Source organism: Leptidea sinapis, chromosome 12 (assembly GCF_905404315.1).
Source record: "Leptidea sinapis chromosome 12, ilLepSina1.1, whole genome shotgun sequence".
Classification (NCBI taxonomy): Eukaryota; Metazoa; Arthropoda; class Insecta; order Lepidoptera; family Pieridae; genus Leptidea; species Leptidea sinapis.
In genome coordinates this window covers 3,090,418-3,375,211 of record NC_066276.1, presented here as the reverse complement: position 1 = coordinate 3,375,211, position 284,794 = coordinate 3,090,418, and the positions used below count along the sequence as shown (strand labels likewise).

Sequence of the window (284,794 nt, the reverse complement as noted above, 5' to 3'; positions counted from 1 at the left end):
TTCAGAGTATGTTGATATAATTAAATAAATATACCATTTATTTATTATATATTTTTAAATATTATTTATAATGACGAATACTATGAGGTTCTTAAAATTTGAATTCTTTTAAAGAGTTTTAATCTTTGTAAGGAAATAAATGTCCTTATGTTCAAGCACAATTAAAAATAATAGAGTCAGTCCTATAATGGTTTGTATAATTGTTCAAGTGTAACATCCGATTATTAAATCACCTTCACTTATCAGTTAAAAGGATGAATAGTATATTACGCACCTAGGGAGAAAAGGTCTTCTCACCCGCGGAATATTGAAACTCGAGCGGAAGACGAGGGTGACATTCGCGGTTGGCAGTGGCCTACTTATCTCACGTGGTGCGTATTCGACTTTTTTCCCCATCTGGATGAAAATCTCGTACCAGGGACAAAGACAGCTTTTCATTGAGGTGGGGAAAAAAAAGTTATTTTATGACAAATATTTATCAATACTATTAATAATTAAGAATAAAAACTTCAAATGACACTTTTCACAGAGACGAACTTATTTCATCGTGCTACTTTTGATTAAACGTATAAATTTTGAAAATTACAATTTCTTACTAAAATTACATATTTGAAGTGCAAATGTAATGAAAATCAGGATTCTTGACAAATAAAAAAAAACTGAGTGGTACTGCAATTGCGCTCGTCTCCTTGAGACAGAAAATGTTAAGTCTGATTTTCCCAGTACTTTCACTAGCTACGGCGCCCTTCAGACCGAAACACATTAATGATTACACATTACTGCTTTACGGTAGAAATAGGCGCCGTTGTGGTACTCATAATCTAGCCGGTATCCTTACCAAAGCAGCCTCCCTTCTTTACTGGTGGCGTAGAAGTAATCGTGATAACTGCAGAATTGATAGATATAGAAATAGATAGACTTGATAGGAATGTATAATAAAACATTTCTTAAGTTTCTGTACCGCTTTGATTCTATTTCCACATGTTAAATTGATGATGACTATTAGAAGCAGTATGTTAGGATATCATAATGCTCATCACGTATCCAGCTGCCGTGGCTGGTACGTGGAATATTCACACTAGTTTACTCCAGAAACTGCCTTTTAGCAGACACTGAAAAATAAATTCGTATTCGTTCGCGCGTGCTAAGAAACGAAACAGTTACCGAGCGTTTGCCGCGATTTTAATAAAAACATCTGAACATGAAAGAAACTTTCTTACGTTATTTGATTTACACCGTTTTATTTTTATTTTTTGTGTATTAAATTACATTTATTAATATGTACTTTTAAATGCAGTTTCGTATTATTTATGTAACTAAATAATAATTATAAAAATAAGATACTTAGAGTAGGACCTAAGTAGTAAACTTTGGTCAAACTGGAAGTTTTTTAATTTTTAAGCAATAAATAGTTATTTGTTAAACAAGTGAGCAAATTTATTTTTTGCTGATTCTAATGTAGACTTCTGAGGTAGTGAGTGATTAAAAGGCACGAGACAAAAAAAAATTGCTCCCGTGTGAAAAATACAATTTTCCTCGATTAGCGAGAAAGGTGTTATAGGTTATAGTAAGAGAAAAAATTAAGATAATATTTATCAATGTTTATTATAAATATGATTACTAGTATTTATTTTAAATATTAAGTTGTTAAAAAGTAAAATTAATAAATATATATTTCGATAAGTAACATATAAATTTTTGTGACAATGAGATTATACGCTAGGCTGAAATGAGTTTCGGAACGCACTGGATCGCATTGTTTATTTTTGTAACGCGGAGTAGCTCCCGGAGTATGGTCACATGGGGTTCGAAATTTAAATCACTTTGCCTCACGCTCGCAGCAACAAGCGTTTTTGCTGCAAGTTTTCACGTAGCAATATTACATCTTTGCTTACATTTACCATGATATTAGGACTTAATACTATGGCGACAACCGTTTTGATAATTAAATAAAATAAGCACATAATATGAAAAGGATTATAAAATTATATTAACAATTTATTATATTACCCTCACTTATAGGATTATGAACTTGACGTCACTCGAACAGTTGGCTTATTGGAAGAGCGCCCGAACGGAACGCGAGAGGTGGCGGGTTCGAGTCTAACATCGTTAATAAATTTTGTTTCCCAATTAATTTGTGAAAATTATATTAAAATTATGTTATGAACTGAAACCAATATTTTCGACTGTCTCTAACCTGATGAACCTAAGATATCTCAATTTTTAATAATAATAATAATAATCATCATTTATTTCGGATTCATTGATGAGATTACATCCATATTTGTTAGTACAATTTGCAACCTTACAAAATAGTGTCAGTAATTACTTATTAAATCACATATTTAGAAAATAAATAAAATAAAATAACAGGGTGGTCCGGGTGCACCTCCCGATGATGACGGTAAGTTACTATACGATTGCGTGCAACCGTATCCAACGATCCAGCATCGGGGAGTCCCACCGGTCCGACAGCGCATGCATGCGGCGTATGGTAGAAGCGCACCGCTTGCGCATGATGGCCGCCATCTGTGTGAGCTGCCGCGAACATAGCGGAGGCGCTGCAGTGGCGCGGCAGTCCCATCAGCACCCGGAACGCGTTATTATATTGAACATTATTGTCTACGATTAAAATATTTTAGAGTAAATAATTCATGTTGACTTTATCAAATTAATAAGTCATTTGCAAAAATATAACTTCATTTTTGTCTCGTGCCTAAAAATTGCATCATCATTAGGCATTTCATTGGTGAACAATGTAGTACTCTATATCTTGACATTCGTTCTGTTTAAACATAAATTTTGAAAGATAGTCTGAAATAAATGCAGTATCGAATTATCCAACATTACATGTTCAACAGTTTGCACAATGTCTTTCGTGTTCACTCGTTTGTTGTGACAGGAAAATTGAATTAGCTAACGTTTAACTAAATTAATTGACGTGATTGTTTGACACATTAACACAAAGGCGGATGTTTGTCTATTTAACACAAATGGTTTATATTTGAAGCAAATTATCGATAGCTTTAGTGTGCAAATGTTATATGATATGAAAAGTAATTGTAGACGCAGACTTCTAAAATCTTGAACAAACACTTTATTTTGTCCATATTGAATGACACTCAGCCGTCACGTCATGGTAAAGTTACCGCGAGTCGCCTGAGAGAGACTCGTATACACTAATAAATAAAGGTCTTTACATATAACATTGTCGTTTTGTCGTACTGGCCACTTTGATCTAAAATATCTCCTCTATGGTTAAGAATTGAAATTGAAATTCTAATATTTTTATACAAAAAAGGATATAAAACCACTTATTGGAAGTCAAAAACTACCACCCATTTCAAAAGGCTATGCCTCAGACCTGAGAAGAACGGGCGCAACAAACTCAGCGGGCTTCTTTTTTTAAATAAAAATATGGTAATAATGTAAAATCGTACAGTAAAATTTATTATTTAATAGCCTATGGGTAATCGCTCAGTTATCAAATAGTGTTATTATTAGGAAAGTCGTGGTACCTTTACCACACTAACGTTTTTTAACAATTCTTTTGAATTTCGTAATACATTTGTTTTGAACATTATCTGGGATCTTGTTGTAAAAGCATATACAACGCCCCTAAAAAAACTTACTAACACGACTTAGCCGATTAGTAGGCATTATTTTCGATTAATTCGAAATTCAAATTTAGAAATCCATTTAGCTGGTATATTTGAGTTTCGAATACAGTCATTCATTTGTTTATTTACTAATTGGGTTTTCTTTGGCGTGGCTTATAAAGGTTTCACTTCTCTCATGTGGCCTTAAGCACATACCGATTTTTTTAAAGAGTCCCGGCTATTACATACCCGAAGAGGTAGCAAAGTCTATTGTAACTACAATATGAAAGGACAATGCCGATCCTAGTATGAAAATTGGGCTATTCTTGCGTCTTGACCAAATCATCGGTAAAACATTAGAAATATTCTCAAGATTATATTAAACAAAAATCAGTGAGATATAAACAGGGAATTTGTAGTTATCTGATATTTTCAATTTCAATTTACAACAAGCTTGTGGTCAGTTAAAAGAATTTTCTAGTACAATTTAAATTTAAAGATGGAATGAGAGAATCATTTTGAAAATAGAACGGATCCGGGGGTATATAAGCCGTACTTAGCGTGGCCTACGGCAGTTCTAGTTCTGACTCGAAAGTGTAAAGAAGAAGAAGCAGAAGAAAAGAAGAAGCAGTGAAAATTGGAAGTGTTCCAAGAAGATAGAAGAGACTTAGTGTTCGGTGCGGTGTGACGCGTTGAAGGTACCGCCGCCCACAAGAGGAACAGCGGCAGACCGGCGAAGTGCACGTTCAGAAAAGTGAACGCAAATAAAGACTCGTTCCTATAAGCGGAGTATTATTTCCAATCTCTGACCCACTCCCGTGTCAGTATGTTTTATTTTTTCTGCAAAATTATCTACGCGTTAAAAAATCAAAAAACACAATACATGTATAAATAGTCTGTTGTGCGTGTAGTGGTAGTGTAAATACTCTGTGTCCTTGCTTCGTGCTGTTTGTCTCAGTTAAAATGTTCGGTGACGCATTCTTTGCTTTTCAATAAACAGCTCCGAAAATAAGTTAATGAAACACGAAGTGCAGATCTAATTGGCATACCAAATCTACCAGTTAAAAATATATCGATAACTATCCAAATTATTTGTTTCCTATGAATACTGATATTATTTTTAATCACTGTGCAGTTTTTTTAATATTCGGCAAACGGAACATATTAATATGATTTTATAAAATAATATTTAACCAGTGGTGTGGAAGAAGTTTGGTTTGTTTCGGATTTCATTCGATTGATTTCCTATAATATGTTGTTATCCTTGCTTATCCCTTTAAAAAGGGAGTTCATTATATACTGGTATCATTCGGTGAGTGTTTAAGTGACAGTGACGCTTTCGGCCTAATATGGCGGTTCCGCTTGTTTCAAAACGATTATTTACTTTCTATTCAAATAACTTTTAAACCCCTGTTTGCATCTGACTAAAATAAATATATGTGAAATTTTCTTTCTGGTTCAGACGCATGATAGTGAGCAAACTAGCCCATTTTCCGCCATTCTCCTTTTAAGGCTAAGATATAATAGTATATCCTAATCATAAAAATACCGACTTAACTTGTAATTATAATAATAATAATATAATAATAATAATAACAAACTTTATTGGCAACATAATTACACTGCTAAAATAGGTCATAGTTTATAATATAATAACTTTAACAAACAAGTAATTTTAACGTAAAATATTAGGTTAAAAATATAAGTTAACAAAATTATGAACTTAAACTATAAAAACCACTATAAATAATTAAAACAGACCTAGTAAAATTAAAATAAATAAAACAATTAGATTGAGGAGCAGTGCAATCACTTTAGTATTGCCAATCGGAGGCCCACTCAGTATACGTCGAGCCTTCAGAGACTCGACACTGATTTTCAGTAGGCACCGTGTTACGCAGCACGGACAGCGACTGCGGTATACAAATACTTCCTACATCTTAAATTACAATTTAAATACATATTTCTACACTAAAAGCAAAATTTTATAACTATATTAGCAAAATAAATAATAAATTTTTATAACACAACTACAGTCATAGTTTATTGTTGAAAAATGTAAACTTCGCGGACACAGGGTATAAAGAGAATAAGAAGAAAGAAAAAATAAAAAATAAATTGGCAATAGACACGTTATTTGGCCATAACAAAAAGGTAATATTAATTTATTTTCCAATATTTTCAGAATAATTTTAAATAATAATAGTCGGTTTGTACAATATGTTTGCATGGGAAAAAATATTATAATTTCAATTTGTAAAGATCCAGGGTGTTTCAAGTAATGCTACATTATGTATTATAAATTGAAGTTACTGATTTTCTAATACTTATGGGTTATTGATTGCTTATTTGTTCCTGAAATAAAAGAGTCTTATATTTTAATTTGAAACTCGAAGTTGTTTTCAGGTCACAGAGAGGAGGTGGCAAGTCATTCCAACATTTAGTGGCTGTAAACTTGAAACTACCCCGGAAAGCTGCACTCCTGTGTAACGGCATTTGTAATCTATACTTAGATGCTCTTGTGACGTATTCACTAGTATTATCTTTCAACCAATGTAATTTACTATAAAGATATAGCGGTACTTTATACTTTATTATATTGAAAAGAAGCGAAACAAAGTGTAAATGCATACGATAATCCATTTTTAAAATTTTATTTTTATTTAAATAAGGTGTTACGTGAGCACGCCGTGGAATGTCGAAGCAGTAGCGTGCACATGCGTTTTGCACACGTTGTATTAAATTCTTAGTATGTGCAAGTAAGCGTGGCCCTACTACTGTATCAGCATAATTAAACTTGGATAAGACCAGGGCTTCGCATAGCTTGATGCGCACTACCGGTAAAATAAAATCTCTTATAAAGATAGTAGATAAAGAATCTTTAAACGGTAAAAGCAATTCTGAGATTAGATAGATTAGATTAGATATTAGCCTTAATGTCTTTCATATGAACAAATTGAAAAACCTGTTATGCATCATGTGAGTTTTAGACATTTTTCTATCTTTTACGAATTTATTAGAAACAAATACCCGAGCATCAATAAAAAGGTTTTAAAACCAAAGTTTTGGCAGAATCGTGTGAGATATGTTCAGTAGATGAGTTAATCAGTTAGCCGTAATAGATATAACAGTTCTTGTGTTCCCTTTCGCCTTGTTAAATAGAGTTGAAATATCTTAAGACTCTTCTTAGCCACTTTAAAAGTTTCAGAGTGCAACACAGAACATCGAGTATTGTCACATTGCGGTTGTCGTTTGTAATATCCGGTTTAAACCAGACTAGAAGTTAGTCTGTGGCGTGTTAATTGGAGAGACTGAAGCGTGTGACAGTGATGTATCACTCCATCTATTCCCAACACGAATAACGCTCAACACTAGTGTTCTGTTTTTTTCTTTTTAGATTGGGGGTCTACAATCTCCTTGCTTGCTCGTTAAGACTGGGAAGGGCCCGGCCGTTCCCAGATATAATTACACTTCAGTGTCTCTCTTGTGTATCAAATTTTTTTCAATCAAAATGAATGTTTTTGATGTGAACTTCTTTTGAATCGTGATTTGAGGATCGATGAAACGAAAAAACAATTTTAACAAAAAAACAACCGACTTCAAAAACTCAATTCCAAAACAATAGATATAATATGCATTAAAAAGTATAAAAATAATTGCGTATTTTTATACAATTTAATTCTAGTTACGATTATTGTAATTTTTGGAATCGGTGTCCTTCCGCCGCGACCCGCTCTCGCCTCTCACCTCCTCACGACTCAAGCACATCTTTCCTATAACTATGTATGTAGTTACAAGCCTATCTTGGATGACACCGACTTTAAAAATTACAATAATCGTAACTAGAATTAGATTGCATAAAAATACGCAGTTATTTATATACTTTTTAGTGCATATTATATCTATTGTTTTGGAATAGTGTTTTTAAAGTCGGTTGTTTTTTTGTTAATTTTCTTTATTTTTTGATTTTTTGATTTTTAGTGAATTTGAAGTACACTAACTATCAACTTGTCTAAATATGTCCTTATATATAAAATTTATAAAATCAGTCATAAAATATTTATTTATTTATAATATTCAACACTTTAAGTAATTATGTATTCTTTGGTTCATTACCTACTTATAATTATGGAGATCAATCATCTGAGTACAAAAACAATAATATTAAAAAATATTTTTAAAAACTTAGAAAAAATCCGTTTTGTCCGCCCTCGGCGGCGAATGACACACGTGCTGTGGACAAATGACATACTAAATTAGGAACAAAAATCAGTCGATTGCATGCATTGACTCGACATGCAGAGTTCACACGTGTAACGCTTTGTCTTTTTCTTAACATCTGCACTAGATGCATGAGCCCATCTTTTACAGCTCAAGCACCGGAGCCAGACCTCTTTTGGCTTGGATCTTGAGAAGAGGTCATTACAATAAATACACGGACAATCTTCGTCATCGTCTATGATTACTGTGTAAGCATTTAAAGAAGAAAAATCATTTTCGCTATCAGAACTAAAGTCTAAAACTTTTGTAACCTTTCTTGTCTTTTTCTTTGGAGGAGGTAGAGGAGCGGATTTTGCTTTTGTTTCTTCTATATTTGGCGTTGAAGTTAGTAACAATACTGATGGTTTCTTGCGTGGTTTTCTTTTGCCTTGTCCAGTCACATATATTCCTTTAGGTACTGGAGATAGCACGCTAACAGGAATATTGATATTCACGTCTTGGAGTATTCTAGATGACGTAGGTATCATAGGTCCTGCAATAACTGAGCCTGTAGACTCGGCAACTGAGACTGGACTTGGGTTGTCTGCAGCTGATGTACTTGCAATTACCAGGGACGTAGAACTGCCTGCTACTACCTGAGATGGACCTGCTGATTATATGCATAGATTATCAGCTGCCGTTAAATCTTCTTCGGGCTTCATTATTATTTATAGCCTGAATAGCTTTTTCCATGGAGATTGTATCCCAACGCTAGAAATATAAAAAGGTGGGTTAAATGACATAGTATGCTATTTTACCCGAACAAGGTGTATGCCGTTTTGTCCACTTCATAACCTGCAATTTAAGAAATCAACGAATAAAAATGTAACAAGAATTTTGAGATTTCAAAACATTCTGGAACTTATTTAGTAATATTACAATATTTTAACGCTAAGAACAGACAAATAAACGTCAAAAAATACTCACTTTTACGACTTGCAAAATCCAACAAAACAAAACTCGTGACTGCAGAAATCATAAAAACACGAGTGCGCACCACACGGTCGAACGGACGCTACTGGAGCTGCCACAGGTTACGACCTGTCACCAAGCGACCCTCTACAGGCCATTGCGCGAACAAATATTTGTTTTACATTTAAGAAATAAGTAGGTGTGCCATATTACCCGCCTATGCCATTTTGTACGCCTCTCCCCTACTAAATTTTTCAATGCAACAATGAATGTTAACGCTTAATTGAAGAGTTCCGTTACTTTGCCATGGAATCCGATATCAGAACCTAACCAAACTCTCACCAAACTATTTTGGAAGTATATCCTTTCCAATAAAAAAAGAATCATCGAAATCGGTTGGCGCGATATTGAGTTATTCGTAAATTTATCATCCATTTTGCAAATTTAAGACTTTTATGGTTTTTATCATGGATGCCATTGTCAGATCTGAACCAAATTACAATGGGACCACACGGAAAGCACCAGCTTTCAAATAAAAAAAGAATTATCAAAATCGGTTCACCCAGTCAAAAGTTTTGAGGTAACAAACATAAAAAAATACCCACGAATTGAGATCCTCCTCCTTTTTTGAAGTCGATTAAAAAGCGAGACGATAGAGACACAAATAGGTAAATGTATAGGATTCAGCCGACGCGGACGAGAGAATGAGATAGGAAGCATTATACATTGTTTTGGTTCCGGGTATCATAATTGAAGAAGATATTGTCTTATGTATGATGCGAGTATACCTTAATATATTCTGACGTCATGCGGTCGACATATTACTGCATAGAATCCAGGAAATATAGTAGCGGTGATGATATAACGTCTTTCCTAGCGGTTGAAATCATGTGTCATCCTAGCAACATGTACCAGGACTTCATATGCGGTTTAGAGGTTTAATTTAAATTTTGCATCGGATACCGCGTTTCCGTTGATTGAGTTTTTGGACGACAAATTAAATTTTAAAATGTGCAGCAGTCGCACTGTATCAACAACAATATTGTAACAGCAGTAATTGATGCAGTATTCAAAAGATATATGGACCATATTAAGACCAAAGTGTTTATTTCATACTTCAGTTACCTTAAGCCTCTTGTATCCTTTATCAAAAATGTAAGCTTTGAGTCTGAATAAAAATGTACTAATGAATTAAATGTAAAATAATTATCAAACTTTGTATCACTATGATCATTACTAAAACCTACAATTATCCTCTTCCCGAAATTTTACATTCGTCTCATTATCTCGAAGCCAAAACTTTTGAAGGTATTACTTAGTGGGAATTACACACATGTTAATATTTATTTATGTTACATACGATAAGTCTTAGCTGTAATTCATTAGCTCCATGTAAGATTGAGGGTGGTTATTTAAATGAGACACAATTCTTGTAATCACTTGAGCAGAGTTTAAACTTAGAACACACAATAAGTAATGAATACTCGAAGTTAATATTCTAGCTTATATAAGACAAAAGTAGTGCCAACTAACTTACACGAATCAAATTAAATTAAAGTTGACTAAAGATCTGAATATTGTGTGCTATTATTGTTATTTATATTCATCTTCGAAAAATCATTTTATATTATTGCATTGTCAATACAATCAGATCATAAACAGAATAGAAAAACTTTGTAAAATAATACTACAAGAAATAAAAAAGACACACATCATCACATATCATCAGTAAGTATTTTGTATTTCAATGTAAAATATTACAAAATTTGAAAGATGCCATTGGATATCATGATGCCACGTACACAAACATCAAATAGTTGGCGTAGTAAAAAAGCTATTATTCTTAGGTGGTGCGGTATCTAGTTGGAGCGATGCGGAGACCAATCCTTAATCTAAGATTGCTGGCAATCATGTCTTTGACTTCATATTATTTCTATGATTTTGTATTCAGTGTGCATTTTGTTTTAAACATTTAAGTAATGGTTGACTGAATCAAGCAGGTTGGTTTTCGTTAACAATTTTTCTCTACAGTGTAATGTTTTTTATCATTTAATAAAAATATCATAGAAGGTATTAAGCAGATTATTTATGGTTAGTAATGATAAACGGCCGTTTTCAATAGCCTATCTATCTTTAGTTTAACTTACGGATACATTTCTGTCACCGTTTAATGACAAGAACTTATCTCTCCATAGTTATGTCCAATATAGTTATAACCGAATGCTATCTGTCAATAGGATATTGAAATGTAACTAATCACCAAAGGATAGATTTGTCTACGATAAAAAACTTACCGCAAAGTCGTACTTTCATTTCCTGTGCGACCCGGGGGAGTAAAAAGATTAAAGATGTCCCAAGCCAAGTGTTTGTAAGGACTATTAAATTTAGGAGAGAGATGCTGCCGTCTTTACCACTACTTTTTATATAATGCCATCTTACATATATTACAAAAATATTGAGTGTAGTATTAAACAGATATTTATATAAAGTATACCAGGGCCCTATTGCACAACATAGTACAAGCCAATACTATTAGTGATTTTTGGTGTAACTACTACTTGTTGTACTATTTTGTTGCATAATAAAGTAGCAGTAATAAACTATAAGTGGCAAAATACCAGTACTAATAACTAATAAATTACTTCTGGGATAACAACTACCGGGTTTTGAACCCGGGACGTCTAAGCTCAATAGGTAGAGTCACTAACCACTATAGAGAGAGTGCTATATGGGTCGTTAATATGAAAATATGTTATACAAATATGCCATCGATCTAAGCCAAGCGTAAGCTGTAGCATATGGAGCCACTGCTAACCGAATGTAAAAACAGCAAAGGTTACAGGCAAACAAAGAATGCGGTTCCGGTGCCCCCAAAGTGGTCAGCCCGCAACCTGATCAGATTACACAGGGAAAATATACGTACAATTGTAGGTGTAGTCACCGGTCACTGTCCCTTGAACAAGCATCTGTCTATCATAACTGTATCGGACAGACCTTTGTGCAGAGAACGGATGGAGGCAGAGGAAACGCCAGAACACGTGCTTATGGAGTACAGGAGTGTGGCCGAACAACGGGCACAAATACTCCAATCACCAGGATCACTTCCGGATGCCTGAAGAAACTTAAAAAGACTGCTAAACTTCTGGAATGATCTGGGCTGGTTGGAGTAAGAAGACAAACTATGCACACAACGAAGACAAAATATGCCTAATCAAGAGGCTAACGGCCGTTCCCAATATATTATCTACATATAAAGATAAATAACTACCTTCTACTGTCAGTAATTAGCTGTCAATAATCTGAAGCTGTCCCAATATACCCGATAAGCCATTCTTATCGCCTTGTATTGGGACGCGTGAATTACAATTTCCATACAAACTTCTATCGCTGGTAAGCTATACGTAGTCCCATTGTCAGACAGCGTGTACGGATAAGGTGAGTTACCGTCGATAAGTTTATTGGGACAAAAAAGTCAACGATAGTTATGATTTTTATCTCGAGTAAGTGATAGACTGAATATTGGGAACGGCCGTAAGTGTGTAAACAGCCCTGCTAAACTAACTAACTAACTAATAAAAGCCAAGCGTATTCTTCAAGCAACTTCACATGACATACGTACTAGTAAATTGAGATCATATAACTTGTAGTTTAGTAATAATATTAGCAGTGTAAGTAACAGTATTGTTCTTGTATTATTAGCAAAAACTAAAATTGTAATGCAACACAAATTAGTAGGACTTGTAACTTGTATTATTTTCAAGTATTTTATTTTGGCATGAAACAGTCACAAAATCACAATTTTAATGTTATGTTTATAGTGCCGGAAATTACAATGTTAAATTATATACCTAGTGCTAAACATAAACATAAAGAGTTAACATTCACAACAAACGTGTACAATACAATAACTTAACTATATTTTATTAATTAACTAACAATAACTATATTTTATTATCTATTCGTAACATGATAACATAAGTTTGAGAATAAATTTCTTTCTCAATTCTTTATAAGGTAACCCAAAAACATCCATATGAGAAAAATCTTTATGATAGGAATTAAATGCTCGTGGTATAAAGTTATACAAAGTATATTTTTTTGTGTAGCGTGGTGGAAAAAAATATTAAATTTAGTATAATTATGTTACTAAGTAAAATCAGTAAACTTATGCAATAGGCCCTAGGAGTATATACAGGAAAGCGTTTATTTACGACCAAAACTCGCAGAGATAATCAAAGTGAAAAATGCTTACATCATTTATACTCTAGATAGACTGTGAAAACGTCGAAAACATAGCGGTTGACAGTTAACCTCTATTTTGAGCAATGTGCGCACACTATCACAAAGTGACATACAAATCGAGAGTGTAAGATATAGCTTGTCACGCACACTAAACTATTACAGGCCTGTATTTATCGGTTCTTAATCAGCAAGAGGCTCTATATAGACGTGTAATTTATCTAAGTAAAAATGTCCATCTAAAAGCCGCCACCATCACCACCGCCTAAAAGAAAGATGATCATGCAAAAGATTTAATTTTCGAATCTTAATTATAGCCTCTAAAACCACGCCATGCTCAACAACTGTATTGAAAAATATTTTATTCAAAGACTACACTCGACTGGGCGTCATAAATAGAGCACGGCAATACTTCAAGCCGGCCCACATTCTAGCGCTCTACAAAACGCAGATCCGGCCACACATGGAGTATTGCTTTCATCTTGGATCTGTCGCACCCTAGTATCAGCTCGATCATTTGACCGGAGCAACGCAGAGCAGCTCGAATTGACGGTGACCCAATGCTCTGTGAACGGCTGGATCACTTGGCGTTGCGTAGAGACGTCGCTTCATTGTGTGTCTTCTACAGCATTTATCACGGGGATTGTCCAAAGAGCTGTTACACCTGATTTCTGCCGCCAAATTCCATCTCCGTACGACAAGCCACAAGTTACGATATCATCCCCACCATCTGGATGTCTGGCAGTCCTCCACTGTGCGGTTTTCAAGAATTTTTCTTCCACGTATCATAAAGCTGTGGATTGAGCTTCCTTGTGCGGTGTTTCCGGGACGATACGACATAGATACCTTCTACAGCGCAACGCTCCTGTGATTCTTCTGGTGTTGCAAGAGAATGTGGGCTGCGGTGATCATTTAACACCATGTGACCTTGCTCGTTTGTCCTCCTTTTCCATTAAACAAAAGACTTGACCGTTTCATAACATTATATAACAGTATCACCAGGACAGGAGCTCAATAATTCGCGAAAAAAATTCACAACGAAGTAGCGTTACAACTCAGCAAAAAAGGATATTACATCAGCACTTTAATAAAACGCTGTTAAAAGATAACATCTTTATGTGGCTGGTTATAAACGCTAGCTTCATATTTTCAGGGTTTATAAAAGTAATTGAGGCTACATGCTATGTTTTGTGATGGTTTAATAAAAAGTATACAAAATAATTTAATTTAATATTTTGGGTCACACAGCGGTACGGTTTTTCTGTGATTGAGCAGTAGTGTGCATTATTAGTTATGTTTTTAAAGTGATAAATCTCACTTCTAGGATTAATACACAAATAAAATTTGAAAAATAAAATTTTATGAACGATGCGGGACTCGAACCCACGACCTCCGGCGTTCCGTAGCGGTGCTCTAAACAACTGAGCTAACCGTTCGAGTGACGTATCGTTATAAAATCTTGTATGCTTTGATCAACGGCACGAAACGCCGGAGGTAATGGTTTCGAATCCCGCATAGTTCGTAAAATTTTGTTTTTCAAATTTCATTAGTGTGCATTAATTATTGTGCTTTTATTTGAAGAGCGTAGTAGCTAATGAAGTTATTGAGATATTGAGACTAACCAGTAGTTGCAGATAGTATACTTAAAGTTAATGTTTCATTTTATCATGCAGTCTTTGACTGTCAAAATGAAAAAGAAAGTGATGGTATTATATTTAACTAGAGCTGACCCGGCAAACGTTGTTTTGCCAAATAAATTATTTTAAGAGTTAGACCGTTTCTTGGACATTACATTATTACTTTTTTTTCTGAAATAAACGAAGCCTTAGTTGCTCCTTATTACATCAGCTACCCATCAATTAAAGTCCCATCAAAATCAGTAAAGCTATTTCAGAGATCAGCTGGAACAAACAGACAGACAAATATTGTAAAAAATGTTATTTTGGTGTATGTACGGTATATATATTCATATACAAGTAGTAAAAATCGGTTATTTACATATTACAAACAGACACTCCAATATTATTTATATTTAGCTCAGACTTGCGGTGGTAGATTTCCAGAACTAATACAACTTAGGGACCTTCTAGGTTATTTATTTATTCGTAATAACACATGAACGGTGTTATTAAGAATAAGTACCAAATGACACATATATATATATGTATATCAATATCAATATCAAACTGTCTGACGGCCGTTCCCAACATCAGTCTATCTCTTACTTCAGATAAAAATTGTAACAATGACTTTTCTATCCCAATAAACTTACCGACGGTAACTCACCTTATCCGTACACGCTGTCTGTCAAGCTATACGTCCTCCCGGTATAGCTTACCAGCGATAGAAGTTTGTATGGATATTGCAATTCACGCGTCCCAATATAAGACGAAAAGAATGACTTATCGGGTATATTGGGATACCTTCAGATTATTGACAGCTAATTACTGTCAGTAGAAGGTAATAATTTATCACTTTCTGTAGATAAAACATTGGAAACGGCTGTATGAAATAAAAAAAATTATGTGAGTACAGATAACGTATCTACTTAAAATAAATAATTGCTGCTGAAGCAATTAACTTCTAAATATTTTTTATTACTAACTATAAACTAATATTTTAATATTAACTAAAATTTAGTAATAAAAGGCATATAAGGCATTTATTTTCTCAAAATTGATTCCTTTAGAATACTTCTTGATGTCATTTCTAACACTAACACCGCTTCGGAAACAAATAGCGCTCTGAGAGAAAGAAAGAAGAAAAGAGAGAAACACTTCCAGCATTCCTTTTTGCGGTCTTTTTAACCGACTTCAAAAAAGGAGGAGGTTCTCAATTCGTCCGTATTTTGCTAATACCGATTTTGAAATCTGGTGCTTCCCGTGTAGTTACAAACCTATCTTGGATGACAACGACTCCAAAAATAACAATAATCGTAACTAGAACTAGATTAATTAATTAGATTGTATAAAAATACGCAATTATTTTTTATGCTTTTTAGAGACATATTATATCTATTGTTTTGAAGTCGGTTATTTTTGTTATTTTTTTTTTAAATATACAATATTGTACTGACATTGCTATTGATACAAAATAATCATAATAACAGGCTGTCCGATCACTTATTTATTCAGCTGTGGAGTTTACAGATTATGCCTGAACAGTGGCTGGGACTTTATTATAAAAGTGTGTACATTTACCCTTAAAGCTATTATGTAATAAAAAATAATTATTAGGACATAGTCCCAAATGAAAGGCCGTCAACGCATTTCTTCACCCCTGGTGTTGCGGTTGTCTATAGGCGGTTGCCACTTCCCATGTACTGTTCCTCTTACTGCCTATAGAAAAAAAAATACATAATGTATAGTGATACATAAGCACAGGCAACAGAGATTATTCTGGATTCGATTTTTTTATGATTATGAAGTTACGTCTTCATAATTTCTGCAATTTTTTTTTATGAAATTAAGGGACGAGATGAGCAGGACGGTCTGGTGGTAATTGATGCGCTCTGCACATCAAAATGCAGTGCCGCTCAGGATTCTTGAAAAACCCCAAAAACTCTTAGCAGCACTACAAATGCGCTCGTCACCTTGAGACATAAGATGTTAAGTCTCATTTGCCTAGTAATTTCACTAGCTACGGCGCCCTTCAGACCGAAACACAGTAATGCTTAGACATCACTGCTTCACGGCCAAAATAGGCGCCGTTGTTGTACCCATTATCTAGCCGGCATCCTGTGCAAAGGAGCCTCCCACTGGCATAATCGCTCAAACTGTGATGTTTACTATAATTTTCGGATCACCACATCCCAATAGAGAAAATCTTTGATGGAGAGTGGCTTATTAAGCTGTCAATTACGGTGTTGTGTTCATAAAATAAATTAAAGGGTGATCTTAAAATAAATCTTCGTGAGAAATAACGGGATGCTTACTCGGTTCAATTTATGTTTGTAGGGCACGCGAGTAGATTCTGTATTCTTGTGGAGTAAGCTATAAGCGTTTCGCTATAGAAAATATCATGTGTTTAAGAAAATATATCAAACGATACTACAGCAGTTTATTTATATATGGGGGGGCAAACGGGCAAGAGGCTCACGGGATGGGGAGAGGTGAGGCAAGCGCCCATGGACATCGGCAACAACACGTGTCAGAAGATGCGTTGCTGGCCTTTAAGGTATTATATATATATATATATACGGGAGTATGGTCCTTAAGTCGTATCGGTTCGGGAAAACCGCAGCCGGTAATTCTGCAAAGTAGCTGTATACTTACATATTATTAAATAATTCAAAATTCAAGCGGGTATTATGCATCGTGTAAGATATATTCATTTTTTATACATGGCTAAAAGCTTCTATTATGATTTACGGACCAAAACAGAGTATAAATGAGAAAGTGGGCCACACGAAGTCCACTGATGTTGTCTTGAAACATCAGATGAATCATTGCTGTTCTTGATGATACTAACGACGCTGTTCCAAAGAGATGTTCTACCTGATTTTACCCCCGAATTTACCATCACGTCTAACGTACTTAGAAAAAAACCACACATTCCTTCATAATGTAGTCTTACAATTTCTTCGGCGTACAATCCAACCGTGGAATTTACTTCCTTGAGCAGTATCTCACGGATGTGTACAAAATATTATCCAGATCTGATCAGCAGTCCTAGTGTAATTGTTTCACAAACATCCATTCATCCACTCTTTCGCAATTACAATAGAATGAAGATGATTTCACATAAAAATGTAAGTGGAATTTCCTTGTATATTTTTACTGCCACGCTACATTTGTTAACTTGTTCCAAACACAAGTAGTTAATTGAATTTAAAACACGGGCATTTTTTCGTGTTTTTGAAAAGTTAAATGATAGAAAACACATAGCGCGATGCATCTATAAAAGCTTTGCCTTAACTTAGTTATTTTAGTATAAATTTGACTTTGTTTCATGCTATTAAATGTCTAAATTTTGGTTTTTAAAAGAAATATCAATAAATTTGTTTTGATACACAGTAAATAAACATGAAATTGATAAAAGTAAATCGAATAATTAATATTTATGAACGGCTAGGTCACTTGCAGTTACGTAGAGACGTCGCTTGTTTTGTGTGTTCTACCGCATCTATCACGGGGCACTTCCCGTGATGGATGGATGGGGGATGAAGGGATGGATTTCAGAAAGACATTACTATCACCGCTACCCTTAGAAGATATTTATGTTCGCCTGGTCTCTATGTAGTAAGCCGTCGTGCGGATACACATACGGAGGGCGATAACTTTGACAGTTGGTACTTGCTACCAAAAATCATGTATTTAGTCTTAACTGGATTGAGTAAGAGACTATTTTTAACAGACCAAGAGTATATTCTCAAAAGATCTTCATTTAGTTTTAAAATAGCGCTGTCGATATCAGAAGGTTTGAATGAAATATACACCTGTAAATCGTCTGCATATATATGATATTTGCAGTGTTTTAATTCAGTCGTAATATCGGCTGAATATAATATAAAAAGAGTTGGTCCTAGAATTGATCCTTGCGGGACTCCATTTTTTACAGGCATCTTCTTAGATGTTAGTAATGAGCCATTATTACATTTTAAATTTACATACTGGTAACGATTACTAAGATAACTATTGAACCATTTTAAGGCATTTTGATCAAAACCGTAGTAATTTAGTTTTGATAATAACAGGTCTATATTCAGAGAATCAAATGCCCTAGAAAAATCTAACGACACTAAGATTGTACAAATGCCTTCATCTTGAGAGCGGAGAATATTGTCAGTTATGTCAAGTAATGCGGTTACTGTACTGCGACCTCTTCTGAACCCAGATTGTAACTCAGGCAAAAATATTGTTGATTTCGAGATAATCAGTCAGCTGAGAACACACAACTTTTTCAATGATCTTTGATAAACATGGTAAGATGCTGATTGGCCTTAAATCAGTCAAGCTAACAGGGTTTGATATTTTAGGCATAGGACGCACAATTGCAAGTTTCCAAAGTTCAGGATATGTTGATGTTGTTATTGAAGCATTTATGAGTTCTTTAATACAATCTATTATATAGGGAAAAGTCATTATTAACATGTCTAGATTAATGTTATCACAACCTTCAGCATTTGATTTTAAGCTCTTAATAATTTTAATCAAACTCTCTGAACTAACTTGTTTTGTGTGAAATGTGGCATTTATATTATATTTCTGATATTTAAAGTAAGTGAGGGAAGAGATTGTGACATTTGATGTGTGTGCTATATTTAGAAAGTGATTATTAATAAGTGTTGGATTATTTAAGAATGAAGGAAGTTCCACATTACTTTTGGGCAGCAAAGTATTTTTTATGGTCCGCCAAAGAAGTCTTGGATTATGAATTTTATTATTTATGTTATATTTATAATAAGCCATTTTTTCAGAAAAGAGAGCTTGATTTACAGTTGATTTTAAAGACTTGTAGTATGCTTTTTTCTTATCACATTTGTTCTTGTGGTATGCTGTTGAAGCTTCATCCCGCAATTTCTTCATGAGTCTAATGGTGTTTGTGATCCAGGGTGGTGATATATTCCTTATAACAACTGATTTCATTGGTGCAAATAGGTCAAAAAGGCTAATTATGTTTTGATTCAGTGTGGTGACCATATCATTAACATTACTTGGTTATTTGATTCCACTCTATACATTCTAAATGTCTGTTGACAGTTTTGAGACATATGCTTTTTAATGGCCTAAAGGTAAAAGTGTGTGGTAATGTTTTTTCTTTTTTAACTTTAAATTCGCATACCACAAGGCAATGCCCAAATTGTGATATATAATCAAGACTGGTGTTTTGAGAGTGCATATCAGAACATACAACATCAATGAGTGTCTCACTAGTTTCCGTAATGTGTGTCAGTTCTGTAACCAATTGTGATAAGTTCAGACAGGATAGGAACATGTTAATTTTTTTAGTCTTAAAGTCTTCACTGTTTAGCACATTAATATTAAAGTCCCCTAAGAGAATAATATTGTCATTGCCAATATCTAAACACTAACTTTACACAGTTTCAATAAAATTTTTGACTTTAAAACACTCAAATTGTTTTTATTATGTTAAGAACGATGTATCGTATGCGACGACCCGCGACCTTCTGGGATATAAATAAAATAAATACTTAAATTTAATTAGTACCAATATGTATGGACAATGTGGGTCTCTAACCCGCGCCTCTTGGTGTATTGTTTTATATTTAATTTTTAATATTTTTTTTATGAAAATACGGGACGAGACGAGCAGGACGTTCAGCTGGTGTTAATTGATACGCCCTGCCCATTACAATTGCGCTCGTCACCTTGAGACATAAGATGTTACGTCTCATTTGAGCTGTAATTTCACTAGCTACGGCGCCCTTCAGACCGAAACACAGTAATGTTTACACATTACTGCTTCGCGGTAGAAATAGGTGCCATTGTAGTACCCATTTTCTAGCCGGCAACCTGTGCAAAGGAGCCTCCCACTGGTATATTTTAATATTTGAACGTTTGAAGGCACCCGTGTCAATTTTAAGCTGGTGCGAAGAGCTATTCAACCTCATTTTTGAAGATGAAACCTTCAAAGGCCTTCCTAAAAGGTAGGCAAATCTCCTCGTATGGTTCTGGTGTTCCAAGAAAGTGTTGGCTTTGCGTTTATTGTTTGTTCTCTTCGTCCATTAGAAAACATCAGCACTACGAGTATAGTTCACTTTTATTCCAATTTCAGGATCTATTCTGAGCACTGCTATTATCTACTCGTATCCAAGTATAAACGACTATTCTCGTTTAAAATAACAATGCACTGCTGCATCCTTAAAGTTGAATAGTTTCGTTAAGCCAATTAGAAGGCTAACGAAGGCGCTAAAGCCTAGTTCAGTTAGCGGCACCAACTAGCAGTGGAACACTGTGTTTGCTCAAAATTTAAATAAGCTTTCGAACTTTAATTATCTCAATATCCTAGGAGATAAGATTCAGCTGTTTTGTAATTGCTCATTTTGATCTACGTTGGCACTTATATTAAAGAGAATGTTAACTCTAAAAATTGCAATATTTTAATACTTACTTAGTTTTATTCGATATTCCAATTGCAAAGACTTGTCTGACGATGCAATTTAGGAGCGAAAATTTATGGGCAGCGGTAGAGAGTAAATCAAATGAGAAAGAATTCACTCAATTGTGAATGTCAATCAAGAATCATCCGTTTTTTGTGTTCACCAAGGTTCCGTTATACATACATGATGTATGGCATATTGCTTACATTGTACTCTGTACATTGGCTAGACCTATGTCAGCAGGATATAGCATTCGTGGAATCTACATTCTGGAAGTTACAGTGGAGAAACAAGTCTACTTCCAACTTATATGCTGTTCAGTCGTGATCAGTTCAGACTCGATTATTCTAAGATTTTATTGAATTTTAATTCAATCAGTCTAATTTAAAAAAATAAAGTTTTTTTTAAAAGCTAAACTCAGTGTCCCGTATAACAGTGCGAACCAGAAATGTATCTTATAAGACAAGTTATTAGGTTAAATTCATGTTTTTATCTGATGCTCAAAGGTCGTGGAACATAGGTTGTTTAAGAGTTGAACAAAGCAAACAGAATTTTATAGCGAGACGGTACTCGAACGGTTAGCTCAGTTGGTCAGGACACCGGCACGGAACGCCGGAGGTCGTGGGTTCGAATCCCGCATCGTTCATAAAATTTTGTTTTTCAAATTTTATTTTGTATTAATCTTAGAAGTGAGGGTCATTACTTTAAAAATATAACATATTGTTTAGATTTACAAGAGCGACATCTCAAGTCAATTTCCTAATATGCAAATATTGGGGTTGAGCAGGTTATCAACTGTAAAGTAGGTCCTGTAGAGGAAGCCACAACCTGAGAGTTGAACAAAGCAAACAGAGTTTTATAACGAGGCGGTACTTTACGATTACTTTTTTGAACGATTAGCTCAGTTGGTTAGAGCACCGGCACGGAACGCCGCAGGTCGTGGGTTCGAATCCCGCATGGTTCATAAAATTTTGTTTTCCAAATTTTATTCCCTTCGTCTGTTCTTTTAGGATTGAGATATATGTTTTCAAACGGATGGTAGATTTTGAAGTTCAATATGTGATTTTAAAATCCTTAATTAAAAAATATTCGACTTTGAATCATGATCTAGTAAATAGTTTGTTTTTAACTTAATTTGTTAAATAACTTACTTTTGTTATAGGACAGCCTGGGACTAGACTATGATTATTTTATAGCAATCGCAATGACAGTACAAAATTATATATCTTGTGACACTTTTCTCTCTCAGAGCGCCATTTTTTGTTCCCGAAGCGGTAGCAGTATCTAGTATATTAGAAAAGACATCAAAAAGAATTAACTTACTAAGGAATCAATTTAGAGAAAATAAATGGGAGGTAACTACCTCCTCTCTGCTAACTAGCAGAAAGGATTGAAACCACACTTTGATCAAAATAGAGTTAAGTATGCCATCGTATTCCTGAAGGCCGAATCTGCCATGTAGTGAAAACCCCATTTTTTTAATGTTCACGGAAACAGTTTCTTTTGGATACTTATATAGAAGATTATTTAGAGCTGAATCTTTACGCCTATAACTCAAAAGTGGCTGTGTGTGGTTTGAGTTCTTTCTGTTTAACTACGTTCATTATTCGTTTTTAAAGTGATGCAAATGGATAAAAGTTGGCTAAGAAACTAAATCTCTAGTATTGTGCCCTTTTTCTTTACCGCATTTTTACCAAAAAATGTAAAATGTAAATTTAAACAAAGAAGAGCCGTTAAATACATACGTCATGAAAACCACTTGCAAATTTATTCAGACCACTCATTCGCTCTTCATCAAATAATATTCTGACAACATTTGCATTTTATACGCGGTGTTGCCAGACCGTAACGAGAGCGAATCAGGAGATAGCGAGCTAAATTTGAATCAAGTTTTTAGAGAGAAAGAAAATTTTTAAAAATATTGAAATTTATTAGGACCTTCTGTTATATATTATGGTACCAAGTACTCAGTTCATATTATCTGGTTTTAAACTTTCTCGTAAATGAAGTTTTTTGTTAAAGTATTTATTTACACCTTACTTTAAATCTTCTATTAAAGATTCTAAAACAGTAAGGTCATTGCCAACATTAAAACACCCAATGTCGTGATAACCATGACATGATGTCATGGTTATTAATCAATCAAACGAGTGTTGTAATGAAATTCAGTACAACATTATATCATCCGTTTTCATAATAACACTCATTTGGATGATATTATGGGTACTATGACTGGCTTTTTTAATGTTAGCAGTAAGCTAACTGTTTTAGAATCTTATAGAGGATTCATATGATGGGTCTACACCCATATAAATGTAAAATAATTATCAAACTTTGTATCACTATGATCATTATTAAGACCTACAATTATCCTATTCTCGAAATGTTACATCCGTCCCATTATCTTGAAACCAAAATTTTTGAAGGTTTAACTTCAAAGATCATGACATGTGAATTACACGTACACACATATTTTTTTTATAATAGTAAAGCATTATATTTACACTTAAATCATTTTTCTTGCCATTATTATATTTCTTATGTAAAAAACAATTTCACTTGGATTTTAGTTTCATAAGACCACATACTTGTTTTTTTTTAAATAAACAAGGTATGTGTAGGCAATGCCTCTGTCAGCCATTATTGAATGAATATTTACGATTAAACTAATAATAACTGGTAATATTTTATGTTAAGTAAAAATTTATAACGTTATTGTTTAGTGAACCATAGCTTAAAACAAAGCTCATCCTATACCCGATGCCATGAAATTTCGATGAAATAACTTTTGTCCCGCAACTTGCAATATCCGGTTCAAACCAGATCGTTCTAAACAAAACCACTATCGGATAAGCGCTTCTAGCGTTATATTGAAAATCTTCTCATATTATCCAACATGTCTCCACCTGAAATAACTTAAATTTTCAATTTCAGTTTTGCTTCAATCTTTGAACGAGATTTGATCGTGTCCTATTACGGCATATTTTACGCAAACCGTTCTTCATTTATTATATTGAAGTTTATAAGACGATAGAAACGAGGTCTTTGTGGTAAATATTCTTTGAAGGTATTGTTGTTATGTGTGTTAATATTAATACTTGGCTGTGCCTCATTGAAATGTTTAATCTTTGATGTATTCCTCCAAAATAGTAATTATTGAATAAGTATAGGAATTTAGCTCAGTTTTTGGTGACCCTACCTACTGAGCTAGAGGTCCCGGGTTCGAATCCCGGTAGGGGCAAACATTTATATCTCGAATATGAATGTTTGTTTCCGATTGATAAGTATTTATGTATTTAAGTAAGTATATTGTTTTAAATATATCGTTGTCTTGTACCAATAGTACAGGCCATGCCTAGTGTGGGACAAGATAATTTGTGTAAAAGTGTGTCAATATTAAATTATTACATAATTTAAAAAGTTCATTTATATTTCTTTTCCATCCCGGATTTCTTGTGTATTTAATTTTTATATCGTTTGATGCGATATGGATCATAATTTCAGTCGGAAGTCATCCAACGCTGGGTAAGGGCCTCTTCCAAAGATCTCCACGATACTCCATCGGTCCTGCGCCACCCAGATCATCGGTCCATCTTGTGGGGGCCTATCAACACTGCGTCTTCCAGTATGTGATCACCACTTGAGGACTTAACTGCCCCAACGTCCATCTGTTCTCCATCATTTTAACTCTCTCAATTCGTCTCTCACAATTATAACAATGTATCAATATAGATTTTTATAAACTGTGTATTGTAAGTTTTTATTGTGAGAGAAAATAAATATATTTTGAATTTGAATTGAATTGTCCTTCGAGCTATGTGCCCACAGCCACTTCAGTTTCGAAATCATCCGGGAGGTATTGGTGATCTGCTCATATCTGGTTCTATCATGTAGGGATAGTCCGAGCATAGCTCTCTCCATTGCCCTCTAAGCGACTATGAGCTGCCTCAATGTAAATTCAAATGTACATTGAGATTGAATTGTTTTTTAATAATAGTTGTTTTGCCATATAAATAAAGTACCCCGCGCCCGCTCATTGTACGACTGTTTTTTTAATTGCGAATATATTATGGGTATTTCTAAATCAAATAAATATATGTTCTGGATAAGTAATCACCAACAAACATATACTGAAACCTGCTCCGAAAGACGTTGTATCTTGTAGTATAAATATCATTCCAATCGGTTCAGTAGTTTTCGCAGTAAAACCTTTTGAAAAAAACGGTTCTCCATTTATTAGTATGGGAACTATCAATCCTCCCTCCCCTGCTTTGCATTTTGTAACTAAGAAAACAATGGTTTAAAAATGTGAAAATCTTTTGTTTATAGTTTACTTTTTAGTACACTATACGATAGTAAAATTTTTTTTTTGGAAGGACGAATGAAAGTTGCTGAAAAAATTGCTGTCCATGGAAAATTCTTTCAACGCTCATGTCTGAGACCGCAATGTTGAATATCTGGATTGTTTAGAACTTTGATAATTTCTTCCAAAGTATTCTATAGAATAATAAACTGTAATAGATATTATATAATTTGCTCCCTGAAAAGTTTCAGGAAGGAGATTTATAGGGATTATAATTTCAAGTAATTTAAGCAAACCACAGGTGTTATAAAAAAAAATATCGATTTATTTCAAGTACAACTATTTCAAAGATTATCAGGTAAGTAAGAAAATTCAAATGATTTATGGCGTGATTTATATCTGTAAATTGAAAGTAAAAAATTTGAGCCTTAGATTTTTTTACGACAATAAGAGACGAGACGAGCAGGACATTCAGCTGATGGTTATTGATATGCCCTGCCCATTACAATGAAGTAACAATCGGGTTTCTTGAAAAACCCAAAAATTTACTACAATTTGCGCTAGTCACCGTGAGACATAAGATGTTAAGTCTCATTTGCTCAGTAATTCCATTAGCTACGGCGCCCTTCAGACCGATACACGATAATGCTTACACATTACTGCTTCACGGCAGAAAAAGCAAAGAAATTAATAAGCCACTGTCTGCATCCATTAAAAATATAAATTTAAATTATGTTTCTAGCAACCGTACCAGTATTAAAGTTCATACAGAACTTCAAAACTAATAAAGAAATCTAATTTCAACTATAATCTTCGTCACATTTAAGTTTAATTTAAAAACGTGAAAAGCTAAAATAGAAAACGTGTCCACGAAGGTCGAAATTACTCCTTACAAACTCTCTAGAGTACATTTTCACGAGCAAGCTAATAACGAGCTACTAAAATCTTGACACAATTCTTAACAAGATTCTTTCACAGGATTGTAAGACGTTTAAAAATGAGTGAAATAATTTAAAGAATATTCTAGAACGCTCTAGTTGTGCTAGACAAAGTGGTGTTGGGAACAAAAACAGTACACAAGACAAATTGGCTTGCAAGGGTGGAGTTGTTTGAACATCATAAATGAAAGGAGCGAGAACTTTGCAAATGGAATATGAGATTATGCACGAATTGAATAAGTTTCTTGCGAATACTAGAGTTTGTATGGAAAGGACATAATAGACGTGCGGATCTCGTCTCGAATTCAAATCAAAGTAGAGAAAATATTTATGCAGTAAGACTTGTATGTTCTTAGAATTAAACTTACTATCTTATATTAATTGGTCTCCGCAGTGCTCAAACTAGATACTACCTAAGAACAATAACTTTTTTATTATGGCAACTATTAGATGCTTGTGTGTGTGGCATCTTGACACTCAATGGCATCTTTCAGATTTTGTAACATTCACATTGATTTTAATAAAATACAAAATACTTACTCATGATTTGTGATCCCAGTGTCTTTCATATTTCTTGTAGTATTATATTTATAAAGCCTAACAACGCAACCCGGCACTTTAGTATCAATTATTAGCTAAATTTTAACAGGACTGGTTGCCGCATTTTGTGACTACGACTGTGGTATTTAGTTGGAGCGCAGCGGAGATCAATCCGTAGTCTAAGTTAATTATATTTTTTTTAATCGGTAATAAAATGCTCGCAAATAACCTTCATCTATTTACGGTGTTTATGGAGTGGTGCATTTACTGTACTCAGTAACTCTTGTTTTTAAGTATTCATTTACATTTGCTTTTTTTGACTCACCGTCGCACAGTATCTATATACCTATAATCTATATAATTTGTATATTTATCTTTCTATCTGTACCTTAATAAATTATAGTTCTGTTAGGTTTATTCCTAAAAGAATAAACAAGTAAAAGTTACGGTATAATTTCATTGTTGTTTCAAACTGATCTTACTTCGAGACTTTTACAATATAATTCAACTTGCTCCAAAAAATGTCCCATAACTTACTGTCGAAGTTATTTTAAAAGAAAAACTTCTAGGAGAACAAGTGGGCCGAAAACAAAACTAAGAATGTACTTTTCTGAGTCATTAGTCACATAAGTACTTTTATAAACACACTGCCACTAAAAACCATACAAAAGAGAAGTATATTATTATTATATCATTATGTAGCCCTTTTATTTCCTTTACTTACATGAAATACTTTTGTAACATTTAATGTATAAATATAGTTTTAGATTTAAGGACCCTGGTTGGTATAGACCTTATCCAATAGTTTTCAGATTGATATTCTATTTTTCGTCCAGTCTTCTCCAGAAATTTTTATCATCTTTTCTTATCCAATGTTACTTAGGACGTCCGCTTTCTTGCCTTGTGTGTGACACAAAATGGCTACAACAAAAGGCCCCTTTGAAACTTTTAAATATCAGTTTCCCCAGGAGATAAAGACTAACCTCCAATAATGTATAATTTTAAATTCCGATTATTATTGCTAATGGGTATTTTACTATTATAGTTTAAACAAGTATCGATACGAGAGGTTTTACATTTTAGATCTCACTGAAAAACCGTATTTAATAAAGAGTAAGAAAAAAAGAACATGAAAATATCAAACTACTATATTATATAATAAACATAGAAAATTTTGTTTATTTTAAGTTATACGCAGTGAGTGTGAAGAAATAAAAAGAAGTAAGAAGAAAATAAAAAGAAATAAGAAGAATTTTTATGGTCAAATTGACAATAACTGCAAAATTTTGGAGAGTAAATTTACTTATTAATTTCCAGTCACCTACCTTGCTTTTAATTTACACTTAAGTTACGAATATACTTATGAAATAATATTAAACTATAAATTAGAGGAGTTACATAGATTCCATGATCAATAAAAAAAATATAAATTTGGGATACTTAAATTTGGGCACTGGATGCTCTATGGCATAACGGCGCCTATTTCTGCAATGAACTGTTTTGGGTTTTTCAATAATCCGAAACGGCACTGCATTTATCCCTTATTTTCATAAAAAAAAGTGAAGCCATCATTCTACGGGGCAGTGTGTCCACAAATTCTCGAGGTAAATGATGGTACGTCTGTAGTACACTCGAGGTGCTGCCTACATTTCTTCACTCGACGAACTTATGCAAGTTGACACACTCATCCGTAACTTGGTGCCACTCGACACTACGTGAATTACGCGCGACATTCATAATTCAACGCTGAAATATTACGTAATACCTCAGGCGAATTGTGGAAGGGTCTTAATATTGTGCCTGCTTTGCTATAGAGTACTTGATCTTAAATTGAATAGCTTTCTAGAACTAGTTTCGCGTTGCTTTCTTACGGCCGTTTTCAATAGCCTATCTATCCTTAGTTACATATTACAAACAGACACTCCAATTTTATTTATATGTATAGATGAAACATTAACTTTAAGGAAGCTTTCTGCAACTAGCGGTAAGGTTGACTTATAGAGCGTATTTAGATTTAGCTCAGACTTTACTTGCGATGGTAGATTTCCCGAATCAATACAACTTAGGGACCTTCGAAGTTATTTATTTATTCGTAATGACACATGAACGGTGCTATTAAGAATAAGTAACATATGACACATATATATCAATATCAAACTGTCCAACGGCCGTTCTCAATATTCAGTCTATCTCTTACTTGAGATAAAAATTGTAACTATCGTTGACTTTCCTGTTCCAATTAACTCATCGACGGTAACTCGCCTTATCCGTACACGCTGTCTGTCAATGGGACGACGTATAGAAGTTTGTATGGAAATTGCAATTCACGCGTCCCAATATAAGGCGATAAGAATGACTTATCGTGTGTGTTGAGATAGCTTCAGATTATTGACAGCTAAGTACTGACAGTAGAAGGTAGTAATTTATCTCTATCTGTAGATAGTATATTGGGAACGGCCGTAAAGGTAGACAAATCTATCCTTTTTGTCTTACTTACATTTCAATAACCTACCGACAGATAGCATTGTTATATTATAAGTATTACTAATAATATAACTATATTTGACATAACTTTTGAAAAATAAGATCACAAGATCTGACAACAGTAAGATTGCAATATATCTGCAACTAGAGATACGTTATTGAAAACGGCCGTTAGTTTAATTTGAGATTGATAGTTCAGATAGATTGATAGTTTGGGTAAGTGTAAGAATTTTTTTTTTCTTTTCAGGCTGGCATTAAGTTTAATTAAGTAAGTTAATAGATCGAGCAACAGATCACAAGAGTTTGAACTTGGACTACCTGAGGCGCCTACGAAATACTACTTATTTCAGTACTACACTGTCAATTTATCACGTTGTTATGTTGCAACTATTTTGAAATACCGTCTCATAATTTGGGGTATTGACGTAAACATCCAAAAAGCATTTATTGCATAAGAAAAAAAGTGTGTGTGAACTTATGTCTGCACGCAAGAAGTTACTACTTTAGGTACTTCTTTGGCCTAACAAAGCAAAAATCCTTAATATTATTTACTCCTCGTTCTATTCTACGTTTGTATAAAGAACATTATTGTAAAAATCTTGCAACCATGGCTTTGACAATTAATTATTAAATAAAGAGTACGGCTGTACGGTCTTGAACCCTTTGTCTATCCTAATAATGGACGAAGAAACCAAAAAAAAAAAATTACGAATGTCGCAAACGTCAGACAATGTTAGGAACCAACTTCACCCTGTTACTTATGTGTTACAGTGATGCGCGTGCATCTTAAAATTTGACCCTCATCGTTTTTTCATAACGCGCCTAAAGAAGTATAACTTTAAAAATGTATCCCTGCGATTTGTGGTGTAGTTCCGTACGAATCGTGCAAACCGCTGTTTACTAAACTCCAATTCTTAACCTTGCCGTGCCTATTTATTTACGAAATTAGTATTTTTGTAATGAGACAAATATCATTTCACCACTGCCAAGGAAATGTATGGCAGCGACCAACGACATCCAAATAGACTTGTTTACAAAAAAGCACCCAGGATAACTTGGTATACCAAAAACTGTCATGCCATGTGTATTCAAATATTTACTAAGCTTACCGATACTATTAAAATATTGAATATCGGTCCGTTTAAAACTCAACTAAATGAATGTCTAATTGATTAAAATTTCTGTGTGTCTGACTTTTAAATTTTTTTTTATAATCTTGTGTTTAATTTTGACTATCTATTGTACATTTTTGTAGATGTTAATATCATGTAACCATGAAATATGTACGTGTAGAAATATGTTAAAAAATTATTATTATTCTAGTGAACCAGACAGACGTTGTCCTGTACACACGTCTTAAATTTGAAAAATCGGTCCAGCCGTTAGGAGGAGTTCACTAACATACACATGAACTGGAGAATTATATTTTACGGACGGAATTGAGAATTTAAACCAATCTCAAACTGGAATACACAAAAAAAACCCCAATCAGTCCAGCCGTAAAGAGGTAGTTCAAATGTGAATCTAAACAATTCTCGAATCCACCTGAAGACACAGAGAAAGTTTCATTAAAATCGGTCCAGCCGTTTAGGAGGAGCTCAGTTACAACAGACGCACAAAAGAAATATATATATTTGCATCCCTTTGCATTCCTATTGCAATTTTTGTAAACTTTTATAGACACATTCTGCAAATAAAGAATAATTATTATTATAATAAATATTTCCTTTATTCTAATTATAACTAATAACTTTAATATTACAAAAGAATAAAAGGAATTGTTTTCTTAATATTGATTCCTTTCAAATTACTTTTGATATGTATTAAAACACTACAACCGCTTCGCAAACAATAATTGTTCTGAGAGAGAAGAAACGGAGCATGAAATTGTGTCCCATTAAACATAATACAATTTATAAAATTGATATTTGTTTGTAAATTTATTTTCATGTATATAGATAATATTAATTATTTTGATGTTAAACGTTAACTAAAAGTAAAATATAAATACGTTGATAAATTAATAATTTAAAATAGAAAACCTGTTAAGATATATATTAAAAACAAGTTTGTTAAATAATCAGATTTTACTTATGAAGTGGAGTTTTACAATTACTGACAGTTTTTTGAACATACACAGACCGAAACACAGTAATGTTTACACATTACTGCTTCACGAAAGAAATAGGCGCCGTGATACCCATAATCAGCTGGCTTCTTGTGCAAAGGAACCTCCCTTGGAAGCTTGGAAGCTGTATGGAAATTTCCTTCCGAAGGGTAAAGATTTCTCACAAAAAAAATATTTGCATGAAATTAAAAAAAATATTTTATTATCATAATACTCTCTCTATCACTTATTCCAAGGTATTAAACAATTCAAATTAAAGATACACTCTCCTTGCCTTTTTCGGGCAAAGCAGCAAAAGTTTTGAATAATTTTTTCTTGCGCACGTCGGGGGCTCCAGTCGCCCGGGGGCCCCGCATAATGGATTCGGCGGTAGCTACGCCCCTGAACTTGTAAAACAAGTAATGTAAATATGGGAAAACATTTATTAACATGGTTGATATCACGCAACATATAACATCATAAAATAGAGTAAACATTTAACGTTCAAAGCAATAAGCAATTAAAATATAAAACTATGTAACCGTAATGCAATTTTCCAGTAAACATTGATAGCTACATAAAACGTTGGAACAAATTGAGTCCGCATTGCAGACGTGACGACTACGATACGACACGTTTATGTCTACGTTAACGACACGTCTTCATTCCCACCTCGTAAAACGAACCGACTTGACTTCGTCTGATGTGAGAATCGAATTGGATTGGGTGGAATAATTTGAGTCAAAATAAATTTATTCATGCATTCATAGATAGGCGCCGTTGTGGTACCCTTAATCTAGCCGGCTTCCTATGCAAAGGAGCCTCCCACTGGTAATGTTCACAGGTTCACATGTTCGTTATTTTCATTAATTTTGCTAATAAGTTTTTGGTATAGTAGTAAGGATCTGGGGGACTGAGCCCTGCTCAGTGTGATAACCCAAAGAATACATTTTCCAACAATTGATACCAGGCAAGATCCGTTTCTTGAAAACCCTCATGAAGTTAATATGCCAGTGGGAGGCAACTTTGCACAGTATGCCAGCTATATAGGTACCATAGCATTGTCTACTGTTACTACTCAATATTGTTTGTTGGTTCAACCTTGATTGTTGTTTGAAAATCCTAATTGTATTTCACTTTTATATTTCATTATTGTTAAGCACCTGGTACTTAGGGTTGCACGAACTAACTGTAGCAATCACAAACATGTTAAAGTACCGGTTAAGCGAAAAAATTAGTTGCACCATTTGACAATTTTAAGATGACGTCATTACTTTAACATTTAACCGTAACCGTCAAATCTTCGCCGGATAAGGCTATTTTTAATATAAAATAATTAAATAGAAACATGCCAAAATTCAAATAAATATACGATATTGACTTAGTATTTCCCTTTTTAATTTTGCCCAGTAATACGATGGTGCAACACATTCCGCAGTATATGTTAAGGTCGGCGTTACTGTTAAAGTTCAATTTGATTTAAAACTTAACTATAACAGCTAATATAATGCAACACAGCCTAATAAATATAAAATAATTTAAAAAGTACTGGCAAGGAAAAATTTAAAATAAAAATCTATTGTATATTCTTATAGACAAGATGTTAATAAGTTTTTGGACTATTTACAATATTTATTAAATATTTTCATAATCTTGGAATAAATATTGCCAGAAAAATATAATGTTGGCATCTACTCACAAGCTTGCTGCATCAATACATTAATAAATTGCCTTTGCATTTCAGAGTAACATGGAACTTGCTCGGAAAATTTCAGGCCTTAAACTCAAAATTTATAGAGTAACTAGCTGACCCAACAGACGTTGTATTGCCGATATTAAAATAGCGATACAAAAGTAACTGTTGGTCGTAGATGGGTGAAAATTTGAAGTTGTATATATTTTTTAATGCTGACTCATAAGTAGGAATGAAATTTTGAGTGCATATTGATGCACTCAAAATTTTATATATTTGACAAGAGTATTTTTTCGAGGCAAGATTAAAGTCAAGAAATTATTTCCGGAACTGATGAACTTCTAACGAATGCTAACAATACAATTATTTCTGAATCATGGGTTTTGTATGTATTTCTGCTTATATTAAAGATTGGTCTCCGCAGCGCTTCAACTAAGATACCGTACCTACTAGTTAAGAACAATTGCTTTTTTATTACGGCAACTATTAGATGCTTGTGTACGTGGCATCTTGACACTCAATGGCATCTTTCAAATATTGTAACATACGCTTCATGTTATTTTTCATTGAAATTAATGAAATACAAAATACTTACTGATGATATAGCTATAGTTATTCACGGGCTACTTTCCGCAACTCGACGACTGCTATGCGCCTATTTTGCGTCATAGGGTTGGGTTGCTAAACTTGCCATCCCAACTCCTCAAGGAAGTTACTCAAACCTCTGATGTCACCCATGACCTCGGGGAGAGTCCCCGGTGACCCCAGATGTTTGGCCCGGTATGTGGCCACACCGCAGCACTCCAGGATGAGGTGTGTGGCCGTTTCTTCTGTCTCCATGCAATGTCCCTGCACAGGGGACTGTCAGTGACACCTATATTAAACAGATGCTTGTTAAAGGGGCCGTGACCCGTTATTACATGAGTTATCTTACGTAATCTTGATCGTGTGAGTTTCACCAGCTTACGAGAGAGCCTCTGATCTATGCATGGTAGAGCCTCTGATGATATTTAATCCCAGCAGTATTATAATTTCTTGTAGTATTATTTTTACAAATGTTAACTACGCAACCCGGCATTTTAGTTTTTAATCATTAGCTAAGTTTAATAGAACATGTGGCACATCAACGTCACACATTGTTCTAGACTAGCTCGAATACGCACACTTGGGCGTAGTGTTATATGCTGCACTTTGCGACTACGCCTGCGGTATCTATTTGGAGCGCAGCGGAGACCAATCCTTAATCCTATTACTGTTTCTTTAAATATGTATATTGTATTAAATTTATCAGTGGGAGTTACCACTGGAGTCTTTTTCTGCCGTCAGGTAGGTTGCAAAGTAGTTTAGTGCGAATAAATAAAAAAAATCTTGCTGAATTTCTTGCGTCCGTTCTTCTCAGGTCTGAGGCATACTTTTTGGAATGTGTTGTAGTTTTTGGTTTTCAATAAGTGATATCACATCCTATTTTGATTAAAAATATTTCAATTTGAATTTGAATTGACTATATTGTACATTTTATTAATTTATAAATACAGAACAATAACAATATTTTTATTTTTTACATATAATTTTGAATGGGTGGTAGATATGACGTTCAATACGTGATTTTATATCCTATTTTGAATAAAAATATTTGAATTTGATGAAAATACTTTTGTGTTTTTGTTTCAATGGTGTCATAGCTCATGAAATTACTCGCCTGTTTAGACTTATCATCTCAAGGTGCATAGAGCTATCCTAGCTAAATCCTGAGTGGCTGTGATGTTTATTATGACTTACTCTCAAATGAAACTCTTCCTCGTTTCGTCACTTCTTCTCACAAAAAAGATATTGCCAATAGTTAGTTGCCATACGTCCCGCATGTACGGGACTGTCACTGTATTTAAACATTCTGTCCCGTATTGTTAAATGTCCCATATTTGTCCCGTTTTCCGACAATTCTCACAAAATATGGAAAATTGAATGAATAGTTTCATTGATCACGGCTCAATGGACAGAAAACCGAAACAGGTTGACAGTAAAGAACATTGAATTCATATTAATAAGTCACTTTTATTATAAAATGACATGTAAGTACTCAGTTTTATGATTATATTAAAAACGGGAAAAGCGAGCATTACAAAAGTAAAATCAACCTCAAAATACAACTGGGCGATATTTTTTTTTTCTTTTTGTATTCTGCGTCTTGGCTATCTGTCTTTCAACAATGATCCAATATGCTGTCTGAAAATGATTGTATTTTGGTGTTGTGTTTAGGAGAGGCTTTTCCGGTGAGAAGAGTCTCAATTAGGGCTTCCAATCCCGCGGCCTGTATTCAATCTCGGTATTTGCGGGACTACGAATTTACAATCCCGCGGGATCTCGGTATTTGCGGGATTGTAAATTGAAAATATGCACATTTCAAAACAATGAATTTAACAACTCCACAGTTATTTACGTACATATTACTATTAAAATGAGATCAATCAAATTATACTGTTTTTTTTTTCACAAAAAAAAACAATAACAAATTCTAAATAAAAAAAAAAAACAAAACAAATCGTTTTCAAAAAATACACAACGCAAAATTACAAAATCAACCAAAAAGAAAACACATTTAAAACTGATAAATTATTAAGTTTTTCAGCTTTTAATATTAACAGCAAAAGTTTCCGAAGGAAATACAACATTTCCAAACTGTCGTCTGCCAAACTACTGCGTATTTTACTCTATTGCCTGGCCAGAAAATGCCCTTTCTGCTTCCACACTTGTGGGCGGTATTCCTTTTAAGGGCTTGTACGCACCCTTAATTTTTATTCTATTCTAAAAGGATGTATCAATAAACATCACGAAAATACGAAACAGTTAATAACTTGAGTTATTAAGAATAATAATTCACACAGATTATTCTATTTTGCATCGCTTGCACGCTTTTTTCAGTCCTGCAAATCCCACGGATCCCGCGCCCGTAATCCCGCATCTCGCGGGATTGGAAAATGGTGCGGGATCCCGCAATACCGAGATCTCAGTATTGGAAGCCCTAGTTTCAATCCTTGTCGACAAATCTTGCAGCTAGTCCCTGCGTACAGTGGCGCTTCAGCCTGGTGAATTTAAGGCTCCCAGGACCCTGAAGTTGAAAAGCAAGTTTGTTTCTATGACTGCTAAGTCTAAACTGGTAGCTCTTACTGTACCTTTCTATTTCTTGCTTAATAGTTTCCAGTTTTATGTCTGCGTACATCAGTTTGATGTTACCATGCCAAGGAAGAAATAAACAATTTAACTTTGTCACCTACCTTTGTACCTACGGCTGCTTCGAATAAAAAGTTTTATTTTGATTTTTTTTAATCTGATCTATTTCATACTTTTCATACCTACAGTTTAGATAATAAGTTAGCTGTCAACCAAATATCTACGCGTTTCCTTCACTACAATTAATAATTTCAGTACACATACATTCTTTGATGTAGTTGAAACGCTGCGTTTCGGCGTAAAATAACATTTTAATGCTTTTTGGGCATCGAAATTGTTAAACAATTACCTATCAATAATATTAAATAATTTTCGTTGGTATGCCACATCCATATATTTATTGTTCTGTAGAATTCCGTTTCCAATTGCGATACATTGAACACCTTTTTACGTTACCCTTTACGATACTTTGATGTTTCCTGATCACCGGAACTGTGCTTATGTGAAAACTTTCGATTAAATATTGTCAGAAACGTTATTTCCGTTCGTCTCTTGTTATTTCGCATATTTTTATTTACTTTTATCATATAAAAAGTTATCATTTTATATTTACAATCAAATAATTTATCGTACCGGAAGACGCAGTGCTTATTGGTTGGCCCCGCACAAAATGACCGACGAACTGGTCAATATCGCCGGAATATGTTGGATGATGGCAGCGCAGATCTTTGGGGGAGGCCTTTGTCTCCAGCAGTGGGCGTGTTTTGGCTGAGATGATGAAAATGATGAATTTTATAATATTCAAGTGCACTTACTTTTATATCTTGACTCAAAAATAATTAAACTTGAAAGCTTTGATTAAGGCTTGGTCTCCGCTGCGCTCCAATTAGATACCGCACCCTTAAGAACAATAGCTTTTTTGTTACGGCAACTACTTCTACAACTACTACAATAACAAAAAACGGAGATAGCCGAAATCAACTATATTTTAAGCAACTGTTCGTTTTCATTCATTGTAATCACTATTTCATACTAATGTCAAATTACAACACATTTTATACTAAATTTTACTCCATCCCCATATAAACTTTCAACCCCCTTTTCACCCCTTTAAGGGTGGAATTATCAAAGATCCCTTCATAGTGGATACTTGCGTTATGTAACCTACCTGTTGTGAAAAAATCAGCTTTCTAGGCTCAACGGTTTGGGCTGGGCGTTGATTTAAGTGAGTGAATCAGTCAGTCAGTCAGGACTTTTACGTTTATATGTATAGATATATTTCAATTTTTATTTAGGCAGTCCCATTACTTATTACGTAGTGCTATACAAAAGAACAAACTATTTTAACTTGTATTAGAACTCTTCAAAAAGGCCGGCAGTACGATTGGCTAACTCACAAGCTGGTAGGCCTCGTAAAGGCTTTACGAGCGGAACCCGCTACGGCCTTGCGTTAAACAGCAGTTAACCCTTGTTTGATGGCCCAGATGGTGGCCGTCGAATACTCTAACATTGAGATTAACTTCGTCACAAACTACATGCGCTACAAACAACTTACTGCGGATTAACTGAGAGTAGGAGTGACTTGGCGTGTTTTTTTATTGTCACTTTAAAATATATGTACTAAATCCTGTCATGCGTATGTTGGCGTGTGGCAAGAAACACGTTATACGAGTGAAATAGACTCATAATTCCCTTCTGTAGAACTGCATCTTTTAGTAGAAATTGCTACAGCATGGCTATAAAGATATATATTAAATTCCCTAATGAAATGTAGTAGTAGTGGTTAGTAAATAAGTGCTTCTATTGTTTAAGTGATTTTTTCTATACAAAATGAATTATTATTATGAATTAGTCTATTTGATATAGATAATGATAATAATAGACATTGAATTTGTTGATATTATACATAGGTACTAAATAAATTATTAAATTACTTACGTCTTATATAATATCTTAAATTTTTTTTTAATATTTATGATAGCATTGTGAAATCCGACATGTTTCAGTATAACAGTAGTGTCCAATACACTTACTTTACTTACTTAGACAATTTTATATAATACTAGCTGAACTAACAGACGTTGTTCTGTAGATAATAAAAAAATACTGTTTTATAGGAATTTGCCATTAATATTTCAAAACATCAAGAATTATTTCGTAAATAATGCTCCCTGTTGTTATAATGAAATTGTTTCACAGCCGAACTGTCACGCCGTGCGTCACTAAATTCTCTCATAGAAAATATGTCCACACAAAAATATTGAAAATAAAAAATAATTATGGGTCCCAAATCGAAATAAAAACTATCCTATCTTTCAAGTTGGACCAAACTGCACTCCATGAAGTAATTCCCATTAAAATCCGTTCATTAGTTTAGGAGTCCATTGTGGACAAACAACGTGTCACGTAATTTATATATATTAAGATTTTGCATGTAAATTACCGGAACATATTGGATTATCAATAATATACTGTTAACATCTTAAGTACAATGTTTCTTGCAAATAAAATTTCATTTCATTTTCATTTCGACAAATTATTTAGGTACTCTGCGCTGTGCATTTTATTTTGTGGGTGGTTAATGAGACTGAGCAGTCACGCTTGGATACATAATACTCGATCGAGTAAAGTCGGTTCTGATCGACTAAGGTAAGTTAAAAGTTTAAATTATATTATTATTTAAGCTTACCAGAGTGATAAAAACGCAATAATAATAATATAAATATAAAAAAAGGAGCCCGCTGAGTTTGTTACGCCCGTTCTTCTCAGGTCTGAGGCATACTATTTGGAATGGGCGATAGTTTTTGAATTTCAATTAGTGATATCACATCCTATTTTGATTAAAAATATTTGAATTTGAATTTGAATTGAATATATTGTACATTTTATTAATTTATAAATACAGAACAAAAAACAATTAATTTCTAAAGAGGCATAAAAGGCATTTATTTTCTCAAGATTCCTTTAGAATTCTTCTTGATATCAATTCTCACACTATCACCGCTTCGGAAACAAATGGCGCTCTGAGAGAAAGAAAGAAGATAAGTGAGAAACTCTCCCAGCATTCTTTTTTGCGATCTTTTTTATAAAATATACAATATTTTACTGTCATTGTTATTGCTATAAAATAATCATAATCTAGTCCCAGGCTGTCCGACCACTTAGATATTCAGCTGTAGAGTAGGAAAGTTTACGACAGAGCCATTTAGAATCAATCTATTTCTTCTTATATTAAATCTAAATCTTACTATGAAGACACCATTGTCTTCATTGGCAGCTTGGTTCCCTAGAAATTGAACCACCTCTGCGTTGGACGCCGTCAAATGTTTTGAGCTGGTACGAGGATGCACCAGACTTGAGATGAGCTCAATGTTTTGCTTTGTAGAGGACTTGAATATGGACTGGCTGGAAGTATTGCCGTGATCAGTAGAATAATTGATAACTACACAAATAAAATTTCGAAACAAATTCTTATGAGCGATGCGTGGCTCGAACCCACGACCTCTCGCGTTCCATACGAGTACTCTACCAACTGAGCTAACCGTTCGAGTGACGTATCGTCATAAAATCTTGTATGCATTGTTCAACTCTCAGGTTATGGCTTCATCTGCCTCTCAACAAATATATGATATCTAAATGTTTAAATAAAAAAAATATGTTATTTTTCTTTGCCTTCCAGTAAATAGACAAGATTTCAAGACCCAGTGTTCCAAGTTCAGTGGTCGAAAAAGATTAGTGCCCTCAATGCAAAACAACAACTATAATGTAATTTGAACAACCCTACACGGTCCTAATATCGTAGACATGTTTTATTTTTATCATGAGTGCATTATTTAATTTAAGTCAAGAGCACTGATAGAAGATGCGATACATACTTAGCATTTTAGATTATTCATGAAGTCTTGTCTCCATAAAGTACATACAATATTGTTCCCTAAGCTCTGATAATTTTGATTAAAATTGCTTGGCAACCTCTAGATTTATGATGACAAGACTAACCGATTTAGTGATAATTATTATGCACTGTAACTAAAGTATTACTTAAACATTTTTGAAGTGGAATCTTCTTTAGCGGCGTTGAACACTTTTCTTGGGATGGGTATAAAATGTTAATCTCGCATCAGGAGACGTGGCCTGGTCGAAAATTTGTAAGACAGTCGTTGAAATTGTGGATGAAGTATTTATGCTTCTAATTAATAAGTTACAACTATTTCAACTTATTGATCATACGGTCATTGGACCAGTGGTTCAATCATTGTGATAGCGAAACCGAAAAACCGCGACGTCGATGGATCGAATCTCAGTCGTGAAATATTTTTACAGATTAATTAATTGGTTTTTAAGATTTTCCACTATCGAAAATTCCTCCTAAGGCAATAGTTATACTTGTGTTTCTTTGTTCAAGTTTTCACTTCAGCTGGCACTCCCGGAGTGAAAGCTGTATTTTGTTATTTTCCCATTGCTATAATATATATGTACAGTCTGTCTGTATACCTATTAAAAAAAGTTCTCTTTCAGTCGTCTAGAATTTAATGGCCGCGGTGAAACGCTCATACCAAATCTGTGCCTTGGGTGGTCTCGTACATGAGTCTACTCGAAGTACCTCAAACATAGAGATTGCGAGACATTATCAGGCGCATTACATCTGATCATTAAAACTTGATAACCACGAACGGTCTATTGAGATTTTACTGACCAAAAAGGGAAATAACTACTAAGTGTTTCATGTTCAATCAATTGAATCCACCAAGGTTAATTATCTTCAAGCTTAAGCTTATCCTAAATATATATATCCAGAAAAGCGAGCTGGTGCATTGCTTCTTTGGCTCTGCTGTGTCTGCAGATCCAAAACTTAAACATTATCTCTATTTTTTTAAATTAAAATAAGGGTCGATACGAGCAGGACGTTCAGCTGATAGATATTGATAAGCTCTGCCTATTACAATGCAGTGCCGTTCAGGAATCTTGAAATACCCAAAAATTCTGAGTGGCACTACAACTGCGCTCGTCACCTTGAGACATAAGATGTCAAGTCTCATTTTCCCAGTAATTTCACTAGCCACGGCGCCTTTCGGACCGAAACACAGTAATGGCTACAGATTACTGCTTCACAGCAGAAATAGGCACCGTTGTGGAACTCATAATCTAGCCGGCATCCTGTGCAAAGGAGCCTCCCACTGGTAAGATTGAACAGTAGATATAATATGGATGAGAATGTTTCGAAAGGCGTAGGAACATTAAAATTATTCATATAAAATTATCTACCTATATAATTTTGATAAGGATATCATACAATTCTCCGTAGAATAATCCATATTGTACGCTCTAACACAAAGAGCCATCTCTGGGTGTAAATGCTACCGTCAAAGTTATAATTCAGTATTCTGTACAATATTAAGCAAGTGGACAGCTTCCATGCCATCAAACGCAAAAGAACCGCGTCATTTCTGAAGAAGTTGCGGGGTAGCCCTTACATCATCCTGCAAACCATTTTCAGTCATTACGATGCGCCAATTATAAAGGCATTTATGCGGTTTCATGTCCCTGTTTAGTTATAATGATACTAACACAATATATTAAGGACTGTTTCGAAGGATCAGACCGACAAGGATGGCTTCATTAAGGTGGAGCGGAAGAAGAGGAGGCCTAGTCATAATCAATATGGCATAGCACCGATAGGACAGAACCAGCTCCTCCGTCCCGTAGTCCCAGCGACATATACCTACGTGTCCCGCTTTCACCACACCACCAAGGCCGACATTGTTCAGTATTTGGTGGAGAAGACAAGGTTCCGGTTGGGGGTCGAAAAGTTGGTGACGCGTCACGCAGTAGACTTTAACTCTTTTGTTGTTCGCGTCCTGACAGAACATATATCGACCTTCCTAGACGTGAATCTGTGGCCGAAGGGGGTCGTGTTCCGCAAGTATCGCGGACGTCATCGACCGCCGGAAGTTACCGAACCCGCGCCTCACATCGGCGCGAAAATGTGACGTAGATTTAAGTTTTAAAAATATGTATGTTAGATTATAAGGTATTTATTTTATGGGCCTTAAATAAAATAATTTATTATTTATTATTATTATTATTATTTTACTAACAATTATTATGGAACTTTTTCTGAAATCAATTATTATAATTATAATAAGTGAAAGCACAAGTAGTGCTACTTAACTATAATCATAAAAAAAAATACGGGATGCACTCCGGGAGTGCCGGCAGAAGTGAAAACTTGAACATTAACGTTGTGCATTTTTGAATATTTTGGAATGGTTAGGGAATAATTCCGCACGAATTGCTTTATTTATAATAATAAAAGTACTAGTATTTATGTGGTTACAATATTCATTTACTGAGCTATCATACACAAAAATGACCATTTTTCTATTACATAATATGGTATAATCCGGTTTAAAAGTGAACAGTTGCTAAAAACCGGCGCCTCACATCGCCGCGAAAATGTGACGTAGATTTATGTTATATAAATATGAATGTTAGATTATAAGGTATTTATTTTATGGGCCTTGTAGCCTGAAATAAAATGATTTATTATTATTATTATTAAAACGTAGTGGATTTCGGCTATCTCCGTTTTTTACAATATTATAGCCGTCATCTGTCAAACTGTACAGTTCATACAATTGCATACAATCCGATTTTTCTTCGAGAGTTTCGCTAGGCTGGAACGCCCGGGCATTCTATAGAATACCTGAATTGTGCGGAGTGCCGGTAACATAAATACGCAACGCCTATATAATTTGTGAACTGGAGATATGTGGAATAGCTAAAGACTGTTTCAAAGGCGTAGGCATGTACCAGAAATACACATTTGATGAACCCTCAAAGGCTTAGTTATATTCCTTGCTGACTATTCGGATTCTGTTTCTCATTTTACTACCGATACCTGACGGTACCCGGAAACTGGTATGTGTTGTTTCAATCCACTTAGTACTACAATAATCACTCAATTTAACTCAAATTCAAACTAGTGGAATAATTTAATAATAGAATGTGTTTGTTTGAGGCCGCTATCCGGAGAAATCGCCAAAATAGCGCATAATTGAAACCATTCCTTCTTCTTGACGACCTGTATAGCCGAGTGGTTAGCGATCCTACCTACTAAGCTAGAGGTCCCGGGTTCGAATCCCGGTAGGTGCAAGCATTTATATGATGAATATGGATATTTGTTTCCGAGTCATGGATGTTTAAATGTATTTATGTATCTTTATATGTATGTTTATATGAAGTTATGTGTATTTAAGTAAGAATATTGTTTTAAACATATCATTGTCTTGTAACCCATAACACAGGCTATATTATTTGCTTAACTTCGGGCAAGATAATTTGTGTAAAAAGTGTGTCAATATGATATTATTATATTATATTTCTTAACGGTTTATAAATGAGAAGAAAAATATTTTTTTCGTTAAATTTCTATCTTTAATAGACATTGCGGAAATAAATCATCAAAGTACCCCTAACTCTTATAGTTGGAGCCAAGCTAAGCAATTAATCTAGATAAAAATTTAATTAAAAGCTTCAACTGTATGTTTGTTTGTTTGTAACCATCTCATTTGGGCGCGATTTTGACTTTAAACTTAAACTTTGTAGAATTATTGAAGGTCGATGACAATACATTAATTTGATAAAAATATTCAATTTTTTAATTTGCAAAATAAGATTTATATTAATTTATATAATTTTTTCATCTATCGTCTATAAGGCAGGATGTTCATTTTAGTAGTAGTCATAGTTGCTGTGCCCTTGCAGGGCGTCACATATTGTCTACCCATTAATGTACCAACCATCCTACTGTAAAATGTGACTTGCAATAAAATATTTTGATTTGATTTGATTTGATTTGATTTGATTTGATTTAAATTTCAACCATTATCTTTTCAACCAAAAGCGTGTTTTTTTAGTTTATTTGAACTATTTTTATTATGCTGAATTAAAAATATGGCAATCTTGTGTGAGAGTTAACCTAGCACCGCTGAATTCCTCAAGGCTGTTGGCTCGGTCCGCAGCCTTAATGTTATTTTTAAAGTTTGTTTGATTTTTTTATGTTAATAAGGGACGAGACGAGCAGGATGTTCAGCTGATGCTAATTGATACGCCCTGCCCATTACAATGCAGTGCCGCTCAGGATTCTTGAAAAACTCAAAAATTCTGAGCGGCACTACAATGGCGCTCGTCACCTTGAGACATAAGATGTTCAGTCTCATTTGCCCAGTAATTTCACTAGCTACGGCGCCCTTCAGCCCGACACACAGTAATGCTTACACATAACTGCTTCACGGCAGAAATAGGCGCTGTTGTGGTACCCATAATCTAGCCGGCATCCTGTGCAAAGAAACCTCCCACTGGTAAACTTACGATTATCCTTTATAAGTATAAATGTAAAGGTACGTATCATTTGGCATAAGGTGTACGCTTAAATAATGTTTTCTGTATGGAGAAAAATTAAAAAAGTGGCCAGCTTTTTCTGTAAATAACAGTTCAAAAATCTTCCTCAATGGCGCTGATGAAGGCACAGGGTATTTATTTATTTTTTTAATAGGTACACACAACAGAATTACAACAAATACATATTAACAAAAAAACTATCAGCTAAATACAAGATAGGCTGCAACTCCACGAGGATGTGTACTCAACATGCTTAGCATTAATTAATAACTATTAAAATAGTAATAGCAATTTTAAAACTAGTTTTAGTTAATGTAATATTATTATTATTAAAGAAAAAGACAGAGAGTTCAAATATTTGGTTAAAATTACGTGAATAATTATGGTAAGGATTTTTAAGATGATAAAGATTTTTTTTAAATAATTTAAACTAATTAAAGAATTTATATAAACTAGATTTCCATTTACAAACAGATGAACTGTGGACGTCAGGTACTTTACCATTTTCGAGTAGTAGGGCATTGTATTGACGACAAATTCTATAGATAGGGTTATGGAAGGACACATTATTATTACAGAACGGAATGGTAAAAGGCTGTTCATGTCTTGAAGACCGATTGGAAACTCTTAGATGAATATCCGACAAGAGGGTAGAAGAAATTGTGGCATCGAGTATTTTGAATAAAGTCGTTAGGCCACGGTATGGTATGAAGTATGGTGAATGTAGCAATCGTAAACGAATTAAAGTATGCCGAGTTAAGAAATTTAATATTACTGTCGACTAAAGTAGTTAATTATTGAAAATTTCGACAACTTAGGTTGAACAACTAACTGGTGGCCTAACGGGGTGTCATGCGCAATATATGAACCTCGGCAAATGTGGTTTGCTAGCCTCTGCACCCCAACTCCACTCTCACCTTCTCGCGGTAGGCCCTGTTACGTTTAGTAATCTTGCGGAAGATTGGGTGCAAATCCCAGTAGGAAGTAAGGTCAACAAACGGACGAGAGAAAGGGGGGACAACCTATGCGTTGCACGGTTAGGTAGTCTGAAAGCCATCTGGAGGGGATGGTTTTCTAGGGAAGGTGGCGGATGAATCTGACATTGAAGATCAACGGCAGCATCCATAGTCCTATTTAGATGGGCTACTCTCCACTCACCAGGACGCCTAGGGCATGCGGGTGGGTTTACACGCGTAAACCCTTCAGTAAATATGGATGCACAACAAAAAAGATGGCCCCGAATTCCGAGCGGTGTAGCGGTACGCAACAAAGGCAGCAGTGTGGAATATGGCAAGACCAGGGGTGCCATTAACGAGACTGGCGATAGCGTCGTATAACGCAAAAACCTTGAGAACGGAAGACAAAATGGAGGAATTGTTCTACGAGCTGGACAAAATCAATTGGGATATTGTCGGATTCTCCGAAGTGCGACGGCTCACGGCAGGGTGAGGAGAGTCTTAAGCTTCAAAACGGACATAGTTTTTAGTATAGGGGATCTGAACACGGTTTGGCTTTACGCATTAGTAACAACATAAGAACCATCAACTCACTCTCAGACAGAATCTTGTATGTGATACTGCAAGTGTCCAAGAAAATCACTCTGAAGGTTATCCAAGTATATGCCCCCACCAGCACAAGCGCAGATATAGATGTCGAACGAGTCTATGAAGACATTAGTACTTGTCTGAGAGACCAGGGAACCACGTACACAATAATCACTGGTGACTTCAATGCCGAAATCGGTGTAAAGCAGGATGACTCTGAATCCGTGATGGGAAATTTTGGTTACGGCAGTAGAAATTCTAGAGGAATCATTTTAATTAACTTTCTAGAATAGCAACAACACAACCTAACAGAAAGTGGACGTGGCTATCTCCGGGAGCAAGATTCAGGAACGAGATAGACTATAGGCATAAAGGCATAAAGGGCATTTATTTTCTCAAAATTGATTCCTATAGAATTCTTTTTGATGTCATTTCTTATACTACTAGATACTATTACCGCTTCGGAAACAAATGGCGCTCTGAGAGAGAAGAAGCGGCGCAAGAAACTCTCCCAGCATTCTTTTTTTTGCGCTCTTTTCAATAAAAATATACAATATTGTACAGTCGCTATAAAATAATCACAATCTAGTCCCAGGCTGTCCGATCATTTAGATATTCAGCAGTGGAGTAATAGGATTCACGACAGAGCCATTTTCTTATAAAACATTTAAATTTATTTATAGATAATGCCTGAACAGTGGCTGGGACTTTATTGTAGAAGTGTATACATTTACCCTTAAAGCTATTATGTATCTTATGAAGCCTACTAGAATTAGTTACAAGCAATCCCTTATTTCTAGTGTTATAATAATGAAAATCACTATTAAGAGCAAAAAGGTGACGATTTTTGTGAACATATATTAAATTTTCATAAATGTACTGACAATAAACAGTCCTAATATTTATTTCTTTAAATTTTTCTTTGAGAGACTGTCTATAACCAAGCTGATATATAGCACGAACAGCTCTCTTTTGCAGTGCAAACACTATATCAATGTCAGCAGCATGACCCCATAGTAATATACCGTACGTCATGATGCTGTGAAAATAACTAAAGTACACTAATCTAGCGGTCGCAACATTCGTGTACTCTCTAATCTTTCTAACTGCATATGCCGCAGAGCTGAGTCTATCTGCTAGATGGGTAATATGTGGACCCCACTGAAGCTTTTTATCTAACGTGATACCCAAGAAGACCGTAGTGTCCACAAGTTCCAATCTCTGGTCATTTATAAGTACGTTGGTTTGTACCTCCGCTGTGTTTGGTGTAATGAACCGTAAACACTTTGTTTTTTACTGTTTAAGTGCAGATTATTCGTCTCAAACCAACGCACTATCTTTGAGAGTGCATTGCTTACCTCGTCATCAATATCCGCACGTCGCTTCACTTTAAAAATAAGTGAAGTATCATCAGCAAACAATACAATCTCATGGCTATCATCTACCACAAACGGTAGATCGTTAATATATATAAGAAACAAGAAAGGACCGAGAATAGAACCCTGTGGAACACCTATTCCCACAGGTTTACCCGAAGACCGTTTGCCATTTACATCGACTATCTGAACTCTTTCGCTTAAATATGATTTTAACAGATTTAGCACTCCATAATGCTTTAGTTTTAGGAGTAAAGTTTCATGGTGGACGCAGTCAAATGCTTTTGACAAATCACAAAAAATGCCAATGCATCCTGTGACTCTTCCCAGGCGTCAAAGATGTGCTCAATGAGTCTAGTACCCGCATTAATTGTTGATAAGCCCCTAGTGAAACCAAACTGATTTTTTTTTCATTAATTTACAAAAATGCATTTGTAGCTGTTGAAGCAAAAGTTTTTCAAAAATTTTACTAAAAACAGGCAGCACTGAAATAGGTCTGAAATTAGCAGGGTCAAAAGAACTGCCCGATTTAAACAAAGGTATAACTTTGCTGTATTTCATGAGGTCAGGGAACACACCCTCATCTATGCATTCATTAAATATTATTGCTAATTCAGGTGCTATAATGTCAAGTATGTATTTAACAATATTAGTCGAATGGCCGCATAGGTCTTTTGTATTTTTTAGGTTAATTAATTTGAAGATTTTTATTATATCGCTACCTGTAACATACTTAAATTTCAAGTCAGTAGAGTGCTTTAGGCGAAGAGTTAAGGTATTTGGTCGTGACAATCGGGATTTCGGAGAAGTATTTATCAAATTCATTTGCAATTTCTATTTCCGAATTTATAACGCGATTATTAATATCAAAACAGATAGAAGTGTTACGGCAATTCGATCTACCAGTTTCATTGTTAATTACACTCCAAGTCGCTTTTACTTTATTATTACTGTTTTTAATTTTATCTGCAATGAATCGTGTTTTCGCTTCATGATAAACTATTTTAAAGAGCTTGGAGTATTTTTTACATATATTTTAAATTCTTCACTATTATTGTAATGTTTCTCATAATAAAGGTCATATAAGCGTTTACGACTTTTGTGGATACCCATTGTTGCCCATATAAAACTATGTTTGTTGTTTACTGTCACCGTTACTGGAGTAAAAATCCTGTCAAATTCCTCACAGAAGGAATTGAAGACTAAGTTGTAGTGAAAATTAGCAGTTTCGCCACAGTGTAAAAATGGTATATGTTTAGCAGTCACAAATTTATAGTAAAGGATGTCTCAATCCTAAATAACTTTTAAACAGGAAGCAACCATCGTCTTATCCGTGCAGTGGTACAAATCAATGCAAAATTGCAAAGGTACGCGTCAGTTAGAAGAAAAAAGATCAAAGTAAATTCTGAATACTTAGCGATAAACAGAGAGACATATCAGGACGAAGTGAAAAATCAGTTAAAATCTATTGACGCTGAGACTTCTGATATTAATGAACTTCTTGATTCTCTAAGCAGCTGACTCTGTAAGGCGCCTAAAAATGTTTCATCAAAGAACGCGACCGGTCGAATACACAAGCTACAAAGTGAAACAAAGGCACTACTAGAAAAAAGGAGAACCCTAATCAATCAAGGGAAAAGCCACACTGCCGAGCTTAAACTAGTATGTAGCGAAACACGACAGCATGTTGAGAGGCATATTGCATACCGTGAAAAAACCGTGCAAAACATAATTAGGAAGCATAGAGGTCCAAAAGTGTTCATGAAAACTCTGAAACCCGATACTTAACAAATAACAAAGCTATGTGACAAGGAGGGAAACCTAGTTACTGAGCAGAATAAAATACTGAAAGTGGTAGAAGAGTACGATCAGCTACTCTATAGTTCTAGGAATTCTAAACCACTAAATATAACAAACGTTGGTTCTGAAGACGTGCCGGAGATAACAAAAGCTGAAATACGGGCCGCAATACTCAAGATGTCAAATGGCAAGGCCCCTGGTGAAGATGATGTCATCGTAGAAATGGTCAAAGAAGGTGGGGACGTCGTCTTACAGTTCCTCATTAAACTATTTAATAAGTGCCTAGAAGAATGCCGGGTACCGGAAAAGTGGGAAAGCGCAACGATCATTTTGCTACTCAAAAAGGGGAACAAATTAGACCTTAATAATTACCGACCTATCAGCCTATTATCACGGTCGTATAAATTGTTTACGAAAATTATTACCATTCGTTTGACTAGGAAACTTGACTATTACCAACCAGTTGAGCAAGCAGGTAGCAGAGGTGGTTTTAGCACTATGGATCACATATTAACTATGAGAGTAAATATTGAAAAAGCCACCCAATATCAACTACCACTGTGGATCGCATTTATAGACTACAAGAAGGCATTTGATAGCATCGAAACTTGGGCAGTGGTTCAGTCCCTTCAGAACGCCCGTATTGCTCACCGTTACACTAACCTCATAAAAAATATCTACAACAATGCAACTTTAAAGGTTAACTTACCACCAACTCAACCTGTCAAGATTCAGAGAGGAGTTAGACAGGGGGATACATTCCCCCCAAAACTGTTCACCCTAGTACTGGAGGACATTTTCAACAAGTTGGATTGGGAAGAACGTGGCATTAATATAGAGGACAAGAGACTGAGTAACCTTACGATTTGCGGATGACATAGTACTGTTTGTGGACCGACCCCGACCGAACCCGGACGACCTTCAAGCTTTGATACAGGATCTCAATCAAGCATCTGAACAGTGTCGTTTCGAAATAAACCTCGACAAAACCAAGATCATGACCAACATCCTAAATAGTACCGCAAACATCAGCGTAAATGGCACTTTCATCGAAAAAGTGGAAAAGTATGTATAACTTGGTCAAGAGGTCGTAATGGGAAAGGACAATCAGGCTAAGAAATTGACAGGCGCATAAGACTGGCGTGGGCAGCTTACTCCAAACTCAAGTTCGCGTTTAACATGGAAATTAGTGCTGACCAAAAAGCTCGTATTCACGACCAGTGCATCTTGCCAGTGTTTACGTATTATTTTTGGTTTTTACTAAGGAGATCCACCTCAAACTTCAGGTGGCTCAAAGGGCAATTGAGAGAAAACTGGTAGGAGTTACACTGAGAGACCGTATCCGATATCAAAAGACTGGCGGGAACATAGTGGTTGGAAACTGCTCAAGACCGTAAAAGATGACTTCAACTGAAGGAGTCCTACACCTTAGAGGTGGGGAACGGCTAAAGAAGAAGAAGAAGAAAGGTTGAACAAGATAGTATTAGTAAATATAACCTTAAATAATTGTTAAAGGGAAACCTGCACCTAGAGTGATTAGTATTATTTTATATTTGGCGCTTCTTATAAGATTTACCCTGATGCGATACCCCTGTAGCGCCACCCTAAATTAATTCATTTTCATGGACACTTTTTCTTAAACAAAGATGATTCTCTACCCTCCATAGTCTTCTGTCTCACTACCAGGCTTGGTTTCAAATGTATTGTTGCAAATCACAATACAACTATCTAGAATAGGAATACGAATACAACAATTACAGTACTAAGTATATTATAATCGTCCTGATATTATACGCGTAGTATAATATGCATAGTTCACATTATTCCAGTCCAGTGCTGCAATGCTACAGTAATAGTGTGAATCCGGACTGGAATGGTCCCTTCCAGTAATCAATCTAGTCCAGTTGAATGGATTAACGGTCTATTTTTCATTTCATCTCACCCATTCCAGTGCTACTGGAATAGTGTAAACGGCTAATCCAGTGCTTGATTATTCGTTGAACAGTGTACAAGCATTTTGTTTTTTTGTGGAATTCTATTGGTAATTTCCTAATAATGAAGTTAACTGAAAACGAAACTCTTCATCTTATTTCTTTGTACAGAGAACATATTATTGTATCTTTTTAAGCCGAGTTCAAAAAAGGAGGAGACTCTCAATTCTACTGTATTTTTTTATGTATGTTACCTCAGAACTTTCGACTGGAGAACCGATTTTGATGATTTTTATTTTAATAAAAGTCTTTAATTTGCATTAAATATGTGCGCGATAAATTAACGAATAACTCAATATCACGCCGACCAATTTCGATTATTCTTTTTTTATTGGAAAGGATGTATTTCAAGGGTAGTTTGATGAGAGTTTGGTAATTTTGTGAGTATGAGATCCATGACAAAATAACGGAACTCAGCTGAACCTTTAATATGCTATCCGGATATATGGCTCACCTACTGTAACGTCGTTATGGTCAAGTAATTATCGTAGTCTAATATGATGATCAATGGAACTCCTTAACGACTTAAAGTTAGTACAATTTCAAGTACAAATTTCACCAAATATTGCATCTGAAACAGAATTTCAAACTATATTTAATCTAATTGCAATGTGCTTACGTTCATTACTGCATTGCAAAGTTTTCTAGTAGATCTACACATATTGAGACAAATTAGTTCAATAAAAATAAAAAAATATAAGAAAAATTTAACAAAGAAACAACTTAAAAAAAACGATTCCAAAACAATAGTTATAATGTGCACTAAAAAGTTTTAAAATTATTGCGTATTTTTATACCTACAATCAAATTAATTAATTACATATGTGCCACAAATTGACCCGAAATAAACTTGGTGTTAATTTAAGAGAAAACATCGCTTCCTATTCGATATTTCGAGATAAAACATGGATTATGTTCAGGCGATGGCTATTTGGGTAGCTTAGAGTACCCTTTCAAATTAACTTTCGTTATAAATTGGGGTTACTTCATCGCTTTTAAATGTAATTGATACGATTGCGTTACGGAAAGGTTTCAGATGTGCCTATCTATATATATATTAGTAGAGACCGGATTATATGCAAATGCATATTGCATATTCTTTTTCATATTTAGTACCTTTTCAGCGGTAGTTGCATATTTTAGAAAAAAAATAATTGTTATGCATATTTACGCTCGATCTCGTCCATCGTTCGATGCTTTTCTTAGTACGCCCTAATATTGCACTCAAAAAATTCTGCCCAGTAATCTCAGTAGATGTAGAACGCTCCTTTACCGCTTACAAAAATTTATTAAGCGATCGTAGACACAATTTGTCTAGAGAACATTTACAGTACACTAGGTACTGTAAATGTTTGTAAAAACAGTATTTACAGTACCAGTAACAGTACTTAATAGTACATATTTTTAAAGGTAAATCTTAAATTTCATAGTTACCAAAGTAGGTATATCTTGTAAAAGTTTCTTTCACAAATACGATTGTCAGTACAAGCCTTTATAAAATAAAATAAAAATATGACTTTTTATTTTTTCCTGTTTAATTGTATGCTAATTTCGACCCTTTTTATGGATTATCGTGCATATTTTAGTTATTTTACTTGCATATTTGCATGCATATTTTGGGCATTTTTTGTAGCATATAATCCGGTCTCTCTATATATAAGAGATTTCCACGTATATAGTCACTCATCACGATATCTCTGGAACCATTAGAGCTAAAGACTTGAAATTTGGTAGGAATATTCTTTTCACCGAGTAGAGGTGAGCTAAGAACGGATTTCCAAAAATTCCATCCGCAAGAGTTTTTTTTTTATTATGAACAGAACAACGTCTGTCGGGTCAGCTAGTATTACATAATTCTATATCATGGAGGGTTTCTTTGGCCTGAATAATGAATTCATTTTTAATTCTTTCTATTTAATGTAAAAATTAAAGCAAATACGTCGCACTTTATAAAATACGTAGGAATGTTGCATATTACACAATATATTCTTTTTTTTTATGATAAAAAGGATCGAGACTAGCAGGACGTTCAATAAAGTATAGCTCAGGATTCTTGAAAAGCCCAAAAATTCTGAACGGCTCCATAATTGCGCTCGTCACCTTGAGACATAGGATGTTAAGTATCATTTACCCAGTAATTTCTTAAGAAGCAGAAATAGGCGCCGTTGTTGTACCCATAATCTAGCCGGCATGCGGTGCAAAGGAGCTTCCCTGGTGAGTATAAATTCCCACTCCCATATTAATTCAACAAGAACCAATACAATGGAAACGTTTCAAATATGCATTGCAAAACAAATTGAACACAGAATATTTTAAACTCCACGTGTTGAGTTTCACCTACAACTAAGTATAACAACTATCGGAGAACTTGTGAAGAATTTACAATACGAATTATCAAGGCAGCAATACATTTCCGCGGCTTTTACTGTTGGATTCGTAGCTGGGAAAGCGATAAATATTAAAGCTTTACCTTAGATGGTTTATCTCGGGGAACAGCGCGAAAAACGGATGAATTCGTGATCCCTGAAATCCTTCTTGTGAACTTTTGGTTTCTTTTGTATTGTATCACACTATTTTGCACAGAAATCTTATCAACAAGTAATAACTATATGATATTTTTTTTTATAATTTTACTAGCTGTAATAAATAAAATAATGTTTTTATATGAATTTGTCAATAATATATAATAACATCAAAAATTACTTCGTAAAATATGCACCCTGCTGTGGTAATGAAATTGTTTCACAGCAGAACTGTCAAACCGTGCGTCAATAAATTCTCTCATAGAAATTATGTATGGACACATCAAAGGAAAAACAAATTTGTTGTTTTTATTTAATTTAGCAGCATTTTCCTATTTATTCACCTTTTAAACCTTCTCTGGACTTCCACAAATAATTCAAGACCTAAATTTGCCAAATCGGTCCACCCATTCTCGAGTTTTAGCGAGACTAACGAACAGCAATTCATTTTTATATATATAGACAGATAATCTACTAGCTGATACCCAGCAACTTCGTCTGCGTACACACAGGACAAAAGAAAAAATAAAAAAACACTCATAACATAATACGCTGTCGCAACACTTTTTGTAAATAATTATGTGTTCTGCAAAGCCGTGAATACTTTTCGCAGCACACGCGATGTAAAAAATATTTTAGGTAATTTTTTTTACACCTCGGGTTACATTATTGGAATTTTAGTAAGGATCCCTAATTTAAAAAAATATATCATATAGCTTATATCAACCGGGGTTAGTGTAGCTTTCCATCAGTGAAAGAATTGTTCAAATCTGTTCAGTAGTTTCGGAGACTATTCAATGCAAGCAAACAAACAAACAATCAAATCTTTGTCTTTATAATACATATTAGTATAGATTACGTTTAAATGTTATAATTTGCAATATTGTTTAGTTATTTCTGTTGTTTAATTGTCTTAACTAACATAAAGTGTTATTAAATTTGCTCTTCCTAGGAACGAAACAATGGTATATTTATCAATCGATATCCATCACGCGTTTGAAATTTCGTTTATTAATTTAAAACAAAGTAATATACACTTCCGAAAAATATTATTAAATCATTATTTTTTCTTGTAGGCATACAAGAAGATAACTCACATTATTCTATTAATTGCAGTTAAATGAAAAAATTTGCAAAAACAAACGGAGCAGAACAAAACCTGGTCGTGTTTGAAGTTATGCGTGGAAATGTGAAACTAAGGGACGAGACGAGCAGGACGTACAGCTGATGGTAATTGATACGTCCTGCCCATTACAATGCAGTGCCGCTTAGGATTCTTGAAAAACCCAATACTTCTGAGCGGCACTACAATTGCGCTCGTCACCTTAAGACATAAGATGTTAATTAAGCCTCATTTGCCCAGTAATTTCGCTAGCTACGGCGCCCTTCAGACCGTAACACATTACTGGTTCACGGCAGATATAGGCGCCGTTGTGGTACCCATAATCTAGCCGGCTTCCTGTGCAAAGGAGCCTCCAACTGGTGAAGGAGAAGCAGAGAAGGAATTTGGGATCCCTCGTCAGGCCATCGTCAATAAATTCAAAACCATTCATAACAAAGCAATTGGCCGACCCACACAGTTATCTTTTGAGGAAGAAGCGCTCATCGCAGACGTAGTGAATCATTCAGCTGTATTGATTGTTGATAATGTTAATAATCATGAGTACCAAAAGTCTGTCCTGTCCAAGAGCCTGGTGCCAAATAGCAGCACGTCTGTCCGGTACGTTTGCTTTGAGCATGCTTTTTTATGAGTATGCTTAAGCAAGCATGCTTATTGCTGGCAAATGTGAACAGTTGCATGAGCATGCTCACTTTAAGCATACTTAAAAGCACGGTTTTTTTGAGCACGTCTGTCCGTACCTTAAAGCACGCTCTAAATAAGTATGCTCATTACAGTACACACGTGCTACTAATGAGCACATGCTCAATAAAAGCATGCTTTCGTGCTAGTAATATGATCCAATTGCACTTTATCTTGCCGCTTTACCCCGACTACTTATCTAATAGTAATCGGTATTAATTCTATGGGTCAACCCTACCATGATATTTTTTGTAGGGAAAGTGCTTGTTACAAATTTGCCTAGTAGCTGTAATAAAAAAATAATTCACTATGCTGCATTAATTTTATTGGCGAGGACAAGCACAATGTCTCATGCACACGGAAAAAAAACTGGCATGATAAGTACCAGTGGGAGGCTCCTTTGCACAGGATGCCGGGTAGATTATGGGTACCACTACGGCGGCTATTTCTGTCGTGAAGCAGTAATGTGTTAACATTGTTTCGGTCTGAAGGGCGCCGTAGCTAGTGAAATTACTGGGCAAATGAGACTTAATATGTTATGTCCCAAGATAACGAGCGCAATTGTTGTGTCGCTCAGAATATTTGGGTTTTTCAAGAATCCTGAGCGGCACTGCATTGTAATCGGAAGGTACCATCAGCTGAACGTCTTGATCGTCTCGTCCCTTATTTTTTATTTAAAAAAATGTATAATATGTATCCAGTTATCCTTCAATGCAAAGTTGCGACTTTTCCATACAACTTTGCCAACGTCTTTGTGTACTGGTAATTCAGAAAAATAGCGTGGAAGAAAAAAAATTGAATTCTACCTGGCAAGCCATAAGATCTGTTTTCCATTTAAAACTCACTTAGAGCCATATTGATAAATAGGTTGAGAGATATGAACAAAAAACGTTAAAATCCAGGCAACATTCTGTGGTACCCATATAGGTAGATATGATGTCTGGGGTCTGAGGATTAATTTTCAAATTGTGGTTAGTTTTTGACGTTGAATAAGTGCTTTCAAATCCTATTTCAGATAAAATATTTGAATTTAATATACGATTGTATAAAAAGATAGTCTTAAGTATAAGGTCGGGTTGACATCGAAACAAGATTAGTAAAGTTTAGAATGGCATTGTCATGTTGGTAACTACGAAGCCTGGATTATTGGTCTACTTTAGATGCTTTCCATGTTCGGCTCAAACATGATTACTGGGGATAGAATGTGATAACTCTTGTTTACTACACATACTTATATTTTTTCACGCTCTCATCTAAACTTGTATGTATTTATAATAATAAAAAGCAATTGTGTGGTTTTATAAAACCACGATGCAAATGAAACTTTTTTTCACAAAATAACATAGGTAATAATAATAATATTAATATCAGCATACGAAAAAAAAAAACAAATTTATATATTATGCTTTACATTAATTTTATAAAATAAAAAATCCTTTATCAAGTGTGTGGGGTTCGAACCTACTCTTCCACCCGAACGCAATTGCATCCAATATGAGAACTAAGTCGCTGCCCGACCGTCACACGACATGCAACACACAGACGAAAAAGTTTGAGACGATGTAATAACAGTTTCACTTTAATATTATAATAATAAACTTTATTAGCAACAAAATTACACTACAGGACATTATACATATCATTAAAAATTGAACCTTAAAGAAAATAAGTAATTTCATTTTGACGACCTGTATAGCCGAGTGGTTAGCGAGCCTACGTGCTAAGCTAGAGGTCCCGGGTTCGAATCCCGGTAGGTGCAAGCATTTATATGATGAATATAGATGCTTGTTTCCGAGTCATGGATGTTTAAATGTATTTATGTATCGTTATATCTTATATCTTTAAATGAGCAATTCTTGTATATATATATATAATTCATAAAATGTAGTATATAGGGGGTTTCGGGGGCGATAAATCGATCTAGCTAGGTTTCAATTTAAAAAAATGTAGTTTTATCCGTTTTAATGAGAAACAGCTACAATAACTTTAGAATACAAAGGTAAATTTCGACACTATATACAAGACTATAGTAGCTCAGATGGGACATTGGGTGATCCGGAAAGCAGAAGACCCGGTTCGAATCCAGATGTCCTATTAGTTTTTTTTTTAAATTCAAGTTTGTACATTCTTAAAAATCCGAGCAAGGCTCGGTTGTCCGGATATTGTATGTTTATATGAGTATTGTGATTATTATGTTATTATTATTATATTATGAGTATTTATATTATAAGTAATGTATATTTAAGTAAGTATATTGTATTAAATATATCATTGTCTTGTAACCCATAACACAGGCTATATATGCTTAACTTGGGGCAAGATAATTTGTGTAAAAAGTGTGTCAATACAATTAATTAATAAATTCAACATAATGTGTAACAATAATAAAAAATCATTAATACAGACCTAGTGGAATTTAAAAAGAAATATGAGAACAATAACATTGAGGAGCAGTGCAATCACTTTAGTGTTGCCAATCGGAGGCCTACTCAGTATACGTCGAACCGTCTGAGGCTAGATACTGATTTTCAGTGGGCACCGTGTTTCGCAGCACGGACAGCGACGACGACATACAAATACATTTATAGCTTAAAATACTTACATAATCTTACTATACTAAAGGTAAACTAATAAGATATTATATGTAACACACTTATGATGTTTATAACATCATAGTTTCAGTCAGTGATTTACTGATCAAAAAAATCATAAAGAAAAGGTAATATTCTTATATTATAAAATATTTTCATAATTATTTGACTCGTAAGGGCGTACGGGTCACCTGGTGTTGAGTGATCACCGCCGCCCACATTCTCTTGCAACACCAGAGGAATTACAAGAGTGTTGCCGGCCTTTAAGGAAGGTGTACGCGCTTTTTTTGAAGGTACCCATGTCGTGTCGTCCCGGAAACACCGCACACGGAGGCTCATTCCACAGCTTTGTAGTACGAGGAAGAAAGCTCCTTGAAAACCGCACTGTGGAGGAACGCCACCCATCCAGATGGTGGGGATGATATCCTAACTTGTGGCGTGTCGTGCGAAGGTGGAATTCGGCGGCATGAATCAGGTTAAAGAGCTCTTCGGAACACTCCCCGTGATAAATGCGGTAGAAAATGTGATCCAGCCGTTCACAGAGCACTAGGTCCCCGATAATTCGAGCTGCCCTGCGTTACACGCGGTCAAATGGATCGAGCTGATACTGGGGTGCGACAGATCAAAGATGACAGCAATACTCCATGTGTAGCCGGACCTGCGCTTTGTAGAGCGCTAGAATGTGGGCCGGCTTGAAGTATTGCCGTTCTCTATTAATGACGCCCATCTTCAGGCTCGTTGTCTCAGACCAAGATACACTGCGGTTCTTAATATAATTAAATTAATTACGTGTAAGTTTATTTTTATTTCTTACATTATTTCAATTTTTATTTTTTCTGAATAGTTTTGGGTTTTGGTTACAACCTATAATTAGTTATTATTTTATATCATCTTCAAGGCGACTTCAAAAAATGGCCCAACGGAAGACCACACCGGGTTTTCAAACCAGCAAACATGCTGAGTCGGGGAAACTTTTTGACGTAAGTATAGAAAATAATACTCCTCAATATTATTTTCGTTTAATTTTGTAAGTTTTAATTTTTAAGTCCTTTGTATTTAGATGTACTGTAGTACTTTACTGTCACAAATAAAGAATTTTTCTTTTTCTTTTTTTTTCTATTCACATAACGAAATCATTCACGTTATTGCTACTACCTTTAGGACAACATAAGTACTTGCACTATATTTACAACAAAATACGACAAAACCACATTTTCATAACTTGGTCGTTATATTTTCGCCAAGTATAATAGATAAAAAAGAAATGTAACCCTAAAATAATAATAACCAGGAATTTCTTAAGAAGGAAATTCATTGAAAATCTTTCAACTGTAATTACTTTGGATGCTGCATTTAGACCAAAAGAAATTCCACTAGTAAATTATATCTGAAAAATATCTAAGAGGACTTTGAGTCGCTCCACTACGTATTCACTATTTTTAAAAATATTTACTTCGTTCGGCTTGATATCAAAGCGTTTTTTAAATTACTTAAACTATAATTTAATATACATTCATATACTTATTGGACATCGTATAATTATATATATTCATCTTGTTTCCACGAGTTTTCTTATTAATATGTATGTTTATAGACACATTAGCAATCTTTCTAGTATATACATAACCTGAATCTCGGAAACGGCTCCAAAGATTTCAATGAAATTGACTGTACAGCAGGTTTCGGGGGCGATAAATCGATCTAGCTAGGTTTCAATTTACAAAAAATGTATGCAGTTTTATCCGTGTTTAATGAGAAACTATTACAATAACATTAAGGTAAATTTCGCCATTTCATTCAAGATTATAACAGCTCAGGTGGGCTTCAGGCAACAAGACCCCGGTTCTCAGATGTCTCCAGTTCTTTTATTTTTTTTTTTCGAATTCTTTCTTTTGTGATAGAATATAGGGCGGTCCTGAAACCAGAAGACCACGGTTCGAGTCCAGATGTCTCCAGTTCGATTATTTTTTCCCTTATATTTTCAAGTTTCTTTTTTTGTGAGAACTACATATTATGGGGACCTAAACAGTATAATTATATTTTCTAAATTCCATTGGGAAAGAAACCGACACTGTGCAAATACCTTTATTCTATTAGAGATGTCTCGGTACAAAGATAAATGTCTCTATATCGATACATAAACTGAAAAATATGGCTCATTCTGACATTTATTGGCGTAGTTATAAAATTTTTTTAGCTACTTCTACTGAAAATGACGAACAACGAGAGTTTTCGGAAGTGTCCGGCGCTTTGTGTTACAGGCGCTATGTGTTACGGCGCTACTGAAAATGACCAACAACGAGATCGATATCTGCAAGATTTGTGGAAGTGTCCGACGCTATGTGTAGTTACTAAATATGGCCAACATCGAGAGCAATATCTGCAAGATTTGTGGAAGTGTCCAACGCTATGTGTAGCTACTAAATATGGTCAACATCGAGAGCAATATCTGCAAGATTTGTGGAAGTGTCCAACGCTAAGTGTAGCTACTAAATATGGTCAACATCGAGAGCAATATCTGCAAGATTTGTGGAAGTGTCCAACGCTATGTGTAGCTACTAAATATGGTCAACATCGAGAGCAATATCTGCAAGATTTGTGGAAGTGTCCAACGCTATGTGTAGCTACTAAATATGGTCAACATCGAGAGCAATATCTGCAAGATTTGTGGAAGTGTCCAACGCTATGTGTAGCTACTAAATATGGTCAACATCGAGAGCAATATCTGCAAGATTTGTGGAAGTGTCCAACGCTATGTGTAGCTACTAAATATGGTCAACATCGAGAGCAATATCTGCAAGATTTGTGGAAGTGTCCAACGCTATGTGTAGCTACTAAATATGGTCAACATCGAGAGCAACATCTACAAGATTTGCTGAAGTGTGCGACGTTATGTGTAGCTACTGAAAATGAACAACAACGAGAGCAATATCTGCAAGATTTGCTGAAGTGTGCGGCGTTATGTGTAGCTACTGAAAATGAACAACAACGAGAGCAATATCTGCAAGATTTGCTGAAGTGTGCGACGTTATGTGTAGCTACTGAAAATGAACAACAACGAGAGCAATATCTGCAAGATTTGCTGAAGTGTGCAGCGTTATGTGTAGCTACTGAAAATGACCAACAACGAGAGCGATATATGCAAGATTTGCTGAAGTGACCGGCGCTGTGTGTATATATGAAAGATTTGCGGAAGTGTCCGGCGCTACGTGTAGCTACTGAAAATGACCAACAACGACAGCGATAAATGCAAGATTTGCGGAAGTGTGCGGCGTTATGAGTAGCTACTGAAAATGACCAACAACGACAGCAATATCTGCAAGATTTGCGGAAGTATGCGGCGTTATGTGTAGCTACTGAAAATGACCAACAACGAGAGCGATATATGCAAGATTTGCTGAAGTGACCGGCGTTATGTGTAGCTACTAAACATGACCAACAAGGACAGCAATATCTGCAAGATTTGCGGAAGTGTGCGGCGTTATGCGTAGCTACTGAAAATGACCAACAACGAGAGCGATAAATGCAAGATTTGCGGAAGTTTCCGGCGCTGTGTGTATATATGAAAGATTTGCGGAAGTGTCCGGCGCTACGTGTAGCTACTGAAAATGACCAACAACGACAGCGATAAATGCAAGATTTGCGGAAGTGTGCGGCGTTATGAGTAGCTACTGAAAATGACCAACAACGACAGCAATATCTGCAAGATTTGCGGAAGTATGCGGCGTTATGTGTAGCTACTGAAAATGACCAACAACGAGAGCGATGTATGCAAGATTTGCTGAACTGACCGGCGTTATGTGTAGCTACTGAACATGACCAACAACGACAACAATATCTGCAAGATTTGCGGAAGTATGCGGCGTTATGTGTAGCTACTGAAAATGACCAACAACGAGAGCGATGTATGCAAGATTTGCTGAAGTGACCGGCGTTATGTGTAGCTACTGAACATGACCAACAACGACAGCAATATCTGCAAGATTTGCGGAAGTGTGCGGCGTTATGTGTAGCTACTGAAAATGACCAACAACGAGAGCGATAAATGCAAGATTTGCGGAAGTTTCCGGCGCTGTGTGTAGCTACTGAAAATGACCAACAACGACAGCGATAAATGCAAGATTTGCGGAAGTGTGCAGCGCTACGTGTAGTTACTGAATATGACCAATAACGACAGCAATATCTGCAAGATTTGCGGAAGTGTGCAGCGCTACGTGTAGTTACTGAATATGACCAACAACGACAGCGATATCTGCGAGATTTGCGGAAGTGTGCGGCTCTACATGTAGCAACTGAATATGACCAACAACGACAGCGATATCTGCGAGATTTGCGGAAGTGTGCAGCGCTACGTGTAGCTACTGAAAATTACGAAGGACAAAGGACAAGGAAAAGTTAAGTAAAAGTTCAAGGACAGGTTCAATCCAATGAAATATCAACCTGAAGAAGCAGTAGAATTTAGAACAGAATGTCTCAATTGCGTAAATATTTCAGACTTGCCACAACACGAACTAAAATTGAAAAAAAAATGCGTCAATAATGTTGTTGCGTAACTTAGATGTATCAGAAGGACTATGCAACGGTGTAAGACTCATGGAATATGAAGATTGTAACTGGTGAACAATCCTGGAGAAAGAAAGGGAAATGGCTCTCGACTCATGAAAAAGGCACCATGCGGCATCACCAATTAATTACCTGTTAGATCTGCATTTGTCATAAATGTACACAAATCCTAAGGGCAAACATTCGAATCTATTGTTGTAGACTTAAAAGTCCGGTTCGGTCTTCACGTTTAGCATGTTTTATGTAGCTTTTTCTAGACTTTTAAGAGTTAAGCGAAGAAAAAAGTTAAAGTCCATCTTACACATGAAAATCCTCGACATACCCGCAATATAGTATGGAAAGAAGTATTAGATTATGACCTAATCTCATTATACGCTTTATATTAGCTTCACCTGTATGTTTGTAACCGAATTCTTTGGGCGCGATTTTGACCCACTTTAAACGGCTAGATTTCGTTCAAGCTTTGTAGATTTATCGAGGACCGATGACATTATACTAATTTGACTAAAAAATGATAAATAAATAATAGAATAAAAAATAGAAAATAAATTTAAATATTTAATTTTAACACTATTTTCAATTTAAATTTATTTTCTATTTTTTAGTTGAGTTTTATATAAAGCGTGCTTTTTAGTTTTTTTTAACTATTTTTTTTTTAAACTGCGATGATATAATTACTTACGTGATTGTTTGATAAACTGTAAAAAAGTAAGTACTTATTTCTTAAAAAAATGTCAAACTGATTCCACCCATGATTTTTTATTTAAATAAACAGAAATATCAATCATATTTCATCAGTATGAATGTCGTATCTAAATACGATTTTACGATACGAAAGTTTACGATTCACTAAAAAATACCGAGCAAGGCGATACAGGCAAAGGAAAGGTCGTTCAAGTATTAATCATAATGATAACACTAGGAATAACTATCTCACCGCCCGCTGAGTGACAGAAGGAGAGTCGGGCATTCAGCTGGGTCCAGAGTTCTGGTTGCCCATGAGGCACGAAACAATTAAAATTAAGAAATATAACAACATGAAACATTTTATTACACAGATATAACACTATTGAGTGTCACAAAAGGAATGACGCGGCTCATTATCCTGCTATTTATTCATCAAATAATTAAAGCCCTTCTAATTATATTCCACCGATACAGATAAAAGGCTCGAAACTTAATACCCCTTTGTTCAATCCATCCCGCCTTACGCATTACGTATAATACGAGGGACTATTAAATCTTTTATGATATAATCAGCTTAATTAATATGATCCACACAGCTATTTTACATTTTGTCGTATATTTATTTACTTATTTAATTCATATAGGAAGACCAACAGCGTACAATAGTTTTAAATAAAATCTAATAGTGACAAGAAGCCAATTAAAGGTCCTCACAGATAGAAACATATTAAAAGGCATAAAAGGCATTTATTTTCTCAAAATTGATTCCTTTAGAACTCTTTTTGATGTCATTACTACTACATACTACTAACGCTTCGGAAACAAATGGCGCTCTGAGAGAGAAGAAGCGGCGCAAGAAACTCTCCCAGCATTCTTTTTTTGCGCTCTTTTCAATAAAAATATACAATATTGTACAATCATTTCTATCGCTATAAAATAATCACAATCAAGTCCCAGGCTGTCCGATCATTTAGATATTCAGCAGTGGAGTAATAGGATTTACGACAGAGCCATTTTTTTATACAACATTTAAATTTATTTGTAGGTAATGCCTGAACAGTGACTGGGACTTTTTTATAGAAGTGTATACGTTTAGTTAGTTAGTTAGTTTAAAATAGTTACGAACACTTAAAACTATCAACGATAGTAGTAGATATAACTTATATCATACTTACATACTTATGCTCTAACAATTTAGTCAAAGAATTAGTTACTCAAAACGTGCCCGATGCTACGCTTGTGCAGAATAGATCTAAGCCTACTTACTTATAAATTTTATTTAAGTTACTATTTTATTTCTCATATTTCGATTTTATTCGATCCAAAGACTTACATTCCAGAAGGTATTTCAATACGTAAACCGTATTTTTTTGTTATTAATATTCACCAGTGGTAATAAGAATATTACAGTAATAATTATTATGCTTAGTAACAAAGGTCTTATTGCTAATTCATTCATCTTTTATGATGAATACCGCATGCGAAAATGTCTGTGAAATAATCATATATAAAACTAAAACGACAGACGTTGTTATATTAATAATTAAAAAAAATTGCGGGTGGAATTTCGTAAAATCCGACTTAGCTGACTCGGCGAAAGGAATATTCCTACCAAATTTCAAGTCACTACGGCTTATGGTTCCAGAGATATCGTGATGAATGACTATATACGTGGAAATCTCTTATATTATATAGAATATGTATGATATTATATAGATAACGAAATTAAAGAAATGAACAAGATCTACCAAACTACTCGAGATATACTAAACAAATCAGGAATATTTACAATTTATTTATAACGAGTCTCTGAATAGATCTAAGATCTTATAGTCGTCTATTCATCATTATCATCATTTCAGCCGGAAGACGTCCACTGGACAAAGGCCTCCCCCAAGGATCGCCATGACTATCGGTCCTGCGCTGCCCTCATCCAACGTATTCCGGTGATCTTGACCAGATCATCGGTCCATCTTGTGGGAGGCCTACCAAATTATAATCGTTTATTTATTAAATATATTTCATTAAAAAGAGCGCAAAAAAAGAATGCTGGGAGAGTTTCTTGCGCCGCTTCTACTCTCTCAGAGCGCCATTTGTTTCCGAAGCGGTAGTAGTATCTAGTATATTAGAAATGACATCAAAAATAATTTTAAAGGAATCAATTTTCAGAAAATAAATTCCTTTTATGCCTTTTGTGGTTGTTCTTCTCAAGTAATCTGTTGGAGCAAGGTTCAGGGAGTACGGTGAATGACTTAGACATTCCAATTGAAGGGCATCTAATTTGGTAGTCGTCTGTAGTGAATTGTATGGTCTAGCGTTGTCCTGAAGTAGCAGTGGCCTAAAGCGATTGACACTCTTAAAGACATTGACTTCATACAGACTTCTTTAAAAAAAAGAGGATGTTGTGACAAGGACTGAGAAAGGAATGCTGAAATGGTTTGGACACGTGGAGCGAATGAGTGAAGAAAGAATGACGCATCAAATATATTAGGCAAGTGTGAGTGGGCAAGTCGGTCGCGGGAGACCTCGTAGAACATTCGTCGAATGAATTGGGGACGTTTTGAGAAAAGGAAAGGTCCGGGAGACCCGCAACCGGCGAGCATGTATGGAAAGACTGTGAATGTAGATGAAGCGCGTGAGGTTTGTAAGGACAGAAGCAAGAGGCATTCTGTTGTCTCTGCCTACCCCGACGGGAACAAGGCGTGAGTGTATGTAATGTAATGTATGTAACTTCTTAAAGTGTACTTTATAAATGTCCTAAAGCAAACTTACACTAACTGCTTTATAATAAATTCTATTTAGGCCACGGCAATAAATTTCTGCTATCCAAAGAAACACAGCACGGTTTTAATATTTAAACCGAAAAAAAAGATAGCGTCTAAAAATATAATTTAGGACTACGCAATTAATTCTTAAGAAGTAGACAGGCGGAGTGACAAGGAGATAAGGATAATGCAAGGATACAGCGAGATACTTATAAAATTAAAAAAATATTTTCGAAAGTATTTACGTTTTTTTATGACAGTACGGGACGAGACGATCAAGACGTTCAGCTGATGGTAATTAATACGCCCTGTCCATTACAATGCTGAGCCTTAGGATTCTTCAAAAACCCAAAATATCTCGTCGCTCGCTAGATACCAACTTTAACACACATTACTGTGCGCTCTGTAATCGAGATCTACCCTCAGTTGAATATTAATTATGGTTAAGTGTACAAAATGCAGTAAAATTATATCAAAGAAAACGCCAGGTCTACAATGTTGTAAATGCAATAAGTGGTTACACGCAAACTGTGCTGCAATTTCTGTGGAACAACTAACAACCTTGTCGTCCACGGATGCCATCGACTGGAAATGTAGAAACTGTGTGGGTATGAAGCCAAAACGATTGTCGGTCATCGTACCTGATAATGACGACGGCGATGAAAATACAGACACGGAATCCATGAAGATCAAGGATAATAACCAACACGAATCAATCAAGCAAATTCTAAGCGAAATACGGCACGAAGTAAAAAATATCATAAGGGAGGAGCTGCAGCGATCATTAAAATTTTACGCCGAAAAAATTGATGATTTTGAAGTTAAATTAAACAACTACGAAAAACATATGAAAACCTTAGAAAACCAGAATATAGACTTAAAAAATAATTTAAAAAACATAAACTTGAAATATGAGGTGTTGGAGAGTAAATGTAATCAAATAGAACAAAGCCTATTAAAAAATCAATTAGAAATATGTGGGTTAAAGAATGAAGATAGTGATGTGATGGGTGTCACGTCTGAAATTGCAACAGCTTTAAAACTTAATCCCAATGACATCTTAAGGGCACATTGGAAGAAAAACCCTAAACTTATAAATCAAAAATTAAAACCAGACCCCATAATCTCTGTGACCCTTCGCGATGGAATCCGGGATCAGTGGATTTTAGCTTCCAAATCTGGATCACTCACAGCAGCAAACATTGGAAGGCAGGGAAACAAACTGTACCTGCGTGAATCACTGGCCCCCGCAACTCGCTTCTTATTGTGGAAAACGAAAGAGGAATTAAAGGATCTTTTTAGATATATATGGTGTAAAAATGGTGCTATATTAGTGCGAAAAAATGAAAGTGCAAAAATTATATCGATTCGATCAGTGGATGACATTATGAAGTTAATACCTAAAAAACTGTAAGTCTATAAATCTAAGTACTTTTGTTTTTTATCATTCTAATAACTATCTAACACTTTAATATGGATAGTGACAACATTTTAGAAATAAGTTGCACTCACTGGAACGATTTCTGTAATCAACTACCGTTTGATAATAAATCTTTACTATTATTTCATGTAAACATTCGTTCGATTATCAAAAACTTTGCATTGCTAGAAAATATAGTATCAAATTCCTTGCACACAATACACATAATAATGATAACTGAAGCGAATATAAAACAGGATATGAGCATGTTATTTCAACTAACAAATTATACACTTCAAGTACAGCTTAGGTCATCATAAAACACAAAATGAACCCGCTATTATCGCCCACCACCACCGTTGTTTCCACAATCCAATACAGACGTGTGGTTGTATTAAAATAGAAAATGTACAAGAATACTCATACCTTGGGCTTGTGATTGATAATAGACTCAATTGGGGACCTCATAAAAACCATGTTTGTGCTAAATTGAGATCGGTGCTTTGTAAACTTGCATATTTAAAATATAAGTTACCTTATAGTGCCCTAAGATTATTATATATGGCTCTGGCGGATTCCGTTATAAACTACGGACTAAGCAGTTACGGAAGGACGTACAAGTCATATTTAGAGGATATATACAAATTACAAAAAAGAATTCTTAAAACTATCGTTCCAAATTATTTTTATAAACACAAAGAAAATACGGATCTTGCACTATTTAAACATTGCAAGGTTATAAATGTCTTTGATAAAGTGAAATTCCGTATATTGTCAGATATAAATGAATCTAAATTCCTTCGAGAAATTCAAAGACTGCCTCATCTAAGACAATTTACAGGAACAACTATGTCATTTAAATTACCTAAATCTACAAATATATATGGCACCAGAGCAAACAACTACGTCATTCCTCTATACTTAAACGAGACTCCCTTAGAGATTCAAAAATTATATATAAATAAAAATAAATATAAGTCATCGTTAAAAAAGTACTTTTTACAAAATCCTTCATTAATATAATTGTATCTGCGGTAAGCTAAGTAGACAACTAATTTGTAATTACTAACATTTAGTTGATAATTATTTTTTGTTTTGCATTTTAATGATTTCTATACTACTTTGTTTAAAATTGTAAGTTAACATCTTGTAATAACTGTATTAATTGAAAGTAATTGTTGTTTTCTTTTTAAATATTATGTAATTTAATTCTAAGCGGCTTCACACACAGATAAGCTTCCTAAAGTTTAAGTGTGTGTTATTATATTGTAAGCTATAACTATATTGTATTTTAAATAAATATTCTAAAAAAAAAAAAAAAATCTCAGCGGCACTACAATAATTGCTCTGGCCTTCAGACTGAAATGCATTAATGCTTACATATTACTGCTTCACGGCAAACATAGGCGCCGTTGTGGTACCCATCCCATTGCAAAAGATCCTCCCACTAGTTAAATTGATTATAGTACACTTACAAGCCGTCAAGCAGTAATGTGTAAGCATTACTGTGTTTCGGTCTGAAGGGTGCTGTAGCTAGTGAAATTACTGGACAAATGAGACTAAACATCTTATGTCTCAAGGTGACGAGTGCAGTTGTAGCGCCATTCAGAATTTTCTGGGATTTTTCAAGAATCCTGAGCGGCACTGCATTGTAATGCGCAGGGCGTATCAATTACAATCAGCTTAACGTCCTGCTCGTCTTGTCCCTTATTTTCATAAAAAAAAGTTATAAAACAAAGTCCTCCGCCGCGTCTGTCAAAAATGATTTTCATGATGTTTTCACTAATGGATAGCGTAGTTCTCGACGAAGGTTGATAATTTGTTGGGGTTTTGCATACTATTTGTAAACATTAACAATATTTGTTTGAGGAGTCGGAAAGAAATAAGCCGTTTGGGAGCTTTCAACGAAAAAGCCTTAGAGATACAACAAAATAACGAATAAATAGTGGAATTATGTTTCTTATATAGAGCTCGGTCTACGCAGTCTTGGTTGGAAACGAACGTTTCGGACTTCATCTGAGCAGACTGGCCGTCGTCTAGTCCCGATCTTAAGCTTGATTATGATTAATGTTCAGTTTTAGAGAGTACGGCTTGCTCTAAACGCCATTTGATAATTTGGCGTCCCTCAAACAATCCGTACCGTTGGCAGTGAAGAATTTTCCCATGGAAAGTGTGCGTGCTTCTATTGAAAACTGGACTCAATACAAATGATTTAAGTTTTCTTTAGTGTTCATTCCGCTAATATTTGTTTCCAAAACAATTAGTCACGTGTTTCGCCTCTACACGATGCATCCGGACGTGTTGTCTCGCTAAAATCTGGCACGAGACTGAATCAAATGAGCCGGAAGCCGCTCTTTTATACCCTCGTCCCATGAAAAAACGCGCTGTGATTGATCGGCTGTTGTGACGTATTACCCCCGGAAGAGACACGTAACAAAGGTGATGGGACTAAATTTGTTTGTTCATTCAACAATGTAAACATGTTAATTTTGTGTTTAATTATTTCTGATAAATGAATGGAACTGGACTCAATGTTCAAAGGACTGTATTGTAGTTTACATTTCTGCGTTTGATAGCTAGGCTGATCCGTTCATCGAAATGGCTGCCAGCGTTTGGGTTCCCAGTATTGAGGCGCATAGATAGTACTTTGAATTATAGTAATATATAGAACCATATCTCATACAGAAAATATACGTACGTGCGATCGTACCTTTGCCGAGAAAACATCCTTTTAATATACGAAAGCACAAAAAGATCTGTAAACAGGGCCGGATTTAAACTAAATGCCGCCCCTGGGCACGGAAAAAAAGTCCGCCCCAATACCGGAATTTTACTTAAACTTATAGTTTACACATTTTATTTTTCAAAACTAAAATAACTAATTTATTGCAGAATCTTTAAAAACATAAATTTTTAAATTAATTTTTACTAAACTTACAAAAATTATAATTTACAAATAACGGATAAATTGAATTTCTCGAATTATCAATGAATCTAAAAATTATTAATAAACAGAACTAATTAATTATATTGAGCAATCTTGATAAGACAAAAAAAAAATCCCTTTAAAAATTTTGCCGCCTTAAAAAATTTGCCGCCCTGGGCACTTGCCCTAACTGCCCCCAGTGTAAATCCACTACTATCTGTAAATACAAATTGCCAAAGCAATACCCAAAAGTAGTTGAGCAAATATTCAACGGTCATCACATACGTATTGATATTGGAGTCCGATGTATTGAATCGAGGTTTAAGATATCCTAAGAAAATATATTATGTATCTCTGTGAAGGATTCAGGGCTTTGCCCTATTATGAATGCGTACTTTTTCTCATTTTAAGCATTATTGGTTTCTTGAAAGAAACTAGTAATATTCTTTTAAGTCTTATTGTAAAGTCTAGAGATTGTGTGGATTTCGGATTGGTTTAATGTTTCCTTTTAATAAATGTATGTAGTTTATGTAGTAGGTAGTGTAGTATTTATGTAGTAGTTTAGTAGGATTGCATTTCATGTTATTTCGTCTGTATCAAGGATATTGAAGTATTTATATATGACAAAGAAAGGGCAAAAGGTTCAAAATCGTTAACTGATGTTTTATTCAAATATAAATTTAGTAACTAGTGTGGGATTTAACAGAGCTATGCTTTACACAAATTAAATTTGAAAACAAAATTTATAAACGATGTGGGAGTCGAACCCGCGAGCTCTCGTGTGCGTGTGTCTTATTCGACTCTCAGGTTATGGCTTCATCTACAGCATCTACTTTACAGTAATAGTGATAACCTGCTCATCCCCAATATTTAGCATATTAGGAAATCATTCTCGACTCGTGGTCACACCAGTTTGTCACACCAATGTGACTACGAGTAATTTTTTTTCCACGTCGTCACACCAAGGGTTTTATTACACCCAGTTGGTAATTGATATAAGTGATGTGTCAATTTCTATTCTCATGATCTCGACATTCCCGATAGTTTAGATAACGAATGACAATGGACGGAAAATGATTTTTTCCTCGTCTTAACACCACGGGTTTTATACTACACCTCTTATATCTTAACGTTAGTGGTGTGATAAGTACAATCTGCCAAAATAGGCAAGATGTATACCTTTTGTACATAGGTATATTAATTAACGTAGTATTTCCAAAAAATACCTAAATATATATAATTATTAATTAGTTTCGTTTGCGTATTAATAACCAATTTATCTTTCTTATTTTTTTCTTTTTCCTTGGGCTTTTTTCAATGTCAATTTCCATGTCCTCTTTTAAGACACACAATATCTGTTAATTGTTTTGTTTAGTGTGGAGTGCGTGCAATAAAACATTCATGTTTAAGCCAGTAATTCTTCATGAACGGTAAAAAATCTTTTACTTCGCCAATTGATGTAATATTAGTGTCAATGAGTCAAGAGTTTGTCGCCGCCTCCGCAGCTCTGCCGCGACCACGATTCATGCAATTGGATATAAATATCAGCATCAAATTCAAATAAAATATATGTCGTGAGTACCCGTCATAATAACTGCTAAATTCAATCATTTTTTTTCATCAATGCTCATATCATACAACTAAATTAGCTAATTTTTGGTATATTAATACAAAAACAAAATTCGTAGCAGGAATTTCGGGGGAAGAAAAAGAAAAACAGGAAGCAAGAAATCTATACCTCTGTCGCGCTTGACTTGAGGATAATCCATCAGAGGTAAGGCTTTAATATTTATATTTAACTGTGAAGGTTTTGGAACATATTGCAGTCTTGATGATTCGTTATTTGAATTCTTAATAAGCTTAGAGATAGATGTGTTACCTGTTCAGATGGTAATGTTCTTATGCGGCCTATCGCTCAGCACTTGAAGGAGCTTTCGCTCTTCGACATGTCAACGTTCCATCGAACATTTTGGTGAAGGATGCATGTGACTACGGATTACCAAGGGTTTCTTGAACACACCAGACTAAGTCTAGCGACGAAATAGTTTTCCGTTCTCCCCTATCATTATTTATTTATTTTAGACAACAATAGGTTCATATATAAAAATTACTGAAACAGTCTTAGTTAATAAATACACTAATAAATTACATATTACTATAAATGTTAGTAACAAACTTATTCTATATTAGTTGATATAATTAATAAACTCACAAACTAAAAACTCCTTTGCACAGGATGCCGGCTAGATTATGGGTACCACAACGGCGCCTATTTCAGTCGTAAAGCAGTAATGTGTAAACATTACTGTGTTTCGGTCTGAAGGGCGCCGTAGACAGTGATGATTACTGGGCAAAGGAGACTTAACATCTTATGCCTCAAGGTGACGAGCGCAATTGTTGTTTTTGGTTTTTTCAAGAATCTTGAGCGGCACTGCATTGTAATGGGCAGGGCGTATCAATTACCATCAGCTGAATCGTGCTTGTCTCGTCCCTTATTTTCAATAAAGAAAAAATCCAGTGCACTTTGAACGCACTGTCCTGTCTGTCGGCTATCACCTTCAAAATAATATTGGGACTCTTTACAATACCGAGGCAGTCCCAACATTATTCTGAAAATGTTATTATATTGGACTCGGAGAGCATTAATAGATTTTTGCGTAGAGTCAACCCACAGACTGCACGTGTAAAAGCTCTGACAGAATGATTTAAACAGCGTGATATTTACATCTTTAACTGTCTAATCTAGGCTGTATTTGTTTGTTTGTGTAAGTAATTTTAAATAAATTATATACATGTATTATTTATGTTTAGGTTACGCGTTGTAAAAAAAAATAATAATATATAAGTACTTATAACTATTAGCTAGGGACGGTTAATACCGTAGTATAAATGCATGTGATGGTTACCTATACTTAGTTATACAATTAGTAATAGTTATGTACACTTTTGTTGCTTTTTTATAAGTTTTATTGTGATAACTTCTGGCAGACCTTATTCAAAATTCAAATTCAAAAAAATCTTTATTCACTTTAAAACTTTATAAGTTATTTAGTGCAAGCCAGGATGAAGTACAAAAGTTACAACAGCATTCAAATAAGTATTACAATATTCATTTTCAACATTTAGAAACATTAATTCCAACTATCTTTATCAACAAATAATCTTTCACATTATAATAGGCCTTAGATGTTAATTTATTTGCTTTGTAACTAATCAATCGGAATGAAAAAAGCACCATATACCAGTGAAACCTGCGTCTAAATCGGTTTAACGTTTTTTGTGATTAGTGTGCATAACCTCATAGAGTTACCTAAAACAGTCAAACTGAAAGTCATTTTGAAACTGAGCCTCAGTAACATAAATACAACGTGTATAAATAGTTTTATTATTTAATCCATTCTGTTAAGTTTCAGTTCCCACATACACTAGACAGTGTATGTGGGAACTCTGGGAGACCCGAGGCTAGGTAGAGATAACGTATAGAGATAACTTTATCACTGTTCTGCCACAAGTTTCTTGGCTTCAGCAAATGTCAAACATCAGCTCATAACTCTAATATTTAGCCTGTATGTTGTCCCGACCTCTAATTTTAATATTTCAATTTTGCCCGCCGCCGGACCGTACCATATTATCGCGCACTCGGTTGGTCATCGTCGTAACCATAAAAATATTTGTCTAAATGATGTAGCATGAAAGACTACGCTACTCTAATTAAAAAAACAGTAGCGATAAAAGCGTGTTTATTTTGATATAAGAATCAATTTGAAACTACCCAATGTGCTTTAAAAAGTATTATCAATTTTTGTGGTATGTATGGCACACTTTTTGGCGATAATTCCTTACACATAAAAGATAGATATATGCAGTTACGGGTTTTTTTGTAGGACTATGTATGGTAAACATTTTCATTGCATATTCATAGCTCGCAGATCATAGATTTTTCCTTCTTACTTGACATATTTATATATGCTTATAAATTAAAGCCTAAGTGTTATTCTGATGTGTAAGCTATATTATTACTTCATCTCTATGCAACGCCAAAGAATCAAGCTGATCGGAGATAACTTGATCGTCGATGATTCGAGCCGCTTTGTTGCATGCGATCAAATGGAAGAAACTGGTACTGGGGAGAACTTGCACACAGATGAGAAATGTACGCGATGTGAGGCTGAATAGCACTTTCTACAATTGCAGGCGGTGGTTTGAAGTGAAGTACTGCCTTATCATGCTTTCATTAGTTTTCTTGCAGATTACAACTCATTATATTCGATTTTCTCACCATAAGTTCCTTTTCCTCTTTTGCCTCTGTAATATCTTCAAAATATCCTTCTATCTCTATGATAGTTTTGTCCTTCGTTTCAGGCAAGTAAATATACAGTAAATATATTAATATAACTGAGCAAATACCATAAAAAAGGAATGCACCGCGCAGCCCAAAAGATTGGAACATATATGGAGCAACCTTGATTACAAGTCCCATAAGAATATTGAAGAAAAAGCAAAGTATACCTAAAAAAGTGCTCCGATTTTGTAAGGGTGTAAGCTCTCCGGTGATACACATGCACATGATAAGTGGTCCGCAGCTAACAGACAATGAATAAACTGTCAGCAGAAAGATTGATAGATAATGTCTCTCTTCTATAACACTATATTCTATAAGATACAAGTATAAAGATATAATAAACATGAACGCTGCACCTATAGATGAGGCTGTAATCAATAAAGTACGGCGTTTAAAAAATTTTGTTAACAATGATCCTAAATACATTCCTAAAACTGTAAAGCCATCTAAAATAAGCATTCCATTGTAAGCCATTGAATCGCTTGATGTTATTCGTCTTATAATACTTATAGCGTATAAGCTGCATGCCATCTTTCCTGATAAGTGAAACAGAGCCGTTGCTAGGAGGCAATACCATATCGGCTTGTAAAATTTCTTAGATTTCAACATAGTGTTTAGTAATTTGAAATACTTTGATATATTATTTTGGTCCGGAGTTGGTTGTCGTTTAATATACACTTTCTGAGACTGGATTAAATTAAATAACTCTTTTTCCGCATCTTCGCCGGTTCCTTTTAACCAACGATGTGCTGCGGAACACTCCTCGAAACGTCCTTTTGTTGCAAGCCAATATGGCGATTCGGGCCAGAAAATAATGCTTAAATTGATAATGCAACAAACAAAGCTTATAATCGCTATATTTTTCCAATGAAAAAAGGTTCCAACTGCATTGGACGTCCAAATTCCCCAGTAGGAAGTCGCCGACTTTACCGTCATAAAAATGCCTCGGTATTTTGGAGAAAAGTATTCTGTTAGAATCATAATTGATGTTATGACATGTGCCGCTGGTAGGATACCAAATACGATCTGACTTAGAAGTATTTGTAACGGTGTCACACTGCAGTAAAGCATTATGGTGCTGATCGTGACCACCAAGCTTAAAATAATTGCTGTTTTTTTCCTTCCAAATTTATGTGCAATAACAGGTAGTATGAAGGACCACGGCAATGAATTGAAGAGTATAGCTGACGCTGAAACAATAATAATGGTTAAATTCTACGTACTTTGATTTTGAAATAAATATGAAATAAAGAAAATAACAAAATAAGAATAAAGTTAAATGCATGAAAATACCACAATAAGACTTAGTCTCAGGCTTACTTACAAGCCGCTAAGAAAACCCAATCGCCGGCTGTCGTGTTGAATGGATGGTGTCGTATACCAACAATTAAACAGCGCACAAATAAATATTAATTTCTAATATTATAAAACTCGAAAAAAAACTGTAGCCTTTTGGCCTCCAATATTCTTATACTTCAAAATACAATATCATTTTGGATTTTGTAATATGTAATACGTAAATAAATACTTCTATCCTATTGCTTCATGTGATTCATAATTGAATAATATTAAGGAGACCATTACTATTTTCATCAAATTATTTTCGAATGTAGTTCAAACTTATGTTATTTTGCTTAGTTGAAAAAAAAAACTCACATAGCCATGATTCCATGGAGATGCTTATTACATCTGTCGAATTGGCCTCTCTTCTCAATTGTGGTATAAAAACGGTTGGAGCTCCAAGAAAGAGACCGTGAATGTAGAAAAAAAGAACGACAGATATGCTGATGAATATCTGAAAATATCATATCCTTTATGCCAGCCGCTTTAACGTAAGACAAAATAACATATTAAAAACATATAATATGACGAACCATATAGCCAAATGGTTAGTGACCTTAACTACTAAGCTAGAGGTGTCGGGTTGAAATCCCGGTAGATGCAATCATTTATATGATGAATATGGATGTTTGTTTCCAAGTCATAGATGTTTATATGTATTTATGTATGTTAAAGTAAATATATTGTATTAAATATATCGTTGTCTTGTACCCATAGTACAGGCTATGCCTAGTTTGGGGCAAGATAATTTGTATAATAATGGAAATTTGTAATAAAAGTGTATCAATGTTATATTATTATTATTATTATTAACACGTGCACAGTATGTGATTCATGTTTGAAGGTGTATAATGATACAATATAAACAAACAAGAGACATTTTAATATCATATAAACCATTAGTCACTAATTGTGACAGTAATCACGACCATCATGTTCACGAAGCATCCTTACACAAACAATGAGTACAAGCTCTAAAGGTTGATGCATCCAAATTTATAATTTATACATTTAATTCTTTATAGCTTTTCCTGAAATAATTTATATTCTTTTAACAGGACTCATATATTGGATGAAGCACATTACAAACTAATTTGTTATGTATATTACAGCCATTGTAAAATACTCTACTTGATTGTAAAGAGTGGCCGTTGAGTTTCTTATATGTTCTTCTCACGAGCTCAACTTTTTACGAAAATATCTTAACCAGTAATTTAAAAGAAATATTTATAGGGACGATTCAGAAGCGCGTAGTTTTAGCCTATTTGAATAAAGTTTATTTGACTTTGGAATACATCGTATTTACATATGCTTTGTGAAAGAGAAGGAAAAACCTGCACCCAGCATGCAGGGTCACCTGATGAAAAGAGATCACCACTATAAGAATCACAAGTCCATTGCAGGCCTTTAGTGAAGGTTTTTTTTATGAAAATAAAGGACGACACGAGCAGGACGTTCAGCTGATGGTAATTGGTACATCCTGCCCATTACAATGCAGTGCCGCTCAGGATTCTTGAAAAACCCAAAAATTCTGAGCGGAACTACAATTGCGCTCGTCACCTAGAGACATAAGTTGTTAATTTCACTAGCTACGGCACCCTTCGGACCGAAACACAATAATGTTTACACATTACTGTGTCACGGCAGAAATAGGCACCGTTGTGGTATCCATAATCTAGCCGGCATACTTTGCAAAGGAGCTTAAGGAACTTTTAAAACGTTCTGCTTACCTGCCTTAGTAATGGAAGCCATGATTTTCTACGTCTGCTTGTTCTTTCTTCATACTCTGATTCATCATATACTTCCATTTTTGTTTTATTTTCACAATAAACACTATTCTTTATATTCTCGTGTTATCCGAACGTAATACTCCATAAACTGATAAAGCAGGGCTTAAGTATTTTTATCGTACCAAGGTTTACCATGATGTTGTATGATATGTTGATGACTATGTCAATAATGAGGCAGTATATTAATTAAGGTTAAAGAAGAGAATGACACAAAATCTTTAAAACAAAGCTATTAATATAATCAGATGATATTTACGAACGTTGGTCGGGTTATTATTACTATATATTAAAATAATACGGGTTGCACTCCGGGAGTGCCGTCAGAAGTGAACACTTGGACATAAACGTTGTGCTTTTTTGAATATTTTGGAATGGTTATTGAATAATTGCTTTATTTATTAGTATTTTTATACAAATAAATAAAGCAATTATTCTATCCTAATGCTAGTCCTTTTGGACTAGCATTTCTGTGGTTAAATACAATATTCATTTATTGCGCTATCTTACACAATAATGACAATTTATATTACATAAAAAATGTAACTGTAAGCTACCAGTACCCTTAGATATAATATTTAACTTTTTCATATGTAGTTTATGTAATGAATAAATAAATATGGTAGCAGCGTGAGAACACAAATTAATATTTAGTTACGTTAAGTCGCGGGTAACAGCCACTTATATACTATGCATCCATAGGTACAAAATAACATAATTGTTTAAAAAAAAATACACAATTTTTTTGGATTTTGATTTTATTAGTTGAAGGAGTTAGTATAAAGAAACAAATTTCTATTACATGGGTAAGTCTTGAAACGAAACGAAAGAGCTTGTTTATGATAAAATTATATAATATCCTACGAACACTGGCTAAAGTAAAATGTATACAATGAAAACAATTCGTTATAATGTATCTGGAGAATGAAACAGTATTTTTGTTAGTACAGCTCAGCGCATCTTTTCAGTTCGTATTTTATGTTTCTCTTAAAGTGATTCAAATATTAAGTAAACATTCAGCTTACAGCGCAACTTAACAAAAGATATTTGTTTGTCGAAACGTAAATTGTCATTTTGAAAATTAAATGCCCTGTTTGTCCGTTATGGTATCGTTTTTTGTTAACAAAGCTTTTAGAATTGGTCTCTTTGAATTGTTCTTTTATTGAGTTAAGAGTTAAATTGGATTTCAGTGGCCGATGAAAAAATAGTAAGGAATTCAGCTAAAACTTTTATTTTTATTATTTACTGACATGTGACTAAAACAACCCATTTGTCGTATCACAGCTCCTCGACAATACTTCCCTTACAGCCTCGCCTAGTATCGGATTACCGGGTCTCGAAATCTCGAGCGATTGCCACTTCCACGGGCATCTGGAGGCTGTACAAAGCACAGGTCCGGCCACACATGGAGTATTTCTGTCATCTCTAGTCTGGCACACCCCAGTATCAGCTCGATCCATATGACCGCGTATAACGCAGAGCAACTCGGATTGTCAGGGACCCAGCTGTGAACAGCTCAATCACTTGGCGTTGCGTAGAGACATCGCTTCATTGTGTGTTTTCTACCGCATTTGTCATGTGGAGTGCTCCGAAGATCTGTTTCACCTGATCCCTGCCGCCGAATTCTACCTTTGCACGACACGCCACAAGTTAGGATATCATCCCCACCATCTGGATGTGTGGCAGTCCTCCACAGTGCGGTTTTCAAGGAGCTTTCTTCCACGTACTACAAAGATGTTCAATGAACTTACTTGTGCGGTGTTTCCGGGACGATATCGTATGGGCGCGGAAAAAAGCGCACACCTTCCTTAAAGGCCGGCAACGCTCCTGTGTTTCCTCTGCTGTTCCAAGAGAATGTGGGCGGCGGCCATCACTTAACACCAGGTGACACGTACGCTCGTTTGTGCTCCTTTTCCACATAAAAAAAAGACATAACTAACTGAGAAATATAACATATCTATGTCGCAGGTATAATATCAAAGTCGTATTATTACAATTTCACTAGTGATATTATTATATTAAGGTAGAGAGTCAATCGACTTAATACTTCTTAAAATTAAACGGCCTGGATTTAGTGACATTGTAATGTCACGGCTTTGACAATATACTTACGACACTTAGATTAAGGTTTAGTTTCCGCTACGCTCCAACTAGATACACTACATAAGAAAAATAGGTTTTTACTATGGCAATTATTAGGTATTTGTGTGCGTGACATTTTGACACACAATTGCATCTTTCAAATTTTGTAACAAACGGTTCGTGTTATTAATAAAATACAAAATACTTACTGATGATAATATGTGATCCCAGTGTCTTTCTTATTTCTCTTAGTATTATTTTTACATAGTTTTACTACGCAACCCGGCATTTTAGTTTTAATTATCAGCAAAATTAACAGAATTGCCACATGTTCTGTTCGTGTACAGTGAACGTCACACATTGTTCGAGACTGGCTCGAGTACGCTCACTTGGGCATAGTATTAGTAGCCGCACTTTGCGACTACACCTGCGGTATGTAGTTGGAGCGAAGCGGACACCAATCCTTAATATCAGAATATAGATAGTATTATAATATCTTTCCATTTTTATCTTTAAATATTATAGTATCCTAACCTAATGAAAGACCACCGTTGAATACAAAATGACGAGAGACTTCTTTAATATTAAAAAGGGTCATATGGCTAGATCGCATGTATTTTTGAAGTACCACTGGGATCTTTCGTAAACACAGTCGCTCTAATGTGTACAAAACCAAAACAAAACATTGTAGGTACGTTTCTCCTGCCGTAATGAGATCTCTTATTTTCGAATCAGACCACGTGCGACAAAACAAAGCTACTCAGCATACATTACGAGCAACCTTTCTAATCCGTTTATTTAGATTTCCTGCCCACACCAAACCTGAATATAAACTAGATGGACGGCGGGAGATGTGAAGAAAGGTATTGTTGCTAATAACGTTTACTTCAATGCTGACCATTTGAGGGTATTACTAAAAATAATATTAGGTAATTTTAGGTGGTTTGGTGAGGAGGGCAAAGTTGAAAAGACTTCTCTTCTTTAATACCGAATACCATTTTTAACCGACTTCAAAAAGGAGGAGGTTCTCAATTGGATTATTATTTTTTTGTGTATACCCCGGATACGCGGAGATTTATGAATCGATTTACGTGGTTCTTCTTTAACTTGATACGAAATAGTCCCATAAAAAATTTACATAGTTCGACTCCGAAGTTCTCATTTTATGAATATTCATGTTTACGTGAATGAAGTTATTGTTACGTGGACGTTGTAATTTTATTTTTTTGTACAGTTTTCATTTAGGCTAATTATATATTATTATTGTGTGTGTGTTCTAGACGAAGCTATCCCGCTCAAAGTCACGCGTGGCCAGTGTAGGTACTTACTCTATTACATTTGGCTCGGCACCGACTTCAAACCTATCAATAGGTAGCACATACAAATTATTAATATTAAATTAGATCTTTATTAAGTTATTCTTTTCTTTAGTATACCATGTTATGTTTTTGAAATCGGTTTTTTAAACATATTTTTTTTATTTATTCACTATCCGTTCCCGTCAGCTTCATTGTGCGAATTTTAAAATGAAAGAAATAAAATTTTATTTATCTTATTACACATACAATAAAAAATAAATAGCCATAAACCAGCTAGGATTAATTTCGCATCTTAAAAATTAGAAGCCTCTGATCACACTATCCTAAATTAAGAATCGGTTACCACTTAAAGCGCAACGAAGACGAACGTGTCGTATGCAAGGGTGGCTCCAGAAACCGAAAAATTGACCTTTCCCTAGCCCTGGCCATTGGCTCAAAAAAAAAAAAAAGAAGAACATGGGTTAGGGAATACTTATTATTATTATTAATTCTTGTGATAGTGTTTATTCAAAAGCAAGATACTTTCCTACGAGACAGTATTATGCAAAAGAAAGATTGGTCGTAACAGTAAGATTAATTGCAACAAGAAATTCATATCAACATTTAAATTCAGTTGTTTTATATCCCAACGCCTGCTGACAATAATTATTCCTGATACTTGATCGGCTATTACTAATCGGGAACACAAAACTTAGGTACGTCAAAATAAAATAGCCTCGAGCGACATTAATCAGTAAATTAATGCGATTACACCATTCTAAATGTGTTTCTAATTAGGCTTCTAAATGATCCAGTCAGTCAGAAACCATCCTTATTTCTGAATTTAGGATGTTAGCTTGCTGAATGCGATTAAACTCGTCTAAATTCAGTAACAACTGAATTCAGACTAAATTCAGTGTAATAAGCGCATTAAAACTAAGCATAATTTAAATATTGCGCTAAGCTTCAACTCAGGTAAGTTAAACGTAAGTAAAGTCTAAGCAAAGTCTAAGTAAGCTCGATAGATCTCAGTCGTAACCTTGTAGAACAGGAGATGGACATTTTTACTTCTAAGCCGAGTGAATTCACAAGGAAGACATTATCCTTACTAATATTATAAATGAGATAGAAATAGAAAAATCATTAGTAGCAATAATTTAACGCCACACACTAATCTTATCTTTAAATAATATCTTGCAATACTAAATCACATTTGAGAAGAAAAAAATATGTATATACTTAATAAAAGAGAGATAAAAAATAGCAATATAATATTTAAAATAACAATACTCATATGAAACAGTGCGGCGCGTGATTCTTTGCTAAAAGGAGCTAACTCCGTACTAAGTTGTCTTGAGTGCTTGAGACACCAACAAACACAAGTAAGTTTGTTTATAACGCTTTTACGCCGGAACCGATTTTGATGAAATTTGATACAGCGATAGACTAGCTTGAGAAAGGACATAAGCATTTTATCACTATTAAATGGTTCCCGCGGGATTTGTGAAAAACTGAAATTCAGTTAGAATGTAATAAGTTTTAGAAAAAAAGTTGTTATGCTATAAAATAGTTGTGATATAAATAAATTTAAAAAGCATGTAGAATCCACAGCAGTGCCTTTTTCTAGCGCTAAGCAGTAATGTGCAAATATTGTCGTGTAGGGCACCGTAGCAATTGGAATAACTTTGTCGAACAGACTTAACAATTGCAATGCTGATCAGAAATTTTTGTTCAATCATGAGCTTTGAGCGGTATTGCATAGTAACAGACATAAGCTTATAATGCCTACTACTCGACTTAGTCGAGTTAGCAAGTCTTTTGTGGGGCGATGTATATGATTTTACAACAGGATCCCAGAAAATGTTCAAAGCAAAAGTATTACGTTATTCAAAAGAATTGTTAAAAAACTTTTGTGTGGTAAGGGTTATTATAACATAAATGATTATCTTAATGATACCACAGATTGGGAATGGAGCGACCGCCCTCAGGCTATTAAATAATAAGTTTAATGTTACTTTCTAAATGTTACTTTAATTGTAAGACATATTTTTGATTAAAAAAAGCCCACTGAGTTTGTTGCGCCCATTCTTCTCAGGCCCGATGCATTTATTTTGGAATGGGTGGTAGTTTTTTTGACTTTCAATAAGTGATTTCACATCCTGTTTGGAATAAAAATATTTGAATTTGAATGAGCAGAGTTTATCAGTCACCATGACTTCCATAGACATTTTGACGTATAATACTAATGGCTGCGAAGGAACATACAATACTCTAAAGTATTTTTTGTACCCTTTGAATTAATTTCGTTTGATTTCCGTGTTATTTATACCTCAAGAATTAACGTAGTAAAGTACACAATTTCTTTTTGTAAGTAGTTTCCCACCATGTTTGCTGAGGTTGTCTACACTAGTTTTAGTACCGCAGACTCTCGCGATATGGATATCAACGCCAAAATGGCGAATATCAAACAGGCACAAAAGCACTTTGACAGCCGCCAGTCCAGTGGTATATAGTAGAGGTCAGTGGTTACCATCATCATCGCATTGCTCGTCTCACCACTTTTTCTCAACAAAAAACGAATGCTAACTAAACTAATGTGGAGTTCAAATAGTACTTTCAATTCTTTTTAGGGTTTCGAACTACATCCCGAACACGCAAGGCATTTATTTTCTCAAAATTGATTCCTTTAGAATTCTAAAGGAATCAATTTTGAGAAACAAAGAAACGACGAATGACATCACAAAGAATTCTTTGTGATGTCATTTCTACTAGATCCTACTACCAATAAGGAAATAAATGGCACTCTGAGAGAGAAGAAGCTTCGCGAGAAACTCTCCCAGCATTATTTTTTTTACGTTCTTATTAATAAAATATACAATATTGTACAGTCATTTCTATCGCTATAAAATAATCATAATCTAGTCCCAGGCTGTCCGATCACTTAGATATCCAGCTGTGGAGTAGTAGGATGTACCAAGAGCCATTTTTAAATAAAACTTTTAAATTTATATACAGATAATGTCTGAACAGTGGCTGGGACTTTATATAAAAGTGTATACATTTACCTTCAAAGCTATTATGGGTAAATGTATATATACACTTTTATAATAAAGTCCCATTGTGACAAGAGATTTGTATTTAAATAAAATAGATTATAAACATGATTACTAACGCAATATGATAAAAGCACAAATAGAATTATTTATGAGTACAATTCGATGGTTTAAATGCATGTTTTGCGGTTAAAGGTGATCGTACTAAGCCCCACTGTGTCGGGCCTAAGTTCTGGGACGTCCAACATGGCACGTAGAGAGCAAAACTTGGAGGAATTAACCACTGGTGTTGAAAAAACACGGCAAGTTGAGGACTACAAATGTCAAATAATGACAGTAGTATGTTAAGTTATTGAGTACACAAATAAAAAATGTGAGTCGTCACGGGACGCCTGGCAGATGTGAAACATCGACATTATTTTGTAAAAGTAATATGCAGAAAAGAACATATTGTGATAGGAACTAAATGTGTCATAATGATAAAATAAAATATTACGATTTTTTCCAGATAACGATGACTATTTATTGAATAAACATTTATTTTCATTAAATTCAAAAATTTACGAATTTATTTCAAATCGTGACTACTTAATTCGTTTAATCAGTGACTTCGGTAATAGTTATATTCGATATTGCCTCTGAGGACGGTATTACTGTGACAAGGCGACGCGTCGCCACGGCATGCGTCGCCACGCCAGAAATCGGTTTTACGTGCGGCTATAGATGTTTCACATCAAAACTGAAAACAACATTTTATGAACGATGCGGGGCTCGAACCCGCAACTTCTCACGTTCAGTGCGAGCGCTCTTTCCAACTGTGTTAACCATTCGAGTGACGCATTGTTTATAAAATCTTGTAAGCTTTGTTCAACTCTCAGGTTGTGGCTCCATTAGCAGGATCTACTTTACAGATCATAACCTGCTCAACCCCAATATTTTGCATATTAGGATATTGACTTGAAATGTCGCTCTTGCAAACCTCACTTCTGGAATTACTCGTAATTACACAAATAAAACTGAAAACAACTTTGTGGAAAACTTTCGTGAACGAAAACTCTTGACGACAATGGAAATACACCGCCGACCATCCCGCGGTGTCAGAGCTCTATGCCTGAAGTACAGTTCAGACAGAAAACTGTTTGGCGAGCTCTGTTTTCGGTGGACTTAAGGAAGTCGAGCGGGCGGATGGCATTACTCTAATTGTGCTTAGTACGTGTTCCCCTTGAGTTAACGCCGGTGCTAACGCGCTTATCTAATCACTCAACTTAAAAGGCTTAGTCAGCCCTTGTCCATCAAACTACAACCCTATAGCTATTACCACTCTGCTCTCCAAAATCATGGAGCCAGCTCTTGGTCTACCTAGAAGGTCACCAGATGTTTAACGACCGAGTACGGCTTTCGTCATAGTCGGTCGGCAGGCGATTTACTGATATACACACATAGCGACCACGTTTGCGTTCAGTATGTTATCACTGGCAACACACACTGGTTAAAAACCTTCGTCTTGTCCGCTATTATCTTACAATAAAAACAGAGCACTGGAAACAAAATGGGAATTCTGTGATAATAATTCACTTCAGATCTCGTGTCGTACAAAACAGCAAATTAGTTACCCCCGGTTTCGAATTTACAAAGGCTATATAACACTAATGTTATTAGAGTGAAAGTGCAAACTGAACTGGCTTTTCTGTGCCAAAAACTTGATAAAACTCTTAACTCTACAGAAAGTGACTGAAATCCCAAAGACTTTGCTAGGAAAATTACAGATACAAATGCTATTCAATTTTCATACTGATATTTACTGATGGTTATTTTCTATGTAGACATTACGTGTGATCGTTACTTGTTGGTCCCCAAAAATATGTGAAATGATTATGAAACCTACAATACGTAAACAAGGGCCGATTTGGTTCTTTAATTACTACGTATGTAATGTTTAAAATTATCGCGACAAAATCTTATCTATTTGAGTGAACATGTTTTCTATCGCACTAAATTTTGTCCGTGCATTTTCATTGAAAATACAAAAACAAATCTATTTGAGTATTTTTTTTACTGAGGTAGATAAGGTATCATCGAGTAATATACATAAACAATAGCTCATCTAGCAGAGTCTGATTCGCGACTCAAATAGTATTATAGCCTTTGTAAATTCGCCCGCTGGTTCTGAGAATGTCAGAAAATGAATTTGGAAATATCACTATATATTTTAAAACAATGTCCTCCGCCGTGTCTGTGTGCCTGTTCGCAATAAATTCAAAAACTACTGTACCGATTTTCATCCTGCTTTCACTAATGGCTATCCTTTGGTCGTGGTTCTCGAGGACCTTCTTCTCGAGGAAGGTTTCATATAATTTGTTAAGTTTTTGTATTCATTTTTGTATAAATTTTATATAATTTGTTGGAGGTGTCGAAAAAGTAAAAGCCGCCTGGGAGTTTTCAACGAAAACGCTGTCTAAACTCAGACCCCCTTATTCATAACGGTCCGCTCACTTTGAACAGCCGCTAAGGAGTGTTTTTTCTCATTATGACTTAGGTCAATAGAAGAAGACAGAAGGAGAATTAGCAAAGCTTTAAGTTAGCAGACTATTATGAATAAGGGGGAAAGATATAACAAAACAATGCATGATGGAATTGTGTATCTATTGTGTATATATAGATATATAGATATAGATATATCTTATATAGATCTACAGAAATATCCGCGGTAGCGTATGTCTATCTCTTTAGGATAATATACTATATCCATTCTAATACGATATTAATCCTAATCATTTTTTATTACTACATATAATAAAATCATTCAGAAATATGTTTTTGTTTCTTTTTTAACTCATTAACTTATTTAGATTACATATTTCCGATAACTTTAGACTACATTATTCCCGAATACTTACATCATTTTATTTTCTATTGACAGAACAGCGTCTGTTGGGTCAGCTAGTTTGTGAGAAAAAAATTGCCGCTTCTCGGAATATAATGAGCATTATTAAATAGCAACAATACTATTAAAATATCGTTTCCAAGGTTCTTGGGAATTTTGAGAACGAATCTGGGGTCATGTTTAAATCCGCCTCGGACAATTACGATTTCAACAATATGAATACATTTTTTTTTATGTGAATAGGGGATACAAATACTAATTGATACGCCCTGCCCATTACAATGCAGTGCCGTGCCTCTCAGGATTCTTGAAAAGTCCAAAAATTCTGAGCGGCACTACAATTACGCTCGTCACCTTGAGACATAAGATGTTAAGTCTCATTTTCCCAGTAATTTCACAAGCTACGACGCCCTTCAGACCGAAATACAGTAATGTTTACACATTACTGTTTCATAACAGAAAAAGGCGCCGTTGTGGCACCCATTATCTAGCCGGTATCCTGTGCAAAGGAGCCTCCCACTGGTAATTCAAAGCGGGATCGTACAAAATGAATTTCCACGATGATGCTGAGAGCAAAAGCCAGATATGATAATTATGTCAATTTATAACCGCGACCATGTTTAATGTAAGAAATATGCGATTTCTGATAACTAAATGTTTTATTATTACCGAGATAGCCGCTTACAGCCACTTGCATTAATTACTAAAGGAGAACAGTCATGATTTATTCTTTAAATAGTGTCGGCTAAGGCATGACGTATATACTTACATGTATATATGAACCTTGTGTAGATAAAGTGCTGTTTTTATAATGAAAATTGTGATGGACGAAGAGAGTGGACCGAAAGATAATAGAAAAATGTCTTGGCTACCGTTCTTAAGACAAGTATGTTAATTTTACATTTAATTATTAAACAACTGTCAGTACAAAGGAAATATCCGTTCATTACCTAGATGCATGACCCAGTCATCGACCCACGTTGACGCCACAAACAATGCTATTTAATGCCAGAATCTACGCAGGCTGTTACGCGAACTGAACCCATTAAAATATATCACGAACTTTCTCTACTTTTCATAATAACTGACATCATCATCAGCCGGAAGACGTCCACTACTGGAGAAAGGCCTCCCCCAAAGATCTCTATTACGCTCGGTCCTGCGCTGCCCTCATCCAACGTATTCCGGCGATCTTGACCAGATTGATGGTGCATCTTGTGGGGGGCCTACCAACACTGCGTGTTCCGATACGTGGTCGCCATTCGACGACTTTACTGCCCCATCAGCCCTCTGTCCGTCGAACTATGTACCCTGCCCACTGCCACTTCAGTTTCCCAATCATTTGGGCTGTGTCGGTGACTTTGGTTCTCCTATCCTAACGAACCTAATTATTAAGGCAATGTTGCTTAATTATTTACTTTTAAAAATACCTCATTTACGTAACTTTAAATGTAGTTAACTAGTTAGTTGAGTCTGCATATTGAATATTTTATATTGGTATATCCGTGTTTAATCCTTATTAATTTCTTATTATCACCTAATGAAGATAATATTAATAAAATTCTATTCTAATCAAAGACGTCTGTGTATTAATTATGCTTATAATTTATAATATATTATAACAATTAATATATATTTTAATTTATAATATTTATAAAACTGAATGAACCACATCAATGTAGTTGTGGCGTTCAGGTAGATGCTCTTGAGCGTCACTCCTAACTAAAATCGGCAGACCGTATCAGTCGTCACGCCAGCATTAATGATATCATCCGCAGGGCATTTGCCGCTCTTAATATACCAGCTGTTTTAGAGACAAATGGTATTACCCGCCGCGATGGCAAGCGTCCTGGTGGAATGATCCTGGTGGCTTGGGCACGGGGAAGGGCGCTGGTGTGTGACGCGACCTGCGTCGACACTGGCTCCTTCTCTTGTCAAAGTTACGTCAGTTGGTGTTGGGGCTGCTGCTTCGACTGCCAAAGACAGCAAACGTCGCAAATATGTCGGTCTCAGTGAGTCTTACATCTCTGTGCCGTTTGGTGGCGAGACACAAGGCCCGTGGGGCCCAGAGGCGCGGCGAATGTACAAAATACTATCTTTGCACTTCAATAAGGCTACTGGGAACCCAAGCGCTATCTCGGTCAACGGATCAGCCTAGCTATCCAACGCGGAAATGCTGCCAGTATTATTGGAACCCTTCCACGTAATGATAGTTTTAGAATTAAATCCATCATGACGTGGAAGCGTATGTTATCATAGTATTAGTTATAACAATTGTTTTATGTGCATAAATCATATTATATCTATAATATTGATAGTGTATTATTTATAGGCATACATTTGTTCCGGGGAAACAATATTACATTTTTGTTTTGGACTTTATTTTGGAGCGCCGACTGTATTCATTCCACAAATACGAAAGGAGGCTAATAAAACTGAGGCTATTAGCTTGGAAATGGAATCATGGTTATGTATGTTATTCATTTGCATTTGTTCGTATACAATACCAGTGGGAGGCTCCTGTGCATTGGATGCCGGCTAGATCATGGGTACCACAACGTTGCCTATTTCTGCCGTGAAGCAGTAATGTGTGGCAAATGAGACTTAACATCTTATGTCTCAAGGTGACGAGCGCTATTGTAGTGCCGCTCAGAATTTTTGGGTTTCTCAAGAATCCTGAGCGGCACTGCCTTGTAATCCTGATAATAATGTCCTGCACGTCCCATCACTTACTGTAATAAAAAAAAATTGTGTCTTCTACCGCATACATCACATGGAGAGTTTTGATTGACTTCCTGATTCCCGATCGAATTCCACCATAGCAGCACACGCCAGAAACTAAAAATATCGAAGCTTCGAGGTTGTTATCGACTACCCGCTGGTGTCCCGCAAAAATTCGTTATATCCCTTATGCTTCATATTGATGATATGCTGTATATCAGGGCCATTCATTACTCTGTAGACTTGTGTCTGGAATCGATACTGTAACATGCAAAATCTCAGAATGGGGCCGGCTTCATTTTGTCCAGTTTAACCGTCTGAAGACATAGGTTTGTGCCTTCAAAACTATAAGTCTCCCTAAACTATAAGTTTGTCGTACCTCCTCCTACTACAACTCTATTATACAACGTCCTATATCAATCATCAATCGTATTTGTCGCCAATAAGTTTTAGTCCGGACAGGCCAACCTCCAGCCTTCCCCCGAAGAGTACGACAGGGACAAATGCAGCTCAGACCGATGTTACCTACAAAATTTTGACTAAATAGAAGTTTCGTATTCCCCTGTTTTCCTCTACAATATTGAAGCTACCAAAATAATTTGTGATGCAATATTTTCAGGAAAAACGAGTCTGTGTCGTTAGGTTTTCCTTTTTTCTTAAAAACCTTTTAAAATTGTTACGATTTCGTCATTAAAATGTCATTTTTTACGATGTTTGAAGAGTCATATTTTCTTTTATCGTTAGTTGATTGAAAAAAACAACAAACCGACATAGCTTTAGAATATCTTGATTTTATGACAAAAAATTTCCTCTTTAGAACCATTATCAGGGAGAAAAAAGGGAAATACGTTTGTATGGAATTACACCGCTGGCGTACCATCTTAATATACTTACTTACTTAAAATAATCAGCAACACAATTTATTTAATTCCACATCAAACTGCTTTCGTCGTGATGCCATTGACTCCCTGTGTAAGGGAGCTAATTTTTAGAAGATACTATAATTTTTGTTACACCACTTTAAATAATCTGTATGTCTCTAAATCTTTTGTACATGCCATTTATTGATATTTTTGCTATGTGTCTTCTAGTTTTAAGTCTCCTTGTTGATATATTTACATTTGTGCATTTGTTGGTTTGTCAGATAAAATTAAATAAGAAATAATGTAAGATAAAATTTCTTATCCTTGTTTTCGTATATAATGTGCTTCGATACAATTCTTCCGATTGCGATGAATATTTGCAATTATTTAGGCATATTATGAGTAGGTTACCAGTGACAGGATCTTTTGCACAGGATGCCAGCTAGATTATGGATACCACAACGGCGCCTACTTCTGCTGTGAAGCAGAAATGTGTAAGCATTACTGTGTTTCGGTCTGAAGGGCGCCGTATAGAGTGAAATTACTGGGAAAATGAGACTTAACATCTTATGTCTCAAGGTGATGAGCGCAGTTGTAGGGCCGCTCAGAATTTTTGGGGTTTTTCAAGAATCCTGAGCGGCACTGCATTGTAATGGGCAGGGCGTATCAATTACCATCAGCTGAGCGTCTGGCTCGTCTCGTCCCTTATTTTCATAAATAAAAACCGTAAACTGGCTTTTACCCGGAACTTCGTCCGCGTTGAATAGTTACTTTATGCATTTTTTTTAAGAATACTTTTCAAATAATACACATATAAACTGCTCTTTCTGCCGGCAGCGCTCTTCTATGATACAGCGGATATCCCTTGTCATTGTGGGCAGTCTCCTTAATAGTATATCCCTATGAACATTAATCTCCTGTTTCATCCCCGTGTAGGTCAAAGTTTCAAAAATGCTCAAATATTTATAAATTATTTCTTATCAAGTGCCTAAACACAAACTTTCATGGTTTTATATTCGATAATGACAAATTTCAATCCCTCCATTTATTTTTTGCAATAAAAGGTAGTTCCTCTATCAAGCTCTAGTCTATCTCTGTCCTTAATTTTAACAAAATCGGTTCGGTGGTTTAGGCGTGAAAGCGTTACAAACAAACTCACATTCACATGTATAATATTAGTAGGCATTACATAATTATAATAGTGAGCAATTTATCACAATATTCGTAACACAATGTAAAAAGACTCTGAGATAACGAAGCATTTGCACGAGTTATTTGAACAGATGACTATGAATTATTATTAATTTAATTTCTTAATGAAAGATAAGAGTTTATTAAACTCTCGCGATTACTCTTAGAGTTTACTGACCATTTTTTTTTATTTCAGCTTCTACAATAACATCTTACTCATGTATACCTTGGACAATTATATTACCAATAATGGCTTACTTCTATGGCAGACGAGCTCCATCGATTCTTTTATGGACTTTGGTATTGATTAGTACAATGGTGCTGTTATTTAGCACGACGATTATGGAAATCGTCATCAGTCAAATAATAATTGGTGTTCTTCCAGGATCAACTTTGACAGTGTCAATTATGATATTTACTGAATATACATCGCCTAAATACAGGGGAGTGTTCCTTACAGTGAAGGCTGCAACATTCTTTTGGGGCGTTTGGGTTGCAAATGTTATCGGAGCATACTATCATTGGAAGAATATTGTTACTGTGATGACAGTTTGCTGTGTGTTGAGCTCTTCAATTATCTTGTGGCCAGAATCCCCAATGTGGCTCGCTAGTAAAGGACGATTCGACGAATGTGCTAAAATCCACAGGTGGCTCAACGGACAAGATACTAATTCTGAAAAGGAATTATCATGTCTTATCAAATTACAGAAGACAAAACTATCAAAAAATAGTCAAAATAAAGGCATTAGGGAAGTACTTTTGAAATATATTGGAGTCATAAAGCTAAAGACAATCTATAAGCCTATTATTTTCACAGTTTTATCAAGTCTCCTATATATTTGTTCAGGCAAATTGGCCTGTTCTGTATACGCTATAACAATTATAAGGAAAATCACGATTACCGAAGAAGCGGCATATAACGATATGTTAATATTAGATGGATTTACTATTTTGGGGATGTACGTTGGATGTGTTCTTTCAAAGTATTGTAAAAGAAGAAAAATACTTATTTACACCAGCCTAACTGAGGTTCTCTTCCTATTTATTTTGTCACTGTACATGTATCTCATTAAGAGCTCAATTATTACTGAGAATCAATACTTTACTATAGTATTGCTAACTATATTTTCAACCGCAGTTAGTTGTGGTCCAATTATATTAGGTCCATGTATTTGTGGTGAATTAGCACCAATTAAATACCGAAGCATTTATTTCTCACTTAGCGCTATTGTCATGTCAACATTAATCGCAACTACTATAAAAATTACTCCCGTTGTATTTGAAAATTTTGAAATGCACATATTCTTTTTATTGAGTGGGTTGTCAACTTCTGTTGTTATTGTATTAGTGTATAAATATTTGCCAGAAACAAAAGATAAGACTGTTCAAGAAATACAAAGACTGCTTCTAGAAGGTGGAATAGAAATCAAAGAAGAAATAGCTGAAGACGAAATGTCAGTAAGGATCAATGGCGGCGACAGCCAAAAAAATAATATAGCAATGGATTTAGGATTTTTAGAGCAGAAAAATACTTTAAGTGAATAAAAGATCGTGTTTCGATCTGAGTGTGATAATTATTCTGACAAATTTACTAAAATGTCGAAACCCAAGGATGATTTAAATAGCTTTCATGGAAGATGCTATTTACGAATTTAATTCAGTTTTTCATTTATTATAATTTAATTATAAGTAGCATCTAGTAATTGGTATCTACGGAATAACTACCACCAACGACTATCGTTACTAAAAAAAAGAGTAAAATAAAAGACCTTTTTAAGGTTAGAAAACAATGAAAAATAAATAGTAATGCCTACTTTTAGAATTTAGAAGTAATTGCTGACATTGATATTGTTACCATTTGCATCATATTGTAAACAACGCACTAAGTGTCGTTATTTTTATGTTTATTAAAAAAAAATAGTCGGTATTTTATTTTGTAGGCTTTTTCAGTTTAATTTTTAATGAGCATTGTGTAATTGATTTGAAATAGATTGTGTAACTGTAGTTGATCATTGTTATTCAAATGGGTACGTAAAAAATATAAAGTTTTTTTTTTTATAATTTTATGCACCTACATTAGTTTCACTTTCTTTTTTGAAATGTAGGCTTTTTCAGTTTAATTTTTAATAAGCATTGTGTAATAGATTGTGTAACTGTAGTTGATCATTGTTATTCAAATAGGTAAGTAAAAAATATGAAGTTTTTATTTTTTATAACTTTTTGCACCTACATTAGATCCACATTAGATTCTTTTTTGAAATGTAGGCTTTTTCAGTTTAATTTTTAATAAGCATTGTGTAATAGATTGTGTAAGTGTAATTGATCATTGTTATTCAAATAGGTACGTAAAAAATATGAAGTTTTTATTTTTTATAATTTTATGCACCTACATTAGATTCACTTTCTGCAGTTATTTTCAGTTTAAATTTTAATAAACATTGTGCAATTGGTTTGAAATTGATTGTGTAAGTTCAATAAGGTATGTAAAAAAATATTAAATTAATTTTTTATACCTTCATTAGATTCACTTTCTTTTTTGTAATGAAACCAAATCAAATCAAAATCACTTTATTTGTGTAGGTGACGGAAATGACACTAATAATCAAAAAAAATACTATGAATTTTAATGTCATAAAAACCAACCATATATAAAAAGTATAATTGATTCAACTATTAACATCCACAGACATTTTGTTACAAGTTTATACATACTATTAGCGAAAAGACTTGAATAAATTCATTAATCATCAGTTCATTGACCCTGTAACTGACTAGAGACCAATGGTTGATAAACCCTGACCCTCGAACTGATGTATAGTTTATTATTATTTTAAAAAGATAATATATAATAATGAAAAAAAAATGTGAAATTATGTGGTAAAGATATTGGTCTGCATTTTCGTCGGTCATTGGTACCCGACCTGAGATAGTGAACTATTTCATTCGATAAGCAAAATTCACCAAAGTCTATAAAATTATAAAATATTTATGTGAAAATATTTAATTGTGTTAAGTCAGAATCTCTGATATTGCAAACAGCAACAACCTTACAAGATTATTAGACATGCCCTGCCGATTACCAGACTTTTGAATGAATGATTTATTTATTCAACAAAATGCACGTAATAAGTTCTTTTTTTTATGATAATAATTTCTCATTTGCCCAGTAATTTCACTAGCTACGGCGCCCTTCAGACCGAAACACAGTAATGCTTACACATTACTGCTTCACGGCAGAAATAGGCGCCGTTGTGGTACCCATAATCTAGCCGGCATCCTGTGCAAAGGAGCCTCCCACTGGTAAAAAAGGTCTGATGAGCTTAACACATTTTACCAGTGTAAAGGTCGGAACGCATTACAGCGGCACTGCGCTGCGCGTCGCTTCACGTCGCTAGACGGTACCTATCGCACTACAACTGCAGTAAGCGGCAACTCGCGTCATTTCTATAGCATTTCGCGTGCGAGCAACATTACAAGATGCGCGATAGTGACAAGAATTTCCTTATTGTGTGCAGAAGAAGAAATTTTTAATGGAAGACATAAAAAAAATTGAAAGTCAAATAAGTACACTTTATTCAATGAGGCTTTAACTAAGCACTTTTGATCTATAAATTGTTCTTTTAAATTACTGAATCTACCATAATGTTCGGAAAAAAAGAACAAACAAGAAATACAACAGCCAATTTTTTCAAACAATAGAGTATTTTACAATGACTGTAATATACAAAATAAATTAGTTTGTAAGGGTATGCATCGAATATATATGAATAAAATAATAATTTGTGTTTGATTATTACATTAAATTAAATTAAACAAAAAAAAAAGAAACCGGTAAGGATTAAAATGTCAACATAGTGATAATGAAAAACTTTAAAATATCCATAACCGTTAGGTATTATAGATAAGTTACATAAGATTATCACTATACTAAATAATTCAGAATGAAAAATTATTATAACGGCATTTATTTAGAAGCAACTCATGCGTTCTTCTTTTGAATTTATTAAAAGTACGCTTTTATAGTTGTCGGGAAGTTTATTGTACATAGTTATTGCCGTGTAGTGAGTACCAATTTTTTATAACATCACTGAAAAAATGAATGAATTTAGATTCAATTATTAAAACTTTCGTGAGTCATTATTAAATTATCTGTTAATACGGCTTTACTCACGCTTTATCAGACAGTGTTATCGATTGGCAAACCCGACCATCAAACAGCGGCCTCAACATGTGGAGCGGGTCGCGGCATATCTACCGTACATGAGAGGGGTAACGGATCAAATTGGACACCTATTACGCCGTAGATATAGCATTAGGACGATTTTCCACCCCCTGACGTAGATTGGTAGTCTTCTACGATCTCCAAAGGCGAAGAGTAAGCAGAAAACACGCAAACATGGTGTATTTAGACTAGTTTTGTGGTGAAAGTATAGCATTTCGAGTTATGAACACTTCTTAATCCTGTCACACATATCCTTAAGTCTTATTTGTGGGTTACTAATGCTTGCTGTTGGTTATAGTTAACACTGCTGAGCCTTTTTGAACTACCACTTTTCTTTGAAGTTAAACAAGTTTTTTGGTATGGCATGACGCTCTTTTTTGGTACTTCTCTCAGAAAAGTAATTCTTATATCTGGTACTTTTTGTGTAGGTTCATTTATTCAGATTAGTAGTGAATAACGAGGATTGTAAGCATATAAACTGTTTTCCACCCAAGAATTTTGAAAATATTGGCTCTGTTACATAGATGGCGGGCCGGCAGCCGTGAACTCATATCGCTCAAGGTCGCTGGCATTTAGTGTCGCCCTAAGGATCGGGACCCTCTGGAGAGCCCTGGCGTCTACGAAATTCCTTGCGAGTGCGGCAAAAGCTACATTGATGAAACGGGACGCAACATAAAAACCAGACTCACCGAGCACATCCGCAGAGTACGTAAGTTAGATAGCAATATCACGGCAGTGGTAGAGCACGCTCTAAACTCCGACACGTCACATTATATTAGGTTCGATAGGGTGAAAGTATTGGCTCGCAATAAAAACTTTGTGTCTCGCAAGCTGCTAGAAGACATAGAAATTGACCGTCGACCTAACTTTAATAGAGACAAGGGTTGGGCTCTGCCACCAACTTGGAAACCTGTGTTACAAAACGCGTCTCGCAATAAGACACATAGTGCCGATGATCACGTAGTGGACATTGTGAGCACATTCTGTGCACCCGTGGACACCAACAGTGATACAGTGTCAGTGATACCGTGCTCGTCATCACCAGCGAACCCCGCGCCCGCCGCACCTCCCGCCCTGTCCAGCCGCGCTCTTCGAGCTCAAGTCCGCAGTAACACGTGGGACCATAGATAATACACTATATACCAGAGATAGATGTGCCACTGATAATTTTATTATGTTAAAATCAGGGTACCCAGGCCAAGAAATGGCGCTGTGCTATTTTTATTCCGCCCGTATGGAACCCAGTACCGTCGCTAGATAACGCTCATTACGTTTATACTTTTTTTCCATTGTTGTAGATCGTATTGATTGCGTATTGCGATATCAATAAACATTGTAGTTTGTTCTTTATTTGGGATTGTGGGGTTTCAATGGTGAGTTTTACTTTGATTACCACACGAAAGACAAGTCTTGTTTTAATAAGTAACTTAAGTGTGTTTTTTGCTATCACAAGCTCCATCTATCCATGTATCCTGTATGTAAAATGATCGCCGTCGTGTTGTATTTGCAGCGTACCTAATGGAATAGGTGGCAGCACTTTCAATGCAAATTTTTATCATGTGCCAATGTAGGGAAGTTGCACCCCCCTGCGTGGGACGTTACCGCGAACCTACCACACTCCGAGTGGTCTGAAACTAGTCGGTACCGACACCGACAAAAACGTGAGTAAAGCCGTATTAACAGATAATTTAAATTTAGATTCATTAACATTGTATTCAAAATACGTTGCCTCCTTGCACGTATTTGTCTCCAGGGACATACTATTTCTCATTGTAGAACTGTAAATGGACTGGAAAAATTAAAAACTTCGACCCGCTAATATAATTGAATGAGTTCCTTAGAGGCGGTTTGTGTCCTTTGATACAGGAGAAAGCAAAGAGTTTTATTTTTATTAATACAGATAATTTGATTTCATATTTTGTAAATTCTATACATTTATATAAAACCAAGTAAGATTTTATTAGTATGGCCTCAAATTTATCAGTATTTAACAAAATCATTAATTGAAGAGAGTTTGTTAAATATTTGCAGGTAAAGACTTTTTTTTCGCAATAAGGGACGAAACGAGCAAGACGTTCAACTGATAGGGAAGAATGCAGTGCCGCTCAGGATTGTTGAAAAAAACCCAAAAATTCTGAGCAGCACTAAAATTAGTGCGCTTGTCACCTTGAGACGAAAGATTTGCCCTGTACTTTCTCCGGGGCGTAAAAAGAATAGGGGAGTCCCAGGCCCATGGGTGTCGTAAGAGGCGACTAAGGGCTTTTTAGAAGTGGGAGAGTCACGCTGCCGTCTTATGACGTCAGCACAATCGGGCCAGACTCGTCCGGGTTAATTACCACACTCGCACAGAATACCGGCGTGAAGTAGCGGCCTAGTGCCGCTATGTTTCGCATAGGTTAGTGTCGAGGAACGGAGGCCATCCCTTCCCCCCCCCCCCACACAAATTATGAGAGCGGTCCGTAAAAAGATATTACCCCAGGAGGGTACCAGCTCTACCAGAGCCGGAGAATCCCTCCCCGAGCACTCTCGCTCGGGCCGCCCTTCGTATTCTGGGGTGGGCACAGAACCGCGCATGACCGAGGTCAAACGAGGCAGTAACACCACGGCACCCCGCTCCACGCTCAACGTGGACTTTTGCAATATCAGGGGAATTCACTCCAATTTAATCGCCGTCCACCACCACCTTGAGACGGCGCAGCCGGCCTTGTGTTTCCTTACGGAGACGCAGATATCTCGACCTAGCGATACGTCATATTTAACGTACCCCGGGTACAAAATTGAGCACAGCTTTTTGCCTCATGCCGGGGTATGTGTGTACGTTAGGGAGGATATCTGCTGTCGCCGTCTCGGCAATTTTGAGGGTAGGGACCTGTCTACTCTCTGGCTCCGCGTAGATTTAGACGACCGCGTCCGTATCTATGCGTGTGTCTACAGGTCCCATAGTGGTAACGCAGAAACCGATCATCTCATGGGCTGCGTTCAAGCTGCAATTGACGTCGTGCTTGCACAGATCCCCTCCGCTGAAATCGTGGTCTTGGGTGATTTCAACGGGCACAATGCCGAATGGCTTGGATCACGTACCACAGACTACGCAGGGCGATCTGTGCATAATTTTGCATTGGCGTATGGTCTGTCCCAATTGGTTGAGTCGCCAACGCGGCTCCCGGATGTGGATAGCCACATGCCGTCCTTATTAGATCTTCTGCTGACTACACATCCCGATTGTTACCAGGTCTTTGTCGACGCCCCTCTTGGAACGTTCGACCATTGCCTGGTCAGGAGTGTAGTGCCTATCCGACGCCAACGTCGCAGACCACCAGCGACCCGCCGCGTTTGGCACTACAAGTCAGCAGATTGGGATGGGATGCGTTCCTTTTTTGCATCCTACCCTTGGGGCAAGGTTTGTTTCTCTTCGGATGATCCTAGTGCCTGCGCCATTGCAGTAGGCGATGTGATACTGCAGGGCATGGATATTTAACTTGGGTTGCGGCGCTGGGCACAAAGGATCCGAACTGCAAAGTTCTTAAGAGGAAATATAACCGTGCCTCCAGATTTTTTAAGCGGCAAATCGCCCGTGCGAAGTCTAAGCACGTCGTCAAAATCGGCGAGCAGCTTTCCAGTTACCCGACCGGAACACGCAAGTTCTGGTCGTTGTCGAAAGCTGCTCTTGGTAACTTCAACCAGCCGTCCATGCCGCCGTTGCACATGAGGAATGACACCCTGGCCCATACGGCAAAAGAGAAAGCCGAGCTCCTGTGCGCTCTTTTCGCCTCCAACTCGACTCTTGACGACAACGGAAAAACACCGCCGACCATCCCGCGGTGTCAGAGCTCTATGCCTGAAGTACAGTTCAGACAGAAAACTGTTAGGCGAGCTCTGTTTTCGTTGGACGTCAGGAAGTCGAGCGGGCCGGATGGCATTTCTCCAATCGTGCTTAGAACGTGTGCCCCTGAGTTGACGCCGGTGCTAACGCGTTTATTCCGGCACTCTTATTCCAAAGGCGTAGTCCCAGACTCATGGAAGTCAGCCCTTGTCCATCCGATCCAAAAAAAAGGAGACAGTTCGGATCCGGCGAACTACAGGCCTATTGCTATCACCTCCCTGCTCTCCAAAATCATGGAGAGCATAATTAGCCACCAGCTTTTAGTATACCTAGAGGGTCACCAGTTGATCAACGACCGACAGTACGGGTTTCGCCATGGACGGTCGGCAGGTGATCTTCTGGTATACCTAACACATAGATGGGCGGCGGCTATTGAAAGCAAGGGGGAAGGCCTGGCAGTTAGCCTGGATATAGCGAAGGCCTTTGATCGTGTATGGCACAAGGTGCTCCTCTCAAAACTTCCATCATTTGGGCTTCCCGAGAGCTTGTGCAAGTGGACCTCCAGCTTCCTCACTGGGCGTAGCATACAGGTCGTTGTCGACGGATATTGCTCGAACCCGAAGCCCGTGAATGCTGGAGTGCCCCAAGGCTGTGTGCTATCTCCTACGTTGTTTCTTCTGCATATGAATGATATGTTGGACACCTCCAACATGCATTGCTATGCAGATGACAGCACTGGTGATGCCGTATACACGGGCCATGCAGGTCTCTCTCGGGAAATCGTCGACCAGTGCCGGGAGAAACTTGTGTCTTCTATCGAGTCCTCTCTCGAGAAGGTCGCGGAATGGGGTAAATTGAACCTTGTCCAATTTAACCCCCAGAAGACTCAAGTTTGCGCGTTTACCACTAAAAAAACCCCATTTGTCGTATCACCGCTCTTCGAGAACACTTCTCTTAAAGCCGCGCCTAGTTTCGGAATACTGGGTCTCGAAATCTCGAGCGATTGCCAATTCCGTGGCCATCTGGAGGGCAAAGCCAAATTGGCTTCGAAGAAGCTGGGCGTCATCAATAGAGCACGGCAATACTTCAAGCCGGCCCACATTCTAGCTCTGTACAAAGCGCAGGTCCGGCCACACATGGAGTATTGCTGTCATCTCTGGTCTGGTGCACCCCAGTATCTTCTCGATCCATTTGACCGCGTGCAACGTAGAGCAGCTGGAATTGTCGGGGACTCAGTGCTCTGTGAACGGCTGGATCACTTGGCGTTGCGTAGAGACGTCGCTTCATTGTGTGTCTTCTACCGCATTTATCACGGGGAGTGTTCCGAAGAGCTGTTTAACCTGATTCCTGCCGCCGAATTTCACCATCGCACGACACGCCACAAGTTAGGATATCATCCCCACCATCTGGATGTGTGGCGGTCCTCCACAGTGCGGTTTTCAAGAAGCTTTCTCCCTCGTACTACAAAGCTGTGGAATGAGCTTCCTTGTGCGGTGTTTCGGGGACGATACGACATGGGTACCTTCAAAAAAAGCGCGTACACCTTCCTTAAAGGCCGGCAACGCTCTTGTGATTCCTCTGGTGTTGCAAGAGAATGTGGGCGGCGGTGATCACTTAACACCAGGTGACCCGTACGCTCGTTTGTCCTCCTATTCCATAAAAAAAAAAAAAAAAAAAAAAAAAAAAAATGTTAGGTATCCTTTGCTCAATAATTTCACTAGATACGGCCCTAATACTTACACATTACTGCTTCATGGCTGAAAAAGGCGCCGTTGTGGTACCCATAATCTATAATATATACGATCTCATATTAAGTTAATAAATAACCTAAAAATCTTAGAAATATGTATATATAGGATCTTAAGTTTTAATTCCGCTTATTACATTAAATCACGTGTGTCGTGTACACGAGGCTTCTTCAGGAGTTTGGCTTGAACGAGCGTGGTGAGTCTTTTGTGTCTGCTTAGATCTGGCTGAATAGATTGGAGCACCAGCTCTAGGAGGATCAGAAGTAAGACTTTCTCTATGGTTACTAAGCTGGCGATGCTCTGGTATTCCTAACGTATACTTAGATCACGGCTATCAAAAGCAAGTGAGAAGGCCAGGCAGCGAAGTTTTACGATCGTATATGGCGCAAGGCGCTTCTCACGAAATTACCGTCATTTGGGATTCACGAGAGTGCAATTGGACAACCAGCTCACGCAGCAGACTTGTCGCGATCGACATATATTGCTCCAAACCAGTAACCGCTTAAGTTTCCCAAGGTCCTGCTATCCCCCACACTGATGGTTCTGCATTTAAACGATATATTGAATAAAAGATGCCGTAGGTAGGTATATTCCGGTCATTTATCTCATTCTAAAAACATGTTTTTTTTTGTTGAGACCTCCCTTGGAAAGTTTGCAGAAAGGGGCTATAATTAACCTTGTTCAATTTAACCACCTGATTAGTTTCTTGAAAAAACCGCATCCATTATATTATCGTTCTTCGTTAATATACTGCCAATTCCGGAATCATCTGAAATTAAAAGCCAAACAGGCTTTGAAGGAACTGGAACCTATAGAGAGCAAGACACTACTTCAAGTCAGCTCATATTCTTGCCGTGTCGACGGAATCGGCGTGCGCTTCGGTCAGCACGACCCCTGGGATTTGTGAAGTGCTTGCCGAAGCCGGACTATGTTTCGGGCGGGTACTGAAAGTTGGTCCCCACCCAAAGAGGAATGCGAGTAGTGAAAAGCCGCCCGCCGAGCCATCCTAGTCCGATGGTCATCCCGGCTGGACGCTCCACGTGATGTCCATCAGCACGGAGCTCTTTCCTTCCGACTGACGCAGGTAATTTCAGGGCACGGCTGCTTCGGGAACCACCTGCACTCGGTCGCGGAGGGAACTGAGTCCTGCCTCTCACCACTGCGACTGCAGTGAGGACTCGACTAAGTATTTTAGTTTAGGTTAAAAAAGAATACATCTATTTACCATTTACGATTTTCGCATATAAGATACGCTGGAAGTATACCCAACCTGGGCCATGCAGCGCCAGGCCCTCACTGTAGTCATTGGAGAGAATATCCCGCTGCTTGCCGTCATACGCTCCATGGTTGGCATCGAAAGGCATTTTACCGCAGTCTCGACATTCTGCGAAGACGTCATCTTGCAGAAGGAGTGCAGCGGGCCTGGGCGATATCCACTCGGACCGTATTCGTCGCCGGCGAACCGGGCGGCGGAGGGGCGCAACATTCGCCTCATGCCGCCCTTTTGGTACAGATTCAATTTGAACAAAATATTTTTCTACCACTCTTGGAAATATACGAGTACGTGTTTTTATTTGTGTATACAGCGTTTAACATAGACCATTAGTGTTTAGCTAGAACCCTTATGTCGGAATGATCCAGGTACAACTAAGTAATTCTGTTTGTGTTAATGTCATAACAGTGATTATGTATGCATTAACAACATCCAATATTAATTATAACAATATCTTCATTTGCATAATTCAAACTGAATTTGATGATCATTTGATTTGATTGTAGGCTACTGCGAGTATGATTGGCCAGGTAATAACTCTGGTTTGTGATGGAAGCTTATTATATCGTGGTTTCTGTAAGGACAGAATCAGACAGGTAAGATCTACATCTTTAATGGTTATTTATGCAAGTGTTGTGTTATAAATGGTAATAAAACACGAATGTGGGTTTATCACACGAGGCTGATGATGATAATAGTATCACATGAATTTTTTAATACCTAATTATCAACAGTTGCATACAAGACTTTATCTACACCCATAATATGTATCCTCTATAAAAGATTCTGAAACAGTTTGCTTGCTGCTAACATTGAAAAAGCCAGTCCTATAACCATACCAACCATAATATCATCCAAAGGAGTGTTATTATAGAAACGGATGATATAATGTTGAACTGAATTTCATTATAACACTCGTTTGGATGATGTAATTAATAATGTTATTAGAACATTGGGTGTTTTAATGTTGGCAATAAGCCTTTTTTAGAATCTTTATTTTAAAGGATTTTAAGCATGGGTGTAGATTAAAAGGAAATTCTTAATCCTTTTGTTTTCAGTCTGTTATAACCCATTATCTCAGAAATGAGAGTATGAGTTTAAAATAAATAATAAAAGAGTAACAAAGTTACAGCTGTACTTTTATGTGGTTGTAAAACAAGCATCAAGCATTCTTTAAAAAATAAATTAAACAATTCACTACCTAATCCGAAAAAGTACTTAATGATATGTATAACTTTTATGTGTTTGTCCGTCTGTCTGTTTGTTTTTTTTTTATGAAAATAAGGTACAAAACGAGGGGGACGTTCAGCTGATGGTAATTAATACGCGCTGCCCATTACAATGCAGTGCCGCTCAGGATTATAGAAAAACCCGAAAATTCTTAGCGGTACTACAACTGCTCTTTGAGAAATAAGGTGTCAAGTCTCATTTGTCCAGTAATTTCACTAGCTACAGCGCCCTTCAGGAACACAGTTATGATCACATATTACTGCTTCACGCCGCTGCAGTACCCGGCATCCGGTGCAAAAGAGCCTCCGACTGGTAAAACTGTAGAGGTGGTCTTTATGTACAACTGCAGAATAGATTTAACACAAATAGTCTACATTTTATCACGCTAGATACAGGCATAGGTCTATGCTATTTATAGCGTCCACACTGACGATGTCACGGGCAGAAGCTAGTTTGAAATAAGTAATAAAATTTCTTTAATAATAATAAAAAATTATATAATAGTTAAAAACAAACTAAAAAAACACGCTTTTTACAGAATTATGAGTTTCGTTTATTTAGTTTTTTAAACTTGCTATTAATTTGCATTGTTGAATTAAAGACTCTCTTTGGTATTCGAAAATTTCCTAATACTTAGATAAATCGGTTAAAGATAATGTTTGAAATTTAAAATTAACGTAAATTCCTCCCTTATAGACGATAAATTAAAATTATATAAATCATCATAAAAGTTAATTCGCAAATTTAAAAATGAAACGATTTTATCAAATTAATATATTGTCTCCGGTCCTCTATAAATCTACAAAGGAAGAATATACATATCTTTGCCAAATAACAAAGAAATAGATAAGAGAATAGCCAACACTTGGAGAAGATATTGGTCACTTAAACAAATTATGAAAAGCAATATCACTAACCAATCCCTCAAAAGCAAAGTCTTCAAGATCTGTATTCAAACTTGCATGACATATGGCTGCCAAACATGGAGCCTGTCTAAGAATAATCTACATAAATTCAAAGCATGCTAACAAGGTATAGAACGTATACCACGTTCTTAATGCTTAATAATAAATTACGAGATAAGATAAATCTAACTAAAATAAGGAAGAAAACTAAACTAGAAAGTATTGAAATTAGTGTTTAGATAATAAAATGGCGCTGGGCAGAACATGCAAGAAGGGACAGTAAAGGAAAATGGACAAAAGATGTTACTGAATGATATCCTAGACACGGGAAAAGACATAGAAGAAGAAAAAAGGTGCCAGGAACTGCCTGGAGAAGAACTGCTATGGAGAGACAGACATGGAAGGATCTGGAGGAGGCCTATGTCGGAAGACAAGCGAATACCGAAGAAACAAGAGAGTAAATCAATTGCCGTGTTAATGTACTATATTGTTTGCAAATAAAGGCGTTCATTCATTCATCCATTTATTAATTCAACAGTAATAATATCGAAGTTATAAAAACGTTCGTAAAGTTTTGTTCTTATAAACAAACATAAACTCTTTCAATGCATAATATAAATTTTTATTTCGATGTAATACGTAAAAATAAAAGCTTAAAGTCTTACTTTATACGTAAAACACACCGTTTAAGTTTCCTTTATAGTTGCCTATCCGGCGGTGAATTCAAAGATTTCACATAAAGGTTTCGAGAACCTTCGAATTCGTGTTCAGTTGGTGTGCACTGACGCGGATGAAATCTTTTCAAATGTGCGAGGAAGGAGTGATGTTTGCTGCCTCTTTGTGGCGTCTACTTTATATTTATATCAATATTGAACATGTTATGGGATACCTACTTTACGTTATACTAAACCCCGAATTCACCATGGAGGTAAAACGCGATTAGAACACTATAAATTACACCTTACGCGTGTAAGTGACTACAGATTGAAATCGGATTTCACCAACACAAACTGAACGCAGTTATAGACTAAACGCGTTTAAATACTGACCGCCTAATTTTGGACGTCCAACATATTATATTCTATTCTTCCTACTGTGGCTTCTGTGGAAGGTATAGCTCAATACCCAATGCCACGTTAAGGTAAACCACCAAGCTTAGAGTATTTGTTTTCTATTTTTAATGGCAGTGGTCGGTGCTACAGATTGAAGCAAGTTTTATTTTCTTATTTTATACCTGAAACAAATATACATGCTGTTAGACTATAAAGGACATACACAAATATAATTGCTTAAATTTATTAATATATTTAGTGATATTTACAACTTAATCTTATTCTCTTTAATATATTTATATAAAAGGAGTGAAAACTAGGGAGAGGAGACATTAAAGTAAATTGGGCGGAGAACTTCAGGAGGTAAAGTATTGTATAAAAGTTGCATTTAAGGGCAATTGAAGAACATAGTATGATCCACATTTCCCCCATCTACACTACATTCACAAAAGGGAATTGTCTCTGATGCTTAGTTTTGCTAGAAAAACTGTACAGTACAAGCATGGTTAAAACGTTAACGACAAATAGTTTATATCACTGTTTTATTGGGAATTTTAAATTTGGAGAAGCAAGTTTTTGAGGAATTACAGGTTGTAGACAGTTTTGACAGGTATTTGATGCATTCTTTTGTTTCTGACATATAAACTCAGTGTATGTCAACACGGTCAAAAGGTATTGGTGAAAACGATTTGTGTTTAATCGAGATCAAGACTGGCATTTCAACTCGTTTACTTTAAACTGAGTTTTATTGAACTCGGTTTGAAGTGTCATTGGTGGAATCGGGGCTAAGTGACCCATGCGAATAGTTTGCTTGATAAACAGATCGAACGATAGTAGAATGTAACAAAAAGATAATACTACCAACTAGTTAAATCAAACGTAGAAGTAGTCACTTATTATGGGCCTTTTGAGGTTCATGGTCGTTCAGAAAGCAATGGAGAGGGCTATGCTCGACGGACAGATGGCCGTTGGGTCAGTATTGGTAGGCCCCCCACAAGATGGACCGGTCGTGCAGCGCAAAACTGGTCGTCGTGGCGATCTTTTGGGAGGCCTTTTTCCAGCAGTGGACGTCTTCGGGCTGAAATGTTCTTGAATGACGATGATGAAAATCAAATACAATGTCAACAGTGACAATTTTCATTATTTTTTAATCTAGTATTATAGAAGATTAAACGAAAAGAGTGGGGCGAGATCTGTTAAAGACAATGTCACACTGGCTTTCTTAAATCATTGCTAATTCTCACTCTGTCTTCTTCTATTGACCTAAGTCAGAATGAGAAAAAACACTCCTTAGCGGCTGTTTTAAGTTAGCGGACCATTATGAATAAGGGGGTCAGTCTTGCTCAACAATTTCTCTAGATACGGCAGCTTCAAGCCGAAACACAAACCAAATGCCACCGCATGATAAGGAAAACTGACCCCAAGCGACAGGATAAGGTGAGGATAAAGACAAAGAAAATGCCTTATCAAGACAAAAGCATTAAAATCATCGTATAAACAAACTACATAAAGTAAGTATATGAAAAGAAATATAGGTGCAAGACGTATCAAATAGCCTTTATAGATTACTTACTGGCTTTGGATTTAAATAAAACTTCTTTGGTGTGAGATTTCAGAGTGAAACTATTTTCACATGACAGCTAGAACATTCTAAATTTAAAAAATGTACATCATGGGATTCTTTGGCTTTTAATTGTTTTTCCATTCGGCTTTAAAAGTAAAGAAAAAGAAACTAAATTAGAGAAATTTTTTAATTAGAATTCCAGCCTAGCGAAAGTCACGAAGAAAAAAGCGATTCACTCAATTGTATGAAACTTTAATAGAATAATTGGTTAATAGATTGTCCGGTGATCGCTATAACCTTGTAAGAAACGGAGATAACCGAAATCCACTACGCTTTAAGCAACTGTTTACTTTCAAACTTAGCTGGATTATACTTCGTCGCCAATCGCCATACTGTTATTACTACTATTTCAAACTTATTTCAAATCACTGCACGTTTCATAATAAACTAAATTACACTTTTTACTAAGGCAGACTTCACCTCTCATTACGTAGTATTTACATCCTCTTTGATGAATTCTGCCCTAGAGAACATTGAAGGAGGCCTTTGCCAAACTCGGGCAAACAGATGAAGTAATGTGAATCCAAGAGGATACAGTGAAAACGATGAATTTTTATGTCAAATATCTTCAACTTTAGGCAAATACTTCTCTGAAATAAAAGGTTTCATTATTATTGTTATCCGGCGTGGAAATAACGCAGTAGAGTGAGCTCTAAATATTTATCTTTTTTCTTTTTAATGATGACGTCTTCGAAGGTGATTCGTCTATGTACGTTTTTGTTTTGAACTTAGATCATTTATACATATAGAATATGATAGCTGTACAAACGTCGAAAAAAATTAAGTTTAGGGTTAACCTTAATGACGAGTGTAGGACGTAGCTTGTCACGCACACTAAATTATTAAACCTGGCCTTTTTTATCGGTTGTCTAACAACAAGGGACTCTATCGAGACCTATAAATTATCTAAGTTTTTGAATAGCTTCCAGAGGAAATTTTGAGTTAAAGAATGAACCCCCAGGAAGACCATTCACTAATTCACAATGATGAATTGATTTCGATAATAGTAGCCGATCCGCACCAAATTGCATTGGCATGATTTTATGTTAGCACACCGACAATATTGACCCATTGTTTTGAAATCGGTCAAATAAAAAAGCCTGAAAATTGGGTGCCCTATAGAGAGAAGCACGCATAGATGCTTGCCTTATCGCGTTGAAATAGCTCAAATATTAAGGCTGGGAACCGACCCAACGGCCTTGAAGAATCGAGCGAGGTTACCACTCTCACCAACACATATGGTTCGCCATATAGTTTTAATTCAGAATAAGAAGCAATTTTAATTTATTACAAACACAATTTTCTTTATAAAAATAACAAAACTATATCATGTTAAATTGTATTGGTAAACATTAAATGATTTTTCACACAATTTTTATCTAGATTGAATGATTAACATGGTTTCAACTATAAAAGTTACTTTGGAGATTTTTTTTCGCAAACTGTTATAGACAGAAATGTCAAGAAAAAAAAAATTTCTTCTCATATTCTGTAAGTATATAGGTAATTATTTTTTTTAGAAATAAAAGCTTTACAAATACAAACCGATAAGAAATGGTTTCAGTTATTCGATATTATGGCGATTACACTAGCTACGGCGCACTTCTGATGGAAACGCAGTAATGTTAACACATTACTGCTTCACAGCAGAAATAGGCGCCGTTGTGGAACCCATAATCTAGCCGGCATCCTGTGCAAAGGAGCCTTCCACTGGTAAATCCACTACATTCATGGTGTAATCCACTACTTGTTCAAATCCGCTCAAACAATAACAGCAGATGTAAATTGTTCTGAACTTCGAAAAATGCTGGCGAAAAGACTTTTAGTGAGAAATGTTTACTTATTAGAAATAACTATTACTTCTGAAATATTATTGAGAAGTGTGCTTGGGTCTTTAACTTAACTCGGATTTTACCGTTGAACATAAACGCAATAAGTCAATTTTAAACTTAGTTGGCACGTATAAACGAGTTTGAATTCGCATTTTACGAGCACAAACTGAACAGAGAAAACGCGTTAAAATATTGAACACTGTCGAAATCTGTACGTTAACTGATTCAACCCTAAAAATTAGATTTATAAAAAAATTGAGGACAATTTAAAGCGAAAGTTATATTAAAAATATGTGTAAAAGTGGTTGATATTATACAGATTTCATAAGCGCCTGAATAATATTGATAGCAAAGTGTATCTTATGTGTACAATACAATTATACGTCTTTTTCCACGATTTATTAAGTACACCTTTTTGTTTAAATTTCTTATTTCTATTATATTTGTCAATTAATTATAAATGGATAATATTGCAACACTTTTACACAATCTTGCCCAAAACTAGGCACAGCCTGTACTATGGGTAGAAGACAACGATACATTTAAACACTTACTTAAACATACATAAATATATATGACTCATATATATTCATATTCATCATATTTAAATGTTTAGCTCCTACCGGCATTCGAACCCGGGACCTGTAGCACAGTAAGCAGGATCACTAACCACTGTGCAATATGAGTCATCACAATTATTTTTTGTGGACACTTAATAATATAATAAGGAGTTGGAACTTCAAAAGTGTCTGGCTAATGAGGGAACATCATCTACTTATTACCCAAGTATTATATATAAAAATCAGCTTTTATACTATAACGTAAGTAAAATTATAATTTCATGAACATTAAGGGTGTCTGGCAATGAATGACATGATTTTTAATAATATTCTGAAGGTAATACCGAAAAATCGCACTTTATTATTTATATCGGTATTTTACACACCTTTAGTACCGTTTACCTACCAAAGCTACTGCAACCCAAACTCCATAAGGTCTGGGGTCCATGGGCTCTTAGACCATAATTTTGTCCAAATAACTGGAAAACTAACTCTCTTAGTTATAATATTGACACACTCTTACACAAATTATCTTGCCCCAAGTTAAGCATAAGTATATAGCCTGTGTTATGGGTTACAAGACAATGATATATTTAATACAATATACTTACTTAAACACATAAATTCATATAAACACACATAAATACATTTAAACATCCATGACTCGGAAACAAACATCCATATTCATCATATAAATGCTTGCACCTATCAGGATTCGAACCCGGGACCTCTAGCTTAGTAGCTAGTATCGCTAACCACTCGGCTATACAGATCGTCAATATATAATTATAGTTATAATAACATTATCTGTGGCTTACTCCATTGGTGTGCAAAAGTTTATTTCATGCTTTATCTTTAATATCTATTAGTTTACTTATTTTAATATTTGTTTTACACTGCTAGGCTGTGCAAGTCGGATTTATTACTTTATTTATTTACTTTACCCGGTTGCCGGACAGACAGTCAGTCCTGTACAAATAATCTTTTATAGCGCTTTCGCACTACGTCCTATCCGAATTGGATCCGTACCCGTGAATATATGGTCCAGTGTAGTCGTAGGACTATTTCTAACGGTTGACGGAAAGAAATCGGATGCCGGAAGCCGGATCTAGTGTGTAAAGTACAATAGAAATTGTTCTACGACTATTTCGGACCGTGTTTTCACACTGTATGTAGTAAAAAAATATTGCAACTTTTACAAAGTACTGCGTATAAGAAAGGTGAAATATGTCCCATTTTTTGCCATGAGTGCATCGGGCTTCTAACATTAAATAAAAGCAATATTGTTTATAAGTGAGCCAACAATACTAGATTTTTCTCTCAAGTTTGCGGGTTGATCACCTTAATTACTCCATTTGCTATCACCGACAACACTCCCCTTATTACTACTGCGTTTCAAATCCCACGACAAACTAATTTTGCAGTTATTTAGACAAAACTCCCCCACAGAGCGGTTTTCAAGGAACTTTCTTCTACATACAACCAAGCTGTGGAATGAACTTCCTTGTGCGGTGTTTCCAGGACGATACCACATGGGTTCCGTCAATAAAAGCGCGTACACCTTTCTAAAAGGCCGACAACGCTCCTGTGATTCCTCTGGTGTTACAAGAGAATGTGGAGGTGGTGATCACGTAACATCGGGTGACCCGTACGCCCGTCTGTCCTCCTCTTCTATTAAAAAGAAAAAATTGTCTTAGAATTATCTGGTGGTCGAAAATAGAAGTACTCCATGCCGGTCCATTACTGCTGTCATATCATGGTCAATACAGAGTTAATAGAATTGTCAGCGATCCAGTATTCTGGGAACGGTCAGATCACTCGGCGTTGCGTACCGCATCTGTCATGAGAAGTATTCCGAAGAACTGTTTGATCCGATCCCTGCCGCCGAATTGGACAAACACACAACACTCTACAAGTAATGCCACCTTTTCTCTTCATCTTTTGTTTTTTTTTATGAAAATAAGGGACGAGACGAGCAGTACGTTCAACTGATGGTAATTGATACGCCCTGCCCATTACAATGACTGGGCGTTCAGGATTCTTGAAAACCCAACATTTCTGAGCGGCACTACAATTGCGCTCGTCACCTTGAGACATAAGATGTTATGACTCTTTTATCCAGTAATTTGACTGGCTACGGAATCCTTCATACCGAAGCACAATGAGGCTTACATATAACTGCTTCACAGCAGAAATAGGCGCCGTTGTGGTACATATAATCTAGCTGGCATCCTGTGGAAAGGAGCCTCCCACTGGTTATGTGCTGTTTTTTCACAGTCTACTGTACGTGCTGCACTACACGAGTGTTTAATATCAACATTTTGGATACTTTTAGTATGATTTTTAGAAAGTTATTGATACCATTTTACTGATTAGGTAACGCACTTTCGATATCGGTTCCACAGACGAGTAAAAAAAGAACGACTCCGCGCCGTGATATTAATTAGCAAGTGAAGCACCGTTATGCTAGTGTGTGTGCGGTTACGGGGGATACTAGTTACACAATTTTTTATATTTAATAAATATATAATAATAATAAAATTATTTAAATAATCATATATGGCCACAAATACATATATAGTATCGTTTTTACATTTTTTCACAACGCACGACGGCATTTTTAAAATATTTTATTGAGACGCAAACTGATCTGTCACAGACGATATCAATTCTCATAATGGCCGCCTATCGGCTTGTAGTAGTGTAAGTGTGTGCGTGGGGCTATGTATGTACACGTTGATCGGCTTGTTTTGGTGCTACACTGTTTATGTAAGGTGACACGGAGTCCTTATTGTTTTACTAGTCCGTGATCGGTTCAAAGTATTTTGATATCTGTAATAGTTACGGAATAATCGACTGGTCACACTTAACGATTACACCCCGTATCATCATCATCATCATCAGCCCGAAGACGTCCACTGCTGTACAAAGGAATCCCCCAAAGATTTCCTCGACTATCGGTCCTGCGCTGCCCTCATCCAACGTTTTCCGGCGATCTTGACCAGATCGTCGGTCCATCTACACTGCGTCTTCCGGTAGGTGGTCGCCAATTCGAGTACTTTACTGCCCCAACGGCCATCTGTCCGTCGAACTATGTGCCGTGCCCACTGCTACTTCAGTTTCGCAATCATTATATTTCAATCATCCTGTACATCAATAACGAATAATTTTTAACTCTTAAAATGTATTTATTGTACCTTATTAATTTAAGTGTATTTCATTGAATTTTACATTATGATTTCACGGCAACCCAAAAATTTATACAGATTTCATCTACAGAATTGTTTTGTCGTTAAAGTTAATGTGATTGGTAATATAACTTTTATTTATACTTAATGTGAAGCCATGTCGTGTGGCTGCATCATGATTTCAAAAGAGGTTTTTAATAATTGTTAGAATGTGTATCGGTTCACTAATTGGTAACGATTCATTGCAATTAGAAAAATTATTACAATTATTGATAGTAATTATAATAATAATGTTAAATTAGGTAAGTATTATATTATGTTAATCAATTTAAATAGTCTGATTGGTATTATTTTCGAAATTTTTTTTAGAATATCAGGGGCGAGACGAGCAGGACTTTCAGCTGATGGTAATTGATACGCCATGCCCATTACAATGGAGTGCCGCTCAGGATTCTTGATAAACCCAAACATTCTGCCCGTCACCTTGAGACATAAGATGTTAAGTCTCGTTTGCCCAGTATATTCACTAGCTACGGCACCGTTCAAACCGAAACACACAATAGTGTATTAATAGCGAGTATCAGCTGCGCGGTGCGGCGGCTCAAACGAATAAGGCGGGCGATGTTTAATATTAATATAAAATTTTTGTTTATGACGCCGCTACCATGCCCTTCGCAGTAGGGCTTCCAACACCGAGATCTCGGTATTGCGGGATCCCGCACCATTTTCCAATCCACGAGATGCGGAATTACGGGTGCGGGATCCGCGGGATTTGCGGGACTGAAAAAAAGCGTACATGCGATGCAATATAAGATAATCTGCGTGAATTATTATTATTAATAGCTCAAGTTATTAACTGTTTCGTATTTTCGTGATGTTTATTGATACATCCTTTTAGAATAGAATAAAAATTTAAGGGTGTGTACGTGAATGAACGATTCATTCACGTACAAGCCCTTAAAAGGAATACCTCCCACAAGTGTGGAAGCAGAAAGGGCATTTTCTGGCCAGGCAATAGAGTAAAATACGCACACGACAGTTTGGAAATGTTGTATTTCCTTCGCAAACATTTTCAGTTAATATTAAAAGCTGAAAAACTTAATAATTAAGTAATAATTTATCTGTTTAAAATGTGTTTTATTGGTTGTTTATGTAATTTTGCTTTGGGTATTTTTTTGAAAACTATTTGTTTTGTTTTGCTTTTTATTCAGAACTTGTTATTGTTTTTTTTTGTGAAAATAACAGTATAATTTGATTGATATCATTTTAATATGTACGTAAATAAATGTGGAGTTGATAAATTCACTGTTTTAAAATGTGCATATATCAATATGCGGGATCCCGCAAATACCGAGATCCCGCAGGATTGAAAATTCGTAGTTCCGCAAATGCCGAGAGTGAATACAGGCCGCGGGATTGGAAGCCCTACTTCGCAGAGTACATGAATAAAATGGGTGTGTGGGCGAGGAAAATTAAAATGGTCTCAGGCAGAGGTGTCCAAACTTTTATAATTGGATACGTTAATAATCTTTTTTTTTAATGTGCTTATTTCCTGAAAATTGATAATTGAAATTGATTTGTTCTCCTACTTGATTTCAATATACGCCTCAAGATATAGTACCCGATTATTTTCTGTCAATACCAAAAATGTACAGCCACATCCTAAATCTATAACAGCTTCATCTTTGAATTTTGATTTGATATACCTTTGCCTTCGTTACAATATTCGACCTAGCATAACTAAATAAAAGAGAATACTTTTCTTTTTTAACCTGATATTAAATTGCGAAGTGCTTCATTGATATTTGATAGCTTAAAACCACTCTTTTTCGTCGGCAACTCTGTACATATTTGCCTCAATTTCGCTCAATTTCGCGTCAAGAAAGCCCATTATATATTCTGAACGGAGTATTTTTATAAATAAATAAAGCAATATGTATTTAATCGGCAAATAGTGCTGTTTATTAATTTGATGATTGAATACACGTGTTCACACTTTTGTCTTGTCATTGACACCTGGAAATACAGCGTGGTTTTTGAGAATGGTGGTAATGGCCAAGTCTGACGACTACTAACTACGACTATTAGAGAAAAGTCTTGAAAGGAGTAATGCCCTCGATTTATAGGAAAGCAATAACCATATATTTAGTTTTTTGAATTTTCTTGAACTTTTGCTGGAAATCGACCCGAATGATTGTCCAAAAAAAATTACACCTGTATTATTTTTATTTTTTTTTTTTTTATGGAATAGGAGGACAAACGAGCGTACGGGTCACCTGGTGTTAAGTGATCACCGCCGCCCACACTCTCCTGCAACACCAGAGGAATCACAAGAGCGTTGCCGGTTGGACGGTTGGACCAAGGTGAGTTTTCTTCCGTGTAAAAATAATAAAACAAAAAATTTCATATTTTCTTTCATTTTTAGTAATACATATCTTTGCAAAGTTTGATCCTTATCAGCAACAGAGTCTATTGGCTCAATAATACAGGCTGTATTATTTTTTTATAAATCGAGGGCATTACTTCTCACGACTTTTCTCTAAGTCTCGTAGTTTCCGACTTGGCCATCACCGCCCATTTCAATAAACCATCCTGTATAGTAGGTATATGTTCCAAAGTGCTATTTTATCAGATTGGATTGGTTCCCTTCGCACGACACGCCGAAAATTCTAATATAATTCCCACCATCTGGATGTCTTGCATCTATCTACAGTGCGTTGTTTAAGAAACTTTCTTTCACGTACAGTCAAAGTATGGAAGATTCCTTGTGCGGTGTTTCTAGGACGATACAACGTGGATACCTTTAAAAAAAGCGAGTACATCTTTCTAAAGGCCTCGTGTGGTTCTTCTGAATCGTGATCACTAATTTACATCAGGTTATGTAAATAGTGATCACCCGCATGTCTGTGACTAACTTTGTCAGTGCTAATTGTGGCGAATATACTAAAATATGAACTAATAGAGACCGTTTTTAATTACAACTCGTTCTGAACTATATGAAATTCTCGCACATTTTTCTTTTCATTATTCTTGCTTGAAGCATAAAACCTTATATAATTTAATCATTTATACATCTAAATAAAGTGTGACAGCGGTGAACACGTTGAAAAACATTTTATCTATATTTTGAGCAAGCACGCTCGCCAACGCAAATTGACATGCAAATCGCGAGTGTAAGACGTAGCTTGTCACGCACACTAAACTAATAAATATAGCAGGCAGAGGCTTTATTTATCGAGGCATAAAAGCTTTAAAATCAGGGAATATTCTATTTGTTAAACTATATTTTATATACATATATAATTTCTATTTAACATATAACGATGAGCGGGTCGAATCATTAACGTTCATCTCCGATCGGCTTGATTATTTGGCATTTCGTAGAGATGTGGGTTCTCTCTGCATCTTCTACCGCATTTATCACGTGATTTTATCAAAGGAGTTGTTTGGGTTAATACCAGCAGCCAAATTACAACACCGGATTCAAAATTCCACCCGCATCTAGTTTTGCATGCAATTTATTGCCTGGCTGGCGAAAAGCTAAGCCAGTTCAGTTTGCACTTTCACTCTAATGTTATATAGTCTTTGTAAATTCGAAACCGGGGGTAGGGTAACTAATTTGCTGTTTTGTACGACACGAGATCTGAAGTGAATCATTATCACAAAAATGCCCATTTTGTTGCCAGTGCCCTGTTTTTATTGTAAAATAATAGCGGACAAGACGAAGGTTTTTAATCAGTGTGTGTTGCCAGTGATGACATACTGAACGCAGACGTGGTCGCTAACTATGTGCCTTATGAAATAAATTCACGGCTCAGAGGGCAATAGAGAGGGCTATGCATGGAGTGTCCATGCGAGATCGAGTCAGGAATGAGGAGATCCGTAAGAAGACCAAAGTCTCCGACATAGCCCAGATGATTGCGAAACCGAAGTAACATTGGGCAGGCCACATAGATTGACGACGTAGTTTTGGTAGCCCCCACAAGATGGACTGACGATCTTGTCAAGACCACTGGAATAGTTTGGATGAGGGCAGCGCAGGATCGATCGTCATGGCGATCTTTGGGTCAGGCCTTTGTCCAGCAGTGGACTTCTTCCGGCTGAAATGGAATGGTATCAAGCCTGTAAAGTCAAAAAGTGTTTAACTAAGTTGTTTAAAGTAATAAAAAGGAAAACAACATACAAATGAAATACTAAATCCCATTGCTCAGGAAACTTGGTTAATAAATTGTTATATAGACTTTCCTGATTGTTTAAATCAATTTACAGCATCTCCCCAGACTATCGGCAATTGAAAGTAAATTGGAAACATATTATTTCCCGGGAGATTGTACGGTACTGATTGCTGCTTTATAATGTACGGGTATTGACGAAGTAACAACATACAAATCTTTGGAACACGTATAATGAAAATAATACGTTATTACTCTAAGGAAAATAAATATATTACAGACACATTGAATCAAACATTTTTACAAATTTATATAACATTAGTCGTACTTAGGTATACATAATTGTTATATTGTTATATAAAAAAGAAATTAGTCACAGACTTTTCTCTATCAAATTAAGTAAATAACTTAGATTAATGATTGGTCTCCGCTGCGCTCCAACTAGATAGCGCAGGCATACTTGTAAAGTGCGGCAATTAATATTAAGCCCGTAGGTGTACTCGGGCCAGTCTCGTGTGGTCTCGTGGCGAACAATGTGTGACGTTGATGCGTCACAATGTCATGTTCTGTCAAACTTTTAATTAATTTCAATGTCAAATACTTAACATTAACCGTACGTTAGATGCCACTCACACAAGCATCTAATAGTAGCCGCAATAAAAAAGCTATTGTTCTTAGATAGTGCGGTATCTCGTTGTAACGCGGCGGAGACCAATCATTAATCTAAGGTAAATAATTATTATTATTCAATTACTTAACAGGTCGTATTTAGTGTATATTTGCACTTAAAGTCATTCTAAGTTACAGATACATGATAACAGTTCGTCATTCAATCAGAGTGAGAATTAGAGATGAAACGGATATCCGGTAACTATCCGGCCTATCCAGCGGCCTTAATACTATCCGGCCGAATACCGGATAAGTATCTACTATTCGGCCGGATAGGCATCAGGCCGAATTAAAAAAAATCTGTATAAAAAAATATATTTTTAAGTAATTATTTGCTTTATTTAGTTAGTTTTAGTATCACTTAAGAAATATAATTAGTTTTAGTTGTAAATTTTTAATCACACCATTGTAAATGAATGTAATAGAAAAAAATTTATTAATTACTACTCATACTGCACTAAAGGCAAATTATGGTGGATAAATACTAATTTCTCTGCATTGAGAGGTAGCAAGCGGTTTCGCTTTTGGTTGCTTCGCGCGCCGCCTACGCAAGTCTGTGTTTGTGTGTGCGATACACCAAACGGCTAAGTTTCGCCGGTTATCCGGCGGCCGGATATTCGGCAATTCGGCCACATGGTTGGCCGAATATCCGGTATCCGGCCAAACTGCTATCCGTTTCATCTCTAGTGAGAATGCAGTAGTCAGTAATGTGGTCAAGGTCGTATCGCATCACGCTACGCCTAAAAGCGAATGAGTTAAAATCAATGTGTCACTGTTAAAGGCATCTGCATCGTCACATAGTTCCATATCATAACATAGTACGCAAATTAAATATTTTTCTCAGCAATCGTATCATTTACATAAATAATGGTTGAATAAATAAATATTTAAACAATTATAAATTATTTTGAATCTATTGTTAGCAAATAATGTATTGATGTGGCACATTGAGTATCAAGTTAACTTTCAAACGAGTTACAATGTACTTAATTTTAGATAGGATTGTCTAATCACGGACTAGTAAAAAAAGAAGGACTCCGCGCCGTGATATTGTATGAGCAAGTGAAGCACCTTTATGCTAGTGTGTGTGCGGTTACGGGGTATACCAGTTACACAATTTTTTCTCAATAATATATCCACAAATACTTTTATATTATTGTTTTTACACTTTTTCACAACGCACGACGGCATTTTTTAAATATTTTATTGCGACGCAAACTGATGTGTCACAGACGATGACAAATCTCATAATGGCGGCCGATCGGCTTGTATTAGTGTAAGGGTATGCGTGGGGCTATGTATTTACACGTTTACCGGCTTGGTTTGGTGCCTCACTGTTATGTACGGTGACACGGAGTCCTTATTTTTTTACTCGTCCTTGGGTCTAATAAGTAATATTTCAGTTATTTTTCGGACCAAAATACTGACTGCATTTTGCATAGTCCAATCTTTTTGGTACATAGTCTAATGGTGTTAATATTAATTGATGACAATTAACAGGCTCAGCAAATGCAACCTCTTTAATTAGGTTATTAGACTTAACAAAAGCGGTCTCTGCTCCATCTGAATGAAATAGTTCCATAGAATAATCTCACAAGGTTCGTTAGATCCTAACTAATATTTAAATGACTGTATCCAATATAACATACCATAAATATTAATATTCGTTTATATTGCTTCAATTCATATTAAGTAATTGGACCGAAACGAATATTGTGATTTAAACGCTTAAACATTAATAAATATACAAGACAACTTAAATATACATAACCACTATAGATAAGAAAATTTATTGAAGTAGGCGTTACTTTGCGGAAATCCACAATTATCCAAATGATTTGAGTTTTTATTTAGTGTTAATTCCGCCAATATTTGTCTTCAAACAATTCGACACGTGTTTCGCCTCTACACGAGGCATCCTCAGGACGTGTTGACTCGCCAAAATCTGGCACGGCACTGTCAGTCTCTTAAAAGATTATTGGCGGAATTAACACTAAAGAAAAACTCAAATCATTTGGATCAGTATATATAATACAATTTCTCTTACAACAATTTAAACAGTAAATGTAGGAACATTTAACAGGAAAATGTCTCAGTATATAACAATGTTAGAGTTACAGTTTTGATTTTCAAGTTATTTTTATTGTTTACTAAAAGTGCAAAATAATTATGTATTGGGCAAACAAAAATAATTAAAAGCTTCCGAAATATGTCACTCCAACGATAACTCGACCATAATAGTCAGCATAGCATCAATAAAATGATTTCGTATTACTTAGACATCCTGCTTCTCAATACAGTCACCTTCAATAGCTAAATAGCTGTTTCGTGCGTCCCCGTCATTTATTGCCTTAAAAACATACATCTTCTCCTCAGCACTTTCTTCCGGAAGTTCAATTGCATTTTCCACTATCAGTCTATGTATTTCTGGTACAGTTTTATCCTTTGTCTCCGGCAAGTATTTATAAACCAAAATAATAACAACAGAAGTAGATAATCCACTTAACAAAAAAACAATGTGCATTCCTAAATTATCGAATAAAAACGGAGTAATTTTTATTGAAGTTGCAATTAAAATGGACATAACAATCGCTCCCAGTGAAAAATAAAGGCTTCTGTATTTAACTGGTGCTAATTCACCACAAATACAAGGGCCTAATATAATTGGACCACAACTAACTGCGGTTGAAAATATCGTTAGCAATACTATAGTAAAGTATTGATTTTCAGTTATAACTGACAATTTTATTAGGTACAAATACAGTGATAATATCAATAAAAATAAAATCTCGAATAGACTTGTGTATAGAAGTAATGCTCTTCGCTTAAAATATTTTGAAAGAACACATCCGACGTACATCCCCAAAATAGTAAATCCATCTAAAATTAACATTCCGTTATATGCAGCTTCTTCGGATGTTGTTATTTTCTTAATTATTGTAATTGCATATGCAGAACATGCTAATTTACCCGAACAAATATAAAGAAGCCCTGTCAGAACGGATAATAGAATAGGTTTGTAAAAAGTCTTCATTTTTATCGCTTCCATATATTTCTTAAATTCATTCTTTATGCTTTTCTTTTCATTGACGTTCGAAAGTTTGGCTTTATGTAGTTTTATTAGAGAAGACAACTCCTTTTCAGAACCAGGGTCGTGTCCATTGAGCCAGCGATGGACAAGAGCACATTCATCGAATCTTCCTTTACTAGCAAGCCACATTGGAGATTCAGGCCAAAAGAAAATAGTTGAACTTAAGGCACAACATACGAACATAACGATGGCAATATTCTTCCAATAAAAAAATGCACCAATTACATTTGCAAACCAAATGCCCCAGAAGAAAGTGGCAGCTTTAACTGTTAGAAACACTCCCCTGTATTTAGGCGATGTGTATTCCGTATATATCATAATTGATACTGTCACAATTGCTCCTGGAAGAACACCAATAATCAATTGGCAAATGATGATTTCGGTAATAGTTGTGCTGTAGAAAAGTATCATTGTACTAATCAATACTAAAATCCATAAAAATATCGCAGGTGCGCGTCTGCCATAATAAAAAGCCATTATTGGTAATATTATTGTCCATGGTACACCAGCATAGGATGTCAGAGATGAAGCTGAAATAGATAAAAATCATCTCAATATAATAGTATATTACGCACCTAGGGAGAAAAGTAGGTCATTCTCACCCGCAGAATTTTGACAATGTCCTACTTATCTCGCGTGGTGCGTATATGCGAATTTTTTTCCCGCCTGGAAGAAAAGGTCGCTTTTAGTCACTGTTACGTGGGACAAATTCGTCTTGCCGGGAGGGAATCGCTCACTTTTGTCCCTCGTACCGGGGACTAAAAGACAGCCTTTCATCGAGGTGGGAAAAAATTGTATATTACGCAACTAGGGAGAAATGTAGGTCATTCGAGCCCGCGGAATTTCGGCAATCGCGGGTGGCATTGTCCTACTTATCTCACGTGGTGCGTATACGATTTTTTTCCCACCTGAATGAAAAAGTCGCTTTTGTTCCCTAGGACGAGGGACTAGTGTCATCTTGCCGTAAGAGAATCGGCCGCTTTTGTCCCTCGTAAGTGAGAAAAGAAATAAAACAGCTTAAATTAATATAAGCTTTGCTAAGAAGTTAGTAAACATGGAACTCTTATTTAGGAAGATATGTATATAGGTACTATCAAAAAGCAATAATTCGAAAATCATCATGACTTCAATTTAATCACTATATAAATATGATATTATTTTAAGCAAACCTGTTAAAAAAAACAGACACTACGAAGACAATTTGTTTTTAATTTATTAAATCATAATATCTTAAAGCTTCCCCAAGTAGAACTTTGGGATTTACCTATAAAAAAAATTTAATAACTTGCTCAAGAACCAAATAAAAAAATTATATTACAAGCTGAGACCCGCGGCTTCGTCCGCGTATATAAAGGGTTATTTTTTTTAATATACATAATAACATACTCGTATTATATGAATCTTATTTCGAGGAAGTTTGCATGCTTGCTCTTTAGGAGGTTATCACATCTACAAAATCAATGTAGTAGCGTCACTCGAATTAAATTATATTAAGTTTTGCATACGTTAATTTTGTAAACTTGTTTAGCTGAATAACGCGAGGATTTTTTCAAATGCAAGCCGAAAATGGCTTTAGGATCAGACTAATGAAAAAACCTAAACTCGGAGATCGCATTTCCACCTCATCAGAAATTATGAATTTGCTACTTGAGGTTGAGGCGAGTGAAAGAGACTTGTGAACTTTGGCCATAGACTTAAGGCGAAGAGTAAGCAGAAAACACGCAAACTTTTTAGACAAGTTTTGTGGTGAAAGTATAGCATTTCGAGCTATGAACACTACTTAATCCTGTGACACATATCCTTAAGTCTTATTTGTAGGTTGCTAATGCTTGCTGTTGGTTATAGTTAACACTGCCGAGCCTTTTTGAACTATCACATTACTTTGAAGTTAAACAAGTTTTTTGGCATGGCGTGACGCATATTTTTGGTACTTCTCTCAGAAAAGTTATTCTTATATCTTGTACTTTTTTGTATAGGTTCATTTCTTCAGATTAGTAGTGAATAACGAGGATTGTAAGCATATAAACTGGCATATAATTTGGCATAGTTGTAGCTTTAAATTTTTCACAAATCCCGCGAGAACCATGAATTTTTCTATGTCCTTTCCCAAGCTCTATTCTATCGCTGTACCAAATTTCGTCAAAATCGGTTCAGTTGCTCCTGCGTACAAGCGTAACAAACAAACTTACAATCGCATTTATAATATTGGTAGGGATTTCACATAAAGTTTTGAGCAATCATGTATTAAATAAGTAATTTATAAAATATGACTGTATAAATTTTCCTGTGTCATTTTTGACCTCGAATTTCATTTAGTATATCTATATGAAATTCGGGGCGTAGTTACTATCGAAGACTAGAATATAACATAGGAGTACAAACCTAACAACTTGGTAATGTATTACCAATTCGTGTGTCCAAGCGTGGCTGACTGTTAACGACATGTCAATCAAAATAAGTTTCAGTAAAAATAGATTCGCTTTCCTTTTCTATTTTACTGTATGACAGCTAAAGACATAACTTTAGTATACTAGCGTAATAGACAAACACTCTCCTCTTTACGGCGTGACTAAATTTAAAATGTTCATGTGTGCTAGTTTTACTATCAGTTTGCGTCGCAATCAAATACATTTCAATCAAATGTATTTTAAAAATGCCGTCGTGTGTTATGAAAAAGGATAAAAACATAATATAAAAGTATTTGTGGATACATGAATATTTAAGGGAGAAAAAATTGTGTATCTGGTATACCCCGTACCCGCACACACACTAACATAAAGGTGCTTCACTTGCTTATATCACGGCGTGGAGTCCTTCTTTTTTTACTAGTCCGTGCACGACACCATTATATTTTGTTAATTTAAATCCGTTAAAACACAGAACAATAACGACAAAAATACTAAAATTAAAACTTGATCCAATTTGACAGGAGACTAATGGACACTAAATTGTTTCAAAACGGTTTAATGGTGTTCATCTATTCCGTCTCTTTCTTACACCTAGGTTTTTATGTAAGGATAGCTATCTCACTTGCACACAGGGTTCGTCTATTACGGTAGTACTGAGTTTATGGTTAGAGCTTCTTAGTTATTCTCTCTTTCTCGCTTTGTTCGTCCTATACGCTTGTATATTTTAAATCATCTATGGTATATATCTAAATATTATAAATTTTGACATTATTGTACAGTACAAATAATATATAATACGCAAGCAAAAAATAACTTACATAACCAAGATTCCATTTCTAAGCTAATAATGTCGGTTGTATTGGCCTCCTTTCGTATTTGTGGAATGAAAACAGTCGGGGATCCAAAATAAAGGCCATAGCAAAAATGTAAAATTGTTTCTCCGGAACAAATGTAAAACTGAAAAAAAAATAAAGTTTATCTATTAGTTATCAATAATTACCCGACCTCAAAAGAATTAGGATGGTCCATTGGCTGTATTTTATGTTTGGTAGCACAGAAGTTGTTTATTTATTTCATTTTAATTTTTTTTTATTGAACTGAAAACTTCTTTAGTTTTTTTGGGATGAGTATAAAATGTAAAACTCGCGTCAGGACACGTGGCCTGAGCGAATATTCGTTAGACAGTCTTTGAAATCATGGATGAAAGATTTATTCTTGTAAATAATTTTAGTTCGGCTATTTCAATTTAATGGTCATTGGTCCAGTGGTTGAATCATTGTGATTGTGAAGCCGACGTGAAAACACCGCGAACTCGAGGGATCGAATCACAGCCGTGAAATATTTTGACAGTATATTATGGATGAAAGTTGAATTTTCTGAGAGATAAACTGTTTAATGTAAAATAATTGTAATAGTTCTGAAGTTTTATATAAATAAACATACACTTATATAAATAAATACACATAAATTTAAATAACACTTTTCTACTGATAAATAAGGCAATTCGTGCGAAAATATTCCCAACCATTTCAAACTATTCAAACATTAATAATGTTCAAGTTTTCACTTCCCCGGCAGTACCCGTTACCCAGTATACACATTATATCAATTTTTGCACTATCAAAAACAAAGTAGCATATGCATACAGAATGATGCATGATAGGCGGTTAATGGTGGCCTAGATTTTTGTGGGGGTTATTTCGATATAGAGGTAGTTAAAGCCTTTCTCAGATTTACCAATGGGAGGCTCCTTTACACAGGATGCCGGCTAGATTATGGGTACCACAACGGCGCCTATTTGTGCCGTAAAGCAGTAATGTGTTAGCTTTAATTATTGTGTTTAGGTCTGAAGGGCGCTGTAGCTATTTAAATTCATGGGCAAATGTGACTAACCCTTATGTCTCAAGGTGACGAGCGCATTTGTAGTCCCACTCAGAATTTTGAGTTTTTCAAGAATGTGTGGCACTGCATTGTAATGGGCAGGGCGTATCAATTACCATCAGCTGACGTCCTGCTCGTCTCGTCTCTTACTGTCATTAAAAAAAAAGCTCTGATCAGGATATACCTAATGCGTGCATGCGTATCTTATGTCATTAATTACATCTTTCTATTTAAAATTACATATTTACAAGCCCTCTCATTTTATGAATTGTCATATCTAATGAAATGTAACTGACTAAATTATTTGTATTGTGAATAAATAGGTATGTCTAAGTCAAATACCTAATAAGTTATCACCATAATTTTATTATTTTATTAATAATATACCAAACTTTCTCCTGCATAAACACGCTGCATCTTATGGCATAAGTATTAAGATCTCAATTTATTAGCATAGATTACTTATCGCTGCTAAGAAAATTACGCGACAATAACCAAACAAAAAACACTACACTCTTTTTCTTGATAAAAAAAAGATTTAAAAGATTGAAAAAACGATTTAAATGCATCGTAAACAGTGCCCAGTTAGGTCGAATTTAATTCGTATAAAATTATTGGAGTCTTTATTGACATGAATAATTAGGAAGACAAAAAGAGCACACTAAATACTTATTACATTCAGAAAAGTTGTTTGAATAAAAGGTATTTTAATCGACGTAAAATTGTTAGCCATTAAATAAACAATATTTCATATATATACAAATACATCTGACATCGGCTAATATCTGAAGATGATTTAACAAGCGATTGGTCTCCGCTTCGCTCTAACTAGATACCGCAGGCGAAGTCACACTTTTACTACGCCCACATAGGCGTACTCGAGCCAGACTCGAACAATGTGTGACGCTGACATGCCACATGTTCTGTTAAACTTTGCTTATAATTGAAACTAAAACGTTGCGTAGTAAAACTTTGTAAAAATAATACTACAAGAAATAAGAAAGACACTGGGATCACATATCATCAGTAAGTATTTTGTATTTTATTAATTTCGATGTAAATAAGCGTGTTAGATGAAAATGTCCGAAATACGATAGAGCTTGCAAACTACAGCTTGGTGACTGAAAAAAAAGAACCACTTATTAGATTAAGGATTGGTCTCCTGCGCTCCAACTAGATACCGCGCTACCTAAGTACAATAGCTTTTTATTACAACAACTATTAGATGCTTGTGTACGTGGCATCTTGACACACAATGGCATCTTTCAAAATTTGTAACATACGCTTTATGTTATTTTACATTGAAATTAATAAAATACAAATTACTTACTGATGATATGTGATCCCAGTATATTTCTTATTTCTTGTAGTATTATTTTTACAAAGTCTAACGCAACCCGGCCTTTTAGTTTCAATTATTATCAAAATTACACAGGACATGTGGCACGTCAACGTCACACATTGTTCGAGACTGGCTCGAGTACGCCCACTTGGGCGTAAAATTAGTTGCCGCACTTTGGGACTACGCCTGCGGAGCTTAGCGGAGACCAATCCTTAATCTCCGAGCTTTGGGTTCAATCAAGAGCAGTGGTGAAAAGAATACAGTGGCATTGTAATGAGCGCATCACTTACTGTCAGTGAACATCTTGCCCGTTTCATCACCTTTCCTTATGAAAATGTGAATATAATATAAAAACTATAATTATTATAATATAAGTTCACACTGGCTGTTTAGAAAGTCACATGGCCGCAGCATTTTTTTAATTAGTTGTTTTTTTACATAAAACTCTTCACAGCTGAAAGCAGTTCTATTTTTGAAGTTCATTCCGGCCCTTAGAAAGTAATTTGTATAAGTTTTTCTCTTTTTCCCTCTCTATGGAGGGAAGCAGCATTTTCCACCCAATAATCAGATCAAGACAACATTACTTTCCGAGTATGAGAAATGAAAACTTCTTTGGCGGCGTTGAGAACTTTTCATGGGATGGGTATGAAATGTTAAACTCGCGTCAGTATACGTGACCTGATCGAAATTTCGTAAGACAGTCGTTAAAATTATGGATTAGAGGGATGAGACGAACAGGACGTTCAACGGATGGTCATTGACACGCCCTACCCTGCAGTGCCGCTCAGAATTCTTGGAAAACCCAAAAATTCTGAGCGGCGCTAAAATTACGCTCGTCATCTTGAGACATAAGATGTTAAGTCTCATTTGCCCAGTAATTTCACTAGCTACGGCGGCCTTCAGACTGAAACACAATAATGCTTACACATTACTGCTTCACGGCAGAAATAGGCGCCGTTGTGGTACCCATAATCTGGCCGGCATCCTGTGCAAAGGAGCCCCCCGCTGGTCAATAGTTCTCAAGTGCAAAATTTTTATGTAATACTAGCTGACCCAGCAAACGTTATATTGCCAATATTAAAATCGCGATACAAAAGTAACTGTTGATCGTAGATGGGTGAAAATTGAAGTTGTATGTATTTTTTAATGCTGACTCATAATCAAACAAATTTTTAAAAAATGTCAATAAAAAAATTGGCGTGGACCAACCTTAACATTTAGGGGGATGAAAAATAGATGTTGTCCGATTCTCAGACCTACCCAATATGCACTCAAAATTTTATGAGAATCGGTCGAGCCGTTTCGAAGGACTTTAACTACAAACACCGCGACATGAGAATTTTATATATTAGATAAATTGTCACTTTTGTGTACGATAGCGCATTAAATCAATGTTGTATTTAACCACTTAAATGATAGTTCTTTTATACTGATAAATAAAAAAAATCGTGAGAAATTATTCCATAACTATTCTAAAATATTAAAAAATGCACAACGTCAATGTTGAAGTTTTCACTGCCGGAGTGCAATCCGTTTTTTTATCGGCCTTACAAATGAAATTGGCATAAAGTTGTAACTAAATATAAACCAAGAATATGTAAAATGTTTACAAATAGACATTTTGCTTACGAATGGTTTGTTCGGACGTATAACGTTTCCCGCGTTTATTTGCAAGGCAGTTTGTCATTCGGAAAACTTCAGAATTATCATTGTATTGACAGTGTTGTCAACGATAATGTAAACATTTTGCATTTTCTTTGTTTATCATCAGTTATAACTTTATACTAAGTTTATTTGTAAGGCCGTAAATGTATATATCTGTATCGAGGCACAGAACCATATGAAAAAAAAAGATACTTATGAACAGACTAGTACCTAAGATTGAAAAGTTATTTACATATATTATTTCAGCTTGCTTTTTAACATATTTAATATGTTTGCCTAGCTGGTTTGAGTCATGCACAGATGACACTTATGTAAAGGTTATTAATTATTTATATTAGGTAAATAATTAATAGGTACTTATGTATGACTTCGTTTGCGTAATAAGCACGTAGTACTGTTAAAAATCTTTTTTTCTTAAAACTTTATATTAAATGAATATATCGCCATATTTCATCAATTAATATAAAAATAATCTGTTAGATAAAGCTAACAACTTTAAGTAATCTACCAACTATAGTTAGCAAAAATTAAGTTTTTTTTTACCTCCTGAGAAAGTTGGAAAGATATAAACATTCTAATTATTTATTCATTTTAAACTATTCTTTCAGTTTTATTTCTAAAGGACAGGTGATACATCAATATTATATATATATTACCAATAATCATTTAATTAATTCCGTGCATTTTCATATTGATTCACATTTTAAACCTTCTCTGGACTGCGACAAATAATTCAAAACCTAAATTATCCAAATCGGTCCAGCCGTTCTCGAGTTTTAGCGAGACTAACGAACAACAATTCATTTTTATATACATAGATCGAGTTGCGTTGTGTTTGTAATGTTTTTGTTAAGTTGCATAATTCAAAAATTGGCAATAAATTCTTATAATAATCATTTCAATAATACGTGCAAAATTGCTTTTACTTTTCATTTGTTGGATTCTTCGATATTTTAATTATTGTAATAAGAAAAACCTACTGCTACAACCTACCTACTCTTTTTACCATTTCTACTTCTTGCCACTTCTTCTCATTAGCTCAACCCTAGACGAAGTGGCGGTAAATTTAACAATGACATATAATTTTTGACATTCATAAGTGTCAGTTCCGTGACCTACATGATTAAAGTGATTTTGATTTTATTTGATTGCTAAAAATTATCTACAGTTAACTGTAGCCGGTGCATGTAATGACAGGCAGGGAGGACATGCCATGTTAAGTCTCAGATTAGTGGGCGCAGAGCAGTGTGATTGGGGTTGTGCCCTCAGGTAATTAATACATCTAGAATCTAGATAAAGCATCTTGTTTATATGATTAATAGACATCAGATAAATTTAAAATCACCTGGCGGCCTACTCCTTAAATCGATATATCGTGGCATTAGTCGTATCGAATCCTACTCTTAGTTACATCGTATTCAATGTCGAAACGATGATTCAACCAACCAACCATAGTTGAAAATGTCAGAGACGAATATTCGAATTTGACAACTAATAAGCGTCACTTTTACGATAATCTCAACGACACCTTCTAGGCTGTCGTTGCTATTATCGTTTCAAGTTGTATAGATATATTTGCCGTACAATATACATACTTACTTAATAAATTTTATTTTAAATATATGTGATTTGCTATTCAACAGGATTTTTTTACTACCAAGTAATTAAAGTCATTTTGTTGATCGTTTATGCGTAGAAAGTAATGCAAATGGCCGCTTGAGAAATAGGAAGTCGACGAGAAGGGTTGAGTTACTTTTTTACATTTTAGTATCCGCAAGTTTTGTATTATTTATTCAATTTTATATGGTCATATTATATTCATTACATAATTTGTGAATATTTACATTTTGTGTAAATGATGCAAATTGGTGGTGCAGAGTCTGGCATGGACCTTTGCGCCTAAACTATGATTTGACTTTTGACACTTAACAGCGACATAGCACAGATAATATTTAGTTTTTCATTCGCTCTACCATCGTAAAAAAATAAAATATCAGTCTATGGTTACGATGTTGTTACGATAAACGATTCGGAATACGAACATTTGTAAGGGTAGGATAGGTGCGATATATTATAGGTGTATTGTCGTATCGTTCCGAATATATCGTTGTCGATTTTGCGAGTAGACCTCCTGTACTTAATATACTGCGAGTACAATATGTAATATATTATATTTATTTATTAACATACTTTAATAAAAACGGTTAACACCAATTACATTAATTACAGTTAATTTATTATTAATTTAGACATTCATCTCGCTCACAGTACTTCAAGCATTCTGACGTTATTCCCGTCCATTCATCTGTGGATGGAATAGAATAACAATAAAATCGAGATTTGTAAAAAAAAATATTTAGGGGTGGGTTCCCCTTATCATTTAGGGATATGAAAAATAGGTGTTAGCCGATTCTCAGACCTACCCGATATGCACACAAAATTTCGTACAAATGGGTTTAACCATTTCGGAATAGTTTGGTAACAAACACCAGGCCACGAGAATTTTATATATAAAATATTTACTTTTATATTTACATGATTTGAACAGAAGTGACGAAAAAGACGTACCTACACCTGATGATTAGTGATGCTCTTTGCCCATTATAAATTAGTGATGTGAAAAATCTTAAAATGATCATCACAATTGCTGATAATTTCAAAAGTGCAGTAATTTTAATAGCACACTTTAGCTTGGCGGTAGAAAATGGCGCTTTTGTGATGGACCTTTCTAGCTATACTACGAAACTTAGAAACCGAAGATTAATTAGTCTCTTCGACCATGAACCCTCAACATGAGGGTTAACAATACAACAATATTCAATCTTAAAAGGTTAATTAATTATGATCAAATTCAATCACCAAGGCGGTATTTTTATTAAAAAGAAGTGTTGTGAATGAGATCTGTTTATGTCAGTACCCTCAATAATAATGTCCACATTAATTCTCATCTAAATTTCATTAAATTAAATTAATAGTTACACTATAATTAATCCAATAACGGACACACTGCAGTTTATAAATTTTAAACAAATCTTTCAATTTGAACTATTCTGTGTTATTACCACAAACTATTCTGAATACATAATGTATTTTTAATCAGCCATGATAGCACACTATATTATATTTAGTTGAAAAACAACAATTTATTATTTCAGGCCAATTTTAAACAATTGGGATTCGCAAATAAAATCTAAGTAATAATAATGATTCTTAATAATGCAATCACAGTATATCTCAATTTATATTTATTCAAAACTTAATATATATTACACCTTAATAAGTAATAAAATAACATACTTGTCTTAAAAATGGAAGCCACGTCATTTTCCTGATGAATTCCGGATTCCTTTCATCCATCACAATTCCATAATTATAATTATTGCATATAAAATTATTTAATGCACTTCGGATGAGCGTTCGCTTCAGACACAGGCGTATGGCCCTTACAACTCTTACGAATCAAATAACACAAAAACTACGAAACGAATTTAAGAAATTAGTTCTGTGAGTGTTGTTGGTAATGATTTGTAGTATATCATTTTATTGTCATCTTAAGGCCTTCTTTAATACTTATCAAACAAAATGTGGTTTATACACTTAACTTTATATTAGTAACAATAATTAACTTACAAATATTTGTAAATTAGTAGCAGTAATTGTAATTATTAACGGCGTGTATTTTATCAGGATACTTGCAATTAGTTAATAGAATACATTAGATAAATGTAGGAAAGCGCGTTAACGCCCATTTAAAATTGTATTTTTAATAATATTATCATAACTATGGGTCTCAAATAGAAATAAAATCTCTTAAGTTGGACTTAACTACACTCCGTGTAGTAATCCCCATTAAAATCAGTTCATTGGTTTAGGAGTTCACTGGAAACAAACATCAGGACACTGGATTTATATATCTTATCTTAATATATATAAATTACGTGACACGTTGTTTGTCCGCGATGGACTCCTAAACTAATGAACGGATTTTAATGGGGATTACTTCATGGAGTGCAGTTTAGTCCAACTTGAGAGATAGGATAGTTCTTATTTCGATTTGAGACCCATAATTATTTTTATTTCCAACTAGCTGACCTGGCAAACGTTGTTTTGCCATATAAATTATATATGTGAACCTTCCTTGAGCTTCAACGATTCTACTAAAAAATATTTCATTGAGATCGGTCAAATCGTTTAAGAGTAATTAGGGAACATACAAACATACATTCTCTTTTATATATATAAATAGATTGTTTTGTACGCATATTTTCTATGAGAGAATTTACTGACGCACGGTTTGACAGTTCCACTGTGAAACAATTTTCTTATAACAACAGGGAGTATTTATAAGGTAATAATTCTTGATGTTTTGAAATATTATTGGCAAATTCCTATAAAACAGTACTTTTTTTATTATCTACAGAAAAACGTCTGTCGAGTCAGCTAGTATGTAATATAACCTATTCCGATATGACGATTCTACTATTATAAATAATTGCTTACACATTTAATTATCTATTAGCTAATTGTTTACGTGAATTAATTGTTAATTTGCTGATGATTCAAATTATATCGTGGAGAACGTAATTTGAGCTGTGACCCACATTGTTTTCATATCAAAACCAATTAAATTTACAAAGATCATAAGAGTTCGATTGTTAGTCTAGTGGGAGGCTCCTTAGCACAGGATGCCGGCTAGATTATGGGTACAACGGCGCCTATTTCTGCCGTGAAGCAGTAATGTGGAAGCATTACTGTGTTTCAGTATGAAGGGCGCCGTAGCTAGTGAAATTACGGGGCAAATGAGACTTAACATCTTATGTCTCAAGGTGACGAGCGCAGTTGTAGTGCCGCTCAGAAGTTTTGGGGTTTTCCAAGAATCCTGAGCGGCACTGCATTGTAATGGGCAGGGCGTATCAATTACCATCAGCTGAATCTCTCTCTCATTTTCTCATCTCTTATTTTAATTAAAAAAAAATTGTTGATTTTTTCACGTCAATGCCACTCACTTGCTATTAAAATAATTTTGATAAAAAATGAGTTGCACTGCGAGAATGCCGGCAGAAGTGAAAACTTGAACATTAACGTTGTGCATTTTTTTATATTTTGGAATGGTTAGGGAATAATTTCGCACGAATTGCTTTATTTATCAGTATAAAAGTACTATCATTTATGTGGTTAAATACAATATTCATTTATTACGCTATCGTACACAAAAATGACAATTTATATTACATAAAAAATTTAACACTTCAGAATTATTCAAAAATTTTCACATTAAAACGTATCTCTCAGAATATTTACTTTCATCCATAATTTCAACGACTGTCTTACGAATTACGGTCACGTCTCCTGACACGAGTTTAACATTTTATACATGGGTATGGGATGGCCCAAGAAAAGTTCTCAACGCCGCAAAAGAAGTTTTCACTTCAAAAATCTATAATTTATTACCTGCATCAAATAAGTGCATTAACTGAATAATTATTGAAGTCTTTAATACGGATATTCAAAGCAACATTTCTGATTGGTATTAATATTTTTATTTGATGTAGTTATTGTAATAAACATATAAATTTATTGCTAAAAACTTTATTTATAACGTCGTTATCGTTAAAATTTTTGTTTTTATCATACCTATCTAATTGGGATAGATTAGTAGCCAAGGGCTGTAAGGCATCAATTGCAGCCCGAGATATTTAGCCTATAGTTCGAGAGTTCAATTGATGCTTACACCCGACCTAACTACTCTGCTTTACATCTCGATTGTGAGGTAAGTAGAAAAAAACTGGCATTACAATGATAAATATTGTTAATTGCTTCTTCAGCTTCCATTTTAATCGAATCAGGAGTGCAGTATATATCTTCATCACTTGCAGAACTCATGTTTTTTTCTTAATTATCACGTAATTATAAAATTTTCTATTCCCGACTTTTTTCATCTTTTTTTTTAAATTTTTTTTCAAGTTGTTTATTTTTTTAAATTGATGACTATTATACTCATACAAAGACAAGCTGCTGCGGCTGAATGCATCATGTCTATTGCCAGTATGATGGTTAGATGTACGCGAACTTTTTGAAAGATTGAAGAGTTTCTTTTAATTACTTACCGCTCTAGGACTTTTCAAGCTACATTATTACCCTAGAGCGCTAATTGATCACCTACAAACCCCATTTGGGGGTAATAAGGACCTACTTACTGAATATGAGTGATGTAAATGAGTATTACTTTACGATGAAAGCAAATGCCTTGACAGCTAATTAGCTTTTTATATTTTGAGACAGCATATTGACATAATATGTAAAACATGACATGGTATTTTATAGCATATATAAAAATAATCTCGGATCTCGTTAAGTCAAAAATTTTTTTAAGCTTCCCGCTTGAAAATTATCAAAAAACGGGAAGTTACTGGTCTTATCTAGTTTTTCAAAAATAGATTTTCGTCATATCTAAACGATTTAAGGTCCTAGGAAACTTTCCTGAATATTCCCGCGATGGTGTCCATACCTCTGTATATATTTGTGTGTGTGTGTGTGTGTGTGTGTGTGTGTATGGATCTATGTAAACCTCTTATAACTGTTGAATGGCTCGACCGAGTTCATCGCGGTTGACGCCATTCGAAAGGGCTTGGCCAAACTTATTTTGAATACAATTAGGACCGATTCGGACCGGTAGCTTTAGAGAAATCTCAAAACAACTAAAAAAAATCTATATGTGTTTATTTTGGAATAGTATTTAAACGGCTTTATCGATCGACTGAAAACTGTTTGAAAATCGGTTTATTCATTCAAAAGTAATTACGGTTTAAAAATTTATAAAATAGGGTTTTATTTAACCTTCATCAGACTCTTCGAGCTCAAAATCGTCTTCATATATAATTAATTAATTGTTCATATATCATAAATAATTAATTAATTGTTCTCGTCTGGAAGTTCAAATAAAGGTAATATTCCTTTTTTATATTAATTAGACTTCTGCAATTTTACGAACGAATCTGTAACTTTATCGAACGAATCGAATGACACCTGGTTCATATCTGCTGAGATTATGTAATCAAAAGAACTCTTGTTGACGTTGTAGGCAATTTTACCTGGCATTCCATAAAATACAACCAAATCATGACCACACTAACCACAATATTCAATTCTTATATCTCGCCACGTAATAAATATTGACGGTAGTGTAAAATAATAAAACATCTTTAGTATAGAATAAGAGTATGTGGGTCATGGTGGAGCTCAATAGAGTAATGTGTGATAAGTAAGTGTTAAGGTAAGGATACGATCCAATTAATTTAAGATAGCCTAACAAGAAGTCAACAAATTACAAATCCCATACCAACGTTTTATCTTTACAGCGCAGCGTGTATATTATTTTCAATGGTGTTTTATGCTCTTAATAGTGATTTTTATTATTATAATACTAGAAATAAGGGATTGCTTGTAACTAATTCTAGTAGGCTACATAAGATACATAATAGCTTTAAGGGTAAATGTATACACTTCTATAATAAACTCCCAGCCACTATTCAGGCATTATCTATAAATAAATTTACATGTTTTATAAAAAAATGGCTCTGTCGTAAATCCTATTACTCCACTGCTGAATATCTAAATGATCGGACAGCCTGGGACTGGATTGTGATTATTTTGTAGCGATAGAAATGACTGAACAATATTGTATATTTTTATTGAAAAGAGCGCAAAAAAAGAAATGCTGGGAGATTTTCTTGCGCCACTTCTTCTCTCTCAGAGCGCCAGTATCTAGTAGTTATTAGAAATGACATCAAAAATAATGCTTAAGGAATCAATTTTGAGAAAATAAATGCCTTTTATACCTTTTTATGCCTTTTCATGTCGTTGATTTTGTATTATCTTATTTACTAACGTTTTTTGGCAATTATATTGTTTTATCTTTGAACCCTTAATATTATCTCACTGATTTATAAAGCTTTATCATTCATATCTCAAGATTATATTAGTTATACTTTTGGCACTAAAAACTCGTCTGGAAGACACATTTTTAAATCTGGAGTCCCAAAACGGTCATTTCTCTCATACATTTAAAAAAACCGACTTCAAAAACTGAAAAGAATCATCAAATAACTAAAAATTTAAATTAATAGACTTTACCTTTAATATTAATAAAATTCTATTATTTATATGTGCTACCTATTAATAGCTTTCAAGTCGGTGCCAAGCCCTAAACAAAATAAAACTTAATATTATAAACAGCATACTTACTGTAATTATTAAGGTTGTCTGGCCACGCGTGTCTGTCCGCTTGGGTTGTTTTGTTCTAGACGAAGCTATGCCTCTCAAAGTCACGCGTGGCGAGTGTAGGTACTTACTATTATATTTGGCTTGACACCGAATTCAAAGCTATCAATATGTAGCACATACAAATAATAGTATTTTATTAATATTAAAGGTAAAGGTGTATTAAATTAATTTTTTAGTTATTTTAAGTCGGTATTTTAGACGTAGTTTTTTTTAACTTTTTAGTGTCAGTTAATAATTGTGATATATAATCAAACTAAAGTCGGTAATCAAACTGCGCAATCTCAAGGTGTTGGTGGACGGCGTCTAAATTGGAGTGGATTCAGATTCTCTGGCTTCTGGTGGAGGGGGGGGATAGCCTCATGGTAATTAACCCGGACGAGTCGTTCGTGCTGACGTCATAAGACGGCAGCGTGACTCTCCCACTTCTAAAAAGCCCTTAGTTTCCTCTCACGACACCCTTGTGACTTGGATCCTAGGAAAGCACAGGGATATTTGTTCAATACATTCACAAGCACATCCAACTATTTGTTGAATACATTCACAAGTTATTGCATATTTGTTAAAATTACCCTAAGACGCATTACGAATTTATTAAAAGGTTTGAGGATCTCTTAAAATTTCAAATTACTGAATGGATAATAAATCCAAATAATATCACAGCCATACAAGAAGAGTTTTCCATCAGCACAGTCGTGGAAAGGATCGAAACTCTGAAATTTCGAGTATAGGACCGCTGTGATGCGGAACCGAAACACAATAGTGCTTGCAAAATATAGCTTGGTGACTGAAGAAAAGAATCGCTTCTAGATTAAGGATTGGTCTCCGCTGCGCTCTAACCAGATACCGCAATTCATAAGAGCAATAGGTTTTTTATTGCGGCAACTATTAGATGCTTATGAACGTGGAATCTTGATACTCAATCACTCAATTTTCGAATTCACAGCCATGTAAGTAGAGTTTTCCATTAGCCGAGACGTGGGACTTAACCAGAAAATAAACCAAGGCTATCAGAAATTATACTATTGAAACACAGTATCTTACACTGTAAAAATACGTTACCGCTTTTCCATCATCATGCTTAGTCGAAAAAGGTTTCAGTATACTTTTTTTTTTAATGAAAATAAGGGACGAGACCTGCGGAAGTTCAGCTGATGGTAATTGATACGTGCCCATTACAATGCAGTGCCGCTCAGGATTCTTGAAAAACGGCACTACAATTGCACTCGTCACCTTGAGACGTAAGATGTTAAGTCTCATTTGCCCAGTAATTTCACTATCTACGGTGCCCTTCAGACCGAAGCACAGGAATGTACGGTAAAAATAGGCGCCGTTGTGGTACCCATAATCTAGCTGGCATCCTGTGCAAAGAAGCATCCCACTAAACATTTTGACAATACAAAGAAACCATTTCGGAGAAAGCATTTTAAGGCGTTTTAATTAATTCAACATGTAATGTTACAGTTACATAATTATGGAAACAGTTTTAGTTAGATTGATCATCAGTCACCAGATTCATCACACACATCGATTTTTTAAATTTTAAGCTTTACTTTGCGATTCTAGTGTTTTTATTATTAATGTCAATTAATTATTAATTAGCCTTCAGACTCACTGAATTTTATGTCTTTTTCTTTTGTTTATTTTGATGAACAAAATGATGTCTAGTTTGGTGACAATCACATTTCGTTTAATTGATATGTATTATTTGATTTGGCTATGGAGTCAGTTCATTTATGGGAAAAGAGGTCTGACGCCCAAAATAATTTGGGAATTCCTCTTCAAAAAGAATTACTCAGTCAGCTTATAATTTTATTAAAGTATTATTACCACATGATAAACCCTTTATTGTTATATGCGCTAGCAGGATTCATTTAATTACAGAATATTTACTTATTCAAGAATTTTGTGATATCAATCTCAGCTTCATACATTGGGCAGCAGTAAAGTCGAACTTAGACGTAACTCTTACCCAATCCACTAACACTAACTGCAATTTAGGTTATCTTCTTACAGATTTTATGTCCCTTCATAGCTTTAAACAATATAATAACATCGCTATAAAGGCAACAAAATTTTAGATTTAGTTTTTTGCAGTGGGTCACTGCAAGCTAAAGTACTTCCTTCGGATATCTCGTTAAGTAAAATTGATCCGTATCACCCACCATTACTTTCCGTATTTAATTTCCACAAACAGGAATTACTAAGTCCAAACAAATTATAAAATACAATTTTCATTAATTCAATTCAATTCAATTCAGTTAAGGAAAATTAATTGGGATAACATTTTTGAAACAACGGACACTATTAACCAAATGATAGAGAAATTTTATAGCATTATTAAAGGACTTATGGAAAAAACGTTCCCAAAATGACAGCTAGTAGAGATAGATTTGGTTTACACATAACCTTATCAGGTTAATTAAGGAAAAGGAGGCCTTCCGTCTGAAATACAAAAAATACAAAATGTCCTCTCACAAAATACGATTTTCAAGAAGCTAGAAAAAGATGTCATACTCAAATAAATAGTTGATACGTTAATTATAAAAAAAGTATAGAAGATTTAATTTGTAAAAATAACATGAAAGTACTGTGCTCATTTTTAAAATCTAAAAGAAAAAGTCAGGCAACGGTTTCAAACGTAATGTAACATTTAAAGCCACACAAGTATCGACTTGTAGACATAGATGGTTTGGGAGACGATCTCCCGCATCAATCAGTAACGCTTTTGCTGAACACTTTTCCACAGTTTATACACAACCAGATCATACGGACATTAGAATCAAGCCTAATATAGTTTCAACCACAGATAATAACGCAGTTGCCGATTCAGCAAACAAATCTCTTTTCAAAATTTCTTTAGACCAAAATTCAATAGGAAATGCCTTGAAAAAATTAGACGATAGAAAAGGAGCTGGTCCTGATAAGATACCGGCTAATTACATTAAAAAAAATAAAAACTGCGCTTCATCTCTGTCCTATCCGCTATATCTTATATATAATCGATCTCTGGCCACTGGGATATTTCCTGAACAATGGAAGTCTGCCAATTCCGAAAAGCGGACAAGCGGATGCTATAATGAACTACGGGCCAATTTCTATAGTGTCCATTTTTGGTAAGGTTTCCGAATCTTTGATATGTCCTTATTTTTCTTTTCATTTGAAATCTATTTCAGTTCCTCAACAGCATGGTTTCCGCAATAAAATGTCTACCATAACCAATTTAACCGAATTTACAACTCAAGTAATAGATAATATAGACAAGGGACACCAAGTGGACGCTATATATATATGGATGTGAGTAAAGCTTTCGATCGGGTCAACCACTCAATTTTTATAAGTAAACAACATAACGCTGGCATTCAAGGACTGGACAAGGCTGAACTTTACTGTCTTGGCTCTCGTCGTTTTTGTCGTACAGACAACTACAAGTTATAGTTTGCGGGTATCAATTAGATCCATTCATGGCTCCATCTTGAGTCCCTCAGGGATCCCATCTAGGTCCTGTATTATTTTTAGTATTTATAAACGACTTGTGTAACCATTTAAAATGTTCAAAATTTTCCGTTATTTGCTGGCGACATTTGTCTATTAAAAATTAATTGCCCCTTAATGTTAAAAAATGTCAGCATATAAAATTTACAAAGAAATGAATACCGCTTAATACTTCATATTCTTTAAATAATCTTTTGTTAGATGAAGTGGATGACATCAGAGACCTTGGAATTATTTTAGACAAGAAATTATCCTTCAATACACACATTGATGTAACAATCAATAAATGTTACAAATTATTAGGCTTTGTTTGGCGTAATTGCAAAACGTTTTATTCATGTTTAGCTATTAAAATGGTTTATTTTGCTCTATTTCGTAGCTTATTAGAATACGGCTCCACCGTTTGGAATCAATTCTATAAGGATCCTATCAAAAGAATCGAAAGAATCCAGAAACGCTTTCTTTTTTTGTTGTCAGTACATGAAAAAAAAAACAGTTCGAGTTAACCTCTTATAACGATAGATTACATTTCTTTAATATAACGTCACTAGACAATCGTCGCTGGGTAAATCACAAATTAGACTGTCCCAATATCCTAGCCAAAATTAAATTTTCAGTGCCACGCGAAAGTGCACGTTTCACAAATTTCAAACCATTTATTGGAAATTTATATAGAACTGAACTCGGTGCTAATAGTATTTTAGAAAGGATCTGCCGGGAGCACAATAATCTTTTCAAAACTATTCCTGTTGACATCCACTCCTCCTCCCTCAGCATTACAAAAAAATATTGCAGCAATTTATCAGTGCAGAAACCACATAACTTATGCTTTGTTTTGATTTATATCCAAAATTTAATTTTTAGTTTTTTTTTTTTTCACTTGTTCACTTCTACATTATAATAGTACAATACAATATTTTTTCATTGTAAACTTGCAACCCTGCACTTGTGGAACTCAAAAATGCATGCTGGTTTGCCTTTAACTGGATTTACACCATAATATATACTTATTTTGTTATTTTTATAAGCTAGTAATAGTGTATAATCTGTTGGTGAACCTAAATAAATAAATAAATTTTTGTACCAAATGAATGTCATATTATGTAGATCGTTATTATTGTTAGATATAGTCGTGTTATAAGACAAGCCTTGGAAGATGAAATAAGTGCGCATATTATCACCAACTTCAATACCTCATGCATTTCTCAAATGTATCAACGCATTAAAGTCATTATCCTATTGCATTATGGACCAAAGTCCTACCTCATGGTTTGGAGATAAGTTTCGTTATAAATATGAATATTCAAGAGCTGATTTTGTATCGCATAATCTCCCAGTTCTTGACTTATAAGCAGGAAATAATGCCTTTGTGACAAAAATTAAGTACACTTGATTATCTCAGAAATAAAGCAGTTTCATGAAAAAAATGACTTTTTAAATATTAAACTAACTATTTATTTATTTATTGGTGTACCAGCCGTTTTACATAAAAAAAAAAATTATCTATTTAAATTACATACACAGGATATGAAAAATCATTTAAAAGTAAACACTGCATGCTAATTTCGCTTTTCATTACTTTATAAATCTAAAAGTGAGTGAAAAACTAAAACCAGAGATAAAAAAATATACAAAAATAATTTTCAAGTTTGCAATAACCAATTGAGAATACATATTTTATTCAAACAAAACATATCTTTTAGCTATATTTACAATATTATGACTACATAAAATTAAACCTATTATTGAGAATTGTTTGAAAGATAGTTAGGGAAACAAATAATAAGTGTTTAATTACAAAATAAAAAATACCTAATATATAGTAAAATACCAAAAAGACGGTATTTTATTACTGTTCAATATGGCTGGTAATCTTTGTAATTTTAATAGTCATTTTCATACCTAATGTGGTCAGAGTATAACAACTCTCGCAGCATTTTAATGTAACGGGATGGTAACGGATATAACTCACACTATGCTTATAAGTTATAACCCGTGCCAATAATGAAACGAATCTAAAATGGCGGCAATACAGGCGATGACAGCGAAATATGAGTGGCAGATAGGTGATGTTACATGTGAGAGTGAGAGCGAATCATCATTAGTGGCCGACATTTTAGATTTCGTTTCTTTATTGGCACGGGCTATACTTGTAGCTACTTCGATCTGGTTGAATGGTTCATATTCATATTGTTTTGTGAGAAAAAGTGACTAATAACTAGACGAACGTTATCTTTTTATTTGGGAAAAAAATATAACTTAAAGTCAGCATTGTCGTCAAACATAGTCACAAGCCTGTTACTGGATGAATTGAGAGAGTTGTGTACCAACCGATATTGGACTAATAAAAAGATACTTACCATTATTGATTACAACAAGAATTGAGATAAGTATGGATGATATTGCTTCGTCAGGTCAATTAGAAATGTTTAACTTAAATTCTTGGGTCAGCGGTATTATGATACCTGGCTGATATTACTATATGTGTTAATTTGAATAGTTTGAAAGTATCCAAATAGTTTTATGATTCCACATATTTAAAATTCAATATAATCAAAGAAATTTCAGACAAATATCATGAATGGTACATGTCGGCGTTACGCCATGGTTTCCTTGAATCCCTGGAATCATGAAGAAATACAACACTAAGAATTTCTCAGTTTATTGAAGCACAACTGCTAGTATAGATATGAACAGTCTTTACATAATAAGTCTTTAAATAACCGCTTTTATAGCTTCCGTACAATAGATGAAACAGAGTAGATACAACTTCTTTTAAAACACAAATAAAATTAGGTATTGTAAAATAATTCCTAAATACAGCTCAATAAATGTTTTAGTGAATTTATATAAATTCAAATGATTTATACAGGGTGGACCAAAAGTCTGTTTATAATTGGAATGATGATTAAAAAAAAACTAAGTACAGTAGATCAATATTATTTATTGTTTTCGATAGTAAACAAAAGGGGAATTTATTTCTTAAAAATCACATCATCCATATGCAATCCTTCATTATTCTGGCATTGCTGCAATCTAGAGCAGAAATTTTCGATGACAGCTTTACATGTTTCTGTTGAGATGTTTTGGATTTCTGTGCGAATACGATCCTTTAATTCGTCAAGAGTTACTGGGTTGGTTGGCTGGAATGCAGGGGTTTATGATCACCATGACATAGTGTCACTACAATAACGACAATTTTGTCTATTAACATGCCCATTTAGGTGGAAGTGTGCCTTGTTGAGAAAAAAATGTTTGTAAAACTGGTGAATCGCTCTACCATTTCGTTCGCAAACTGCAACCTAGTGGCATGGTCCTGAGGCATTCCTGCACCATTTGGATGCGGTTTAATACATCATTATCTTGGCACGTTAAGGACAGCAGACCGCTTTCGAGTTGATAGTCCAGGTTGGTCACGAACAGACGATTATACTCGCTCCACGTTTTCGGGGTCCCTCGACGTTCTAGGCCGGCCAGATCGACGTAAATCCATTGTTGAACCCGTCTTCTCAAACTTGAGCACCCATTTTTTAATTAACACACCTGATGGAGCTTGATTTTTGTGTCGTATCTTGTAATGATTGCAAAACTTTCGTTGAGCTAAGGTCGCAGAATCGTTGTTTCGATAGTACTCGCGTACACAAAATGCACGTTGACTACCGCTAAACGACGCCATGGTTCTAAATTCCCATTGGCCCCTCTTGCAATGCGTAACCCTTTCACCCCCCTCCGCCGCCGCTGCTAGACGCGGCAACCGATTCAAATGTAAACGGACTTTTGGTCCACCCTGTATAATAGTTTATTCATTTAATTTGAACAAACATTACGAAGTAAGAAGATGGCGCTGCAAGCAAGTTTCGAAATACAATTAAGAAAGACTTATTGCATAAAATAATAAAGTTTGATACAGAATAACGATATTAATTCTAATACAAATTAATTTGAACACATTACACATTCAATTAAGTATTTTAACAATAAATGAAACATCAAACATCTTCAAACAATTCAAACAGTCAAAACAGTGTCTATTAAATTAGTTAGACCTTAATAAATAACAGTTTTATGTTTACAAATAGCTATTTGTATTTAAATCTTATATATATCAGATATATTTATAATAATATATTCATTTTAACGATAAACTAAAACATAAATATCAATAGTTGCAAACAATTGACGGTAGGTGGCGATTTGCGCCCATATACACCTGGTTTACCGATGGATCCAAAAGTGTTAAAGATGGTTATGATGCTTTTTATGATTTACATTATGATGACATATTTTGTAGCTGACTATTTCAATAATTGTTTTAAGGTGAACACTAATGTATCAATCATGTCTTTGGAACTAATTGCTATCTCTGAAGCACTTAATTATGTACAAAATCTGCCATATAAAAGGTCTTAATCTGCACTGATAGTAAGAAAGCATTACAACATATAGCTCGATGCGCCTCTGGGTGCAGAGGTGTCTCGATAGCTTATGTTATACTCTCAAAGATTTTGGATTTTAATAATAGAAATAAAAAAGAACTTAGATTACAATGGGTTACATCGCATATTGGTTTACGGGGCAATGAGGAGGTTGACAGACTGGCTAAAGAAGCATTAGCCTTCCGTGTGGGTAAAAAGATGTATATTAAACCAGATTTTACTTAATTCTTACCAAAATATAAAAGGAAATGTCAAGATTTATGGGGAGAGTACTTTGATCGTAGATCTTTAGAAAAAGGAATTTGGTAAGAAATTTGCAGTTAAATTGCAGCACCTCCTCATATACCGTGGTTTTATAATGTATAGATTAAAAGGATGTTGATTTTTATTGCTCACAGACTGAGATTAGGACACAAGCCTTTGAATAAGTTTAAATTTTTAATGAAAATTGCGGAGTCACCTCTATGTGATTCATGTGGAACAATTGAGGATGTTAAGCACTTATTAAATGAATGTGTCCGATTTCAGTCTAGTAGAGACAAAATTGTAGGATTTATGGGTTTGAACAGATTTGATGCGGGCATGTTTGTAAATATACTTGCCCGTCCTGCATCTAAGTATGCCATGAGTCTGTTTGAATCCATAAGTCTTATTTGTTGAACACTGTAGGTATAACTTGCTTTTCCTTTTATTAACTTTTTTTTAGTTTGTTAAGTTAAGAATATTGTTTTTCTTTTGTTTTTTTAATGTCCTTAGATTATAATGGGGTTGACATGTATTTACGTATAAAAGCCCCTAAATGAATAAAGAAAAAAAAATATAATAAGAGACGAGACGTGCAGGACCTTCAGCTGAAGGTAATTAATACGCCCTGCCCATTACAATGCAGTGCTGCTCAAAATTGTTGAAAAATCCAAAAATTTTGAGCCGCACTACAACTGCGCTCGTCAACTTGACACATGATGTCAAGTCTTTTGGACCGAAACACAGTAATGCTTACACATTACTGCTTCACAGCAGAAATAGGCGCCGTTGTGGTACCCAAAATCTAGCCGGCATCCGGTGCAACGGAGCCACCCACTGGTTAAAGTGATACGCCCTGTATATATTAAGTAAGTTAAGTATTTAAATTAAGCAATTAGGGGACTTTAATATATCCAATATAAGCTGGTTTTTTGATGAAAATAATAATTTAAAATTTAATAAAAATAATGATAGGAAGGCTATATTGTTATTGGATTTTATGAACTTATCGGTGTTGTTCCAAAGCAATGGTTGTTTCAGTGTGAATAAGAATATTATACTTGTCTTGGTTTTAACTAACTCTGAATGTGAAGTTGTAGCTTCACCTTTTCCACTTACAGTCGAAGATGCCCACTATAAATTTTTGGTAATCACTCTTACATTATCTCAAACTGGATTTTTAAAAGAGAAAGAGCAAACGCTAGAGTGCCCCAAGGCTGTGTGCTATCTCCCACGGTGTTTCTTCTGCATATCAATGATATGTTGGACACCTCCAACATACATTGCTATGCAGACGACAGCACTGGTGATGCCGTATACACGGGCCTTGCAGGTCTCTCTCGGGAAAACGTCGATCAGTGCCGGGAGAAACTTGTGTCTTCTATCGAGAAGGTTGCGGAATGGGGTAAATTGAACCTTATCCAATTTAACCCCCAGAAGACTCAAGTTTGCGCGTTTACTACAAAAAAAACCCCATTTGTCATATCACCGCTCTTCGATAACACTTCCCTTAAAGCCTCGCCTAGTATCGGAATACTGGGTCTCGAAATCTCGAGTGATTGCCAATTCCGTGGCCATCTGGAATGTGGGCGGCGTTGATCACTTAAGACCAGGTGACCCATACGCTCGTTTGTCCTCCTATTCCATAAAAAAAAAGAGCGTCTTGTACTTATAAGTCATGCAAGTAATTTTGAGATGTTACGTAAAGGCTTGTTAGAAATTAATTGGGACACAATGCTTACAAACATAGAATAATAACGCTCAGAACGATAGTTTCATTCATAGTTCCTGTTAATATAGAAGTAACATTATAATTAATGTGTGCGTGAGCGTCACATACTTACACTAGCCAACACGCACACAGACAGCCAAATAATGTTGCAAGTGAATAGACATTTCCCTAAATCAGTAAATTGTATGAAATACTAGATTACATGTAATAAAGAAAGAAGAAATAAAATATAAATTAAGAATTTAATAAAAACATCGCGTATTTAATTATTATTGCAACAATTTTTGAAGTAATATATTTTATAGTATGTAAAGAAGTTCTTTAGAATCGTTCTTTTTTGAAACTCGATGAAACGAAAAAGTGAGACGATAGAGGCGCTGTTTCCAGCTCTAACCGAAGTTCTCTAGGGTGCAGAGAACGAATTTGGAATAATTTTTGAAATCCAAGATGGCCGCCGTGCAAAATTATGATTTCAACAATATGGATATCGTATCCGAGGTTCTCGAGGGTGGAGAGAACGAATTTGGAAACATTTCTGAAATCCAAGATGGCCGCCGTGCAATATTATGATTACAACAATATGGATATCGTATCCGAGGTTCTCGAGGGTGCAGAGAACGAATTTGGGATCATTTTTGAAATCCAAGATGGCTGCGGTGAAAATTGTTGTGCCACATGGAACTAAAATCGTTGATATTATAAATTTGCGCGGCGGCCATCTTGTATTTAAAAAAAATACAAAATGGCGCGTAACCGTGACGTTAGCCTATAAAACTTCTCTCATACGTCGATAAAGAAGCTTCACTTCAAAAACATACGGACTTATTGAGAACCTCCTCCTTTTTTGAAGTCGGTTAAAAGGAGTGTCCGTTAATGTTCCCACGAGCTCAACTTTTTCCATACATATGGTAAATTCAGTAATTTAAAAGAAATATTTATAGTGACTATTCAAAGCGCTTAGTTTAAGCCTAACTGAATTAAGATTATTTGACTTTGAATACGTATAACATCATGTGGCGTCGTACATTATAGGCTCCTTTCAATATCTACCAATAAACACAAAAAACTATCCCAGCGGAGGACCTCGGGGTATATAGTACTTTCATAGCTGGCAACATATTTTTTTAATGGCGTCTGTTTTGTTTACAAAATATGTTGCTGTTTTGACGAATATAATATTAGCTGAAATAAAAGTTGTGAAATAGTATTTAGGTGTGAAATGTGATTTCTTATCATAATTTTTTATTATAAGACGCTATGTGACACCCTTTCACTGCACAGTTAGTAATATTTCAATTAAATTTCGCGCTGATTGTCCTGGACGTGGACAGAATGACACTGACGCAGCGGGAAGCGTATGTGGTCATAAACGACCACATTGAAAACTGTTTCATTTCGCTTGGTTCACTCACGTTCTAAGCGTTATTATTCTGTGCTTATTATTATTGGTATTTATAATTGTATAAATACCAAACAAGCAGTAACCTATTTCTATTGAATTACATATCTTGATTGTGGTTTAAGACATTTATTGTTCCAAGGAATTTCCACTCAAATGGAACTTACAGGCTATTTTATAAAAATTAGGTTACAAAATTGCTAAATTGCTAAAAATGCTATTATATGTATTTTAACCGAGCTTAAGAGAATATCAAAGCATTTACTCGCTTTTTTTTGAATTTATCAAGTCTAAATTGCGTGATAACGGTATACCGTCTCACATGACTATCGACAGATTTCCTCAAATGACCCAGAAACAGTTAGTAATATGTTGTACGATTATTTTACCTCCGTGTTTGTTCCCACCAGTATTGTAAGTGAACAGAACCTATGAGTACACCTGAAGCAAAGAGTATATTAACATATAGGGAAAAGAGAGCCCTCTATGAGCTGTCTATTTGAAAACTAGCGCCATCTGGAGATTGGCCCCGAAAATAACTATATATAAGCTCAAAATTATAAAATTCATTTTTAATGTTGTGACGAAATTAAATAACTTTCTATATATCTACTATATATATGTATCTACTTTTTAATATAGGTATTGCAATTTTTTACCATGTTGAAATTGCGCGTAGAGTTAGTTATTTAATTTTGTCACAACATAGAACATAAAGTATAGATTTAGTAGTGTAAATATGCAAAATGGAACACGAGAGCTACATACATGCGCAAACGCTAGAAGTAGCCGCCATTTTATGACCAGTGGGCAGTGACACAAATAAAGAAAAGTTGAAAGGTTTCAAAGCGAGTGACAGCTGACAAAGCTTTCATTTTCGGGCCAACTAACAGATGGCACTACTTTTGTCTTCTGAAAACGTCACTTTAAGGCGTCTGTCCCACCCCTGACCTGAAGTGATGGGGATTCATTCACTGTTGACATTTCCTCAGTAAATATTACACGAAAAATAGTCATGAAGCTACAACAAGTTGTAAACATAAACGAAGGTGCAGGCGTAGATGAGATTCATCCTATTACTGTATCTAGATTAGCGAAAGAATTATCAATTCCCCTGACCATAATTTTCAAAAAATCTCTGGCAGAGGGCTGTTACCCAACTATCTGGAAACAGTGAGGTTTATAACATTAAAAAATAAGAAATTGTTTAGAATTGAAAGAGCGACCTCTCAAGTCAATTTCCTAATATGGAAATATTGGGGTTGAGCAGGTTATCAACTGTAAAGTAGATCCTGTAAATGAAGCCACAACCTGAGAGCTGAATAAGACATACAGGATTTATCTACGACTCGAATGGTTAGCTCAGTTGGAAGAGCACTCGCACGGAACGGCAGAGGTCGCGGGTTCGAGTCCCGCATCGTTCATAAATTTTGTTTTCAAATATAATTGTGTAATTAATTCCAGAAGTGAGGATAATCACTTTTAAAAAATATAAATTAATAATAACAGAGACTCAATTTAAATTATTATAAGCAAGCCAAGATACCAGTGGGAGGCTCCTTTGCACAGGAAGCCGGCTAGATTATGGGTACCACAACGGCGCCTATTTCTGCTTTGAAGCAGTAATGTGTAATCATTACTGTGTTTCGGTCTGAAGGGCGCCGTAGCTAGTGAAATTACTGGGCAAATGAGACTTAACATCTTATGTCTCAAGGTGACGAGCGCAATTGTAGTGCCGCTCAGAATTTTTGGGTTTTTCAAGAATCAATTACGAACCAGCTGAACGTCCTGCTCGTCTCGTCTCTCATTTTCATGCCAATCAGCCTTATAAATGAAGTCTGAATAAGAAGGTGGTAAGCCTTATAGTTAAATAGAACAGTTACTGCTAAAGCTCGTTAGTAATAAAGTGATCGCTTCGTTTCTGGGACACGCAACTTGTGAGCCACACATCAGCGTGACATGAACGGATATTGGAAGCGTGCTGAACACGTTTCTGAGATCCTTGCGTGACACATGATAGCTTAGACACTGACGGCTCTATTGACTCATCACCAGCATGGCTTGCTACGTCGCTATTAGTCGCCCGTGACCACACATGCTTCAACTTCAAAGCACGTGAAACGTCGAGATAAATAAATAATTTTAATCGAAATACATAAAAATTTAAGTGGTGAGGGAAAATAAAATAGTATTTTTGTTACGAATCCCTCTATATCACGGATTTTACACTATAGGTACCTACTCTTCTTTCATATTTCAAATAAAACTAATAAAACATTCATTATAAACACTTTTTATTCTAGTGTTATATTATTATGTCATAATAATAATGTGTTTAAATATTATTATGGAATTACCGAAGAAAAGATATACCTCCTCGCTCTATACTTGAAGTCTGACTGTACACCACTACAATATGATGCAGAGTTCTCCGAAGCAATCCGAAACATGCGAGTACTAATGACTTGTTTGATTTGACTGATTGACTTGAGTTAGACAAATGAATCGATCGAGTTATGATTTCGATTTTGATGAAATTTGGTACAGCGATAGACTATAGCTTGGGAAAGGACATATGCTACATTTTATCCCGGAAAAATCCATGGATCCCGCGGGATTTGTGAAATACTGAAATTCACGTTGATGAGTTATAACTAAGTCTGCCATAGCAATCTCCCTCGAGATAAGATTCATATAATAATATGTAGGGAACGGGAGCGAATACGAGAACCAGAACTAGAATAGGACATGAGATAATCTTCAAAACCAAACTTGCTTATTATTTTTTAAAAACCCTTTATCTACGCGGACGATGCCGTGGGCATCAGCTAGTTTTAAATAAATGCACAACTCTATTGGGTAGGTAAGTATATAGCCATAATACAGTATAAAATGAACACTTAAATAACAAAACAATACCTACGTTCATAAAAAATGGATATAGTGGAAAATATTATATCTATTATTGAGTTTGTTTTTCTCTGCGCCATTCGGTTGATGTATCATGTTCAAATAATATCCGTTTATCTTTTTCGCTTTATGTCCGTTTTTGCGGGAACAATCCCGGCTCAAAGTGATATAGACGGGCTTTAGGTTGATTTGTGATTCATATTTTCGATTCTTTTCTCATTTTGTTGTTGATAACAGATAAACAATCGTATTGTCACGTCCTCTTATGTCAATGATCAATTATTAATAGCAGATTTATTGAGCGAATCCTGATTTAAGTAATGAAACAGAAAATGAAACGCACAACTTCGTAACTCAGTTTCTGTGATATAACATAGTAATTAAAAAATCTTTAAATAGAATATCTTTGCGATAAAATTATAAGTTTTTCTTTGTTTGTGTAACTAGAGACACTTAATGCAATAAACACATTTAATTTGTGAATTGGGTATTGCGTATTATTAAACTCTATATATACATAGGCTGCACTAAAAGTATCGCGAATGGAATATTTTCACTGTTCCTGTCATATTAAAATCTTTTTAATTGAAAACTCGTTTATTTTACACACCTTCCTTAAAGGTCCTGTGATTCCTCTGGTGCTGCAAGAGATTGTGGGCGGCGGTGATCACTTAACAACAGGTGACCCGTGCGCTCGTTTGTCCTCCTATTCCAAAAAAAAACTATTGTTGAGACAGAATTTTGAATTTCAACTCGATTCAATTATTATAATTATTAAAAACAAACCTGTTTTACAAAATATTCTAAATTAATATGTGCTATTTATATTCAAACAATTTGTTATGTTTTTAAAGTGATAACCCTCACTTCTTATACACAAATAAAATTTGAAAACAAAATTTTATGAACGATGTGGGACTCGAACCTACGACCTCAGGCTTCCGTGCCAGTGCTCATTTTATTTGTGTATTTATATTTATTTAAAAATTGAGCCGATTGATATATGGAGCCAGATTCCAAAAAAATTTTTTTATTATTTTTGTTTGGATTAATTTTGTTTTGTTTTTGTACACAGACTTCGTTTACCTCGCCTCGCTCAAATATACACCGCAGCAAAGTGGTACGACCAGCGACTGCGGCATTCTAGTTTACTGTATTGTGTGTAGTGTCACATTAACAAAATATTTAGTATTTTCAAATCGAACACTTATTTTATCGAGTGTATTGAAGATTTTTGGATAATAGATCACAATTAACTTAAAAAATTATAATTGAATTTATTCCTTTACAGCATTTAATATTAACATGGTTAGTTTTTTTAACAGTGTAACAGTTTATATTAACTGTTATAACTTGTAACACACTAAGCGATATCTTCGCAGTTACCGTCGCACGCTCTAAGGTTATTGTTATTAGCTATCTGATAAGATTTTGTCTAAATAAAAAATTTTTTAAAGGATTACAACGCGTGTAATTGTACTCTTTAATATTTTTGTTGTATTTGTTACATTTGGACTTTTCTTCTTGAAGAAGATATTTCTAATAGATGAAAATGATAGCGATAGAGTACAAATAAAACATAGTAAAAGTATAATTTTTTAACTATGGAAAATAAATAAATCTCAAACAATAACACGAATAATTATTTTATATTTTATATTTTTTTTTATTAAATATCTTTATGTTTTATTTCCATATAAATCGAATAACAACTACAAGTTATTACCTAAAGCCTACCTATGTTATTTAATAATATACAGACATAAGACGTTAAAAAATATAAATATTATTCGTTTTCGTACGAGAAACGAAATTGAAACAAAAACTTTTTTGCACACTTGCACAAACGACATTTGAGCCAGGTGTCATGTTGATTCGCCCGAGTTGTACCATAGAAATAAAATGTACCTACCTAATAAAAATGACAGCCATGACACGCAAAAGTGTTTCAGTTTAATAGTCCTTTATCAATTGGATATTATAATTGATAATTGAAGCCAAATAATGTCGATAAACTATTGACAGTATCGATATTTTCAATACACAGCAATACTGTTTCTCAAAGAAAAATTTAAAGAAATAAATATTATGACTGTTCATTGTCAGTACATTTATGAAAATTTAATATATGTTCACAAAAATCGTCACCATTTTGCTCTTAATAGTGATTTTCATTATTATAACACTAGAAATAAGGGATTGCTTGTAACTAATTCTAGTAGGCTTCATAAGATACATAATAGCTTTAAGGGTAAATGTATACACTTCTACAATAAAGTCCCAGCCACTGTTCAGGCATTATCTATAAATAAATTTAAATGTTTTATAAAAAAAATGGCTCTGTCGTAAATCCTATTACTCCACTGCTGAATATCTAAATGATCGGACAGCCTGGGACTAGATTGTGATTATTTTGTAGCGATAGAAATGACACGATAGAAATGAAAAGAGCGCAAAAAAAAATGCTGGGAGAGTTTCTTGCGCCACTTCTTCTCTCTCAGAGCGCCATTTGTTTCCGAAGCGGTAGTAGTATCTAGTAGTATAAGAAATGACATCGAAAAGAATTCTAAAGAAATCAATTTTGAGAAAATAAATGTCTTTTATGCCTTTTGCCTTTTTACTATAGTATAATTGAACCTAAATATTCAATCGATAGTTCGACAACATCAGCCCGCACGCACGACGCCTCGTTGGCCCAGTAGCATATTGCAGCGCGGTCGCGCGGCCAGCGAATAATAGCGGGGGCCGATAGGTGCGGGCAAAACATCTCGCTTCGCCCAGATACTCAAGGCTGTTGGCAGATACAGCACCCTTAATGGAAGATTGCTAGAACTCGCCACCACCGAAAACAGTAGTTGAATTACAAAAAAAATTGTTTTCTAATTTACTACTATTTGAAACTTATGTCAAATGACTGCGCGTTTCATACAAAATGGAAACTAAAATGCAATTTTTATCCAGGCAGTCCCGCCTCTTATTGCGTAGTATTTACATCCTGTTTGATAATGTACGTTTATTCAACACTTTATAAAGTCGATAACTTTTTTAAAACTAACTTTATAGCTTTCCGTATCCAAAGGGTAAAACGGGACTTCAGTTCCCGGCTGAATTTCGTGATGACGTATTTCTATTATTGCTCAAATACTAAAAGACTAAATATTTTTTGTTCCCACACCACAAACCTGATTTTTTAATAGATAATGGTACTACTTGGCCGGTTTTTAATTTTTGGATTTTAACTCACAATACTTTCTAGTGATGCAATTTAGCGTTTTAATCTTCTGCATTTTTGTTGCAAAGCTTTTAATTATTTGAAACGTTGTGAAAATTATTTTACAATATTCTCCTGAAGTGTATTTTTCGACGACTTTCATCAATACACGGCGCAGAAAATGATTCAGAAGTACTTACAGGCACATTATCTCTTGATATTTATGGTTGATCTCCAACAGATTGAAGGTTTCTAGTGATACTCAAAGTATCATTTCGAACTTCTTTGAAGATTCCTGTAATTCAAAAACAAAAAATAATATGTTTTGTACAAAAAAGAATATAAAACTTAATAAAATTGTTTCAATATCAAAATAATATTAAAATAATAATTTTGCCCATTTGTTTGTTTATTCCGGGTAATCTCCAGAACGACTGACCAATTTTGATGAGATTTTCCGGTGAAATAATAACTAAACTGTAATAAAGGAAAAACAGAAAAAATAAAACTTAGACAGAAATGATTGGTGTCCATTAATATGTTGCTTACTTTGGATTATACCTTTTGTAAATAAGTAGGGTAACTTTAGAATATGGTCGGCATGGCATCTCTGCAAAGAACTTTTCTTTCTTGCCCTCCTCATAACAATTTGAAACAATATGTTTTGAGCTAAGCAGAGAATGATTTGAACGCTTCATTTTTTTACAGAGCCGCGTGGATCCTTCACAAAAATATGAAATAATATAATCGATAGAAATAAAAAATGGTTTTCTTATATTATATACCTTAAACAAGGGCATGGTAATTTTTTTACAGCCCCCAGAGTTTACGAACATATAAATTTGTAGTTATATCGGGTAATTAATAAATATAATCTACCTATTTGATTTAAAGTAGTATAATATTTACTGTATATTGCTGTATATTTTCTGTATAGTACTGAACTGTACTGTATGCTTATCGCATCGATAGCAAAATTGTGAATGTGAAATTGTGAAACTAATATTTTGCATATTTTTTCTAAAAAATGGCTATAATATGAGTTTATATATTTAAATACGGAAAGCATAACCATAAGCGTTTCACAAAGTAAATTTAAATGTCAATATTACATATATTTAATTGCAGTTAATAGCATTTTAATAATGTCGTAAGTTGAAGAGCGGCATTCATTAGGCACGAAAATCAGAAATAGTCAAATTGTTCTAAGTTTTTAAAAAGCAAATATTTTAATTTTTTATATACATGTGCTTAAATAATCAGAATATATTATGTAAAACCCATGGGGCCCCATGCGCATAATTTTTTTTTTTTGTTGACCGGTGTAATTGCTCTGAGATCCAAGAAGTTGACTGGTTGACTGACATAATATGACAATTACACAACAGACGAGGTGAACCGTGAATGAAGTTACTAGTTAGTCAACTGTCGAACCAGTTGACGTCTGACGACTTCAACCGGTTTGAGTTCTGACAAGCGAAAAGTATAGAAATTGTATATTTCTAATCTGAATTTTTAATTTTGAAAACAAAACAAAGAAGTAAAATATCAAATATAAATAGTGCATATTTTATGAAATATAACTGGAAAATGCATTCATGCATAGTAAAATAACGTATACGAAATATATATATTATATTAGTTTACAATTTAAATGTCTCTAGTAAATTTTAAGCACGGTAAGTTTATCCATTCAACATTTAAACGACTATTAGGTAATAATTACTCACTAATTATTATGTTTTATATTCTTTACAAAACAGATAGACTAATCAGTTTGTTAGTCTTAAGAAAAATGACGTCCCTAAGCGGTATTATCGCAAAAACAATCCAAACAAAGCTTCAGTCAGCTTTAGAGACCAAATATCTTGAGGTGATAAATGAGTCATTCATGCACAATGTTCCAAAGGATGCTGAAACACATTTCAAAGTTGTTGTAGTATCGGAAAAGTTTGATGGACTACCAATTATCAAGGTGAGACAAATATTTTAATGAAAAATTTAGGGTGCCAGAATTGAGCTTTAGACTTTTTACTATACAAATAAGCAAATAGCCAGTAAGGACCTTTAAAGTCCTCAGACACCAAAATTGATGTAGTATCCGAAAAGTTCGATGGAATTCAACTTGACAAGGTGAGACAAATATTCTTTCAAAATTTGGGCTGCCAAAACTTTTGGTTTAGACTTTTTACTATACAGATAGCCAGTAACTTTAACCAATGACCTTTAAAAGCTGCTAGATGGCTGCTAAAATCACATTTCCTTAAGAACTTTGTAATACATGGAAATAACTGTCACATAGATTAAATTGTTTCTACCTTTGTCCCATAAATATAATATTGACACATTAAATTTGGTTATTTAATTAGTAATGGGCAGTTGCAAGCTGATATGTTCACATCCCTGTTTTCATATCTAGTTTCTATAATGTCACCATGTAGGCTTTTTCCCTTAAGTTTCTTTGACACCATCAGATAGTTGAGAGTTTGATTTTTTTTAACAATTGCATGACCTGAGGTTATGATAATATTGCCCCCTAGGTTTATATCCATTCTAAGATTATTTCCCTAGGTGCATATTCAATTATAAGAAATATTAAGGAATATCTATACTACTACTAACATTAGCAGATAGTTGTATTTTGAAGTGTATAACTCAACCGGATGTCACTGAAAAAGCAGCCTGTCCTGCATGTATCAAGCTGTGTATAATATAGATTACCAAAAGTCTCCATTGCAGAACATCATACCCCAGTTAACTCAGATAAATCATATTTTGTGAAATGGTGTTTTTTCATACTTTTGTAATAAATGATTTAAGCTTTATTCCAAATAGTTTTAATAGCTGATCTACATAGTCTGTTATGAAAGTTGCTAATGAATATTAGATTAAATCAATGTATTTCTACAGAGGCACCGGCTTGTCAATGATATACTCAAAGAAGAATTACAAAGTGGTGTGCATGCTCTCTCTATTATAGCAAAAACACCAGAACAGTGGGACAAGAGTGATAAAGTTGTAGAGAGCAGTCCGAATTGTAGAGGTGGATTTGGAAGATGATTATGAAGTTACGTAATTGTAAATTAGTTAATAAATAACTTTAGACAGCCATGTGTTTGAGAATTCTCTAATTCTATTTATTCATATTTGATTAAATTTGATTAGCTTGTTTATTGTAATGCAACATTTTCACAGACTGATTGTGGAATTTGATTGGAATGATGATTTAAAATAAATAATATTAAGTCAACAGTGGAGTATATTAATCTAAGAAATACCTTGTCTAAAACCGCATTTGTTTTTTAATGGTATATTGTAATTTTGTGTCATTTAGAGCAAGCCTTATCTTCTGAAACTGAGCTAGAATTTGTAATCCAAGAGGTTCAGATCAAAGGTAGACAAGTGTGATTCTTCAGCTCTCATAAAGTTCTGAACATTGACTTCTAGCCATGCTTGGGGTTAGTTCATGCCTTGTGGCCAGGTGCATTCATACTGGAAAGTCCAAGGTACATTTTTAAAATTATTCAGAATATAACTTTGGTCAGTCTCTTGATACACTTTCCTGAAGTCTTAAACACAGAAATGACATAGACATATTTTATTTCACATCATCATCACACAATTTAATTTACAAAGTTTTATTATACACCTTTTGGCGAGACAACACATCCTGAGGATGCCTCGTGTAGAGGCGAAACACTTGTCAAATTGTTTTAAAAACAAATATTGGCAGAATTAACACTAAAGAAAACTTATATCATTTGTATAATTATGGATTTCCGCAAAGTAACGCCTAATTCAATAAATTTTCATAACAATATCGCTTAAAGTTAAGTAATATTTGTGAACATAATTATATAATTAACAATACAATCAACAATGATGTGAAAATGGACACCACTCAGCGTATGCTGTAGCAAATGCTACAGTGCTAGTTTTCAGTGTAGCCCATTACGAGACAAACTCGCGAATGAAGCATTGTTAGATAAGAGTTAAAACACTCCCTACTAAATCATGACTGATGCAGAATAATGTGCATTGCACTTTCAAATCACTTGTGAAGCTTCTTTATAAGTACACACTTTACCATTTTGGTTGCTGTAGTACTCGAAAAGAATGTGGGAAACAGCTTACACATTCCCAATTTGTCCTTTGTCAGTTTTTCAGCTATGTCGTAACCAATCATGCTCCACTTTTTCAAAAATGGCTCACATTTTATCCGTAATATTATTTATTATATTATCTGGGCGACAGGAGCGAGGTGCATCTTTAAAATCAAAATTTCCAGATTGAAAACGGTTGAATCAACTTTGTGCTACTCTTACTGTTAGTAGCATTAGGTTCATAAATGACACAAATTATTTTCGCTTTTTTAATATTATATAGGTAATAAAATATTATAATGTATCGGATTTCTTCATAAGATTCACTCATTTCATCAGAATAAACTAGCGTATTATAGACGATCCGGCAGCTTGATAATGTGTGACCACTTGCGATTTTTTCAATACTTCTTTAATACTCAAAATACTAAGGTGCTTATGCCAATGTATTTCTGATTGTACTTGTCAATCAAAAACGGTCATATTCATTATATTGGTTCGAGTTATTAAGTCTTTTGTTGGGCGATGTATATGCTTCTACAATATGATCCCAGAAAATGTACAAAACAAATGTGTTACGAAATTTAAAAGAATTGTTAAAAAACGTTTGTGTGGGAAAAGTTACTATAGCATAAACGATTTTCTTAATGACACCACGGACTGGGAATAAAGCGGCCTCAGGCTCTTTAATTATAAATATTTATTGTATGATATAACATTGTAATCCATATTTTATATTAAAAATAAAAGCCCACTGAGTTTCTTGCGCCCATTCTTCTCAAGTCTGAGGTAGTCTCTTTTGAATCGGTGGTAGTTTTTGACGTTCAATAAGTGATTTTAAATCCTATTTTGAATAAAAATATTTTTAAATTTGAATTCACAATATTTTTGCTTTCTTTTCTATCTTTCTGTATCTCCATTATCCTCTTGCACACTCTGTCTATACGCTTGTATATTGTGTGTGGCATATTATTCATTATAAAAATGTTAGCTGATACCAAAACTCTAACTCTAATAGTCAGGGTAGCAAAACAGGTATGTTATTATAAGAATTAATATCTATAAGTGTTTTTTTTTAACTAAGACACAGTAATGGGATATGCAAAACGAGGATATACAGGGCAATTGACTAGTACCAACTTACCCCAGTCATTGAAAATGGGTGCTACATAGCTTTAAATGAGTAGTTACACCTACTTGTATTAAGCTCGTTACTAATGCTATGTACCACATGGCTTTATTAACTGGGGATAGAACTAACATTGACTAAATAGAAAAATAAAATACTTTTATTATTTTAATTATTTTATTCTAATTCTTACTTTTAAAATAAAAATTTAATATAATTTATACTGATCTCAAAAAACATTGAAAAATTCAATAACTTATTTATGTTTCTCACATTCTCAATCGAAAATAGAGATTCAATAATACATTTACTTTTTGACAGAATAATTTTTTAACTATATTCGCTCAATATACATAATGTAGGTACATAATTCATTGATCTAATATTCTATGTTGACTGTCCAATCTGACTGAATTCACAAACACTTCTAATCTGGGGTGAACAGCCTAGTAGTAGTAGTAATAGAAATTCTACCGAATATGTTGGATCTAACAAGTTATGCAGTAAATCGATTTATGTACATGACCACAAAACTAGCAATATACTATAGATTCCAGTACACTTCTTACACAGTTTTCTTAAAGTAATGACTTACCTTAGAAGTAAAATGTGTTCTTTTTGAAAAAAGTTCACTATTCTGTCATTGTCACATCACAGAAAAAAAAATTGAAAAAAATTCCATCTATTTTGTAATAATACTAGCTGAACCAGCAAATGTTGTATTGCCATATAAAGTAATTAAATGAAATTCAACAACAAACATTTTTGAGGTATAAAAAAGATTCTCAGACGTACCAAATATATTGTACTACAATTATTGTATTTGATTGCTACCTTGCAACCAATAGAACTTTCGTAGTTTTGTGAATGGAACGGAATAATGTAAAAATAGTGATACAAAAATAGTACAACTATTTTCGATTCGATTTATCGATAAGATTTAAGTTGTATGTATTTTTCAATGCTGAATCATTAAATAAAAACAAAAAATTTTGTCCAAAAATTTAAAAAAAAGTTAAGGGTGAACAACCCTTATCACTTAGGGATATGAAAAATAGATAGTAGCCGATTCTCAGACCTACTGAATATTCATGTAAAATTTATGGTAACTTACATTGTGACAAGAGAATTTTATTATATATGATAATAGTTTTATATAATAATACTTAATCACATAATCAGACAGTATTCCTACAGAACGGCCTAGGCCCGTGATAAACAGGCTCAACAATTTTAAAGATTCATTATTCGAAATTATTTACTTGACATTAAAATTACATCCTGGTTTTCTAAATAATACTCAGTTCAGTATTATTTCATTTACAGTTGTGCTTTTCAAGTGGGTCACTTTACAGTAAGTACTTGCAGTACAAGGAACTTATTTTTAATTTAAAACAAATTCGAAATATCAGAATAACAACAATATGACGTCATACACAAGACGCCATCACAGTCTGTAAAGTTTATCGACTTAAAATCGCAAAAAAATAATGTTCGGGTTTTATAAAATATAAAATACAGTATTCATGTTGAATAGACATGAAATCAATCATTGTCTTACATTCAGTTAACTAGCCTTTTGGCGATTTTTTCCTCACAGCAAGTTATGTACCCATATATTTTCTAGTCGTGTTCCACCACTGAAAACATTTAAATATACACACACAGTACTGTCACTACTTAAATGTTAACTTCACTCATTGAATCACTTCAAAACCGAATAATCAAGTGTCACTCGAGATATAGTCACACACCGTTCAACGGTGCTAGTAGTATCAGAGATTAAAGTTATCAAGTCTCAGTCTACCCTCATGTTCTGTCAAGAACAACAGGTCGGCCATTGTTTGTTCACATATCGCCTCCTCCGCCTTTTCAGACATCTGTAACAAAAAGCAGGAATGAAAACCGAAATTGTACACTAAGGATTGTTGGCTATGAGATGATCTACAAAACAAATGTGTTACGAAATTTACAAGAATTGTTAAAAAACGTTTGTGTTCCATATTTTTATTTAAAAAAAACAAGCCCGCTGAGATTCTTGCACCCGTTTCTTCTCAGATCTGAGGCAGTCTTCTTTTGAATGGAATTGACGTTCAATAAGTGTTTTTGAATCCTATTTTGAATAAAAATATTTGAATTTGTATGTGTGATTAACAAGAGCTGGTGCAAAGCTGTAAACACTAAGGATTGACCATAGTTAACAACAACTTGTTAACACAATACATGGCAGATATTGTGTGTGATAAATTGAGTTTGCCTTTAGGATCATTTCAACAATAAAAATATGCAGTGAACTGAGCAACCTTTTATACTATTTTTAGTTGAATCCCTGTACTCAGGTGTACTGAAACAAATCTGTGATATTGTAGATGTCTATGGGCGGCTTACACTAGTTCAATAATATAAAAAAGTAGTTAATCGATAAAACAGCATCAATTGAAGGTGTGTTCATCACTTTTAAGTTCCTGTTACCCTATTGTTGCGACAGAGAGCATCGGGATCAGTCCAACACGCTTTCAGTTATAATTTTTTATAAATAAAATACTTTAAAAAGTATTTTATTTAAGTTTATTATGAAAATAAGGGACGAGACGAGCATGACGTTCAGCTGATGGTTATTGATAGACCCTGCCCATTACAATACAGTGCTGTTCAGGATTCTTGAAAACCCAAAGAAACCCAAGAATTCTGAGTGGCACTACAATTGCGCTCGTCACCTTGAGAGATAAAATGTTATGTCTCATTTGCCCAGTAATTTCACTAGCTACGGCGAAACACAATAATGCTTACATATTACTGCTTCACGGCAGAAATAGGCGCCGTTGTGGTACCCATAATCTAGCCGGCATACTGTGCAAAGGAGCATTGATTATTAAGTATGATATAGTTTGACCAAAATCGCTGTACCTCGCCTTAAATTTGTGCGGGCGAACTGCGGGGAGGACAATAGACTTACAATGTACTAGCGGATAGACAAACAGCGTGCGAGAGAGAAGAACATCTTTAACGGATATACAGCCAGTTAGAAAAGGAAAGCGAATCTATAGTTAGGGTAGGGCGGGGCAAAAAGGTCCACCACAAATATCTCAAAAACAAGTGACGCATCGTTGTTGCTAACGATATGAGTGTAAAGAAGCGGTCGCGGGAGGAGTAACAAGCCGTCGCCAACCATCGGGCGACATCGCTTGCTTGAGATACACGGTCGTGTCTCCAAATTTTAACGTAAGTATTTTTTTTCGTTGTTAATATTTTTGGTTTCAAGGACTGATATTAAATTAACGATCCCTGAACATAGTTTTTAATAAATATATATTTTTTTGGTTTTTAAAGTGTATTGTCAATATTTACCCGCGGTCGGGGTAAAAAGGTCCAGTTGGTCCTTTTTACCTCACATCATTTACATATTGAAAAATGTATTTCAAACAGAGGTTGTGTTTACTTTATTAATTTAATAATTGTCATTCAGAATAAGATGAAACTGATTAAGATAAAACAGATAAACCAAAGCAATATCTCTTATAAGTAAAAAAAGTTAGAAGAACTTTTTTTGTTTAATGTTTATATCAAATTTATTATTATTTATAGTTATATTTTGTTTTTCGAAAAACAAATACACTTTTTATTTCCATTAAATCATCTGTAGTTATTATTTCAAGCAAACCTTTAAAATTAAGAATGAAATATTGGACCTTTTTGCTCCCTCGCTGTCCCTTTTAACCCTATGGGGCAAAAAGATACAGATGACAATGTCTAGAAAAACAGTAAAAAGATATATTTCGATAATGATATGAATCAACCAAGTATTGAGCCAAACATAGTTCGATAATTGTTTGTTTCATATATGTTGTTTGTTTTGATGTAGTATGTTTGGTTTTCGCAATATAATTGCTTAAAGTGAAATTGGACCTTTTTGCCCCGCCCTACCCTACTATAACATTTTTTGATTAACAAGTCGTAAACAATCAGCCACACTTGTCACCTTAGTATTTTGAATATAAAACCAACAGGTAATACACACATATTGACAAATCAAGATTGGTCAAGCATCATGGGGCTGTCTGGTCGTGTATACGTTAGTATATTTAAGTCTATGGGGACATACAGCAGGTCACTCCGCTCTTTCAACCAGTGTAAATGCTCTCGCTTCTGATAGCGAGTTAAAAACTGATATCTCTCATAACTCGTGAACTTTCGTTCCCCTCTCCCATTACAGCGCCTTCGGTCAAACTTTTAGATCATTTATACGTCTAGATAGACTATGACAGCTGTCAACCTCTATTGAGAGCAATTCACGCACACTAACACAAAGTGTCATACACAATGCGAGTGTAAGACGTAGCTTCTCACACACAGTAAGGTATTATTCTTGGCCTGTTTTTATTGGTTGTCTAACAGCAATAGACTATCTAGAGTCTAGACATATTAATCATCTATGGTCAAACTATACTTCAAAAATAAAGAGCTGCAGGCACAAAAAAAACATTTATATATCACTCACCGGCCTATATGAATGTTCGGTTGATGGCGGATACTTGAAATTGGGTCCAAAGTTGACACTGACAGTGGCATTCTTGTGCAATGACACAGACGGGTAGTAACAGCCCTGATACACATCTGTGAAAGCCTCCCCCTGACATTCACCATTCTTGAAGAAATATATCTTGCTCCCGGAGAGTTGTTTGAGAGCATTCAGAGATTCCTGGATATTGTCCTTGTCTTCGTAATACAGGTGACTTTTGAACTTCACTAACGGCTGCAATAATATAGATCAAATATCAGTGCAATTTTATCAACTATGGTTTTTTAGACAATATTTTGAGCAATTTGTTATATTTTTTTTAAATTGGGATTAATTACACAAATTAAATTTGAAAACAAAATTTAAAAGCCACAACCTAAGAGTTGAACAAAGACATAACAAGATTTATGAACTTTGCGTCACTCGAACGGTTGGCTCAGTGGAAGAGCGCTCGCTCGAAACGCGAGAGGTCGCAGGTTCAAGGTCCCGCATCGTTAAAAAACATCGTTTTCAAATTTAACTTGTGTGATATTTTGAGACTCTAGATTTACCTCTGCAAAGACGTATACAAAAAGTTCTTGGTGATAAGTTTAAAAACACGTCTAAACTACTCTAATAACGACAATACTTTAATAAGCGCCTTATATCGTTACACCCTATTTTGTGTGATAATGAAAAGTAATAAAATAACCCTTATTATGAACATTATAACTCTTAAAAAGGAAAAAAATTCAGCTACCCACAATTTACTTAAGGGTTAATAAATAATGAAATTTAACCCATGCATTGAAATGCGTTGATTTAAAGTGCATTGGTATGGAAACGGAGTACAATGAATACACGAAAGAACAAGTTCATTCTCGCCATTGGCTTTTCTAGAGTCTAGACTGTAATAAATATATACAGTTACTAGTGGACCCAACAGACGTTGTCCTGTACACACGTCTTAAATTTGAAAAATCTGTCCAGCCGTTAGGAGGAGTTCACTAACATACACATGAGCAGGAGAATTATATTATATGGACGTAATTGAGAATCTAAACCAATCTCAAATTCACTGAAACAAACAAAAAGTCATCAAAATCGGTCCAGCCGTTTAGGAGGTAGTTTAATTGGGAATCTAAACCATTCTCGAATCCACCTGAAGTCACACGCCAATCTCAAATACACTGGAACACATAAAAATATCATCAAAATCGGTCTAGCCGTTTTGGAGGTAGTTCAATTGTGAATGTAAACGATTCTTGAATCCACCCGAAGACACACATTAATCTCAAATTCACTGGAACACAAAAATCTCATCAAAATCGGTCCAGCCGTTCAGGAGGTAGTTCAATTGTGAATCTAAACCATTCTCGAATCCACCTGAAGACACACAGAAAGTTTCAATAAAATCGGTCCAGCCGTCTAGGAGGAGTTCAGTGACATACACACGCACACAAGAATTATATATATAAAGATGTATTGACTGTACACAAGTCATAGACTGTACACATTGTTGACAAGTGTCTACTTGGACAAACAATCCAGTTAGACAGGTCCAATTGGTCGTGAAAGAGGTCACTCGTCAAATTCAACTCGGAGGGGCAGCGTTCGGGAAGCTCCGTAAAATCTTCCCGTCACAAATACCACAGTGTCTGAAGACGAAGGTTTTCAACCAGGGTGTGTTGTCAGTGATGACTTACGGTACGCAGACGTGGTCGCTAACTATGGGCTTTATGAGTAAGCTCTTGGAGGGCAATGGAAAGGCCTATGCTTGGTGATTCTCTGCGAAATCGAATCAGAAATGTAAATGAAAACCAAAAACACCCACATAGCCCAAATGATTGCGAAACTGAAGTGGCAGTGGGCAGGGCACATAGTTCGACGGACAGATGGCCGGTGAGGCAGAAAAGTCCTCGATTGGCGACCACGTACCGGAAGACGTAGTGTTGGTAGACTCCCACTAGATGGACGGACGTTCTGGTGAAGATCGCCGGAATACGTTGGATGAGAGCAGCACAGGACCGATTGTCATGGAGGCTTTTTGGGGAGGCAAATAAATCTTCATTGGATAACCACTGTTTTGTCAAAATTTTTACCAAACCATGCCCGAAACAATATAATAATAAAATTGTCAAATTAAATGATCGTTAACGATAACTCACCCTATCCTTATAAGTATTGGGTGTATATTTGGTCGTCTCGCTGTCGGGAAGGACGATCAGAAAACCTAGCGTGTCACCCTCCCCGTAGCCGCTGCTGTAGTGCTTGCCGCGAGACTCGTGGAACCTGAGGGTTATAACCACCGGATCAGACAGAAGCCATACATGAATATTCCACAAATAATAGAAAATAAATCTACACAAATTACATTTATGAACGATGCGTTACTCGAACCCGCGACAATTCGCGTTCCGTGCGAAATTTTATTTTCAAATTTAATTTTGTGTAATTAATCCCAGAACTGAGTTTGATAGTGTCTGATCAAATACTATGTCTTCGGAATTCTTGCCGTTGATGGACGAACAATATCAAGAATTCTCGACGCTACTGCTACGTCCACAAAGACTGAATACTAAATCACGACAACTCCAGCTCCCGGTTCAGTGGATCGAGCTGATACGAGACCAGTGAAAAAAACAGTGCTCAGTTTTAATGTATTCTGTGGCCACATTATAGTCGCATTGTTCCATCAGACCGACCTAGTCCCCTTTCTGCTGCGCCAGGAGTAGCCGAACTTGTCGAAGCCGAGTGGCGCCTGCAGGTTGGCGTAACAACGCCCCCAGCCCAGTCTCGTGGCAGCTCCCTCTGGCATCTCCTCCACGCTCGCCTCCCAGTACCACACACCACGCGAGACACCTGGACACAACATTAACCACTATTAATGACGCCTGCACACCCGTTTAAGGCTCAATGATGATTGATGGTATTTACATGTACTGATTGTAGTGGCTTGACATCTAGTCTGAATTAAATGTGTTCACAATCATTGTAACTGTCATCGAAAGTGACATTATACGTGTGACATTAAGTACTAAATAAAGAACGGTAACCAGGAACGCCAGTTCCAACTCTCTATCGGCCATCGGTTGGGAGAGGACGTCCCCGGGTCTAGTGCTACTTACTCAGAACAGTTGTTTCACCAGTAACCAAACGTTAGACACAGAGATTACACAGATAATAATTACTAACATGCACTATATTACTTAGCGATTAATTATACTCCTTCCGCGAGCCAAAATAAAAATGGATAACAATGAAGATATACCTACGCACGTGTTTTTCACGTCGCATTACAATTTTCATATCTGTCAAAATAATAAGGCCTGCGGGAAAAATTGGGTGATTAAAGTTGGCTATGCTTGGCCTAAAAACAAACTGTAGACATTGGAAATAATGTTTGGATTTTGGCTCTGTAGGGAATATCAAAGGTCAACGGCCGACTTTAATATCGAAGTACCCACCTACGCTCATTCTCGGTATATTTTTCAGATTTTTTTTTATATGAGAGGCGGCAAACGGGCAAGAGGCTCACGGGATGGGGAGAGGTGAGGCAACCGCCCATGGACATCCGCAACAACAGGTGTGTCAAGAAATGCGTTGCCGGCCTTTAAGATGGGAGTATGCTTTTTTCTTGAAGGTCCCTGAGTCGTATCTGTTCGGGAACACCGCTGCCGGTAGTTGATTCCACAAAGTGGCTGTGCGAGGCAAGAAATTTCGAACAAAACGCGCGGTTGTGGAATGCCAGACGTCTACGTGATGCGGATGGTACTTTGCACGTAATGTCCGATGGTGCAATTCGGCCGCTAGAATCAACCCGAACATCTCCTCTGACCACTCCCCGTGATAAATGCGGTAGATGATGCAGAGAGAACCCACATCTCTACGCAATGTTAGAGAATCAAGCCGATCGGAGATGACTTGATCGTCGATGATTCGAGTCGCTCTTCGTTGTATGCGGTCAAATGGAAGAAGCTGGTACTGGGGAGCACCCGCCCAGAGGTGAGAACAGTACTCCATGTGAGGCCAAATTTGCGCCTTATAAAGTTGCAGGCGGTGGCTTTTAGTGAAGTACTGTCTCGCCTTACTGAGTACACCAAGCTTTTTAGAGGCCAGTTTGGCCTTCTCTTCCAAGTGACCACGGAACTGAACGTCGCTCGATATATCGACGCCAACGCAGTGAGCTATAATTAATAATTAATTGATCGCAGTGAACTCGACCGCTTGTATATTTGCCTTAAATCTTTTTAAAACAATTAAAATACTGTTTAGAAAGGACACTTGTTTGGAATAACTTTAAAAAGTAAAAGAAATACATAACCCTGTTTTGTGCTAAAGAGCCGGTTTATATTGAATAAAGGCATACGAGGCATTTATTTTCTCAAAATTGATTGCTTTAGAATTATTTTTAATGTCATTTCTAATATACTAGATACTACTACCGTTTCGGAAACAAACGGCGCTCTGAGAGAGAAGAAGCGAATTACTTGGAAAAATGCTTGCTGTAAAAGGCAATATGAGATGTACATTGTAGTAGCATCTATGAAATGCTCACAGCCGATGATTATTGCAGATAATTCTAAACTTGAATATTTTCTTAGTGATTGGTCACTCAATTCTCCATGGAACTGGATTGTTGACAGTGTTATGTGCTTGGTAGTAAACGACCTGTATAGCCGAGTGGTTAGCGATCCTACCTACTAAGGTAGAGGTCCCGGGTTCGAATCCCGGTAGGTGCAAGCATTTATAAGATGAATATGGATGTTTGTTTCCGAGTCATGGATGTTCAAATGTATTTATGTATGTTTAAGTAAGTATATTGTATTAAATATATCATTGTCTTATAACCCATAACACAGGGTATATATGCTTAACTTGGGGCAAGATAATTTGTGCAAAAAGTGTCAAAATTATTATTATTATTGGAGGTTGTTATTGGAGGCTGTAACACTCACCATGTGTGGCCCTGACCATGCAGTACCCCTTCTCGCCGGTCACAGCCAGCCGGTCCTCGGATATCTTCAGCTGCGGAGCCCGGTCGTGGAGAGCCAGTAGCACCCCGCTGGGACACAGCGACCGATACAACCAGCCCGGGATGGGCTTCCCACTCCACTCGTGGCTTTCGTCGAACTCCTTCGATTATTTTATTATTGATACTATTAATATTTTTATGGGGATAAGTGACGGAGCGAGTAGATAGAAAAAAGAAATGGCGACTGAGTTTCTTGCGCTCGTTCTTCTCAGGTGTGAAGCATAAATGTTAAATTAAAATGAAAATTGAAATCTGATCGCATTTTGTTTTTGTTCTATATACTGTCACTGCGTAGCTTTCAGCTGATGTTAATTGATATGCCCTACGTATTACAATGTAGTGCCGCTCAGGATTCTTGAAAAACCCAAAAATTCTGAGCGGCACTACAATTGAGGTCGTCACCTTGAGACATCAGATTTTAAGTCTCATTTGCCCAGTACTTTCACTAGCTACGGCACCCTTCGGACCGAAACGCACTAATGTTTACACATTACTTCAGACCGAAACACAGTAATGTTTACACATTACATTGCTTCACGTTCACCCATAATCTAGCCGGCTTCCTGTGCAAAGGAGCCTCCCACTGGTATTACCTTGTGTAAAGTGCATAGATATTAAAGAAAACTTATTATCAAGAAAACATTATTTTACTAAGAATCATAAGTTTCATCCTATAAAACGAATCATAAATATTCTAATTTTAATATTTTAAGATATACATAATAATAATAGATATGTATTAAAATCAGTTATATTATCCGGCTATTAAGTTTAAAACTTCATTGTGCAGGTAATATTAAATATTATCCATATATATTCACAGTTTGAGAGAAGTATCTATTCTCCATTCCTGTTGACAACGCCACTTTAACTGAACTTGAGTTTTGAATTGATAATTTTATTTCTTTTTGAGGGGAATTGATATTATTTTTTGTAGTACTCAGTCCTTAGTACTCAACAAAAGCAGCTCTTCGAATCTGTGGTTGTAATAATAAATAGTAGTTAAAAAAACAACAAACACCCTTTTTTTAGAAAACCGAACAAAAAATAGAAAATATTACTTACTTTTTAACCGACTTCAAAAAGAAGGAGGCTATCAATTCGATCAGTATTTTTTTATGTATGTACACCGATTACTCTGAGATTTATGATCCGATTTACGTAATTCTTCTTTAGTTCGATGCAGAATAGATGCCATTTGGTCCCATAAAATTTTTATATAGTTTGGCCCAGTAGTTTTCATTTTATATGAAAATTTTTGTCTATATCGATGATTTAATTGTTTTTTGTGTGCGGCTTTTTTATGAGTCTTCATTCAGGTTAATTATATATTATTATTTAATGACACTAAAAAGTAAATAATTAAAAAAAACTGCGTTTAAAAAAACCGACTTCAAAAACGGAAAAGTATGAAATAACTAAAAATTTAATTTAATACAACCCGTATGCAAACCTTTACCTTGAATGTTAATAAAGTACTATTATTTATATGTTAGTTGTTGCATAAGAGGTGTATTAAATTAAATTTTTAGTTATTTCATGCTTTTCCGTTTTTGAAGTCGGTCCTACTTACGATAGATGAAAATGATATAAATGAACAAAATATTTTTTTGCAAATTGAAAAATGGAATAATTTATCAAATTGATATTGTCATCGGTCTTCGATAAATCTACGAAGTTTAAACGAAATCTGGCCGTTTAAAGTGGGTCAAATTCGAGCCCAAATGAGTGAGGTTACAAACTAACATATATACAGGTGAAGCTAATAAAAAGCAAAGTGTAAGAATATGTAAATGACGTTGCAGGCTTTTTTAAATTGGAATATAAATTATTTGAATTTGACTGGTGATCAATGATCGCTGACTCACCTGACGAAAGGGCGCGTGTGGATCGGGTTCGGCAAGTATATACCGATAGCCATCCTTGTTGAAGGGATGTTCAGTGGGATACCCGTGGGAAGGCAACTTGAGTGTGTTTATATCACTAGACCTGCCCTTTTTGCCCACTGGCGCTCCGGCCTCGATGCCCACTGCTGGACGGCGCTTGCCTTGACGGCCCTTCACGTTGCCCGCAAGTGGAACTGAAATATTAAGATAGAACTACTTAATAGTTTATCTTAAATTAAGTGTATTTAATAGGCCAGCAACACATCTCATCATGTTGCGGATGTCCATGGAGGAATGTGTTTACAATTTCCATCAGGTGAGAGCATTGCCAGATTACAAAGAGCATTATAAGATCAAAATCAGCTGATATTTTGACAGTCTGTATTGCTAATTCCCCTATAACAACAATAATAAATACCAAGATAGCGAAATCCAAAATGATCTGCATGCAAAATCAAAGTGTTTCTTGTACAAAAGTTTTCTTAAGTACCTAAGGTTATTTCTATCATAGAGTCTGACTTATTTATTAGATATTATTTTATTTTAATTACAAATCCTCCGGTCCTATTGCGACTTGAACGCTCAGCATTCTAAAAGTGCGAACAGGTTGAACTAGTATACGGGTCCAATGATACGCACACTTCTTAAATAATACTTTAATAGTATGCAATAAATACAAATTTATAAGTCAATTCGGCGGATAGAAGGATCAAAGAAGGGGTACGGTATGAAAGAGAACTGCGTCCCCCTCCTACCAGCAAACTCTACGGTAGTAAAATACGAGTACCGGTTCGCTCGCTTACATATCGGTATTCGCATTGAGGCATGTCATCTACATATTACACGTGTTTCGACGTGTTCTCATGTCACAACTCAATTTTAGTACTAATTATTTTTTTTTATCCATTTTGTATTATTTTGCTCGAACAATATGTACCGATTTTTTACTATTTTATTCGAACATAAGATTGCGTACTGACTGTGCTGTAAAGTACCTACTGTGCATCAATATCCTATAGTAAATTTTTGTGTTATTTCGTCACGGACGAGTAAATACAGAAGGACACCGTGTCACCTTACATAACAGTGAACATAGCCCCAAGCATACACTTACACTAATACAAGCCGATCGGCCGCCACTATGAAATTTGCTATCGTCTGTGACAGATCAGTTTGCGTCGCAATAAAATATTTAATAAATGCCGTCGTGCGTTGTGAAAAAGTGTAAAAACAATACTATAAAAGTATTTGTGGATACATGATTATTTAAGGGTGAAAAAAATTGTGTAACTGGTATACCCCGTAACCGCACACACACTAGCATAAAGGTTTGCACTTGCTAATATCACGGCGCGGAGTCATTTTTTCTACTAGTCCGTGGCAGCCCTTAGATATTTTACCACTAGACGTAGTGACAGCGTTGCAGGTATTTAGCGAAAGAACAACGGAGTTGACCCACTATTTACCCACTCATATGATAGATAGATTATAGGGCCCTAACCATCACACTTGAATCATAAAAGGAAACTTAAACATAGCATAGAGTTGGTCAATCCACGTCAATTAAGTATTTATCTTATCATTAATCTTCTGGAGTGACATTGCGAAACAACGACTTATTTGTACATACATAGGTACTTGAATTTTATCTAATGAAATATACAAACTTTTATTTAATGAGGCTAAGCCGATTGTAATAAAAACCGACCTCATTCCGCGAGTCCCTCGCCACTTACATAACGTAAGCACCACATCACTGCTGTAGTGTAGGCGCACCACAAATTTCTAATAACTTTAGATATTTCACTCGGTGACAATTTAAACATGTGTAATTCGGACTAGTCGAAGGTTTCCTTACCGTCGGGCGTTGTACATGATATTATAACACTATAACATGAAATAAAAGAGTGGCAATGAGTTTCTTGCTACTTCTTCTCATTAGCTCAACCCTTTACGAAGTAGCGGTACATTCAATAAGAAAAATATTTTATTTTTTTGACATTCATAAGTGTCATTTTCGTGACCTACTTGAATAAACTGATTTTGATTTGATAACACATCAAAAAAACTTTTGAATAAGAAAGATGTTTTTATTCATTTAGTGGCCATAATTATTGTTTTTATACAGGGTGGTTTTTTGGTAAAGGGCGGTGATGGCCAAGTCGGAAACTACCAGACTTAGAGGAAAGTCATGAAAGGCGTCATGCACTCGATTTATAAGACTTAATAACTGCATATTTAGTTTTTTTTTTTAATTTCTTGATTTTTTTGACGGAAATCGACTCGAATAATTTTTCAAAAAAAATACACCTTTATTATTGGATCAATGGACTAGGTTGCTGATAAGGATCAAAAATTGCAAAGAAATTTATTGCTAAAAATTAAAGGAAATACCAAATTTCCTGTTATATTATTTTTACACGGAAGAAAATTCACCTCCTTTTCAAGCTTTTTCTTAGAAATTTTATTTTGTTTGTTGATATTCTATCGAGGATAAATCCTGTCATGGTACGAATACGAATGGCAATTTGTAAAATTTTTCTATTTGCTTTCATTTTTAGTTATACACATCATTGCAAAGATTGATTTTTATCAGCAACAGAGCCCATTAATTCAATAATACAGGCTGTAATTTTTTTGAAAAATCATTCGGGTCGAATTCCGTCAAAAGTTCAAGAAATTAAAAAAAAAACTAAATACGCAGTTATTCCTTTCTTTTAAATCATGCCCTCCTATCATGACTTTTCTTTAAGTCTCGCAGTTTCCGACTTGGCCATCACCCTTCTGAAAAAACCACCTGTATAGGCGATAGATAAAATACGGTTAAATCAAATCAAAATCACTTTATTCATGTAGGTCACGGAAATGACACTTATGAATGTCAAAAAAAGTTAATGAGATGCAACCCGCTGTAATACATAAGGACGGACGGACAATAAAAACGGGTTCCTGTTGGTTGCCCTTCAGATACAGAACCCTAAAGTTTATATTGCCAAATATATGCTTTACTGATTACTATATAATTTTTATTGGATGTTTGTAAGTCTATTTGCGAGATATTCCCAATTCGAGTGTCCTAAGACAACATACTGGGAAATCACAACCACTAAAATGTATATGCAATCTTTGAAATAAACAATATATACAATTTGCAAAGGCACTTACATATAGATTTTGCTATAAATGTAAATAAAATAAATAGCATATCCACTTTAATATCAAATCCCAAGTAAACAATTTTTCTTGTTTTTTTAATTATATGATGATACGATTATGATATAAAGCCAAAGTAATGAAAATAGAGTTGTCATCGGTTCTAAATTTGTGTGCAAATATTCCAGTAAGTCGGATGTTTTGAAGGTTATGAAAATTGCGTTGAAAGACTCATCGTTGGAATAATAATATAAATGCGCCAAAAATACATTATTATGAAGTACGGTTTCGGTGGTTATTTTCTTTAAACGGGCAATTCTTGTATATATATATATTCTGAATCTCAGAAACGGCTCCAACGATTTTCATAAAACTTACCATACAGGGGATTTCGGGGACGATAAATCGATCTAGCTAGGTTTCGATTTAAAAAAAATGTAGTTTTATCCGTGTTTTAATGAGAAACAGCTACAATACATTAGAATAGAAAGGTAAATTTCGCCACTGTACAAGACTAGAATAGCTCAGATGGTACATTGAGTGATCCGGAAAGCAGAAAAACCCCGGTTCGAATCCAGATGTCCTAGGAGTTCTTTTTGTTCAAGTTTTGTACATTCTTAATCCGAGCAAGGCTCGGTCGTGCGGATATTTTTATTATTAAATGCTTACAATTTCATTTTAATAATCAGATTGACTACATAGCTAAGGGTTTTATTGAAATTAAAACTTCTTTAGCGGTGTTGGGCACTTTTCTTAGAATGGGTATAAAATATTAAACTCGCGTCAGGACACGTGACCTGATCGAAAATACGTAAGATGGAGGGACTTGAGTCTTTTGCATTATGTAGTATAAATTGTCATTTTTGTGTACGATGGCGCAATAAATGAATATTGTATTTAACCACAAAAATGCTAGTACTTTTATACTGATAAATAAAGTAATTCGTGCGAAATAATTTCTTAACCATTCCAAAATATTCAAGGATGCACAACGTTAATGTCCAAGTTTACACTACTGCCGGCACGCCCGGAGTGTAACCCGACATTTGTATTTATATTTTATTTATATATACGGTTAGTCTTTATATAACGAACGAAGGAGAAGTAAACAGTGGAAAAAAAGAGAAAGGGAGCGAAGTGAGAACTTAAGCCGGTTTAAAAAACCGTAAGTAATTTATTCCCACACTTTACAAATAATACGGTCACTCTCAGTATATACAGTCAGTCTCGCCAATTACAAAAACTCAGGAACAAAACTTTTATACCTACGTACAAACAAAAATGTTTACGATAGTGCGCGCGGAAACGCTAGTCACCTTCTGAGGTACGTGAGGGGTTGAGACGGGGGAGGGCGAGATCGTCAAGACGCTGACAGAATGAGTTAGCTTGACGTTTGTCTACCTCCCCCACCCTGCCGCTCGCATACCTCAGGCGGTGACTAGCGATTCCGCGCACACTATCTGCCTTATTCATAATAAAACGCTTTTCGAAGGTATAAAGCTATATTAGTTAAAACGTGTTATAAGCCTATCGAACGTTCGATAAAATTCTTTATTCATATTCGTTATTTAAGTCTCCCATAACTAATACGTCTCTATATTACGCAATGTTGCCATTTCGTGCAAAAAACATGATTTTAACTAATGAACGAGGAACTGTCAATGGAAACAGACATGTTTTCAATGTCAATGGTTTGCCAGTTGTCAAAAGTCGATGTCAAAATAATTTAAAAACTTCAAAAATCAATGTTTTGAAGTCTGTCGCTTGTCAATCTATGACGGATATCCAACAACTTTGAGCGGGAAGCTATTTATCACATTACTTAACAACAGCTGATCGATGTCAGCCATGTATTTTTGCGTTCGAGTGCTTAAAATAGGTTTATAGAAGGGTCCTGGCTACTAAAGTCGCGTCAGCTTTATCAAAAAGATAATGAGCGTTTTAGCTCTAATATGCGAATATGAATACCATTTTTAAACAAGCGTATATTAGCGATGTTTCAATTCTCCGCTAAGATTATGAATAAGACAGTATAACACTATCTCACCAATTACAAAAACTCAGAACAAAACTTTTATAGCTACTTACAAACAACAATATTTACTAATACTTCGGTCGCCAATAACGAAATAAAACAAAACACAAAAACAATACAAGGCGTCGCGTCTTTCGAATGAAGAGGACAGAACCGGTTCCAAGCAACCTTGTGAAAAAATAGTCCGCAATAAAACAGATTTGTGGCTACCATGTTGTCTGCAGTGGCTGCTCGAAAATGGAGGGCGATTATCGACAAGACAACAACTACTTACAAGATTATCGTTGTACTTTTGCATCCCTTTTTACTTTGTTACATTTGTAAATATTATAAACGCATGGATATTCAAGCCTCAAACGAATTAATGAAAAAATGAAATTACCTTAGAATAGAAGTTCTTTGCATGTCAGTACAGAGTTTAACAGTGAATATTAAGAGGCTTGGTGCTAAGGCAATTAAATTACATCGATGTAAATAATATAACGTACGGGAGAGTTTCTTCCGCCGCTTCTTCTCTCGCAGAGCGCCATTTGTTTGCGAAGCGGTAGTAGTATTAGAAATGACATCAAATTCTAAAGGAATCAATTTTGAGAAAATAAATGCCTTTTTTAACAATCTTTTTATAAAACAATGGCATTCATTCGATAGTCTTAGTATTGAGATTGAGAGGTTCTCGGATTGAAACATAAGAGATATATTAAACCTGTTCATATTTTATGTACCTAAGCTGCTTTATATTTTCATAAAAAAATCATGAGTGATATGGAAAACGGAAAAGCAAGGTTAAGTATTGAATCGAACGATTTCAATCCAATAACTGCACACACACGAGTTGCACCTAACAGTTATAACGTTTAATAAAATATACAAAGGTATTATACTGAATTTTAATTGGCAGAATAAATTTCTGTAAATACTTTAACGAGTAAAACTATTTTAGCAACAAATATGCTGTACTTAAGCACATGTACATTGTACAATATTTTATATACGTCGTAGTTAGTAGAAACAATATTTAAATACCTACCTACGATTCCAAAAATTTAATTTACCACACGCTGATTATGTAAGTCTTACGTACAAGATTACTTCGGATTGTTTTCAAACAAGTTCTCATGCCTTAGAACTTGTTTTTAGTTCAAATTGTTTCAACTGCGATGCAAAATCTCAAGTAAATTACTGATGTACATAATGTACCAAGCAATATCGATAGGTATTTAATGCGAGAAATTCTCGAATCGAGGTTAATGATTGGATGAAACTGCTGTAGTGTCAGTCAAGATTCCGTAATTGCCGAGACCTAGATGTTTGACCAAATAATTAAGAATTACTGTATAATAATATCAATTTAAATTCCGACGCATAGATTCTTATCATGAGTACAGCGCTATGCATTTTTTCAATGTGATTTCATCTTATTACTATAAAGCTTCAAATACGTAACGCCAGAAAACCCGACACATAAACCTGTTTGAGTATAAACATTGAATAGCACTACACACAATATATTAACGACACCGTGTACAAAACCATAAAACACTTACGATCCATGTCGAATGCGCGTAATAATCACCAAAATTCGACACAACCGCCCGAGATAAGATAAGAAGACCTACCGTCTCAAATATACACACCTATAAACCAACAGTACATAATTGGATCAAATTGTTTTCATTACAATTGAAAAAATATCATCAATAATTATTATCGTGCAAATATATTAAAAAGATAACTCACCAGCCATAAAGTTCAAGGTTTAATATGGGTATTTAATGAATCGATAGAGAAATCGTCGTCAGACCGGCTATGTGAGCGTTGTACATCGAAATAAAGTACGTTATAGTTGGTGCGGGTGTGTGAGTGTGTGTTTACAAACACCACCGCGAGACAGAACAATGTCATTATTCAATGCTCTACAAATTTATGTCGCATTCGATGTTATTCTCTACTTTGCGTGTTGTTTTCATCGAGAGCTTGGGCGTGACGTAACACATAGGTACTTTACTTGGGAAAAAATTAAAATTCCATTGACAATTAATGATATTATTGGATTTCAATCCACACCATGCACTGAGTTACTGTTTTATTAAGAGTAAAAAAAAATATATAAAATTACTTTCAATCGATCACACCGCGACTGATGAATTGGAAACGTTTTTGTGAGTCTACTCTTAAATGTAGCACAACTTTTTTTTTTATTGAAGTAGGCGTTATTTCAGCGGAGATCAATAATTAGCCAAATGTCTCGAGTTTTCTTGAGTGTCAATTTTCTTGGGTGGCATCAGTCTCGTGACACAGTTTGGCGAGTCAACATTTCCTGAGGATGCCTCGTGTAGAGGCGAAACACGTGTCGAATTGTTTGAAGACGAATATTGGCGGAATTAACACTAAAGAAAACTCAAAACATTTGGGTAGCAAAAATATGCGATTAATTGGGAAATATAAAATTAAAAAATAAGTCTGTTAGTGACTTCCAGTTATGATCGCCCCTAGAATATTAGCCAGACCTCCAATAATGTAAACATTTTACTGTGCGCATACTACGTATTAAAACCGGTTTTATAATTTAGCGGTCTTATAAATTAATGTTACAGCGTCTAGTTGATACTTTGTTTCGGGTCAAGGTAAAACCTTGAACTCAACGAGTTGGTTGTGAATTCAAAGTATAGGATACTAATGAAGGATGTACTTAGAAACAAAGCTTTTTTTTATAAGAAAATGTACCCGACATGATAAAAGGCATTTATTTTCTCAAAATTGATTCCTTTACAATTTTGATGTCATTTCTAATATACTAGATACTACTACTGCGTGAGATGAAGCGGCGCAAGGAATTCTCCTAGAATTCTTTTTAATAACATATACCATATTGTACTGTCATTGCTATCGCTATAAAATAATCATAATCTAGTCCCAGGCTGTCCGATCACTTAGATTGATAGTAAGAGATGTGCAGTCTCTATTACAGTGCAGCGCCACTCAGGATTCTAGATTGAAGACAAAATTCTGAGCGAAATCGCAATTGCGTTTGTCACTTTAAGACAAACAAACTAAAAAATGGAACCCTTATAGGATCACTCGTACGTCTGTCTGTCTGTCCGTCCGTCTGTCACAGCCAATTTGCTACGCTGGACAAAATCAGGTGAAATTTGGTAAGATGGTATACAAATGCGCAAAGTAAATAACTTTTTGTCATTTTCGGGGGACATAATATTAGGAAATAAAAAAAAACTTCTGCTAACCTTACTGTGTCATGTATCAAATGAAGGGGCTCGTTGTAGGGATCTCAAATATTATATTTTTAATATTTATAAATATTTTATTCACGAAAGAAGACGAAAATTGACCAATGCCCCCCACAACCCTTCTCCAAAACTACTGAGCCTAAAATTTTGAAAAAAATATATAATATAGTTCACCGCTTGTAGATTACAGGTATATCTATAAGAATTCTACCAATTGATAATAAAGTGAAAATGGGTTTGGCATTGTACGGAACCCTCTTCACGCGAGTCCAACTGGCACTTGGCAGGTTTTCAGGCAGGGCATCTTGTAAAGTTCCCTGTAAAATCTTGCATCCTTACATGCTAGGGGACGCGTCACTACGTCGGGAGATGACGAACGCCTTGTGCTAGCGGATTGAGGACACGTGAGAACGAGGCAGATCGCTCATGAGAATATACTTTTTTTTTAATGGAATAGGAGGACAAACGAGCGTACGGGTCACCTGTTGTTAAGTGATCACCGCCGCCCACACTCTCTTGCAACACCAGAGGAATCACAGGAGCGTTGCCGGCCTTATACTTATACTACGAGAGCAGCGGTATGAGACGAGTGGCAAGAAATGTCAAACGAGCCACACCCGCGGAAAGAACAATCAGACTACTCTGTTCAAGAGTGATACTCTTTGCCAAACTACAAGTCTGCTCCGACGTTGCTGAGAGAAGTTGCGCAGTAACAAAAAAATAGGGTCTCGGAGAAAGGAAATCGAACTTCAGAGCGAACTGAAAGCTTGGCGAGGTGTGTACTCTAATTATTAATAATTAATGTAAATCGGGTCTTTTCAATTTAATTTTTCGGTCTTTATGTTCTTCTATAACTGAAATACTTACCCCCTTATTCATAATGGTCCGCTAACTTTAAACAGCCGCTTAGGAGTGTTTTTTCTCATTCTGACTTAGGTCAATAGAAGAAGACAGAGTGAGAATTAGCAATGCTTAAGTTAGCAGACTATTATGAATAAGGGGGTATAATTCAGTGATCATCTTGATTAAAATTTCTCTAATAATAAGAACAGAATATATTTAGGCAAATGTTAGATTACATCCCTAATATCGTATCGGTATATACCACCAATAAAGGTATAAAATGATTTTTTTTTATTAATTCCTCTAGAATTCTTTTTGATGTCATTTCTTGTACTACTGCCGCTTTAGAAGCAAATGGCGCTATGAGACAGATGAAATGGAGCGAGGAAGTCGCCCAGCATTCTTTTTTACGCTCTTTTTAATAAAATATACAATATTATACTGTCATTGTTATTGCTATACAATAATTATAATCTAGTCCCAGGCTGTCCGACCACTTGATATTCCGCTATGGAGTAGTAGGATTTACAACAGAGCAATTTTTCGATAAAACATTTAAATTTATTTATAAAAGTGTATATGTACATTTACCCTTATAGCTATTATGTATTGTACTAAATCTTGATACCAACATAATCAACTAATGACGTAATATCAGAGCTGCCAATATAATAAACATATAGGGTTGGTATCAATCCAAAATTTTTATCGATAATAATAAATATTTAAGAAACTTATAAACTATTTTAAGATCAATAAAGTTATTAAACTAAAATATAGATACCATAAAAATGAAATAAATACAAAAAATAATAATTTAAAATAAAATATTGACAATCGATAAAAAAGTGTCAAACACTACAGATAGATTATAATATTATAATTTTTGCTCTAGATGAATTAAATCAATATTCTATCACTTTAAGCATTCTTTATTAACTAATTATTTGTTGGTTAATGCTTAGCTTTCTTTATCCAAAAAGAATTTAGCCATTAAAATTCTCTTACTCCCATCTGACGGGCCAGATTTTAAACCACATATTGTACAAATTTTATATAGCTTAGAAATGCCTTACGCATTTATTCTATAAATAATTAAGCAAATTACCCTGAATAAAGTAAAAGAAATCAAAAATTCGCAACAAAAATGGTTAACAATCACTTTTATTTTGAATGAATGACATGTCACATGACACTCAAACCAAAACGAACAAGAGTCGAATATATATTATTAGAGCGAGACGGCGTTTGCCGCCATTATTTTAGTACAATTTAATATATTTTCAAGTTTATTAGAGAGTTGCGCCAACCTGAATAGTGTTCAGATTAGGCAAGACGCACGTCGCTCGGTCGGATTTGGCCTGATCTTTGTAATAAAGCGGTGAGTTAGACATACGAGGGGAACTTGTACCATCATTAAAAAAACACTACTTATGTACTTTTTAAATAATTTTGTAAACGAAAGAAGAGAGGGTGCTTTATCATGATTATGTAAAAAGTGTCTATATATTATTATGTATTCGGAAATAAAGCCACTATAATGGATAAGGATTAATTTATAATACTTAATATTGTATTTGTTTAACAGCTTTTACATAACTGCTATAAATTGGCAATTTTTTAAAATGTTACAATGGATATAGATTGTTAACCTTAAGAGAAAATATATGCCATCACAGACTTTTCTGTAGACCCACTGCATAAGATACACAATTTCACCAAATATTATTTTTTAATAACTGACAGTGTTTTCATTGAAAGTTCCCAGTTGGTTAATTTCTTCTCGACATCTTCAACAAATATCGCTAATGTATATAAAAATTTAACAAATCATAACATACTAAAAACTTCCTTGAGAACAATAATTCTATACATTGGTGAAAACAGTATAAAAATTAGTGCAATGTATTTGAGTGTATCGCGAACAGACAGACAGACAGGTGCGGCGGAGGACTGTGTTTTATAATATGTAGTGATTCTCGATGTTCGTTTTTATTATTTGTTGTCATTCCAACAATGTTCATACATACTATTCTGTCAAAATTTCATCAGCCTGACTAGTGTGGTTATGTGGTACAGACCACTGGAAATTTCCATTGCTAAATTGCTTGATTTCGATCCCTAAAAGCGTGAGGAAGTCGCCAGGTGACGCGTTGTCAAAAATTTCGCCTAGCAATTGATCAATAAAATTGTGAATTGTATGAACACACAATGTCATTTTTCAATGTCTTGATTATTATGGGATTATTTTTCTCATATATTTTTAAAATAACTACTTTATTAAAATAACTTGTTAAATACGGAAAGTGTGCCAAGAAGCTCCTTCACACATCTCATGGAAAACTCTTGTGAAGAGGTGGTAAATCGTGTAGCAGTAACAATAATTTGTCAAAGAATTTGACATCAGGACCCCAAGGGTACAAGTACACGGCTGTTTACACAGAAATATTGAAAAGAAAAATGTAGTTTCTTATCTGTAACCCCCAACGAATTACTGTAAATATAGATATACCATTGGCCTTCACTTCAATAACTTCATCTACAAGGCTCCGTAAAATTGCTAAATCTTTTAAAGTGGATTGTGTCATATTTTATAATAAACTCTCAAATAATAATATTAATATATTACCTGTCAAAAAATTTAAATGTATCGTAAAAATAAATTAACATCTTTTTGACTTTGACTTTAAATGTCAAGCAGGTAATTGCGGCAACTCGAAAAAATATAGAACTCATTTAGAAGTCAATCTGAACAAGCTTGCTCATGAGCTTCTTAATCTGAACTGCGAAAATGATGTCAAAGAACATGTGTTCTTTGAGCCAGACTAATAGAGAAACCAAATTGAATGAGTCCTTCTTGATGGAAAAGGGCCTCTGCAAAATAACAGAATATGAAGAAAAGAATTGTTATATAATAATAATAAATAAATTATAATATTGACACACTTTGACACAAATTATCTTGCCCTAAAGTAGGCATAGCCTGTACTATGGGTATAAGACAATGATATATTTAATACAATATCTTACTTAAACATACACGACTCGGAAACAAACATCTATATTCGTCATATAAATGATTGCACATTGGAGTCAAACCCGAGACCTCTGGCTTAGTAGGCTAACCATTATGGTTTATATATAATATGGCATTAACGGCTATATGGGTCGTCTATATGTGGAACATGATTGTATTTTCAGAAGAGTAAGATTTTTTATAGAAGGGGAAAAAATTCCAAATCGAAAGTGACTAACAATACCGACCTAGTAAGGTGGCCTTTGAAGTGAGAGTTTGCTCTCAGCTTGTAGGTCCCAAAATTTTATTTGTTTGCAAATACTGCAGCCACCAAATTATTAGAGAAAGTGATTGATTGGAGACCAATTCTTATCGCAGGTTAGAAATTCTTAATGAAAACATTATACTAAGCTAGAGTTCCCAGGATCCCGGTAGGTGCTAGCATTTATATGATGAATATGGATGTTTGTTTCCGAGTCATGGATGTTTAAATGTATTTATGTATGTTTACATAAATTTATGTATGTTTAAGTAAGTATATTGTATTAAATATATCATTGGGGCAAGATAATTTGTGTAAAAAGTGTGTCAATATTATTATTATTATAAATAAAGTAAATTAAATGTAAAATGTAATGATAATTGATTCAAAACTATTAAACTTTGTATTTATGAATCAACCATAGTCTATATTCAATTTGACATTGAAGAAACTAAATTGAAGCCAATATTTTTAATTAATTTTATTTTAGTTAGAGTAAAATAAAAAATCTGATAAAATCATTTGGTTTAAAAATATTATTTGTTTTCATGGGTTTTTATGGAGGAGGAAGACAATGGAGTGTGGTATCTTGGACATAGGTATCGATGGGTTCATGATGGTGTGATCACCCCGGCCCACCTACTCTTGTAACACCAGAGGAATCACAAATGTTGCAGGCTTAAAAAGTCACATAAACATTCATATTGGTACAAAGCGAGGATCAAACAAAGGTTCAATAGTGAGTGTCAATGAATTGTTGAAAAATATGTTTCTGAATGAAGATGTCTTCTACATAATAATGTTGGCAAGCCAGTATATTATATTCTGTGTTTCAGGTTTCAGGCCACTAGTATCTTCTATCTAGTATAGTTTAAACACTCTGTCCAATTGGGAGTGAGGATTTAAAGTCTGTGTTAGAAGAACATAGGTTTGATTTCAACAAAATAAATCTATGAAAAAAGAGGCGAGGAATGACATCACATCCTCAGTATTCAGTTGTTTTTTATTGTGATAAAAGCCACATAAAATTTGATGAAAAATAAAATATATATTTATATATGTATTATAATCACGAAGTTGTTTATAAAACTATCTACATAAGTACATTATTTTCATTGACCTACCAAATGTGTGGTACAATTCAGCTTAATAACAATTTTTAAATAGATTAAGTGATCTACCTGTATAGACGAGTGGTTAGTAATCCTACCTACTATGCAAGAGGTCCCGGGTTCGTATCTCGGTAGGTGCAAGCATTTATATGATGAATATGGATGTTTGTTTCCGAGTCATGGATGTTTAAAGGTATTTATGTATGTTTATATGAATTTATGTATGTTTATATGAGTTTATGTATGTTTAAGTGTGTGTCAATATTATTATTATTATCTACCATTCCATTTCTTTAAAAAAAAATCAACTCACCTGTTGCAACACCCATATCAGTAACTTTAAGTTGCCCTTGCTTTATCATAGCTTCATAATTAGGTTTAATATTTGTTAATTCCATGTTAAAAAGCCCAAACATGGGTCCTTGATTTGGATCATCCTCATATGTAAATAGGATTTGTATATCTTTGATTAGTGCCCTTTGCACTGTTGCATACCAAGATTGAGTTACTCTGAAAGTGACTAAAATTGTTAATTATAAGATAAATAGTTATATAAGATAAATAGTTAAATAAGATTTTTTTTTATTTAATAAGTTTTTAAATCATTCTGACAGCAATAGAAATTCAAAAAAAGAACAACATTGCAATTTGCTTTTAAAATATATTGGAGATATAATAACCACAAGACAAACCAAAAGTATATTTCCTAAGCACCTAAGGGATGTTTATTTTTTTTATTTGAATACATTTGTTTTTTAATATTCTTGCTATGATTTAAGCTGGTGACCACATTGTAAAGCCTTTAAGTATGTAAAATTATACATAGAATATTGACAACTATTTAATAATTATATGGTACACACTGCTTCCAATAATTGAATATATTACTGTTCTGTATGCTGATCTTTGCTTATTTTTATTTTGTGACAATTCAGCTTGATGCACCTCAAGTCAGATAATCTACCTAGACTAAAATTAAAAAAAATCTATATCCTCCTGAGGATTTATAATTTAAAAGTAATTCTTACCTCCGGGGCATAGTGGTCATGGCCTCCCAATATTGGTCAATGTATGGTATTATGTCCCGATCTTTACTAAACAATGATTTATTATTTCCATCCTTAAAACTTTCCTGTCTTAAATTTGCAATAGCAGTCAAACACATTTGTGGAAAAGCTAAAAAAACACATTTTCATAACTTACTAGTCCAACAGTGTTAAATAAACATGCAACTATTACTTATATAATTTATAAAACATTTATTTTCAGAACTAAAGAACAAGAGTGTTTACTTACGAGCTTGATTCTTCTTAAATGTTTCTAGACCAGTAGGTGAACAGTTCTTACAGATAAATAGATAATTTGTCATGAATGGAACCAATTTGCCCAGTTGATAGCCAATACACGATTCGTGGTACCATCTGTTACATGATGCACAAAGAAGTTCCACTATGTTAAGATTTCTTTCTTTGCCGCTAAAAGTAAAGAGGTTGTCAGTTGCGTAAATATACAGTTCCTGGCCTGAAATAAATTTATAAACTTTTTTATTCTTACCAGTAACAATTTCCCTGTGTATCATTACTATTTTTAGATCGATTTTTATCATTATCAGTAGACTTTTGAGATTCTGTTTGAATATTTATCGAATGTATAGCTGAAATGTCCATGGTATCTCCCGTCCTTTGTATAGTCTCAATACTTGAAGTCATTAATAATTAACATTATACACAAACGCTCAGCATATTTTTAATACTCGAGATAGATATTTTTATACATGTTGATTTCATAAACTTAGTTAAATGATCGTTTACAGTTTTGTACAGTAAAGATAAATACATATGATTTTTTTTTAAGAATGCCATAATGGCTCCGTCGTCTTGATGTCGACGATTCAGCCAACGTCAGGGTGGAGAGATTTTTTATTTCTATATGACAGCACCTAAGACTACTCTTGTCAAAACTATGGCTATCTAAAAGGGACACGTGGGGACTATTTCTATAGTGTAAATATTCTCTAATTTGTCAGCCTACAATCGTGATTTGGCTACCTTTATACTCTATCTATCTATAATGATTTGGGGAATGTTCCAATATGCACTGCGAGCGCTGCACAGTGCTATCACTTTAGAAAGATTCATTCCGTTATGGACTGACAGTATATTGCCGCAGAACCCTAGGGGCACGCAGGTAGAATATGACGTCATAAATCGCCGCCAAATTCTACTGTGAGCACTGCGTTTTCGAGGTACTCGCAGTACTTTGATCATGTGATCAGTCAAACCCACTCAAGGACATCTAACGTTTTATAAACAATACCTACAGTATAATACGAAAATTTTAGAGTTCTGTAAAAAGTTAAGATTAATAAATAAAACAATGGAAGAATTGCAGAAATTAACCTTATTAGACTATCTTAAAAATGTTCAATACGAGCTGAAAGTTACGCAGAAATTTTTCATCTTGCAAAGATCGTGAAAAACTACTTATATTATAAATTCAATTTACAATTAATATTAATTTAAATATTTTTAACTTGACAGCAGTAAGTACTTTGCTGTGTACTCCAACAACAGTTTTTTAATGAATTAGAGAACGTTAATACACTCATTTGAATGCTTCGTCAAAAATGCGGCGTTCCGTTTTAAATAGAAACTAGTATAACTGGCTATAAAGGAACGGCTTCACAGTATACTGAATTGACGTCACACTGTACAGTGGTCGCAGTCACGGAACAGAAAAAACTAGTGGAAGTGGCATATGGGCGTTACCCTGTCGCCACTATTGTGTACAAATGTACCTACTAGAGGCTAAAGTGAGACCAGTCATTTGATGTCAAGTGAAGCATTATTATCTCTTAAAAAACTATAAATATGTCTTATTATGCCATATTGGACTGTAGAAATCATAGCCGCAATAAAAATATATCAAATGAAGGGATTTCCTATCATCGGTAATCATAATATTCCGATTTAAATGCAATTAATATTTTATACCAATAGTGCCAAATATACAATTAAAAATGAACCATAATATTACGACGTACTTTATGTTTAATCAATATTCCGATTTAAATGCAATTAATATTTTATACCAATAGTGCCAAATATACAATTAAAAATGAACCATAATATTACGACGTACTTTACGTTTAATCAATGTAACTTATGAAAGAATAATCAATGTAAACATTAAAAATATCTTGTTACTCAACAAGTTCATGGATGTACGAATCGATATAATTTTATCGAAATAAATTTTCTCTTTATAAATTGTATTCATGTATTGCTCTTCTCCATCATACGATAAGGGTGTAAGTAATGATAAGGAGAGACTACGATGAATTCAAATTAATAATTTTAATTGTCTCTTAGTTACAGCTAATTATTATTTAACAAATATGAGAAAAATTCCAGTAAACCTATTTAAGCCTTAATTTTTCAATAAAGACAAAAAAAAAATAAGTAAATTTTAATATTTGGCATATATTGAGGTTTCACCGATAAGGTTGAGTTGAGGTGGATCAAATGAAAAACCTCACCAAATCATGGAGAAGAGGAAATGCGTCATATAATTGTAAAAAATATATCGAAAACCATAAATAAGTAATATACTTTATCAACCCTGAATGCATCATTTGTAGTTTTCACTAACTTATCGATATATTTATTAATTTTCGTACAACTTTAGGTATTGTGACAGAAGTCAAATCTATGGTTACAGAGTTCCTATTACATCAAGTTTTTATATTATGTTAATTTTCGCAATTTAAGAAAAATTTCCGAGGTTGTCATTATCATTTTAAGATTATGAGCTAATCTCATATAATGGTATAAAGTTCGAAATTGATGTAAATAAATTTGTAGTTATTTCTTTTCGTGATTGTGAATTTAGGCCTATCATAAAGCAGGAATTAAGTGTGTGCATTACATATTTAATAGATAAATGTGTGAGTTTGGCGACATCGGTTTCCATAGTAAAATGACATGATGCCACTTCTACTAGATTTCCTTCCTTCCATTCTGTGGTCGCAATGCATATCGGAACATACAAGGGTCTTTGCCTCATTGCGTTTTACAATTTTTAATGACATTTGACTACTGACATATATTATTTTTACAATAAAGTTTGACATTTGAAAATTGTTATAGGCAAAGAGATTTATGTTCTAATTTATGTGATAACTGCTAACTTAGCAATTACTGTATCTTTTAATAAATCAATATAATGGAGGAAAATGTATCATTGGATGCAAATAAGCAGAAAGAGTTTGTTAAATCCGTGAAAGGCATTAAAAAATTGTTAGCTGTAAGTAGTTGCTGCCATTCAAAATTGTTAGGTTATATTTTGCATTTCTAACACATTATGATTTACAGAAAAAGGATATAGATAAGCAAACGGAAGATGGAGCACCCGAAGATAAGCTTGAAAAGAAAAAAATCCGAAAACCTAAAGGTTTAGTGTACTTATCACATATACCACATGGTTTTTATGAGGTTAGTATTGTCATTGTTAATTAAAAACCATTAAATATTCTTGCAGTATAGGAAAACAAACGCTTACTTTGTGTTAGGTTTTTAGAAGAAAAAAAGAATAATAACTTTTTAAAAATTTACCCTGAATGTTTCTCTTTGTTAGACTACTAGATTACGTTTTTACTTTAAGAAGTTTTATTATAAATTACGTTAATTATTTTTTAGCATCAAATGACCCAATACTTCAAACAATTTGGTGGTGTTACCAATGTCCGAGTAATCAGATCACCAAAAACTGGAAATTCTAAGGGATGTGCATTTGTTGAGTTTTACGATCCTTCTGTGGCTCAAATTGTAGCTGAAACCATGAACAATTATTTGATGGGAAAGAGGCTTATCAAAGGTATTTATCAAAAAAGGGAATGCCCGTGACCAGTTCTTTAAAAAACATTGTGCCACAAAATGTTGACAAAAATAATTTTCATTGATAAAACATTTTCAAGTATTTTAACTGTAGTGGCTAAATTTCTTAAATAATAAGTAAATTTACTTAGTAAAGCAGCTAATGCAAGTTGCACCATTTATAGTAGGTGAGTTTTGAGCATGCTAGTTTAAAAATATACATGTCATAATTATTTTCTAAAATTATTAAAACTAAATAATGTACATAAATGTATGATGTTATTCTCTCAGGCCTATCATAAAATTTTACAGGAGTTTTTCAGGTACTAAAATGGTTTATCAGTAAGGAAATATGTTTGTATTACTATGCAACTACTTAAAATTGATAAATTACCATTACCAAACAATGAATTCAACCTTTCAAAGTTGATGCATCCAATATATGAAAATCTATATATAAATGCAGAGCAGCTCGAATTCGGGTCAGTGCTCTGTGAACGGCTGGATCACTTGGTGTTGCATAGAGATGTCGCTTCATTGTGTGTCTTCTACCGCTTTTGGGGGAGTGTTCCTAAGAGCTGTTTAACCTGATTCCTGCTGCCAAATTCCACCTTCACACAACATGCCACAAGTTAGGATATCATCCCCACCATCTGGAAATGTGGCGGTCCTCCACAGTGCGGTTTTCAAGGAGCTTTCTTCCTCGTACTACAAAGCTGTGGAATGAGCCTCCTTGTACGGTGTTTCAGGAACAATATGACATAGGTACCTTAAAAAAAGGCGTGTACACCTTTTTTAAAGGCCGGCAGCACTATTGTGATTCCTCTGGTGTTGCAAAAGAATGTGGGGGACGGTGATCACTTAACACCAGGTGACCCGTACGCTTGTTTGTCCTCCTTTTCCAAAAAAAAAAAAACAGCCTTTTAACTTTGATCATTATTTATAATATATTGGATACTACACCTTATAAACTAATTTATTATGTGAGTATATTGCAACAATTGTAAAATACTCTAATTTAAAAAGTGGCAATTGAGTTTCCTGTATGTTTTTCTCACAAGCTACTTTTTCAAATAAATTCTAGATTCAGTAATTTAAATTATTTAAATATTTTTAATGATGATGATTTATGCTCATTTGAATTATATTTCGAGAGTCTATTTGACCATATAATAATATTATTAAATTAGGTGCTCATATTTGGTTTCATTTCATATATTATTATTAAATTTATTAGATATTCGAAGCTGATTTTGTAGCCATTAATTAATTTATTTGTTTTAATACTAATTTATACCGAAATAAAACATGAAACTTTGTGTTACAGCTGTGTATATTCCACCAGAAAAACAAAGAAGAGCATTTCGAAAAAATTGGAGTAATAATAATAATCCTAGAGTCAACAGTTTGTTAAAACTGAAAAAGGTAATCATTATTATATATACTTATTAATGTTTGTATCAATTAAATTAAAACTATTTTGTTCTAAAAATCTATATATCTAAAAATGAATTGCTGTTCTTTACTCTCGCTAAAACTCGAGAACGGCTGGACTGATTTGGCTAATTTTGGTCTTGAAATATTTGTGGAAGTCCAGAGAAGGTTTAAAAGGTGAATAAGTAGAAGAATGTTGCTAAATTAAATAAAAACAACAATTTTGTTTTTCCTTTGATGTGTCCATACATAATTTCTATGAGAGAATTTGTTGATGCACGGTTTGACAGTTCTGCTGTGAAACAATTTCATTACGACAGCAGGGTGCATATTTTACGAAGTAATTTTTGATGTTATTATATATTATTGACAAATTCATATAAAAACATTATTTTATTTATTATATACAGAACAACGTCTGTCGGGTCAGCTAGTAACATAATATAAAAATTGTCTAATCTTATAGTGTGATTGCTCTTCTCCATCATACGATAAGGGTGTAAGTAATGATAAGGAGAGACTACGATGAATTCAAATTAATAATTTTAATTGTCTCTTAGTTACAGCTAATTATTATTTAACAAATATGGGTAAAATTCCAGTAAACCTATTTAAGCCTTAATTTTTCAATAAAGACAAAAAAAATACAGTAAATTTTAACACAACTATATATTTTCTTACTAAGGATAGCAGGTGATAGTGTTGTATATCATCATGCATTGGACAATCATTAAAAATAATAAAGAACTTTTACATCACAGGGCCAATATAATATAGAATGAGCCTCTTATAATATATATTTATAATATAGTATATGTCTTATCCATAAATTTGTTTGTCAAATTTAATGTTATCTATAATGTTTTGTTCAATTTTGCATTAGAATTACTGAATTTATTTTTTACTAACTCAATTCATTTGATTGACACATTATTTATATATTATGTTGAGAATTATAACGAATTTTTATTTATTTCAAACGCATAACTTAGATTAAGAATTGATAAGATCTTTATCGAATATATAAATTCTCATGTCGCGGTCTTTGTAGTTAAACTCCTTCGAAACGGCTTGACTAATTCTCATGAAATTTTGAGTGCATATTGGGTAGGTCTGAGAATCGGACAACATCTATTTTTCATCCCCCTAAATGTTAAGGTTGGTCCTGGTGGTGACATTTTTTTTAAAGTTTGATTATGAGTCAGCATTAAAAAAATACAACTTCAAATTTTCACCCATCTACGATCAAGAGTTACTTTTGTATCGCGATTTTAATATCGGCAATACAATATTTTCTGGGTCAGCTAGTATTTCTATGTTTCTGACTGAGAATACACAGTATTTAAACTATTTGAAAACTATTACAGTATCTAATTTAATAATTTCTTAAACAGGAACACAATTCAATTAAATCTACTGCTGATGACTTAAAGATGGCAAGAAATATCATAAAAACGTGAGTTATTCCATTGATTATTGCTTGGAAAGTGAATTTTACCAGTATTGGTTATGGCAACATTATAAGCTTATACCAAGGTGAAGTAATCATCAATTGTAAAGCTACCAAACTTCATTTGAAAATTTGTGGATTTTTATGTGTCATATATTTTTTACTGCAGTGCTCACTCCTTTGACAACATATTATCTGGAATCTAAAGGATTGCCCTATAGCCTAATTTCTATCATCAAATGCTGTCAGCCTCTATCTCCCAAATGCATTTATTTTTATGATAATAAGGGACGAGACGAGCAGGCCGTTCAGCTGATGGTAATTGATACGCCCTGCCCACCACAATGCAGTGCCGCTCAGGATTCTTGAAAACCCCCAAAAATTCTGAGCGGCACTACAACTGCGCTCGTCGCCTTGAGACATAAGATGTTAAATCTCATTTGCCCAGGAATTTCACTAGCTACGGCGCCCTTCAGACCGAAACACAGTAATGCTTACACATTACTGCTTCACGGTAGAAATAGGCGCCGTTGTGGTATCCATAATCTAGCCGGCATCCTGTGCAAAGGAGCGTCCCACTTCATAGCTTAGTGGTGAAGCAAATTGTAGAAAAATACTATGAATACTATAAAGCATATAAAGAGTCTTTTATGGTCAACAAATCATTTGGTTTTCTATCACATAGTTATATTTATAAGGCCCTCTCAATTAATCTCAGGAAAAAAATGAAGGGATTCAAGGGTAAATTCTGATGTGAGGTAAAAAGCGGATTCTATATGGGAATTGCCGCTGCAATGGCTGACTACAGCTTAAATGCCAAAAGAATGCCTTTATCCGAAGCTTACCCATTGATAGGTGATAGTAACTGTTTAGTGGTCACACATCTTGATGGGGTAGTTACTTACAGCTTCCTCAGATTATGTCAAGCAATAAATAGGTAATGTCTATTGCGCTGAACTTTGAACAATCATGGCCCGACTCATCAGAGTTCTACATCAAAGCAAAAATTAACTTTCTGTAAGTTGATAGAAATGTTTCGATTACTAGGGTAAATACTTCTATTACATAAATATACTGCGTGAATCAGAAAGGGTACATGCGTTATTCGAGTCATATATGTATAATAGTATGGTGATGTTTAAGTTTTAGTAAATAATAAAATAAAAAAAACCCTACAAAATAAAAATATTATTTTTCAATTTCTTTTCTCAGCCAACCCTAACTTTTAATGAAACCGCCGATTTTAAGGACTTAAACATAAGCGTTACCTACGCTTTGTTTATGTTCAAGTACCATAATTTCATCACACCACATCACATCATGTTGATTATATTTTAGGTAGTTAGGTACTTACGTAGGTACCCAGTTATTGCATCACAAGTACCTTCAAAACAGCTCAGGTACATGTGTGATGATTAAACGAAGCATCACTCCTCTGTCTTCCACCACGGTCAGAACTACAACATGACCCAGTTGAGTGGAGCCTGTACACCAACCTTCGGAAACAGACGTTTGAGGGAAGCCTCCTATTTCTGTACCGACGGTGGTACAATTCGCGGGCCGCGACCTGATTGTTATTTCTCACCGCACCCACACACAATATCATGTCTTGTTCCCATAATCTGCCATGATTATCACACGAAATCACTGCAATCCAAAGTCCAACGCGACGAACTGACAAACACGATTGCAGAAAGATAACTAAAGTATAAAATTACTTATTTTGGTAAATAGGTAAATTTCCATCCATAAAATCCATTGAAGTTGGGTTTATGATTAAGGTGTATGCACACTACATGAAACACACAAGAGCCTGTAGCGTGTGTTTATGTATTTCACATACAATTACAAAAACTAACTTCATGTTATTGCGTAACAAATAAACAAAATAAGAAATCACAGTTTCACGCCTGTATTCCTGAAGGGTGACGCAGAGGTTAGGCTGTATTTTATCCAGGGGGCGAGCCACATTTCTTATAATATGCAATAACGCTTTTCCGTTAAGAAGAAAATGCACATAATAGAACATAATTCGCCTCACAGCTGCAATGAATAGTAGGCATTTTACTGTTGTCTGATATTATGTCACTGATGTGTGGTAGCGAAAACTTAGCACTTCAAAAATTGTATTAAAATATAATGCAAATTCATTTCTGAGATTTCACATAGTCATTAATGATGACCTAAGTCCTAAAGAATGTCTGGTTAAAAATACAGTATACCCATAAAGTTTCACCATGCATAGTATAAAAAATTATTAGTAAAAAATGACAATTTCATGTTTTGAACGTAAACCTCCGATTTTATAAATGATCTCATGGGATTGGGGAACTTGAATTGAATCCATAGTTTAATGTTTACTATACATTTATGGGTGTGGAGAGAACAATTTTTTTTTAAAGATTAATCATAATTGATTCATATTTATTTATAACTTTCTTCAGTCATTCACATAAATAAAAGTGTTTATTATAATTTTTAGGTTAAACAAAACAAAAACGAAGTTAAAAGAACTGGGTATTGATTATGATTTCTTCCAGCCAGTAGATATACCTGAAGAAATTGAGTTAAAACCTAATTCAAGTGTAGAAATTGATGTCAAAATTAAGAATGAACAAAATGATAATAATGATAAGAATAAAAGCGTAAAAGAGAATAATAATAAACGAAACAAAACACAGGATATTCAAAGCATTTCAGTTAAAAAGACAAAAGATGCGAAGAATATTAAGTTAAAAAATGTTAAGGAACTTGATGAAAAAGTTAAAAATACAAATCCTAAAAAGGAAAAAAAAGTTAAAGATAATGTGACTATATCTAAACCTAAAGATGTTACTAAAAAGAACAAAAATCATGATGAACCTAAGAGAGAGGAAAAAGAAGGTAAAGATTTGAAAACAGAAAAAAATAAAAAAGTAGTTAAAGGCAAGGGCATAAAACAAACTGAGGAAATTATTGATGTCCAAAAAGGTAAACAGCAGAAATTGAAGAACTCCGGAGTTAAGCCTATGGAAGACTTCATCAGTATACAGGAATCTGATGGTGACAGTGATGGGTCTTTGGAGTTTGATTCTGACGAATTTGAAAGGTTAATGAATGAAAATGACTCTGTGGGATCCTCGGATGATGATGATGATTCTGGTGATGATGATGAAATAATTAATGAAAAGTAAGTCATATAAACTAATTTAAACGCAACATAAAATCTAATAAAGGACCAATATATTAGTATTAATCTGTTATTTGATAATTTGGTCACATGAAAGTGCATAATACATTGTAACTTCTTTAGGACTAATTTGTTGATAAGCAAAAAATACACTCTGATTTAGTTATATTTATTGGCTTGGGACCTAGGTCACCAAAACTGAATAAAAAAGTTTAAAAACAAAATCACAACAGTGTTGCTTTAACATATAATTTAGTAAAAATTAATGAAATCATTTATCAGTTTTGAACAATTCTAATAAAGTTAATTACAAAAATAGTAATAGGAATTTGGTAATGGTTTGGTTATCTTCATGTATATAAATATTTTCAGAATTGAAGTACAGAGCAATAAAAAATCAGTGAAGCCTATTCTTAAGCCAAGTGTTAATGTGAAGAAGAATAAAGTGCAGGACGGTAAACCAAAACAACAGGCAGCATTAAAAAGGAAACAGGAACAGAGTAAGTTGTTTATGGGGTGTTTTGTACTTTAAACTGTTTTATTATAATGTTTTTGATTCTGGGTTACTTAAAAGTATGGTATCAATCCTACAAAAATGTTCATTAAATGAAATAATAAATGTATTTATTGAAAAACTGGTTAAACATAAAAAAATTAGCAGCACATTCCGCATTAGGCATGCCTGTATCGAATACAAGTGAACATACAATTAAGTTAAAACACATGTTCATGAGTGAGCTTAAAATTAAAGTTTTAATGAGATCTGAAAATATTTGATTGAAGTAAAGTACTCCTTTCTTAAATAAATATAATATAATTAACCATTATCTGTGTCTATAAATGTGTACATATTTATTTATGATTTGATTATTAGCAGTGTTATGGCAGAGTGTGTGTGAGTGTGCATATGTCATGTGTTTGTGTAATGGTGTTTGTGGGAGTGTGTGTATTGAAATCTTAATGGGTTATTTTAAGCAAGGCTTCGGTAGAATAGTCAATAAAAAAACAGATTGATAATGAAAGGGAAAAAATTATTAAATAGATGTTATAAAGTTTTTAATAAAAAAAATATTTGCGTAGGGAAAATATACTTAATACAGTTTCCGTAAATTCTAACATGCCAATCTTCTTCATAGAAATAAAATAAAGGTATATAAGCCCGTTAAGAGTTAAATTTATGAATATTCAGTATGAATGAAAACTTTATTATTTTGTACACTTACCAAACATAATTTTTTTTATGAATTTTAGCCGTCTACTCTTTTCCACATTAAGTTTCTTAATATAGTTTCCGGACTATATGGTCAAACTTATACTTTAGTTCGTGTCATTCTAAGTACAAAATCATATTAATATAATACACTGGAGAGCAAAAAAATCGACTCAATTCATACTTTCGCACTCAAAGTGCTTCTAGGTTTAAAATTAAGACCTAAATCTCAATTCAGGTCATAAATTCTTAAAGTTTTAGGTCTAGCCTTAAAAATAAAAACAAGTTGGCAGAGTTAACTTTTAGACAACGTCACAATAGTCGAGGAATGGTCACTGTATGATTTCGTACTCGTTTACTCAGTTAGCATTGCGCGACCTTAGGGCGTACAATGGGTATAAAAGGTGACCTACCCCTGTCACCCTTATCAGTTGACCGTGAAACGTCAACAGATACACATCGTCTCAATCTCCAAGGAAGAAAATATCCCGGAAATGGATACAACAGCAGAAGTAGCGGCTCAAGCAGTTACGCTTTTGCAACAGGGCTGGAGTCAACGACAAGTGGCTCGTACTTTGCAGAGCCAGTCAGCTGTATCAAGAATATACCGACGGCACCAGGAGACTGGTGGCTTTCACCGACGAAGAGGTTCCGGTAGAAGTCGGTCCACTTCGGAGCGAGACGATCGCTTTATTGTCAGTACTTCGCTGAGAAATCGTTCTCTCACCGAGGTTCAAGTTCAACGGGAGCTTCGAGAAACACGTGGGGTAGCTGTAAGTTCTTGGACAGTGAGAAGAAGACTCAAGGCAGCAACCCTCACTTCAAAAAGACCAGCAACGGGTCACAAATTGACTGCAGCTCATCGAGCAGCCCGGCTACGTTTTGCAAGAGAACACGTCGATTGGACTGAGGACAAATGGCGCTCAGTTCTCTTCTCGGATGAAAGCAGAGTATGCCTACATGGTAGCGACAGAAGGAGAAGGGTGTACAGAAGGCCGGGGGAGCGATACGCACAATGCTGCATAGCAGAAACTGTTGCGTACGGAGGAGGTTCCTGCATGGTGTGGGCTGGCATTTCAATGGATGCAAAAACCGAAATGGTTTTTATCGAAACTGGCCGCCATGTGGGAGGATTGACTGCAAATCGGTATATTGAAGAAATCTTGGGAGACCACGTCATCCCATACGCTGGTTTTATTGAAGAAAACTTCATCCTGATGCAGGATAATGCCCGTCCATACAGTGCAAATGTCGTGCGTGAGTATCTACGAGACGTGGGTATCGCTGTTATGGACTGGCCAGCTCGTAGTCCGGACTTAAATCCTATCGAGCATTTATGGGATGAGCTAAAGAGAAGAATCCGGGCTAGAGATCCTGCACCAGATTCAAGAGCTGACCTACAAGCGACTCTGACCGAAGAATGGGAGGTCATACCACAAGACGCAGTGAAGCACCTCATTGGATCAATGAGGAACCGATTAGAAGCTGTAATCAGAGCAAGAGGGGGTAACACCAGGTATTAAAGCTGTTATCATGTTTAATAAAGTTTATAGTTAAAATGTTATGTTGTTTTTTTCTTTTAAATTTTTATCCTTCATTTTTCAAGTTTCAGTACTCGCAAAGTTTAAAAGCATTTATTCTTCAAAAATAATTGTGCAAGATAAGAGTATTTGTACTCATTATAAAGCTAACATCTAGAAATTAAAGATTTTAAGACCTAAATTGAGATTTAGGTCTTAATTTTAAACCTAGAGCACTTTGAGTGCGAAAGTATGAATTGAGTCGGTTTTTTTGCTCTCCAGTGTAGTTAGATATTCAGGTATTGCAAACCTCATAACGCTAAGTGGCTGACGTTGGCTCTCGACATGTCAATTTTGTGGTTTTAAAATGGCTCTATTATAATCATCATACACTTACATGAGAATATGTGTAGCTGTTTAACAAAAAACACTAATCAATTCTACTTATATTTTTTACAAAATCATTATATATTGCTTCTGTTGTTGTCATGAAAACTCTTGCAAAATTGACGTTTCGAGATCGCTTTTTTTATTAGATTCTTAAACTATGTTAAACTGCTTTCCTATTTTATCTCAAAATCCTTATGTAGTACGCGTGATTTTTTAATAAAATTCTATAAAAAATTAATTATCACTGTTGAATGTCGTATAACTATGACTGAGTGCAGTTGAGAGATACTACACTGTAAATAACTAAAGGTATGATGCGACATTAATAATTTAAAAATAAAAGATAAAAATCCCCGAAGATAGGACCACATGCAGCGCCCCGTTCACGAGCATGACGCATGGACCAGCCATGTCTTCCCACACATAATATTTTAGGGAAGGTAACGACCCAACGACGGCGCCGCCACGAGCAACGCGATTTAAACGAGCACGAAAAGCGCTGCCCAGGGAACTCAACTTAAAAAACCTCACAGATATATGTGAAACTATAATGTAAAACATGTTTTGGATAATATGTAATGTCCAAACTTTAGAACTATGATCTAACAGTAATAATTTGTTTCAGAAACTGTTTCACCACCCAAGAAAGTTAAATTTGAAAAACAAAACAAGAAAACCTTTAATAAAGTGATAAAGAAACGGAAATAAAGTTTTTATTAAATTATCTTTGTTTTCTTAAATAACTAACCAATAAAATGTGCGTAAGTATGATTATAGTTTAAGTTATGACATTAACGAAATTACTATTATTATAGAGAGTCATAAATATCATTTCACCACTGCCAAGGAAATAAATGGCCGCGACCACTAACATTCAAATAGACTTGTTTACAATATAGCACCCAAGGCTAAGGATATAGTCAAAACTATTACTGGTAAAAGTAAAATCACGTACAACATTCAAGATGATGATAACATTTAATAATTGGTTTCCTTGTTTGGAGTTGGCGGTGGCGGTGGCACCTGGTAGCATCGGGAAATTATTTAAAAATCTATGAATGCAGTAAAAGTTATTTTTTTAAATTAATAATCTTTCAGCAAAATGCAATACATCTACAACATTTAAGGTATTGTCCTTCCATATGGCATAGCCGTATAATCCACATGGCTGAATTTTAACCATCTTTTGTTGGGATAAATGTTGGAGGGCTAGTTTTTCATTGTCTATTCCATGTTTGATTGATTCAATGAGCTCAATATTTTTATGTCTAGCAATATTTTGAAAACTAAATCAGATGTCCCATTTTGATAAATAAGTTATCAGAAAACAATTGCGTACAAAGTACACATGTCAGAAGTGAAACTTCTTTGGCAAACTAATGTTTAAATCCAATCAATTAGATTGGTCTGTCCCAATAAACTTATCGACGGTAACTCACCTTATCCGTACATGCTGTCTGTCAATGGGACGACGTATAGCTTACCAGACCATACCATACCAGATATACAGTTGTATTGAAATAGCAATTCACGCCCACAGTCCCAATATAAGGCGATAAGAATGACTTATCGGGTATATTGGGACACCTTCAGATTATTGACAGCTTATTACTGACAGTAGAAGGTAGTAATTTATCTCTATCTGTAGATGGTGGTATATTGAGAACGGCCGTTACAGCATGGGTAATAATGTATAGATAAAAATTCATAATGACAAACTTGATGCAGTAGAAAAGACAACATTCCTAGGGTTAGACTAACATTAGACTTTTAAAATGAGGAGCTCACAAAAAAATCATATGTAATAGACGTAATCATAATAAGCCACAGTAGACATATGTACCAGTATGGAAACTAAGCCTTGTTGTCGTAATCCTTACCTATATATGTACATGTGCGTACACTCCATTGAAGCAATTGTCAGGTTATTTTTCTATCTGACTTTAAAAAAGGAGGAGATTCTCAATTCGACTATATTTTTGGAACGAAGTTCCTTATGGGGCGTTGCGGAGCGTAAAAAAGTAGAGCGTAAGATTTTTGTGTTTATATCTATGTATAATATAATAGGGTATACAGTGTTTAATGTAATATTATAGTCTACATGATGACTTTTTTGTAAACAACATTTTATTTAATGTTTTTCTTGGGAATATTTTTTTTTTATTTTGCGTTGAAATATTGAGAAGAAACTTTGAAATATGTGTTTTCAATATGTCAATTTCATTCGATCGCCATCTTGGATTTACATTTTGACAGCACTATTTATTTCAGCACCCTCGAAAACTACACCCATGATGAAAAAAAAGATCGCGGAAACAAATAACAATATGACACTCGTCTCGTCTTGCCGCGTAAACCGGTTAGCGGCCTCGTCGATGCGCAAATTTGTGTGTGTCATTTCGGACGATTGTAGATAGTTTCCTGGTACATGTGTCTACGGTGACTAAGCTCTGCAGTATTTGCGATAGACTTGTACTTATATTAAGCTACTTTCATAGTATCATGTCCCACGGAAATATATTGTGTGGTAGGGCCGCAGATATTGACATTGATATTAACATATTTATGCTGCAGAAAAGGGCAATTCGAGCAGTCTATAAAATGCGTTCTCCCTTGAACCTCCCTTCTTCATTGAGAGAAAAGTTTATTGAAATTAATATAACGAAAGTACACTGCCAGTACATATACGAGAACCTTCTGTACCCTCATATACATATCAGCCAATTTAAAAAGAAGTGATGTAAGTACATAATGTCGATTATATACGATACTCAAAACAAACATCAACTCGCAATTCCATCTACTAGGCTCCGTAAAATTGCTAAATCTTTTAAAGTGGACTGTTGATATATTTTATAATAAATATAATTCTATAATAAATGTTCTGAGAACACATCAATATCACCTATATTACAAATGTATGTTAACATAGAAAATAAAACACAAAATATACTTTATATACACATTTATTTGTCTTTATACAAATAGACCTGTTACATAAAAGTGACAGTTTTGAACGACTACTCTATACTTTAACACATAGCACATTATAACACAGAGCTTAGAGATCACATATTTATGATGACGCTAAGAAGAAACAAAGTAAGTTACATCGACTAGTTGTATCAGAATACCAATATGTATGGTACAGAACCATCTATGGGCAACCAATACCGAGGACGAAGCGTGTACTTACAACTTGACAGACCTACACTGTTACTTATACACTTAAAACCAATAACTATGTGCGGGCCGCAAGTTATTCGATAAAAATCCGCGCAGGTTTATGAGCTCCTAGTACATGTTCTGTACGTATCAAGTCTTTGTACACACCTCGCACCAATACATACGCACCAAGTCTCTTATTCCTAAGCAATTCGAAAAGTTGGCAACACCAATGTTGTTTTTTTTTCTAACTAATTATGTTAAAAATACACTAAAACTTAAAATAAACTCAAGCTTTGTACAAATAAATCATAGATTGCTTAATCGTATACAATAAGAAAATTTAAAACTAATATTGCATAAAAAAATACAATAGAAAAGTGTACAGTGGTCTGAAACCTACATGGTTCAACTTAAAATCACAATGGTATGGCGGAAACATGTCGTGGTCAATAAGCCTTATTTAAATAATTTGAAGGAACCTTAATTATCAGTTCGAAATAATCAGTTTTATTCAAGTTGTTTTTTATTTATTTATAGCTTATAAAATCTATTTATACTTATGTTTCAAAATTAACTATGGTTAATTGACGTGCGTTTCACTATCATGTCAAATAATTTGTTTTGAGTGTAATACACATATTTCTGTAGTTGTACCAATTTCGGCTAAGAATATTAATTCATCGTTATAAAAGCTAAATATATTGAATATAATAAAATATGCATTCATGCTTAGATAATTTATACATCTAGATAGTCTCTTGCTGTTAGAGAACCGATAAAAACAGGGCAGTAATATTAGTTTAGTGTGCGTGACAAGCTTGTGTCTATGTCTTACACTCGAGATTCGAATGACACTTTGTTTTAGTGTACGTGAATTGCTCAAAATAGAAGTTAGTTCTAAACTAAATTTTTTTCCACGTTTCCACAGCTGTCATAGTCTATCTAGATGTAAAAATAATCTAAGCATTCATCATTGTAAAGGTCAACAATTATTTTATATGATCATCAATTAATAGTGTTGTAATAGTATTATTACGTAGTTACAGTGCAATATTTATTGTACATCTTATGTCTATCTGGCATTTTTTAAGTATTCAAGGAGTCAGTCATTTTGAATTTAAACAGTATCATTCTAGGTACCTATATGGTAACACCATACCATGCATGGAAAAAATCTAAGTAATGCATCATCTTTGGTCAAAATAATAAAAATGCCACACATTGTAAACCTCTCATCGTCATTAAATTTTAAACCAATAATAATAATTTATAATTTAAGTATGTTAAATTTAAACATTATAAAGTTGAATACAGCTTATTCAAAACTGTAACATTGCTGAAGTTCTCAACTATTTTCGTTTTGTCGATTTCTTATAAAACCGTGACTGAACACTGCGGTGGGAGTGTAAAACGGTAGATTGTCAATCGACTTCATTTCCTACATTTTAGAGGCCTGGTTTTAGTGAAATTGCAATGTCACGGATATACTATAGTGATATTGTAATAGCCGTTCCCAATATACTATCTACAGATAGAGATAAATTACTACCTTCTAACGTCAGTAATTAGCTGGCAATGATCTGAAGCTGTCCCAATATACCCGATAAGTCATTCTTATCGCCTTACATTGGGACGTGTGAATTGAAATTGCCATACAAACTTCTATCGCTGCAGCTGGTAAGCTATACGTCGTCCCATTGACAGAGAGCGTGTACGGATAAGGTGAGTTACAGTCGATAAGTTTATTGGGACAGAAAAGTCAACGATAGTTACGTTTTTTATATAAAGTAAGAGATAGACTGAATATTGGAAACGGCCGTAAGACAATGTTATTTGACAATTTTACTGGCCGTTAGTTTATGAGGCCGTCCCTGATTGGTCTGTTTCTTGTATTGATTGTATTGTCATTATTTTTCAGTTATAATTTAGTGTAATAAACTAATCGTAATCTAAGCTAATCGGCATTTCCGACCGAACAGGACATACAAGTTGCATTATATAATAAATATTGTATCTATTTACACAATTTTGTGATGTCAATAATGCAAGAACACAATATGATGATACCTCTCAATCTTATCGTTTCGTTTTAAGATTTACAGAAATAGCAAATACGACGAAATTTTTGAAGTGAAAACTTTAGTATCGTTGTGATTTGAAAGTCATTTAAACGAAAAAGAGGCAGACACATAAATACATAAGATTTAACGTAGGAGAAAATGAGATAGGAAGCAGGCGATCATAGTTGAAGAAGTGATCGTCTTATGTATGACGCGAGTGTACCTTAATTTATTCTGACGTCATGCGCACCACATATTACTATGAAGACACCAGGAGAACATAAATATGGTAGCGGTAATAGTAATGTATTTCATCAATAGTAATGTAATCATGTGTCAACCTAGCAACAGGTCTTCAGGCATCCAGGACTTCATATGCTTCGAGGTTCATGATCAATGCATGTATTTTTTTTTAATATAGACACGTTGGTAAATACCGATTTCAATTGTAAGTTAACCCAGTTCATTATAAATACACAAAGGAACTTGAACTAATGTATGTAAATACACGTTTGTCCCTACTTATGTAAAATTACTATGTTAATGCTGTGTATTATTACCACAATACGCGTTCTCCACAAACTCATTGTTAACATAATATTAGCTAACGTTTACGACAGAAATAAATTACATGTACCCTTATTACAATGCCTATTATACGCATCCAAATTCATATGTATAAGGATAACTTTCATATATAAAAAAAAAAAAATTATGTCGGACTTAAATAATTAAAAGGCGGATAAAACTTATGTGTGCTGCCACGACAGGAATACAGCTCCAGGTATTCTTTCGTGAGATTATTCGAAATATATGTTATGTACTCGTATGTACAAGAATAGTACATTTAAATAATTTTTAGTAAATTAAAAATACGCATAATAATTTATACACCTATGAGCTTCTGAACAAATGAAAAAAGACGGGACGTCCTAGAGTCGTGAAACATTAACTGAATATTTAAATTTAAAACAGTGATTTTTCAGTCGTGTACTGGTGTGTTGCTTGGCACACATGGAAGCGGTCGCGACATCCGCCGTTCCATAGAACGTTGTATACATAAGTTAACTAAAGCGGACACGTACAAACACACATAATATAACGGTATGACACCACACTGTGTGCGTAGTGAGTACGCATTGCGAAAAACGAAAACTCGCGCGCGGCCTTGAGTCGCGCTTATGGGCATGTTAGAAATTATGATTGTATTAAATTTACTATTATTTATGTTATGGCATCTGTCAGCGTGCCTGTTTTATTGAAATTACCTGTAGGTACATCAAAAACAAACGCACCATCATTTGTTTTAAATAAATAAAAAAAAACCACAACGAATACATCAAGACATATAAACAAATACTGGCTACTGACTGTGCTACAAGCAACCCTTGTCAGTGCATTTCGATAATCTTATCTTTGAAATGCTCCCTTGACATCACATGCTTGAAGCAAATATCGGTCTGAAATCTCACCATCGAAACATGCTTGACTAATTCACTACTACACAAAACCCTCTCAAGTAAAATCATCACCCATCGGGGCCATTGCATTCTCTCCCTACCTACTTCTTACACCGTATCGTATATCCAACATGGTCCCTTACGGTATCGCCGCGAAATATAGAGGAACTGTTTCGGGGGCGCTAAGCTAACATGAACACTATTTACATGGTGCGAGCGCTCACTTTAAGTCTATGTTGTCGAACTTGTGCTCTGTGACGGACACTGCGTCGGAAGAGAGCGTTTCCTTCAGTGAGTCGACACAATTCTTTGGTATAAGCGTACCTGTAAAATAAAATTAGTAATTGAATATTAGAGGTATCGACAACACTTGGCTTCGTTCTCAAATAGAATGCAATTTTACTCCAAGCTAAATTATCAAATTTTTCTTGGAGTAAATTTGCATTTCAAACATTATTATCCCCTAAACAGGAATCTATTGAGTTAGATATTTATAACAATATGTAACGAATAAAGTGAAGTGAGGAGCGTGTGTCGGAGAGGTGGCGCTAGTGTAGCGGTGGGAAGTGTGAGGCGAGGAGAGGGGATGGCGAACGGTATATAGATGTCTTGCTCGCGATATAATTAATTATTCTGCAGTGTTGTTAAATTATTATCAGAGTATATATTAAGGTTAATAGTTATAATTGTAAACTCTATAATAAAGAGTGATTTGTGATAAAAAGTACTATTTTTATTTTCCCGGACTGCATTTCAAAAATTTTTATCATTCTTTGAGCCACTTATGCTGTACAAAGCGCAGGCCCGGCCACATATGGAGTATTGCTGTCATCTCTGGTCTGGCGCACTGATATGAGCTCGATCCATTTGACAGCGTGTAACACAGAGCAGCTAGAATTGCCGGGGACCCAGAGCTCTGTGAACGGCTGGGCCACTTGGCGTTGCGTAGAGACATCGCTTCATTGTGTGCCCTCTACCGCATTTATCACGGGGAGTGTTCCGAAGAGCTGTTTCACCTGATTCCTGCCGCCGAATTCCACCTTCGCACGATACGACACAAGTTAGGATAACATCCCCACCATCTGAATGTGTGGTGGTTCTCCACAGTGCGGTTTTCAAGGAGCTTTCTTCCACGTACCACAAAGCTGTGGAATGAACTTCCTTGTGCGGTGTTTCCGGGGCGATACGACGTGGGTGGGTACCTTTAAAAAAAGCGCGTACACCTTCGTTAAAGGCCGTGAATCCTCTGGTGTGACTCGCACGCTCGTGTGTCCTCTTAGAACTCATAGCTATTGTCCCTGTCCGCACGCACCCACTATCTTGCGGCCGTCGTCCGTCTTCAGCCGCACCACCTGCATCTTGTGCGCGGCCGAGCGAGCCGCCAGCGCCGCCTCCACGCGGGCCCACACGGCCAGCACCGACCCCGACAGCACGTGGTACGTGCGCACGCGCAGGCCCACCTGCACACCACATGGACCTCATGTACATCATCTAAATATCCAGAGCTCCACCGCTTACACCAGTGTTTCCCAAAGTGGGGCCCACGCCACAGGGGGGCACTTTGATAGTTAAGGGAGGTAATTTAAAAATGGACTCGACGCGACTATTTAAATGCAATTTTAGATATCGGTGACTAATTAAACAAAAAAGACAAATTCCAAGAATGTGCAAGAAACTTTTACCACCGTTTCCATCTTCATATTTAGCTGAATGTGGATTTAGTACTGTAAATGATTAACCTTTTATAAAATCTCTATGCAGCAAGCGCATCTTCGCAATAAATTAACAAAGAAAAATCAATATTAAAATAATCTTCAATTTCAGCTTTTCATTAGATATTTTGATAACAATTTTATAGTGATTTATTCCTTAAACTTATCATTTATATTTATTTAAGAGAACAAAACAATTTTTAAATTATGTATGGTTACAAAAAAATTTAAAATGTCAAGATGGCGGGCATAGGCTAAAAAAGGTTGGGATACTCTGACTTAAACGAATAGCGGCTAACAGCATCCACGATGAAGACCTCTTAGAGCAGCTTAGTACATCTTGGCATTGAGATGTAACTATAAGCATCTCCTAGTATAGTGACCACTCGAATATATCATCAATTTTAGTACAAATACTGTGAATAGTAAACCTCAACTGTGAGGCACAGCTAATTCATTATGGAAAAGCTGAAAACATAAAATATGAAATAAGTTACTTATTCTCATGCCGGTAAAAACATTACGAATGTCATTTTTCATTTTATTTAAACTACTTTGGAAAAGTTAAATTTCAATGAGAAGTGGCTAGAAACTCATTCATTGCCACTCTTTTAAATAAGACGTAATTTTTAAATAAATGTTTACAGGTTCATCATTTTACTAATATTTTAAATGAAAACTATGTAAAGCGAAGCAACACATACTCAAACGTTTCAACATTGAAATTAACAAAAGCTCTAGATTATCATCCAGCCAGTAGAGCCCATTCATGTGCATGACGCATGAACCAGCAATCGCTTGCGTTGCTTAAATAAACTGAAGTTTTTGAAAAAAGTATGCATCGGTAATATTATAATACAACTGTATATAAGGCACAGAGCACTTATAACTACTTAGTATTATTTTTATTTAACTCTGTAAAGTAACGAAACGTGGGGTTAAAAAAATAATGTAATAAAATATCAGAAATCAGTTATTACTAAACACGTTTTTATTCTTTGAATATACATTTGTATGGTGGGGTAGGGTTTGCAAATCTTAGCATAAACGAACGAACGAAAGAGAAAGACAGTGTGGTCAATTCAGTTGATTTCGCCTTAGTTTTTTGTATAGAACCCATACCTTTGAACAGGGACGGAACCTTATCATATTATCGTCTATGTGATGTCAGCAGGCAGTGATCAGTTCGCAAATGGTACAATTTTTGGCGATTTTTGAAGTAAGTTCTTGGAGCTGACGATGACTGGTCCATGCGTCAAGCTCGTAAACGGGCATTGCTTGTCGCGCCTGATCGGTCTTGTCTTCGGGGATTTTTATTTTGATAATATACCATTTTAATAGTTACTTATTTACAGTTTATGAGAATTTATACATAACTGCAGTCATTAATTACTCTTCTGAGATTTTTTTTATGGTTAATCACTTCTTTTATTTAAATTTAACAAGCCAAAAAGTTTCAGTAACTTTAGTGCATCAGTTTAATTAAATACATCATGGTATAAAATAGAATGTAAAACAGAGTGGCTACGAGTTTCATGCCATAATAATAATAAAAAAAATACGTGTGGCACTCGGGGACTGCCGCGGTAAAGCTATTGCATAGCATTTTTTATTAACTTATGCAATTATAATTATTTATTTATTTATGCAGTATTTTTTTTTTGATAAAATTAATTTTAAAAAAAGCAAACGGGAAGTGAGTAAAATTTAACTTGCAAGATTTGATTACAGACAGACAACGGGACAGGTGAAACTAAAGAAAAATGCTTGTCATTTTAATAAAAAATAAAAAAAAACGTGATAAAAAAAACAAGATGTACCCGAGGCTCGAACCTGGAGCTTCTGCACAAAAAGCATACGTGATAACCGCTGTTCTACGACAAATGTAATGACCGTGCCAAAATATCTATATACATCTAGTAGGTGTTAGGTTATTTTCGTTACGGAATTTCTGGATTCGGTCTCCACGCTCAAGGCCCGCGATAGAAGCGAAGATGCAATAGCTTATTAAAACATAAAAAAATGAATGAAATCGGTAAGGCTGTTCTCAAGTAATAGCGTAACCAGGATAAATAGGGGTTCTTCTTATTTCCTTTTTCTATATATGTATATATAGTGAAAATGGTATTTGGTTGAGGCTCTTTCAAGCCTAACCCACAGTTCGTATCGATATGAAACTACCACCATTCTATGCGAAATTTATCCTAGAAGGTTCATGGCTACTTATTTTTCGAATTCCATCGTTCTTTCATTAATTTATTTCTTTTGAAAATTCGCTCAGAGATCAGGGCGGAAACGGCTAGTTTATGTTTGTTATGATATGAGTGAGTTACCTCGCATTCGGCACCGTTCCGGCACACGGATTTCCAGTAGGCGTGTGAGCAGACACGCTGGGAAGCAGAATGCTGCGCGCGCCATGCGCTCTCCGCTTCATCGCTCGTCACCTTGCGGTACTTCTTCTCGATTTCCCCAAGAGTCTCCACGCGGAGCTGTAGACCCGTGTTTGGCCTGTACAGTCAGTGTACAATTAATTAACATGGCTACTTTATCTTTGATACACAACAGTCGCTGAGACGAGTGTAAGAAAAATATTATGACAGTTCATTGTCAGAGATGAAATCTTTGCTTTACTATTTTAGAAGGAGTTTTGTAATTTAAAAACACATAATAAAACTGTTATATCTGTATTTTAAATTTTCCACTAAGAATTATAAAAATCACTGACAATAATTATAGTGTCCCCTTACAATTCACAATAAGTAATGCCCACTCGAACTTAGCGCTCCTTCTTATATAGGCCACTACTGTCTACCGTGATGATGCTACCAATGTGAATGTCAGTTGGCACTGCTGTAGTAACTCGTGCCAAGTAACTTACACGAATCAAGTTAACTAAAGATCTGAATATTATATTGTGTTATCTATAGTTATTTCTAATTATAGTGATAATTATACAAAATAACATTAACACAGTAAGTAGTTAAATAAATGTTATTATTAATTGGAATGCCTTATGGTAGTTCATGACGTTGTTAGCGCTTATTATCACATAAAGTAATCAATATTATAATAATATGCGGTGTCAGTCGGGTGTGTGTGCGTGCGTGACCTGTACAGCTGGTAGGTGCGGTCCTTGTCGGGCACGTTCCGTTCGCGCGTGGTGTTGGCAGCAATGCACAGCACCGCCGTGTACTTGCCATTTCTGGCCTGCTGCGAAAGGTAGAACCCCTCAGCGCCGACACACTCTTCGCTCTTTTCCAATGCATCCAGCCAGTCCAGACCGCGCTGTTTGTTTGAAGTTAAAAATAAAAAATAGACATGTTAAAATCCACCACGTTATACCTTATTAACATTGAAAAAAACATTACACAATATCTGTTCTACTCATTGAACAATAACAACTTTATTTTTATTAATTATTACTTATTATGTTATATAATCTATAAATTGGATAAATACGTAGATTTATAGTAAATATAATATTTAAAAATATTTTAGTTGAACGAAATACTTATAAAAATATTCTAATAAATAAATGTCAACAATGTGTGTTTGGGAATATTATATTTAATGCACTTCTAATGAATATTTCTGATAGGTAAACTCCGTTAATTTGTTATGTTTTTTGTTATAATACTAATATTATGACAGGACACTCATTAGTGCGAAAAGGCCAACTGCAGCTTTGATTTAAAATCTTGAGTAAAAGCTCAAGTCGGGGTTTGATTCTCTACAATTTCCTCTTTTCCTAAATTCCTAGACAGGGATGTCATGTAGCTCAGAATAAGTTAATATGAGAGCAATTGCAAGAATTCATAAAAGAGGACACGCTAGCGGCCACTAGAGGGAGCAGCAGACTATGGCAGCGCTTTATGGATGCACATACGACAACACGGATATCGGGACTGGGTGATTTATATTATCTTATATATAAAATTATCGTGACCCGGTGTTTTGTAAACCAATTTGTTTTGTACTTAAATGATTAAAGTCACCCACCCCTTTTTTTGTTGATTTATTTTATTTTTATTTTATTATGATTCAGCATTAAACAATACATACAACTTCCAATTTTTGTTTATTTAAAGGTGCTCCAACAACACATACACAATACACTCTTAAACTTAAATATTGCACAAAAATAGTTCCAGTGTATGAGTCAATTACAGGTGCACACAACATAAATGAGAATCATTTCTATTGGGCACTTATATAACACAGAGACTTATACAGTATATAAAAAAATATGATAATAAAAAAAATATATGGCAATAAAAAAATATGATGTAAGTAATTAAAGAATCACTATACTATAGTTGCAATACCTTACGTTTAAATGCTATGAGGCTATCGCAAAATGGATCAGCCCCGGATGTCTCCAAAATATTATTTAATGAATGACAGACACAATATAGTGGCGCGTTGCTGCCAACGTTAGTTCTTACGGTGGTTAGATACAAAAGTTTGTGTTTGCTTCTTGACCCTAATCTCGGTATGTTTAATGTTATTTTGCTCAGGATATTGGGTGTATCTAGCATGTTGTTTAAAACTTTATATAAAAACGAGTGGTCAAGCATACAACGTCTATCAGAGAGCTTATTCATTTTAAGAAACTTTAATCTTTTCTCATAGTTGCTTCTGTTGCTTATATTCATAAATCATATGTGCTTGGTAAATGAGCGATTGATTAGTTCAATGCGATAGACAGAATACTGAGGGTTCCAGATAACACTACCGAATTCAAGTGTGCTGCGGATCAAGGAATTAAATAACACAATTTTAGGTTTTGATTTTTTAAAACATTTAGTTGATCGTTTTATGAATTCTAACATTCTGGAAGCCTTACTGATTATATTATTATAATGTGGTTCAAAGGTGAGTTTCATATCTAGTGTTATCCCCAAGTCACCTCAGTGACCTTCACCAGTTGTTCATCAGTTGTGGATAGAGGAATTTTCCTTTTGGTAAATGTTATATGGTAACATTTAGACGCGTTCAAGCACAATTTATTTAAATTACACCACATCTGAACACGCGTTATATCACTTTGTAATAATGGCATATCATCAACATTATGGATTTCTTTAGAAAGTTTCATATCATCAGCATATAAAGAATAGGTACTGTGTTCAATAAAAGAGCCTATATCATTAATGAACAACGCAAATAGAACCGGGCCTAGATAGGAGCCCTGGGGAACTCCTGAGGTAGCAATAAATGGTAGTGAGTCGAAGCCATTGATTGATACAAACTGACTTCTTTATGTTAAGTAAGAACCAAACCACTTAAGTAACTCTCCACCTATTTCATATAAACAATCAAGCTTTTTTAGCAAGATTGGATGACTGACTTTGTCAAATGCACTGGAGAAGTCTGTGTAGATGCAATCAATTTGTTAACCCTTGTCAACTGCATTTGCCAAATTATTGACGTACTCAAATAGATTGGTATCGATAGACCTTTTGATACAGAAACCATGCTGTTTTTCATTTAAGTACTGTTTACAATGTGATGCAAGAATGGGACAAAGGAGAGATTCAAAAATCTTTGAGAAAGTGTTCAGTATTGAAATAGGTCTGTAGTTTATAACATTAATTGTCTCGCCTTTTTTGTATACTTGTATTATTCGGGATTTTTTCCATTCAGAGGGAAAGGTACCTATTTGAAGCGATCTGTTAAAAAATATTTTTAAGGGAAGGGCTACTAAGATGAGCATCTTTTAATAAATAAAGGTGGAATATTATCCGGACCTGGTCCCTTAAAAATATTTAAGCTATTGATTTTATTTATTATAATTTCTCAGTAATTCTAATGCTACAGAGTGGTATGACATTATTTTTATATATTGTGCCTTCATTGTCACTGCTATTAAAATCCGAGTCATTAGAGTAAACAGAACTGAATTGTTCCGCAAAAAGATTGGGTATTTCTTCACTATCCACGGCTATATTAGTATTACGGTGCATTTCATTGGGCAAATCATTAGTATTCATTCTTCTATTTTTACGATATTCCAGAAATATTTAAAATTTTTACATATATTGCCTTCAATTTTGTCTATATATTTACTATGTTTAGTACTGATTATTTTATCACAACGAGTTCGAAGTAATTAAATTCATATTCATCCCGCGGATTTTTAAATTTACGTATTTTATTTCGAAGTATATCTTTCTCTTTAAGTAATTTGATGAGTGCTTTATCAAACCACGTCGGATAATTATGTTTCAGAGTTTTACTAGACGGAACATCATTTTTAATCGCTTTATTTACCTCATCGTAAAATATTGCAACCATATCATCAACACAACTGTTATCTACATTGAATTTTTCCGTTCCGTCCAATTAACACTTTGAACATACTCATTGACTTCAAAATAATCAAATCACCATCTGATTCTTGGTTTTTCTTTAAAAATCTTAGATGACACTTTTGAAATCAATATTTCTGAACAGGATGAAATGAATCCTTTTTGCTTAAGTTAACATTGGATTCTTGACTTGTTATTGCAATATTTGAAACAACCAGGTCTAATATCCTATTATTAGTATTAACCATGTAATTGTATTGATAGAGACAACATAATGACATAAAAAAACAAAATAGGTGCTGATAGCAGACGGGTGAAAATTTGAAGTTGCACGTATTTTTATGCTGTATCATGAAAAAAATAAAAACAAAAAATTACGTCCAAAAAAAAATTAGGGGTACAATTATTTATTTAGACCACCCGGCTTGACCGATTCTCATAAAATTTTGAGTGCATATTGGGTAGGTCTGAGAATCGGACAACATCTATTTTTCATCCCTCTAAATGTTAAGGGTGGTCAACGGCAAATTTTTTTTTTATTATTATTTTTTTAAATTTTGTTTGATTATGAGTCAGCATTAAAAATACATACAACTTCAAATTTTCACCCATCTACGATCAACTTAGTTACTTTTGTATCGCGATTTTAATATCGGCAATACAACGTTTGCTGGGTCAGCTAGTAACATATAATAATTATAGTCTGCAGGTGCGGGTACCTCGCAGCACACGGTGTGCAGCTCGACGGGCGCCGTGCCGGTGGCGTGCCGGCGCAGGAAGCGCACGCAGCGCACGCGGCGCACGCACTCGCCCGCGCTGCCCAGGTCCAGGATGCCGAGGTCGAAGACAATATAATATAGTGTGCGGGTACCTCGCAGCACACGGTGTGCAGCTCGACGGGCGCCGTGCCGGTGGCGTGCCGGCGCAGGAAGCGCACGCAGCGCACGCGGCGCACGCACTCGCCCGCGCTGCCCAGGTCCAGGATGCCGAGGTCGAAGACAATATAATATAGTGTGCGGGTACCTCGCAGCACACGGTGTGCAGCTCGACGGGCGCCGTGCCGGTGGCGTGCCGGCGCAGGAAGCGCACGCAGCGCACGCGGCGCACGCACTCGCCCGCGCTGCCCAGGTCCAGGATGCCGAGGTCGAAGACAATATAATATAGTGTGCGGGTACCTCGCAGCACACGGTGTGCAGCTCGACGGGCGCCGTGCCGGTGGCGTGCCGGCGCAGGAAGCGCACGCAGCGCACGCGGCGCACGCACTCGCCCGCGCTGCCCAGGTCCAGGATGCCGAGGTCGAAGACAATATAATATAGTGTGCGGGTACCTCGCAGCACACGGTGTGCAGCTCGACGGGCGCCGTGCCGGTGGCGTGCCGGCGCAGGAAGCGCACGCAGCGCACGCGGCGCACGCACTCGCCCGCGCTGCCCAGGTCCAGGATGCCGAGGTCGAAGACAATATAATATAGTGTGCGGGTACCTCGCAGCACACGGTGTGCAGCTCGACGGGCGCCGTGCCGGTGGCGTGCCGGCGCAGGAAGCGCACGCAGCGCACGCGGCGCACGCACTCGCCCGCGCTGCCCAGGTCCAGGATGCCGAGGTCGAAGACAATATAATATAGTGTGCGGGTACCTCGCAGCACACGGTGTGCAGCTCGACGGGCGCCGTGCCGGTGGCGTGCCGGCGCAGGAAGCGCACGCAGCGCACGCGGCGCACGCACTCGCCCGCGCTGCCCAGGTCCAGGATGCCGAGGTCGAAGACAATATAATATAGTGTGCGGGTACCTCGCAGCACACGGTGTGCAGCTCGACGGGCGCCGTGCCGGTGGCGTGCCGGCGCAGGAAGCGCACGCAGCGCACGCGGCGCACGCACTCGCCCGCGCTGCCCAGGTCCAGGATGCCGAGGTCGAAGACAATATAATATAGTGTGCGGGTACCTCGCAGCACACGGTGTGCAGCTCGACGGGCGCCGTGCCGGTGGCGTGCCGGCGCAGGAAGCGCACGCAGCGCACGCGGCGCACGCACTCGCCCGCGCTGCCCAGGTCCAGGATGCCGAGGTCGAAGACAATATAATATAGTGTGCGGGTACCTCGCAGCACACGGTGTGCAGCTCGACGGGCGCCGTGCCGGTGGCGTGCCGGCGCAGGAAGCGCACGCAGCGCACGCGGCGCACGCACTCGCCCGCGCTGCCCAGGTCCAGGATGCCGAGGTCGAAGACAATATAATATAGTGTGCGGGTACCTCGCAGCACACGGTGTGCAGCTCGACGGGCGCCGTGCCGGTGGCGTGCCGGCGCAGGAAGCGCACGCAGCGCACGCGGCGCACGCACTCGCCCGCGCTGCCCAGGTCCAGGATGCCGAGGTCGAAGACAATATAATATAGTGTGCGGGTACCTCGCAGCACACGGTGTGCAGCTCGACGGGCGCCGTGCCGGTGGCGTGCCGGCGCAGGAAGCGCACGCAGCGCACGCGGCGCACGCACTCGCCCGCGCTGCCCAGGTCCAGGATGCCGAGGTCGAAGACAATATAATATAGTGTGCGGGTACCTCGCAGCACACGGTGTGCAGCTCGACGGGCGCCGTGCCGGTGGCGTGCCGGCGCAGGAAGCGCACGCAGCGCACGCGGCGCACGCACTCGCCCGCGCTGCCCAGGTCCAGGATGCCGAGGTCGAAGACAATATAATATAGTGTGCGGGTACCTCGCAGCACACGGTGTGCAGCTCGACGGGCGCCGTGCCGGTGGCGTGCCGGCGCAGGAAGCGCACGCAGCGCACGCGGCGCACGCACTCGCCCGCGCTGCCCAGGTCCAGGATGCCGAGGTCGAAGACAATATAATATAGTGTGCGGGTACCTCGCAGCACACGGTGTGCAGCTCGACGGGCGCCGTGCCGGTGGCGTGCCGGCGCAGGAAGCGCACGCAGCGCACGCGGCGCACGCACTCGCCCGCGCTGCCCAGGTCCAGGATGCCGAGGTCGAAGACAATATAATATAGTGTGCGGGTACCTCGCAGCACACGGTGTGCAGCTCGACGGGCGCCGTGCCGGTGGCGTGCCGGCGCAGGAAGCGCACGCAGCGCACGCGGCGCACGCACTCGCCCGCGCTGCCCAGGTCCAGGATGCCGAGGTCGAAGACAATATAATATAGTGTGCGGGTACCTCGCAGCACACGGTGTGCAGCTCGACGGGCGCCGTGCCGGTGGCGTGCCGGCGCAGGAAGCGCACGCAGCGCACGCGGCGCACGCACTCGCCCGCGCTGCCCAGGTCCAGGATGCCGAGGTCGAAGACAATATAATATAGTGTGCGGGTACCTCGCAGCACACGGTGTGCAGCTCGACGGGCGCCGTGCCGGTGGCGTGCCGGCGCAGGAAGCGCACGCAGCGCACGCGGCGCACGCACTCGCCCGCGCTGCCCAGGTCCAGGATGCCGAGGTCAAAGCGGCCGCTGCGCTTGGCTGGAGAACATTCATCGAAAAATGTTAGCAATCAATCTTTTTATTGTGACATGTGTTTATAGGGACGAGTCGAGCACGATGTTAAGCTGATGGTTATTGATACGCTCTACCCATTACAATGCTGTGCCGATAAGGACTCTTGAAAAACCCAAAAATTGATGATTAGTCTCATTTGCTCTTACCTACAGCGCGCTTCAGACCGAAACACACAAATGCTAACACATTACTGCTTCACGGCAGAAATAGCTGCCGTTGTGGTACCTATCCTCCAATCTATCCTATTGCTACCAACATTAAACCGATTTAAATTGAACAATCGGAACATGCTCATTCGAATTCACTTTCAGTTTTTCGCTGAGCGATAATAGTAACACAACTAAAACTGTCAACAGTATCAACAGACAATTTTTTGCAATGAAATAGAGTATAATCGTCATCATCATCATAAGCCGGAAGACGTCCACTGCTGGACAAAGGCCACCCCCAAATATTTCCACGACGCTCACTCCTGCGCTGCCCTCATCCAACATATTCCGGCGATCTTGACCAGATCGTCGGTCCATCTTGTGGGGGGCCTACCAATATTGCGTCTTCCGGTACGTGATCTCCATTCCTGTCCCAACGCGAGGTATGTGCCCTGCCCACTGCCACTTCAATTTCGCAAACATTTAGGCTATGTCCGTGACTTTGGTTCTCCTACGGATCTCCTCATTTCTGATTCGATCTCGCAAGGAAACTCCGAGCATAGCCCTCTCCATTGCCTTCTGAGAGACCATGAGCTTTCGCATCAACATAATACTGATTAAATACTGACCAACAATATAATTTGCAGCTTACTAATTTTTTTTTTAATTTACCAAGATGTTTTTAGTAATTTTTAAAGAGTTAAATGTCAATTATTATAAATATATTTCAGACAACAATGGGTCAAGGGCAGTAAAGAGTAAAATGATTCACCTTGTTCCATAACAGCAGCCAGTGTGTCGGTGAAGTATTTGAACAGCCTGTTCTGCAGTTCCACCGGCATGCCCAGTATCCTGTTCAGGAATTTTGACATGTTGTTGTAATCCTGATGAAAAAATACAAATTTAGTTAATTACCTAAATCATCTTATTTTCTATACTCACACATTAAATGTTTACTTTGTTTGAAGCTGTATCATGACTGACTGAATGATATTTTGAATAATGAAATAAATTAGTATTATACATACATACATAGTTTACTTTATGAAACACAGCAATCACAAATTATGAAGATTCTGTTAGCAGAAATGGACAATGATAGTTTTTTTTACCGATTAATAATGAAATGGTTTATTTATGGAAATGGAAATGAATGTAAGAATTAAGCCCGGTATCATCCAAAGCGAAGAGGAAAGGAGACAAGCAGCGTTCAACGGCAGTCTCGCGACTCCGTTTCTACTGTCGCGGCCACGTCGGGTACATCCACAATACCGGTAAATGTCAATATGGTGCGCACACCAATTAAAAACCTTGATCCCGAAGCTGTTGTGCCCAAAATTTGGAGGCATGTTTATATCACGCCAGTACACAAAAAGGGCCCAAAGAATGATGTTACTAATTATAGGCCGATATCCAAATTGTGTATAATAGCTAAAGTATTCGAAAAGCTGGTTTATACTTTTATGTATCTGTCAATAAAGAATTCCCTGTGCTGTAACCAGCAAGAATTTAGTGTTGCTGAACAATTCACTAACTGAGGCTATGGAGGATGGTGGACAGGTCGATGTCATATACACAGACTACAGCAAAGCGTTTGATAAAATTAACCATAACCTGCTATTATCGAAACTCTGTGACATTGGTATAAGTGTTGACTTGCTTAGATGGTTTACTTCATACATAAATAATCGTTTTCAAGCAGTGGTGGTTAATAATAACTACATTTCTAGCTGGGTAATCGTTCGCAGCGGAGTCCCACAAGGTTCTTTACTCGGGCCATTACTTTTTATTATTTTTGTAAACGATATCGGCCCATGTCTCCGATCTTCCAAGCTTCTCTGTTTCGCTGACGACATGAAAATTTTTGCCACTATATCTTCTGAATCAGATGCTCAAGCACTACAATATGATCTGTCTTGTTTGGAGAACTATTGTGATATGAATTGTTTGGATCTTAACCCTACCAAATGTAATTTGGTAACTTTTAGCCGTAAGCGCAACCCCATTCTCTTCAATTATAAGCTAAAAGGTCATTTACTGAAAAGAGAGAATTTCATACGAGATATTCGACAGTCATATTGATATTATCACAGCCTAGGTGCTAAAGGCACTAGGATTTATATTGCGTAATTCTAAAGATTTTAAACGCTCTAAGATACTTAAAATCTTGTAGTGTACATTTGTGCGCAGCCATATGGAATATGGCTCTGAGGTTTGGAATCCAGTGTACTCTACTTATGTTAACCGTTTAGAAAACATTCAGAGAAGGTTTGCGCGGCATTTATGCTTCCGCACTGGTCAATCCTATGACTCATCTGAATATATTAATATTAACAAAAGGCACCATCTACTTCCTCTTGAAAAAAGACACGAAATCGCCGATTTAACATTTCTCATGAAGATAGCCTCTAGTTTTATTGACTGCCCCGAACTTTTATCCTTAATTAGACTCAGAATCCCGTCTAGGCCGCTTAGGTTCAACCCACTTTTATATCTTCCTCATACTAGTACCAACTATAGACAAAATACATTCCTTTGGTGAGCACGTAATAATTTTAATAAATTATCTAGGGATAATTTAATCGATCTTTTCCAGACTAACTTTATGTCAGCGAGGAGCATGTTAAGTCGGCGTTTCTTTAATAAGTATTAAGATAGTAGTTAAAAGTAGTACTGTAATGTCACTGAATCTTTACTTGTGTATTAACTGTTTTAATTATTTAATTGATTTAAATTGTGCATTGTATTTTATTAGTTTATTTTAGTGTTTATTAGTATCGTTGAAATTAATTATTCTGTTCTACTGGCGGAGACCTATAATTGGCTCACAGTTATGTAAATTAACATATAAGGTAGCTAATAGCTGTTGGTCTTCCTAATAAATAAATAAATAAATAAAAAAAGATAAGCCACGAAGTTGTCAGTTTATTTCCACCAAAGCAGAGAGGAGATGTGAGTTGTGAGAGTTCAAAATCAGTCAAGTGATGTTTACGAAAGGAAGAGGGAAAATGTGCAGGAAAGGGGCACGCAAGCTAGGCGCCGCAATACGGCACAAAATTCTATAGAAAAAAGAGTCAGCTCCTCTCTTTATCCATGTACACAGAAGCTAAGCGGAGAAGAGATGTGGAAATAACGAAATCTGATTGGTTATCAAAATACATCTCCTCTCCGCTTTGGTGGATACCGGCCCGTATACGCTTTTATTACAAGTAATAAAAGCCTGACCTTGTCTAGCGCCAGCACGCCGGGCTGATGCTCGCTGTTGATGATGAGCCCCACGCCGACGAGCGCGGACGCCAGGTCCTGGAAGAAGTCGCCGCGGTAGTCCTTGGGCGGCGCCACCAGCGGCGTCTCGTATTTCATGATGGCCTTCATCACCGCCTCGAGCGCGGTGCGACCTGATCCAAATAACATGTGACTCAACAGCTCATATTTATCGAAAGTTATCTCCGAGTGGAAACTCTGTCCAAATACAGTGATTAAGAATTTTTTGGGTTTAAACCCAAACTAGCAGCCCCTTCTACATATGTATGAATCGTTTTATATTATTTGTTCATTGTACTAGATTTAGAAAATTTTATTATAAGGTTTTTTTTTATTTTATTTTTATGTTAGCTCTAATTGTGTGTTATTTGTTCATTGTACTAGAACCAGCTAGTTGACTGTTACAGCTTGTTGGATCTTATAATATCTTGTCCCTCTTCTTTTTCGTTTTTTCTGCTTCTAACTAGTATCTCTTTTGCAAGCTGTGGCAATCTCTAAGTGGGTCTACAATTTAACAATTAATATGTAAGTACCTCATTTTGTTTAGTTTAATAATGATTAATTGTAACCCGTTGATTGTCCTTAATAAATAAATAAATATTGATTCTAGTCACCGTATTTGTTGTCGATGTTGAACTGGCTGAGGTCACGAGTCTCGGTCGCGCGCCGGTCGCCGTGCGTGAGCGCTCCTAGAGACTCCAGCCGCTTGGCGACCGTGGACGCGAACCGGCGCTCACCGGCCAGGTCGGAAATTAGGAAGATGTATTCGGGCGCGTTCACTTGGTTGGATCTGTGCGTGCGACCTGGACAGTTTATGTTGTTATACATATTATACCTTCCAAATCATAATTGGACGTAGTTCCTGGAAATCGTTCCAAGCCAGAAACATCCCATGTTAAGGAATTAGTGTTTAAAGTTTAATAAATATTAGTGTATACGTGAGGGTTGGGCTACTAAGACATGATGTCATATAAAGAGCGACAGTAGGGCTGCCGTTTTTTGACAATCTGTTAATATGAATCACGTGACCAGTTTTGTGTTCTTAACTCAATTTTGACATAATTGTGGTTTGGAACGTTTTTCTGGAATTACGTCCAAATAATTTTAATTTTTAAGTCTTGTCTTATTAATCCATTGAAAATATCTATTGTGATATGCAGTGAGCGCCTCTAAGCAATACATATACAAGATTGTATATAATTTTAATAATGTTGAAGCAAATGTCATGTGTCTATATATTGTTGGTGTATTGTATTGTTGGTGTCCCATAAATAAATATCTAAAGATTTTATAATAATATCATACTTTATCATTAATTCGATGTAGCACAAGTCACTGTGGGGGTAGTTTGCAGTGCAGTGATATTAAAAGAGGTTGACCTCTAACCCCGAAACTAGTTAAAACTGTATCTTCGGGGTAAGGGTAGTTGACTGTGTATTATAATTTATAGCAACTGGAAAGCAAAATTTTTACCGATAAATTTTTTCAAGGATTTTACTAGAAATAGAATATAAAAAGAAACACTTTATTAATGTGCTTTGAAATTGTATATACGTCGTTAATGGTTACTGAAAATTGTGCTCACCAAACTGTTGTATCGCCCTGTCCGCAGACCATGGCAGCTCCAACGTAATGTGAACCCTCCGCCTCTGATTGCGCGCTCTAACAACACATTGCTACAATTAAACTTGACTATCGAATCAGAAATAAGGAAATCCGTAGGAGAACCAAAGTCACCAGCATAGCCATAGGCAAATAATAGCGAAACTGAAGTGGTAGTGGGCAGGGCACATATAGTTCGAAGGACAGATGGCCGTTGGGGTAGAAAAGTCCTCGAATGGCGACCACGTACCAGAAGACGCAGTGTTGGTAGCCTCCCACGAGACGGACCGACGATCTGGTCAAGATCGCTGGAATACGCTGGATGAGGGCAGCGCAGGACTGATCGTCGTGAAAATCTTTGAAGGAGGCCTTTAGGCCGATAGGTATATACTTTTCAAAACATCCCTTTTTATGTAGTATCTAAACTGAGACCAGTTTATATTTTTCACAGAAGATATCCCACCTCCTGTCACTCTGCAGCGAGATACCACTCGATGCCGCCTCGGATATGATGGCGACATCTTTCTCGCCGTCCATGAAGCGCTTCTTCTCCGCCAAATTGAGTGTTTCCAACGGAATATCGGCCTCGGCACGGCTCTCGTACACTATCTGACCGTCTTCCGTTTGTACCACGCGACCTTTCCGACCCGTCATCTGAAACCAGCATTTATGGAGTTATGAGTTAGAATATACAAGCAGCATACCGATGATAGTACTGCCACACCTGTGTACGGTCGAAAAGCGAAGGGTTTTTGTACCGTTGTTGCTCGTGCACTGATATAGGGGTCGGAAGGAAGGGTTCTGGGTTGTTATAAAATTTAAACATGAAGGCGAACCTACCTGTCACTTGAATTATAATGTATTTAAGAGATACATAAATTATACTAGAGACAATTGGCTGATTTGTTTCAAACTGTACTTGACATACAATATGTACATAGTGAGTCAAATGTTGAAAATATGATCGAGTACAACAATTAAAAATTGAATTTATATGATATTATTAAATAAGCGTTAGTATTACATCTGAGACCCTTAAATTTAATAAATTATAATATTAATATGGAAATGTATGAGTAAGAAATTAAAAAACAAGGTGTATAGAAGTGTTATAACAACCATATCAGATTATAATATCTAAGAGTAATCACTTCTCGTCTTCGATCAAATATTATCATATTAACAGCCTTAAAAAAGGCCACAGCAATAGGGGAATAATAAAACGTGTGCCCTGATTTTATTTATATATATCATTTAATTTTAAGAAATGAAGTCGAATTTCCCGTTAAATTATAATTTCACTAGTAAAATTATAATATCACGGTAACGACTTTATACCTGCAATATATATATGAGGGGTCAAACGGGTAAGAGGCTCACGTGATGGTGTGGTGGAGTGGTAAGATAACAGCTTATGGATATTCGCAACAACACGTGTCAGAAGATGCGTTGCTCTTTTCTGAAGGTCCTTACGTCGTATCGGTTCGGGAAAACAGCAGCCGGTAATTGATACCACAAAGCGGCTTTTTTTAATGAAAAAGGGACGAAACGAGCAGAACGTTCGGCTGATGGCGATTGATACGCCCCGCCTATTACAATGCAGTGCCGTTTAGGATTCTTGAAAAACCCAAAAATTCTGAGCGGCACTATGATTGCGCTCGTCACCTTGAGACATATGATGTTAAGTCTCATTTGCCTAGTAATTTCACTAGCTACGGCGTCCTTCGGGCCGAAACACAGTAGTGCTTACACATTACTGTTTCACGGCAGATATAGGCGCCGTTGTGGTACCCATGATCTAGCCACCTATAAAGGAGCCTCCCACTGGTGGAGGCTGTACGAGGCAAGAACGCGAGGCTATGGATGGCAGACGTCAACGGTACCTCGGCCACGTTGTCGGTGCCCCCCAGCTCGTCCACCAGCTGGTCCAGCGTGTTGGGCGGCAGGCGCCGCGCCAGCCGCTCGATGCTGGCCAGCAGCTCCTCCTTCATGCTGCAGGCGCGCTCGATGGCCGACCGCGGCGGAGGCTGCTTCCGCGCGCCGCCTGCCGACACCCGTCCACCACATGTACTCTCTAGCAACACTACGTGAATCACAGAAGCGTTCGGCCTTTTAGGTAAGTGACGAGCGGGACGTTCAACTGATGGTTCAATTGAAACACCCTGCCCATTACTATGCAGTGCCGCTCGGGATTCTCGAAAAACTACTGCGCTCGTCACCTTGAGACATAAGATGTTATGTCACATTTGTCCAGTGATTAAACTAATTACGGCGCCCTTCAAACGGAAACAAAATAATGTTTACACATTACTACTTCACGGCAGAATAAAGCATCGTTGTGGTAATCCTGGGTGGGTAGTGCCACATACCAACCCATAATCTAGCTGGCATCCTTTACAAAGGAGCCTCTCACTGGTATACATTCATGTCGTATTGTTCTGACAACAACGCTTAAATGAGTTAATTCCATAGTTTTGTTGCACGCGGAAAAAAGTTGATTGAAAACCGCACTGAGGTCACATCCAGATGTGGGAATTGTAAGTTTTTAAAGTACTATATAAACGAACTACAGTAAAAAGGAAAGACCCCACATCACGACGCCGCCACAAGCAATTGTACTTTAGTGAACGACGGAAGAATCCTTAAACACAAGAGCACTCTCTAAGAATACAACCAATTTACCCAGATAGAGTCCGTTGGTGCCGACGGGCGTGCCGGTCAAATTGTGGCCACCGGGCGTTGTCACGGTGACCGTGCTGGCTGGCGAGGTATTCTTCTTTTCGAACATTGTCTCGATCTTATCCTGTGTGGAAACTTTCTTTTTTGGTGTCGAAAGTTTCTTCTTTTTCGTCTGTTTCTTTTTACGCCCCAGACCGACCCATGGATCTATAACGATAAAATCAGTCTCTTAAAATTCTTAGGGAGATTTTATTTATTCTAATAATTTCTACTTAACTTGTAAACATACAATACCTGTCAAACGAATATTTTTGTTATTATAAAGTGTGCAATGCCATATTAAGCTTATATCTAAAAAAAAAAATCCTGAACTGTCAAACTGTTACTGTAGGGGAATGTCAGCAATTACAATTCATATATTACCTGATTCTAAACTAACACACAGTATTAACTGTGAAAGAAATTTCTTTCGCGTATATGCCAGAAATTTTAGAACGCACGAGTTCCCAAGGAAATACGTGCAAGTCTCTCGTCAATTCTATCTATGTGCTTCGACTTCGCCTCGGCAATAAGTTTTTGAGGGACCTGGAGGCACAATTATTATAGTGTTTTTTAACCTGGCTGGTATTTTCATCTATCCTATCCATAGATATCACGACATTGGCCCAAGCCTAATAGCACTGCTGCTTTAGGCGAACGACTATTTTGCAGCGATTAAACCATGGTTGACACCGAAAAGAACGGAATAAAGAGTTCCACACCTGCAGTACTACATCAGCAATAAGATCTTCCCAGCGAAATACAAATCTGGCAGGTAGAATGCAAATTTCATCCCAGTATGCCGACATATAGTGCCACGCAACCTAGAAAGCGAGGCCGTGTTGGGCGCATGTCGGCGGGACGGTGCTGGGATGAAGCAACGGTATGACAAGCGCAAAAGAAGGTCAACGAAACACACTTTCCAAACCTTTGAAACCAGACCGTACTATAAAGGAGTGTTTCAGTTTATACCCCAGGTATGAGAGGTAAGATGTGTCAGCCACAGAGAATATTTGTGTCTCGCATCTTGAAGACGATCCCCGTGATGAAAAGCCTAAGCCTTCTGTAGAAGTGAAAAAATGTGAAGAATTTCATCCTTGCCATGATGAAATCAATCATGAAATAATTCATGAACATTTTGTGATGTCCAAGGTGAGCGCACAAGTCCCTCGTCAGCCCAATGAAAAGGCGCAAAAAATGAAACTGCGCATTTATGAATTATCATTGAATCTATTAAGGATTTCGCCTTGAATAATAAATTTAAAGAAGGAATTATTCAAAGTTGTTTGTTTGCAAATTTATTCTGAGGTGGAGGAGGTATCGTTAGTGATTTATGAGGTTCGTTTAAATCGATGGTATTCTTAAGCTACATAATGTATATAATAGGTCGGGGAAAAAGTCTTTGCGCATATATAATGTATAAACTTGCAATAATCTGGCTGGTTTTTATGACATTAAAAAAAAAGAGAAACAAATTACTCAGCTGTTGTTTCTAGCTATTTATCACTTGCTTTTCATTCTGTAAAAATAAGTGAATGTAATAATTTAAGAGCCGTTTTTTCCATCGGTCATACTGCGAAAACAACTGACAGAATCTGAATAATACTTACACCATAAGATGCAGCGTGTTTCGGATAAAGTTCTAGCATGTCATTTATTGTAATTATTTCTCCAGATACTATATTTTTAACTTAGAAGAACCTGTATATTCGCCATACAAATGACATTTTATAACTTAAGACAACAATTTGTATAAAGAGCGGGCGCGGGGTAGGTATTTAAATAAAAAATAAATATGGTAAGAAAACGTGTGCCGGGTCAACACTTGTAAGTGAATATAATGAAATAAAATCGATACATTATAAAATTTTATAACAAAAAGGGAAAAATGCTCCTCAAGTTGTTGCTTGATCGAATGCAGTGTCAGTAAGATCAGCACAAAGTTTAATTGAGCGTTTCGCCATATTATAAAAAGTGTAACATGAATCAAGAACGGCATATCAGTAGTTATGACAGCTTAGCTTGGTTTACAGTTTTTGCGCCCATTTTTCTTAGTTCTGAGGCAGTCTCTTTTGAATGGGTGGTAGTTTTTGACGTTCAATAAGTGATTTTAAATCGTATCTATATATTATATAAAAATGAATTGTTGTTCGTTAGTCTCGCTAAAACTCAAGAACGGCTGGACCGATTTCTCAAATTCAAGAGAATTATTTGTGGAAGTCTCCTAAATTAAATAAAAACAACAAAGTTGTTTTTCCTTTGATGTGTCCATACATGATTTCTATGAGAGAATTTATTGACGCACTGTTTGACAGTTCTGCTGCGAAACAATTTCATTACGACAGCAGGGTGCATATTTTACGAAGTAATTTTTGATGTTATGATATATTATTGACAAATTCATATGAAAACATTATTTTAATTTGTTATATACAGTACAACGTCTGTCGGGTCAGCTAGTTTTGAATAAAAATATTTAAATTTGAATTTAAAAAACTGGAAATTGATCACAAAACAATTTTGATCCATTTGAAAACAGCAAGATATTTGTGTGCCGCACGAGCTCACTTAAAGAAACCTAATGATCCGTGTACTCGTTTACGATTCTTTATCGAAACGAAACGAAACCGAATCGCTTCTAGGGTTCCGTAGCCAAATGGCAAAAAACGGAACCCTTATAGATTCGTCATGCCTGTGTGTCTGTCCGTCCGTATGGACTTTGCCACTTTTTCTGAAACTATCAGAAGTATACTGAAAGTAGATGTATTCTTCGTTCTTCGTAGAGAACCGCATTAAGATTTTCACACAAAAATAGAAAAAAAACAATGAATTTTGGGGGTTATGAAAAGTATGTGGATACTTAGAACTGAAGCTCAAAATATTTTTTTCATTTTACATTTTACAAGTTTATAATATTATTTTATTCTAAACTGAATTGTTTGCGCGAGAGACACTTCTAAAGTGGTAAATTGCCCCCCCCCCCCCCCCCCCCCCCCCCTGTACCTTCTAAAAAAAAAGAGAATCATAAAACTAAAAAAATATATGATGTAAACTCTGCAAACCAAAAATTGTTTGGAACGAGATCTAGTTGTTAGTTTTCTTTTTAATACGTCAGAAATCCGAAAACCGCGATTTGTCTTTCATTCAATCAACTCAAATATAAAAATACACTATTATTAAAACATCGATGAAAGGCACAACAAACTATAACTTTTGAATTATGTTACTTAATGCTACGGAACCCTACATGGGCTAGTCCGACTCGCACTCTGCCGCTTTTTCTTTATTTTAAGAGATTGATTAATGTTCATCAATTAGTGATCACGTCCGACAATAACGTCCAAAAAAGGGCGTAGTCAAAGATAGCCCAGACTTCATAAATGCGGCAAAAGCCGGGCTAATTCGCAATAAGGTGTGTATATGGTGGGATTGGAAGGGCATTGTACATTGTGAACTTTTGCCGCAGATAATAACTAACAATAATTGGGGAAATTAAAGCGAGGTTAGCTGGGAGATTTTTTTTATGAAAATAAGGGACGAGACGTGCAGGACGTTCAGCTGATGGTAATTGATACGCCCTACCCATTACAATGCAGTGCCGCTCAGGATTCTTGAAAAACCCAAGAATTCTGAGCGGCACTACAATTGCGCTCGTCACCTTGAGACATAAGATGTTAAGTCTCATTCATTTGCCCAGTAATTTCGTCAGACCGAAAAACAGTAATGTTTACACATTAATGCTTCACGCCAGAAATAGGCGCCGTTGTGGTCACCATAATCTTCAGAATTATTGAGACAGTGTCAGGTTAACATTAGAGAGGAATGTCAAAAAGTACAAGTCGCGTTTCTTTGATCCCATTTTGACCTTCAAAATGGCAAAAGTTATGGAACAAAATCGGCTCATATACATAACTAGCCGTTCCCGCCCGATTCGCTGGGTGATTTCAAAAGGAAATAAATTATATTCATCTCATTTAAAATACAATTAAAAAATAAGGTAAGTAGCCATAAACAATCTTGGATAAATTTGAATCGAATGGTGGTAGTTTCATGTCGATACGATCAGTGGTATAGGCGTGAAAGAGCCTCAAACAAAGCCCATTTTCTTTATATATATTTCAATGTAAATGCGCGAAATCTGGTATAATCACGAGAGAAGAACAAAGAAGTGTCGCATTTTAATTATTTCATAAGTAGATTATATGATATTATAGTTTCCTACTTTTATATGACATATATATCAGACATTAATGACGAAGAGAGTTCATTCCGTTAACTATATTTACATTAACGACCTGTATAGCCGAGTGGTTAGCGATCCTACCTATTAAGCTAGAGGTCCCGGGTTCGAATCCCGGTAGGTGCAAGCATTTATATGATGAATATGGATGTTTGCTTCCGAGTCATTGATGGTTAAATGTATTTAGGTATGTTTATATGAATTTATGTATGTTTAAGTAAGTATATTGTATTAAATACATCATTGTCTTGTAACCCTTGTAACACAGGCTATATATTATGCTTAACTTGGGGAAAGATAATTTGTGTAAAAAGTGCGTCAATATTATTATTATTAAACTAGCTGACCGACAGACGTTGTTCTGAAAATAAATAAATATAATACTGTTTTTTATGGATTTGTCAACAATATTTCATAACATCAAGAATTATTTCTTAACATATGCTCCTTGTTGTTATAATGAAATTGTTTCACAGCAGAACTGTCAAACCGTGCGTCAAAAAATATTTGAAATAAAAATAATTATGGGTCCGAAATCGAAATAATAACAATCATATCTCTCAAGTTAGACTAAACTGCACTCCATGAAGTAACCACCATTTAAATCCGTTCATTAGTTATAGGAGTCCATCGCGGACAAACAACGTGACACGTAATTTATATATATTAAGATGTATAGACTTTAAGCGAGCATTATTAGTTATTTTTATATTGAGTTGGAAACTATCACCGATAGATACATTGCTACCCACTTAATTGATCAACAAGAATTATCTTAAATTGGAAATAGGTATACTATTAGTATAGTAAACTATACAAATCATTATTGTATTATTTAAACACTAAGGTACACCGGTCAAAGGTTACAACTAAAGAACCATCGGGACTCGAAATTGAGGAGACCCGAGGATTGTCAAAAATATTAAAAAAAAAAACACTGAAATGTCAATGAAACTGTAAGATGTAGAAAACAATAAAAATACTAATAATATTCAAAGTTACAGCAAATACAAGTCAAGTCGGGCAGAACTGCAAGCTTAAGTGGAAAACAAATCATGCAATAACAGAGGCTGCATCAAATTATCAAACTAGCATTATTCCCAGGGCTCGAAATCGATAGAGCCCAGTGAAGTTACCATGACAACCAGCTCTACCTACCGTCTATATCCAGTTCCCAGGCACGCTTTCAATACTGCGTTTGATGAATACCGAGAAATCCTTTAGCGAATTCAGCTGAGCACGGTTTTAATTATCTGAATGTTTATATTCAGCTTTATACCATTTTAAACTTCGTTGTATTGCGGGCTTTTTGATATTAATATTAATATTGTGTTAACGTCTGTTTGGGATAGGATAATCAAAAGCTGATCAGCTGATGATTCATCATCATCGTCTCTGAAGATTACTGCTTTAACCGCTAAGCTTAACATAACCATCCAATATTATACCAAGATTTAAATCTTAGTTTGACTTACTCGTGTAAGGCATTGACTATTTGACGTTTGAGTATGTTTGTTGCATCACTTTACTAATTATATTGTAATTGCAATGATTTGTAAAACGATGAAAATGTAAATCTACTTCTTTTCACAAGCTCAACCCTTTACGAAGTAGCCGTAGATTCAATAAGAAAAAATATATTTTTTTTGACATTCATAAGTGTCATTTTCGTGACCTACGTGAATAAAGTGATTTTGATTTGATTTGAGTTCGCGCGTTTGAATCCCTCATCGTCCTGATTCCTAACACAAAGAATGAAATTGTAAAAATAATTATATATTAGTATAATAAACTGGACTGACAATATAATAAGTAATTATAATATATTTATAAATTAATAGCCTTTATTCGCGACTTCGTCCGCGTGCAATAGTTACTTTCGGCATCATTTTCGGTCTTTCATCCCCACACATGTCTAAATTTTACAAACGCTATAACAAAAATGTATTTATTTCTTATCATGTGCCCAAATACAAAGTTTCATGGTGTCATCTTCGATATTGACTTTAACTTTCATACAAACTTCCATCTCTATTTCAACAGCGCCAAGCCTTTCATTCGCGACAAAAGGTAGCTTAAGTCCTTTCCCAAGCTCTTGTCTATCTCTGTACTAAATATAATCAAAATCGGTGTTCAGTGATTTAGGCGTGAGAGTGTAACAAACAAACATACAATCTCACATTTATAATATCAGGAGGGATAACCGTGGCCTCTATAGTTGATTATTTTAAGAGAGTATCAATAAATATTTACATAAAATTATAAATCAACAACTATGCTCTTCGACCCGTCAATGCTATTATTAGCCATCCTGATAATTATATAAAGCAATTATTTCATTTATCAGGCCACATTACTCTCTCTATTATATGTCATCTATAACCACACATCCAGGAATCGCTTTGATTCTGTTAATACGTATTGATGATTTTAGTGATAGGTACTATCGACAAAATTGAAACGTGACCCGTAAGCTTAATGTCATTTTCCTACATTCCTTATAAAGAAGTTGGTCGAAATAAGCTTGATCTAACATTTCCAAAGTAACTTATCAGTTTTTTTTTATGAAAATAAAAGACGAGACGAGCAGGAAATTCAGCTGATGGTAATTGATACGCCCTATCCATTACAATGCAGTGCCGCTCAAGATTCTTGAAAAACCCAAACATTCTGAGCGGCACTAAAATTGCGCTCATCAGTCACCTTGAGACTTAAGATGTAAAGTCTCATTTGCCCAGTAATTTCGAAACACAGTAATGTTTACACATTACTGCTTCACGACAGAAAGAGGCTAAATTAAAAAATAAATACATTTATTTATTTTTATGAATTAACGGGACAAGACGAGCAGGCCGTTCAGCTGATGGTTTAGGACTTATCAATAAGTCCTGCTTATTATATTTGTTTACTATAAATTATTATATTTCTTGAACTTTCGACAGAAATCAACCCGAATGATTTTTCAAAAAGATTACAGTCTGTATTATTGGTCCAATGGAATCTGCTGCTGATAAGGATTAATCTTTATAAATATACTAGCTGACCCAGCAAACGTTGTTTTGCCTCATAAAGTAATTAATAAAAATTCAATAATAAATATTTTTGGGGTTTAAAAAATAGATGCAACCGATTCTCAGACCTATCAAATATATCGCATTACGATTATTGTATTTGGTTGCCATCTTACAACCCTATAGCGAAATTGTGGATGGAACAGAATAAAATAAAAATCGCGGTACAAAAATAGTTGTACATAGTAGAAGGGCGACAATTTGGAGTTGTATGTATTTTTTCAATGCTGGGTCATAATAAAATAACAAAAAAAATTGTCAAAAATATATATTAAGGGGTGGGGCACTGTTATCATTTAGGGGTATGAAGAATAGATGTTGGTTCTCAGACCCACCCGATATGCACACAAAATTTCATACAAATCAGTTCAGCCGTTTCGGAGGTACTTGGTAACAAACACCAGGACTCGAGAATTTTATATATAAGAGATTATATAAATAACTAGCTGACCCGACAGACGTTGTTCTGTGCATAATAAATAAAATGCTGTTTTTTTATGAATTTGTCAATAATATTTCATATCATCAAGAATTATTTTGTAAAATATGCTCCTTGTCAATGACGTTGAATATTATGTATATATCTCAAAGACAATATGTCCATACAAAACAAATATTGAAAATAAAAATAATTATGGGCCCCGAATCGAAATAAAAACTGTCCTATCTATCTAGTTGGACTAAACTGCACTCCATGAAGTAATCTCCATTAAAATCCGTTCATTAGTTTAGGTGTCCATCGCGGACAAACAACGTAACACGTAATTTATATATAATAAGATGTATTACTATTAACATTATTATCATATATAATTATGAACAACATACATAATTAATTTGAGGAATCTAACCTCTGCACACCAGGATCTATTTGCAGTCTTTACTTACCACTGCAATTACTCAAACATACAAATGGTACATGGGAGAAATCTCACTTTTGGCATGAATGTTATAATTAATGGTAGCTGACTTAAATATTTCGCTTCCTTCATAAACGTTCCCAAATGCGTTGTCCACAAGAAAAAGCATCTTCTATCCCTTTCTTACCGTATTCAAGTAGCTCCTTTTTAAATCATCTTCCCGTCTCAGTAGCCACGTCAAGGTTATACATCAAACCGGCTTAAACAATTAATGCGTAAATGCGTTCCTGTCTACATTGTTGGCCTTTAAAAGTTCCATTACGTGCAGCTGATAAACACGACCAAGGTTAACATCCGGTATATTGACATAGGTCGAGCTTATCGTAAAACTTATTACTGTCAGTTGACAGATTCATAGTTCATTTCATGCTGATGGTAATTTATACGCCCTATCCATTACAATGCAGTACCACTCAGGATTCTTGAAAAACCCAAAAATTCCGAGCGGCATTACAGTTGCCTTCGTCACCTTGAGACATAAGATGTTAAGTCTCATTTGCCCAGTAATTTATTTAGTCTTCCACACATAAATTAACGATCTAACTAAAGTTTAAATTAAAGATTGAAGGGTATCGATCAGCAATTTATCTGCAGCTGGCTTATACATTACACATTCTCTCGCAGATATTTGTAAAAAATTATATGAAAAGAAAATTTACTGTCATTATGAAACATTTAAAATTTATTATAGTACTAAAATTATTTAAAAAAAAAACTTGTAAAACGGCAAAAGCTCTAGCTATAAAAGATTATATATTGGGAGAGTAAAATTAAAACAGTACGGATCATTATTTAAATATTGAATCGTGTAGAGACAATACTTATAACAAAACAGAGATTACCTTAAATGTAAGTGGTTCATAAATGAATGACAAAAATGAAGTAGCCCGTGTGTTCAACAAGTTTTAACTGGTATAGCGAGTAAATTTTCGCAAGACCTTGGCCAAGACCGCCACAACTCGTTTGGTATATTTTTAGCGTACTTCCATAGTATTATAATTGCGGTTTGTTATTGTAAGGAAATACCGTGCATGTTCATAGTGTTTTTTGCTCCAAAAGAGGAGCCCTCTTAGAGCAATTTATAATATTCGTCCAACTCTCTCTTCGGGAAAACTTCCGGTTAATAAACATGAATACAATAAGTATGTTAGAGAAAACATCACTAAATTCAAGAAAAATTGTTAAATTTGTTTAAATCAATCCAAGAAGAAAGAAATGTGAAATCTGTATGTGCCGTGTAGGTTTTTTTTATGAAAATAAGGGACGAGACGAGCAGGAAGTTCCGCTCAGATGGTAATTGATACGCCCTGCCCATTACAATCTTGAAAAACCCAAAAATTCTGAGCGGCGCTACAATTGCGCTCGTCACCTTGAGACATCAGATGTTATGTCTCATTTGCCCAGTAATTTAACTAGCTACGGCGCCCTTCAGACCGAAACACAGCAATGTTTACACATTACTGCTTCACGGCAGAAATAGGCGCCGTTGTGGTACCCATAATCTAGCCGGCTTACTGTGCAAAGGTGCCTCCCACTGGTGAGCTAGGGTTAAGGACTCTTTCATAGGTTTCGATTTTCAATTTAACAATGAGGTACCTGATATTATACCAGGATACACTGATATGGATATATTAAAGTTTCTATCACAAAGAAGGCTATACATAGTATGAGTATAAGAAGGTAATGATGCATGGTTCTTGTCTGGTTCTGCACAAGCCCCCTAAAGTTGTAGAGCATTATATTTCAATGGAGGGTAGGCTTCAAATTATCTCATCCCACAACCTATTCCTATGAAGAGTTCAATGGAATATACAAGTCCCTCTTCAACATCTTCTTGAGAGTGTACTAAGCCACTGCCCTATAGATAGGAATGATCAAATCAGCACTTACCATCATCGCTGTCGCTGCCAGCGCGGAACGGGTTGAAGTCACTCAAGTCGGAGTCCGAGTGTGGCCGGTCCTCATCGGATTCGGGCTCCTCGATGTCATCGTCCGAGCCGCGGACAAACTCGTCGCTCGAGGAACCGCCGCGAGCGCGTTTTGCTGCTACGTTCGCTTGCTGCCGTGACGTCACTGTACAGATGATAGTTCTAATATAGAAAAATAATTTTGGGGTGCCATGACACCAATAGGTACATCATATAAATAGACATTCTTCATTCAACATAATCACAAATAAGATACAATTTTGGACTTAGCTTTTTTTTATTGAAAAGGACTACAAAACCGCATAAGGTTGCCGCATATTTTTGCATGTATCCATGGCGTATCGGACCGGAAACACCGCACAAGGAAGCTCATTCCACAGCTTTGCGGCATGTGGAAGAAAGTTCCTTGAAATCCGCGCTGAGGAGGAACAGCACAAATCAAGATGGTGGAGATGATATGTTGTCATCAAGAGTCGTGTCGGAGACAAAAAGAGTGCACAGAAGATCGGCTTTCTCTTTTACTGTATGGGCCGTGGTGTTACCTAGAGCAGCTTTTCACAACGCCAAGTACTTGAATGCTCCAGTCGGGTAACTAGAGAGCTGCTCGCCAATTTTGCCGATGTGCTTCGATTTCGCACGGGCGATTTGACGCTTCAAAAAAAACTGGTTCACTGTTATTTTTCCTCTTCCTCTTTATAACTTTTTTATGGATCGGTATAAATTTTGTGGTAATATGACTTCGATATATTAATGTGCAGTACATGAATGTAGATCGAATAAAAGCTTTTCAAGCGATTCAAAATAAAAATGAGTTTTTCAATTAATTGCTTATTTATGTCTCATTATAAAAAGGTTCATACGTATCCGATGATATTTTAGTTAATTAAAACTTTGAGAGAACTCCTGAAGTTATATATAGCTATTATGGTATCTTTGAAACTAAATGAATTGATCTGACGAATATCAGGTGCGAAAACAACTGCCGCCACTTCTCAGAAATGGATGATAAATATACGTAACGAAAATATTGTTGGCAAAGTGGCAAAATAAATATAACACATATTGATTGATCTAATATTCATACGTCGGTGCTTATATTTGATTGCCATGATTCCCTTTGATGTGACAAGTAGTTTTAACACCTCTCTTGATTTTGGCCGGACATTGCCTAAAGAATTTCCCAAGACACCAAAACAAGTTTACATATGAAGGTGGATGTGTCACCTGATATTAAGCGATCACCACCCACGTTCTCCTAAAGCACTAGATGAAAACTTGCACTGAAGGCCGAAGTGAAAACTTGAACATTAACGTTGTGCATTTTTGAATATTTTGGATGGTTAGGGAATATTATCGAATTGTTTTATTTATCAGTTTATAAGCTCTAGCATCTATGTGGTTAAATACAATATTCATTTATTGCGCAGTCATAAACAAAAATGACAATTTATGTCATAAAAACATTTATTATTATTTAACATTTTATCCCTATCCCAAGAAATGTGGTCAACGCCGCTAAAGAAAAATTCACTTCAAAAACACAAATGGAAAATATCTGGAAACAACATTTTACTATTTTGTTTCTTTTTTTTAATAAAGAACGATCAGCTGATGGTAATTGATACGCCCTGCCCACCACAATGTAGTGCCGCTCAGGATTATTGAAAAACCCAAAAATTCTGAGCGGCAATACAACTGCGCTCGTCACCTTGAGACATGAGATGTCAAGTCTCATTTGCCCAGTAATTTTACTAGCTAATCTTCAGACCGAAACACACCAATGCCTACACAATCCCTTTTTTATTTGCGAATATATAGTATTAGGAGTGTACTAGTAATACTGTGGTTTTGGTTGCTAACAATAGGACTTACGTTTTCTCTTGGACGTGTTGGCGTCATCGTCGCCGTTGCTTGCGGGTACGGGAGCCGCAGTGGCACGGGTCGCGTTACCGTTACTAGCGGCCGGACTCTGCCTGGCCTTGGGTTCGATTCCCAGCAGGCGGTTGATACGCTCGCGGTCCGGAGCGGGGAAGTGCTTCTCCACCAGTGTTTGAAAAACGCCCCTGGCGAAATATAAATTATTTCAGTTACATGTTTCAGATTTGAATAAAGAAGGTTCAACCTTCAGTCCCCTTCAAAACGGTAAACTCGCAAGGCAACGAAACATCTCACATGAATAATGTTATTAAAGTGCAATTATGCTGCCAACTAAGTTTATTATTATTATAATATTTAGTTACGTTGTTGAATTTAGGACATAGTTGGCGACTGCGTGTTCTGGCTGCAGGATCCTAAAGTATATTTTACGACAGTAAGGGACGAGATGAGCAGGACAGCTGATGGTAATTGATACGCCCTGCCCATTACAATGCAATGCTGCACAGGATTCTTGAAAAACCCAAAAATTCTGAGCGGCACATTCTCAATTGCCCAGTAATTTCACTAGCTACGGCGCCCTTCAAGCCGAAACACAATAATGCTTACACATTACTGCTTCACGGCAGAAATAGGCGCCGTTGTGGTACCAATAATGTAGCCGGCATCCGTGCAAAGGAGCCTCCCACTGATTCTGTCATCTGTCAATATAGTGTATCAGCGTTAGGGGAGTCTGGTGATCTGCTTACATCAAACAAAGATGACCGGTATATTCTGTCCGTTGTACTAGGACATCATAAATTTAACTCTATTCAACTGTAGGAGCAGCTTCGCAGCAGGCGGACCGTCTTCTTAAAGTTCACACAAGTAATGACCCTTAATTTACGATAGTCCATCCAAGAGTGCACCTTAATTTTGCAATTGGTTATACCTTCAATACGGTATGGTATAACGATAACATAGAATGCCTAAATAATTGGCGATGGGCTAGTGCCCGTAGTTAGTAACTACTAAAGTTACTTCCAGTCTCATCACAACATAAAATATCGCTCAAGGTCACAGTTTCGGTAACATCGTTCGATAAATAACGCGATGCATTTGTTAAATACTTTTTCTTACAAAACGTAATAGTAATTGGCCAACTCAATTTTTACTATTTGTTTCTAGTCTAACTATTTCGAGTTATGAGATACAGCCCGCTGACAGAAAGACGGACGGACGAAAGGACAACGGAGCTTAAAAGGTTCCTCATAGTTACACTTCGGTTACGGAGCCCTAAGAACTATGTCTCTTAAAAAAGGTTAAACTATTTTCTTAGCTTAAATAAGTTGACTTACATAATAATATTGATAATATTGACACACTTTTTACACATAATATCTTGCTCTAAATTAAGCATATAGCCTGTGTTATGGGTTGTAAGAGAACGATATATTAAATACAATATACTTACTTAAACATACATATAAACATACATAAATACATTTAAACATCCATGACTCGGAAACAAACATCCATATTCATCATATAAATGCTTGCACCTACCGGGATTCGAACCCGGGACCTCTAGCTTAGTAGGTAGGATCGCTAACCACTCATACAGGTCATCAACTTATTAAACATAAACATGTATCCAAATTATAAACTTTTAACATTCGCATGAGCATAAAATTTATATTAAAGTATATATAACATAAAAAAGTGAAAATTAAAATAAATTGCATATTTCGCCGTGCTTAATAGTTAGTTTTTTTTTCGTAGGTTTTCTTACCTTTGTTCGATAATTTAAATAATTTGCAATGAGAGTTCGGTATGTAGCCTAATAAATATGACGCAATCACGATGCAAGCCCAGGACATGCGCGACGCAGACCCAAACAGATCGATTGCATACGAACATTGTTTATTCCGACGTTATAAATGCATTGCGAGAGAAGTTCTCAGAGACTTGCTGCGGCCTTCGCAGGAAACGCGCTTCTCAATCGCAATGTATACGGACGGTCAATTACGGAAAAAAATCGAGGACATGTCGCCTAATGTCCAATTCCTTCAATTTAATTTTTCAAGCAATGAAGAATATAATATCCAATTAATGTGCGACATCGAGGAAGGCGCGGACTTTGACGCGCTTATTGAACAATGGGTACGAACATTTTCGTACTTTACCGCCACTGTTTGGAAACCACAGACTACGTACATGAAGATAAAGTCGCTGATACATCAGCAAAACTTCATATGCCAACCAGACGGGTGTGGAATAAACAACGCCTGTGATTCTGGTGGACAAAACGCGTGCCCCGCTTCGATCGTTTTAAAAGTGAAAATTATTAACGACTGTGAAAATTTAAAATTACACATATTCGTAGATTTCAAGCATTCGCATTGCGTGTACACGACAAAATCTTTGAAATTTTTAGAGAATTTATCAGACACTGACAAAGTTTTTCTGGACTATTTTGAAAATGGTTTCAATGCGGCAACATCAAAATGCTACCATGAATTATTACTCATAGGGACATATGGTAAAACATCGAGGCATGTCGCAGATCCTAGACTGAATCCACCACTTGATCACATCGAAAGCCTTATTAATAAAATGCAGAGCAGTGGAATTCAACGCGGCTTTAGGGACTATATGGAGTCTAAGAAGGCTTTTCTAAGAGACTCTGGCGGTACATTGGAGTACTTGGAAGATCCAAAATATGTGGCAATAGTAACCCCGACGATGAAGCAAATATTGTGCACATATAGCACAGAGTGCGTTGTGATAACAAGCTTTGTCGTTAAGAAGAACCTCGCTGTGACTTTTATGCTCATATCGGACAAGGAAGGGACACTACCCATAGCCTCAGCGATTCACAATAACATTTCGGAAACCGACTACAAAAATGTATTTCAGTTATTGAAATCGACCATAAGTAGCGCTTGTAATACCTTTGAACCGAAGTATTTTATAATCAGGACTTCCTCCGATTTGAAAGACCCGCTGTCCATATGCTACCCAGAAACTGAACAGTTAGTATGCAATTGGTCAATTTGCAACAAATTTTGGAAATTGCTTTGCAAAGAACATAACATGAACACCAGAAGACGCCATTTTCTAATGTATCTCTTAAAATTTCTGGGTTTTTCTAAAACCCAGGCAGACGATCATTACAAAACGCTGGTGATGTCCGATTGTATCGATAAAAAATCAAAACTTCGTAAATTTAAGAATGAATATAGGGAGCATAAAATTACTGAAGTATCAATTAAAGTAACTGAGATTTTTGTACTAAAAAAGTGCACCGCTTTTAACATAATAACCATGACCGATGTTGTGTCGAAATTGATGGAAATTCAGCACCGAAAATCATTGGAAAACAGAAATCATGAATTCGTTTCAAACTCCAAATGTACTTCTATATTTATACACCGAATATTGTCGAAATGCTCTCCCCAGGATTTCCTACATATACATTTGGAGCAGTACATTATGCAAAGAAACATCCCAAATGTGAGTAATACTGAAAAGTTTAATAATAGTAATTGCCGCTGTAATAGTAATCTCAGTGACAATTCAAATGAGAAGCTGGAACTACCACCAATCATGTATTCTAACGAAAATCTTACGAGATCACTTACAATAAACAGTAGTAGAAATAGTAGTTTGGGTGAGCTAATTGATGTGCACAATGAGGATTTGCCCGGCGGTAGTGATTGTAATAACAACAACGACACAGAATCCACAAATAATAATAACAATAATGATGATGTGGGGCTGGAGAATAATGACACAAGAGTAGAAACAGAATCAGACGAGTTAGTGAAGAAAGATGATACTATCATTGAAATAATAACAGTGAGCGATGAAGAAGAAGTGTCATCCACTTGCGTCATCAACGATATAAATCGTAAACACGACAAGCAACATTCCACAGTTATCGAACATCGCAAGAGAAAGAATTTGCACAGTGAATTGGGTGAGAGTAAAAAAAGTAAGAAGAAGAAAATTAATAACTAACCTAGTGAGTGTAGTCTCATATTGCATATGTTTTGAATTAACATAAAAACCTATTCCTAAGTGGTAGGTATGTATTTTCTGTATATTATATTTTTGTATCAACCAAATGTCAAGCATCCAATAAGGTAATTATGTGATACGATCACATTATTATCTCCAAATTGAAATAATTCATAATTTACATGATGATCACACTAAACCAGAATTTTCAATGAAGGATTTCAAAATTTAGCACAAATAAAATGTATCAAATTAATTAAACATTTAAGTTATTTTTTTTTTCAAACTTGACATTCGATTTTACAAAATTACGATATAAGTATCTGTAAACATACCTAATACAACAAGTAGTATTAGGTATGTTTACACTAACTGTAAATTTTTTTTAAACTGATTTCTTAATTATATAATGTTTTTAATAGAAATGTATGTATGTATAAATGTGTTGTTGTTGTATTGTATCAAAATATTTGAATTACAAGTGTGTAAAAGAGAAACCATTATTTATTTTTAATTTTTGATGGGTGACAATATCGAAATGAGAAAGAAATCAGTAGTTCTCTTTTCGTATTCAAAAATATTAGTAATAACTACTTTTAAAATGTTTGTATTTATATGATAGTGATAAATATTGTAATGGTTGTTAATTGTGTCAAAATTTAATAATTTGTTTTGAGTAGTTCTGTAAAGTCATTTAAATGTGTATTTCAAATATTATATTGTTAAAAAATACTACAATAATGTATGTAATATGAAAAGATTGTTCTGTGTGTTTTCAATGTGACTATGAATAAATATGGAAAAAATGGAACCTAGCGTCTCATTTCATAATTAATATTTTAACGCTGTGAAAAAAGCAATGAGCGATTTTAATGGAATTCAATAAATTTATATTTATTTAAAATGTTTATATTGCTGCTATGCGATTGCTATATGAAATAGTTGTTTTGCGTTTGAAAACAGCACATTCAATTAAGTTTTTAAATTAAATAATAAACAATAAGTTTTGCGTTCATTACGCAATGTACAAAAATTATTAAATATCGGATATTTCAAAATGAACTTGATAATTGATTGTTAAGTACTTCAAGTTTGAAATGAAGTATTGATCATGTAAGCAATTAAGTCGTATTAAATGGCTATATATTTTTACAATTCATATAATCTAACTAGCCAACAAAATATCATTAATGGCAATAGAAGCCTAGCCTAGAAGCTCAACAATAACCAAGAGCTTCTAAATTTCCAAGAATTCTTTCGTATGAAATAGGGTTTATGCGTGTATTTAGTTGGCATTTCATTTTTTTAACATTTATCACTATCGTTATTTTTTTTATGGAATAGGAGGACAAACGAGCGTACCTGTTGTAAATTATTTTAGCTTAATAATAAAAAAAAATAATAGTGCAATAAATACGCGCGAAATATAAAACATCGCAACGCAATGATATTTGTTTGAAGCGCAGTGTAATGTCGAAGTCTAGATGACCATAAAAGCAATGGTACGGATCCTAGATATTATTTTCGTTGGTTAGAGATATATAAAATTTTATGTAGGTCTTTCTTAATCGATGATCTGTGAAATTATTTTTTACAATGACTGAAAGTGGATTTGTTACAGCGCAATCAGATAATCTCCGACATTAATTAAAAATAGACGCGTTTATGAGTCGTTTTTTGTGTTTCAAACTCAGATTTGATTTCTGCTGAATTTATAAAAGCCACAAGGTAATTATATGATAATCAATTTAATTATAAAGTTTCTCAATTCATATTATCTCGCAATAGTTTGTAAAACTAAAAATAATCTATAAATGCAGAAAATGAAGCGATGTCTCTACGTAACGCTAAATGATAATTATATATTTAATATATATAGGCTTTGGACTTGTTGAAAGACATGTGTGTGTTTTCAGGAAGCTTATTAAAATCTGTCTATTTCGGATCTATAACATAGCGCGTGATTTTTTCGTTGTAATTGACTAAATACTGAACTAAACACTAGATTGCTCAATTATATACTTAGATACTATGTTCGTGTTACAGAACAACTTTACACTGAGGATATTTTGTTATCGAATCTCCAATCTGGAGACACATCCCAAAATACGACTTAGCTATTATTTTTGGAACGTATTGTTAGAATTAGATGTAATGAAAAAGGGAATGTGGAAAAATTATAAAAAAATAAAGAGAAGCCTTCTCTATTTAAAATACATCTTAAAAATTTCTTAGTTTCAAAATGCTTCTACGATTTACCCGAATTTTTTAATTACACAAGTGTGAGAATAAGTTATAATATAGTCTGTATTTTTAATATCCTAAGAATGTATAAAATGTAAAAGACTTATTAATTTTATGTATAACATTGCTATTCCCTTGCAGGGCGTCACATCTTGTCTCTCCATTTAATGTACCTACCTATTGAAAATGTGACTTGCAATAAAATATTTTGATTTGCAATAGCAAGAAATCGAAAGAAAAATTATTGAAAAGATAACAAAAATCATACAGAAAGAACATCGCAAGCACCCAGTCTATACACGGTGTCCCAAAGTTATGGGATATGAAGGGAAAGTACCTTAAATATCGAAGATAGGCTATTTTACTGAAAGAAGACTTATGTTCTTTTTAAAAGTTAGTACTTCTGCATTCAAAGATTTTCTAAAAAATTACTTGCCTCGTCTGGGAATCGAACCGACTTAAGGCGCTATAGTCCTAAAAAGTAACATTTTTAAAAATCTACTTAAAATACTTCTACAAATACTACGGTTCCAATTTTTTGACATGTTTATCTTCATTTCTTTATCAAAATTATCGCTGTTTCGAAAACACGATGACGAAAAAAAATCTCGATAGATTAATTTTTTGAAAAATATTCTTCTTTATTATTTGAATTGTTTATATTATCATAAAACTATGATAGTTATAAACACAAAACTTATTTTATTCGATAGTTTATTAGTATTTATAAGTTTTCACTGTGGGATTTATCAATACGCTTTGTGAATTATTTTCTATTAATTTTTTTCGTAATAAACCAAACGCGACGCCTTGGTTGCATGCTCGCTCAAGCCAGCAGTACGCCCGTGACCACTGTCTAGGAAGGTACTGTGTTCGTGTCTCTCGTGCTCACATTACGTAAGATTTTAGCAAACAAGTACAAAGCAGGTATCATAGTATCAAAATAATTTGTTGAAATATATAGGTAAATGTAAGTCGGAAAGTACTAAAATAAAATTTACGTAATATTATTTTGAATATTATGCCACGCGGGATTTTTGTATATATGTACTTTAGGGAAGTTAGATAAATCCAAGATGACCCCCGCACAAAATAATGATTTCAGCAATATGGATATCGTGTCCGAGGTTCTCGAGGGTGCAGAGAACGATTGTGTGATCATATTTGAAATCCAAGATGGCCGCCGCACAAAATTATGATTTCAGCAATATGGATATCGTGTCCGAGGTTCTCGAGGGTGCAGAGAACGATTGTGTGATCATTTTTGAAATCCAAGATGGCCGCCGCACAAAATTAACATTTCAGCAATATGGATATCGTGTCCGAGGTCCTCGAGGGTGCAGAGAACGATTCTGTGATCATTTTTGAATTCAAAGATGGCCGCCGCTCATAATTATGATTTCAGCAATATGGATATCGTGTCCGAGGTTCTCGAGGGAGCAGATAACGATTTTGTGATCATTTTTGAAATCCAAGATGGCCGCCGCTCATAATTATGATTTCAGCAATATGGATATCGTGTCCGAGGTTCTCGAGGGTGCAGAGAACGATTCTGTGATCATTTTTGAATTCAAAGATGGCCGCCGCTCATAATTATGATTTCAGCAATATGGATATCGTGTCCGAGGTTCTCGAGGGTGCAGATAACGATTTTGTGATCATTTTTGAAATACAAGATGGCCGCCGCACAAAATAATGATTTCAGCAATATGGATATCGTGTCCGAGGTTCTCGAGGGTGCAGAGAACGATTGTGTGATCATATTTGAAATCCAAGATGGCAGCCGCACAAAATTATGATTTCAGCAATATGGATATCGTGTCCGAGGTTCTTGAGGGTGCAGATAACGATTTGTGATCATTTTTGAAATCCAAGATGGCCGCCGCACAAAATTATGATTTCAGCATTATGGATATCGTGTCCGAGGTTCTCGAGGGTGCAGAGAACGATTGTGTGATCATATTTGAAATCCAAGATGGCCGCCGCACAAAATTATGATTTCAGCAATATGGATATCGTGTCCGAGGTTCTCGAGGGTGCAGATAATGATTTGTGATCATTTTTGAAATCCAAGATGGCCGCCGCACAAAATTATGATTTCAGCAATATGGATATCGTGTCCGAGGTTCTCGAGGGTGCAGAGAACGATTCTGTGATCATTTTTGAATTCAAAGATGGCCGCCGCTCATAATTATGATTTCAGCAATATGGATATCGTGTCCGAGGTTCTCGAGGGTGCAGAGAACGACATTGTGCTCATTTTTGAAATCCAAGATGGCCGCGGCACAAAATTATGATTTCAGCAATATGGATATCGTGTCCGAGGTTCTCGAGTGTGCAGAGATCGATTGTGTGATCATATTTGAAATCCAAGATGGCAGCCGCACAAAATTATGATTTCAGCAATATGGATATCGTGTCCGAGGTTCTCGAGGGTGCAGATAACGATTTGTGATCATTTTTGAAATCCAAGATGGCCGCCGCACAAGATTATGATTTCAGCAATATGGATATCGTGTCCGAGGTCCTCGAGGGTGCAGAGAACGATTCTGTGATCATTTTTGAATTCAAAGATGGCCGCCGCTCATAATTATGATTTCAGCAATATGGATATCGTGTCCGAGGTTCTCGAGGGTGCAGAGAACGATTCTGTGATCATTTTTGAATTCAAAGATGGCCGCCGCTCATAATTATGATTTCAGCAATATGGATATCGTGTCCGAAGTTCTCGAGGGTGCAGAGAACGATTTTGGGATCATTTTTGAAATCCAAGATGGCCGCCGCACAAAATTATGATTTCAGCAATATGGATATCGTGTCCGAGGTTCTCGAGGGTGCACAGATAACGATTTTGTGATCATTTTTGAAATCCAAGATGGCCGCCGCACAAAATAATGATTTCAGCAATATGGATATCGTGTCCGAGGTTCTCGAGGGTGCAGAGAACGATTGTGTGATCATATTGTGGCCATCTTGGATTCCAAAAATGATCCCAAAATCGTTCTCTGCACCCACGAGAACCTTGGACACGATATCCATATTGCTGAAATCATAATTATGAGCAGCGGCCATCTTTGAATTCAAAAATGATCACACAATCGTTCTCTGCACCCTCGAGAACCTCGGACACGATTACCATATTCCTGAAATCATAATTTAGTGCGGCGGCCATATTGGATTTCAAAAATGATCACAATGTCGTTCTCTGCACCCTCGAGAACCTCGGACACGATATCCATATTGCTGAAATCATAATTTTGTGCGAAGGCCATCTTGGATTTCAAAAATGATCCCAAATTCGTTCTCTGCACCCTCGAGAACCTCGGATACGATACCCATATTGTTGAAATCATAATTTTGCGCGGCGGCCATCTTGGATTTCAAAAATGATCCCAAATTAGTTCTCAGCACCTTCGAGAATCTCGGATACGATATCCATAATGTTAAAATCATAATTTTGCGCGTAATATAACATTTCTCTCATACGTCGATAAAAAGATTTACTTCAAAAATGCATAAAAAATATTATCACAGTAATTCCGTACTCTAGCACAACTGTAAGTTTTAAAAAATATTACGCGGTCCTTCTGGGGCGGCGGTCGTTGACACGCATCGCTCGGTTCGTTCTCAGCCATGCCCGACGCGCGTGTCCATGCGTACCTATCGAATCTAACGTTCGCGCAATTTTTACCTAAAGTGTTGGGAAAACCTCGCCTTAAATGTAATGTAAATAGCCTATTGAAGGTACTTTCCGTTCATGTCCCATAACTTTGGGACATCCTGTATATATGTTCCCACACTCACTTGGCGGTAGACACAAAGTCGTTGAGCTCGCCGTCATCCCGCTCGAGCTGCTCCAGTGTGCGCGCCTCCCCCGTCGACTGCAGACCGATCACGACACATTTGCCGCACTTCACAGCCTCGCGGGCAGTCACCACCGCGTGATTCACCTGGCCACATATTACAATTTTATTTTATGTAATAAGGAGGACAAACGAGCGTACGGGTCACCTGGTGTTAAGTGATCACCGCCGCCCACATTCTCTTGAAACACCAGAGGTATCACAGGAGCGTTGCCGGCCTTTCAGAAAGGTGTACGTGCTTTTTTTGAAGGTACCCATGTCGTATCGTCCCGGAAACGCCACACAAGGAAGTTCGTTCCACAGCTTTGTAGTACGTCGAAAAAAGCTCCTTAAAAAAGCGCACAGTGGAGGACCGCCATATATCCAGATAATGGGGATGATATTCTAATTTGTGGCACGCCGTGCGAAGGTGGAATTCGTGAGCAGGAATCAGGTGAAACAGCTCTTCGGAACACTCCCCGTGATAAATGCGGTATAGGACACACAATGAAGCTATGTCTCTACGCAGCGCCAAGTGATCCAGCCGTTCACAAAGCTCTGGGTCCCCGACAATTCGAGCTGCTCTACGTTGCACGCGGTCAAATGGATCGAGCTGATACTGGGGTGCGCCAGACCAGAGATGACAGCAATACTACAAATGTGGCCGGACCTGCGCTTTGTAAAGGACTAGAATGTTGGCCGGCTTGAAGTATTGCCGTGCTCTATTAATGACGCCCAGTTTCTTCTAAGCCAATTTGGCTCTGCTCTCCAGATGGCCGCGGACTTGGCAATCGCTCGAGATTTCGAGACCCAGAATTCCGATATAGTATCGGAATCTCCTAGGGAGAGGCTTTAAGGGAAGTGTTGTCGAAGAGCGGTGATTCAACAAATGGGGTTTATTAAGTGGTAAACGCGCAGACTTCAGTCTTCTGGGGTTAAATTGGACAAGGTTCAATTTGCCCCATTCCGCGACCTTCTCGAGAGAGGACTCGATAGAAGATACAAGTTTCTCCCGGCACTGGTCAATGATTTCCCGAAAGAGACCTGCATGGCCCGTGTTTACGGCATCACCAGTGCTGTCGTCTGCATAGCAATATATCTTGGAGGTGTCCAACATATCATTGATGAATATTGCCGAAGATAGCACACAGCCTTGGGGCACCCCATCGTTCACGGGCTTGGGATTCGAGCAATAACCGTCGATAACGAGGAGGAGGATGGAGGTCCACTTGCAAAAGCTCTCGGGAAGCCCAAATGATGGAAGTTTTGAGAGAAGCGCCTTGTGCATACACGATCAAAGGCCTTCGCTATAACCAGGGTAACTGCCAGGCCTTCCCCCTTGCTTTCGATAACCGCCACCAATCTATGTGTTAGGTATACCAGAAGATCACCTGCCGATCAACCATGGCGAAGGCCGTACTGTCAGTCGTCGATCAACTGGTGATCCTCTAGGTATACCAACAGCTGGCGGTTAATTATGCTCTCCATGATTTTGGAGAGCAGGGAGGTAATGTCTATAGGCCTGTAGTTTGCCAGATCCGAACTGTCTCCTTTTTTTGGGATCGGATGGACAAGGGCTGACTTCCATGAGTCAGAGACAACGCCTTTTGTATATGAGTGCCGGAGTAAAGGCGTTAGCACCGGCGTCAACTCACGGGGCACACGTTCTAATCACGATTGGAGAAATGCCATCCGGCCCGCTCGACTTCCTGACGTCCAACAAAAACAGAGCTCGCCTAACAGTTTTCTGTCTGAACTGTACTTCATGCATAGAGCTCTGACACCGCGAGATGGTCGACGGTGTTTTTCCACTGTCGTGAAGAGTCGAGTTGGAGGCAAAAAGAGTGCACAGGAGATCGGTTTTCTCTATTGCTGTATGAGCCAGGGTGTCATTCCTCATGTGCAACGGCGGCAAGGACGGCTGGCTGAAGCTTTCGACAACGACCAGGACTTGCGTGTTCCGGTCGGGTAACTGGAAAGCTGCTCGCCGATTTTGACGACGTGCTTCGATTTCGCACGGGCGATTTGCCGCTTAAATATGGGAACGGCCTCCGGTCCTCGACACTAAACCATATTGTGTGGTAATTAACCCGGACGAGTCTGGCCCGATTGTGCTGTCCTCATAAGACGGCAGCGTGACTCTCTACTTCTAAAAAGCCCTTAGTCCGCCTTGGGCCTGGGTGTCCCCTATTCTTATTACGCCCCGGGGAAGCACAGGGCAAATTGTTTTCTTTATTGATTTCCGCGAATTCTTGAATGGCGTATACATCTCTCTGGAAGATGGCGGCATAACTCTCCAAGTTTTGTGCGGGATTTAAACTTGGACCGTTCTGGTCGAAACTACTGGGCTAATGAGACCAAACATCTTTTCTAAAAGTGACAAGCGCGTTTGCGATGATGCTCATAATTTTGTGCACAATCAAGAAAGGGGTAAAACGTATTACTTAACATAAAAAAATTTTCGTCTCGTAACTTAAAGTATCATTCTGAGACTTTTAGGGTCCTTTATATTTGCGACATCCAGACCTACGATCCCACTGAGCGTTTACCCTCAGGGCCTCAGATAGCTTGGTTCCCCCTTATAATGCATAAACACTGTGGGAGGCAGTATGTTCAGCTTCGCCCTAATTGCCGCACCTGGAAATGCACGTCAAGTCCCCGGTAACCACCATACAGCCAATCCCTGCGGGCTTACCTAGGTGCAGATTATTCTAGCTGGCTTTGTTTCACCACAGCATGGAAGCGTACGTAATTTTTGGCCTCAAGTACTCATAAGTGAATAGTATTAGCCTGAGCCGGAATGTTATTACCCGAAGTCCTTATTAAATTATTTTATGTTATTGGTATTGCCTTGAGATAAACGCTTTCTATAAATGATTATCGACTATATTATCGATTACATTATCAACTTTCATCAAATATAGAAAATCTAACAAATGAAGAGTGAAATAAGCACTTTTTTTTTTGCAAATATTAACAGTCTAAAATTTGAAATAATGAGGATACCTTCGCTGCAATGCAGAGGTACTTGAAGAAGCGTTGGTGAGCCGACCAGAACTGTCCCCACATGGTCTTCTTCATCCGGGCCTCAGCGTCTATGAGTTCGGCCGCCTCGGTGAAACGCTGCATAGCTTCCACCCACTGTTCGTTGTAAAAAAAACTATAATTATACACAACGCAATTAACAAGATCATACGATAGTTTAATCTGTATAATATAAGAGACACAACACAGCAGTTAGCACCTTTTTCGACATAGCGGAGAAGTACGTGATATACTTGACTCAAGTTTATGTCAAGTACCTACATACAAAATATAATCATTCATTTTAACGTTTTTACAAACTGTCGCAAAATATTTTTACACTGTTTATCTTATATATAAAATTCAAATGTGTCCCGGTGGTTGTTACCAAACTCCTCCGAAACGGCCAAACAAATTTGTTTGAAAATTTGTGTGTAGGTCTGAGAATCGGCCAACATCTATTTTTCATACCGCATTTTTTTTTAATTTTTAGATAAATTATTTATTTTTTGATTTTGTTATGATACCTACAACCATAGAATAATAGCGCTCAGAACGATAGTTTCATTCATAGTTCCTGTCAATATAAAAGCAACATTACAATTAATGTGTGCGTGAGCGTCACGTACTTACACTCGCCAACACGCACAAAGACAGCCAAATAATGTTGCAAGTGAATAAACATTTCCCTAAATCAGTAAATTGTAAGAAATACTAGATTATATGTTATAAAGAAAGAAGAAATAAAATATAAATTAAGAATTTAATAAAACATCACGTATTTAATTACTCTTGCAACAATTTTTGAAGTGTAAGTAAAGAAGTTCTTTAGAATCGTTGTTTTTTGAAACTCAGTGGAACGAAAAAGCGAGACAATAAAGGCGCCGTTTCCAGCTATATATCCGAGGTTTTCGAGGGGGCAGAGAACGCATTTGGAATAATTTTTGAAATCCAAGATGGCCGCTGTGCAAAATTATGATTTCAACAATATGGATATCGTATGCGAGGTTCTAAAGGGTGCAGTGAACGAATTTGGGATCATTTTTTAAATCCAAGATGGCCGCCGTGCAAAATTATGTATTCAACAATATTGGATATCAAATCCGAGGTTCTCGAGGGTGCAGAGAACAAATTTGGGATCATTTTTGAAATCCAAGATGGCCGCCGTGCAAAATTTTGATTTCAACAATATGGATATCATATCCGAGGTTCTCGAGGGTGCAGAGAAGGAATATGAGATCATTTTTTAAATCCAAGATATATTTTGCTGTTTTGACGAATGTATTAGCTTAACTTAAAAGTTGTGAAATTGTATTTAAGTGTGAAATGTGATTTTCTTATCATAATTTTTATTATAAGACGCTTTGTGACACCCTTTCACTGCACAGTTAGTAATATTTCAATTAAGTTTTGCGCACTGATTGTTCTGGAAGTTGACAGAATGACACTGACGCAGCGGGAAGCGTATGTGGTCATAAACGTCCACATTGAAACTGCTTCATTTCACTTGGGCCAACTCACCTTCTAAGCGTTATTATTCTATGCCTACAATATTAAAAAATACATACAACTTCAAATTTTCACCTGTCTACAATCAAACACCTGTTTTTGTATCGCGATTTTAGTATTATTCTATTCCATCCACGGATACGCAATAGAGAGAGATATATTTTGTAGATATGAGAATCGGTCGTAATCTATTTTTTTATAGCCCAAAAATTTTATTTTTTGATTTTTTTTATTACTTAATATGGCAATAAAACGTTTGCTGGGTCAGCTAGTCTTATATATAAAATTCTCGTGTCCCCGTGTTTGTTACCAAACTCCTCCAAAACGGGTCAACAAATTTGTTTGAAATTTTGTGTGTATATCGGGTAGGTCTGAGATAGGCCAACATCTATTTTTTCATACCCCTTAATGATAAGGATCACCCACCCCTAAATAATGAGTTCTCTATTGAGAATGGGAATATCGCGGAATGGGGTAAAATGAAACTTGTCCAATTTAACCTACACGACTCAACTAGGAATTAGGTAAATAAGGATATCATCCCCACCCTCTGTATATCTGGCGTTCCTCTACACGGTTTTCAAAGAACATTGTTCCACGTACCAACTTAAAACCAATCTGTGGAATGAGCTTCCTTGTTGGTGTTTCTGCTGAGGATGCCACATGGGTGCACCTTCAACAAAAGCGCATACACTTTTTATTGTAGCGCATGCATTTTGCATATAGAGACATGTTAGCTCAGTTTACAGGTATTCGGAACTAAACTAACATATAAAACTAATAACTCAAGATTTGACTCAAAAAACCTCGCGACATTGGAAGTTAGGTATAAGCTTTTTGATGTTTTTACAAATACGCAAAAGACAATAATATCGACATAAAATTTATTCCAGGGTTAAAAAGATGCAATGACGATTCAGAATACATTTTTGATTCATTTTACTCCTTTGTTCTTTTGATATGTTTACGACAGCTTTTGTGAAATGAATAAAACAACGCGACTTTTATCACGTAGAAAATTTGTATTTAGGGTCAGTCAGTTTGAAATATGATTTAAATAATTGCTGCTACATATCACGTTGCGTAAGTCAACATTAATATATAAATTAGGAATAATTCATAAATTATTCTTACTTATTGCGACATTATCGCCTGCGTGACGACACTAGTCGGGTAAAGGTGTTTTAATTGATTGGTGATTTTTGAAAGTGTCTTTCTTCTTCCGTTCAGAAGTTTCACTTAATCATTAATTTTTAGGGAAATAGCTACTTTAGTAGCCGAATAAAAAGATGAATACAAATCGCACTCGGTGCGCCAAGCAGCTACAGTAAAGTCTTAACACAGAGTTAACTTAGATTACGCACACTAGGTACTCGAACACAGTAGACATATGTAACAGTATGGAAACTAAGCCTTGTTGGTAAAATACTTACCTACACTTGCGTACACTCAAACCATGCAATAGGATTGTAAGGTTATTTTTCTAACCGATTTTAAAAAGGAGGAGGTTCATTCGACTGTATTTTAGAAACGAAATTCCTTATGGGGCGTTGTGGAGCGTAAATTTTTTATATATAGTGTATGTATTATGGCTCTACAGTGTCTAACGCAATATTATAGTCTACATATAACAGTCATTTCAAACATTTGTAAGTACTTGCCGTACTGATACATAATATGTCGGATATTAAGGAAGGTGTACGCGCTTTTTTTGAAGGTACTCATGTCGTATTGTCTCCAAAACACCGCGCAAGGAAGCTCATTTCACAGCTTTGTAGTACGTGAAAGAAAGCCCCATGAAAAGCGCACAGTGGAGGATCCGCCACACATCCAGATGGTGGGGACATAAACTTGTTATGCGTATAACTCAGTTAATACAATTTAGTAAGTCTTGTTGGCCAATGTATACAACGTGGTGATATTAATTGAACACACGGGGAGAGCTACTTCATCTTAACCGTAAAAAATTAATTAAAAAAAAAATCAAAAAATTCATAATTCACCTAGTTTATTTTTTTTTTCCATAATATCCTTTCGGAACATCCTGTAAGAAACCTAGTAGCCGCGAGCTAGCGTAGGTACTGACACCAGTTGTTCCACACCGCGCCGTAGCCATCAGAACTCGTAGGTGAATAGCACCCACGAAAGGGTGATTAAATTTTTTTTTCGAAATGTGTAATTTCTATGTTTGAAAGTTTCAATTGTTTACGTTAATATTTAGAAATCTTTTTTTTGATCACGGATAAGTAGTTGTACCAGAGTGTTCATTTAATGTCGCGATTGTAGCGCCGCTCTGTATATAATACATAATAATAGGCATTTATAACATAATCCTAGAAAATGTACAAAACAAATGTGTTACGATATTCAAAATAATAAAAAATCGTTTATGCGGTGAAGGTTACTTATAACATATATTACTTTATTAATGATACCACATATTGGGAATGGTGCGACCCACCTCAGGTTCTTTTTAATTTTATAAAAAAAAAGAAGCCCACTGAGTTTATTGCGCCCGTTCTTCTCAGGTTTTTTTTTGTTCAATAATTGATTTAAAATTCTATTTTTAATACAAATATTTGAATTTGAATGACGGGGGACGATAAGAGAAGATATTGTGCATGGTTTACTTATGGTGAGTAGGGAAAAAACTAGATAAAGCCTAGGTATACCTTTCATTGGCCTTTGTTGGTCGGTATTCTTTGCATCACATGAGGCATTAGGCAACACACTCACCAGGGCCACGGCCTTGTCGTAGGTATCCTTGAAGGAGTCGCTGAGGGGCACCTCTTCGATCTTGAACGAGACTCCGTGGAAGCTGAGCTGGCGGGCAATGTACATGCCACGCATCTTCATGTCCATCGCCACAATCTCCATGGCACCCACGCCTCTGAATAATATTTGAGTATCATTAGATTTGGGTACCACAACGGCGACCATTTCTGTCGTGAAGCAGTAATGTGCATTACTGTGTTTCGGTTTGAATAGCGCCATAGAGATTTAACATCTTTTGCCAGTGTCGCTCAGAACTTTTGAGTTTTTCAAGAATCATTCCCGAGCGGCACTGCCGGGTAGTGCCCACCTCTTCTCCACGGCGTTGATGAAGTCCATGAAGGTGGGGAAGGGCGTGCCGTCGCCCCAGATGCCCAGCCGCACCATGTAGGCCATGTTGCGCGGCTCGGACGCGCCCGTGGCGGACGCGTACACGACCCGCGCGCGCGGCAACTTGGTCTGCAGCTCCAGCGCCGTCAGCCCCGTCTTGGTGGCCTTGCCCGACCCCACCGGGCACAAGTTCTTGGCCTTGTGGCACTCGTCGAACACGATCTGTGCCAGCTCAGGTTGTATTGCACTCCCAAACACATATATAAACATATACTACATTTGGTTATGTGGTATAACTTTATGTTGAACTGTATCATGATATAATTTGATTTTAATAGCCTATTCAATGGAACCGACTTCTATTATACATATACAAATTATTGATCATGAATAAATGTGTCTTATAATCATTTTTTAATGGAAGAGGAGGACAAACGAGCGTGCGGGGGTCACCTCAAACAGCTCTACGGAACACTCCTCATGATAAATTCGGTAAAGGACACAACGGAGCGACGTCCCGACGCCAAGTGATCTAGCCGTTCACAGAGCACTAGGTCCCCGACAATTAGAGCTGCTATGCGTTGCACTCGATCAAATGGCTCGATACTGGGGTGCGCCAGACCAGAGATGACAGCAATACTCCATGTGTGGTCGGATTTGCTATTTGTAAAGATAATGCTAAAATTATTATGAACATCTAGACAAATGATTGAATTCTATCCGAAATCATAGATTTGGCTAATAATTTGATAATCTAAGATAGCTTGTATAATTTTTTTCAAGGATACGAGTCCATCGAAGTCCTCGCCGCACCACTGCAACAGTTGCTTGAGACGAGTGCGATACTTGGTATTGGCGGACGTCTCACCAATCAGCGCAGAGTATGTGCAGAATATCACGCCCTTCTTCACGTTACTATTGACACCGCTCGATATCTTCGCGTATTTAAACTGTAGAAAAATGAATAATTTGTTTCAATATACAACCTCCATTCACAAGAAAAACTAAACGTGTGCAAGTTTAAACAATTTGCTATGTTTTTAAAGTGATAAAACCCTCACTTCTAGGATTAATACTAAAATAATATTGTAGATGAAGCCACAACCTGAGAGTTCAACAAAGCGTACAAGATTTTATAGCGATACGTCACTCGAACGGTTGGCTCAGTTGGTTAGAGCACCAGCACGGAACGCCGGAAGTCGTGGGTTCGGGCCCTGCATGGTTCATAACATTTTGTTTTTCAAAAAATTTTATTTGTGTGTGCAATTTTCTTCAAATGTCAAATAAATAGCGAGAATTGGCAAAATAACTTTTTAGTATCATTTTAATATTTAGATCAAAGTTTGTGTAAACTGTACTTATCATCAGATTAAATGTTAAATTATAAATTCATTAAAATAAAATTGTTATAAAATACTATGTGTTAGGTATAACACAACTGCCACCACCGAACAATTCTAATTTAGATGATGTGCTCTGTGGCAAATTATTATCATTCTCTTTGGCCACTTCTAAGATGGCTGCTTGTAGAATTACAATAAAAAAATTATCCGAAGAATGCTGTTTCCTTTCCTTTCCGTACCGAACCATCACCAAATTAAAACAACTATTGCAATTGCAAACAAATACAACATCTTATATAACTACCATTTTAACATTTCATTACTTTGATTATTAATAATAATTGAAATGACGTCACGAACAGACGTTATGACACTGTCAATCCGTTATTGAACGAAATTCTGAGTTGAAAATTCAAATTTACTATCAAAATATTTATTGTCTGTGGTGCTTGGAATTATTTTGGGAATAGTAGATATTTTTTTATGTATTCCATAAACAAACAAGCGTACAGGTCACCTGGTGTTAAGTGATCACCGCCGTCCACATTTTCTTGCAACACCAGAGGAATCACAGGAGCGTTGCCGGCCTTTAAAGAAGGTGTCACGCCCTTTTTTGTAGGTGCCCATGCCGTTTCGCCCCGGAACCACCGCACAAGGAAGCTCATTCCACAGCTTTGTAGTACGTGGAAGAAACCTTGAAAACCACACTGTGGAGGACCGCCTCAGACTGGACTCGGACCACACATCCAGATGGCAATTCGGCGAAAGGAATCAGGTGAAACAGCTATTAACTAATATAATCGAAATGTTTTTCAAAATCAGACATCATGCCTATTTATGAATGGCTATTGGTGAAGCGTCAATGCCTTTTGTTTTTAAATAAAAAAATAGGTTAGAATTATAATTTGTATACTTATATATATTAGTTTATTAAGTATAAAATTTAATTTGTTAAAATAATTTAAATTCCATTTTGAATCCTCGCGCGAATATATATCCACGCAATACCCATAAACATATATCGAGGCTTAATGAGGATTGTCTCGAAACATTGCCAGTAAATGGCAGTTGTAACCCTTCTTGCTCACCGACTACCGAATTACATTAGCTCGCGCCGCTCCGCTTTTAAAATTCCTATTTGATGAAAACTTAAAGAATCCCGTGAAATAAGTACACCTGCATCTGTGCTTCAGTGCGACCCTACGGTGGAATGTTAAGTTTTGGTGTTTCAAGCATTCCACCGGTGCATTTAATAGGATCTATCTAGGATATCTATCGCCGGCCGGAAGCCACTGGAAGAATACCTTTAACTTGTTTTTAAGAACAAAAATTGTAAAGGTGTAGGCTATTTACACGCCTCACCAGCAATCTTCGTGCGAGTTTGTCGGTATGTGTACGCACCTTACTCAGCGAGTGCACGTCGATGCAGTTGGCGCCGATATCCCGCAGGTCACGCTCGGCATCGTACTTGAGGTCGTTGGAGACCGACACCCAGATGGCGCGACGTCGGTTTCGCATGTAATTCTCGAAGATGATGCCTGCGATTGTGCGGCCCTTGCCCACGCCCGCGCCGTCTCCTGTCACAACGCAAAAGCAAATTATTCATTGCATATCAGCATTGCATTTTACCAGTGGGAGGCTCCTATGCACAGGATGCCGGCTTGATTGTGGGTACCACAATGGCGCCAATTTCTGCCATGAAGCAGTAGGTAATGTGTAAAAAATAAGTTTTAAAAAAACTAAAAAACACGCTTTATATAAAATTCAACTAAAAAATAGAAAATAAATTTTAATAAATTTTAATTGAAAATAGTGTAAAAAAATATATTTCATTATAAACAAAAGCGTAGGGTGTAGAAGAATTAGTCAAATTAGTGTAATGTCATCGGTCCTCGATAAATCTACAAAGTTTGAACGATATCTAGCCGTTTAAAGTGGGTCAAAATCGCGCCCAAAGAAGGCGGTTACAAACATACAAACATACAGGTGAAGCTAATAAAAAGCGTGTAATATTACTGTGTTTTGGTCTGAAGGGCGACGTAACTAGTGAAATTACTGGGCAAATGAGATATAACATCTTATGTCTCAAGGTGACGAGCGCAATTGTAGTGCCGCTCAGATTTTTTGGGTTTTGCAAGATTGTAATGTGCAGGGCGTATCAATTATCATCAGATGAACGTCTTACTCGTCTCGCCCCTTATTTTCATAAAAAATACATTGCCTCGACTTTGTGCATAATACCAGAAATTCTATTCTGACATACATGGGTTATTATTGTAGGATTCCGGGCCAGTTGTCTAGTACAGATTATCAAGTCATCTCTTGATGACAAATAAAAAAAAATACGTTTGAAAACAACTTCAAAAACATAAAAGTATAAAATAACTTAATCAAGTTTCAATTTAATACACCTCTTATGCAAACCTTTAATATTAATAAAATACTATGATTTATATGTGCCACCTATTGATAAATTTTAAGTCGGTGCCAAGCCCTAAACAAAATAAAACTTAATATTATAAACAGCTTACTTATTGTAATTATCATCGATGTCTTGCCCACTTGGGTTGTTTTGTTCTAGACGAAGGTATCCTGCTCAAAGTAACGCGTAGCGAGTGTAGGTACCTCTATTACATTTGGCTCGGCACTTCAAACCTATTAATAGGTGGCACATACAAATAATAGTATTATTATATTCAGATTAGGTTTGCATTAGCGGTGTATTAAAATAAATCTTAATTATGTTATATTATACTTTTTAGTTTTTTAAGTCTGTTTTTTTAACGTAGTTTTTTATTAATGTCTGTAATAGGTTGTTCCGTTAACTGCAGTAGGTTTTTTCTCGATTACATCAGTTAAACTATAACATTTCTTTAAAAGGCATAAAAAGGCATTTATTTTCTCAAAATTGATTCCTTTAGAATTCTTTTTGATGTCATTTCTAATAACTACTAGATACTACTACCGCTTCGGAAACAAATGGCACTCTGAGAGAGAAGAAGGGGCGCAGGAAACTCTCCCAGCATTCTTTTTTTGCGCTCTTTTCAATAAAAATATACAATATTCTAGAGTCATTTCTATCGCTATAAAATAATCACAATCTAGTCTCAGGTCTTTATATTAAATAGCCATTTTTTTATGTACCTATGATAGGAAACTTTTAGGCGGAACTATTAATAATTACACCTGCCGTGTGTAATTATTGTTTTATAATTTTGCTAATATTTAAACAAAGTTTTGTACCTCATTGTTGATGATGTAAAAAAACAGTTAACTGCACAGAAACTCTCCAAAACTAAATCAATCACTACTTAAATACGCTCTTTTTCGGTTTGTTTTGTACCTTTATCTTTTTCCATTAAATGAATCCTGTGAGAGTTTTGTGAATTTTACATTTTTCTTTCTTTTTTCCTCTATATACAACTATGTACTTATGAAATGCGTTTATAAAAATCTGTACGAGTGGAACATCGCACATCACATTGCGCCCTGTCAGCAGTTGCGCTGGCGCGTGCCGTGTTTCCACATTTTCCCCAGTTCACGTTCGAGCATCAATCGGTTCGCGTGTGCTCATTAACATTGACCATTATAACCATTTAGACTAAGTCAATAAACTAATTGTTCTTAAGTCTAGTTTATTAAATTAATCTGTAACGTGGTGTACATCGTGGTACAGCGTGGAGTAGAACGCGGTCCTTCGAGATTTAGTAGTAAATCGGGACTGTCGCGAGTGAATAGTGAACACATGTCAGTTAACCTTAATTGCGACATTTATACCAGTGCATTTAATTAACCATACCATATCATTAACCATAAACCATTACCAAAGTGCTTCGAGAAAAACCAGACAACCACGCGGCACTATTCAGAGTGAGATCTTTTATTTTTTTACATATTATCATACTTGTTACTATACAATTTTAATCATGGAAGCTCTATTAACAGCCCAAGAACAAATAATGTCAGCAATGGAAACCCTTCGAACCAATTTTAAGAAGGATGGGCCGGAGCGTAAGACGCCTGCCTATATTGAAAAAAGATTAAATACTTTAGATGGCTATTGGAGTGAATTCCAAATTAACCACACGAAATTGCGTGCTGAATATGAGGATCCAAATCATAGTTACGAGGGGAGGTCAAAAAGTTCGCGGAATGACTGGGAAAAAAGATGAAATGATACATTATGTTATTTTTCCTTTTCAATATATTCCCCCTTAACACGAATACATTTTTGGGATCTGGCATATAACTTATTAATACCGTCGAAAAAATAGGTTTTGTCTTGGGCGTCAAAATACGCCGAAATCGCCGACTTGACTTCATCATCGTCTCTAAATTTTTTTCCACGCAGCTCTTTCTTCATCTTTGGGAATAAATAAAAATCGCTAGGGGCCAGGTCTGGACTGTAGGGTGGATGGCGTAGTTGTTCAAAACCGCATCGATGAATGGCAGCCGTCGCAACATGACTCGTGTGAACGGGCGCGTTGTCGTGCAAAAGGAGTACACCTTTTGTCAGTTTTCCTCTTCTTTTTTCTTTAATAGCTTCTTTTAATCGGTCCAATAGGGAAGCGTAGTACTCTCCCGTTATAGAAACACCACGTTCTTTATAATCGATCAAAAGAATACCTTCAGTATCCCAAAAAATAGTCGCCATGATCTTTCCGGCCGATTGCGACACTTTAAATTTTTTTGGGGGTGGTGTGCCTTTTTTGTGCCACTGCATCGACTCCTGCTTTGACTCAGGCTCATAGTGGTGAACCCAAGTTTCATCACCGGTTACAATTCGGGCCATAATTTCTTCCCTAACTTCTCCACAGCGGTCCAAATACTCGCGGGAACAGTTGACGCGCTCACGTTTTTGCAGCGGCGTGAGCATTCTCGGGACCCACCTTGAACACACTTTACTCATGCCAAGATGTTGATGAAGAATATTTAAAATTGTGGTTTCTGATACTCCAACTGATGCTGCAAGTTGTTTCTTCTTCAACCTTCCGTCTTCCAATACAAGTTTTTCAACTTTTTCAATGATTTCCGGCGTAGTGGCCTCAATGGGCCGTCCAGGTCGAGGATCATCTTCAATTGACTCCCTTCCTTGCTTGAAAAGGCCGTGCCATTTGTAAATCATGGTTTTACCAGGAGCAGAGTCTCCGTAAACAGCTAACATCTCTTGCAAAATAGTTTGAGGCGTTTTTCCTTGTTTGGTGAGGAACTTTACGACGGCGCGATGTTCAATTTTCTCCATAGTGGCTAGTTTGTTCCCGATTTACTTGTTCACTCGTTTGTAACTCGAAAGCTAATGACCCAATTAGGCTAGAAATTGGCATATATAGTAATTATGAGTTACTCAAGTAGCGGCTACCTGGAGGAGCGACCTCACCCCCGCCAACCCCGCCATTCCGCGAACTTTTTGACCGCCCCTCGTACTTTAGGGATTGTTATTATCAAAAGGCTCTACAATTTTATAATGATTTGAAAAATCTTATAAGTACATTCAAAGCAACTAAACCATTATTAAGACCAGCAACCCCACAGTCTTACGACTCAGATCGTCAGGTAACACCAATGTCGCCTGCCGAGGGGAATTCGTATTCCACATCTAAGGAACACTTGACGTCCCAGAATAGTTCTAGGCGAGGTGAAGATATGCTACGAAAGCAAAAAAGTAATTTGAAAGCTTTAAAACGCGCCACTGAAGCTGTGGATATAGAAGTCATATCCGAACCTTGGGAAATTGAGGACGTCTTGACCAAAATAAGGTCGAGGTGGTCGGTCATCGACTCTCTGCATTGGGTGATCGATAGTGAAGGAATAGATAATGATGAATACGAGGCAGCTTTCAGTGCCTACGAAAATAAGTTTGAAAACATGCAAAAGGTCTTAAGATCAAAAATGTATTCTATTAAATATAGGGAAAATTCTACTCCTCAAATGGAGATACCAACATTTAGTGGCAATTATCAACAGTGGTTGTCATTTGAGGATTTGTTTTGTGAAACCATAAACAAAAACAAATCCATACCAAATGCACAAAAGATGCAATTTAAAAAAAATAAATTAAGGGGTGAAGCCGATAAACTGGTACAGCACTTAAAAATTAGTTCAGACAATTACTCAATTTGTTGGGAAATTTTAAACCACAGATATAGTTACATGCGTCTTATTTTTAATTCGCATATTCACATATTACTGAATTTACCAAATCTGCAACAACAGTCAGCCGCACTTATTAAAAGATTGCACGACACCACTAATGAATGTCTGAATGCTATTAAAGCAATGGGGGTCGATATAACATCTTGGGATCCACTAATTGTTTACATCTTAGTCCAAAAATTAGATACAGAGACTCATAACGACTACATAGAGTCGCTACGGAACCCGAGGGTTTACCAACTATCACAGATTTTTTAAGTTTTTTGGATATTAAGTTTACCTCATTGGAGTCTACGAAACGTAGACATTAGACAAACGTAGATTTTCGGGTCAAGTACATTCAATCCGACAGGCATTCATGAAAATTAGAAGAGCTCATATAAAATAAGAAACAATAATTATGAATAAAAATATTCAACATAAGTCGATTATTAACCATTCATCAATTAGGTCGAACGATATTGCATTACAAAGGATGTGGATTACCAGTGGGAGGCTCCTTTGCACCAGTGGGAGGCTCCTTTTACCAGTGGGAGGCTCCTTTGCACAGGATGCCGGCTAGATTATGAGTACCACAACGGCGCCTATTTCTGCCGTGAAGCAGTAATGTGTAAGCATTACTGTGTTTCGGTCTGAAGGGCGCCGTAGCTAGTGAAATTACTGGGCAAATGAGACTTAACATCTTGTCTCAAGGTGACGAGCGCAGTTGTAGTGCCGCTCAGTCGGCACTGCATTGTAATGGGCAGGGCGTATCAATTACCATCAGCTGAACGTCCTGCTCGTCTTATCCCTTATTTTCATAAAAAAAAAAAAAATTCAATGCAAAACATTTTTAGATTACTCACCAGAAAACCGACGAAGAACCATTGAAAATAACAACTTATGTACGAATTGTTTAATAAATCACTTAGGCAAGGAGTGTAGATTAGAAAAAACATGTAGATTTTGCCAAGAAAAACATAACACACTTCTTCATAAAGCTTAGATAACGTACTTACCAACAAAATCAAGTCAGCATGCAGTGGAAGAACCTAGAAAAACTAATATATGCGTATCTACCTTACCCCCACAAGTATCTCCTAAGCTATTAGCCACAGCGAAAATTAATATTGAAGCTGTAGACGGTTCCCAACACGTCATGCGCGCTCTGATTGACCCATGTGCAGAATCTTCGTTGATAACAGAGAATGAAGCACAGATATTAGGCTTACCACGCATTAACCGAAACTGTCTGGTTGTAGGAGTTGGAGAGAAATCTATAAGCAGTAAGGGAGCTATTAAAATCACCATATGCTCATTAATTAATGACTAGCATTACAACAGAGGCGTATGTCATGAAACAAATAGTCGGCAACTTGCCTAACCAATCGTTTACCAAACCAGAGTGGCCACAAATTAATAAATTAACTTTAGCAGATCCAGAGTTCTATTTGAAAAGACCTGTAGATCTTATATTAGGTGTAGAAGTATACAAACTAATCATACTACCAGGCTTTATTCGTAAAAGCGCAATGCAACCTGTTGCTCAAGAAACGGAGTTGGGTTGGATCTTAAGTGGTGGTATTCAACTACAAAATAATTGCCATGTCGTCAAAATTGATTTAAAGGATATTCGAAAATTTTGGGAGATAGAGGACATTTCGGATAATGCTATAGATATGGAAACTGATGATTTCTATTGTATTCAGCAATCAATTAGAGACGCAACGCCAACCAGATGGACGTTACGTTGTGAGATTACCATCAAAACCAGATTTTAAAGAAAAATTGGGAGAGTCCAGAACCAAAGCGGTCGCCCAATTTCACCAATTAGAGAAACGTTTTATCAAAAAAATAACCATTAAAGAGAATTATAAGCAATTCATTAACGAATACATTGAATTAAACCATATGAAGCAATGTTCCGGTAACCAGACACCGGAATCATATTTACCACACCATTGTGTGATACGCGCGGAGTCATTGACCACTGCAACTCGTGTCGTTTTTAACGCATCAGCTAAATCTTCGACGGGTTATTCGTTAAACGATTTAATGTATAGTGGGCCTAATCTACAGAAGGATTTACTCAACCTTATTATTAGATGGCGTCAATATGAAATTGCTTTTACTGCTGACATCGAAAAAATGTTCAGGCAAGTGTTACTCAATGAGAAAGATCAACCTTTGCAAAAAATTTTTTGGCGTGACCATCCCAAACAACCACTTAAAAATTACCAGCTAGCTACTGTTACATACGGCACCAAGGCTGCACCATTCCTAGCTATGATGACTTTAAAACAGTTAGCCAAAGATGAAGCTCATCGTTTTCCTGATGCAGCAGAAATGTTGAATACCAGCTTCTATACTGATGACGTATTGCACGGGAGCCATGACCTTGAATCCGCAAAAAGGTTAAAAGCAGAACTTATAGCCCTGTTAAGTTCGGGTGGATTCAATCTCAGAAAATGGTCATCTAATAAACTTGATTTATTTGATGAAGATACGGAGAACAGTAGTAATGATCACACATATATTTTCAAGCACCAAGAGTCAACAAAGGCCTTGGGATTACAATGGAAACCAAGTGATGATGAGTTTTCGTTTAACCTAATATTAGAACCATCGTTAAAACTTACCAAATGCACTTTATTGTCTGATATATCAAGAATATTCGACCCACTTGGTTGGTTATCACCTGTTACAACGAAGTTTAAGTTGTTATTCCAGGAAATTTGGTTACTTGATCTTCAGTGGGATGATATATTGCCAGAAACCATTGTATCTAGATGGGATACCATAAGAAAAACTTAAATAATAACATAAAGCATATTAATATACAACGTTGGCTACAATGCAACGCTAATGACACCATTGAGCTTCACGGATTCTGTGATGCATCTGAAAAGGCTTATGCTTGCGTTATATACGCTAGGATTCATAAGAACGAACAAAACAAATCGTCGGTTGTCATCGTAGCATCAAAAACACGGCTTGTTCCGTCCAAGAAGATTATTTCGCTACCTAGACTAGAACTATGCGCCGCTGTTTTACTATCAAAATTGATAAAAACAACTTGTAAAGTGTTTGTCTAAATTTAATATAAAGATATTTGGTTGGTCTGATTCCACAGCGGTATTAGGATGGTTGAGCGGAGATCTTAATCGATGGAAACTATTTGTGGCGAATAGGGTCAAACATGTAACAGAACAAATACCGTCATCATGCTGGGGCTATGTACAGTCCAAGGACAACACTGCCGATTGCGCAAGTAGAGGAATCACGGCTGACCAGCTAGTTCAGCATTCTATATGGTGGTCCGGGCCAGGTTGGTTGCTATCGTTTGAGGAATAAACCACAGAAAGTACACCCTACAGTACAAATGCAGAGATTAAAATTTCAACACAAATAAATGTGTCTACGCTAAAATATGAAAATGACGTCATAGAAACCTTATTAAGCAGACATAACAATTATAAGCAAGTATTGCGGGTTATGGCTTGGATGTTTCGTTTCTCTATGAGATTGAGTAACAAACCATCATATCTAACAATACCATAACTGCGAAAAGTTAATTTAATTTTATTAAAATATGTACAATCATTGGAATTTTCAGAGGATATCAGATATATTAAAAAGCACAAGCGAGTGCATCCTAGGAGTAAGATTTTAAATATGCATCCTTTTCTGGATGACCAAGAAGTTTTAAGAATGGGGGGACGAATATCAACAGCAAATATAATGAATTATAACATGAAACATCCTATAATTTTTCCACACAACCATCATTTGACGGATATGCTTATTGGTTATGCTCATAGAATGACTTTCCATGGCGGGGCACGTTTAACGCAATCATGGCTTCGTCAACAATATTGGATTATAGGCGGATATAGTGCAGTTAAAATGAGGTTAAGAAAATGTATTATATGTAGAAAGCATAATCCTACAAAACATAACCAATTAATGGGTGATTTACCACCAGCTAGAACCAATATTTCGAGACACTTTTATCATACAGGAGTAGATTTTACAGGGTTTGTTGATATAAAGGACGAGGAATAAAATGTACCAAAGGATACATTGCTGTATTCATATGCATGGCAACCAAGGCTATTCATCTGGAGCTTGTATCCGATCTTACCGCGTCTGCATTTATAGCAGCTCTCCGTCGACTATCAGCTCGTCGCGGAACTCCAGGTCACATGTACAGTGACAACGGAACCAATTTCATTAAAGCCAACAGAATGCTGCAGGAAGAGATGGTCAACTTGAAATCCTTAATAGACGACCAGTTCTATACGCAGATAACTGAAATGCAAATTGAGTGACATTTTAACGCTCCGTCTTGGCCCAGTGCAGGCCTTTGGGAAGCCGCAGTTAAAAGCCTTAAGTACCACTTGAAAAGAGTATTAGGAGAACAAAGGTTGACGTACGAGGAATTTTCAACGCTATTGGCTCAATTAGAGGGGACTCTTAACTCCAGACCTTTGTGCCCCTTAAATGAAGACCCAGATGATTTAGATTTCCTCACACCGGCTCATTTTCTTTCAAGTGGTCCAACATTAACCATAGTCGAAACTGAAAAGGATTTACGTACCAGATGGCAGCTCATTCAAAAGATATTTCTTGATGTGTGGAAGAGATGGCGGACGGAGTACCTAACACAACTGAACGCTTGGTCTAAGTGGCTTAGTACCCAACGCAATATGAAAATTGGCGATATTGTGATAATTAATGACACTAATCTCCCACCAGGCAAGTGGGCCCTGGGCAGAGTTGTGGAGCTTCATCCGGGAAACGATGGGTGGGTCAGAGTAGTAACTGTCAAGACCAAAAACGGTACTATCAAAAGACCTGTCGTAAAGCTATCTTTATTGCCAGTAGATCAATTTACAAACCAAAATAACCATGATACTAATTTGGATCCCGAAACACCACCAAAAGTAAATCAAAATTAGCAATCTGCAATACAACCAACAACATCTAGACGGAGAAATAAAAAAGGAATTTACCACTACGCTACCATGATACTACTTTTGTTCACATTTTTTATATCTCCGTCGGAAGGAAACCATAAGGTTGTTAATATAATTCAAACGCAAGGTTTATATTTTGATAACATATCAAAAATGCTTATCGGCCAAGATGAATGGAAATTAGTTGTTTATTATGATATAGAACCATATTGGCAAGGAATTTAAACACTACGAGCACAAAACTATCAGGCAAAGTTCATTGTGAGTCTATATTATTACGTAGTAGTAGGTACGTCATAGTAACAACGACTTGTAATTATACAATAACTTATTGTCGAGTAATAGGTTCCCAGGAAACGGCAATTGCCCGCATTGTTAAGCGCGGCAAACCATCGAACATAGGCTCGTACAATGTAAACGAGCTTTGACGGTTTTTGAGACCCCATCGAAGGAGCTTGTGTCGCTCGCGCGCACTACGAATGTAGTTTTGGCTCGCGAGATTGACTGTTTTGATACTCGAAAAAGGTATTGTAGGCTAGTATAGGTGTCTCCAGGCTCCAGAAATTTTAAAGTTATTGCTAATACTATAAGTGTAATTTTTTTTTGAAAAATCTTTCGGTTTCCGTCTAAAGTTCAAGAAATTTAAAAAAAAAAAAACTAAATATGCAGTTATTGTTTTCTTATAAATCGAGGGCATGACTACTTTCACCACTTTTCTCTGAGACTCGTAGTTTTCGACTTGGCCATCACATTCTTTTAAATAAAAAACCACCCTGTATAATATATATAAAGATGGCTCGCGCGGCATATGAAGGCCGACAAACGAACGCACCCTCATCGTATCACACAGAGCTAGTGGACGGCTCACCAATCAGGAAGCCGGCGCGCGTGCCGTCGGGCAGCGTGTGCTCGTGCGCCTGCGCCGTGTACACGACGGCCTCCAGCTGCAGCGCGGACAAGGCGCCCGAGCGGATCGTGTCCTCGGGCAGCGCCAGCTTGTACGTCACGTCCACCGGCTCCACCGACGACAGCGACGCCGTCTCCACCACCGGGTCCGGGTGCTTGCGGCCAATCTTCACTGAAATAACAGTTCACTTGATCACTTCAAATTGGATTGGCTCGTGAAAAAAGCCTTTCTTCAGCTCTTATTAAATATAAATATGTGTGTCAGCGCAGTGTGCGAAGGCGTCCCCTTTTTGCAGTTAGCACAATTCGAACCAACTCCGGCAAACGCGCGCCGCTGCAGCGCGTAGTTAGCACATCCAATGAAATTTTTTCAGATATTGACATATTAGGTATATCGGAATTACAATTCAAATCAGAAATTAATAGCACATTGAAACAGCATCAATTTAATTAATGTTTAATTAAATTAAATTTAAACTTAAATCTCATTGTTATTAAATTAAGTATCTCATTGGAGACTTATACATTAACATCTAACCTCATAATATGAGAAATTTTTATTCAAATCGTTATTAATCTTTTCTCAAACATGCATGGAAATATTGTCATTATTTTCGAAAAAAGAACACGCGATGTATCAAATTTTCGGACAAAGAAAGTCAAATCCATTGCAGGAGCGTTTTTTGAATTTGGAACAACACTCCTGCAATGTTGTATGAAACGACGTGCTGCGGTTATTAAATACTCTTTGATCGGATCTTTTTTGTCATTCTTGGCATACCATAGTCTCTTTGCGTTTGCCTGTCGGCACAGATGATAAATTAAATTGGCGGGAAAGCTGAAAATTCGTTTTCAATTCTTATTTACATACCTACTTCATAAATATATATTTAATAATAATTAACATGAGTTTCAACGGTTCAAAGGGTGAAATGGAAAGTGATTGTACTCCACCAGATTTAAAATCAGAAACAAAATTAGCAATGGAAAACGTGCTTTCAGCGAAGTCAAAAAAAATAGAAATATAAAAAAAGTATATGAACATTTTATGAGTTGGCAAAACGAGAAAAAAGTGTTAAGTATTTTAATGAGATTGCTAAAACTAAAAAGCTACCTACATTATGAGCAATTTAATCTATGCTGCAATATACAGTTCATGTTAAAAGCGGCTTGATTATTATTATTAACTTAAAAATTATGAGAATTTAACCACTTTTCTTAAACAACAATCGACCGGATTCAAAAGCAAGAAATCGAAATTTTTTACTGGCAAAATCATAAAGCAATTTTTAATTAAAGCCCCAGATGATATTAAATTTATTAATTATTAATATTAATTTTTAAATTAAATTACCAAGGTAAATTAAATTTAATATAATTATGATATAAAAAGTGTGTTTTATTTCCCTGCATTCTTTTGAGGAAAGTACTATATATGCCTCGGCAGGAAATTCACACAAGGCTATCATAACCTTGTGACTACTGCCAGAACAATCATAATAACGAACTATGAAATAAATAATAGTTTAAAAAAAAACTAAAGAACACGCTTTATATAAAATTCAACTAAAAAATAGAAAATAAATTTAAAGTGAAAGTAGTGTAAAAAAATATTAGAAAAGAAGAATTATTATTTTAATAATATTTTAAAAAGCACCCCACACTTTTTTTTATAATGAAATATATAATATTTTTTTACGATGTTTTCAATTTAAATTTATTTTCTATTTTTTAGTTTAATTTTATATAAAGCGTGTTCTTTAGTTTTTTTTAAAACTGTTATTTATTTTTCATTTTTTAGATTGAATGAAGGGATTTTAATATTTGCGAATAAAAATATTTTAATTACATTGAATGATCACTTAATTCAACTAGCCCGAGATCCCCGAACTAGCTCTTATAATAATTAGCTCAGTTAAATCACTTTTCAATTACACAAATTTATGATGGAAATATAAATTCACCGCCATCTATTCGCTTCTAAACGAATTAGATACTTTAATTTTGTGGAACTGTCTTGACATGTCGCGCGTTTCCTTTGTAGTTTACAATAAATTACTAGATGGCGCTTATTAGTGATTTATTTATTTAAAAATTATATAAATTAACAAAAATCATATTTTGCAATTGAAAAATTTAATAATTTTATCAAATTAGTGTAATGTCATCGGTCCTCGATAAATCTACAAAGTGGGTCAAAATCGCGCCCAAAGAAGTCGGTTACATACAAGTGAAGCTAATATAAAGCGTGTAAATATTCACACAGGCTTAGAATTGAATTTTTGCTGTACACCATATTAAAATTGAAATTCTATTTTGATTCAAAAATAGAATATAATATCACATATTGAAAGTCAAAAACTTCCACCCATTCGAAAAAGTATACCTCAGACCTGAGAAGAACGGGCGCACGAAACTCTCAGCGGGCTTCTTTATTTATTAAAATATAAAAATTTTAATAGTACAGTAAAATGTATTATTTAATAGCCTGAGGTCGGTCGCTCCATTCCCAATCTGTGGTATTATTAAGAAAGTTATATATGTTATAGTAACCTTTAAAACACAAAACCACAGTAACGTTTTTTAACAATTCTTGTAAATTTTGTAAATAAAACAAATGTTTTGAACATTTTCGGGGATCTTGTTGTAAATGCATATAAGTACAACACCCCACAAAAGAGACTTACTAACTCGACTTTGCCGAGCAGTAGGCATTATAAAATTATGTTTGTTCCTGGTGTTAACATTACGGTTATTACAGTTTCTAACAAATTCACTTAAGTGCCTATGTACATACATAACATTATCGATAATATATTGAGATCAAATCATCAAAAGTCAAGATGTTTATTTCTTAAAATTTTGCCCTCAATGATTCTTTACGACCTAGATTATAAATAGCGCAAAGCATATAAAAGTTTAATATACTCTGAGCACTCGGTGGTCAAAGATTGAAAGCAAACCGATGCTCTTATGAGTAAAAACTAGTTTTAATTAAGATACAACTAGAGAGACTCACGCTTAGTGGGCATGTAGTCAGCGTACGTCTCGGCCACGCCCATTTCCTCATCATCCACTTCCTCCTCCTCGCCGCCCATCTGCAGATAAACAACCACAACTCATTTAGTACAAGTTCCACTAATTAGCACTGGAACTGTTGGATTATGTTTGTTACATCTCTTTAAATTTTATATTGTAATTGAAATGATTTGTTAAACGATGAAAATCTAAATCTTGAATTAAAAGAGTGGCAATGAGTTTCTTGCTTCTTCTCATTAGCGAAACCCTTTACGAAATAGTACCGCTATTTCGTAAATCGTCGATTCAATAAGAAAAAAAATTTTTTAACATTCATAGTGTTATTTCCGAGTCCTACATTAATAAGTAATTTTGATTTGATTATTATTATTTTCTTAAAGGGGGTGGACAAATGAGCGTACCGTACACATGATGTTAAGTATCATCGCCAACCACATTCTCTTGCGACACCAGAGGAATCAGAGAAGCGTTGTCCGCCTATAAGGAATGTGTACGCGCTATTTTTGAAGGAAGGTCGTATCGTCCCAGAAACACCGCACAAGGAAGCTCATTCTACTGCTTAATTGTACGTTATTTTTCATTTCTCATACTCGGAAAGTAATGTTGTTTTGATCTGATTATTGGGTGGAAAATACTACTTCCCTCCGTAGAGAGGGAAAAACTCATACAAATTACTTCCTACCTAAGGGCCGGAATGAACTTTAAAAATAGAACTGCTGTCAGCTGTGAAGAGTTTTATGTAAAGAAAACTGGAGGCTGGAGATCCAGCACAGTCACCGAAGGCTACATTGAGGATTCAGGCCAAAAATAAAACTAAAATTTCAACCAAATTAACTGAAACTATAAAAATTTATATATTTGTTATAATATAACAAAACGGCATAAACATTCCAAATAAAAATGTAACTTTTAATTTCACAAATTGTACTTTTGACAATTAATTTTAAATTGGTACTACTAATATTATTATATAATATCAATAAATAGTTTAAATAAACAACTAGTTTTATTTTCCTCATATTCGAAATGAAAAGTAGCGTGTTTAACACGGGTCGAAAGAATCAATTCCTACTCGGACTATAGCCTCGGCAATTGATTCTTTCGACCCTTGGTTAACAATCTACTATTTATAATAGTTACTGAGAAGTCATTGATGACGATTTTCGTATACAGTGTGTATAAAATTGAAATAAAATCTCTTTGACTATTCGAATCAGGTTGGTTTTGACGACATTAAAAAGGTCACATATAACACAAAAAGATACAAAGTACTAGAAAGGTACTTCCAGCGATTTATCATTTATTTTCATTTCTCTCAAATAAGTGAATATAATGAAGAAATTCGAAACATTATGAAATTGTTTGACAAAAATGGAAGAAAATGTGAGATTTATGGACGTAATGCAGTTTCCGTAATATTAGCACATAGTTGGAGTAAGTGTTTTCAATTGAATATCTTGATATTATATAATGCGCCTTTTTCTGTTCGCCCGTAAATGGACGCCATTTTTTTTTAAAGTTTAGTAAAATCGGCATACAGTAGTTACGACATAGCTAAAGAACTTGGAATTGACCACAAAACATTTTAACCCATTTGAAATAGCTTGGTACAAAAAAGCTTTTTTGAGACGAAACAAAATCGAACCGTATTTGAACAGATTGATAATTAATTGTGATTAATGATAAGGTTATCACAACGTACGACAAGAATGTATGGTCAGGCTTCACAGATTGTGGCAAAACACGGCTTAACTCTGATGATGATGCTGTGTGTATGGTGGCATTAATCATAATAAGCTTTTACTGCCGTGCAGAACTTAGAATCTCGCGGTCGCAGCAGTTAACCTCAATCGCAAGCAACCCACCTAATAGGCTCGTAAAGCTCAAGAGTATTACCACTTACAATCTCTCAAATCGATTCTTCATTCGACATTTCTCATAAAAACAATACTAACCTTCTCCTGTTGCTGCCACATTCCCTTGTTCGTCCAGGCTGCCAACTGGTTCAGCTGTCCCAGTTGTCCCAACTGACCATACATGCCAGCTAGCGGGCCTCCCATACCCGACGCCAGGAACTGATTGAGATTCTGTAGCCAGTACGGATTCAAACCTTGCATTCCCGCCATTTCCACTGTCAACAAAGCAAATTGGTCACAGTCAATAAGAGTTAGTGGCAGAAAATGTGATCGGCTGGTTAGAAACAAGAAGCCATGCCACTAATATAGCATGCGTAGCCAAAGCTAGTAAATAGAACTTGCAATAGTCCTATCGTAAGGCACGTTTACCTGTCACGCGGATTGCCTTTCGCGTGCGGAGCTGTTCCGCATGCGTGTACTACGAACGCTCCTGGCCACACGCAAGTAAATATCCCACTTGGATATATGGTTGGCGGATCAGATCCGCGTGACAGGAAAAGAGCCCTAAAGGTCAATAGGGGCGTGCCAGTTTCCAAGAAAAATAGTTGGAGTAATACTAAATTGGATTTAATGATAGTAGATCGAGTTTTTGGGCTAAAAGAACCGGCAGTACCACATTGTCAACTAACGTCAACCGGTTTATAGTTAGCGGCAACAAATAGCCAATTGCTGTTAATATGTATACTGTTTACAGAATTTCTACTTATAACTTCTAGTTAACTAAAGCTAAAGCATATTCGCAGAATGTATTCCATTCAATGCATATTATATACCTAATCACTTCTTTTAATGCTCGTTTAGAAAAATCATTTAACGAATATTTAATATATTTTATTAATTTATGAGATCAAATGAGTATTTTACCTGTTTTTTTTTTAATAAATTGATTCGTTTTGGTTCAATTTTGTTGAGTACGAGTTTTAACAAAGTCACTCTATAATTCTTATAAGACTCTATGGCGGTAAATTTAATAATATAATTTATAGACATTCATAAGTGTCATTTCCGTGACACCTACATGAATAAAATGATTTTTTAATTTTGATTTGATTTGATACTTAATAACTAAGCAATATCATAGTATATCTAGCTTCTATCCCTAGCTACATCAGCTTCTTCACACAAGCTCATTATGAGATAGTTAAAATACTTGCAGTCCGTCAAGTCGATCATTGCGTCAATAATCTACAGACCATTGGATTACTAAAAAAATGTGAGAAGAACAAAATACCATAATACTAGATTGCTATCTACTATCAGATTACTAAAACAAAATTAAGTATACCTAGTCTTACCATAAATATTGTAACATCGAAAAGAGCTATTTTCGAATGCATAAATATTTATTACCGTAGTGTTCGTTAGTTTTTACATTAATATAATCACATATTAAAAAATATGAAGTTTTTCAAAATTATCTCAATTGGCCTATAATAATCCTTTAAATAAGGATGGCAGCCATGAACTAAAACAAACACTTTCTCCATGGGAAAATTATTCACTACCAATCTTATGAATTTAGGGAGTTCAAATTAACATGACATTTACAGCATACGACGCTCTCTAAAACTGAGCACAAATCATAATCGGATTTAGATAGGGACTGGATGACGGCCAGTCTTCAGCTCTGATGAAGTCAGTCATGTTCATATCCAACCACTATGCGCAGATCAAGCTTTATAACCAGGTGCTAAAATTTACTCAAAGGACCATTCTTTGCTCCTGAAAATAGTGTTGTTAAGAGCCTTAATCACCTTCTCAAGAAAAAATTCCATGCCCTTTTGACACTTACACCCTCAACATATTTAACATTCACAACTTATTCCATGCTGATGACGAGCTTCAAAATTTTCATTTAGCTCCATACCGATTTAATATACTACATTTTCGTTTAATTTTAACAGTATTTAGTGCCAGACTAGGTGTATAACTATATCTACTAAAAGAGAAAAAATATTTATTGCCACTTACTAAGTTTAAAACAGTGAACGTATAGAAAAACATGGAGGCATTTCAGAAACTTTAAAATAGCGTAACTTAAACTATTCCGTAGTGAGCTGAGCTTACAAACTGTCCCGGCACGCGGTATAGTTCGCTTAAGCGAGTACGGGTCGGGCGGGATTATAAAAACAGGTATAATTGGAATTGTAAGGATTATAATACATTCATGTGTTCGTTCATGCAAAAATCATAAGGATTGTCGTCCGAAGGGTATTTAAAACTATTTTCACGTGTAAGTAGTCTAATTATTTAAAAATACATAAAAATATATTTTATTTCGTGGATGGCATTATGCATACCGTAGAAGCACATTTTGATAACTTTTAATTATAGAAATGAAATATTTATAAAGTTCCAAACAAATTTGGTTTTTAATTCAGTGAGAGACAGGAAACAATTGGATATCCAACAAGACACCTAAAATGTGATTACATCATTTTAAAAATGAAGATTTTAATTTATTCAAGATGAAATTCACGACGCTTACTAAAAGCGCTGTACAAATTTTTTACATCAATATTTGTTTGGCTCGATAACAATACCATTTGGTACAATGACATACTTAATTACTTAAAAAAACAGATTTGGTTTTTTTGCGGGACGTCATGTTAAGACATGCAGTCAAAAAGGTTTTTCAAGAGTTTGTGAACACTCGTACTATATATATAGCAAGAAGAGACCCCTTACTTAACTCATCTCACCAAAAACTGAATATACTTTTAAATATAGCACTTTTAAGGGATTAAAACGTGTGTAAATGTAAATGTTTTTACATTAAATGGCAGTACCCTGAAAAGCTTCTTTAAGCCTCGGGTTAGAAAAATAATAATAAAAATGTAACTTTTACGCAAAATCGAGTGAAAAAACAGTTACCATTACACGCGTTTTAATCCTTTAAAAAGTATTTTATTAAAATTTGTAACACTCGCGTTAATCAAAGAAAATACTAATTAATAGACTTACGATTTTTTGCGGAACATAAATTATATTATGCTCGTAACAAGCACAAAGCACGTGAGGAATGATAGAAGCGTTGCCGGCCTTTAAGAAAAGTGTACGCGATTTTTTACCCAATAATTAATAACCAACGAAAACTAATCTAGCTAACATGTATAGTTCAAACAATAATTTATTTTACGACTGATCTCCTCATACATAACGTATACATCGTCCTCGTATCTGATAAGATGTCAAGCGCGCGAACCAATTACTGTAATCATGTCTTGGCGAGAACCAACCACGTAAATAACGTTGGAGTAACGCGTATGGTCGGAGGATGGGCGAATCACTGAGCTAATTTACCGCATATTTTCAAACCCGCGTAACTGATGAAGCACATACTAACATAGATTCAATATCAATAACACTCTCTTTTTAACCATTGATAGTTTCCTAACTAGTGATTTTATTGTGTGGTTTATTACGCTAATAATAATCAACGGTTCATGTTTACCATACAGCCAGAGGCTAAATATTTTTAAATTAAAATCTCTCGAAAATCGTCGTCGTATTCAAGATTTGCTATTTTTATTTAAATTATGTAATGGTATTGTTAGTGCCCCAGAAATATTACGACAAATTGATTTCAATATACCCCGCCCCGGTGCAAGGCTTATTAATCGTGAATTCTTTCATCTTGCTATTCCGAGAACTAATATTGGTCTTCACTCTCCACTGCAGCGCTCTATGAGATCATTTAATTAGCTCCTTAATAATAATTTTGACTCCATGGATATGTTTGGGATGTCGGTGCTACAATTTAAAAGACTTTGCAACAGTGTTATTTATAATAGTTTTTAATTATATATATGGTCTGTACGCTTTACTCATATTCAACATAAGATATAATTTGTATTTTTAACATTTATTAACCTTTAAATTACTTTGCGTTTTTTGAACTAAGATTATCCTTAATAATACAACAGAGCTGTACATACCTGTAAGAAAGCTATTCTGTTCATAATGTTCGTTTTATATTTTTCTTATTTTTGTTTAGTTTAGAATAGCTTGTTGGTGTGTCTATTATAAATAAATAAATAAATAAACGGTAGATAGTACGACAAGACTGCTTCCATGTTTTTTAAGCGTTCACTGGTTTAAAATGAAGAATGTGTTGCGAGAAGTAATGCAGTGAGAACGTAGATGTCGCTAATGCCAGTGCTAAATATTATGATCTATGTGTTAACAGATAATACAACAACTACAATACTACTTTAATAAATAGAATTTGCAAATAAATTTACATAAGATGGAAATATGCAGGAAGGATATGATATATAAGAACCAATCGAAGAAGAATATGACATAAGAGAATTATTATGAAAAACATACTACGATTTTTGGAAGAACTACTGGAAAGCAGGTGGCTCAGATGTTATCTTATAACAGATAAAACTTATAAGGCAGTGTGACTACAATCACATCTCACTGTATGTGTACCTTTAATTTTAAATTTAACAATTTCTGTGCCCGTTATTATTAAAAGCGGAGTTGGAATATAAAAAGATCATTACAAAAGTTGTACTCGTTAAGGATTTTTTAGAAGCTACAGAGCACTCATTCAAATTTCCTGTACTTACTCTGTGCAAGCAGCGACACCGCATTGAGGGCCGAAGTGCCAGGCATCCCCATTGCTGATAACAATTCAATTTGTTACCATTATATATTTTGCCAACTGACGAATCTTTTTCAATCAAAAATTACTTGCAATTTTTTTCATGAAGCTTCACTTTTTCAATTTTTTTTTGAACCTCACGGAACACGTGCAATAATTGCAAGTTGGCTGAGTAAAATTGTGTTTGGGAATATTTTAGGGTAAAATTTATTCAAATAAATAGTTCAATAATTATTGATAATTTGAATTCATCTATACTCAAAATCCATGACAAAAAAAACAAGATTTTATTCAATTCAATTATTAAATTCAAAAATGAAAAATATATGTATCTTTCCGAAGTTGATCTACTCAACGGATAAAGAATTTTTTTTTATATATTCTGTACTCTCATTTGAAATAATTTTGAAATGTCTGCATTTTAGTAAACATTTTTAATTCTGTATTTTTCGTATATGTTGTTGTTTCGTAGATACCTACGTATAAAGGTTTATGATAGACAATAGTAATGAAATGAGAACTTATACATGAACCTATTAAAAGTTACACACCTGGCATTCCCCTGCCTCTCCCAATACCAATATTGATAGGTTTAGTCAATGAGCTCGCTGATATTCTGATTGGCTTAACATTTGATGATTGTCCAAATGCTAATCCAGATGGTGCTGCAGAAAGAAATTTTTACAAGTTAATGAAAAGACATAGGTAGTAAGTTAATGACAAAAAATACTTAAAATAAGAAGATAAAAAAAAAGGTGTCAATGGAGCATGATGCCTTTCAACCTGCCTAGGATATTGTGATTCATAATATTTCCATTTACTCATTCACTAGCTGGATGATGTTGTTCCATGTGGACGCATTCTTATTTACAGAAGCGCGTCATTCCTTTGGACTTGCGAGAGAGCCCGGCCGGTGGTGATCAATCTCCAACAGTTGACATGCGCGTCTTATTTTGAAGTAATACTTCTTTAGACGCAGCATCATCATCAGCCGGAAGACGTTCACTGCTGGACAAAAGCCTCCCCCAAAGATATCCACGACATTCGGTCCTGCGCTGCCCTAATTCAACTTATACCGGCGATCTTGACATGATCGTCGGTCCGTCTTGTGGTGGGCCTACAAACACTGCGTCTTCCGGTACGTGGTCACCATTCGAGGACTTCACTGCCCCAAAAGCCATCTGTCCGTTGAACTATGTGCCGTGCCCACTGCCACTGCAGTTTCGCAATCATTTGGGCTATGTCGGCAACTTTGGTTCTCCTACGAATCTCTTCATTCTTTAGACGCGTTATTAAATTATCAGAATGAATTTTACGATGCGCACGCACACCGACACTCAAATTCGACACCCATTTCTATCATACTTCGGCTACCAAGCCTCTTGTAACTCATTTGTCTACTGAACCACTACCAATGCACGAGAATTAAATAAATTTCTATATATAGTTTCAAAATTGAAATTATATATTGTAAATATATACTAGTTTTAAAATTCTCTCTAACTCGATTACGATCTGATAAATTCACACAGGGTAGGTAGCTCTAACACACTCATACTGATAAAGAAAATAGCCGCAATCAAAGGTTTTTGAGTTGTTGTTCCATTCAGTTCCAAGATTGTACCTGCAAGTGGATTTGTTGTGGGTTTGATCATGACCGGTGCAGGAGCCGGCATCTTCACTTTATCTCCAAGCCTTGCTGCTGCTGCCAATGTCTTACCTCCACCTGGAAATGAAACATCATGTGTAAGCATAAGAGCTATAGTGATGACCACAAGCCATCCTTATTGGATCTTCTGCTGAATTACTTGTTGCCCAACAGTGTTTTCATCTCCCCAACCAACCTGTCAATGATCTTTATAATGTCTTTGGGAGAGTATGTGTTAAGGAATTTCATGCATAGGAAGTGAACCTCCCTGTTATTTTTATAAGGCTTTAAAAAGAATGTATATATTGTTATATTCGCAATATAATAAACCATGGTGAGAGATTAGTGGAGGTAGCAGACAGTCTACCAAGAGCAGCTTTTGATAGTGCTTTAAACATTTTAAAGGATTAATAATATAAACAATTTGTTATATTCTGGGATTTATAACACAACTAAAACTAAATTTTATGAATGATGTGGGACATACAAGATTTTATCAACAATATGTCACTAGAACGTTTGGCTCAGTTGGTAAGAGAGCTCACACTGAACACGAAAGGTCGCGGGTTCGAGTCCCGCATTGTATTATATTGTGTTATCACTTTAAAACACAACAAATAGTTTAGATTTGCAAGAGCGACATCTCAAGTCAATTTCCTAATATGCAAATATTGGGGTTGAGCAGGTTATCAATTGTAAAGTAGATCCTGTAGATGAAGCCACAACCTGAGAGTTGAACAAAGCATACAAGATTTTATCAACAATACATCATATGCACGGAACGCGAGAGGTCGCGGGTTCGAGTACCACATCGTTCATAAAATTTTGTTTTCAGTTTTATTTGTGTAATATAATATAAATCAATGGTACTACTGGTGTTATTTCTGAGTAGTTTAAAATAAAGACTTACCTGGAACTTCCAAGTTGTCAGGGTCTTCATCATCATCAAAATCAGAATCGTCATCACTTGGTGGATTATCTCCACGTTTAGACTATAAATAAAATGAAAACCAACATTAAGGGATAATAATATTAATGTTTTAACACTTTATTTTTTCTTAATAAAAAAAATAAGGACAATGTAAAGTAACAAAAGTATGAGATTCTTATAGTTTAAAACTGTCTTAGTCCAAGAACTCTTGTGCAAGGTGGAGTGCTCATTGATCATTTGGTGCATTGGTTGTGGCTTTTGAGAGAAACCTCACCATCACTGTTTATTAGTGCCACAACTTTTTAATTCAGTAAGGGAATAACTTCATAGATAATTTAATGAGGTTTAAAACATACAAATAATTAATACATATACTAAAAAAGCACAGCTGAAAGTTTCATATTGAAAGAGAACTCCAACAGGGAGATCCAATTTCACCCAAGCTGTTTTTTCGGCTGTCTTAGAGATTATATTCAGAATACTAGGTTGGAATAACAACGGACTCAACACAACAACAAAACCTAATTACTTTACGCTTCACAGACAATCTAATTCTATTTTCAAAACATCCCAAAATACTACAACTATCAGATCTAAGCTTACAAACAGGACTTACAATGAATACAACAAAAATTAAAATTAAGACTAATGCCTCACAGCATCACAGTAAATATGGAAAATAGAATATGTGGATGAGTATGTATACCTGGGACACCTAAAATACCCAAGTGATACTATGTATAAATAAATTATTGACAGAAGAATAGCCAACACATGGAAAAGAAAACTATATAACATGTGAATTTTGCCATGTTTAACTCATGAATGTGAAAATGGGCACTAACAGAGAAATTAACTAAGACAATACTATTTTTTATTAAATGGGATAGAGAGAAGTGTAATCGCAGCAAAAAATTAATGTAAATTAATTGCAACTTATTGCAAGACAGCAATAAAGGCTTATTTTATTTATTTTTTTATAATATTGCTTTACCCTAATTGGCAGAAGTGGTTATACCTATCCAGTGGGTGACCCACTGGATAGCTAGAGAAGAGAATACTATATTTTCACAATTTCTTGTACCATTGGTAGTAACAATGAACTTTCCTCATCTGTCTGTTCCTAACCTGCTGTTCAAACATCCTTAGGATTTACACTTACACAATCATCTAAAACAATATCATAATCAAGTAAAGCTCTTTCAGGGTTGAAAAAGCAGTGTGGAGTGCATCACGTTCCGTAGAGTCCACAGACAAAACAAACCAATGTGGGAAGGTTTATGCTACGATATATTGTCTGTTTTAAGCGGGAGGGCAGTATAACAAAAAGGTATGTAATATTATTTACCATAATATTCTAATATAATAAGCTTGAAAATGTCAACACATTCAATACTAATTCACAAAATATGTATTTACTTCCAAATGTTTGTTTACTTTTTCACACAAGAGTGTTTTGTTTTGAGATACCTAAACTTATTTATTTCATTAATAATATGGGTTACTAGCACTTCTCACACGGTAGGATATCATTAAATCACTTTCTGTTTAGTTCACATGCTGTAAAAGAATGGTATAAATAGATAAACTAACATAGAGAAACAATGAAATAACCCTATAAAGGTACCTCTTGAGGAATAAAACTCAAAGAGTTTATAAGAGATGTTGTTGGTGACATTTATGTGAATAACTTCTGATGACTTTAAATAGTTTATAAATTGATAGTCATGACATAGTTAAAAAGGAATACACACTATAAAATTTAAAAATAATTTACAAATCAAGAAAATATGTCCAAACCATTTCTCCACTTCATTACCTAAAAATGTATTAAAATAAATTATTCATCTTATAACTGAATAATTTTCTTATGAACAGTTTACTGATAAGCAAGCTATTAAACATTGCACTGTTATTTCAATTCCTCAGTTTTGCAAAGAAATAATTTGTAATGTCTAAAGTGCACCTTACTTGCATAATCTTAAGAAACATCATAAAACATACAAATTTTACGACAATTTCAATAGAACGTAAAGAATTTTCTTTAGCTCGTAAGAAGAAATAACTAAAACAAGCCTATTTATTTGAAAAACATTTCATTTGATGCATTCTGACTGCATTGTCCTGTTACGTATAGCCAAATTCTAAGTGCAGATATTAAGATGTATTCTAATAGAAACACTAGAACCTTCTGAGAAAATCAATAGAGCCACACCCTACTTGCATAATTAATGCGTAACATAATTCAAGATATAACAATTTTTGTAAAAAACATTGAATTTTAAAACATGTGAAACATCAACCACCTCATGACATATTTTATTGGTTATAAAAGTTAAAAACAAGTAAAAAATAGTAAAATCCTTAATTTTTGAAGAATTAGAATCATACTCCGATTAATATATGAGCATTTTGCATGTTAACCATACAAAAAAATATGATATTTAGCCAAATACATGTTTTGTCGAACAAAGTAAAGTTCATAAAAAGTATCAAAACAAAAAACTATCATACCATTTTTAAAATTGTGCGCAAATATTTGAGTCGCCAAAAATCTCCTTTTTTGATATTTACAGCAATGAAGATATTTATTTATTCTCAATTAAACACTCGCAGCACTAAAACAATAAATTATATTTATAAATGCACGTTTTAAAAATCAGACGTCTCGACAGCGGTCGATGCTTCGGCCATGTTAAAAAATTAATTTCACTCTCAGAGAATCGAAAAAATGTCCAATCACCGATCGGATACATGTCGAGATTGATATCTGTCACTAGTTGTCAATGTTAATACTAATAATAATAATATAATGTAAATGCCGCATCAAAATAATTTTTGATTTCTTAAAACATACATGGCTTAAATTAAAACATTTAATTACGTGGGAAATTTATAATTTGAAATTCACCTTAGTTTTAGTTCTAAACTCTAAATCTATTTCAATATGATGACTATCCGATTGATTCATTGGTACATAGATGTACATCTTAGAATAGCTGTACATAGAGATACGAACGTGACGCCTGTCAAAAAGATCAAATTTTATTTATTTATTTATTTCAAGCAATGACGTTCTATACATATGGACATATCATTCGCAGTCTGTTAACGGAACGGCAAAAGACAATGTAAGCACACTTTTCTCCTTACTCGAGTGTCAATCAACAAGCCTAAGTGTGCTTGTAAAAGGGCTTAAAAATACGTTAACAACGCAAAAAAAGATGGTGTGACTTATCATCGGTTAGGTTATTTTATTTATATAAGATTGATGTGCGAAAAGCGTATGTAATTTAATATAACTAATATTTTCATAAAATATGGTACACTTATGGACAAGTACCCAGACAAGACCCGATTGTCAAAATGGGCCAGATGAAAGGACACAGTCAGAAATGAAAACTATAGAGTCGCTCTTTTTTAATCGACTTCAAAAAAGGAGGAGGCTCTCAATTCGTCGGTATGTTTTTTATGTTTGTTACCTCAGAACTTTTTGGAATAGTTATTGAATTCAGTTGTTATTTTGTAAAATTACAAGTTAAAAAGGCCTAATGAACAATGATAATATTAATATTAACAATATTCTGTGTAATGTGAACGGTTTACAAGAGCGTCAAAAATTACATACTAGTGCGATTTACACGTTATCACGGAAGTATCATGATAATTGATACTTATTTACTTACATCGGAAATATGTAAAAGCTAATATTTTGTAACTTTCCCGTATACGAGATAATAAAAGAGAATTGGCGCCAGTTGGTAGCAAGAGACAGATGTGAAGAAATTTACAAACCAAATAAGCATATTTATATTTCACCACTACTGGATTAAGTTTTTTGGATTTAACGGATATATGTTGATGTCCGCTTACACTGCATATACCAAAAATATACCCTAGAAAAGATGTCTAAGTCTTATAGACAAATTTTATTTAATTCAAGGAACGTAACATTTCAATAACCACTTTAACTAATTACTTAATGTAAATAAAAATATTATATATTAGTATTACTTTCTCTCATTAAAGGTTACCTCAACTTATTAAATCTAAATCCCTTTAGAACGTAAAGAAGTAACAAATATAAACACAAGCCAATAAATAAATATACAAACTTTCTCGTTTATAATATCAGTCATATTCATTACACATCTTCATCGGAAAATAGGGACAGACTGACGAACGTAAAACTTATAGCAACCCTCTTGTTCGTTTAGGTTTAAAAAAATACTTAACTCCTACTCCAAATCGGGTTCTCAATTCAAAATTCGCAGCTGAAACTGAAATAGTGTTTACATTGCTGCCTATAAAATAAAACAACCAATAAAATATAAAATAAAACTACCGATAAAATTTTAAAAAACTAGACTAAATGCAGAACTGAATAGACAAGTAGTCGAACGTTATTACGATGTCATTTGCCATATTTTGGCTTTGATTTTGTATGAGGTGCATTATCTATATGTATAGAACGTCATTGATTTCAAGGAATATCAACAGCTATTTACACAAAATAAAAATACAATAAAAAATTAGAGCTAATTACAGATATTCACTAATAGACAATACAAGTAGTAAGAACCAAAAT

The 284,794-nt window shown here is 35.6% G+C and overlaps 6 protein-coding genes and 1 long non-coding RNA gene across 14 annotated transcripts; 4 read left to right on the top strand and 3 right to left on the bottom strand.

Annotated features, from left to right (window-relative positions):
* The first annotated feature begins 88,212 nt into the window (after window positions 1-88,212).
* Window positions 88,213-95,014, top strand: LOC126967050 (facilitated trehalose transporter Tret1-like). 4 transcript variants are annotated; one of them, XM_050811379.1, is made up of 5 exons: window positions 88,213-88,370; window positions 89,817-89,955; window positions 92,456-92,559; window positions 92,645-94,440; window positions 94,601-95,014. In XM_050811379.1, the coding sequence occupies exons 2-4, from the start codon at window positions 89,948-89,950 to the stop codon at window positions 93,802-93,804; spliced, it is 1,272 nt and encodes a 423-aa protein (XP_050667336.1). In that variant the 5' UTR covers window positions 88,213-88,370; window positions 89,817-89,947; the 3' UTR covers window positions 93,805-94,440; window positions 94,601-95,014. The 4 variants fall into 4 exon arrangements, with proteins under 4 accessions (XP_050667336.1, XP_050667333.1, XP_050667335.1 ...); XM_050811376.1 differs by having other exon boundaries at window positions 92,456-94,440; XM_050811378.1 differs by having other exon boundaries at window positions 92,456-94,286; window positions 94,601-94,637.
* Window positions 95,015-120,688: 25,674 nt separating this feature from the next.
* On the bottom strand, window positions 120,689-132,388 carry LOC126967051 (facilitated trehalose transporter Tret1-like). The gene is made up of 3 exons (XM_050811380.1): window positions 132,242-132,388; window positions 124,875-125,013; window positions 120,689-122,178 (listed from the first exon to the last, which is right to left on the bottom strand). The coding sequence occupies exons 1-3, from the start codon at window positions 132,299-132,301 to the stop codon at window positions 120,833-120,835; spliced, it is 1,545 nt and encodes a 514-aa protein (XP_050667337.1). The 5' UTR covers window positions 132,302-132,388; the 3' UTR covers window positions 120,689-120,832.
* Window positions 132,389-156,084: 23,696 nt separating this feature from the next.
* Window positions 156,085-157,757, top strand: LOC126967065 (DNA-binding transcriptional regulator BolA). Its single transcript, XM_050811399.1, has 3 exons — window positions 156,085-156,329; window positions 156,414-156,625; window positions 157,561-157,757. The coding sequence occupies exons 1-3, from the start codon at window positions 156,305-156,307 to the stop codon at window positions 157,708-157,710; spliced, it is 387 nt and encodes a 128-aa protein (XP_050667356.1). The 5' UTR covers window positions 156,085-156,304; the 3' UTR covers window positions 157,711-157,757.
* A 2,283-nt stretch (window positions 157,758-160,040) lies between these two features.
* LOC126967045 (set1/Ash2 histone methyltransferase complex subunit ASH2) lies at window positions 160,041-186,797 on the bottom strand. Of its 4 annotated transcripts, XM_050811365.1 has the most exons (10): window positions 186,522-186,797; window positions 186,264-186,442; window positions 185,996-186,143; window positions 185,281-185,477; window positions 171,284-171,495; window positions 169,339-169,516; window positions 167,086-167,242; window positions 166,549-166,672; window positions 164,381-164,635; window positions 160,041-161,762 (listed from the first exon to the last, which is right to left on the bottom strand). In XM_050811365.1, the coding sequence occupies exons 1-10, from the start codon at window positions 186,674-186,676 to the stop codon at window positions 161,658-161,660; spliced, it is 1,710 nt and encodes a 569-aa protein (XP_050667322.1). In that variant the 5' UTR covers window positions 186,677-186,797; the 3' UTR covers window positions 160,041-161,657. The 4 variants fall into 4 exon arrangements, with proteins under 4 accessions (XP_050667322.1, XP_050667323.1, XP_050667324.1 ...); XM_050811366.1 differs by lacking the exons at window positions 185,281-185,477; window positions 185,996-186,143; window positions 186,264-186,442; window positions 186,522-186,797 and adding an exon at window positions 178,227-178,599; XM_050811367.1 differs by lacking the exons at window positions 185,281-185,477; window positions 185,996-186,143; window positions 186,264-186,442; window positions 186,522-186,797 and adding an exon at window positions 178,034-178,098.
* A 2,294-nt stretch (window positions 186,798-189,091) lies between these two features.
* LOC126967052 (MKI67 FHA domain-interacting nucleolar phosphoprotein-like) lies at window positions 189,092-199,738 on the top strand. Its single transcript, XM_050811382.1, has 8 exons — window positions 189,092-189,272; window positions 189,341-189,460; window positions 189,665-189,842; window positions 191,169-191,266; window positions 192,670-192,731; window positions 195,208-195,894; window positions 196,267-196,394; window positions 199,640-199,738. The coding sequence occupies exons 1-8, from the start codon at window positions 189,192-189,194 to the stop codon at window positions 199,720-199,722; spliced, it is 1,437 nt and encodes a 478-aa protein (XP_050667339.1). The 5' UTR covers window positions 189,092-189,191; the 3' UTR covers window positions 199,723-199,738.
* A 2,226-nt stretch (window positions 199,739-201,964) lies between these two features.
* Window positions 201,965-282,939, bottom strand: LOC126967036 (protein strawberry notch). 2 transcript variants are annotated; one of them, XM_050811345.1, is made up of 28 exons: window positions 282,721-282,939; window positions 280,186-280,267; window positions 279,252-279,353; window positions 278,179-278,292; window positions 277,593-277,646; window positions 273,052-273,227; window positions 271,077-271,155; window positions 268,020-268,229; window positions 257,442-257,617; window positions 255,486-255,647; window positions 254,678-254,919; window positions 254,332-254,485; window positions 250,069-250,203; window positions 247,025-247,170; window positions 236,972-237,162; window positions 235,062-235,244; window positions 224,905-225,108; window positions 224,106-224,266; window positions 222,686-222,876; window positions 222,206-222,282; window positions 221,235-221,423; window positions 220,582-220,754; window positions 218,129-218,240; window positions 217,029-217,171; window positions 210,524-210,699; window positions 209,748-209,922; window positions 207,015-207,162; window positions 201,965-206,026 (listed from the first exon to the last, which is right to left on the bottom strand). In XM_050811345.1, the coding sequence occupies exons 1-28, from the start codon at window positions 282,721-282,723 to the stop codon at window positions 205,923-205,925; spliced, it is 4,062 nt and encodes a 1,353-aa protein (XP_050667302.1). In that variant the 5' UTR covers window positions 282,724-282,939; the 3' UTR covers window positions 201,965-205,922. The 2 variants fall into 2 exon arrangements, with proteins under 2 accessions (XP_050667302.1, XP_050667303.1); XM_050811346.1 differs by lacking the exon at window positions 277,593-277,646 and having other exon boundaries at window positions 224,106-224,296.
* Window positions 244,325-245,466, top strand: LOC126967067 (uncharacterized). The gene is made up of 3 exons (XR_007729868.1): window positions 244,325-244,447; window positions 244,748-244,847; window positions 245,346-245,466. It is a non-coding gene; the product is annotated as an uncharacterized LOC126967067 (long non-coding RNA).
* Window positions 282,940-284,794: the final 1,855 nt, after the last annotated feature.

What these genes read in the sequence shown, in the direction of transcription:
- LOC126967045 (XM_050811365.1), bottom strand. Translation starts at nt 186,676, where the DNA reads ATGACTTCAAGTATTGAGACTATACAAAGGACGGGAGATACCATGGAC. An exon ending in CCAATACTTATAAGGATAGG is followed by an intron (nt 164,636 to 166,548) that starts GTGAGTTATCGT and finishes ATATTATTGCAG; the next exon opens with CCGTTAGTGAAGTTCAAAAG. An exon ending in CCGAACATTCATATAGGCCG is followed by an intron (nt 161,763 to 164,380) that starts GTGAGTGATATA and finishes TTTTTGTTACAG; the next exon opens with ATGTCTGAAAAGGCGGAGGA.
- LOC126967050 (XM_050811376.1), top strand. Translation starts at nt 88,296, where the DNA reads ATGAAAATTGTGATGGACGAAGAGAGTGGACCGAAAGATAATAGAAAA. An exon ending in GGCTACCGTTCTTAAGACAA is followed by an intron (nt 88,371 to 89,816) that starts GTATGTTAATTT and finishes TATTATTTATAG; the next exon opens with GCATACATTTGTTCCGGGGA. An exon ending in GGAAATGGAATCATGGTTAT is followed by an intron (nt 89,956 to 92,455) that starts GTATGTTATTCA and finishes TTTTTATTTCAG; the next exon opens with CTTCTACAATAACATCTTAC.
- LOC126967051 (XM_050811380.1), bottom strand. Translation starts at nt 132,301, where the DNA reads ATGGATGAAAGGAATCCGGAATTCATCAGGAAAATGACGTGGCTTCCA. An exon ending in GGCTTCCATTTTTAAGACAA is followed by an intron (nt 125,014 to 132,241) that starts GTATGTTATTTT and finishes TTTTTTTTTCAG; the next exon opens with TTTTACATTTGTTCCGGAGA. An exon ending in AGAAATGGAATCTTGGTTAT is followed by an intron (nt 122,179 to 124,874) that starts GTAAGTTATTTT and finishes TATCTATTTCAG; the next exon opens with CTTCATCTCTGACATCCTAT.
- LOC126967052 (XM_050811382.1), top strand. Translation starts at nt 189,192, where the DNA reads ATGGAGGAAAATGTATCATTGGATGCAAATAAGCAGAAAGAGTTTGTT. An exon ending in TACCACATGGTTTTTATGAG is followed by an intron (nt 189,461 to 189,664) that starts GTTAGTATTGTC and finishes ATTATTTTTTAG; the next exon opens with CATCAAATGACCCAATACTT. An exon ending in GTTTGTTAAAACTGAAAAAG is followed by an intron (nt 191,267 to 192,669) that starts GTAATCATTATT and finishes TTTCTTAAACAG; the next exon opens with GAACACAATTCAATTAAATC.
- LOC126967065 (XM_050811399.1), top strand. Translation starts at nt 156,305, where the DNA reads ATGTCTCTAGTAAATTTTAAGCACG. An exon ending in TCTAGTAAATTTTAAGCACG is followed by an intron (nt 156,330 to 156,413) that starts GTAAGTTTATCC and finishes TTTACAAAACAG; the next exon opens with ATAGACTAATCAGTTTGTTA. An exon ending in ATGGACTACCAATTATCAAG is followed by an intron (nt 156,626 to 157,560) that starts GTGAGACAAATA and finishes GTATTTCTACAG; the next exon opens with AGGCACCGGCTTGTCAATGA.
- LOC126967036 (XM_050811345.1), bottom strand. An exon ending in GACTTTGTGTCTACCGCCAA is followed by an intron (nt 237,163 to 247,024) that starts GTGAGTGTGGGA and finishes ATATTTCGCCAG; the next exon opens with GGGCGTTTTTCAAACACTGG. An exon ending in CAACACGTCCAAGAGAAAAC is followed by an intron (nt 235,245 to 236,971) that starts GTAAGTCCTATT and finishes TCATCTGTACAG; the next exon opens with TGACGTCACGGCAGCAAGCG.